The sequence below is a fragment of the Halichondria panicea genome, chromosome 12 (genome assembly GCF_963675165.1).
Source record: "Halichondria panicea chromosome 12, odHalPani1.1, whole genome shotgun sequence".
Lineage (NCBI taxonomy): Eukaryota > Metazoa > Porifera > Demospongiae > Suberitida > Halichondriidae > Halichondria > Halichondria panicea.
Genome location: NC_087388.1, coordinates 3855107 through 4134556, shown reverse-complemented (window position 1 = coordinate 4134556; position 279450 = coordinate 3855107). Strand labels below are relative to the sequence as shown.

Sequence of the window (279450 nt, the reverse complement as noted above, 5' to 3'; positions counted from 1 at the left end):
TGTTATTTTGGTATTTTGATAGTGAATGTATAATTATCATAATTCCCAAGTCCACAAATTGTATACACCTGTATACCTAGGGAAATCCCATGGAAATTCCCAGGGAAATTATAACTTTCAATGTAAGTATAGCTATTTAAAGATGCAGCTAAATATAGGCTAACCTTGATTCAAGGCCGATTAAAATACGGCCTGGTACCTATTGCAGGGGTAAAAGTGCGCATGCGCTTCAAATTACCCAGAATATGGGTAATCGTACCACGAACGTAAAACCTTAGTAAATTATCCGGAAATTAGTCCGTTTACTAAGAATATGTTCCTAATACTTTATCTCAAAGACTGAGTTCTGTGAAGCTGTGGCTTATGCCGTCTATTGCGTTGGTCTAGAAGGCTTGAACACTAGTTTTAAGACAGAAGAGGCTCTCATCTACATCTAGGATGGTCCTATAGCCGGGTTGTCTTTGCGAGTGGCAGTTTGAGGCACCACACACTTCCCATAGCCTGTACAGATCCAAGGTAAGACATCCTGACCATACAACCGTCATAGAGGTAGATGAGAACCTCTTCTGGCTTCAGACTAGTGTGAAAGCCTTCTGGAACAACGCAATAGAGAGCTAAGCTGATGTTACAAAGATAGAAAATAGATGAAGGAAGAAAAAGGGGATTCCCCAGATTCTGGTGAATAAACTAACGCATGAGCACTATCACCCCTGCAATAGGTACCAGGCCGTATTTTAATCGGCCTGGAATCGAGGCTAAATATAGGCTAGACCCTCATTTATATCCAATATCTTATAGCGCTTTATTATGCCTCGAGGCGTAGCCGCACGAGGGATACGGTAACACAGACTGTGTGTGTGTGTGTGCATGTGTGCGTGTTCCAGCTGTAACTGCTCAACGGTACAGAACAGCTTCTATAGGCTTCTAGCCACGTTCTTTTGGATTTTGATTCGTGGATTAGCAAAATAAAGCTTCTTTCTCGAGTTATGGCTAGTTTGACTCTCATTGAAGGCTGTTGCAGTCTCTTCAGAATCTTTTATAGCATCATCCGTTAGCACAAACTTTCTATTCAACATATGAGTTAGCCTTGCACTAAATTGCTAGGTTTTTGTTAGCTTACAAGAGTCAGAAAAGATCCGTTAAGCAGCTACCTATAATTATATATAGTAGCCATTTGTGAACTTGACTCGATCTCTTTGCAGACTCACCCTTTAATAATTATTCCTGGATGTAATGCACATGCATGCGCGCTCACCCCACATGTTAAAATCCCATGATCCTGTGGCAAGTGAATCAAATTAGGTTTTCCACAAGGTTAAACCACTCTTTTTCTTGAGGTTCTGGTATACCAGTAAGCCACAATGATAATTATACCAGATAACAATAGATGTATGTACACAAGTCCAGGGCCGTAGACAGCGGGGGGCAGGGGGGGGCAGTTGCCCCCCTGGCATTCTCAAGTCTGCTAAAATTATTGATCTGCACATGCCCAATGAGATGTGGGCAGGGCTATCTGATGCCGTGCTGACTGCTGAGAATAAGTTATGACCTTTTTTTTAGATAAAATTCTGAGCTCGTTGCTCTAAGTTGGTGCCACAGCAAGTTGGAAGTTGCCATACTCAGAGGATATGAAATAACAGTTGACCTTTTTTTTTAGTAAAAATTGTCAGCTGTTATTTTGCCACCCCTGCAAACCTAAGATATCTACGGCCCTGAAGTCTAATCCACGAATCAAAATCCAAGAAGCCTATAAAAGCTGTTCTGTTAGTTTTCGTCGCATTGTAACCGTTGAGCAGTTACAGCTGGAACACGCAAGCAGCCTGGTATACATTGCGCGTACTTATTACCCCAAAAAGTGGATAATCCGTTTAATTTGATAGTCAGTAAACGCATGCGTACTATAGTATTCTGAAGTAAGTAGTTTGTGTTACATGAAGTATATACATCTTATATTAACTGTTGTGCAAAGATGACTGAGTTCCCCATTTCTTGTGTCATTTCTTAGAGATAAGTACGTGTAGTGTCTTTGAAGGCTGCCGTATATAGCGTGTATATTTCGAGGGTATACATGTTTGCGGATTTCGCTGATCAAGCATGTACCACGAAAATTTATACCCACAAATTAAATATCGCATGTATGCATGCTGCAGAAAGGCTGCTATTCCGTGAAATTCCAATCCGCAAAAACCTTTCTAACAGTCAATCCGCGAAAGTTTATACCCTCGAAATATATCCCGCTATACGCCACATGTTCTTATGTAATTTTCCTCTGACAGTGTGTACTTTGTCCGCATCATGAAATTTACAGTGATGAAATACTGAATAATTTCGTGCATACGCATGCATGCAAAGAATACCAGGCCATTCTTCTCCTTCTGGAATCGAGGCTACTTATAATGTTATATTATATTCATTGTATTTGTGGTCGGTTATACCAAGATAATGAATAGAAAATGTACAAAGTGAGTATATATAATAGTTATAGACTGAGTCCAAGGTCTATGAGACCACGAGGGCCCGAGGCTGTAGCGCCCCCGAGCGCAGCGAGGGCGCTACTAAGGGCCTGAGGGTCTCATAATCCCATAGTGACCATTGGACGAGGCCTATAACTGATTTAGAATAGTGCTAAGCAAGCTAGGCTGTATTAACACAAAGAAGACTCTGCAACCAAGAGTTTCTACAAGCCTCAAGCAACGTTAAAACTTCGCTCTGGCTAGTCTAGTCTACATAAAAAACTCACATTGAAGGCCGTTTCCGTCTCTTGAGAACCATGCATAGCAAAAACTGCTAATAGAAACTTGCTATTCTACTTTAATAGTAGTTAGTTTAGTTATTGGTAGCTGCAAGAGTAAGACAAAAGCTGCAAAGCTGCACCGCAGAACACAAATATATACTTTTTAAAAAATTATTTTTTAATGATGCACTGCATCATGGTTACTATGACTTCAACATAAATTTCCATAGGCAAATACATATAATGGACCTCTGTAGAAGACCTCTGCTGAGGTCTCTAAGTGAAATAAGGGACCTCTCAGTAACCAATCAGATTGCACCATTTGTGACAAGCATTTTCTAAATAATAGTTATAGACTGAGTCCAAGGTCTCTATGGGGTTTTGAGACCTGAAGGCCCGAGGCTGTAGCATCTCGAGCGTAGCGAGGGTGCTACTAAGGGCCTGAGGGTCTCAAAACTTCATAGTGACCGTTGACGAGGCCTATAACTGGTTTAGAATAGTGCTAAGCAAGCTAGGCTATATCAACACAAAGAAGACTCTGAAACCAAGAGTTTCTACAAGCCTCAAGCAACGTTAAAGCTTTGCTCTGGCTAGTCTACATAAAAAAAATCACATTGATGAAGGCAGTTTCTGTTTCTTGAGAATCCGCATTGCAAATAAAAAGTTGCTATTGTCATAGTAGTTAGCTCTGCACTAGAGCACTAGCTATTGTAGCTGCAAGAGAGAGATAAAAGCTGCAAAGCGGCACTGCATGCAGAACGCAAAACTTAAAAAAAAAAAATTTTTAATGATGCACTGTATCATCGTTACTATGACTTCAACATAAACTGTGTGATGTTGCCATGTTCCATACAAGTTAATCTTGACATCATCTTGCCTGTAGGCATAATCAGTATAATAGACCTACTTAGAAGACCTCAGGTCCATAAGTGAAATAATGGACCTCTCAGTGACCTATCAGATTGCAGTATTACTACAAGCATTTTCTAAATGCACATAATTATAGAAAGCTGCTTCACTGCTGGTTGTGCTGCAGCACGATTATACTGACCCAGGGCAACTTCGGGATGATTGACAAGAAGGTTTAGCAGGTTGCTGGACCTCTTTGATTCTATAGGCCCCTAATTGTAACTCAGGTAAACTTTGCTTGAGAAATATAGATTCTCTTTATGCCTCTGAACTATACCAGCAATGCTCGAACGAGCAGATCATACTCCAGTCCTGTGGAAAAATTAAAAGACGGTTAAACCCTTACATCAAACTGTCCAGTCTCGTCTGTTATATAGTATAGCCATAGTGAAGTATAAGAACAGTTAAAAGGTTGGGGGGGCCACTTCGGTGGTGTGAAGCTCTGAACAAGAACTAAAGTGTATAATTATTATAATAATTAATTGTACTCTCAAAACCCACACACACACACATACCGAAGTTGTATACATTATGTATAATTATGTGCCGTATACAGCAGAATTGCGTTCAATAAAACATGTTACAAGAGTTATTATCATTCAGAAGCGTCAAAAAAGCAATCCTTCTTTCATTCTGCTTACAAATTCATTTCTCCTTGTCAATAGAACACCTATCCAACTCAGGAAGGGTGAGCCCATTCAAGCCAATTTATTTTGAACTGGGGGGGCCAGGCCCCCTTGTTCTGAAGTTGGGAGGGCCACTGGCCCCCTGACCGCCCCTGTTCCTACTCCACTCCAGCCAGTACTGTTGGGATAGCTGGATATTAGCCCAGCATTGCTCCTGTGTAGAATAAGTAGACATTCTAAAATACGTGTAGATCTATATATTAAATTTCTCGTATTAAACAGGTTATAGTGTCATTGTCAACGAGCTGATGATGGCAACACCAAGTTCTCTAGCTCACACTTAAGCTTCACTTGATCCACCATATTAAAGATATAGATCAATGGTGAAACTATACAGTCTATAGATCTTAATATCTGACCCTGACAAGCTTGACGAAGCTTTATACCTCTTCCCTTGTTGCTCTGTCTTCAGAATAATGTTTTCTAAGCTTCAGGGACGATAGAAACTTCAGCAAAGAGCCATTCAAATCGATTCCAATAATAATAAACAGGATACTGACTACAAGTGCACGATAGTACACGAATATTAATGTCACGAAAGTGAACGAAAATATTCATTCGTCAGAATCTGACGAACGATTGACACATGCACGGACAACTAGTACCAGGCCTAGTTGTTCACTTAACCGTTATAAAAGCGAAAACTCGGCCTGGTATCGAGGCTAGTGACGTTGTAACTGATTGATGTACTATCTTCTGCTTGCTTGTTTTCCACGCTTTTTGCTGCTCTTAGCAATTTTCACATTGCAAATGTGTTTGATTTTGGAAAGTTACTATTATTATGGGTATACCTTATATGCATGTATCAATTACCTCCCCAAGTATATGGGCCTACGTGAAGGGGTAAACATACACTTTACCGCAGAGGCAAGTGGAACGGATCGTACCTATATACATCCAATTAGCCTCGATTCATGCAAGGCTGATTAAAATACGGCCTGGTACCTATTGCATGATTATAGTGTGCATGCGTTAGTTTATTCAAGAATCTGGGGAATCCCCTTTTTCTTTCTCTCTTCTATTTTCTATCTATGTACATGAGCTTAGCTCTTTGTTCCGTTGTTCCAGAAGGCTTTCACACTAGTTTGAAGCCAGAGAGGCTCTCATCTACCTCTATATGACGGCTGTATGGTCAGGATATCTTAGCTTGGATGTGTACAGTCTATGGGAAGTGTATGGTGCCTCTTAACTGCTACTTGCGAAGACAACCTGGCTATAGGACGATCGTAGATGTAGATGAGAGCCTCTTCTGTCTTTATTAGACTAGTGTTCAAGCCTTCTACACCAACGCAATAGATTGCATAAACCACATGCAGCTTCACGAAACTCAGCCATGGAGATAAAGTATTACGTAATATATTCTTAGTAAACGAACTACCGTATATCTTCTAATTTATCGGACACTTCTAATTACCCCGGACACTCTTTTGGGCAATTTTCGTTGTTCTAATACAACAGACACTCAATATTACTAAATATCCAGACAATACCTTGAAAAGTTGAGTTACATTCATAGACGGCAAGTAAGGCTTAGAGTGCTGCAGTTAGATAGCTTTGAGTATAGGTATAGTTTTAGATAGCTAGTGCAACTATTTAGTCGCACACTGTTCTATTAAACTAGCTAGCTCGCATGCAGCTGCTTGCTTGTTCTAATTATTCCGGACACTTCGTATGCTCTATAAAAGTCTGTTCCAATTATACCCGGACAATTTCCAAAATGATTATTTTTTGCTGTCCGATAAATTAGAAGATAAATACAGTAATTTACGGTATAATTTACTAAGGTTTTACGTTCGTAGTATGATTATCCATATCTGGGTAATTTGAAGCGCATGTGCACTATCACCCATGCAATAGGTACCAGGCCGTATTTTAATCGGCCTTGAATCGAGGCTAACATCCAATATAATGTGCTGATTATGAATATATTTATTAACCCACTCACTTCTATAATTAAGCTTTTGGGTTTTATAGTAAGTTAATAATGCTTTCATAGTTTATAGCCTCAAGTATGAATTTCAAATTTGATTGCCAGAATTCAAGTTATATGATTCAATTGCAGATGAAAATTCTTCAAGGAAAGTTGGAAGAATGCCGACTGCAGGTTTCAGAAAGGAGGTTAAGTCTAGGTACTTCAAATTCTGAATATGAGAAACTACGGAAAGAGGTTCGTTGAGTTATTTATTCATTTGTATGTATGCAGTGAAGCTTATCAGCGCTCGTTGAGAATTACTTACACATACATGCACACTATACCGTATACCTCACTGCGCATGCGCACACCGAAGCATACATTAGCAGTGGCGTAGGAAGATTTTTTGCAAGGGGGGGCTCATAGTAGTCTGGCCACGCCCTCCAAAACTTCGTATTCTTGCAAAGACTGAAAGAGGCTGGAATTCGAGACTAGGCTCATAGATCAATCGTTATCTATCACTTTGCGCTAAAGACTTTGAAACCTAGCCCATCATTGAAATAATCATGTAATTTACAGCTAGCTGGCTACAGCCAGCAGCTGTAGCTAAGCTAGCTCAACAGTTCAAGCTAAACATTGCTCTCCAACAAGGGGGGGGGGCTCTAGCCCCTGGAGCCACCCCACTTCCTACGCCACTGATTAGTATGGTAGTGTGCTTGTGTGTGTATATAATTATATAGACTGCTATGTTTACTGTTATATCTCTTTCCATGCATGCATGGCAGAGAGATATAAGAAACTAGCTGTGCAGACCTGTTATACAGATCTGCACAGCTAGTTTCTTAGCCTTAAGTGCATGTATAAGTACGTGTGCAGAGTAAGTTGATTAATGGTTTGAGGGAGAAAATGAATTAAGTAAGGGGGGTCTGGAGGTCCTGCCCCCCCCCTCCCCCCCTCACTGAATATAACCCTGATGCAGTGGCGTAGCCAGGATTTTGGGAAGGGCAGGGCTCAAATCTGTTGAGCAGGGCCAGAGCAGGCGCTGATAGCTTGGAATTTTACCAGATCATCACTTTTCATCAGCAGTAAGCATGCGCAGTATAGATGACCCTGCCCACATTTCCATTGAATGACATCATTCTAGTAACTACGCATACAGTACAGTGCAGAATAGCCTCGATCCCAGGCCGAGTTTTCGCTTTTATAACGGTTAGGCGAACAACTAGGCCTGGTACTAGTTGTCTGCGCATGCGTCAAATTTTCTTTGTATTTGTGGTCGGCAAAAATATTTATAATCGAAATTTGTACACAGAAAATGCACAGAGTGAGTACACAAAAGATGCACATAGAGAGGGCCTGGGGAGTTGCCAGTTGTGCTGCAGCACGATTACAGTGACCCAGGGCAACTTCAGGATGATTGAATGCCTTCAAATTACGTTTCAAAAAGATTTAGCAGGCTGCTGGACTTCTCTGATTCTAGGCCCCAACTCGTAATTCTTGAGAAAACGTAGATTCTCTTGATGCCTCTGTCAGTCTGAGCTACCCAGCAACGCTCGAACGAGCAGGTCATACTCCAGTCCTGTAAGTATAGGACAATAATTACAAAGACGGTTAAACCCTTACCTCAAACTGTCCAGTCTCGTCCGTTAGTATAGCCAAGCGGAGCACTGTTGGGATAGCTGGATATTAGCCATTGCTCCTGTACAGAGAAATAGACATTCTAAATACGTGTAGATCTATATTAAATTTCTCGTATTAAACAGGTTATAGTGTCATTGTCGACGAGCTAATGATGGCAGCACCAAGTTCTCTAGCTCACACTCTTCACTTGATCCACCATATTAATGATGAAACTATAGTCTACCTAGATCTTGCCAAACATGAACAAGATTTGATAGCACAGGGCCCACACAAAAATGTCTGACCTTAACAAGCTTGACAAAGCTTTATACCTCTTCCCTTGTTGTTCAGTCTTCAGAGTAATGTTTTCTAAGCTTCAGAGAAGAGAGAAGCTTCAGCTAAGAGCCATTCCAATAATGATAAAACGGGAACTGACTTCTAGTACACGATAGTACACGAATATAAATGTCACGAAAGTGAACGAGAATATCCATTCGTCAGAATCTGACGAACGACTGACGCATGCGCAGACAACTAGTACCAGGCCTAGTTGTTCGCCTAACCGTTATAAAAGCGAAAACTCGGCCTGGGATCGAGGCTAAGTGCAGAATAGATTGACAGATCAAGGTGATTCAAGCTGAGTTGGAGTTGATGAAGCACAAAAGGGGGGGCTCTAGCCCCGTCAGCCCCCCTCTGCCTACGCCACTGTGATGTGCTATAATAGTCCAAAACATTCACATCTATTTATCATTGCAAAATTGCTCAAAAACCGCATTTTGTCTGACTGACTACCGTATATATAGCAGGTAATTTTCGTGGGGTTAAAATTCGTTCAACTCGAAAACGGTGACCTTTTCGTGAGTAAAAATTTCGTTTGACTTCATTGCCTGCACTGTTCCGGTAAACCACGCCTACGTTTTCATGTAGGTCAGCCTGCCCACAAAAATAACGAAAATTTTACCCCACGAAAATTACCTGTTTAATAAGTCTATGTAAGATTAGTGAGTAAGAGTTAGGCCTAGTTTATAGGCCTTGGTAGATTTTCCTCAATTGGTGACCTTTTCTTTTCTATAGTTATTATGCCTCGGTACGCATGCATGCGCAAGCGAGGTATACGGTAGTGTGTGTATAAAGTGCAAATAAGAGTTTTTATAGTCATGTTTTTATTTGTGGATAACCGATTTGCAAAATAATGCTTCGTTCTCGAGTTATGCGAGTTATGCCTAGTTTAGACTTCTCTATTATTCACACGTTTAATTGTCCTTTTACGTAGTAAAATAATTATATGGCGTTAGAGGTGGCTAGTACACTGCCCGGCCCTTGATTCCACCTTCTTTTTCATTGACTCTACTGGTATTGAACATGCTTCTAATCTCTGACTTCTATATCCTTGAAGATCCATTCATCAGGCATCAGATAAAAGTCTATTCCATTAAGGTTACGGTAAACCATTTGCTCATTAATTACAGTCTACTGTAGCTTAACTATATTATGCAAGGCCACACAAAGATATATTTTTAAAAATACTACTGAAAGCTCACAAGAGGCTGTTTTCCTTGGCTCTGCATTTCAGCCATTTTAAATAAATATTTTTTTTGTGAGTTTTTCCTGGCCTGGAACAAAAGTAGCCCTCCAGTATGATAATAAGTACCCTATAAGAGCAAGAACACAGAGCAAGAACACAGAGCAAGAACACAAACCTAGAAGTATTGTTCGAAGTATAAAATGACTACTAGTTTGTGTTGTTTCTAGTAAACTTGATCGCGCTTCCACGGCACTGAAAGATGTTTTGAAGATTGATACTTGTCATACAGATTGATACATCGATATGTATATGCTTCAAACTTCTATCATGGCACTTATAGTTTCACAAAAAATCATTCAGATAAGAAATCATGAATATTCATGAGCAAACTGTTTACCGTAACCTTAAGCTCCTCTTCTATAATGACTGTGTGGTTCAGTGTCAACAATAATTATAATTATTGTGAAGCAAAACATGGCGAGAGGTATTAGCACAGCGCAGCTTGCAACACTCGTTAATAAATCATTTCCATTGTTAAATTGGCCTGTGAGTGACGTGACGGATTGATGTACGGCTCTCTCCCGCTTGATTGTTTCCACATGCACTCGTTGGTGTTTCTCTAGGCCAATCCGAGATAGATTACGCTCTCCCAAAAATCGAACTATTTGGCAGCTCTTTTCTAGTAATCACAGTTCCTACGGAATTAGTGATCAACTTGGCCCATCCATTTTTTGCTGGTTAGTAGTCCCGTCTCATAGCCACCTGTTGGTGTTTCGGACGTTAGTTAGAATCAATCTTGTTTTATTCATGAATTATATGCCCTTGTAGCTGACGATTTTGATGCCTTAGAAGCTTAATGATTTACTCTATATATAGTACTCTGTAGGATTGGTGTAGTGGATTTAATTTTCGTGGACTACAGTGTTTTGCGCATGCATGTGTGCGATATTAATATTCTAGGATATAACTAAAAATTTTCGCGGTATATACATGCAACACGAAAGTTTATACCCTCGAAATATATTCGCTATACGATACACTATAGTTAAACCAAGAGCAAATGAGAGGATGTGGATTACTACGCGGAATTAATATCGTCCTGCATGCAATATACATGTCAAACTGCTGGATACTGATAATTTTATTTGTTGTACTGCTTAATGAAATTAGATCAAACGTGTTATCAGCTTATATACACAGCACTACAAATAAGGAAATGTAACGTTGGTAGTAGACGATTGATTCCACGGACCTATGGCTAGTAATACGCTCCGTTAAACAAGTACATTCATACCCATTGTTGACTTGGACGATTCTGTATGTCATAAGTTCATTTTGATCTCAGAAAATGTTGTCATCGTTGATATCACGGTATACCTGATCATTTTTTGTTAAAAGGAAGTAGAATGGCAGGGAAATGAAATAAATGAAGTAGGGAATAATAGAGACAGTAGAACAGTTAAATTCCATGGTTATAGCATTGCAATTATTATCCTTTGCAAAAACTGCCTGTAATAGCTTACAAATGTGTGTACTATGCATGCGTGCTATATTAAATGCTAGAAAATTTGCAGTAAAGGATCGAGATTAATTCGAGATTAAATACGCGGATGGATATAATGTTTTTCTCCCCCACTCCATGCTTTTTAGTTTTTCCCCTAAACATTTTGTGGTCTGTGTTACTATTTCAAGTTGTAAATTCATCATCAATAATTATTACATGCTATGATATTATAGGTATCCCTCCTAGAAGAGTGCTTGGCTGAGAATAAGGCAAAAGCTCAGCTCCCTCCAAAGCAGGTGGCTGCTTTGGTACCTAGTACTTGCTATAACGATCAATTTCACTTTTCGAGATCTGATTATTTGATTTTTGAACATTTTGGTGAGGATATTGATTTGTTTAACTTGGACAAAGGGATTGCAGTAGATGGTCCACTCCTAAAATTCCGTGATCTATTTCATCATCTCTTAGAATGTAGATATGGGCATTTGTCAGAGAATCAGCTTTTTGGCAATCCGAATCAATCTGATGACAGTATTGAAAGCAAAGATGGTGACAATACTAGCCAGATTATTTTGTTGCATGACTTCGAAAGTATTGGAAAATGTTCCGTTGTGCAAAAGTTTCTAGATTTTTTCTCGGCACACTTTGAATCTTGTCCAAAAGAACTTGTCAGTCAATTCCTTAGATCTTTCTCAGAATTATTCAAGGAGAAGAAGGATATATTTGATACCGATGATTTTCACAGGGTGGTCATTGATTGCGTAACAGCATTTTGCTTGTATCTCATTGATTCTCGTGTCAGAGTGATGGAAGTGTTGGAGCAAATCGAAACAGATGTACACCAAGCGACAACTTCATATAGCTTCCTTCAAAAGCCACCAGAAGAAAACCAGCAGCAAGAAATTAATGATTTTCTCAAACAGATACAAAATCTCAACAAACAATACGAAAAATGTAACAAAGAGTCCAGTGAATACACACCTGAGAAACATCAGCTTTACCAATCACAGATTTCATTATACACAAGAATATTGTCATTCATTAATAAGCAATTGATCTCACTAGACTCCAGAAAACAGGTGGAAGAGTACCTAAACTCAAACAAGAATCACTATTCATACTTGCAGGAGTATCTAAGCCATTTAAGTGCACTGCTGTCGCCCATGCTACAACGCTACACTATTTCTTATGAGCATAAGGATGACTATCGAATCTTCAATGTGAAGTTTGTGGCTGGAACTTTTGTAGGAGCAGATGCATCCCTTAAAGAATGGCTAGAAAAGTACCCAATGAGGCTAAAACCAGGAGACCATCTCAGATTTTTTGCTGACTCAGTAGTGTATGCTGATACGAACATAACACTTCCAGGAATTAGTTTTGCTTGCATTTCACCTAAAACTGTCTGCACTAACAAACCTACAATCAGTATTAACACTGATGGACTACCTATATCAGAAAATGATCGCCCAGGCACTGCGTTTTCTGGGGAGGCTGGTAACGAGCACAGTCAGCAAGGAAAACCGGGCTCGGATGGGGATAACGGTCGCTATGGAAACCCTGGTGGTCACACCTTGTTGGTCAGTGGCAGCCTATGCCCATCTAATTGGGTTCTTTCCGCCAATGGAAGTCGAGGGGAAAATGGTCAAAATGGAGGCAAAGGCGGAGCTGGTTGGTCGCCCTGCTATAAAGGACGTGATGGGGAGGCCAAAGAATTTAAAACTAGTTGGAAACATAGTGTCATTATTAGCTATGGAACGTTTGGTAAAAACGGAGGCCAAGGGGGTGATGCTGGAATGGGTGGAGCTGCTGGAAAATCAGGAATCAGCGGTAAAATTCAATTAATTGATCTTGAAAACGATCAAAACTGCAGAGCAACTCAAAAGAAAATCGAAGATGGAATACTAGGCAATCCAGGCCTATCTGGCAGGGGAGGAAGGCACACAAGACATGGTAAAGACTATGGGGCGTATGCAAAACACCCAAATTGCATCCGTACATTTGGGACTTTTCTCTTTCGAAGGGATTACAGGAAGAAAAAAACAGTCGAGGGGAAATTGAGACACAATTCTATTCCGAGGAATCATGGGTCTGGAAAATGGTACGAGTGTAGAGGAAAGTCACTACCATATCAAATGAAGACCGGAAGTCACCCTGATTTTACTAGTTTTTTGAGAGGAAGGAATATAAAGGGGAAAAATGCTCAAGTTAAAGTGAACCACGCTGTAGCTAATGAAAACAAAGCGATTGATAAGTGTGCTTGCTTCCATTCTATGCAGGAACAGTGTCAACAATCTCTGCAACATTGGAATGCTAAATCTCATGCCAGTTTCTTGAGTGCATTCGCACAGAAAATAGGAGAGGTTTTGAAAGGAAATTTTACTGTCTTAAAACACAGTGAGATGATAAGAAATAACAGTGAAGCTTGGATCACTCGCATTCACAGTCAATCTGCATCTCTACAGAGGAGTATGCAACAGCAAACTACAACAGAAATGCGACGAGAACGAGCTCAACTAATGCAAGACATAGAGGAAAAAAGCCATCATAAAACGTTGGGTTATCTTGGAACAAATGGTGACAGCTCAAAAGTGATCCTTGATCTGTCTTCACTAAAAACCTGTGCAGGAAAGTATTTAAGCCGCCTCACAGTGGAATTATTTTTATCTGACGATAGTAGTGACACTATTGTGAATCAGATGATGTTGAACATTTCCGAAGGAGAAATATTCATTTCAAATGGACCCCCCAGCTTGATGAGAACACACAAAGCTACTGATTACTTTCGTATTCTCAAACAAGGTAGTGACCGATACCAGTATTACCATGTTGGCTCTTACTCAGGGAGATCGATCCATGATCAGTCACTGCTGGCCATATTGAACGATATTGAGATTGAAGACAATCAAATTCAAGCAATTCCACGTGATAATATGCTCTACTCTCAAATGGCGACTTGGATACGAACCAACTATGGACCTAAGGCTGTTCCATGCTGCAAAGAACAACTATGCTGTATTTGGAAACTGAGACTGTTAATTGCAATCAGAAAAACGTATTTGATGATTGGTGGAAAGTATTATCAAACTCAACAATTTCAGTATGTTCAAAAGCTCTATGCTCAATGTGTTGACGATGTTATCACAGCTACATCTTGTGACAAACTTAGCACTATCCAAAAAGTCTTACTTAGCGAACAACTTTTAATTTTACCGTTGGACACTTCTTGGATTAGCACAAGGTCATTCTGCAATGGAACATCATTGAAGCTGAAACGAGCCATCAATCTTTTCAACAAGGTCCCATCCTCTGAGAATTTCTTTACATTGTTGTCAAGCATTCGTGTATGTCATCAAAACTACTTCACCGAATCACATGATAGCTACATTGAGTACCTTAGCTCAGAAACGGTAGTGGATGGGCTGAGGGCATTCTATCATCAAGTTTGTGGCATACTTCGAATACTTTGTGATAATAAACAAATTAGAGAGGGTTCTGAGGAGATACCTTGTGTGACAGCAAGTCAATCTTTGATAGAAAATATCCACCTGTTGCCAAAAATCAACTGTCGTGACAATCAAAAGGCCTTCACTGACTTTTTGGTTAAATTAAAAACTAACCCTTTTCCAGTTTATAGTGTAATTGACACATTTTTTGTAGATCTAGCTCAATATTTCCAGAGCATCACTGGCATACAAGTGCCTGATTTGCAGTCTCAGAATTCAGTATCTCGTGTTAAGTTTGTGGATCTTTATGCAGCATTTCAGGCATTTCCTAGTGCCCTTACACTGACAGCAGCAATGTCTGTGTGTGCCCGCTCAAAAATGATTGTAGCAAAGTTTCCAGATGAAATTCTCAATCTTTTGTCTTGGTTGTTTAATGCTCTACAACGCTATTTCCACTCCTTTGAAGCCGATACCAATATTAATGACTTTATTCAGCGACTAAATGAAGATGGCTTAAACATAACAGCTCTGCTAAAAATTGCATGTCGTATTGTTAAAACTTCAGAGACAAACCTCTTGCACTCAACTGTTGAGAGTTTCCTGCAGATTCTCCAAAGTATTACAATTATTGAACAAACATGTGCTGGTGAAATGGAATCGTGTAATCAGTCACTCTTACAGCAGGATGTTTCGATGTCTGTATTAGATGTGGAGTATTTGATAAAAGAGACGAGTGCTAACACAAATGATTCTGTTCGTGAAAGAGCAGACTGCTTCAGTAAACTATTCAGAGTACTAGGTCGCTACCCCCTCTCACAGCCATCACCTCTTTTAAAACACTGGGAGCTGCATATTCAAAAGCAGTTACAATTTATCTCCGACAAAAGAACTAGAGCAACTGCTACCTGTAAAGTATTGGCACAGTTGTCCTCTACGCTCAAGCAAGGTGTTTCACTGTTACAACTAATGCAAAAGCTGCTAGACATCAAAGAGATGGTTTGTGCTGCAACGAGTATTGAAGATTTTTCTTCATTGTACAATGCAGAGGGAAAAGAAGAGAAGTGCAAACAATTCCTATTTTGTAAGTTGTCCCTTAGTAATCAATTCGATTCATCTTCTTGCCTTAACACGTTAGTGCATTGGATCTATCCTGACCTAAGCATTCAAACAGAACGAAAAGTTCATGTTGTACTCGAGAGACTCCCACCACAACACAAGGTTGTTTTCCAAACACAGGAACCTAATGAGGAGGATAATATCGATTGCCACACGCTAGTCCTCTACCCAGATGGTGGTCAGTGGGGGTCGTGTACATTGTCAGACAATAAGCCACATTCCTTAGTATACAGAGAGGTGTCTGGTGACATCATTTTAGATGCTCTCCGAATGAATATGAAAGAATTACTTGAGAAAGAAAAAGACCAAATAATTTTGAGCCAAGAAGAAGCTGCTTGTCTTCTTGGAAGACTAGGATATGAGAACGAGTTTTGCACCCACTTTAAAGTTGACTTTTGTGGCCAAGTTCTCGTAGATGAGCATAATGCGAATGTATACATTGAATGTATCGATTTACGAACATGCTTGTGTGAACAGATTGATACAGAAGATGTCAAAGATGAACACTTAAAGGACAAAGTCATTATAATACAATGTTTATGCAGGGACAAGGCTCTAGAAATAGTGAAAACACTTCAAATTCTTGAACTTACTGAAGATGATATCTCAATGATACAATCTTCTGTTGCTGCTTGCGTTATCAAGCACCCCTCAAAGCCAGCTATTGTGTACAATATTGAAAAATGTGAATCTATAGTGGATACTGAGTTTACCTACTCGCTACCACTGGTAACCAATACAAACGAGAATCCTATTAAAAATCTTCTATTGGTTTCTAACCTACTGAATAAGTATGATCAGCTATATCAAGCATCATTACCAACTTCTCTGCTTAACACAGCACTCAAAGCTGCCATACAAGATTCTCCCACTGTCCTTTATGACAAAGATGTACCAAAGCTAGTGAGATTGATTCGTCGACAGTTTGTTAAAGAGTGTATTAACTCACTTCCTTGTGACCTGCAATGTTTTCAGATGATGAAACAACTATTAGAGGAGATTTTGTCGCCAGCCTGTGAAAGCATAGTTGTTGAAGATGTCCATTTGTTGGGAATGGAATTTTACTTACAGTTTCTGCTGATTGAGGATAGAAAGAGGAAACACAAGGGTCATGTGAACATAGATGACACTTATTTGCAACTTTGGGAGAATGTTTTGAAGGCGGATAATTTCTCAGTTTACACTGCAAAGTGCCTTTGTTCAGCATTTGCATACCTTCGTGAGTCTGAAAATGTTAACGCTTACTTAACGTTTGAGAGTGCTCACTCTCAGTTTCAAATGTATAGCAATATATCCGAAGGATTAAGGATTATTATCGAGAAAAGTCCAAATTTAAACAAACCACTTAGCTCTGAAATAGAACAATTGTTAAGTAGAATCCCCAAATTTAATAAGTACCACAGGATCAATGTGTTCCTAGAAGTCATTAAAAAGATGGATGATGAACAAAATCTTTATACACTAATGAGCATGATTCGTTCAATAGAAGATCTACATGAAAAATTTCTTAAAATTGAATGTGTCGTCAATTGCAGTCTTTCAAACGAATTATGTCTTGAGAATACGCTGTATTCTTCGGAGTTTTACTCCCACGTCTCAACGATATTACTTTTATGGACTAATGAAAGATTATACAAAATGATGGAATTTTTTCACGTAATTCTTTCTGATAAAATCTTCAATCACGACTCAAGGAAAGAGTTAGTCATGCATACACTTTCATTATGGGTAACAAGCAAATCAGAAACAGCGTTCCAACAATGTGCCTGGGATAACATCCATGATTTGCTTTTAATAGGGAATATGCTCACAAAATCGTTACAAGCTGAGCTTCTGGAACATTTGCCATTGTTTACTCAAAATGATTGTACTGATCTACTATCAAACTTGCTTACCATCATCCAAGTTATTAAAGTCACTCCAGATCTATTGCCAGTAGTTTCTATTCTACGGCAAGTTCCCAGTGGCCAATGGCTCTCAAACTTGCTTGCATTCAACTTTGTACGAGTCTGCACTGATCATTTTAAAACTAACTCCATTCACCTTCATGATAGGTTGATGGGTATCGATACCAAGCTTTTGCAAATTCTGTACAATGTTTTCACGAATGATCAGTATCATAAAGCTGATCCAAACTCGACAGTTGGCATACTTACCCTTGCTCAGCTTATCACTATTATAGAATGGCTACCTTTTGTTGAAGTGTGTCCTGAAGTCTCCACTTCGTTATGTAATACTTCAATGCCACTTTGGGAGAAAGAGCTAGCGGTGATACATTTCAAGCAATATCTTGATCACTGGGCTGACATCACAAAAGCTGTAAAACAGAGAACAATGTACTTGATGAATCGGGTTCGGCTTGAAGCTGGCATCCCTCACTTAGAATTTATGTCTCTCCTGTACACTATGAGAAGCAAGTATATCAGCAGTGGTGCTAAAGATAACGGGTTTCTGATGACTCTATTTGAAGATCTGTATTACAAGAGAGTTACTCTGCAGGATATTAGCTCTATCATTGTAGATCGTGACTATCTTGATTGGTTACCTGCACTGAGGGAAATAGAAAGTAACAAGCAAAGTAGGAAGCCACAAGGAGTTAGTGAGATAATCGACCTCATTGAGTATCAAATGAAAATTGGGAATTTTGCCATCAGCCCTCGTGAACTAGAGCAATTCAAAGGAGAAGCAATGGAAATCATTGACCGTATTGAACATTGTTCTAAGCAACCCTTGCCTAGTAAGCAACAACTGAGAAGGTTTTTTGAAACTCTTCAGAAATGTGTTTCTGTTGATGAGAAAGATGAATGGCTTAAGAAACACCGCGTGCAGTTTGTTGTACACATAGTACTAGCTTGGATGTTAGCTACATCGACAACTTCAATACAAGTACCCTACAACACACAAATTGTGTCTCTTTTGCTTTTTTTGCAAACAAGCAACAAAGGCCTCCTTCAACAGGTTAAGACAGGGGAAGGGAAGACGCTGATTGTTGGAATGCTTGCAGCTGCTAAAGCTCTGCTTGGTTGTAAGGTCGATGTTGTGTCGAGCAATAGAGATCTGGCTAAAGATGGAAGAGAAAAGTGCGAGAAATTCTTTGATATTCTTGGACTTATGGCAGCTGTTAACTGTGGAGAGGATGATGACACCAATCAACAGGCTTACAATTCACACATAGTGTATGGTGAGGTTGGTTCATTCCAAAGGGATGTTCTAATTGAAGAAAACAATCCAGGTGACACAAACTTCAGTGCTCGCTATTCTAATTCCGAAAGAAATTGTCTGCTCGTAGATGAAGTTGATAGCATGTTCCTTGATAAAGGTCGGCACATGCTGTATCTGTCTCACGAGAGTCCGGCTTTGAAACACTTAGAATCTCTCTTTGTAACAATATGGTGTTCTGTTCTAAACCTTAACCCACAAAGTGAGGACAGAGATACTTCCTTTGAAACAATCTTGAACGAGCTAGCAGATCATTTAATTGCTTTGATTGAGAACGAAACAATCTCTGTCCCCGAGTATTTAGAAGGATTCTGTCGGCACAAGATAAAAGCCTGGGTTCGAAGTGCATACCAAGCCCGGTTTATGGATGCAGATGATCAGTTTATCCTCGATCATAAAAATGATGAACAATCTGCTGATAGGCATATTTTCCCCATCGATAAACAAACTGGCACTGAACAGTACAATATGAAATGGAGTAACGGTTTGTCACAGTTTCTTGAACTCAAGTATCGGCTTCCTCTTTCAACTGAGAGTCTAAAAGCTGTTTTCATATCAAACAAGAGGTTCTTCAAAAAATACAATGAGCAACTCTATGGCCTGACCGGCACCCTTGGTTCTGTTTCATCACGTAGGCTGCTCGAAACAGTTTACACAATCAGAACAGTGGAGCTTCCAACTAACCGAGTCAAAAGATACTCACAAGTCAAGTCTCATTGTGCCTCAAATGAGGAAGAGTGGTTTAAACAAATACAAACCGAGATATCTTCTAAGACTGCAAGCCAACCTATATTGGTCATTTGTGAGAACATTCGTCAGCTACAGCTGTTGAAAAACTACCTACTAACTCATGCTGTAGTTACTGAAGAGCATATCATTGATTATGCCCGCGATGGCGATGATGTTGAAAACAGATTTAAACAAAGTGGTGCTCAACCTGGACAAGTTGTATTGGCCACTAATAAGGGAGGACGTGGAACAGACATCATTATCAAAGAAGAACAAGTTCCTAAAGGTTTGCATGTGATACTAAGTTTCCTGCCCGAGAATACAAGAATAGAAGAGCAAGCATTTGGGAGAGCTGCTCGTGCCGGACAAGCTGGAAGTGGCTGTTTAGTTGTTCCAATTGATTACAGAGAGTATCAAGATGAAATTGAAACTTTTGGCTCTCTTGAAACTGCAACTGAAGTAATAGTAGAAATGGAGAAGATCAAAAGAGACCAAGCAGAGACTGACCGACTTGGTTTACTGTTAATTGAGGGATTACCTAAACTTGATCTCGAAGAAAATATGTACTTACTATTCCAGGAATACAAAATAGCATTTGCTTCAGCTCTAAATGCTAGCAGTACTAAATTGTTTGATATTGCGATCATGAACCTCCAAGACTGCAAAAGAGCTTGTATTGCAATCATGACTGATCGCTGGGCTTATTGGTTAGACTCAATGCGCACACAAATACAGGCAGCAAACAGTCAAGACAAAAGACAGCAAGTTCAAGATCTCTTTAACAAAGAGTTTCCTCTTGAAGAGCTATCAGTTGTTTCAATAGCTTATGACTCACCATTTTTCAAGATACCAGAAGACTACATTCAACTTGGCCAAGCTTTTCTCAAAGAAATTGAAAAGGTGAATGATGATTTAATAAAGAAAATCTACTATGCTGCTCAAACTTGTTTTGATAGAGCAATATATAGAGGTGATAAAACAGGATTTCCTGCAATGGCAGCTTGCTATTGCTTCATTAAACTTAACCCTGAAGCAACAGTTAAAAATAAAAAGAGAGTCTGCCACTTTCTGAAAACTGCAGAGATTCATCTGAACGAGTTGCGTAGAAGTTGGATGTCTAATGGAGAAATTAGTCGCTTGCTTTCTGATCTCATTGACGTAAGCCAGTATGTTGATTGCAAAGAGAACCATTATTTACAGCAGACAGAAGAAAAGATCAAAGTTATTGGGTTACACTTAAACATCATCAAGACATTGTTGGGAAGTACTGTTGATGAGTGCTCATTTGCTGAAAAATCTACTTTAACTAATGAGAAATTAACTAAAAAACAGTCAGAGGAAATCTATCACAAGTTGGTTGCTCACAGAATTATACACCACCATAAAGTAAGAAAGTGCTGGAAAAAAGTGGATAAGCTGAAGCATCTTCTCTACAAAAAGCTTGATCCTCACATTGCAGACCATTTAATGAGTCTTGTCCCCACAAGTACCAGTATCAGCGAAAGTGATATCTCAAAGTTTGTTTTCAGCAGTGAAGATCTTTGGAGCGTTCTCAGTCCACTAATGGGGCAGACCGAAGAGGTCGTAGTTATCGAAGTTAAACAAGTGCAAACAAAACTGACTAGTGATGAGCAAATAGAGAACTGGACAAAGTTTGTAAATCAGTTCAAATCTCAGGAAACTGATTGTCAAATCGTACTACCATCTCATGATCCAATCCTTCAGAAACAAGAATATGTAAATCTAATTTCACACTTGAGGGATAACTGCCTTGTTGTTGAGACTAGGAGAGGTTTACTCATTGAAACAGCTTGCGAGTGTATACTTACTCTAGAAATTGGTGTCTACAAAGATATTGAGATCTCCAGGGATGGTGGTCACCTCAAGTTACGTGCATTCTTGGCAGAAGTGTTAAAGCACTGCTGTGAGAATGAAAGTCGTTATCTCTACGAACACATGCTACCTTATGGAAAGAAATCACTGGAAGCAAAGAAAATTCATGTGTTTCTTCAGGAATATGGAATCTTAAAGTCTGGCCAACTTGCTGTTAGAAATAAATACAACATCCGTGATGATGAATTGAGGTCACTGACAGAGGAAGCGATAGGTAATGGGTACACTGAAGAACAGACTAGTTTCATCTTAAACGTCCTTCAAGGCTTACAAGGTGAAGTTTGTAAATTTGAACGAGACATGAAAGTCGGTTTTGTTGAGTTCAGTGAACTTGACCCTCGCCCTGATGAAATTCCTCAAGCACTAGAGTTTTTTATTGCATGGCGTATAGATTACTTTTTAACTGTGAAACAAGAAGTTAAAAAAAGATGGTGCTGGGATTGGAATGCCTTTGCATGTGCTTTGATTGGTCTGGCTCAGGTCATTGGTGGGGCAGCTCTAATGGTAATAACAGCCGGAGCAGGTGCTCAAATAGGAGCTGCACTGATTGCCGAAGGAATCAATGACATGGTATACGCTACTATTGCTGGACTAACTGGGACATTTAGTTGGAAAGACTGGGCAATACAGAAAGCTATTAGCATTGCCATCTCTATAGCAACTGTTGGCATTGGCATTGTGGCATCTGGTGGTAGTACAGCTGCTAAACTTGGCTCCCCTTCTACACTGGGAGCGTTTGGTAAAGTCATGGCTAAAGCTGCCGGCCAGTTTGCTATGAAAGCTGTGACAGGAATAATTTCAGACGTAGTTTTGGCTAAAGTACAACAGCAAATAGTTGACGGTGTTGTGGAATTTATACAAAATAACATCTTTTCAAAGTTGAGAGATGAATTACTCAAGCTTTTAACGAGATTGTATGAACAAGCCGATTCTGATGATGCTTTCCATGCCAAGTGTCAAGATATTCGGATGCGTTTAGAAAATGCTATACTCAAACTACTGCCAGATCACGTTGATCGAATTGTTTCTGAAATAAGCACTTGCTTGAGTAACAGCTTTGATACACTTGCTGATAACTTGAGCAGATCTAACTCAAATTTGGCCAAAATAGCAGGAAATGCTGCAAAAGCTGTTAAAATAGCAGAAACAATTCACTCGGCTGTAAAGAAAGCAGTGAAAGTGTATCACCTAGTGTCAGCTGTGGTTGAAGTATTGGAAGAAACCCAAGATACAACCAAACACTCCGGTCGTGGAAAGCAGAATTCTAATAAACACTCTGGCAATAAAAAGAATGGGCATGCTGTATTGCAAGATAATCTGGAATCTATGTGTCCTCTCAGTGGAAACATGGATGCTGTTACTGTACATGTAACAGTAGTAGAATTAGAGATTGGCCTTGCTAATGAGAGTCTAGTTTCTCGGGAGTTAGCTGATATTGAACGAGCCTACATGGATCCAATAAGAATGAAGCTGCAATCTACACTGAAAAAAGGCGTCGACAATATTGTCAGAAAAGGTGTCAAACAAGTAGCAAAGGCTTCAAAGAAGGCTATCACAAAATGCGTAAAAAGTACATTCACTAAGTCTCCATCTGAAGTTGTGAAAGATCTAAGTCAAAAAAATAAACGTACAAAGCAATCAACAGTAGCAGATCATGAAGATATGATCAAGCAAGCTACACCTTCTCAACAACAGCCTCATTCTACAGAAGCTGATGAAAAACTTAAAGCCCATCAAAAGCGGAGAGATGAGTTTAAAGAAAGCATTTGTGATCCATCAAACCACCAAACTCTTACGATGCAAATCCCAGCTCAACCAGCACATGGTTCTATTGGCAGCAATGGAAATGGCCAACAGGCAGTGCCTCATCAGGGCCATCAAAATCCTGGCAATCTTGCTGTTCAAGGTGTTGTACAGCAAGGAGGTCGAGATCCTTCAAATTCCAGAAGTACCAAAACAAGTCCACATGATATATTGTTACTGAAACATTCCGAAGATTATAGGGGAGAAAAAACACTCAACAGAGAACATAAGCAACACAAGATGGAAACTGAAATTGAACGAATGGTACCACCACCTAAGTGTCCAGACTCTATCTATACATTTCATGCATCTGCAAATGCTGGTGTGAATGCAGGGGTCAAAGCGGCCAATCTAGTGGATCGAAAGTACATCCATGGGAATACTGCTGTATCTAGCCCTCCATATGAGTTGAAACAAAGACAAGAAAAAGGCTTAGTGAAGGGAAAGCAAGATGCTGAATTCAGATGTGGATCAGTAGAGGTGGATGATGCACAGGAACACATTAAAAAAATGAGTACGTTTTTGAAAAAGAATAACAACTGTAAGGTTTTTGATAGCAATGCTGAAACTAATAAAGAAAGATTGCGTTTATTTAATCGGCAAGATGTGGGTATTCATCGTATTACATCGTACACGGAATACAGAAAAGTACAAGATGGAGAAAGAAAACTTCTAGGAAAGGATGGAATGAATGAAGACATAAGGTTAGGACAATTTCCTAAACAACCTGCTCAGCTTCAATGCACGCCACAGACTCAAAGAAATGTGAAAAGAATTGTACCTCCGAGGCTACACCTACCCTACACCAGATTTGGACGACATACACGTCCACCTTCTGGTAATTTACAGTAACACTTTTACCACATCATTATTATGTTTGCAAATGATTATTACCTAGCCTGCATGATTGTATATAAGTATAACTAGCTAGTGGTTGCATAATTATACAAACGTTTATTATAACAAAAACTAATTAGCTATAACAAAAACTCTTGTTCTATTATAACAGTAAATGTAATTAACTTTAACTGTGTTCAATTTTCTCTGGTAATGATGATTCATGATCTGTCATAAAACAAATAATTTACAAGACTGACTGCATGTCTATAGTGCATGGTAACAACTTTTTATAAAGTTACAGCGGCATGGCGATCTTTGAAGGTGACAAAAAACTAATCGATATAATTGTTGCTTTATAGATTCATCATAATGATAAGGTCATTGCGTTATTGTATCCGTTTTGTTGCTGTGCAATATTTAATGAAACTCACCACACAGGTGTGAATACTCTACTAAGCATCTTGTTAAGCATGCACTTTTCATGCAGTTTTGTTATTTCAACTCTACAATTATATTTTGTAATTTGTACTACCAGTATCAGTAGTTGTAGCTATAGACTAACTGTTTATTACTTTATACGTACACAGGGCCGTAAGAAGATTTTTTAGGTGGGGGGGGCAGAAAAAAGGAATAGACCCTCTCCTTGGGACGCAGCTAGGGGGTGGGTCCGGGAGGGGGAAATTTCCCCTCCTGCCCCGCCGGAGGCGAACTTTTTACATTTTGTATGTTCTCAGAGATAAACAGGAGAAAGATACATAAATGAAATAATTTGCATGTGAGAGCTATAGCAAAATAGTTTATTCGACGTGGAAGCAAAGTCACGAGCAACTGCTTCAAAGTCAGTTAGCAAAACTTGTGTATATAAAGTATAGAATAGACGCTGGGGATTCATCGAGCTTCGTAAGAAGAAGGTCCTATACTTTCTTCATCATGGGCAGGCTGAGATACTGAAGAGAAAAAGAATGAATATTGTGCCATAGTGAGCTCTAGCTATATAAATTTCAGCTGCATGTGGATTAACTTACTTTAGTTTATATTGTACAGTGATAGTGAGTTCTAGCTATATAAATTTCAGCTGCATGTGGATTAACTTACTTTATTAGTTACTGTATAGTGTTGTTGCAACAAACCATGCACATGCATTTAACCAATGTGCATGGTTAGATTAAAAGGCACTAAATATAATATCAGGACTGTGATCTGCTGGACTCTGCAGAGGAGTGCCCCACCCCATTTCAGAGTGGGGGGGCAGTTTCCCCCCAACCCCCCTGGTTCTTACGGCCCTGGTACTACATAGTACAAATTTCAGTCTCTCTCCCCTCTACAGATGTTCTCAGATCAGTGACCTCTATGTTCTACGCCTACGGGTATAATACCCTACTAAGCACACCCTGTTAATATTGTGCTGTGTCATTACGCCATTCAGTAGACCATATAGGGTCTGCTGAAAATAGTTGGGCATGATACCGGCCATTACAGCTAAACAAGATGTATGTCTATACTCCCCTAATATAATATTGAACATTTTATCGTGTCAGAGATTCCGCATTGTACTGATTACATATCTACATATAAACCAATAACCCTGATAGTGCCCAGATATCATAACATTTGGCCCCTTAATCCACTTTAGCTCTATATAAATTAATTATATATATTTGCGCTTGTGTCCCATGAATTAGGCAGAAAAACATTGTGGATACAAAATTTAATAACTTTTTAATAATTATAACAAGCTTAGAAAATACACATCAGTTTTAAGAATGCTATTGGGCCAGTCTTTGTGGTAGCAGCTAGAATGAAATGCTTAGTAGTTGACTTGACAACAGCAATATGCTTCACTTGAGATTGAAGATCATAGCTGGCTAGTAACGAGCCGTTATCAGAACACCACAGCTTGATAGTTCCATCTCGAGATCCGGTCACTACATGATCAGAATCTATGATCAACATACACATTACAGCATGCGTGTGACCATTAAATTCACACACAAATCCTCCAGTATTAGCGCTCCAAGATTTCAACTGTTTCCGACTGCAATGAACTCCAGCTAGGAAAATGTCTTCACTTATGAAAGCAATAGTTTTAATACTGTCTGAAAAATTAATACTACTGGTGCAAGTAAAATCAGAGATATTCCAAACTCGAGCTGTTCGGTCGTCACTTCCGGTAACAATTTTCGTATCATTGTGATTGAACACAATACAGTTTACAGTTTTTGAATGGCCTTTTAGAGTGCACACAAGTTCAAGTTTTTGAGAATCCCACAAGCAAATAAAGCAGTCAGAAGAACCGCTGGCAAGAATGCTTTGAAAATTTGCAATAGCAATGCAGGTCACACCACTAGAATGACCCTGAAGAACAGTTTCACTTTGAAGTTTTTTCGTCCATACTATGAATGATGAATCGAGTGAAGCTGAAATTAGTCGATTGTTTGATAGTTCCAGTATTTTGGTCACTTTGTCTGTGTGCTTATGAGCTGAATGCAGCAATGAAAAATTGGAACTGCAATCACGGACTTCAATCTCTCCTTTCTTAGAACCTGATACTAGCAAAGCACCATCGTTAGTGAAGAGTAGACATGAGGTTGGGGATTCTATTGACATACAGCATTCGCCGTTCTGTGGATCCCAGAGCTTCAGTGCATCAGGTCCACCAGATGCAGCTATTTTCAGGCCATTCAGTCCAACACACTCTGGCTGAGCAAGATGCCGAGTGGATGAATCAAATGTGCTTGAACCCGATCCCAGCTTCCAAATCTTGAGGTTTTTGTCATTTGAGCCAGAAGCAATGACATCTGAAGATACGGCACACACTGATGAGATCCAGGAGGAATGACCTTCTAGTGTGTGAAGACACTTCCCACTTTCAACGTCCCAAACCTTTAAATAGTCGTCTTTCGAGCCGGACACGACAAGGGACATGCTAGGTAATGAATCTACACACCAAATGCCATCTACATGCCCTTTCAGGACTCTCAACAGAGTAAAAGAACTAAGATCCCATACGTTTAAAAGGCTATCAAGTGATCCAGTGATGACTACATTCAACTCGGACACGTGTGTGACACATTTTACAGCTTTGCCATGTGCAGCGATTTTAACAGAGTTGAAAGTTTTCAGATCCACAAAAAAAACTGAGCCACTTTCTGCACCAATTATAAAAAAAAAACTGCCGGCTCTGCTTTTGGCTATGTGTTTGACTGTGCTTGATGATGAGTGAAAGTCACTATCAACGTTTAACACTTTAACAATCTGCCTAGAGTTGATGTCAATCAAAGCAAACTTATTATTTGCCAGCAGTGTAACCGTAGTACGATCATCTGGTGTCAAGTCCATTGAAAGTATCGAGTCTTCTGCTTTGATAGTAGTGCCACTTGTCGGTATTGATGTTGTTTTAAAGATAGCATGCCCATTAGAGGTTCCAATAAGTATTTGCTGTCCATCTTGAGTTGCAACAACAGAGGTCAATTTTCCATCGGATTCTGTTTCAAAATGATCCCGCATAACTCCTGTATTCATATTCCAAAGTGTGTATGAGTTCGTACTGATTGCTGCTACAAAGTCACCAGCAATTACAAAGTTGCTTCCCGTAGGCATTTCTTTACCAGGCATTCTTAATGTACAAATGTTCTCAATACATTCGAGGGATTCAATACTCCATACTTGTAAAATGCTTCCGTCCTCTGTTTTGGAATGAGACACAACAATGGGAGAAAAAAGTGATTTTTTGATTCCCAAAACAACCTGAGGGTGGCTAGAAATGGTAGCTTTGAGTTCGCCTCCAGGGCTAATTAAGCAGTTGTTGAGAGGCTCGAAAATACATTTTTCATACTTGCTGATCCAACGTTTGGCATTGTCTATTAATATGCCTAGAGTGGGTGATGTGGATGAAATTCTCAGCATTCGACCTAACAATTGGCCAGCGAGCATGTCAGGGTTAATTTGCAGGGAACTGTGGGACAGTGAGAGAGTCTCACCAACAGTCAATACATCTTGCTCGTGTTTGTGCACTTGCTGTGTTGCAATGTAGTCACGCATGAGCTTTGTGTAACCGGAAGCTTTGAGCTGTGTGTGCATCCATTCAAAATTACACAGAACAGTGGCTTTGAGCTTGTTGAGCTGTTTCGAGTGAAGAAGGTGATAAGGCAACTCATTCAGTTTTCTGAAATTGTAAGCACCTCCTGGAAAGGCTAGTGGTTGCAATGGTACTTGTCTGTCAGCATCGACCAACTCAAGGTCTCGATGAGTTAGCCTGACACTCCGGCTGCTTTTAGCGAAGGAGCCATCAAACAATTCTGTTAGTGTGCAGTGTAGAGAAACGTTCGTTTTCTCATTCACGTATCGAGCCATTGCACTCTCAATAAACTGCCGATGATACCAAACCATAACTGTTGCACCTCCAGATAACTGTTCCACAATGTAGTCCGAAATGAAGTGATGTATTCTCTTCCACAGCAGTGATGGAATTCGAACTACTCCTTTTGTGGGCGGGTCCCAATACTGATACACATCGTTTAACACTTCGTTATCCAGAGATAGGACATGCTCAAGCTCAGACTCTGTAATGCCTTCTCTTGATGCTGTCAAGTAACCTAAAGCTTTCTCAACCAGCACTTTGCCAAAATATTCTTCAAGATGTTCATAACAATCGTCGAGAGCTTCGTGAGTTGATTTCGGAAACGATTTGATAGACGTTATGTCTGTGTAGGACTTCCATGTACGTGCTCGACCAAACAGTAATTTAAGAAATAGTGGTTGTGGACAGTTGAGAAAAGCGGTGGATATGAGAAATGTCTGTTCTTGGGTGATTGTTCTTCCAACATCAGAGAGCCATTTGCTCATAATATGCAGGCCAGCTTCAATAGTCATCGGACCAACCTCAATGTAGTTAGTTGGGGAGAATGGTAGCATGGATTGCACATTTTCAAGGCAGTTGTAACCTTCACTGAGCATAGAGACTATGATTTTAACATTCGGTGGTGTGGCTAAAGGAAGCCACTTCATAGAGTGAGCACCATCACTAGCAGAGAGCTGATCAACAGAATCGATTACAAGATAGAGTGTTTTAGGTGCAACAGTTTCTAGTGTATTCATCAGTTTGTCTCGAAAGTACAGAGTTACACCCATAGCGTCCATTTTTTGAAACAATGGAGGAGTTATGCTGTATAAAGCACAAATCTGCTCGCAAATGCTAATCAAAACCTCTCGTATAGTTGAGCTGTGTGGAGAGGTGCCGAGAAATCGCATGACCACAAAACCAGTTCCATTCGTCCATAATCGCAAACTATGCACAACCTTTGCAATGACGGATGTTTTCCCAGATCCTGATCTTCCGTACACGATAAGTGGTTTACTGTTGGTACTGGTAGCAAAGTGTCTGATTTTCTGAATTACATCATCTCCCCTGTCACAATACGATTTGGCTTTGGTAAGGCATAGAGTAGCATGGTGTAGAACTTCAGTGTACAGAGCCGATTTTTTCAACTCTCCTCTTGCTACAAGTCCTTTATCAATGAGAGATTTGATATCTTGTAGCATCTGATCGCAGAGTTCATCTACATAGTTTTTGTGCTCGTTGACATCTTCATTAATGCCTCCAGGCATCCAAGGGACAGTGTACGAATGCATGTTATCAGATCCAAGAGTGGCTGGCAGTTTACGGAACTTGAAGTCGTGTAGTAGCCGCTGAGCTTCGCCATCAATACAAGGAGTAGCAGTGTTCGGAGAGATGTCAATGTATTTGTTGGCAAGGTGATCTGTCAATTTTGTTTCCAAGTTGGATAATGTTCTCGTGTAACACAGGCAGCTGGCATTAGGAGAAGCAGCTCTAAAGATTCCATGATTTATTTCATCCTCTGTAACTGTAAAAGGAGGAACTAATTTGAGTCATTTAGTTGTCAAACAGTGTAAACAAGAAGCATGCGACCAAAGTACACTAATCACAAAGTGCTTAACATTAGTAGGTACAGTCTGAGAATTCTCAAATTTGAGGCTTCATGCACTTGTTAAAACTGCATAAGGCTAATAGCTATTAATATTGCATGTTCACCTGACTGCAAGTAAATGTGGGCCCTCTCTGCAGTCATTTGACCCTGAGCAACAGCGGCTTTTACGAGAGCCCAAAATGTTTTCTGGAGCTCAAGAAATGTCTTCCACCAGCGGTCTCTGTCAGAAGCCATTAAAAGCTTGTCTTCACACGAGTAGTTGGGATAATGAAAGGTAATCGGAAGAAGCTGGTATGATTTGTTAAGGCTGTTTGTGTCGGCCTTGTACCACTTTGACAGGATAGTCGTATCAATGTCTTCAGACGAGCCCAGTTTCACAAAAAGCTCAAACTCTTTGCGTAGAATTTTTGCTGGGAATGGACGATACCCGTATCGATCTCCAATCAGGGCCTATATAATTATAGTACATCATGATGGTGTTGCTTTCTAAGGTGCAAGTTAATTAAGGTACGTGTATAAGATATGTGCCACTATGAAATAGGTGTGACTTGCTTGTAATAATATAGGCTCAGAATAATGTTTACCTTTAGGTGTGGTATTACTATAGACGTACCTATAGAGATCTATAGCTTTCAATCTAAGTGCTGCCCACCATTATTTTATGGATCTAGTTCCTATGCAGATAATCAGTAAGTTACAATTTTAAGCTTACGGAGCACCCTGCCGTATAGTGAGCTCCTACATAGCTGGATACGCCACTGTGTATATATAACATTACATGTGCATGTACTTGCATGTTGTCTTGCATCAAGTCGCACGCATGCAGTATATACATAGGACTGAAGTATGCCATGAATGATGGTTGTACTTTATTGTAAGCATCTAAAACGTACTTGATTGTAAGCATCGAGTTCTAAAACGTACTTTATTGTAAGTATCAAGCTCTAAAACAAAAAAAAACTCAAGTGTGGTATAATCAAGCATGCATGGACTCGTAAGGACGTCAACATGAAGCTTACCACAAAGGATGGACCAATGGAGAGTCTTTGGCAGTTATGTATCTCCTGGATACAAACGTCACTGGTCTGATGGTAGGAGATGTTTTCATCCCTCACCCCCCACCTCATGTCCACTACCTGAAACTCCAGACCCAGGCTCTGGCAGTACTTCTGCAGGCAAGGAAATGTTTCCCGAGCCAATCGGTTGCGTTCCTCAATGAAATCTGAAACAGATACACATGCATGTACAGCATGTGACAGTGTAATCATTAACAAAATGATATCATATTGGTATAAAAAGTTCCCCATCTATAGTGTTGAAAGGCTTCTGTTTATCTTTCACCTTTAGGATTGCTATAATGTCTTATAATTATGATCTCATTAGCACATCATCGTGTTTTGTAGCTGGTGGTCAATTTGATCACTTTTTGAATGAGTTATAATTACATCAGCCCTTATACATAATTATAATGGCTATATATAATTATATAATTATAATCGTATTTTACCATGATAGATCTATAGTTTTGATGTGATCCTGCTTTCATGGCATGCAGCACACAGCCAAATACTTTTTTCTTTCGTCCATACACTTTATACTATAATTGTACTAGACTCTATATATTTATTCGAGTTTCGGCAAAATGGAAAAACTGACTCAGACTGCATGGACTGCATTTATACAGAAGCTATATAACTTTATTTATACTACTTTAGTCTTTTAGACGGGCATGCATTCATTCAGTGGAAAATACATACTCTGCCATCATCACTATTATTTTCATAATTGAACAATTGTATGTCTACATACAAACTAGTGCTGCTTGTGGTGTATAATGTATAGTTAATAGCTGAGAATCTGAATGCAGCTTACCACCAAATGTAGAGCTCAGAAATATTCTGACAAGATTTGTATCTTGCTGGGGTAGCTGACAATTGAAATTTCCTCTCACAACTGAATCCATTGCCTATACTATCTGCTAGCAAGAGTAGCTAATCACGTTATTTTTCAGAAAGTTTTTTGTTATCAGTCATGAGATTGAGAGGATGTGGTCTTCTGCAGTTCCACTACGACACGTGCTAGAAATTACTCTCATAAATTAGCCGCCCTCTAATTGTTGATTCATGAGTTATAAAAGCCCCAAACTCCTGTGCCCTGCACATACAATAGTGGATGATTAGATCTATTTAGTCTGTCTCTCATCTCTGATTTTATTGATTCTGAGTTCCTATAACTAGATCTCAGTTTAATCATAATATTATATGAGCCAACACAACACACCCAGCTATGCCGAGGAAAACGCCAAGAAAGAAAACTGCAAACGAAAGGCGTGGGAGCATAAGTCAGGCTTGTAGTTACCAGATGGCTACATCTACTGGTGTGTATAATTAGTGTTCACTTGGGTCTTAGACTGTAGTACAAATCTGGTATAGATTTAGCCATTAAAATTGTGGACCTGGTAATTGATAGGCCTAGATATGTGCATGTAATAGAGATCTATAATTATAGAGCTGCATGTTGTTAACCACAACACTTTACAGCAACCAAGGCAGTTCAGAAGAGGAAAGGTCAGGCAGTTCAGAAGAGGAAAGGTCAGGCAGTTTACATGGCAAATCCTTCACCATCAAATTCTGCTGCATCAGAGAAGCAAGCTGATCAGTTAAGCAAGCAAATTTCTCAAGACATACCAATGCCTGTTGCTCTTGAAAAAAACAAACGACTACAAGATGCGTTGGAGAGTGGAGATGTTGCAGGAGTAATTGCTTTATTTAGTCCAATGAATAAATGGATTATTGATCTCAGGTTATGGAACTCAACGCAAAAAGTGAGTTATAGTGGAGGATTGCACATAATTTTACCAATCCTAGCAGCATGCATGCATGCCATTTTACAATTCCATGTTTGTTTGTGGTAATCTAAAGTGATTGTTATAAGCATACAAGTTGTGCTGGGAAAAATCCCAGGGAAATTCTTGGGGACAGTTCTACATTGTACTATAAGCTTATTATTATACAATGCATGGTGTAAATCTGTGGTAAATGCTATAAGCATGCATAGACTGTGGGAAGAAATCCCAGGGAGATTCCTTCGGAAAAATTCCCTTGGGATAGTTCACAAAGCTAATATAATTAAATCCATGCACAGGTAGATAATTGTAAATTGATAAGGAAAAATCTAGTTGGGCGTGGAGTCCGAATGCGTATATGGTTGGGTATCAGTACTTAGATGTACGTTTTTGTTCCACTATATAGTACTTAGGCAGTTTTGACTATTGTTGTGGCTGACAATCACATGGCTCAGGCTGGGGTATATAATTATAAAGAAATCGATAATTATATGCTGTTGTCTAGCTGGCTAGACTATAGCTAATAATTATATATAGCTGTTCTGGGATGCAAGGAAGACTTAAGAGCTCTTGATATTTCAGCCGGTAATACAAGATGTAGACTAGTAGAGGTATAGAGGCAGAAATATCATTTTTTATAGATCTAGCACAAGAAGTGGTACAACCAGAAGTTTCATATATACCACATTTTTGGTAGCACACCAATACTCAAAACACAAAGAGCCTATATATAATTATACGACTTAGAAATGTTGTTCAAACTTCATCATGTTTCTTTTCTATAGTAGCCTAGATATCAGGCAGAAGTTGCATGTTGCTGCATTACAATGAGCCAGCTTGCCTTGCCAGCTAAATTGAGCTATAAGATTTACCACTTGAACGCAGCAATCTGATTGGGCTGCAAATCAGTGGAACAAAAGTGTTACTCCAACCAATGCATTCTCATGCATTGGTGCACAGGACTCCCCCAACTAATTAAAGGAGACCAGAGGCGTAACTAGCAATAAGGCAGAGGAGGCCTTGCCTCCTGTACTAGTGAACTTCTAGTGTCATGTGACTCACCTAACTAGCTTTTAATAGCTCTGAGTAGCCAACTATATAGAATGAGCAGAAATGAGCTCTATATCACTGTCTTAATTGTTGATAAAGAAAAGAGAAGAAGAGCAGGTAAATAGCATTAGTTACTAGTAGCCCAGAATCCAGCAATCTGATTGGTCAGTACAGGGTTTATATTTCCCATATTAACCTGTAAATTCTCATATAAACCTGTAATTTTCATGTTCACAACAACCATTCATTATTAATTTTTGTGTTTTTCAAACATGTTTTTTGTAGATTGTATTATAAAAAACAATGAGAAGGAACTGTTCTGTTTTTGGTAATGACAAAAAATTATAATGTTCAGTCGCTGTTAATACGTTGGTTGTTGGATGTAGGCATAGAGAGATTGATGGTATAACGTTGCAGGCACTAAAGTTAAAGTTTGGAGGCATAAATTGACAGCAGTTGGTTTGCGAGACTGTTGCATTGCCATCTGTGAGTGATCAGTGTGTGCCAGTATGTTAATTGGCTTTACGTTGAGGATGTCTGAAACTGACTTCTTTTGACACTCAGAAGTTCTCTTGTAGCTGCGAACTCCTTCCAAGCTTCGGTGTCCAGTTGTTTCCATTATCCATTATCATTTGTTCGTCCACTCCAGCGTTGTAGAGTCTAGTAGCAGCAGTTGCACAGAGTATGTATTAGAGGTTCAGCCTTCTTTTGTGACCCTAGTCCAGCTCTCTGCAAGCGCTTCATTTCGGAGTCTAGGCACACTCGAAAGTCAAGCATCCTTGAACAGGTCAATCCCGGGATTTCCATTCTAATTATTCACCTTATGCAGATATCACTATCCAAACTGTACACTGCACCTGCCGTGATAAGAGGCCTGCAGACACTTTGCTTCATTCGCTTTGAGTTAGGTAGAGAAGATTGTGCAGGTTCTGTTGGCTCGTCCAGCTCCTCCTCCTTTCTTTGTTCTGTAGAAAGAGTAGCCAGCTCCGCCTCCACATTTATGTCGTAGAGGGCGGGGTCTATGGGATCGGTCATTATTATGCCGAGTACTTCTTCAGAAAAGAGCTTGTCTAGGCCTAGGTCTTCGTCTGCGTCCATTCTTTCGGTTAGTTTTTGAAATGAACCTAGCAACTAAACTCGTTAGATACTGTTTAGGAGGTATCTATGGGAATTATAAGCCCGCAGGCACTCGTAGTACCCTCGCTTCGCTCGGGATACTACAGCAGGCCTTTGGGCTTATAATTCCCATAGATATATACCTCCTAAACAGTATCTAACTATTATTTATATACTGCCATTTACCTGCCTTCTACACGATAATTATAGTGGGTGTGATTTCTGGTTAACCATTTTGCGGTTCCCGTAACATTTCTATAGTTACGCCCCTGGAGACTTGAATTAATCAAATTTCCTGCAGTAGAACAAACGTGCTACTCCAACCATATACGCATTCGCATTGGTGCACGGGACTCCCCCAACTAAGGGAAACTATCCGGATACCTTGGTTCCAGAGGCAGGCCGGATAACTGAATATGCCGGATCGAATGGAGAAACCTCGCCCGCTTACTTGCACTGCAAATTTAGTGCACGTGGGTGTCTGCGCATGTGCAGAAGATAATATGCCTGTGTCCACGGTGCTGTTAATTGTGCATGCTGAATAATATAGTGCATTAAGGGACACCCATTTTCAGAGAAAATTGCCAAGCCGGATAATCGAAGTTCTACTGTATTAATGTAAATTCTGTATAGTGTAGATCTACAGTGGAACCTCCATAAAATGGACATATTTTGGTCGTTATAGAGAGACGGTCTCGGTTGAGAGGTTTAATCACATGTATAATTATGCTTTATGAGTCAATTCTGCTGCAAATAAATCCTGGAGCCTTGCTATAACTGCTTCTCTAGCTTATACAAGCTTTAAAGGCTGTACAGGGACAAGTTAGCTGCAGCTAAATTTTCATGATTGTATACAAAATACTGCTATCTCAACAATTAATAATTTCTGCTAATTCTGGGTGTGGCTGTTTGTTCTGCGAGGTTATTTTCCATTGCTAAAGGTATTGGGGACTAGAAAGCTGCTCGTTATACGGAGTAGAGAGACCTGAGAGGTTGCAGTTATGTAGTTTTGGGTCGTTTTATGGCATAATTATTATAATATTATGGTTGCTGATTGGAGGTGGTCGTTAACCATCATGTATCATGATGATAATTATTAACGGCCACAGGGAACTAACAGAAGGCGAAATTCTTTTTTTACTGGTGTACACCTATACACAAATTAAGCTGTGGTAGCTTTGAAACGGTATAATTACCGTGCTTATATAGGCCATGCATTGCATGCACTGATACAATAGAGTCAGCAAAGAAGCCTGCATGGAGTCTTCACATTCATGTAAACCAATTCACAGCTCCATATGCATGCATGGTTTCATGTGGTGCGCATGTGTAAGAAAGTACCTCGAATAAAAGCCGCACACATCTACTAGTAGGTATGGCTCTATAATTATAGCCAGCAAGCTTCCAAGTAACAACACTTCAAATCAGCCTGGGGACAAGGCTAGTGTGCAAGATGGTGGCTGTACAATGGAATGCAATTAGTGATCTGTCTAAAATAAGTCTTATTATAGTTTTTGCTCGTTTTTATTCGACAACAAAGCTTTTATGTGAAAACTGATCTGCCACAACTAACTTATGTTGAGCCTGAGGCTATCCGTGCTGTAAACGCAGCACTTTAGCATGCAGGTGAGCAGATTTACTAACAAACAAACAAACAAACGTAACACATGACTGACTGACTATACTATAACCAGTGGCCCCCATGTGCCTCAGGTCTGTGTATGATTCTAGACCAAACACATTTGCGATATAAAAGTTTTTAGGATTGGCCATGCAGGCCTAGAAAGCACCAAAATGCATGGAAACAAGCAAACAGGGAAAGCCGAATGATAACTGTTTTATGAGGCAACCATTGCAGCGGCCATATATATTATACAGCTCTGATATAAGTAGGGATGGGTAGAGATCATTGCTGACTGAGCATGCACCATGAACCATAATACAGACAAAAAAATTGCTCTACCATGTGCTGTATAATACTCTACGATTGAACCCATGCAGTATATAATTATGTATCAGTTAGCTGTACTTATAATTTATAGGCAAAGATTCACTTGGCAAACAAAATTTTGGCTTTTTTTTCTAGTGATACTGGAGTTATTAATTAGAAAAGAGCTCTTTCAAGTATCTTCAAACTATATAGGAATTACAGCATCGAAACCAGCTTGAACCTATAACCAGATTGATGAGCCAAGTTTGCATCCTATAATTATACAGATAAAACTGACTCAATGGAGAAAAGCAGAACTCCAACAGGATTCAGGTCTAGGTTCAAGTCCAGATCCATCTCTACCTGAATATGAGGAGCAAGTACTACGGAAAAAGGTTTGTTGAGTCACATCATGCATTAATATACAAAGAATTATTATAGTCTTTTACAGTATTGTTTCATAGCTTTGATGAAAAAAGTTTGAGTGTAATACCCATGAACAACTACGCAACTTCAAGCTGTAAATATGATAATTGTATACAATTCAACTTATAACCATACTGTTATACACGAATGTCATATATTGTATATTATAATTATTATTACAACTAGTGGTTGTAATTAGGCCAGGATTGGTGTAGCAATGTTTCACGTATTTCACTCATCTTCAAACTGTTATATATCTTTGCAGGGAAAGGCTACTGAGATCCATAATTATTGTCATTTGCATCGCATTTTGTCTGACTGACCAAATACAGTCATCTCCAGAACATTCTGCACCCGGTTGACTACAACATGGCATTTGGCTTGCTCAGATTGCTTTCATGAGGCAAATACCTCTCAGGCTCGACTTACAATTCCATCGCTAAAAATGACCTCGCGTGCACAGCAGTGTCACAATACCTCGTGGCCACTTATGAGATGGATGTGACTGTGACCATTATTATAGATATAAGAAGGGAGCTTATGGGGATTGGAAATGCAATGTAAAAAGCATTGACGATTCGCGTTTCGGTCAACGCTTCCTTTATTTCCTCCAGCCCATGTTTCTTTCTAGCTAGGTTATAAACTAGCTACTGAGCTACATACATGTATTAGCAATGGATATATAGGGGAACTGTCACAACAAGGTAGCAGCAATATATAGTTAGTGAGCCCCCGCAAGCAGTAAAAAGCAGACAACTTCTTGAGAGGAGTTCTGTCTGTATAGTTTCAGTATTCCAGTATATAGAGTCAGAATCATGATGGAGATGTACTGTCCTAAAATACTGTGCCGATACAATGAACAATGAATACAAAGAGACATTGATTATATACCGTGCTTATTATAACCTTCTAAATGGGTACACAACATTCTGATATCAAAACCTGCTTACTAAAGATAAAAATAAATATTACTGACCAACCTAAAGCCAAGTGGCTTGATTTTACAATGCCCAGCTACTTAATAAATGAGGGAATAAATAATATGCATGTGTACTGTAGTCACAGCCTCTCCTTGTAGAAGGTACTATAGATAGACCAAACGATAATACAACACCCAAAAAACTGCCTTTGAAAGCTTCTAAGCTCCTGGTGACACAATTATACACAACGCTTCTATACAATCCCCCTCACAACTTCATGAACAGTCTAGATTATATAATTATGCGAATTAGTCCATGCATGCATGCACTTAAATTTATCAGATATATTCTTCTACCATGCAGTTCAAACACCAGGCATAATTATACTCGTTGCATTGTTAGTTGAGGCGTCGCCTAGTTTCTATGATGTATTGCTTTAGCGCATGCATGTCGTGCATGAGAGAGAAAAGTTTCAATTACATTTCCGTTGTAAACATTCGACTGTTTATATGTCATGCACAATGGCCTGTGGTAGAAAATGTGTATGTGAATGATGTTGGGACGGATTGACCTCTCTCCTGCTTACTTGTTTTCACACTTTTTGGTGCTTCAGTGGCCAATCCTACGTGCATATTGCAAATATTTTTTCCTACGTAATGATTCATGTGCTACGTACTGGTTGATTTTATTAGTAACAATTATAGTTTCATGTATTTGTTTATAGGTAATTTTCCTGGAAACTTGCTTGGCTGGGTATAACACAAAGCTTCCATCATCTCCAAAGCAACCACCTGTTTTGTCACCTAGTACTTCTTATAATGATCGCTTTCATTTTTTGAGACCTGATGATTTGATTATTGGAGACTCTGGTGATGATATTGATGTGTTCAACTTGGACAAAGGAATTGCAGCAGATGGTCCACTCTTAGAATTCCGTGATCTGTTTCACCAGCTCTTGGAGTATCGATATGGGCATTTGTCTGAGAATCAACTTTTTGGTAATCTGAATCAATCCCAAGACGATATTGAAAGCAAAGAAGATGGTGATGATACAGCTATGCGGGTTATCTTGCTAGATGACTTTGAAATTATTGGGAAATGTTCGAGTGAGCAAACATTTCTAGACTTTTTCTCGGCACACTTTGAATCTTCTCCAAAAGAACTTGTCGGTCAATTCCTCAGATCTTTATCAGAATTATTCAAGGAAAAGAAGGATATATTTGACACAGATGATTTTCACAGGGTGGTCATTGATTGCGTAACAGCATTCTGCTTGTATCTCATTGATTCTCGTGTCAGAGTGATGGAAGTGTTGGAGCAAATCGAAACAGATGTACACCAAGCTACAATTTCATATAGCTTCCTTCAAAAGCAACTGGAAGAAAACCAACAGCAAAAAATTGAAGATTTTATCGAACGGATACAAGATCTCAATAAACAATACAAAAAGTGTAACGGAGAGTCAAGCAAATACACAAGTGAGAAAAATCAGCTTTACCAATCACAGATTTCATTATACCGAACAATAGTGTCATTCATCGATCCAGAATTGATCTCACTAGATACTAGAATACAAGTGGACGAGTGTCTTAACTCAAACAAAAGCCACTATTCATACTTGCAAGAGTATCTAAACCATTTATGTGCGCTGCTTTCGCCCATGCTACAGCGCTACACTACTTCTTATGAGCATGAGGATGACTATCGAATCTTCAACGTGAAATTTGTAGCTGGAAGTTTTGCAGGAGCAAATGCATCCCTTAAAGAATGGCTGGAAAAAAACTCAATGGGACTAAAACCAGGAGATCATCTTAGATTTTTTGCTGACTCAGTCGTATATGCTGATGCCAACATAACACTTCCAGGGATTAGTTTTGCTTGTATTTCACCGAAAACTTCTTCCACAGACAAGGATGGCGTCAGTATCAACACTGATGGACTGTCTATATTAGATAATGATTTCCCAGACACTGCCTTATCTGGGGAGGCTGGTAACCAGTACAGTAACCACGACGGAAAGCCAGGTATTGATGGGAACAATGGTCGCTATGGAAACCCTGGTGGTCACATCTTGTTGGTTAGTGGCAGCTTATGCCGCGATGATTGGAATCTTTCCGCCAATGGAAGTCGAGGGGAGAATGGTCAAAATGGAGGCAATGGCGGAACTGGTTGGTCCCCCTCCTCTGAAGGACGTGACGGGTATGATCCCAAATTTGAAAGTGGCTGGGGCTATTATTCCTGTAAATCTAGAGTTATTATTAACTATGGAACGTTTGGTGAAAACGGAGGCCAAGGGGGTGATGCTGGAATGGGTGGAGCTCCTGGAAAATCAGGAATCAGCGGTAAAATTCAATTAATTGATCTTGAAAACAATGAAAATTGTCAAGAAAGTCGAGAGAAAATCGAAGATGGAATGTCAGGCATTCCAGGCCTGTCGGGTAAAGGTGGAAAGCATACAAGACATGGCAAAGACAACGGAGCGTATGCAAAACATGCTGGTTTCTGGGGTACGTGGGGGAATTTCTTCAGCGGAAAAGATTGCAGGAAAACAACAACTATCGTGGGAGAATTAACACACTCCGCTATTCCGAAACTTCGTGGGTCTGGAGCATGTTACGAGGAGGATGGAACTTCACTACCATATGCAGAGAAGGCTGGAAGTCACCCTGATTTTAGTAGTAGTGGGAGAGGGAAGAATAAAGACGGGAGAAAATGTCAAGTTAAAGTGAATCACGCTGTAGCTAACGAAAACAAAGCGATTGATAAGTGTGCTTGCTTCCATTCTATGCAGGAACAGTGTCGACAATCTCTGCAACATTGGAATGCTAAATCTCATGCCAGTTTCATGAGTGCATTCGCAAAAAAAATCGGAGAACCCGTGGAAGAAAATTTCACCGTCATAAAACACAGTGAGATGATAAGAAATAACAGTGAAGCTTGGATCACTCGCATTCACAGTCAATCTGCATCTCTACAGAGGAGTATGCAACAGCAAACTACAACAGAAAGGCGACGAGAACGAGCTCAACTAATGAAAGATGTGGAGGAAAGAAGCCACTATAAAACATTGGGTTATCTTGGTGCAAAAACGGACAGCCCAAAAGCGATTCTTGATCTGTCTTCACTAAAGACCTGTGCAGGAAAGTATTTAAGCCTCCTATCTGTGGAGGTACTTTTGTCTGGCGACAGCAGTGACATTGTTGTAAACGAGATAATGTTGAAAATATCAGAAAGAGAAATTTTCATTTCAAATGGACCCCCCAGCTTGATGAGAACACACAAAGCTACTGATTACTTTCGTATTCTCAAACAAGGTAGTGACCGATATCAGTATTACCATGTTGGCTCTTATTCAGGACGATCAATCCACGATAAGTCACTACTGGCCTTATTGAACGATGTTGAGGTTGAAAATAACCAAATTCAAGCAATTCCACGTGATAATATGCTCTACTCTCAAATGGCGACTTGGATACGAACCAACTATGGACCTAAGTCTGTTCCATGCTGCAAAGAACAACTATGCTGTATTTGGAAACTGAAACTGTTAATTGCAATCAGAAAGACGTATTTGGTGGTTGGTGGAAAGTATTATCAAACTCAACAATTTCAGTATGTTCAGAAGTTCTATGCTCAATGTGTTAACGATGTTATCACGGCTACATCTTGTGACGAACTTAGTACCATCCAAAAAATCTTACTTGGCGAAAATCTACTCATTTTGCCTTTGGATGCTTCTTGGATTAGCACAAGGCCATTCTGCAATGCAGCATCATTGAAGGTGAAACAAGCCATCGATAATTTCAACAAAATCCCATCCTCCAAGAAATTCTTCAAACTGTTGTCAAGTATTCATTTATATCACCTAAAACGCTTCACCGAATCACATGATAGCTACATTGAGCATCTTAGCTCAGAAACAGTAGTGGATGGGCTTAGGGCATTCTATGTACAGGTTTGCGACATACTTCGAATGCTTTGTGATGATAAGCAAATTAGAGAGGGTTCTGAGAAGGTACCTTGTGTGGCAGCGAGTCAATCTCTAATCGAAAAAATCCACCCATTACCAATCAACTGTCAGCACAATCAAAAGGCATTCACTGATTTGTTAGCTAAATTAAAAACTATGCCCTCTCCCGTGTATACTATAATCAGCACAATGTTTGTAAATCTAGCTCAATATTTCCAGAGCACCACTGGCATACAAGTGCCTGATTTACAGTCACAGATTTCAGTACCTGGTGTTCGGTTTGAAGATGCTTATGCAGCATTTCAGGCATTTCCTAGTGCACCTACACTGACAGCAGCAATGTCTGTGTGTGCCACCAGCTCAAAAAGGATTGTATCAAAGTTTCCAGATGAAATTCTCAATCTTTTGTCTTGGTTGTTTAATGCTCTACAACGCTATTTCCACTCCTTTGAAGCCGATACCAATATTAATGACTTTTTTCAGCGAGTAAATGAAGACGGTTTGAACATAACAGCTCTAGAAAAAATTGTATCTCTTATTGATAAAACGTCACAGGGAAATTACTCCTTGAACACGACAGTCAAGAGCTTTTTACAGATCCTCAGAAGTATTATAGACCAAACTTGTCCCGATGACATTGAAAAGTGTGATCATTCACTCTTACAGATGGATGTTTCAATGTCTGTTTTGAACTTGGAGCTTTTCTGCGTGCAGCTGAAAAAGGAGCGAAGCACATGCACAACAGATTCCATCCGAACAAGAGCAGACAATTTCAGAAACGTTTTCAGGGTACTAGGTCACTACCCCCTCTCACAGCCATCACCTCTTCTAAAGTATTGGGTGTTGTGTATTCAAAAGCGACTGCAAACAATCTCTGACGAAAAAGGTAGAGCAATCGCTACCAGTGAAGTATTGGTAGAATTGTCCTGTACACTCAAGCAAGGTGTTTCACAGTTACAGTTAATGCAAAAGTTACTAGACATCAAAGAATTGGTTTGTACTTCAACGAACCTTGAATATTTTTCTTTGTTGTACAATCTGGAGAGAACAGAAATGTGCAAGCAGTTTCTACTTCATAAGCTGTCACTTAGCGATCGATTTGAGCCGTCTTCTTGCCTGAGTACTTTAGTAAAGTGGATCTACCCTGATTTAAGTATTCAAACAGAACGAAAAGTTCATGTTGTACTCGAGAGACTTCCACCACAACACAAGGTTGTTTTCCAAACACAGGAACCTAATGAGGAGGATAATATCGATTGCCACACGTTAGTTCTCTACCCAAGCAGTGGTCAGTGGGAGTCCTGTACATTGTCAATCAATCAGCCACATTCGTTACAATACAGAGAGGTGTCTGATGACACCATTGCAAATGCTCTCAGAAGAAATATGACAGAATTACTTGAGAAAGAAGGAGAGCAAATAATTTTGAACCAGGAAGAAGCTGCTTGTCTTCTTGGAAGACTTGGATATGAAAACGAGTTTCACACCCACTTTAAAGTTGACTTTTGTGGCCAAGTTCTAGTAGATGAACATAGCGCGAATGTATGCATTGAATGTATCGATTTACGAACATGCTTGTGTGAACAGATTTGTATAGAAGATGTCAAAAATAAATTAATGGATGAACACTTAAAGGACAAAGTCGTTATAATTCAATGTTTATGTAGGGACAAAGCTCTAGAAATAGTGAAAACACTTGAAGTTCTTGAACTTACTGAAGATGATATCTCACAGATACAATCTTCTGTTGCTGCTTGCGTTATCAAGCACCCCTCAAAGCCAGCTATTGTGTACAATATTGAAAAATGTGAATCTATAGTGGATACTGAGTTTACCTACTCGCTACCACTGGTAACCAATACAAACGAGAATCCTATTAAAAATCTTCTATTGGTTTCTAACCTACTGAATAAGTATGATCAGCTATATCAAGCGTCATTGCCAACTTCTCAGCTTAACACAGCACTCAAAGCTGCCATACAAGATTCTCCCACTGTCCTTTATGACAAAGATGTGCCAAAGCTAGTGAGATTGATTCGTCAACAGTTTGTTAAAGAGTGTGTTAACTCACTTCCTTGTGACCTGCAATGTTTTCAGATGATGAAACAACTATTAGAGGAGATTTTGTTGCCAGCCTGTGAAAGCATAGTTGTTGAAGATGTCTATTTGTTGGGAATGGAATCGTACTTACAGTTTCTGCTGATTGAGGGTAGAAAGAGGAAACACAAGGGTCATGTGAACATAGATGACACTTACTTGCAACTTTGGGAGAATGTTTTGAAGGTGGATAATTTCTCAGTTCACACTGCAAAGTGCCTTTGTTCAGCATTTGCATACCTTCGTGAGTCTGAAAATGTCAACAATTACTTAACGTTTGAGAGTGCTCACCCTCGGTTTCAAATGTATAGCAATATATCGGAAGGATTAAAAATCATTATCGAGAAAAGTCCAAACTTAAACAAACCACTTAGCTCTGAAACAGAACAATTGTTAAATAGAATCCCAAACTTCACTAAATACCACAGAATTGAAGTGTTCCTGGAAGTGATAAAAGATATGGAAGAAGATGAACAAAATCTTTATACACTAATGAGCATGATTCGTTCAATAGAAGATCTACATGAAGAATTTTTGAAAATTGAATGTGTTGTCAATTGCAGTCTTTCAAACGAATCATGTCTGGAGAATATACTGTATTCTCCTGAGTTTTACTCACACGTCTCAATAATCCTACTCTCATGGGTTAGTAAAAGGCTGCACGAAATTATTGAATTCTTTCAAGTAATTCTCTCTGACAAATTCTTCAGACACGACTCACGGAGAGAGTTAGTCCTGCATGCCTTTTGCTCATGCTTAGTAAGCAAATCAGAAACAGCGTTCCAACAATATGCCTGGGAGACCATCCATGATTTGCTTTTAATAGGTGCTGTGCTCACAAAATTGTTGCAAGCTGAGCTCTTAGAAAATTTGCCATTGACAAATCAAAGTGATTGTACTGATCTACTGTCAAACTTGCTTACCATCATCCAAGTTATTAAAGTTACTCCAGATCTATTGCCAGTAGTCTCTATTCTACGGCAAGTTCCCAGCGGCCAATGGCTCTCAAACTTGCTTGCATTCAACTTTGTACGAGTCTGCACTGATCATTTTAAGTCAAACTGCATTTACCTTCACGACAAGTTGATGTGTATTGATACCAAGCTTTTGCAAATTCTATACAATGTCTTCACAAATGATCAGTATCATAAAGCTGATCCAAACTCGACAGTTGGTATACTTACCCTTGCTCAGCTTATCACTATTATAGAATGGCTACCTTTTGTTGAAGTGTGTTCGGAAGTCTCCACTTCGTTATGTAATACTTCAATGCCACTTTGGGAGAAAGAACTAGCGGTGATACATTTCAAGCAATATATTGATCACTGGGCTGACATCACAAAAGCTGATAAACAAAAAACAATGTACTTGATGAATCGAGTTCGGCTTGAAGCTGGTATACCTCACTTAGAACTTATGTCTCTCTTGTACACTATGAGAAGCAAGTATATCAGCAGTGGTGCTAAAGATAACGGGTTTTTGATGACTTTATTTGAAGATTTGTATTACAAGAGAGTTACTCTGCAGGAGATTAGCTCTATCATCGTAGATTGTGACTATCTTGATTGGTTACCTGCGCTGAGGGAAATAGAAAGTAACAAGCGAAGTAGTAAGCCACATAGAGTTAGTGAGATAATCGACCTCATTGAATATCAAATGAAAAGTGGTGATTTTGCCATCAGCCCTCGTGAGCTAGAGCAATTCAAAGGAGAAGCAGTGGAAACCATTGACTGTATTGAACATTGTTCTAAGCAACCCTTGCCTAGTAAGCAACAACTGAGAGATTTTTTTAAAACGCTTCAGAAATGTATTTCTGTTGATGAGAAAGATGAATGGCTTAAGAAACACCGCGTGCAGTTTGTTGTACACATAGTACTAGCTTGGATGTTAGCTACATCGACAACTTCAATACAAGTACCCTACAACACACAAATTGTGTCTCTTTTGCTCTTTTTGCAAACAAGCAACAAAGGCCTCCTTCAACAGGTTAAGACAGGGGAAGGGAAGACACTGATTGTTGGAATGCTTGCAGCTGCTAAAGCCTTGCTTGGTTGTAAGGTTGATGTTGTGTCGAGCAATAGAGATCTGGCTAAAGATGGAAGAGATAAGTGCGAGAAATTCTTCGATATTCTTGGACTTGTGGCAGCTGTTAACTGTGGAGAGGATGATGACACCAATCAACAGGCTTACAATTCACACATAGTGTATGGTGAGGTTGGTTCATTCCAAAGGGATGTTCTAACTGAAGAAAACAATCCAGGTGGTACGAACTTCAGTGCTCGCTATTTGAATTCCGAAAGAAATTGTCTGCTCGTAGATGAAGTTGATAGCATGTTCCTTGATAAAGGTCGGCACATGCTGTATCTGTCTCACGAGAGCCCAGCTTTGAAACACTTAGAATCTCTCTTCGTAACAATTTGGTGTTCGATTCTAAACCTTAACCCACAAAGTGAGAACAGAGATACTTCCTTTGAAACAATCTTGAATGAGCTAGCAGATCATTTAATTGCTTTGATTGAGAACGAAACAATCTCTGTCCCCGAGTACTTGAAGGGATTCTGTCGGCACAAAATGAAAGCGTGGGTTCGAAGTGCATACCAAGCCCGGCTTATGGACGCAAACGATCAATTTATCCTCGATCACAAACGAGAAGAGCAATCTGATAGCAGGCACATTTTCCCCATCGATAAACAAACAGGCACTGAGCAGTACAATATGAAATGGAGTAACGGTTTGTCACAGTTTCTTGAGCTCAAGTATCGGCTCCCTCTTTCAACTGAGAGTCTAAAAGCTGTTTTCATCTCAAACAAGAGGTTCTTCAAAAAATATAACGAGCAACTCTATGGTCTGACCGGCACCCTTGGTTCTGTTTCATCACGTAGGTTGCTTGAAACTGTTTACACAATCAGAACAGTGGAGCTTCCAACTAACCGAGTCAAGAGATACTCACAAGCCAAGTCTCATTGTGCCTCAAATGAGGAAGAGTGGTTTAAACAAATACAAACCGAGATATCTTCTAAGACTGCAAGCCAACCTATATTGGTCATTTGTGAGAACATTCGTCAGCTACAGCTGTTGAAAAACTACCTACTAACTCATGCTGTAGTTGCTGAAGAGCATATCATCGATTATGCCCGCGATGGCGATGATATTGAAAATGTATTCAAACAAGGTGGTGCTCAACCTGGACAAGTTGTATTGGCCACTAATAAGGGAGGACGTGGAACAGACATCATTATCAAAGAAGAACAAGTTCCTAAAGGTTTGCATGTGATACTAAGTTTCCTGCCCGAGAATACAAGAATAGAAGAGCAAGCATTTGGGAGAGCTGCTCGTGCCGGACAAGCTGGAAGTGGCTGTTTAGTTGTTCCAATTGATTACAGAGAGTATCAAGATGAAATTGAAACTTTTGGCTCTCTTGAAACTGCAACTGAAGTAATAGTAGAAATGGAGAAGATCAAAAGAGACCAAGCAGAGACTGATCGACTTGGTGTACTGTTAAGTGAAGGCTTGCCCAAACTTGATCTCGAAGAGAAAATGTACTTACTATTCCAGGAATATAGAAAAGCATTTGCTTCAGCTGTAAACGTTAGCAGTGCTAAATTGTTTAATATTGCGATTATGAAGCTTGAAGAGTGCAAAAGAGCTTGTATTACAATCGTAACTGATCGCTGGGCTTATTGGTTAGACTCAATGCGCACACAAATTCAAGCTGCAGATACCCAAGACAAAAGACAGCAAGTTCAAGATCTCTTTAACAAAGAGTTTCGTTATGAAGAGCTGTCAGTTCCTTCAACAGCTTCTGACTCACCATTTTTCACAATACCAGAAGACTACATCCAACTAGGCCAAGCTTTTCTCAAAGAGATCCAAAAGCCTGAAAAGAGATCTTTCAAGAACAATAAAAAGGAAATGTACTCAGCTGCTCAAACCTGTTTTGAAAGAGCGATACTTAAAGGTGATATAACAGGACTTCCTGCAATGGCAGCTTGCTATTGCTTCGTTAAACTTAACCATAAAGCAACAGTTGAAAATAAAAAAAGGGTTTGCCACTTTTTGAAAATTGCACGATCTCATCTGAATGAGTTGCGTAGAAGTTGGATGTCTAATGGAGAAATCGGTCGCTTGTTATCCGATCTTCTTGATGTTAGCCAACATGTTGACTGCAGTGAAAACCGTTATTTACAGCAAACAGAAGAAAAGATCAAAGTTATTGGATTGCACTTAAACATCATTGAGACACTGTTGGGAGGCACTGTTGATGAGTCTTCATTTGTTAAAGAATCTACTTTAACTAGTGAGAATATAACTGAAAAGCAGTCAGGGGAAATCTATGGCAAGTTGGTTGCACACGGATTTATATACCACCATAAAGTAAGGAAGTGCTGGAAAAAAGGGGATAAACTAAAGCATCTTCTTAACAAAGAGGTTGATCCTCACATTGCAGACCATTTAATGAGTCTTGTCCCCACAAGTACCAGTATCATCGAAAGTGATATCTCAAAGTTTATTTTCAGCAGTGAAGATCTTTGGAGTGTTCTTAGCCCGCTAATGGGGCAGACTGAAGAGGTTGTAGTTATCGAAGTTAAACAAGTAGAGGCAAAACTGACTAGTGATGAACACAACGAGAACTGGAAAAAGTTTGTAAATCAGTTCAAATCTCAGGAAACTGATTGTCAAATCGTACTACCATCTCATGATCCCACCCTGCAGAAACAGGAATACATAAATCTAATTTCACACTTGAAGGATAACTGCCTTGTTGTTGAAACTAGGAGAGGTTTACTCATTGAAACAGCTTGCGAGTGTATACTTACTCTAGAACTGGGTGTCTATAAAGATATTGAAATCTCCAGGGATGGTGGTCACCTTAAGTTACGTGCATTCTTGGCAGAAGTGTTAAAGCACTGCTGTGAGAATGAAAGTCGTTATCTCTACGAACACATGCTACCTTATGGGAAGAAATCACTGGAAGCGAAAAAAATTCATGTGTTTCTTCAGGAATATGGAATCTTAAAGTCTGGCCAACTGGCTGTTACAACCAAATATGGCATCAAGGATGAAGAATTGAGGTCACTGGCAGAGAAAGCATTAGGTAAAGAATACACCGAGGCACAGACTAGTTTCATCCTAAACGTCCTGCAAGGCTTACAAGGTGAAGTCTGTAAATTTGAACGAGACATGAAAGTTAGTTTTGTTGATTTCAGTGAACTTGATCCTCGCCCTGATGAAATTCCTCAAGCACTAGAGTTCTTCACCACATGGCATATGGATAACTTTTTAACAGTGGAACAAGCTGACAAAGGATGGTGCTGGGATTGGAACGCTTTTGCATGCGCCATGATTGGTCTTGCTCAAGTCATAGCTGGGGCAGCTCTAGTCGTATTCACAGCCGGAGTAGGTGCTTCAATAGGGGCTGGACTGATTGCCGAAGGAATAAATGACATGATGTACGCTACTATGGCAGGCCTAACTGGGACATTTAGTTGGAAAGACTGGGCAATACAGAAAGCTATTAGCATTGCCATCACTGTAGCAACTGCTGGCATTGGTTTTTTGGCATCTGGTGGCAGTACAGCTGCTAAACTTGGCTCACCTTCTACACTGGCAGCATTTGGTAAAGTCATGGCTAAAGCTGCTGGCCAGTTTGCTGTGAGTGCTGTGACAGGAATAATTTCAGACATAGTTTTGGCTGAAGCACAACAGCAAATAGTTGCTGGTGTTGTGGAATTCATTCAGAAGAACATATTATCAAAGATGAGAGATGAATTACACAAACGGGTAACCAGATTGTACGATGTAGCCGATACTGATGATGCTTTCCATGAAAAGTGTCAAGATATCCAAAAGCATTTAGTAAAAGCTCTACAACAACTTTTACCAGATCATGTTGATCGGATTGTATCCGAAATAAGCACTTGCTTGAGTAACAGCTTTGATACACTAGCTGCTAACTTAAGCAGATCTAACTCCAAATGGGCCAAAGTGGCCGGAAATGCTGCAAAAGCTGTTCGAATAGCAAAAATAATATACTCCGCAGTGAAAAAAGTTGTGAAAGTGGGTCACCTAGTGTCAGCTGTGGTTAAAGTACTAGATTGCAAATCCAATAAAACCCAAGACACTGCTGAGCACTCTGGCCAAAGAAGGCACTCTAACAGTGAAAGACAGAAAGGCTCTCGGAGTGGCAGTGGAAGGCCCAATCACCTGGTTGGTAGAAATAATACGCCTACTGTATTGCAAGATTGTCCGGAGCCTTTAAACACCACTGATCGGAACGTATTGCCTGCCAGAGAAAGTTTAATTGAAAGTGAATTAGCTGATATTGAACGAGCCTATATAGAGCCAATAGAAAAGAAATTGCAATCTACACTGAATAAAGGTGTCGAAAAAGTTGTCAAAAAAGGTGTCAAAACAGTTGGAAAGGCTTCAAAGAAGGCTGTCTCAAAGTGTGTAAAAAAGACATTTGGTAAGTCTCCATCTCAAGTTGTGAAAAACCTTAGTCAAAACAATATTCGCCCGGAGCTAGCAGATGTGACTGTACCAGCTACACTTTCCCAACAACAGCCTCTTCCTGCAGAAGAAGATGAAATCCTCAAAGACCATCAAAAACAAAGAGATACATTTAAAGAAAGTATTTGTGACCCCTCAAACCACCAAACTGTCATGATGCAAGCCCCAGCTCAACCAGTGACAAGTTCACATGGTTCTATTGGTAGCAATGAAAATGGCCAACAGGCAGCGCCTCACCAGAGCCATCGTACTGGGGGAAATCCTGGCAATTCTGCTGATCAACGTGTTCGCCTACTGGGGGGAAATCCTGGGGGGGAAAATCCTGGCAATTCTGCTGGTCAAGGTGTTAAGAAAAGATCCAGAAAAAAGGCTCATGATATGTTACCAGAAACTTACGACGAATATCAGGAAGACAATATACTCTATAGACAATATAAACAACGCAATGGAATACAGGTGAAGAATGAGACAGTCTATAATGAGGCTGGACGAGTCGTGTTATTTAGGGGTACAATTACAGGGATGGAATTTACAAATGAACGAGCTAGAACCGGCCCAATATATGGTATGCGGAGCGAAAAGAAGTTGGAGACATTCCATGTAGCACCTGCAAATGCTGGTGTCAATGCAGGGGGCAGGTTTTTCTCCCCTAAATGTTGTGATCCATGTTATTATGGGAATGCTATTCCCTCTACCTCCGAATACAACAAAAAGGAGTGGCATCAGGAAAGAAACAGAAAAGGCATATGTAAGGGAGGTATACAGGGTAAGTTTGATGTCACTTTTAAGGCCACATTAAGTAATAGATCTGGTATTGATCGCATTACCTCGTACACGGCCACGTACTACCAGGTACGAGATGGAAAAAGAAAAATTCTAGAAAATATCAGAATGAATGAGGATGTAGGCTCAACAGGGATTAAGAAAGCTAAACAAATTCCCCCTTCAGGCTCGAGACCGCACACCAGAGCACACCCATCTTCTGCATGGTATATAACACATAGTAACACTTGATTTCATTATTATTTTGTTTAAATTTTAGTTGCGATATTGTGTAATTCGTGAACAGCTAAATGTACATTAGAAACTTGTATAATTTATTATGACAGCATCGTGATCGATGCACTCGTTTTTGTGACAAAACTGTGTTTTGACTTCCTGATACAATTATAATGTATCTGTATGGTAACGACTCATATGATAACTATAATATTAAGCAGTCTCTCTGACAATTGCAATCAGTTCGTTATTCTGCGATTGTGTCCTTTAGATTGACTGTCTGCCATGAGGTTGATAGAAGTCAATATCTGGACCAATTGGAACAATAGTTTCTCCATCACGATTTCGCTGCACAAAGAGAACAACTTGATAATTATGAACCCAAGGGTAACCAATACTTATATTAATAATAATGACTTGCTTTGTGATACTGGTACAGGTATGCAGTAGCATTGTCATGCTAAGCCCTTACAGTATACACCTGTAAGTATAACGTCACCTAATTAACTTACGTAGTATCCTTGGGTGAAATGCTCAAAGTTAGTAGTATCACCAAATCCGGTTGTCTGGAACAAGTCACGAAGATACCCCCACATGCTGGGATAGTCAATAATTCTCTTCTTGTTGCACTGTGCAGTCAAGACATATAATATAATTATAGTCATAGCACCTATGTACGTAGCTCTAGAATTAATTGTTAATTACTGCATGCTGTGTTTTTTTACCAACACAAAGTGACATGTGCTAGGAAGAAGCAATTAACCTAACAAGTATACCGGTATAACTGGAAGTATTATAAATTATTTGGTGAATGAGGTATTTGAACCAACTTGGCAGTTTTTAATTTGGCGTATCGGCTACTACAGTTAAGTTGTGTCCACTGGAAAACTTAGTTTTAAATATGGCAATCTTCGGAAAAATCCGCCAAATCGTCGAATTAAAACACCCACCATTATACAGTACTGTATACATAAACTATTGCTTCGATCTTTCAATCTATGTAGTGGGTACTGCTTAAGATTTACTATAGTGTCTTTATTAGTATACCTTAAACTTTGTGTGATAGGCGAAATCGAATCTAACAAGGGTAGTGAAGAGTCTAACATCGGCCTCAGTGAGAGTGTTTCCAGTGAGATAGCGGTGTGTAGAGAGAATGCCCTCAACACGATCCAGACCCTCAAACACCTCCCTCACAGCCACATCATAGGCAGCCTGGGTCCCGGCAAAACCAGCACGGTATACTCCATTGTTGATCTGACTGCAGACGTCCATGGATATGATAAGGGAGTATAAATATACATTGTAGAATGTCATAGTGATGTGATTACACACTTAGTCAAATCATAGATAGAGTAGAGAGGGATTGGAAATGGAAGTACCCTCGAAGTACCATCCGTGTATCTCCGCGGTTTTAATCGAGGCTTACTTTTTAACACGAGGGCTAAACATGAATAATTCATGAGAATTGTTTTGCTCTCTGTAAGGAGTCCACGAGCAGTTCTGCTGCTAAACATCAACTTTCTCTAATACTTGAGGCCATTTGGGACACAGGACAGTATTTAGTTACACAGCCTTAGCTATATCAAAGGTACTATAGGATTAACACAAGCATGAAAAAGCGCTCTGTGTACCTCTAGCTACATCACGACAATCGAAATTATATTTCTTCATTTCCAATTGATACCTACTATCAGGGGGCATGTGATTCAGCAATGGGGGTAGCTCTGAGATGTATGCATTGGACACAATAAACTTCCCGGGCTTTTGCGGGAGTTATGAAGAGATACACGGGTGGTCCCAGAGCCACTATGTACACTTCATTGTAAAACATCACGTGAATCACTTCCGTTTCCAATCCCTCTCTACTCTATATCTATGGTCAAATACAATGGTGACACAGTAGTGAACAAATGCATTTTAGCGTTATAGGCCAGATAAAGAACCGAACAAGCTGCCTACAAAATGAATCTTGTTAGCTCACGTACGGATATATCCACTCATTGAGATCATCAATATCTTTCCTGAGGTGTTCGGGGTACAAGTCCAATGAGCGTTGCCCATCAGTCTCACAGAATTCATTGAACTCAGAGTTAAGCATGCGGATAATTTCAGAGCTCTCATTGTTCACAATTGTCTTCTTCTCCTTATCCCACAGAACAGGCACAGAAAAATGACCCTATATATACAGCAAGAAAAACAGTGTTTGTAAAAAGTATCGGTTTTGGCAGAAACCTTGTGACAGACGTACACCAACACTGCACGTCCGCCACAGTTACACTTTTAAATGCACTACTAAAGATAACTTCCAATGCATATAATTATTTCGGAAAGGTGCACTATGATTATACATAGATCTACATGTCTTAATACCCATGTTTTCATACCGAGTAGTTAGGATCTGCCAGGAAATAGATATCCCTGAGGTAGGTGCATCCATTCACTGTGTCTGCAGTTGTTCCAGGCACAGATGGATCAAACCTCCATCCTTTCTCAACGTCTCTCCACCGATCAGCTGTATCCATAGAGATGATTTTCTCCAGGCCTTTGTATCGTCTGGTCACTTTGGTGCGGTGGGCCCATGGGCAGTTATTGGCTACATAGAGGTGGTATCGACCACTCTCGGCTTTGAATCCACTGCTGCCATCCTTAGTGATCCAGTTTCGAAAGCTGGATGTACCCCTCAAGAATTCTCCTTTGATAGGGGTTACTGCCTTGCTGGCTGCCATCTGATGTTTAATTTAATGGTGTGATTTGATTGATTCTCTGCTCTGCAGAAGTCTTAGTAGCCAGCTAGTCTAGCTGTGGGAGGTCTATCCACAGTAATCATGATCCAACCGCAGGAGCTGATGACTGACGTCACAACTCATTAATTTATAATGCATGCTAAAGCTAGACATGACTTGCTGAGTGTAAAGGCTATAGATCTACGTGCTGGAGCTGATAACTAAGGTCACAAACAGTTACTCATATTAAATTGCTGAGTGTAGAAGACCGTATACCTCACTGCATGCTGGAACTTATAAATACTCACTAGATCTAGCTTGCCCTGGCCTGAAGGGATTTTTTTTTTTTTTTTTTTTTGGGAGTAAACAACACCTTTATGGTGGAAGCAAGTAAATAATAGTATAATAAACAAAGAACAGTGTATGTAAAATAGTGTGTACATGAGGTGAACAGTTAGTTTGTTAGTTTTGCTGCAAGCTGGCCTCTGCTATAACCAGGTCCACAGGTGACAGTACTCAAAGCGTAAAAAGCTTGATCTACCGTACCTTGGACTGTTTATGTTGTTTGTCACTCTGTTACACAAGTGGCCTAGATATTTCAGGATCAGAAATTGTGTCATCAAGCTCATGAATATGTCATCTGCAACCAACAAGGGCGAATTTGTGAGGAAAGCCTCCAGCTTCCGAAACTGGATAACCGAAGATGGTAGCAGTGGATTCCCATCTGCAGCTGGTCGATACCACTTGTACGTCTCGCTAGCTTGCCCCTGGGCGCACAGGACTCTAATCGTGAGACGACTGAAGGGCCTAGACAAAGTGATTTCTGTAAACGTTGTGGACCATTTCATGGGCGAGAAGGGATGGAAGTTTGACACCTCTGTACCGGATGCTACTGCAGATACTGTGAATGACTGCACATACATCAGAGAGGTGTACTTTAAAGCCGACAAAGATTATCAGGTGAGATTCAGTATGTATGTGGTGATTTTAGCAATACCGTACCCTCGCGAAAATAAGCCCATCTTGAATAAACACCCATCCCCTCTTTTGCTTCGAAGTTCTTGCACGAGGGTATTTTCACTCGATTATAAGCCCACCTAGAATAAGAAGTTGAGCATGCGCAGTAGCTGAATGCCACATGTTTACTAGTGAAGAAAGGAAGTTTTATGTAGTAGCTAGTAAGACTATACTCCTTGCTGGACCAAGATCAGACATTATAACTTTCTCTGTATGGATCTGTTTGCCCCTGAAGATGTATATGCGGGGAACAAGTAGTCCTATATGCTGAGAAAGGAAACACAAAGTCCAAGAAAGTTATCACACAGGCTAATTTTGCAGGTTACCTTGCCTTGGTTTTCTGAAACAAAGTACCTGATAGCTGCTCTGTAGGAGTATGACCTACCATCCTTCGAGAAATTTCTGCTACATCTAACATCAACAAGCAACGAATAGAGTCAGAGTCCACTTCTTCTCTTGTCATGCTTTAATCATACTCATGCATTAGTTTATAACATTGTTGTTGTCAATAAAATGTTCATACTATGTATTAAAATGAAAATACAATAAATTAATAAAGAATTGGCATAGAGCAAAGTGTAAACCTCGATTTAAGGCCGCGGGTGGGCGTATATTCGAATGAAAACTAGCCGTTCGCGATTAAACGCCCAGTCCCCTAATAAGCCTAGACTTCTTGCAGAAAAGGGTGGGCGTATTTTCGCGAGGGTACGGTAGTGAAAATGTGTGGGTGTTCAAAAGGAACATTTTATGGACCCATACGTATACGCTTAGTTTTATTAGACATTGGAATTCACCCAAAAAATAGCTTTTTCCCACTCATATTTATCAACCTAAAGAAAAACAGCGTAGTGACGAGGCTAATAGCATGCATGTTTTAGCCAATGAACATTCTTTCATTAGTGATACCGTATAGCAGAACATTTTGGTGAGATGCAAAATTTTGCGTTTTTCAAGGACAGAGCAGTTAACACAAAATTTAAACTCCCATGCACCGCCATGCAAGCTATTGGTGAGTGTGGTTTCCTAGCATTGAAACGCGAATATTAGAATCCACGAACATTTCTGCTGAGGGCTCAGGAGCCAAATAGCGAAACTTTGCACCCACAAAATTTCCTGCTATACGGTACTATTATTTTTTGCTCTAGGGTCGTTTTACTGTGCCTGTTCTGTGGGATAAGGAGAAAAAGACAATTGTGAATAATGAGAGCTCTGAAATTATCCGCATGCTTAACTCTGAGTTCAATGAATTCTGTGAGACTGATGAGCAACGCTCACTGGACTTGTACCCCGAACACCTCAAAAAAGATATTGAGGATCGAAACGAGTGGATATATCCGTACGTGAGCTAGATCTATAGCGATACTTATAGACTGCAAAGCAGACTTTGGCTACTGAGCACTATAAAAATTAGCTGTCTTGCTACTGCTACATTGTTCTATCTAATACCTGCAGTCAGATCAACAATGGAGTATACCGTTCTGGTTTTGCCGGGACCCAGGCTGCCTATGACGTGGCTGTGAGGGAGGTGTTTGAGGGTCTGGATCGTGTTGAGGGCATTCTCTCTACACACCGCTATCTCACTGGAAACACTCTCACTGAGGCTGATGTTAGACTCTTCACTACTCTCATTAGATTCGACTCCGTCTACCATGTACACTTTAAGGTAAGCAAGAAAGTACCTGTCATTCCTAGACCTGTCACTTTGAAAGCAGCCATTTTGTCCTTTCTATAGGCTTTATAAAAATGTTGTCCAATTTACTTGTGCATTGATAGAAATTCTTTTATGTGTGCACTAAATACATATCACCAAAAACTAGCGAATTGATAAGCAAAATGTAGATGAAGTAGAGCTGCTTGAATAGTTTCACTATGTAAGTATCTAGTGCGTGCTTACATTGTACTAAGATGCAGATGCACATCGTTCTTCTTCAATTGTGCAGTGCAACAAGAAGAAGATAGTGGACTATCCCAATCTCTGGGGCTACGTGCGTGAGCTCTATCAGCACCCAGCCATTAAACCTACAGTCAACAGGACTCACATTGATCAGCACTACTATGTGAGTGGCACAATAGACATTCCTGCTGAAGTCTTGCTATATGCTATTTGCATGCAATAAAACTATGATAGCTTACGATTCTTCTGGAGCAGCATGTACGTGTAAGTATATAATTTATGGCCTGTGAAAACCTACTATCATAATTATATCACCGGCCGGTTTGATGAGAATGATAACTGTATTTATAGATCGATGTGTTGAGCCTTGTAGCACTTGCTTTTGTCCGAGTCCATATAATATATAATTATATACCTATAACGTCTAAAATAGAAGTGTTCATAATTCTCGTTTTTTCCCCGCCCAGAGGAGTCATAGCATCAATCCAAGCGGGATAGTTCCCATCGGACCAGACACTGACTATGATGAACCACACAACAGAGACAAAATCCAAAACTGATTCATAGACTTGTATATCATTATAGATCAATAGATTTATGAACTTAGCAGTTGCACTGTTTGGTCAGTATATAAAAAGGCCGGGTTAATATTATAATTATAATAGGACCCATACGTAATGAAAGGGTACCTCATGAAGGGTACCTAAAGTAACGAAGGACAAAATTGTATGCAACTTGTTATGCTGCAGGAAAGCATTAGGTCAACCCAGTCATACTAGTCTCGAATACTCGCCTCAACCTAATCGAGACTACTGTCATACCTCTCTTTGACTTCTCTGCAGATCCACCCCTTTTTGATAAAAACAGCAATCATCGTCACGTGGCCTTTCAATGAATATTGAAAGCGTTGACCTTTCCAATCAGAATCATAATCTAAGATATGACAATGAGGTCGGAGTTTAATTCCGATATATTGTGCCGTGAATAATGTCCCAACTGTCAGTAGACAACAGATATCGCCCTCTGAGATCCTTTACTGGTAGCGTACAGCCCGAAGACAGCATGTCAAGCACCAACTATCATACTGCAAGTGCTCAAGACTCGAGTTACAATGGCTCTACAAGAGGCTCTATGACAGATGAAGACTTGGAAGTAGCTAGACAGAGACTTCTACAAGCACAGGCTGAAGACGAAGAGCCTGAAGTCAGTTCCATAGCACCACTTTTACCAGCGTATGAACCACCGTATCAAGGAGGGGTTGCTAACGGTTTTCCCCATACGACCATACTTGTAGATGATCAATTGCCTGATAACCAGTCTCGGACAAGTCGATATGGCTCTATGAGTACAACCGTATCTACACAGCGGAAGACAGTGAATGAGAAGAGGTATCGCTTGCCCCTGCTCATTTTGTTGGGGTTCGACTGGGGAATCGTCGTCTTTATGTCCATCATCTGCTTCGTTTTGAACGTATGTTGTGTATGTAGTGTGTGCATGTATTTATAGTAGTCAATGGTAAATTCTCTTGTACCAACTCAATTGAAGTCCGTGGTTTAGAGCTACATGTAGCCTTCATCAAAAGCATTACAGGACCATTTTTATTTTCGTAGTCGTAGAAAAATGGTAGAAGAAGGATTGTTTTTTCATACTATTGCATTACTAGCGGTACGAAACAAGTCTCATCTGAAGTTGTTGTTGATGTAATGAACTGCTAGAGTGTGTGATACCTTGATCCCAGGGAGCTATGTAATGAACTGCTAGAGTGTGTGATACCTTGATCCTGGTGTAATGAACTGCTAGAGTATGTGATACCTTGATCCTGGTGTAATGAACTGCTAGAGTATGTGATACCTTGATCCCAGGGAGCTGATGTAATGAACTGCTAGAGTGTGTGATACCTTGATCCCAGAGAGCTAATGTAATGAGTATGTGATACCTTGATCCCAGAGAGCTGATTTGTCTGTAGTACGTGTACTCTTGTAGCTACAATGTGTGTGCCTTCATGTCCCTACAAATGGCCATCCATTATGTAGATCTATGCTCTTACCATGTGGTGTCACAGCTGCATTGCACTTAAGGTCCAGTTACCTGGAATTAAATAGCTTGTGCGATGCTACTGTAATACTTGTAGAGTGAATCCTGTCAATTGGGTGACTTGTTGCATGTGACTAATTAACTCAATTTTTAGCCTAATCGGTGTCTGGTATCAGCAGATCACTCTCTATAATGCATCCTCGTTAATAGGCCCGAAAGTGCCCATGTTTGCACCATGTTTGCACCTGTGGCTATGTGTGTTACAATGTAGGAAAGACCCACCGTTGAATGCCCAAGGGTGACCACAAATCAGACCCATGTGTACATACATTTCCCCATAAATTTCTAGCATGTGCATGTCATTGTATAATTTTTTAAGTATTACTGTATTACTCTATTGTCACACACACAGGGTGCTTATAAAATTGGTACAGTTAAAGGTTGTATCCCCCCTGGCAAGGCCAACTTGTCGCAAAATATGCTCGACAATGTTGCCCCAAACTGTACCCCTCCTAACTACTGGAGCCTGGACATTAACCAGGGATTCTTTGACCTGGTGGTGAGTTTGAAGCTGTCTACCTTGTGATGATAATATCCAACCTGGTACTTTCTTTCTCTTTCGGTTTGTGTGCACGTACATGTATCTTGATTGGTGGATTTGTTAATACATAAACGAGCCCCTACAATGTATATCAGTTGATTGGCCCACTGTTCAAACTTGTTTTCCTTTCACCATTTTAAGTATTAAATATTTCATACATGTAGTAATAATTATGAGAACCATAAATTTTATGTCAATGCTACATGGGGCGCGTGCTGGTAGACATAAATCATCTCCTGCCACCTAAATCCTGCTGCCATGTACATGTACATGTGTTAATTTCAATTTACTTTCAGGTTACAAATTCAAGTTTATACAATAATTAATTCGAATACTTCGTATATTTTGCCCTTAGATAATCTCCACGTTTTGTGTGGTATGCAACATACTGACGTACAATCTGTTGGGCTTGGTCACCAGGATCGTCATGGCAGTAAGTCACTCCTAGTACAATGGAGCCTCTGAATAAATTACACTTTTGAGATCTACCATTTTGTCCTTATGGAAAGGCTCTCCTTGTTGTTGGGAGGTTAAGTGTTATAAAATGTATATAAAATGCCAAGACGTCATTGGATTATCGTTTATTTTGCCTGTCAATTACACGTATATATAACTATAGCACATGTGTTAATAAATGTTGTGTCTGGCATACAATGTGTACATGTATGTACTAAACTGAGTGATGCCAGACATACATGTAATTATTGGAAGTAATACTTTATAGTATACTTGAGCCGTAGCTGCAACGAGGGATACGGTAATTCTGACTCTGTGTGTGTGTGTGTATGTGTGTGTGTATTCCAGCTACGGTTGCAATAATGTTCTATCGGCTTTTACGATCTCGTGCATTTGCAAACTAAAGCTTCTTTCTCGAGTTATGGCATTTTACTCACAGTGAAGGCTGTTGCAGTTTCTTTAGAATCTTTCATAGCATCATCTGTTCGCACAAACTTTTCTATTCAACTTATGAGCACTAGCTGTTTGTTAGCTTCAAGAGTCAGAAAGCTGCATGCATGTACACTGCCTGTCTTGTAAGTAGAGCTAGCTCTTCTCTACGTCCTAAGCGGATTGCAGAAATAGCTCTTGTGAACTCTAACCTCATTGCAGATCCACTCTATTTCATTGATTAAAACTTTTACGGTGTACATCTACACATTCCATACATGTCCACTGTTGCCTACAAGTGTCCGACAATCCCAGTATGAGTACTAAGAGTCCGGAGGATCCTGTGCTTCCTAAGCTAATAAATGCATGCCAGTTCAGAGGATTCTCCGGAGATTCCTTGTGTGTGTCCGGAGGTTCCTTCATGGGATCTGCACCTGTGTGACATCACTCACACATGCTTCTATATCCTTGAAGATCATTCATCAAGCCATCAGATAGTCTTCTGTTTTCCACTGTTACAATGACTGTGTGCGTTCTTTGTTAAAAATTGCATACAAATAACAATATACAAAGCAAACTAATTACCTCTTCTATAACACTGTAATACTTTGTGAACGAAAGCGAAACATGTTGAGAGGCATCAGCTTGCACCACTCGTTAGTGTTAGTTTTCAGGGATTAACAAAATACTTTTTATGTCATACTAGTTATGGCCCGGCTAGTCCCTAACTCACCACCATGGTTTACTTGTATGGTTGGTGGTTGCTTTCAATAGAAGTGTACATGCACCTCTACATGTGCATGTAAGTGCATAGTTTCTAAGAACTTTTGGTACCTCTATACTCTACAAAATTAATGTATGATTATATGCATTGTACGTATTACTATTCTGGCAAAATTTCGCTCGCTCAATCTCGCTGCATGTACATGTACTAGCAATAATAGTGATGTTTTTTTCTCTCCAGTTTACGACTGTTGCCTCAGCTTGCTACATTCCTGTCAAGACCTACTTTGTAAGCCTTATCATCACGGGAATGGCTATATACTCCTCTGTGGTTTCTCAGTTCCAACCATGTGATGTTAAAGTGATTCATTATTGCATGATCAATTGAAACTACATTTGTATTCATTGTTAATGAGCTTGTGTGTATTTTAAGTCTGATGATCTTTTGTGGCCATTTCTTAGATCGATTGAACGCTAGGTTTTAACAAACGACCGTCTGACTTAGTTAAAAATAAGACCCCATGTTTAAGAAAAAAATTATATGCACAGCATTGTATCCATGTGCGTGTACATGTACCCAATACTGTATATGCTTGATCAGAGGCCGCTCTTGTATAAAGGTTGCGCTCAAATAGTGTAGCCCCTCAAATGCCCATCTTCAGTGCAATAGAAGCCGCAGTAATAGTAGCCTCAATGAACTATCTCTGCACGTGGCAGCCATATTGATACTGGTATCTACGGTAGGAGCTACATGTACATGTTTAGGTAGCAGCTTGTTAGTGCTTTTGAAAGACTTTCTGATAGCAGAGTTCGAGTTTGTGCAGGTGAAAACAACTTTTGAATCAACCTGAATGCAAGTTGAATTTGCTGGAGTGCAGTAGGCCTAATAAATTCCTCTCTCAAACAGTGGCCTCTCTCGATTTGTAGCCTCCTTTGCTAGAAAAATGAAACATGTATTTAGTAGCCGCGGCCTCTGATCAAGCATATACGGTACGTGTACTATCATAAATACAGTAAACATCCATTGTTCTGTATCCCTGGAAAAAGACGTGTGTTTATAATAATATACAAAAATTGTAGATTCCCGTTGCCATTGATTTTCTGTTTACAGCTGCTGAAGAATACGGTCAACACGAAGGATGCTATGTACCTGGTGTCCCTTATTCTTCTCGTGTTTGTCTCCTTTGTCATTCCCTGGTTCGTGGCTTTCTTCTTTGAGTTTAAGGTACGTATAATTTGAAAGCAACAATCGTATATTTGCTTATTGATACGTACATCTGGGTGTGCACATGGTAAAGTACTGTATAGCGGGTACTTTCCAGGTGGAAAATTGTTCGTGGTTGATTTTCTGAGCACGGATAGTTATTTTACCCACGAATGAAGCGACACCTTTACTGCAGTGCAAGCAGCATACAACCAAGAAACAAGATCTGTCAGATCCACGAACTGACTACATATTGCTCAACCACAAATATTTTCTCCCCCAGAACTTACCCGCCATACGGTAGATGGTAGTGTCATTGTGTTTGTTTGTGTGTGTGTATGACTGCTCTATCCAGGCTCTAGCACTGCTTTTGACCCTATAGTGCTTACCCTAGCTATTAATCCAGTTTCTACTCATTTTTGATAACTGCATGACTTCTCTGTATACATGTACGTGTACATAGTTTAATACCACATTTACGTTGATTCAGCACTGCATACTATACACCTTATATAGATGTAACTAATTGCCTCTCTTTACAGTACCTACCCGCTGAGAAAGCCAGACTGTACATTCCTTCGTGGTGGAGTGTCAAGGCGTGGATCTGGCCCAGGGCTTATGTCATAGTTAACCACCCCGAGACTCCACCCCTACCGGAGCACCCCACCCCTCTGTGAGTATGTGTGAGGTGTGCTTTAATTGGCCTCTCAAGTACTTATTCTTGGTGTAATTAACCCCCATAATAATCATGATAGAGCTCTAAGGCATATTTTCTTTTTGTGTACATGTACACAATGATGTGAATCAGCTACATGTCAATGTACGCATGTATGAGCCCCAAACTACAGTAACGATAATGTGTAAGTACAGTAAGGCCATTCAGATGCTTATTTGCAGCCCGATATCTCCGTCTCCCATGCACCGGAGGTCAGTTAGTGCTGTCTCCCTCGACTTCAGGACACCAATTGGATCTTCTCGAGGTGAGCTTGTCTTGATGAGATTCCTGGGAGTATAAAAAGTAGTTGTGCATACACTTGCCATGGGTGTTTGTTTGTACCGTATAACGGGTATTTTGAGGGTACCGTATAGCGGGTAATTTTAGGGGGACAAAATATTTGTGGTTCAGCAATATTGAGACATTTTGTGGGTAATATTTTCGTGGTTAGAGCTTGCACTGCTAAAGATAAGCAAGGTACAGGGTTTTGCAGAATCTTTGCAATATCCCCAAAAAGCGTTTTGCGGTGGGCGTTCCTTATAAGGTTATCTGTGGTCAACCATAAAGTTGTAGATCTTAGTCAGCATGTCAACAATGCACTATTCTACAAACAGTTGATGGATCAACTTGAAGATTCTCAGCAACACTTTGATAAGACAGTCCAATCAGCTCTGTCTGATGCACTATTCTCCATCTTATATCCCAAATAATACAGCTTTTTTCACAAGAAAAAGCCATTTTGTTTTTGAATTTTGCTTCCTAAGCAGACTTGGCATTTCCCCACAATGTGTTTATGACACCACAATGTGTAAAGATTAGATATCCACATAAGGAACGTTCTACACCCTCTATTTCATGCAAAACCCTGTGCTTCATTTGTGGGTAAAATATTCGTGGTCATAACCTTCAACCACGAAAACCACGAATATTTTGCCCACGAAAATTACCCTCTATACGATATATAAGCATTCGCTTTTTCCCCTGATTAAGCATGTACTGCGAAATTTATACCCACGAATATTATTATGATCGCATGCAATGCATGCGTGAACCAAAAGGCTGGCTAGTCTAAATCTTTTCTTTTCCGCGAAAGATTGTACTCTCGAAATGTACCCGCCAGCTATACGGTATCTTCATCTGAATGTGAAATTATATATACTGATAATAAATAACAAGCAGCAGCTGTCATTAGCAATTTGAATGCCTGTATTATCTATACAATTTTGGTTTTCCCAAAGCCGGTCTAATTTGGTTATTAATGCCCATTGTGAAAATTAAATGTGTCTAAGAAAATGTTTCAATAATAATCTGCCATAGCAAAATTTCTACAAATCAGCCAGCTAGCTAACACTTTACATGAGATAAAATGTCCATCTACGGTATGGAATTGTTTAGTTTCTCTACGACACATGTCTAGTTGTTTATAGGTACGTGAAAGTTTATAATGTGTATTAGTGCTAGCTGAAAGTTACTTGAGCTGCTACATGGCTCGAATCGCATTGTCTACTGGATCTCTATAGACTCTACTTTGGATCTTGAATTTGTCTTCCCATATAATATTGCGAGAGTGAATGAGAGTGAATAAGACCAGTTTATGTATCTCACTCTGTGCAACATCTCTTGCATGTATGTACATGTACATAGCTCTTAAGCCGGAGTTTTCTATGTGTATACGCTCAAATTTGTTGTCTTAATGTTTTAATTAATTTGTGTACCCTAGGGTCCCCTGTGATGGTAGAGCGTACGATAGAGGATGAATTGCCCCCCATAAGTGAGGAGCCGGCGTTCTTCAGTGAGGAAGTCAGCCCAGAGTACGAGAGAAACCTATCTCCTGAGGTAGAGCAAATGTCTTACGGTCTTGTTTTTTTGGTGTTACCAACTTCTCTTGACTATGTAACATACCTTTGTTAATTTTCTAAGCCAACCTCTGACTATTATGTACAGTACCCATCAGCAATAAAAAGTTCCCGTTCCTTTTTAATTTTCTAAGCCAGCCTCTAAGTATGTAGGTAACACTCTTCAAGGGTCTGCCGTGTATTTGAAAGGTTAAACTTATGGATACTTGTGAGCACCGCTGCAATGTTAGTACCCCCCCCCCCCAGGACCAGGTTATCCATCGTGAGTCAGTGATTGCTCTGGAAGGGGTGACAGAGATGACCAGGAACAATGACGGCTGGAATCTAGATAGGACTGTGGTAAGCATGTGTCAGTGGAAGGGCTAGCATGATGTACTTGTGTGTTTGAAGGTAAATGTGGCTGCATTTTTTGCGTTTGGGCTATCTCCCAGCTAAGACTTTGGTTGTGTACAACATGTAGTTGATACTATCAGGAGTGTGTGAATACGTAGTATGATTGCACTCACAAAAAAACACCTTGTATATAGAAGTGCGTGGGAGTCGGATACTCTTATTCATGCACTCCTAATACTATACACTGGCTGGTATGGTTACCCGGTATTCAATGTTCTGTTCATCTTACAGAGCAACATTAAGTGTTACACAAAGACAATTAATGGACGGAAAGTGCTCAAGTTAGATGTAAGTGTATGTCTGTAAAATATACCTCCACTTAATATCTCAATGATGAATGATACATTATGCACATGTACTTGCAGCATTATCCATAATTATACACACTAGATGTACAAATAATATTTACATGCATTCCTATATTATACTGCATGTACACGTACATCTAGCTTTAAGAATAGAACAATAACAAAGGCTATAATTATAATTAATTTTATAGATGCATATATTGCGAGTACGCAAATGCTAATCTTCCTATTGATGAATTGTTACTAGTGTCAAGCATACGGTTCTTAGAATAATCGTTTCTCTCAGGGTGTAGTTGAGGTGTCTGCCCAGCGACTGTGGAGCATCCTATACCCTGGAGACAGCACCTACGAATGGAACCAGTCCTGTGTTATTAACGAGGTGGGTGATCTTTCTGTACCATCTTGTATGGAACTCTCATTTGCTTGAGCACGGAGTACATGTACATCATTTACAGAGCTTCCTGGGGGCTACATGTATAATTATGTGAACTGTAAAACTCTACTTTTGCTTTATATGGCCACTCATACATGTATGTGGCAGCATTAATTTTAACCTAGCTGTACCTTATTACGGTTAGAACTGATTATGTCTGTGCAGTATTGTTTATAGGCTCAAACTGTATGCAGTTTTGCTTGTACCGTTTCATGTTGTGTTGTGTTTGCTCCTTCCCCTGCAGACAGTGCATCGAGTGGACCAGGCCACAGATATTGTGTACACTGTGTCTGCTGCCATGGGCCCTGTGTCATCAAGGTGAGCAAGCACATAAGATGATATGTACATGTAATGTATATACACATGTAATGTATATACACATAAAATTTCAGTCTACCATGCAACCTGGTTTCTCCTTTAACTTGATTAGCATTTTATGCATTAATTCGGTGATACCGTAATGCTAGAAATATATGCGCAATGCAAACTAATTGCTATTTATATGAGTACCTATCATATCACATAATTATCGGCCTTTATTGGAGGCCTGTTCAATCTCCATTGAAATTGCGGCGTTTAATCGAGTAAATAAATTGATTGATCGCATAACGTTTTCGTAGCAGCCTTAAAATTGCATATAAATTATTTCTAGCGCAATGGTACACAGTCTCTACGGCCCACTCTCTTCGAGGTGGCAGAAACTTACAGTATAATTATAGTAGCTTTGATACATGTAGTTAGAAAACCCACTGGGGTACATTTTACATAGTAACTTAACTTTTTCAGGGACTTTGTGTCTGCCCGGAGGATAGCCTTCCGGGATGGGGCTTACTACTCGTGCAGTAAGAGTGTTGTCACTGATCTCAAGCCGGAGCAGAGTGGGAAAGTTAGGTGAGGTCCATCGTTAGCTGTTGTAAATACATTGGTTCATTTACATAGATCCCTAAGATATCTGCAACTGCAATTTTTGTGCATGTGATATGCAGTACACTACCTTCAAATTCTGCCTTCTCCACACACACACACACACACACACACGCACGCACGCATGCGCACACACACACACACACACACACACACACACACACACACGCACGCATGCGCACACACACACACACACGCACGCATGCGCACACACACACACACACACACACACACACGCACGCATGCGCACACACACACACACACGTACATGCTCTTTTTTTGTTTCTGTTAACTAATACTAAAGAGCTTCCTATGACCTACATGTAGGTACAGTGTTACTACATGTAAGATCGGATAGCATTTAAAAAACGTTGAGCTGTTTCTAATTTTAAACTGAGTCAGTAATTTGTTGTCGGAAAGCCTGATCCCACCCCCTATATACCATTCTCAAACACACACACACACACACACACACACACACACACACACACACACACACACACACACACACACACACACACACACACACAATACATTCACAGAGGAGATTGTGGGCCCAATGGCTACATAGTCATTCCTATCAACTCCAGCAGGTGTCAGTTCATATGGATCTACAACTCTAATCTAAAGGTATGTGCATGTATGGAACACCTTTGTTGTGCGGTTACACAGCCGTTGTAATTATAACAGGTGGCCCTTCTTTAGGTCACACAAAGTCAATTTGTAGTTTCTCAGGCTATTATTCTAAAATAGCAAACGGATTGAGACAATGATAAATATTAAGGATAATGATTTCGTAGAATTTTAATTGAAAATACCCCCAACTTCTTCAATAACCGGAAGTGCATAATTAATTTGAGTCGTAATTATATTCATGACAAACAAACCATACAAATTCATCCTTTTCTTTTAGTGCCTCTAATTTGAGGTCACGTGATATTAGAAAGCTGCCAAAATCCAAGCACGAGGGGCCTAGGAACTACAAATTGACTTTGCATGGCCTTAGGGTGACCTTAGACTGTAATACATCCGTTATTATTATACAGCCTAAAAAATATTATCTCACACTAGTGACTAGCGAGTGAATTGGATTTTCATGCATTTTTTTGTATAGAGAGGTTCACTTACAGAATGTAAACTCCTTCAATCGAAATACTCTCTTATCAGCTTCTCTCTCACCTTCCCCCTCCCCCTCCCCAGGGCTGGCTCCCCCAGGCTGTAGTGGACCAGACGGTATCCACCGCTCTCATTGGTGCCTTTCAACAGCTACTAATCTATGCACGAGAACAAAGGAACAATCGAAATCGGACCTAGCTGGTTTTGTAGTCTCTCTCTTTTGCCAAGGACTGCATTACCCTTTCTCTGCAAAGACGCGTGTTTTTTTTTTTACATGTATACAAGTCATGTAGACATTTTGTGTTGAGAACACCTGAAGGTGTGTTATTTTTTTGTTCAGTTACACAATAGTGTATAAGTTCACCATCACCTTTTTCACATAATTATTACTGTGTGCTCATTTTTGTTCATGCATTAAATTTTGTTGTTTCAATTGTAAAGTATAGGCATGCAGGGTCTGAAGGATTATGCTCAAGACATTATTGCCTATTACTTTCAAATTGCCCACGCTATTCCTCAGATAAGCGGACCATAAACATTGACGTCACATGCACATGTCAAACTTTAAAATTATGGCCACTCATGCTATAAAATTATATGTGTTCAGGCCGAGATAATTCCACCAAGTTCAATTCGATATGCATGCATGAGAAATCTAACATGAAATGGTTCCCAATATAAAAATAAAAGGCAGCTCTCTCCTTAATTTTTGACTGCTGATGGATCGATCTTTACCTATCTATACTACTAAGTGCAGATTGCCGAGTGGGATATCTCTATACAGATCTCTATTAGCACCTGAAACAAGTGAAACAATCCAGCAATCGAAGAATCATCTCCAAAACGTGTGGTAGATTCAGTAGATACGTCTATACACATAATCTACTGCATGCTGTTCATGTTGATCTATAATTATACATAGATCAGTAACACAGTATGGATAGTTACCACACCATGAATTACGTTAATCTACGTACTGCATGCATGATGTAGACTAAGTTTGCCTAGACGTGTGACTGTCTATAGTGTTTGCCCATGTGCATGCATGACTAACGGACGTACAGTACAGCTGAATGGAGTATAGGGGTGTTTATAATTTATAATTGTTCATGTATATAAACTGTTTTTAACGTACCCCACTAGACTGTTAGGGAGCAAATGATCACTAACAACCATGCAATCATATAATTAGGCTTTTAATACATTTCGTTGTTTTCACTAATAATAGTTTGAGTTTTACATGCAGTCTTATGTTTAGTGATTGATTATTATTAGACGAGGAGAAGTAATAATTATAGTGAGACCATTGCCATTACTTCGACTTTCCTATAATTATTGAAAGTAGACATGTACAGTCCTTTTCTTGTCTACAAAAACTGTTAATACTCTTGCCGTTATAATTATTTACTACAACTCATTTCACACCCACTTATGAGTTTGTTCAATTAAAATGTTCTCTCCAATTAAATACAGATTACTTAGCAAACTATTGCGGTAATGTTTTCTCTGTCAACACATTCAAGCATACATGCATGCAAGTACTCCAAAGTTTAAAGTTAAAAAAGAATTGGTACCTTCTCACAACACTCTCTGCTGCTCTTAGTATAGATTCACAGTTTTTTTATTAAAATTAATGTTTAGCAATTAATGCAAGGATACAGCTATAAAGCTAGGGTAAAGTGTGTCCTATATAACGCATACATTTTATAGCTACAACATGTAAACTAAGTGAGAATACGGTTAGATTCACGGTTATATCTATGTCTATAGAGATCTACATAATATGTATGCATGGACTGATTAACGCAGATATATATCCCACCCAATATAACACACAGTTATAAAAGCTATAAATGCAGCAACAACTATACATGATGAATGAATCACTGAAAGACTTTATGATCTCTGAAGAAGAGGTAGCCTTGAGTGATGAAAACAGCTCTGACTGTAACATCGATGATTGTTCAACAAACCTGGTGAGCATAATACGAGTTCCCTGATGTGATTCTTATCAATGTAGTATTATATAGCAGGTATATTTTGAGGGTATAAATGTTTGTGGTTTTCGCATATACCGCGAACATTTATACCCACACATTTAATATACATGCATGCTGCAGAAACCTGCATGCATGGTATTCCGCGAACATTAACTTCGCGAAAATCTTTCTAACAGTCATCCTGTGAAAGTTTTATACCATCGAATGGATATACCTGCTATATACGTTATATATAAATCTACTAGCTCATGTAGCATGCAATAGCAATAAAATTCAAACTCTAAAGTTAATTGTCTTATTAATTACACGTGGATTTGGTTTGACCTTCTGAGTGACTGTGTGTTTTGGCTTCGATATCTCTCAGTCTGTAATTATAGCAATAGCTATAGATGCATACACTTGACCAATATATTGATGGCATTACTGGACGTGGATGCAATAGCATTAATTTTAGCAATGACATTCAATTCAAATGTGTGCTAAAGTAAGTGCATTTGGTTGGACATTTATACTGTCTCGTACAGTATGCTTCAATGTTAAGGTTAGGATATAGTGTTTGCTCATTAATTATTCATGAGATAATGTTTTTATTTATTTCATGGCCATTGTAAGTTAATAAAGAGTTTGTATCAATATACAGGCAATGATAATGTTCATATTCAAGCTAAAACTGTCTGTCTTTCCTTTTTCTAGTACATGAAGAGTACAGAATAGCCATCAGAGATCTGTGGTGGACACTCGCTTATTTTGGCGTCAGTTTTCTAGAACTATACAGAGGCCATGGAGTGACATGCAAGAGCTCTATGACAAGATCTATACTTACCTTACTTAGAGCCAGATGCTTAGATATTGCTTTATTGTAATACTTGTTCTGTCGTATCTGCTCTTTTGTACTATCAATACGCAAAAATGAACCAAAAATAAATAGTAAAGTGAGCGCTGCAGCTGCAGAGTCTTGATTCTCTATGATAGTTTTACATCTGGCCCTGCCCCACACCTTGTTTAATTAGATCATGCTTAAATAGGACATGATCATCAGCTAAGAAGGTAGAAAACTGACGCAGAAGTTTTGTAGCTAGCGTTACCAAAATTGCTGTACAGATGCTGAGCGGGAACGCCCACTTTCTTGCGTGGGCGAACACTATATCCTAACCTTAAGTTGTGTACATGTATAATGACATGCGGCATGCACAATCAATAATTAATCGTGTCATTAACTTATTGGTATTCAGGACCAGGTGGTAAGGAGAATTGCTCTGTCAGCTTTGAAGGGGCTCATTGAGTTAACGAAAAACAATGATAGATGGAGTGTGAAGAAAGTTGTAAGTCAGTTATGTCATACCGGACTGTTCTTAGCTAATTATGTTACAAGTACTTGCTGCCAGAGACTTAGGAGTGTCATCATTCTGTATAGCTTGTACCGTATTACTAGAATGTTTTGCAACCATCAATTGCAAACATTTGCAATTCGCAACAATAAAATCTGCAATTATTAGTATAGTAAATACACACGATCCTTGCCAGAACACAATAGTTAGATCGCAAAGGGTCAACTTTTCTGCTGATTTGGCTCATTCAAAAAGGTTTTTCACACGCCAGTAATACGGTATTGTGCAATTTTACTATTGCATGACTATGCAGGGTCAGAAAAATCTAAACTTTATATGCGGTTTGGATCAAACCAATAATACTTATGAGTCCCTTGTGAGCTCTCTTTTGTTAAAATAGTGTGCTATATTATAGTGTAGCAAGTGTCTAGCTATAGGATAACAGTCTTCAGCAAACATTTTGAAGCTCTGCATGGATGGCTGTGAAGACTGGTTATTGATGAGAATCACTCGAGGTAAAAATGGGCATGCTGTTACCTTGTCTGATCATGCTGAGAGAATGTGAGACACGGCCTTTTATTCCAAGTTCTTGGTCAATATGATAATATGATGTAAATAATATATATAATAATATTATAATGTCTGGTTACTGAGTGGGGCTCAAAAATAACTGCATTATAATTATAGGCGCATTCTCGAATATAAACGTATAGAACTCTGCTATTGACCCCAAGAGCGCATGCATGTGCTAATAATCCAGTTTCTATGGTATGTCTTGTCTGGAATCTCCTCGCCCGCGCCCGGCTTTAGAGATATCTCTTCACTTTAATATAGGTTGCTAGGCAACCAGAACACATTCAATATGAAACCTTACCAAAAATGAATGAACAATTTTTGGATTTGATTTCTACCACATTGTATATAACATTTTTCATTTACTAGTACATCTGACATCAAAAGGGTTAAAGATAATTATGTACTCATTGCTATCAAAATTAATTGCTGCATGTGAATGTATTGTTGAATCCTTTTAGAATGAGATTACGTGCTACAGCAAGCATATTGGTGGGAGAAAGGTGCTTAAGCTAGAGGTAAGTAAATATTATTGTCTGCACACGTTTACTACTTTAATTAATTGTTCATAGAGTAATTCTCACATCATGCATGCAGAGTTTTATTGAGACTTCAGCACAGCATCTTTGGTCCATCTTGTATCCTGGAGATAATACCACTGAATGGAACACGCAGTGTGGAGGGAATGAGGTACGTACAGTACATGTTTTAATTGGAATGTAACAAAAGTAGATATAAGAGTAAATTTAAAGTGTTGAACTGCGCATTTGCCTGCTCCTGCGTCATTATCACTTGATAGTACGTAGTACTAATTTATTATGCCTCGGTGTGCATGCGCAAGCGAGGTATACGGTAGTGTGTGTCTGTGTGTGTGTGCATTGTGTCATGTATGTGTGTGTGTGTCTGGAAAAGAGTCACTACAATAGAAAGCTATAGAATTGTGACTTGTTTGTTGCTCTGTTAGCTGACTCTAGGATCCTACTCCAGGAGCCATACTTCTCTGCATGAGACTCCAGGCTTCTTTGCTGTGATCCTAGACTCAGGACCTAGTCCACTGCATGTGCATGCCTCATATATATACCGCTAAAACTCTGTTCTCAATGTTTCCAGTCTGGTTTAGTTTTATTGCTCCTGAGTTACTGTGCTAGACAGCTCAGTCATACATCACTACATCACTACATACACTGCATTACATCACTCTTCTGGTTTCTTTATAATCATGTCACCAGCCGAGGGTTTGCACTTTAGTGCTCTAGTTATGTTAGCAACACTTCCCAGAAACGGCACATCTGATTGTGCAGTTCCTGATACAGGCAGTGCTACAAACCACAGACCACAGTTCACTACACAGCCAAAACAAAGCTAGACACTGGTTGACAAGCATGGGTGCGGAAAATACAGAGAAAAAAGGGTGGGGCTCACTGCTAGGAGGAACAAGTGGAGCTATATACGCGTAGCACTGCTTGTCATTCATTATGTCTCGATTAGCATCCGCAAGCGAGGTATATAGTTTGTGTTTGTGTGTGTGTAGACTGCTACAGCTGCTCAAGGATAAATGCAGTGCAAGTAAAAGTTTCTATAGGAGGCTTCTTAGTGGTTAATTATGGCTTCATTTATGCTTTATGTGGTGGACAAGTATGCCTGGGACTTCTACATGGAAAATGCTAACTTTTAGCTGGTTGGAGCTTTCCAGCTTTACAGCATAATTATAGATAGAAGCGCTTTTTAACAAGGAATCCAATGGTATATGAAACTTTAAATTTCAGTATACAGTATATGACAAACTTTATGAAGGTCAAACACTGGCATTTTATTTTCTGTTCTGACAGATTGTGTATCGTGTGGATAATGCAACTGATATAATCTGCACCATCAGTAATGCCCTGGGACCCATTGCTGCAAGGTGGGAGTATTGTGTACATGCATATTATATAGTGTAAACTATGTACATATTGGAATTTTGTATATGTATTATGCATGCCTGCAAATTGCACTCATAATCATTACCTAGGTCATCAGTTTCCAGAAAAAATGTGTTAAATTTTGTCAAGTATTATCTTAGTAAGCAAAGTGTGCGACTGTCCTTTTGCTTACCGTTATTAACAGAGATTTTGTTTCGGCGAGGAAAGCAGCATTCACTAAGGGTGCATATTACTTAGCAAGCCAGTCAATCGTCACAGATTTGAAGCCCGAGGAAAAAGGGAAAGTCAGGTGAGTTAATAATAATGTATTTGGTTATGGTGATCCAATTAACGATAAATGCGCTCCTTTATTATACATGTATAAACGCAATCCCGTAAAACCCGTAACCTCTATATATATACTCTATGTTAATAATTGTTTTTCCCTCAAATGTGTGCTATAATTATATGAACCGGCTCCAATATTTGGAATGCCTTATGAATTGTCGGTATACACACAAGTAAAACCTAAAGTACTATACATGCACCGACTATTCTTACTATTACCCTGTGAGCTGCTTGAGCTAACTAGACACTCTCATTTGGACTGCTTTAACTTCTAATGAGACATGCAGTGGCTGAAAAATAATAGGGTACTTATATGAAACTTGTAGGCAATCTTTAAAGGCGACAAAAAACTGTTTTCTAATCAATCTAATCGTTGCTTTTTATAGATTCACGATTATTCCTAATTCATGATCATTCCCCATAATAATGTTATGCATGGTCATCAATGGCGGATCCAGTGCATGGCACAAGGGGCATGTGCCCCCCCCCCCCCCCCTTTCTTGCTATAGAAGACCATGCATGCAGTAGATTAGCTCAAATAAGATATGTGTATACTCTAGCTCATTCTTTGCAACTTTCAACGAAGTGGGTGTGGCTTAGAGCAACAATGTCACAGGATATGCCTACAATTAATTATTGCATAGCATGCAAAATAGCAGACGATCTATGTTGTAGACTTTTGAAGCTGAAGAGCATGCAAGATGACTTCATGCATTTCTGCTATCTCCTGCTACTATGCATGTATGTGATATATATAAAAAGTCATCAATCAACTCATAACCAGAAAGCTACACTGATTGGGCTTGAAAAAAACAGTTGACCTTTTTTTAGTAAAAATGTTTCCTTCAATTGCCCCCCCCCCCCCTTTTCCCCCTGGTCATTATAATAAAAAGCACCAAAAAATGGGCTCAAGTCACTTTTCAACATTGATTGGACTAACAAATAGTATACTGCCATGTGAATGTAGGTGTGTTCTGAGCTACTATCATCAAACTATTTTCACAGTACCTATTATTCAAATTGTAAAAAAGACTGCCTACAAAAGTTATTCCGGAATATTTGGCACAGGCCTACACACATAAGTATAGTCTAAAGTATTATTATTATAATACCCTAACTTTGCATAATACACATTATTAGGGCGAGCGAAGCGAGTCCCTTCCTAGTGATGAACGTTGCAATTTTGTCTGTGTGTGTGTGTGTGTGTGTGTGTGTGTGTGTATGTGTGTGTGTGTGTGTGTGTGTGTCATGAACCGGCACGATATTTGTTTTTTTTGTACTCGTGACCCTTTACCAACTTTTACGTGAAAGCTGTGCATGGGCACAAGAGCTCAGGAACGAAGGCTCAGACAAGACACAGAGACTCTTGAGGCTACAAGCACGCCTACAGCAGGTCAGAGCAACTCAGATGGGGACCTTCTGAGCCTAAGATTACACATGCAGGCACGCCTGCAGGAGGTCACAGCAGCTTACTTGCCATGTTTCACTTCCAAGTCTTGTGTTTTTGTGATAATAAACCTGCTAGCTCAACAGGACAAAACAGAGATTGAGACCAGTCACTACGACAGGTCAGAGCAGCTCAGATGGAGACTTCTGAAGTTGCACAAGCACCTTTAGACAATACAGCACTACGGCAGGTCAGACCAGCTCAGATGGAAACTTCTGAAGCCACACAGACACGCTTACAACAGGTCAGAGTAACTTACTTACCCGGCAAGGATTGTTCACAGTATAGTATACTATCTTGTAATTTGGGCCCAGCAAGAAGTGATAATATCTCCTTGCTCCTAACCTTGCTCCTCATGTTAGTTTGTATAGCCAGCTCTTTCATGCTGAACTTTCACTCATACATATATTTCACCTTGAATCTTAATGTTACACCACAGTCAAAGACCACAACAACCCTACACCACTCAGAATAATTGTCACGGGTATACAGCTGGCACAAGGAAGTCGTATCTAATCCACTGCATCAGACTATACTCTGTTTATATTCACTGTTACACAATCACTGTTACTAATTTCATTTCATTCGATAAATAAACTACCACATCATGCATGCACTGTACAACAAACACAAATTGCTCGCTCGCACATGCTCTGCATGCTCCTAGTATATTATGCTATATTATTATTAGCTGGTTGTGGTGTCAGCACTTGCATGGTGTGGGGTACCGGGGATGCATGTGGCTACTATACTATTAAGCTTGTTAGAGGGTTGCACAACATTGATCCAGTTATAATTATTACTTTTACATATTGTTTTGTTACACATGCACATGCAGAGGTGAAAATGGTCCATGTGGTTTTGTGGTAACTCCTATAAGTGAGGACAGTTGCCATTTTGTTTGGGTTTACAACTCATCAATGAAGGTATGTGGTCTGCATGCACCTCGCAAAAATAGGCTCACCCCGCCTTCTTTTGCTACAAACTTCTTGCACAGGGTATATTGACTCAAAAATACCCCCATCCAGAAGAAAGAGTTTGAGCATGCGCAGTAGCTATAATATAATAATTATATCACTTGTTGGATTTGTGTGAAGTATTAAGAAAAACAGTTAGTGTTAGACTCATAATTATATCAATCAGACTGCATGGCTTTTCCCATGCAGTAAGTAATATCTCTCTAAGAGTATGACCTACAAATTCCATCTTCCTACGCTGTTACAGGATAAGCATCGAATGAAAAATTCTGTTCAGTACAAACCTTGAGGTTATCGTATGTGTAGAGACCAAGCTTCTAAAGTGCACGTTTACCTTTGTTCTTCATGATTCTAATTAAAAATTGAATTTTAATATGCCTCGTTATCATACAATCATACAGGGATGGCTTCCCCAAGTAATGGTTGATCAAGCAGCTAGTGCAGCTTTGATAGGAGCTCATCAGCGATTACTAACTTATGCTAAAGAACGTTAACATGACACTGTAGATCTTTAGATAATCGATGTATATACCCTTAGAGTCATGAATGTATTGAAACATGATTGATAAATTATAGCTATATTATATAATTATCATTTTTAATGATGTCACACATAATTATAAACAATTTTTATCACACTGTTATACAGAATAATTATTACGATAAATTGGGTTACGGTCTAGTGTTTTCTCATGCTCATGGCTATAATTATAAGTACTGCTTGTTGCAACTACGTATAATATGCTTTTAATTGTAAACTCGAACTTGATATCTAGCTTTGAGTTCATCCCCTTCCTATACATTATTTATATACTTGCTCAGAAATATCAGTAGCCCAGCAAAGAAGAATGCACTCATGCAGTAATCGAACAATCAAGCGAGGAGAAAGAGACCTTTCAAATGGTACCATCATTTGGGAGATGACAGAATTATATGAATGCATTTGCTGTGTCAATCGATTCTACTCTTGGCTGTGTAAAATATTGCTCTTTGTGTTATATACCACACTGTACTCTCTGTTTACAATAATTATATAAGCTTAAAAAATTACTAGCTACATTCTGTGCGCTGCCTTAATTGGTCACTGAGGATAACAGTATTATTACTACTATATAGGGCAGCCATAATTATGTGCATGCATTAATTGTGTATATTAATGAGAGTATAATTATATGCATTGATCATCACCATTTGCTGATGATTATGTTCTGTTCAGAGACATTGGGAGCCATGCATCAATGACAGCCAAACCTTGCATGCAGGATGATCTATCAACAATCGCCCAATGGTCCGATAGCTATTATAACTTTCAATGTCAGCAAGTGCAAAGCCATGTACATTACTACTAAGAAACTGACCCCAACATTCAGTTACAGAATCAACAATACGAATCTTGAATGGGTCACTGTATTTAAGTAAATTGGACAGCTAATCAACAGCAAACTGAAGAATTATCAAAAACCATCATACAGTAGTAAAAGCCACCAAGATCCTGAATCTCCAAAGAAGAAACCTCCACCATGCACTCATCCAAAATAGCAAAAGCAAGAGCGTTTTCAGCCTTGGTCAGACCAACCCTTGAGTATTCAGCCCCTGCATGTGTGCATGGTCACTCCAAACTAAGATGAACACTATACTAAGTTCAAGCGAGCAGCCCGATCATAGATAGAAGCAAAATGGAAATTACATGCTGTAGCAAATCGTACGATGATTGCCGACAATCACTATCCTGGAGGATTGTCGTAGACTACTGAGTCCTAAGCCCTGATAAATTATGCTTTTTTTACCCTTAATTCTTGAAAAATGTGCCTATTATTCTCATAAAAAAATCTGATTATTCCATGTGACATACTGATTATAGACGACATAATAAATACAGCACACAACTGAAACAAGATCATTATTGTTATCTTGCTGATTTGAAGTGATCCATAATATTCACCTTCAGCAATTTTTTGCCATGAGAACGTGGTTATTGCATAATGATCTTTACCATGCAAAAATGAACATCGATGCCTATACTTTATTATGCTAAAATTATCTGAGCATAATTTATCGGAGCCTACTACTGACATGCTGCCCAGACCTACAATATATAATGAACCATCTAGACTGCATCGGCTTTAATAACTACTTACGAGACATTCCTCTTCACAAGAACTATAGGTCGCACAATCGCACAATCAAGCACTCCTGTGTAGAGAGGCATGCAGGCAAGAGTTAAATATAACATGTTTAAAGTTACTCTTGGACGTTACCTTTATACACAATCAGTTAGTTGATTACCATTAATTATTACTAGGGCACTGACTCAGAGAGGCTAGTGGGCCTATTTTGCTACCCATTCCTGTTGGGTAAATCTTATTGATTGATTGACTGTTGAATTGCTAGCTATAGTACAGTATATAGATCTAGCTATTATATAATTACTTAGTCTACATGCATGCAGTCTCAAGAAGATCATTTATAGACAATCATTCAGTCCTGTTGAATAATAGATTTTAGCTAATCCTTTGTTTACTTCCATTGCACAATGTTTTCCTCTGGCATTTGTCAGTGAACATTAATTTAAAATTGCTATGGATCAATCACGAGCTATATATAGATGAAGATGTATAGCTCATGCATGCAGAAACTGGGAGTGCAACGTCATAATTTATGGTACGTGTATTGGTTTTCCACGGAGCTTACTTACTGATAATACATTATTTACATGTATAGCTATTATATTATTAATGTTCAGATTCTTTACTGATGAACATGATATGCATGAATACGTGAACCAGCGGACCTCACACTACAAGAGAAATGTAGCTTAATTTTCTCACAGTTACTGGTGCTGTTGGTCTCTGTGGCAGTGTGGTAATGCACACTAAAAGAGAAATGTAGCCGGCTATAATTATACTGGTGCTGTTGGTCTCTGACAGTCTGTCGTACTTGAAAACAGTGTAGACGTATGTAACACAGTGCCATATAACTGTAAAATTTCTCTTTTAGTGTGAGGTCCAGCGGGTTCTCACTAAAAGAGCTAGAAAATGAATGTAGCTTTACAGGTTTTTTACTGTCTTTATGGTAAAATTAAACATTGTGTATAGACTCATGAAAACGTCTCAACAATAGTACAGGCCTTCTTGAAACTACATCACACTCCCATATATCTTTATGATTGATCGATAACTAGCTAGTCCATACCTAGCCTCGACCCCAGGCCGCACTTCACTCAGGGAAGTGACCGGTGAAAGAGGCTAGTCCATACCATATACTGATCTCCTTAAATTACGTTTAATGCCAGCGAAATACATTTGTATATGCACTGGAAGTAATCAAAAGCACTGTACGTATTAGTTATTGCCCAGCACGAGTGCAATATTTGGCATGTTGCACGAGGGCGCCTGCAATAACTAACTTGTTGCCCAATGGTGTCAAACTCTTCTGATTGGTAAAGTTTTTCCCTATATAGAGTTGAGGGAATTCTTCATTTGTTTTGCGGAATTCCATATTAGTTTTGCTTCCCATAGCTAGTGCATAGGGAAGGAGCCTATAAAACATACCATGAAGTATTGGGTGGGACATAAGTCAATTTCATTTACACACAGTGCAACATGCCATATATTGCACTGCATTATATGCTATAATTATTATTACAGTGCGATATATGGTTGCTATGGTATATAGTGATGCAACGGAGTACTGGGTTGCTTTGATCTGCCCACTCATTGGGCAACAAAATCTGTTAAACTTTACTAAACAGAGCAGTAAAAGTCTATAGAAAGGATCTTGTTGTGAGACTGCATGCATTGATTCCAGGCCGATTAAAATACGTATTTTAATGCGGCCTGGATCGAATCAAGGCTAGCATTTAAGTAACTATATATGACTTTTGTTATGTCGCAGATTCATGCAGACATTTGAGTTTAGTGAAATCAACAACTGATAAAATGCACAAGAACAAAGGTATAAGTATGTACAAGACAAAAGGCAGTGGAGCAGAGGCTCCCATACACAAAGAGCCGCCTGGAGCGGGCCCCTATAGCTAGGCACAAAGGGAACAAAGAACAACTATACAGAAAGAACCTACTAACGAACAGAAACCACAATAACAGAAAAGTACAATACAGGAAGTAAAGTTAACCACAGGAAATGAGTTAATTAACACAACTAAAAGTAAACACTATGCACATTACTACAACTTTGTAAATAACCACTCTACTGACTGGCATGCACTCTATACTAGCAAGAAATTCACTATATAGAGGTTCAACCGATTTACTGCTTATTATGTCTGTAATTATGCTTGAAACTACACCGGCCGACACATCATGATACACTTCCTAATACAGTAAATTTTTCACCACTTTAGATAATCAGGGAGTTATGAACATAAGCATTCACTGCCTGCTGCCGTACTGTGACTGACTGCAGGTAAGTCTTTGGATGTATTTGAGAATACACAAGTTCAGTCACCGGTACGCATATTCAGAATTAGACCACGATTCAGAATCGGAGTGAGACAATGCACTCATAGTAAATTCTCTGGTATAATAATACATGTACTGAATTTGTCTAAGGCTATTTTTTTAAAGTTGTAAGTACTATTCTCCCCTTCCCCTGTACGCTGTAGCTCTATATAATTTTGTTGCATTTTGAGTGGGCAGATCAAAGGAAACACTGTGCCAATATCTGCCATATGGCACAGGTCAAGCCTTGAACTGTGCCACTATCTAGATACTGGCATAGTATGGCTGAAGTGACCTAAAGCCCACCCTCCACCCAGTAACCTGAAACGGTCCCTTTTATAGTATAACACTGTTAAACAGATTCAGTGGTAGGCAAAAAACGTTTTTCATGCGTTCCACAGCCACCACAAGTAGTTGAAACTAGTTGTCCTATAAAACGAGTGATGTGTATATACACGGAAAGGAATGCAACAAATCAGTTGTTACACAGCTCACTCGTGCGCACATTGGATATATTGGCTCAGTAGTGCACTTGCCCTCGAGGCCTGCGGCCCTGGGGCCTAAGTCACTACTGAGCCAATATATCCCATGTGGGACTCGTGCATGTGTCACAACTATAACAAAGCCTGGCTTGGGGATAACGACAAAAACACAATTTTAATTGCTATAAGATTGGCCCGGGGGGAAGCACCAAAAATCAAAAAGCGGGAGAGAGGCTAGAGAGCCGTCCGTATACATCAATCCTGACAACGTCATAAACATGAATTTATCCAGTCATAAATTGTAGATTCACACGCACAGACAAAACACTACGATTATCAACTTAATGTCAACACATGCACTGTCACTTAACTTCCTCAACAGCATACATACAGTCATCAATGACATGTCATATTATATTCAGTTCCATTCCACTGCTGCATGGAACCCAACAGGCTCATACACTTTTTAATAAAAGAAGAGGAGCAGAATGAATTAATATAAGAGTGTGATTCATTCAATTTTTCTGGTTGGAGAAAGCCATGGCATTCAAATTTTCCCTACTAGCTTTGTTTATGCTTGTGGTGTACACCTCGAGTGCTTGTTGCTTATCAGTTGGAGGAAACCTGAAGCACATTTCAGCAGGCGTGGCCTACTTGTGGGGCGTCAACAAAAACGATCAAATTTCCCGATGTGAACGACCCTGCAAAAATTGGGTGAAAGTTGGTGGAAGTCTCATGCAGATTGATGTTGGAGATGACGAAGTGTGGGGAGTGAATAAAGCAAATCAAATCTTCAAGATGGCTGCAGATGGAACTGGTGGTTGGCGACGTATCAGTGGTAGCCTAAAGCACGTATCGGCATCCGGAAATGGTTACATCTGGGGAGTGACTAAGAACGATGATATCTTTAAGTGCAGAAAACCATGCCTTGGAAAATGGATTCGCGTTGGCGGGAAGCTCAAGCAAATTGATGGTGGTCATAAATATGTGTACGGTGTCAATAAGAACAACGATGTGTTCTCTATGCGAGTGGACGGAACAGCTGGTGGCTGGAGACATATTCCTGGTCAGAAGCTAAAATACGTGACTGCTTCAGGAACGAATGACATATTTGGAGTGAGCACCAACAATGAGATTTTCCGATGCCCAAAGCCATGTGTTCAAGGAGAATTTGAGAAGATGCCTGGGAAAAAAGTGGAGCAATGTGAAGCTACTATAGATGGGATCTTCGGAGTCAGCTCTGGATATTTCCACACTGTCATTGGAAAGTGAAAATCAAAGAACATGCATGAACCATTGCAGAATGATGCAATTTGGGTAGATCTAAGTAAAAAACAATAATTAGCTATAGTTATAATTATGCTGCCATAATATAGAGTATGAGAGTCATACAAATTGTATATACTTGAACATTGTATTTGTAGTGTTCTGAGTGATTATGCATGGTTATTGTGTAATTATTGTGATGTCATCTTCTTGCATGTGTTTTGTCAATTAGCATGCATGCATATACGGAATCTCCATATGATTAACGACCATGTACCTCCGAAGAGCAACCATGCACACACGATAAAACGGCCAAGAACTCAGGTACGGATTGAAACTAAACTCTCCATGCATGGACCATTTTGTATGCAGTCTTTGATTTATATGCACATGTTTCTTTGCCGGCAATGTTTTTGACGTGTGTGTGAGTGTGTGTGAGTGTGTGTAAATGCGCGGGTAAATGCACGTGTGCATAATCCTGTATATACATTACATGTACATGTGCGTACGCATGCCTATATACATGAGTACATTTTTGCAAAATGCACTATGTATAATTTTAAGCCAACTCCCATGCAGGATCTGCATGTTAGTAGTGTACAGGGTCATACTTACACCTCAGGTTAATGTTACTTTTTTGTCAATACTAGAATATTTTGCTGAAAAATATTTGCAAATGAGCCAAATCAGCAGAAAAATAACCCTTTGCTATTGCGTTCTGGCAAGGGATTGTGTCCATTACTAATGAGGTTTTTCGATTTTTACGAATTGATCAACGCTCGCATATGTTTATAGTATAGTAACAAAAGTAATGGAGAAGCTCTCGTTGATCCGGCCACCCTTGGGACAGTCCAGGTTGGCCGGAACAGTGAGGTGGCCGCATTTCAGAAAATAGCCGCGGCTAAAAACCGACCGGTCACCCTATACCTCGAATCTAATGGCTAATCTCTCCAAATGTTATCTGCCAAACACACCCAAATGTCCGTAATAAACGTATAGTTTAGGGCAGCCAGTACAGTGGCCACATTTCAGGGCAATTTTTGTCCAGTAAACATTTATAGCCCTGCAACTGGCCGGTATATCGATGTGGCCATGAGTGTACTGCATGTACATCGGCCTGCACATCATAAACCGTTTAATTTCTTGGCTTCCTAATAGCATGACCGACAGTACATTTTTCACCACTTAAGATAATCAGGAAGTTATGAACGTAAGTGACTGACTGGTTGGATGCACCGGTATTTGGGATTTAGCACGTATTCAGACCAAGCCTCCTTGTACGGCCTGGGATCTATGAGAGTGAATAGTGCCAAAAAACACCCAAAATCTGGCTGTTTTAGGAGGCTTATAGCTCAACAGTGTGACGGCGGCTTACCTTCGAAGGTGGCCTTAGCACCATTAGCGGCCTTGTATTGAAGTTATAGCACTATAGTAGAAGCCCTTATAACTAGTGGACTCCTTTGTTATAAGCGAACAGTATGCCTTGCACCAACTATCTAACATTTTACAGACTCTGGCTATTGAAGTACGGCCACCTCAATATATCGGCCATTTAATTGGTTTGACACAGATTGCTAGCTAGATGGTATACTGGCTGCCAGGTTGTCAATGGTTACGTTTATTACGGCCGGATATGACATTTTGTGTGGTTTGGCAGAAAAATAGATTACTACGGTGGCCGAGAAGGGTCATGCACCTCTACCTATCGCCACAATTAATCACGCGCGGAAGCTCTGTTAACTTAACGGGCACGGTTAAACAAAGAACCACCAACAAGTCAGTTTTTCACAACTTCAAAGATCAATTATTTTGAATAGCAGGTAGTGTATCGCAATTTGATAATGAATTGCATCCACGAGAATGCACTAGACAATATAGGTCACAACGGCATTCCCCTCGACAAAAAGATCGACATAGGAAACTGTGCACGGAAAATATCCTGTGTCTGTGATACGTCAGTTCACGAGTACTGAAATTCATTCAAACCTTCATAATAGGGAAAAGATCTCGGAGATCTGTCTTTATGGTAAAATTAAACATTGTGTACCCATGAAAGCATCTCAACAATAGTACAGGCCTTCTTGAAACTACATCACACTCCCATATATCTTTATGATTGATCGATAACTAGCTAGTCCATACCTAGCCTCGACCTCAGGCCGCACTTCACTCAGGGAAGTGGCCGGTGAAGGAGGCTAGTCCATACCATATACTGATCTCCTTAAATTACGTTTAATGCCAGCGAAATACATTTGTACCGAACTACATTTGTACTGGAATTAATCAAAAGCATTGTACGTATTAGTTATTGCCCAGCACGAGTGCAATATTTGGCATGTTGCACGAGGGCGCCTGCAATAACTAACTTGTTGCCCAATGGCGTCAAACTCTTCTAATTGGTAAAGTTTTTCCCTATTATAGAGTTGAGTGAATTCTTCATTCGTTTTGCGGAATTCCATATTAGTTTTGCTTCCCACAGCTAGTGCATAAGGGAAGGAGCCTATAAAACATACCAGTTGAAGTATTGGGTGGGACATAAGTCAATTTCATTTACACACAGTGCAACATGCCATATATTGCACTGCATTATATGCTATTGCAGTGCAATATAATTATGGTTGCTATATGGTATATATTGATGCAACGGAGTACTGGGTTGCTTTGATCTGCCCACTCATTGGGCAACAAAATCTGTTAAACTTTACTAAACAGAGCAGTAAAGTCTATAGAAAGGATCTTGTTGTGAGACTGCGTGCATTTAAGTAGCCCTGATTCCAGGCCGATTAAAATACGTATTTTAATGCGGCCTGGATCGAATTGAGGCTAGCATTTAAGTAACTATATATGACTTTGTAAATAACCACTCTACTGACTGGCATGCACTCTATACTAGCAAGAAATTCACTATATAGAAGTTCAACCGATTTACTGCTTATTATGTCTATAATTATGCTTGAAACTACACCGGCCGACACATCATGATACACTTCCTAATACAGTAAATTTTTCACCACTTTAGATAATCAGGGAGTTATGAACATAAGCATTCACTGCCTGCTGCCGTACTGTGACTGACTGCAGGTAAGTCTTGGATGTATTTGGGAATACACAAGTTCAGTCACCGGTACGCATATTCAGAATTAGACCACGATTCAGAATCAGAGTGAGACAATGCACTCATAGTAAATTCTCTGGTATAATAATACATGTACTGAATTTGTCTAAGGCTATTTTTTTTAAGTTGTAAGTATTATTCTCCCCTTCCCCTGTAGCTCTATATAATTATAAGGCCTGGCTTGGGGATAACGACAAAAACACAATCAGTTTTAATGTGAACAATTTCTATAAGATTGGCCGGGGGGAAGCACCAAAAATCGAAAAGTGGGAGAGAGGCTAGAGAGCCGTATACATCAATCCGTGACAACGTCATAAACATGAATTTATCCAGTCATAAATTGTAGATTCACATGCACAGACAAAACACTACAATTATCAATGTCAACACATGCACTGTCACTTAACTTCCTCAACAGCATACATACATGCAGTCATCAATGACATATCATATATTCAGTTCCATTCCACTGCTGCATGGAACCCAACAGGCTCATACACTTTTAATAAAAGAAGAGGAGCAGAATGAATTAATATAAGAGTGCGATTCATTCAATTTTTCTGATTGGAGAAAGCCATGGCATTCAAATTTACCCTACTAGCTTTGTTTATGCTTGTGGTGTACACCTCGAGTGCTTGTTGCTTATCAGTTGGAGGAAACCTGAAGCACATTTCGGCAGGCGTGGCCTACACTGTAAAAAAAAGTGCGGTGAGCACACTAAAACCGTCGCATATAGCATACTTTTTCAAAAAAGCGTGCTATATGCGACGGTTTTAGTGTGTCCACCGCACTTTTTTTCAATCATTTTTTACAGTGTACTTGTGGGGCGTCAACAAAAGTGATGCAGTGTGAAGCTACTATAGATGGGATCTTCGGAGTCAGCTCTGGATATTTCCACACTGTCATTGGAAAGTGAAAATCAAAGAACATGCATGAACCATTGCAGAATGATGCAATTTGGGTAGATCTAAGTAAAAAACAATAATTAGCTATAGTTATAATTATGCTGCCATATATAGAGTCTGAGAGTGTCATACAAATTGTATATACTTGAACATTGTATTTGTAGTGTTCTGAGTGATTATGCATGGTTATTGTGTAATTATTGTGATGTCATCTTCTTGCATGTGTTTTGTCAATTAGCATGCATGCATGCATATACGGAACCTCCATATGATTAACGACCATGTACCTCCGAAGAGCAACCATGCACACACAATAAAACGGCCAAGAGCTCAGGTACGGATTGAAACTAAACTCTCCATGCATGGACCATTTTGCATGCAGTCTTTGATTTATACGCACATGTTTCTTTGCATGTGTTTGTTTTTGACGTGTGTGTGAGTGTGTGTAAATGCGCGGGTAAATGCACGTGTGCATAATCCTGTATATACATGTACATGTGCGTACGCATGCCTATATACATGAGTAAATTTTTGCAAAATGCACTATGTATAATTTGAAGCCAACTCCCATGCAGGACCTGCATGTTAGTAGTGTACAGGGTCATACTTACATCTCAGGTTAATGTTACTTTTTTGTCAATACTAGAATATTTTGCTGAAAAATATTTGCAAATGAGCCAAATCAGCAGAAAAAATAACCCTTTGCTATTGCGTTCTGGCAAGGGATCGTGTCCGTTACTAATGAGGTTTTGCGATTTTTACGAATTGATCAACGCTCATAAAGTTCGTATATGTTTATAGTATAGTAATAAAAGTAATGGAGAAGCTCTCGTTGATCCGGCCACCCTTGGGACAGTCCAGGTTGGCCGGAACAGTGAGGTGGCCGCATTTCAGAAAATAGCCGCGGCTAAAAACCGACCGGTCACCCTATACCTCGAATCTAATGGCTAATTTTGCAGTTCTCATTATGCTCTCCAAATGTTATCTACCAAACACACCCAAATGTCATATCCGGCCGTAATAAACGTATAGTTTAGGGCAGCCAGTACAGTGGCCGCATTTCAAGGGAAATTTTTGTCCAGTAAACATCTATAGCCCTGCAACTGGCCGGTATATCGATGTGGCCATGAGTGTACTGCATGTACATCGGCCTGCACATCATAAACGTTTCTTGACTTCCTAATAGCATGACTGACAGTACATTTAGATAATCAGGAACTTATGAACATATAAGTGACTGACTGGTTGGATGCACTGGTATTTGGGATTTACGCATGCATTAGCCATGATTAGACTCAATAAGTTTCCCGGTAAACTTACCCGGGGTAGAAAGCGAAACACGGATTGTTTCTGAGCTCTACATAGACTTCATTGTAAAATATCACGTGAACCACTTCCGTTGCCAATCCCCTTCTACTCTATCTATGCTTGTACGGCCTGGGATCTATGAGGGTGAATAGTGCCAAAAAACACCCTGTTTTAGGAGGCTTATAGCTCAACAGTGTGATGGTGGCTTACCTTCGAAGGTGGCCTTAGCACTATTAGCGGCCTTGTATTGAAGTTATAGCACTATAGTAGAACCCCTTATAACTAGCGGACTCCTTTGTTATAGCGAACAGTATGCCTTGCACCAACTATCTAACATTTTACAGACTCTGGCTATTGAAGTACGGCCACCTCAATATATCGTTTAACACTAGCCTCGATTCCAGGCCGCTCTCAGTTGAGAAAGACGGCCTGGTATACATTGTCTGCACATGCGTCAGTTGCCCCAAGATTCTTGGGGATCGAGATATCTTAGTAAATTAGTTAGTAGACTCTATATTGTATATTTTATAATGATGTCATTGCACAAATCACAGCAAAATAACACAGCTACTTCCAACATTTACGACCTAGACTAGTGACTAGTTTTGTTGTGATGGCTTCTACTTCTGTTCTGCTCTTGCTCAAGCTCTCTCCAGTGTTGAAAAGTCAGATTTTGTCTTCTTTTGTACTGTGGTAGAGTGGTAGGCGTTTTTCTGTCAGTACCGACCGGCTCTGGCAAATCTACTTGCTTCCAGACACTTGTTTGATGCCATCTCAGTAAGATCAGTGCTCCTCGTATGAGCCTAGAGTTGTGATGGCGATTTCTCTCTTGACACTAATCAACCATGTGGGTGACCATAGTACAAAAGGTTAATTGATAAATTACAAAGAGTTTTACTAACAAATTTACTATTGAATCCACCCACGCGCAAACAGTGGTTACCAGGCCCTCTAGTGAGAGGGGCTGGGATCGAGGCTAGTTTAACACAGATTGCTAGCTAGATGGTATACTGGCTGCCAGGTTGTCAATGGTTACGTGACATTTTGTGTGGTTTGGCAGAAAAAATAGATTACTATGGTGGCCGAGAAGGGTCATGTACCTCCACCTACCTCCACAATTAACCACGCGCGGAAGCTCTGTTAACTGAACGGGCACGGTTAAACAAAGAACCGCCAACAAGTCAGTCTTCACAACTTAATTATTTTGAATAGCAGGTAGTGTATCGCAACTTGATAATGAATCGCATCCACGAGAATGCACTAGACAATATAGGTCACAACGGCATTCCCCTCGACAAAAAGATCAACATTGGAAAACTGTGTGCAGAAAATCCCGTGTCTGTGATACGTCAGTTCACGAGTACTGAAATTCATTCAAACCTTCATAATAGGGAAAAGATCTCGGAGATCTGCAATATAGAGAGTACCAGGGATTTGTACCCTGGAGTATCCTGAAAGTTTCAATGGATATTCCTCAGTGTCAGAGCACATAATGGTACAAGTATGTGTATATCCATTCACAAAATCTCTGCTGCAGTACACTACATGATTTGTGAAACACAGTACGTAGTCTACGTTAGGGGGTTGAAATCTTGCTAGAGCCTTCTATAAGTTCTGTATAGGAAGAGACCAGTTACGTCCAACGCATCATGAGAATGAAGGGGAAGTAGTAAAGATTCTATTAGCCCCTGCCTTGCAGTTAAAGCAGTCAATTTGTACAATACTGAACAAGCGAGCACACTTTGTGAAAATCGGTGCTTTCCGATATATCAGTATTGGTACCGGTAGCCTGTTGAATTAATTAGCTCCACTCTACACACATGTAATACTTTTTTCAACAATAACATAAATTATGTTTGTTTTATTTTTGTTAGTGCATGTTGACTAACGAAAATAAAACATAATTATGACATCACAGGTATTTATAGTTACAACAACAGTTGTTGTAACTACCGTATAGCGGGTAATTTTTGGGGGATAAAATATTGAGACATTTCGTGCATAATATTTTCGTGGTTGCTGCTTGGACTGCAGGTAAAGGTAGGCAAGGTCGCTACCATAAAAACCACGAATATTTTACACACGAAAATTACTCGCTATACGGTATAATACCTGTGATGTCATCATACGAATCGATACATGGCAAATATCTTACACCCCAACAAACAAACAAAAACCATTCAACCCTTTTAGCTAAGATAACTGAAGAATAGTATATATTCCGAAATGTACAACTCTTCAAGACTGATACCCTTGGTACTGGCTCCTACGGGGCAGTGTGTAAAGCCAAGTGTGATGAGCTAATCTGTGCTGCCAAACTACTGTATCCAGTGCTCTTCCAAATGACTACTCCTGATCCTGGCAAAGAACATAGACATCCCTTTAGAAGATTCGAAACCGAGTGCGCATTTCTGAGTCGCATCAACCACCCCAACATTGTACAGTACTTGGGGACCTATCGTGATCCCGACACAAATGCACCAGTTCTTCTCATGGAGCTCATGGACGAGAGCCTGACACACTTCCTGGAGTCATCACCTGAAGACATTCCCTACCACATCCAAGTCAACCTCGCCTATGACATAGCTCAAGCACTTGCCTTTCTCCACTCTAATGGGATCATCCATCGTGACCTTTCCAGCAACAATGTCTTACTGATTGCTGGCAGCCATGCCAAAGTCACTGATTTCGGAATGTCCAAATTCACAGACATAAACATCACCGGCCGACTAGCCACAATGACCACATGCCCGGGAACACCAACCTTCATGTCACCCGAGGCACTAAACGAACCACCAGTGTACACAGATAAACTAGACAACTTCTCATTTGGTGTGCTTATAGTTCAGATCACAACTCGACAGTTTCCAAAGCCAACAGATCGATTTGTAAACGTTCAAATTCCTGATCCTCGAAGCCCAATTCACATAGTTGAAGCGAAGTTGCCAATTCCAGAACAGGACAGACGACAAGCCCACATCAGCCTGATTGAGCCCACCCACCCTCTACTGCCGATTGTGCATCACTGCCTCAAAGACAGAGATGTTGAAAGACCATCTTCCCAACTGCTTTGCCAAACACTGGATGCTCTCAAACGGACAGGCAAGTACCAGGAAAGCTCCCAACAAGACCTGCTCCAGATAATCAGAGAGAAAGATGAGCAACTTGCAACTAAAGATGAACAAATACGAGCAAATCAAGATATTATAACAGAAAATCAAGAGACAATCACGTACAAAAACGAGGAGTTGCATACAAAAGACATTGAAAATGGTCAATTCACTACAAGACTAGGCCAAGCAACACAAGAAATTCAAACCCTTCAACATGAGGCTGAAGCGAGGGAGAGACAGCTGAGGAGACTCAACCAAGAGTTGCAATCAAGTGATGAGAACACTGCTGCCCTCCAACAAGCCATCAATCAACGAGACAGAAAAGTGACTCAATTGAGACAAACGTTGGCAAGCAAGAACGAGGTGATTTATGATTTATCGACTCAAATGCATCAAGTCGCACTGCAAGATGAAATACAAGCTCAAGCTACAATGAAACTAGAGTCACTACCTGATGCACCTGATGATATGAGGCATGGATCATCAGACAAGGCATACTTTAATAATGAAAATAAAGCTGTTTATGAGTTCAGCAACAATAAGTGGCACAAGTTGCCACCTTGCCCTAACAACCATGTCACTCTTGTCAGTGCTGATAACATGCTCACAACTGTGGGGGGAAGATCAGACACACAATTCTATAGCAATAAACTCTACAGCTATATTAACAACAAATGGATTGAACACTTCCCTCCCATGCCAACTAGACGGAGGGTACCTGGAACTGTGTACGCTAACAACACACTTGTAGTGGCTGGGGGATATTTTTATGCAAAAAGTTTAACTACTGTCGAAATATTAAACACTGCTAACATGCAATGGTCTATTGCTAGCTCACTACCTGTGCCAACCGATGAACTATCAACAACGATCTGTGGAGGCTATGTATATATACATCCACGAGCTAGAGATGATCAAGAGAAATATTCAGTATACATGTGCTTATTAAGACAACTAACTCAGTCCCAGCCAAGCTCAGCTATATGGGAGAAAATTGCTCACTTGCCAGTTAGCAGGTCTTTTCTAGTTACCGTCAATGGCCACCTGCTGGCAGTGGGTGGGCTGGACTCCAATCGAGATAACACTAAGGACATAATTCAGCTCAACATGACATCATGGACTGTTGTTAGTCAAATATCAACACCTCGATCATTATGCCTCGCTGCTGTTCTCCCTGGGAACGAACTGATTGTGGTGGGAGGGTTTGGTGCACCGAGAAAGTGTGAAATAGCTAGTGCTTAATTTAAAGCATTTATTAAATAATTATTGTAGCATTACATGCATCCCATATCCCATACAAAGCTAATACATAAAAAATTGATAACTATGTGTTGAACGATAATCAGCATGACAGCATAGAAAGTAAACTTGGTTGCTTTTGTCTTTTGGCAATTCAATGAAAGGTACTACAATTATACTAAGACGCTTACACACTGATCAAGGATGTGACTGTCTGCGTGTCTAGATATTTTCCCTTGCAACTTAAACACGCACCCTAATAATGATTGTACAAGGTTAGATCTACAAAATTATAGCCAGGGAAAGTTTCAGCAGCTATACATAGCTAGGCCACCTCTATATAATTACAGCCACGGTGACCATTACATTTTTACTGTCTATATAATAGATACCTTCTTTTAAATTGCAACTAAACACGCACCCTGATTGTACTGCATGTTAGTTCTTGTTTTGTAAAAGTTAAACTGTGTAACCATAGCAATGGAGAACGCATATAAAACACAATAAATTATGTAATCACATTGACAATACATGGATTTAAATGTAGCTAACTGTAATCTTGAAAGTAGGTTCAAACTTCTTTTTGTCCAGCGTGTAATCAGCTGCAGGTTTGTTGACTACAACCATAGATTGAAGACCATTCAATCTATAAGCTATACAACACAGTATACCTTTAGACTGACAGGTGTAAATTGACTCTTATGTGACGGAGTGATTCGAATAGGGGGAGGTCCGTGTGTTTGCTGGTTTGAGGGTCCTCACTACAGGACAATGCTAAACAATAGACGCTGGAAAACAATAGACGTTGTCAACGTCTACCCTCTATCTTGATGACTTGCTGACTCACGATTCGGAAATTTCCAAGCTGGTGCAATTTTGATGTTTGTGGGAGTGTCTTGGTTAGTGTTTGTACGTTGGTAAACTTGGCAGTTATTAATTAATCAAAAAAAGCCAAGCATGCATCTGATCTGATTATCAGTGCAGCTCTTGGCATTCTCAAACTTCACTGGTGGAGGTGCTTGTTTGGTGACAGTGTTTCAGTTTGGTTTGGATCAAATGCCTGACGCATATTCACAGAATATTATGAGCTATATATATTCATCGCATAGTATTGCATAACTCTCTTCTTTGGGTTTTGGCTGAGTAACATGGTGTGCGAGATTTTGACGAATTGCACTGATATACTTTAACCAATCAAATAGCTGGTCTTTTTCCAGTATTGTGCATGTGTGTTGTGCTCGTCTCACTATTCATATTCAGTGAAAAATGGTTGATTATTGAGCCAAAATCATCGCGTTTGCTGAGGAGCATCTTTAACAATTATTCTTAAGTTTGCAGCCAAACGCAAATCTCCCATCTATCACAGTGCCCTAACTTACTGGGAGGAGAATTAAGATACCTTCTAGAATATACCTTGCAAAATCAAGATACAGTGGACCCTTTACACTGGAGCAAGTGGAAGATGTGTAAAGATTATTCTGTCGCTTTTATCCCCATATGGATCACTGCTTTTGGTATAAGTGTGTACGGCTCAATATATCTGCTAACGAACCCACTTTACATTCCAGACCTTGAATTCGAAAATGTTTCCACTTGTATAAACCATGCATGTTTTCTCGAAGTTCACATACAACCCTTGATGATGTAGTGTTATAACTGTACGGTATACTGTTCTTTGAGGTTGAAGTAACTCCTTGCTTGGGTGTACATAGACTAGACTTCATTGTAAAACATCACGTAAAACATCACATGAACCACTTCTGTTGCCAATCCCCTTCTACTCTATCTACCGGTATAATGCCATTGAGTTTGTGTGTGCTCAATCTCCAGTATATGAGAGGACTGATGACAGGTTACCATAATCGTTTCGGTTACGCTCTGAGTTGGGCATCCACGCATCTTTGTTTTTCACGATACTGTGCTATCAGTCAATATTCCATCGGAGTACTGTTGAGTATTGTTGGGTTCCTTCATCATCTTGTTGTCGTTCGTTGGTACAAGTATCAGGTGAGGGACGAAGAATATAACCTGCACCATCAAGTGGATTATGTTGCACATAATTATTCAATATAACTTCCTTCTCCTATAAGATCATGTATGCATACATTTTCGTGTACATCTCTCAACATCCATGCATGTATATGAATTAAAAATAATGTAGAGATGAACCAGAAACCAGATTCTGCATGCCGGTCTCTTCCCTTAATTCTGGATGTAGGACTGGCTATAAGTGAGCTAGTCTATACCGTCAGGTATAACACTCTAAATAGGACCAGTTGCAAAAACTGGCACTTGAGGCTGATAATGTGTTTTCACCGTTCTATAATGAGAATTTTGTGGCACCTTTACTTTAAATTACTTTACGGTACCTCCAGTGCAGAGTGCAGTGCAGTCTTCACCAGGCGGCAAGTTTTCTTAACCATATACCTAGCTTGTTAGGGACTATATTATAGTGACTGTATATATAATGTTAGCTCTAAGAAGGCCTCCCCATGCATCAATCTCGTTTTCTGTGGAGAAACATGTCAGTGCTCGAATAACAGGTTTTAAGGTACAGTGAAAGTGATCATCTGTAAAAGCATGTACTGTGGGAGATTTCATAATTTGTCCATGCATGTATATCGCTCGGCCCATGTGACAGATGTGCATGTGTACTTACCCTCCTATACTATCACATGGAAGCTTAATTTAAAATATGCTGTTTTTAAATTCATGGCATGCATTACATAAATAACACTTCAATTAGGGAGCAATTAGGCAACCTCTATAGGAAAGCTGTCTGTATAGTTATTAGCCGCAAGTATAGTTAATGTACAAAATGTGTGTTTGTGGTTAGTATGCATGGAATTTATATCTTATTCGTTATTGTTTCCTGTCTGTTGATCACACTTTGTGTTCTAACTCATGGTCCACTTTTACTGTTTAATAAAAAGTTGTTAGCCTGCCTAATCTTGTTCAATCCTAGAGTAGCTCTATACAATGTGTAGGTTGCATGGAATTTCTATGTATTGAGTGCACTAATTCAATGGTCCGGAAAAATCAGATAACAGGGTTTTACAGAATCATGGGCTGATTTAGCCTCGATCCCAGGCCGATCTGTCTCCAATTGAACGCTAAGTCGCCTCCTCGGCCTGGTATTGATTGTATCTGGGCGTGACCGAAACTGGTAAGTATCAAGAGTAATGCTATGTACTGTAAAATCTTCAGTTCAACAGTTGGCTAAAAATACAGTGATATAATGATATAATGACACTAGAAGTTAATACTCTGTAGAGTAGTACTGCGTCCATAATAAATGCAGATGTTTAGAAGCGAAGATCTCAAACAAGAGCTTCCAGAAAAACTTCTGCGTTGGATATGCCTGCTAAGCCTTCAGGTGGCATAACAAAGATTGTGTGTTCACAGTGCATCAAGAAACTGTAGAATCCTGACGTCACTGGTCAGGATAGCAACCATAAGTGTTGAAAGAGCCATTCCACGTCAGTAGTTTTAGTGCAGGTAGTTCTATAAGATCGGCCCCTTGGGAAGGATACGAGTGGCACTGGGGCATCCTCTTTCAATGAGTTCACACACATCAGCTAGGAGGAGTACGACAGGGGTTGGAGGGGAAGGTTCCATTTTACTCCTGTATACAAATTAGTATGAACTTAAATTCACCATTCCACTATACATTTTGTTAACTCACATTGATGGTCCACACAAAACTAGCCTCGATCCCAGGCCGCACTTCCTTGAAGGCCGGTGAAGGAGGCTAACACAACACCAGTTCCAGTGCCGTAATGTCATATCTTAATCCAGATACCAAGGATTGGGGCTATATAGGCTATAGTGTACAATTTCCAATGATGAAAGGGTATTATTGATTTATATCGCTCACCTTGACAATACATCCCAGGCCCAGCCACTTGTGGACACCCCTGTGCATAGTATACAAGAGATCGATGGCCAGAGTCTGAGGATAGACTCTAACAAGTGTATCTGGCAATCAATGGTCTAATCAAGCGCTTGTATTAAATTGTGTAGTCAATCAAAGGTAGCCAACTGATTGCAGAAACTTGAGAACCTAGGTCTGTTCTTTCATAAGAGTGATGCTCCTTCTTCCTTCGCACAAGACAGCTCCTCACACTCTAGCTAAGCCTAATCTAAACTTGCAAAGAATAGACCTATGACACGGAGTTCTTTGTGATTTAACGGTGATTTTACGGAGTAAATATGCTTACATACACTACTAGGGTGACGCAAGCGCCATGGGGCAAGCGACGCATCCATGCAACTCTGCTGAAAGATATTGTGCAAATGACACCACATTTTGTGGCAGGTTGATGACATGGCCTGCGTATTCATATTGTCCAAGTGGTAATCGATAGATGGACATTATTGGCATGACTGCAGATATAAACAGCATCTTGGATTGAACAGTAGATTGTTCGAATAGAGGCATGTCGGGATTCACTCTGTATGCCTATGCCTGCATGTATTAATTGCTTCAAGCGTGCCTGTGTGGCCTCTGGAGTCTCTGTAAGTGTAATGAACATTTGGCCACTTTCTGCTGGCTTGTGCACTTTCTACACAACATTTATTTATGTTAGGCAAACACCTGCAGAACCGTTTGAGTCAGTTACCTTCACTTCCTGCTGCTCCTGTGTGCCCTGTATCTTTCTCTGGGTCTAGCAAGTTCCCTCTTTTTAGCTGTTCCTCCTTATCGCTAGTTTTGTCGCTATTCATATCTTTATCGAGCTAAAGTTATTGACTCACGTAGAAATTGGTAAAGGATCACGAGTTAGAAAAACAAATATCGTATGCCGGTCCATGCCGGCCTGCCGGTCCACGGTGGACATACATACATACATACATACCACGGACCATGTGCATGACTAACTATAAGGGACTCGCTTCGCTCGCCCCAATTAGTGTTTCTATTCGCTCCACCTTGCTCAGGTATTCGCTCTTTTTGAGCGAATACCTGAGCAACCACAGCAACCACAGCACATGCCCGGCCGCGCCCAGATACACGCCCAGATACAATCAATACCAGACCGAGGAGGCGACCTAGCGTTCAATTGGAGACGGATCGGCCTGGGATCGAGGCTAGGGCTGATTCTGAAACTTGTTCGCAAATATGGAGTGTGTATACAGCAATGTTGGATGAAGTTTCCAGTGTATTAAAATACCTCTATACTGGAATCGAGTCTACATACCCCATGATCTCAGACACAACTGATTGCATCAAGTTTAATGACTCATGATACATGCACTAGATCCCACAATAAGTCACTGGCTCACGGCTTTGCAAGAAGTTTCATTCTTTAACAACTATAGAATAGTCACTTGAATAATCATTTATATATATATATATACAGTGCATCCAGTCTAAAGAGTAGAATACCAAAAATGTGTGAGTAGTTGTACTTAAATGTAAATATCTTATGATTGGAACATTTCTAAGAAAATCTGCTGATACCATTGTGTAGGCGAATGAATAAGCTACAACATATCCAAAATTGTTTCCATGACAACATAAGGTGGTGGGTTTGTGGCGATTAATAAAACAGTACCCAATTGTTATAGTGAGTAATCGGTTAGGGAGAGAAAAGGCCAACAGTTTCCGGCTAAGGTTTGGAACTTTGTCACAACATCTATAGATAGTTTGGCTATCTTATGAAAGATTTGATGTTACTTAAATATCTACACATCCTCCGCAGTGCTCAAAATTGCTAGTTTTTAGTGCCGTTTCGGTTAGGGAGAGATTTGAAGAAAATCTCACGGCTAAGGTCTAAAAATTACATGGAGTAAGCTTGAATAAATTGTCTAACTTTTGATAAGAAAAATTTTTCTAAAAAATACTTTAGTTCCAGAAATAATTGATGTTACGTACATTTTTTTACGATCACCCCCATTATCTCCTAAAATTATTTCCCACTACAACAACTTTTGGGGAAATATTTTTGAATCATGTTGTAGCTTATTCTTTTACCTATACAATGGTATCAGCACAATTTCTTAGAAATGTTCCAATCTTGAGATACATCTAAGTACAACTACTCACCAATTTTTGTATTCTACTCTCTAGACTGGATGCACTGTATAGGTGTTCTTTTGTCTTAGCTCATTTTACCTTTTTCGTATTAGGCCACTCCAAATGAGACTGTAGTTTCCCGTCAAACTCGCGCTTCTTGCTTTAGTTACCTCATTGATAGTCATTATGGCCATTATTTCTCTAATTATCTATTGAAATAACTTTTTTCTTGTTCTTTGTTGCCTCCAAGCACATGGTTGGCTGAATTTTTGTGGCTACTTAATTAAATTCATTGATGACGTTATCAATTTATAATGATATTCATAGTAATTAATAACTGCTCACATCCGCTTATAATTTACTAGAGTCTCTGACGAAAAACTACAGTCTCATTTGGAGTGGCCTTACAAACATATGCGAACTTTGCGAGTGTTGATCAATTCGCAAAACTAAATCGCAAAACCTCAATTATTACAACAATTCTTGCCAGAATGCAATAACTAGATCGCAAAGGGTCATTTTTTCTGCTGATTTGGCTCATTTGCAAAAAATTTTTTACCCGCAAAATATTCTACGATAGTATAGATGTCTGCATGTATGATGGCATTTTGGTTCGTGGGGAGCACCTATAGAGAGGCGGGTGGCATTGTGCAACCCGTTACCTATACTCTGAGCGAAGGCGACGTATAAGTATATAGCCCAATTAAGACACCAATTAATAACACCCATGCTTATTATAGTATAATAATTACCAGGATTCTTTCGCCACTTTGCTTCTAATGATTCCACAACAGTTTAGAACAAGAAAAAGAAATGTATGGCAAATAGAACAAAAGTTGGTATAAAATTTTTTGCCATACATTTCTTTTTCTTATTCTAAACTGTTGTGGAATCATTAGAAGCAAAGTGGCGAAAGAATCCTGTTTTCATGCATGCACTGATGCAGGTGTACCTGCAGATATTTTTATTGAGTGTGACTTGTAAGTTATACTTGTTTATTTTCACATAAATTAAGTGGTAATTTTAGTTGAGAAATCTATCCGCAAGAAGACATGACAAAGTCTGTGTTGTCTCATTCCATGCAAGTCAGGGCAATATCCACCCACATGCACAGATGTGCACACATTTAGCATTGATTCAGTATATAAGAGCAGTAGTTACATTCATTTCTCATGGCACTTCTTGAACAGCAGAAAAAAATGATGATCAAATTTAGCCTGCTACTCTTGCTTGGTGCTTTTGTTTCAAGCTGTTTTGGAAACGATCAGTTTGAACATGTTGCTGGGCTGAAACTAAAGCATGTATCCGCTGGAGCTGGTTACTTCTGGGGTGTCACTAGTTCTGATGACATTTACCGCTGTGATAATCCTTGTAAAAGTTGGACCAAGGTCACCGGAAAGCTAATGCAGATTGATGTTGGAGATAGCGAAGTATGGGGAGTGAACTCTGCTCATCAAATCTTCAAGCGACCTGTGGATGGAAGTGGTAAATGGACAAAACTCCCTGGACTTCTCAAGCACGTGTCGGCATCTGGCAATGGCTACATCTGGGGGGTGAACAAGAACGAAATGATATACAAATGTAAGAAGCCATGCACTGGAAAATGGATTAAAATTGATGGACATCTTAAGCAAATTGATGGTGGCAACAAGTATGTTTACGGTGTCAACAGATATAATAATATTTGGACAAGACCAGTCGATGGCAGCGGGAAGTGGAGACGCATCCCTGGTGCCCTTATGCACATCACTGCTTCGGGAAGTGATGACGTTTTTGGAGTAAACAAGGCCAATCAAATCTACCGCTGCCAAAAGCCATGCATTGGCGAATGGGAGCAAATGCAAGGAGCCCTGAAGCAGTGTGATGCCACGTTCAATGGGCTTATTGGAGTTGCTGGAGATAGCACTGTTTGGCATCATTCTATACCAGTTTGAAAACTGGTCATTTGCCTCGGCAACCAAAATGAAACTCAGTGAAAGCAGATATTTAGATCTAGTTTTTCATTCTTTATTGAACCCTATAAACCGTAGAAAGACTTATTATTTTTCTCAATTCCATGCATAGCTTGTTTGAATCATGAAAATGTGTCAAAATGAATGCTTGTGCAAAGATAGCCTCGTTCCCATGCCGATGATTTGTCTCTAAAATAACATTTGGTCGACAAAATGACGTGGCCTTGATGTAATTAAGTGTGGGGACGCCGGAAATTTTCCAGGGGCTTAATGTAGTGTACATGTTGGACTTCCTCTGGGTTCAATCATAGATACAAGAGATCCTCATTGTAGCGGTTGAGTCGTTCATTTACATCATGGTTCAAGTTAGACTGGCGGCGACAGCCCCTCGCGTGTGTAGCGCGAGGGACTGACAAACTGCCTATCAGTCACTCGTCTCAGCTGCAATGAGCATTGCAGCCTATCAGAATGCTCAACGTCATATTAGCCCTGTAATTGTAACCGCACTTACACTTCAGGGGATTCAGTGCATTCCATAGTAGCTGAATCTCAAATTTAACCACATTATCTATAATGATATTCATGTTTAGTAGTGTCATGCGATCTATTACACTTCCGCTGAGACGAGTGACTGATAGGCAGTTTGAGTTTGCCAGTCGCTCGCGCTACGCGCTCGGGCGGCTATCGCCGCCAGTCTAGGTTCAAGCATAGATGTAGGAGAGAGGGATTGGAAACGGAAGTAGATTTCAATGTACTTCACATATGACCTCGATAAACATCCGCGCCTCGCTTAATGAGGGCTAATCTATTCCCCAGGAACTTCGCAGGTAACTGAGATTATTGCAAATCTAGGATTTTATGAGTTGTCACTAGTATTCTGTCAAGTTTTCCAGTATCCAGTGCAACTGTGCTTTATATAGATAGTAAATAATCATTATTCAAGCTCTATTTACCGTTGCAACTATCTTCTTCATTGAATTTAGGTAAGTTTAATCTTGTATTGTACACATTTATCCCTTTTTCTCTGAAATGATTAATGTTTAGGTCATATACTTCAATATGCTTGTTGGTAAATCATGTGGTATCACCCCAAGCCAAAGAAAATTAGTCATACATCAGCTGGTAGAATTTAGTGCTAGAAAAAAGTTGAATTAAAGAGCACCACTAAAGATCCCTTTTTTGGGAATACGCTAAGCGTTACAGAAATTTTAATTTTAGGCATACATTCCCTTATGATTGGTGATCACCCCAAGAGCATTAGTTTTGGATCAGGTGGATGTATAGCTTTTGTGTGCATGAATGTGTAGTCACCTATTTTTACCTCATAATTGTTATTGGCCCGGTAGTTAGATTGTGGTGAAGGGCCTGTAGGCCCGAGATATTTAACTACTACAAATGCTGTTTCATCTATATTTTATATAGCAATACCTCGCAAGCCAAAACTTACTGAGTACGCTGAAGAAAGAAGACAGAAGAATACCCCTCCTCTCTACACCCTACACGTCACCGCCCTCGTAAATGTTATCGGCTGTTCCGGCTATATATACACCCTTGTATACCTCACCAGCTTCTCTCCATCTAAGACTGTCTGATTAGAGTGCTAAACTAATCATAATTATAGCTGTAATAATCATTTTTATCGTGTAAGTTTTTGTTAATGTTGTTCGGTTTGATCCCACTCGTTTTACACTTAGAAAGCAACTGGCAGTGCTGTGGAGTGTTTTGCTGTCTCCAAGTGTATGTAATTATACTTAATGAATTGGAAATTGAAATGTACGCTCACCAGCCTAGTATATATAGAAACTTCATACAATTGATTCATCAAAAGTGAAAACAATTATTAAGAAAGTTACATGGTGTATTATGTATCTTGTCGTATGAATGATCATGGTTATTGCCTCAAACTAGTGGACTTCTTGATGGTTTTTTTTTTCATTTAATTAAGTTGGCAGCAAAAGAGAAGCCTCTGACAGTCACAAATACATTCACAATTTCAGGGAACTAAGCATCCTTTGATGATTTTATATCTACTGTGAAACAAGTATCCAATACCACTAGCTCTGCACATTCTCCTTACTATTACCATGTACCAATGCACTGTTGATTGTGTCTCTTTCCCTATTCCTTTACCGCTTATGCAATGAGTTTTCCTCATTTGAGGCAAGAAAAGAAGACAAGAAAGCGAGGCGCGGATGTTTTCCGAGGCCCACTTCCGTTTCCATCTATGGTTCAAGTACCTTCAGTGATCGATGCGCATGCGCGAAGTTGGCTTTATTGTTCGCGTCTTGTATCGAGGGTGTCTTACACTGCGCTTTAATTAGACATCTTGAAGAAAATGTATGGACCTGGTGCTCCGTCTCAAAACAGCCTGTATGGTTCGACCATACCTTCTGTGTCAGGTATGAATTGTAGTGAGTATCACTACAGACCTATCCACCATCCAACATAATAGTAAGCCTGTTTCCTACCGACAGTACTGTTTTGTTGAGCGAGCTAGAGGGGTGTTGTGTGTGGTGTAAGGTACCGGCCGTATAGTGGTTGAATGATTTTAATTAACGATTATGACGATCATGCTGCATGGAATATTGATGACATGAGATATTGTATCTTGAAGTAATTCATCTGATATAATTGGCGACTCACGTAGATCGCCAATATAATTATTATACCCACATAATTATATACGGTATGCCCATTCTGAATTTGTAGGGCTAGGGTTGTCAACGGGAATGCAGGGACTATCAATCATCAACCCTGTAAGGAACACCCCTCAGGTACATTGGTATACCGTATTTGATGTAATTACAGCGCCATAATAATTATAAGCGCCACGTCAGCATCAGGATAATTTTTGAGGCCCTAAAGAAGTGCTTACCGTTGCTGTAATAATTTTTTCTGGCTCTTATAAAAAGGCTTTTGAGACATCAAGACCATCATCCTGCATCTTCACACTACTGAACAGTTGTCTGAGCCATAGCTACAGTCATGAATGTTGTTCACGAGTCAGCTCTCAACGGTACAGCTAGGTAGCAAGTGAAACTGAGCTAGACCACACCCATTTTCTCTAAAATGTCTAAACTAGCTGTAGAACATAAGTGCCACCATAATTAGGCACCAGCTTGGACTGAACGCACTTTTTTGGGGTTTTTAAAAGATAAGCCACTCAAAAGTGGAATTATTTTTTTGTGGCGCTGTAATTACATCAATTACTGTAACATACACTCTGATTTTGAGGGTTGTTAGAATAATGCCTGTCAAATGTTTGTATTTTAGGAGACTGAAGCACTATCAGATACCTGAAGGGTCCTACAGTGTACATTGCATACAGTCCCTATTAGTTGTACCTAGTAGTGTGCTTCTTTTCCGTAATAAAAACATTCATCACTGTGTTTTTTAAATCACCTAATAGTTTGTGAGTCGTTCCAATACCGCTCCGGGTGCCTACGGGACTATGGGGGGACTGGGGAACATGTCGCAGATGGGGGCACCCTCCCCTCCGCCGGTAAAGTAAGTGTGGGGTCCAGTACATGTAGTAGGCTGTGCATATTGATGACTGAAGTATGATTGTATCACCATCAGTACTTAGCTTCACATCTATTGCATGTAACATACACAGACTTTTGGCTATAAGGCACATGATGTATTAGCCTCCTTCGTCGGCCTTCAAGAGAGAAAAGAAGACCTACTACTTACGCATGCGCAAAATTATTGGTTATTATTCCCGTAAAATTTCCCATAATACTGAAATTTTATCAGAAAAAATATCCTGAATAAATAAGAATACAAATTCATAATTATTAAAGTCGTACACAGAGATGTATAGCTAGCTAGCTAGAGACAGAGCTGTAGGTTTGTTTCACAGCTATTTTCTTTTTGATTGTAGATTTTCACCAAGGTTTAGTATTAGATGGGCGTGGCCTGTCCATATAGGCTATTGCCAGCCTTCACTCTGTTCAGACGATTATCATCCACACTGTTGCTGGCTATGAGTCATTTGTTAGCATAGCAGGCTAGCTATCAGAATGCCATCAGATGGGCTAGAAACCTTCAATCGAACTTTCTATCTACTTTATTCAATCCACTTCCATTCGTTGTGAAGTCATTATTTTACTGAGCATATACGATGTTATCCAAAGCCCCCAGATACCGGGGTGAGATTAGCGCATGCGCAAGCAGTCGTTACCAGGCCCACTCTCAGAAGAAGTGCGGTCTGGGATCGAGGCTAGTGATGTATAATTATGCTGTGTATAGTAATGTTGTAACTACACTGCACTGTATAGTCTCTCCAGAGGTGGTATGCTCCCCCTGGGTAGTGGCCGTAGCAGTCTAATGAGTACTGGTCAAGGCTTGACAATACAGAAACCTCTCTCCAGGCCATCCAGCTTGTCTTCAGCCATTGGAAGGTACAGTGAAAGTGGTCATTTGTAAAAGCACTGTGAGAGATTTTGTGTGTCCATGTATCGCTCGGCCCATTTGTTTCTAAGTGACAGATGTACATGCACTTATCCTCCTGCAGTAACTTAATATCACATGGAAGCTTTAAAATATGTCTGTTTTTAAATTCATGCATTATTTTGATAAATAACACTTCAGTGAAAGTGATCATCTGTAAAAGCATTGTGGTGGGAGAATTTGTGTGTCCATGTATCAATCGCTTGGCCCATTTGTTTCTAAGTGACTGATGTGCATGCACTTATCCTCCTGCAGTAACTTAATATCACATGTAAGCTTTAAAATATGCCTGTTTTTAAATTCATGCATTAGATGAATAACACTTCAAGGGAGCAATTAGGAAAGCATGCAACTTGATGTCTGTAGTATTAGCCGCAAATTAATTTAAAAGCACAATCATGCATATGAAAAAATGTGTAGGCTGCATGGAATTTTTATGTATGAGTGAACTCATTAGTGTCAGATCAATGGTCTGGAAAGTGGATAACAGTTACATTGTAGCAGAATCATGGGCTGATAAATCCGTATTTTTTTATTCCTCAAAATCTATTCCAACACAAAATGTCCCTCTTTTATAGCCTATTATGTGATAAAAGGCCTACGAGCGGCCATAGGTGTAAGGGCGTCAGAGGCTCCAGCCTCCCCACTTTTATCTACATGAAGGCTATGTAGTCTTCTGAACTTAGTACACTTTGTAAAAAGACGAGGCGACAGCTACATCATACATGTAGCTAGATCTACTGCATGCATAATGAAAATGTGCAAATTGAGCGATGGGTCTAAAATGGTGCTGATTCAGCATTTCTTGTGCACATTTTTTATTGATAGAACTGAACACAAACAGAGCACTGGATTTATGCAATCTGTATACATGTATGGGTTGTTGTGCATGTTTGCCCTAAGATAACACACAGTAAACAGTAAAAAAATTTTACTGACCACCGATGTACGATGCTTATGGTGTCAGAATAGGTTATAGAGTGCATGTACTTCTAGAATAATATCTGTCAACAATTAATAATTATTGTTTACATGTTTATGTACAATACAATCTTGTCTCACACTCCTACACACAGTGCCCTGCCGGTAAATGCGTATGGAGGGTTTGGGCGGAGTCAAGCCGTTGGAATGATGAGTCCTCTCTCCTCTGGTTACTCTACAGCCTGTAAGTCTATACTCTCATAGCTGGTCAGCTTCTTACTTTACTGTTATACAGTGTGACTAAAAAACACTCTTTTGGATTTTTTACTTTGTTTGGAGAGGTTGTCCATTGATTTTTTCAGTGTTTTTAAACTTGAGAACGAAAGCACTGTGATTTATATACATGTAGAAGTATTGTTTATTCTGAGGGTACTTCAGAGGTTCTACTGTAGTGAGTTATGGCATATTCCCAAATGTATTCCTAAGCATCTATTGATTGTATTAATATACATGTACTACCAAGAGTAGATAAGAGTAAGAGTGTTGAACTGCTAGTAACAGCAATTTCCTGCTCCTGCGGCATCACTTGATAGTAATCAGTACTGATTACCGTATATGCTCGATCAGAGGCCGCTCTTGTATAAAGGCCGCACTCAAATAGTAGCCTCCCTTGCTAGCAAAATGAAACATTTAGTAGCCGCTCTCAAATAGTAGCCTCAGTGAACTTTGACTCTAGCATTTCTGCACGTGGCAGCCAAAAAAATTATTACTAGCAGCTAGCTACATGTACGTAGCTATGAGTAGCAGCTTGTTAGTGCTTCACAAAGACTTTCTCATGGCACAGTTCAAGTTTATGCAGGTGAAAACAACTTTTGATGACAAACTAAATTATCTGGAGCTAATAAACACCGCTCTTGAACAGTAGCCCCTCAGAGGAGGTAAGCCAAGGTCAACAGGGTCACTTTTAATGAAACATTAATCATCTTGTCCTGGGTTCTTGACCTTTGCTTGAATTATAGCAGCTACCGTTTCTGTTGCTCTTAACCGTTTATTTGCTTGCTTGGAAAGCTTGCTATACCTAGTTTTATCCAGTGCAGCAAACCAGTACATCAAAATTTATACCCTAGCTACAGAAGGCTAATTTTCCATATCTTGTGGTTTCGAAGAATGCAATCAAAGGTCAAAGGTTGCAATTAAATCTGAGATCTCTTCTCTCAAGCTGTTTCGTCTGGGGCGCGATAGCTCAACTGATTTCTGCTATGATTATGAAGAGGATGAAGCTGCTAGTGGTGGTGTATAAACCCTGGGGTGCGAGGGTAAACTCAGTTTTACATGTAAAACATAAGCCCACGTGATGTTTTAATTAGTGACCTTTTGACATTGGCGTACCTCCTCTGGTAGCCCCTCTTGAATTGTAGCCTCCTCTTCCAGCAAAATGAAACGTTTAGTAGCCGCGGCTCCTGATCAAGCATATACGGTAGTTATGTTAGCAACACTTCCCAGAAACCGCACACGCTGTGATTGCACAGTTCAGTGCTACAAACCACAGACCACAGTTTACCTAACAGCACTCATTAATTGAATAGTGACGACAGTGATGACGCATGTTAAGGCAAATGCGGTTCCACGATTACTACAGCAGTTCAACACTCTTACTCTTATCTACTCTTGGTACTACGCATTGATCAGTATGCTCATTTCATCACACCCCCCCAGTGTCAGAGCTCCAGAGTCAAGGGTTTGATCCTTCGGATTTCCCCGTCCTCTCCACTGGCTCCAGACTGCGTCATGACAGCTCTGGTGGTCTCATGTCTTCAAACACTCTCTCTAGACCTGGATATGGTGGACGTGAGTGAAACAGTCGTCTTACATTGTAGCATGTAGCTTCCCAAGTTACTCAAATAACTGGGGGTTTTCTTCTGATGGCGAGGTTGTTAACTGGGTATCCTCAGTCTGTCCGTATCTGAATTGCAACTTTATATGAAACATTTCTGATGTACACATGATTATCTGTAGCTCTGAGATAATTATGCTTAATAGCCTCAGCAGTATAATACCGTATAACGGGTAATTTTCGGGGGACAAAATATTCGTGGTTCAGCAATATTGAGACATTTCGTGGATAATATTTTCGTGGTTGCTGCTTGCACTGCAGGTAAAGGTAGGCAAGGTCGCTTCATTAGTGGGTAAAATATTTGTGGTCAGAGCTCCAACCATGAAAACCACGAATATTTTGCCCCACAAAAATTACCCGCTATACTGTAGTAAGTTTGGATCAATTTTGTTAAGTTATGTTGATGATCTTTACCCATTTTTGTTTCTTTTGCAGCCATTGGTCTTAGCAAGAGTGAGAGTGTTCCTGGGTTCCAGATGACCAGCGAAGACTTTCCCGCCCTACCCGGGACCACCACCAAGTCCAGCGGTGAGTGTGCATGTATTCATAAATCGTAACACCCAGGTTCTTGTTTCGTCTCTAAAACTGTACTCTATATACATGCATGAGTACATTCTACAATCGATTTTGTTTCTCCAATATGTGCATGTCTACTGTGTGTGTACAATTCGTTTAGGTGTTTAGTTTTAAGCTAAACTTATACATACATGTACAATAATGTTATAGTAGTTTGTTGTTGTCCATTATTCTGAATGAGCGTTGTGCTACATGTACTTGTATGGTCCTGCAGATCATCCTGAGACTCCTACTGACAGCAAGACCACAATGTCGGTACGTGCTTTGCTTTAGTGAGTGCATGGCTACTCAATTCAATACATCCAGTGCAGTTGTCTCTATATAAAGTCTGCTTCACGTTTATATTTTTTTGTACAGATGATGTCAAGTGCTGCATTACCAGGTATGCACTGTTTTGGCCATTTATGCTTTATTTGTAGCTACAAGGTGCAATAATTATAGTATCCACCTGCAGTTGGCACTTACACTGTGTATATGACAGCGTTAAATTTATGCACAGTACAATAATATGCATGTGTTGTACACACTCGTCCTGTGCCGTTCATTGTGATGATTCGTGATCATTGTTTGTCACAGAGACACGGGCGACTCTCTCCTACGATCCTGCTCCCGGTTCCAACAAGGAAAGGTGGTGGGCATCTTCTATCACTTATAATTATGCACTGCATGTATCCCACTCTTTAGTTACGAATGCATGCACGTACATGTATTTGCAGGATATCTGCAGCATCAACTATCAACTAAATAATAGTCAGACACTGTTTAGGAAGTTTTATGGGATTTAGAAGCCCAAAGAGCTAGTTGTAGCATCCGAATGTAGTGAGGGTTCTTTCTACTAAGCCCTCAGGGCTTCAATCGTAGAACTTCCTAAACAGTGCCCAAGGATTGTAGATCATAGCAACCATGAGTACCTAATCATCACATTTAACTAATCTTTGCTACATGACTTTCTAGTTGGATAGAACACTACCTCTAGCCGGTCAGATTGTAATAGTATCAAAAATTATTGTGTGCTTTCTGACATTGCCTTCAATACACACTCCCAGGACTGCAGCAGCTGCCCCCATTGGACCACCCAAGAGCTCTGCCAGGAAAAGCTATCAGGCCAGTGAGTGAACTTACAATGTACAGTTGATACATTTACATTGTATACTCTACTGCTGTTGCTAGTGCTATTTTGGCTTGTTTGTTGTTCAACTGTGTACGTGCATGTGGGTACTTTGAATGCCACAGATCCAAGCTTAGTTGGAAAGGCTGAAAACAATCAAAAGTAACATATGCGCCTTAAGGTTACGAAACTTACGATGCAGTGTTTGCTTATGAATTATTCATGAGTTTTTTTGTTTTGTGACATTGTTTTATGTGTCTTACTGTTGCACTGCTCATAAGTAACTACTACAGCGCTTGCTAGCTATCAGAACGCGCTAACTTGATGGCAAAACTTTTATTGCAAAAATTGTGGTCATAGCCGATTTTAGTCGTCAAGAAAGAAAAATTCCTGAGTTTACTAGTTGCATGGTCGGCTATTTTTCTACTTCTTCACGAGCTAACTCGATGACTGTTCATTGTTTTCAAGAAAGTGTTTCGAGTCGCCCTGCCCCTTTCCTCGTTAATTGCCTTGCTGGCAAAGAGCATGCAGTATCTAGCTAGTGTCTTTTTTGCCACTCAGCATGCTGATACTGTTTGATCTGTAATATGTTCACTAAGTACGTACGTACATGTACGTGTACATGTATCCCATAATGTTTCCCCTCCTTGTAGCGACAGTGTCCATACCTCCTGGAATGGTGCAGGACCAATTTGGGATTATGGGTCTACTTACTTTTATACGAGGAGCAGACAGTGACCCCAACCTAGTTGCCCTGGCTCTTGGAAGGTAAGCGTACAATGTATGTGTGTGGTGTGTATGTTGGGGGGTGGAATAATAATGTGAATCAGGGTTTGTGTTATGAGTCATGCAGTAAATGTACATGTACATGTTCTGTTTGCTATTGACCATTTTTGTTTCGTTCTGTTCACTGCATAAATTGTGCAGTAGACGACTCAATGTGTACGTTTTTCTATCGTGTATACTTTTTTTTGTTATGCCCCCCTCTCCCTGCAGTGACCTCACCACTCTGGGCCTCAACCTTAACTCCCCAGAGTATGTACAGTTAGAGTACTACATTGTAATGTTCAATGGCTCCGTGCATTATCAAACTTGTGTGTGCATTTTTTTGCTTAAAATTACTGTACGTATAATTATAATTATATGATTATGCCTAGCTTCATATCACTACATACATTTATTTTATTGTAGCGAGTTTTGAGTTTTTGTCTACAACTAAAACATTGTATGCTTTCCATTAATCGCAGGAGCCTGTACAACACGTTCGCCTCACCTTGGGCTGATGCTCCCTGTAGACCGCAGGACATTGGTCAGTGCATGTGTTAAAACTCTCTATATTAGGGCGCATTCCATGAAAAGCCATTAGTTGAACTATTGTGATTAATGTGGTACACGGTACGTGTATCTGTGTTCACTTTTCTTTTACCTGCAGATTACAGTGTACCTCAAGAATACCTTGTTCATCCGTTTGTGAGAGAAAAGGTACTTGAATACAAGTGTACAATGTGTGAGCTGAATTGCTACAACTTAGGTTTCAGTTTTTAAGGCTACCGACAACACTTGAGCCTGTGCATGGAGCATACAGCGTGTATATATATCCGTATTTATCCGTGTTCTTCAGATATTATGGCTCCCTAATTGTAGTAGCTATACGTGGGATGGGATTATTTTCGAAAAACAATAGTTTGGTCTCGAATGTACGCCCACTCAGGTGTTTGCCTTGAAATTACGCCTACTAATTGAGAAACTAAGCACTACATTATCAGGGCCTATCTGTGCATGCTCAGGGACTGTAGACTGCTACAGTATATCCAGGTTTCAAATGTGACGTTGTTTCAATTGCGAATTACGAGTTATTTCCCATTCTTTGCATGCAATTCGCATTAGTTAGAAACGCAATCAGGCTTTGTACAGGGTCATTTGCAATCGATTAACCTCACATTCGAAACCCGATATACGGTATAATATATCCTACATGCAGCTGTTGACCAACGAGATCAATTAGTTGGGATAGTATACGTGTGGTATAATTATATTCTTCATTAGATCATGCATTTTACACAGTGCTTGTAGGATTGCCTTACACTGCCTACTATAGAGATAACGTTCATGATTATAATTATCAGGACTGCATACCGTATTACTAGAATATTGTGCTGATGAAAAACCTTTGCGAATGAGCCAAATCAGCAGAAAAATTAAATTGTGTTCTGGCAAGGATCGTGTGTATTTACCAATACTAATTTAGGTTTTGCGATTTGATCAACCCCCGCAAAGTTTGCATATGTTTGATACTCGCAAAACATTCTAGTAATACGGTATATTATATATATAATATATAATATGCATGCACTCTCCACTCCTTTAGCTGGCCCCAATACGCCTGAACCGCTACAATGAGGATCTCTTGTTCTACCTCTACTATAGTAATGGGGGAGACCTGCTGCAAATGTTGGCTGCTGCTGAACTGTGAGTGGATAGTGCAAGAAATACAATACAACTATACTTATAATTATGCCTTTTGAGGCTCGGGAAACATTACGTGAATGTTCATTTATGCGACTATAAGTAATTTCAAATGCCACAATTTCATTGGGCTAAAAGCCCATTAATTGTGCTATGCAAAATATGCAGCATGATAGCTCGCTATTCTGGCTCCGTGAAGTACGGCCACTTCGATATTCCGGCCATTTGGTTGGCACGGATTGCTAGCTATATAGATGTTTACTGCACAAAACTCGCCCTGAAATGCAGCCACTCGCTATTCTGTATACTGGCCATTACTGGCTGCCCCAAATTTTAATAGTTTATTACGGCCGAATATGACGTTTTGGGTGTGGTTTAACAGGATTACATTTTAATAGAGAGCATAATGATTCGTTATCCCTCGAGGTAGGGTTGTTTTTTAGTTGCGGCAATTTTCTGAAATGCGGCCACCTCGCTATTCCGGCCAAGCTGCACTGTCCCAAGGGTGACCAGAGTCTACTGTACATAGCATTAGTTACATGTATATAGTATCACATAGTTATTAGTACGCATACATTTTTAGCACTATATAATATATTATTATATATACATTAACATTGTCATGTACTTAAGACAGCCGTTCGGTTGTGGGATATAAACTCTACTTTCCCAAAGTCTCTATAGCTTTCTGAATGTTTGTACAATGTAATGTACACACAATGTAATGTTTGTCATGTATTTAAGTGTGCACTATAATATAACAGTTATCTGTAGCTTCCTTTATCTCGTCCGGTCCCACTGCAGCTATTCCAGAGACTGGAGGTACCATAAAGAACAGAGATTGTGGATTACACGAGCTCCTGGTATGAAACCAAACAAACAAGAAGCCACTTATGAAGAAGGTACTTACTGCTATTTTGACATGCAATCATGGAGGAAGACACACAAAGAGTTCCATGTAGAATACGATAAACTGGAGGACAGGCCTCAAATGCCACAGCACGGAGTTTCACTCCAAGCTCCGGGCATGAACTGATTTTTGATTAAAATTATTGGGCACTAATTATTGTATGTCAATGTGCTTGCATTTGTTATAAAGTTTATTGTTTATATTGTTGGAGTCTGAGCAAAACCTTTGGAAAGTTGCTATAGGATTGGCCAGGAAATCGCACGCATGCAGGCCAATGCAACAAATCCCACAAACACCCGAGTGATTAATGGCATGAGGCATGTTTTGATTTTGTAAAACAGTATTTTTGTAGAGTGTTAGGGAAGAGGAACAGATGCATGTGCGAGAGATGATCTTGAATACTGTATAGCGTGTAATTTCATGGGGCAAAATATTCGTGGAGGTCTGACCACGAATATTTTACCCACGAATGAAGCGACCTTGCCTACCTTTACCTGCAGTGCAAGCTCCAACCACAAAAATATTACCCACGAAATGTTCAATATTGCTGAACCACGAATATTTTGTCCCCCGAAAATTACCTGCTATACAGTATATACTGTATAATTATATAATTATGTATAATAATTATAGTAATTTTCGAGTGTCTAAATTGGCGGTGACTTTCGCTTAACCACATAAGTGGGTGTACAGTTATTGTACACCCACTTTTAATTAGGCTTGTGGTTGATTAAAGCATCATTGGTTTGTGGTTTGAAGCTGCTGATGTCATCAAAACAGTAGAAAATCGTAGTTTTTCAGTGTTATCTCAGCAATGGAATAAGCATAGAGGAAGTACAGCTACTACAAAATGTGTGGTAATCTACTCTCTAAGCTGGATGCACTGTATGCTGGCCAAACAAACCGAGTAGTGAGGCGTTTATGAGAGGCGCGATTTCCTTGGTTAGAGAGACCGTGAAGAGAATTGAGCACAATTTGTCGCTATGACAGGGTTTTTGGGTGCGTTGCGCAATAGAGATGATATACTAGGTGAAAGGAATATATAATTATAGCGTCAGCCACATTGATTGATGCAGTCCGACATCACTTTACACACTACTCTAAATATAAATTGCAATGGCCCGTTATCTAACAAACTAAACTTGGTTATCTAAGCAATCACCTTATAATTAATCCGACCCACATCCATTGACTATAATATTATACCCTTGTCAGCAATTATATACTACAACTTCATCCGCACTATATACCCACCAATTCCCCCCATCAACTGTTAATTTGAACGCTGTATACCTCTGTCCCAATCCAAACCACGCATTAATATTGTCTGTCTGTCGTTCTATATACTGCTTTTTGTAATTCTTACAGTACAAATGCAGCGAAGACTGTATAAAGAACCATCGAGACTGACGTGCCTGAAAAATTATTTTTAGTGGTCGTTGTGAGCATGAACAAGCTGAGCATTGTCCTTTAACCTAGCTAACCATCATGCTTGAGGTATTACGTACATGTATTCCTCTGTGTATACTTTGTCTGTTCTGCATGATTGTAGCTGTAGGGCTAGCCTCGATTCCAGGCCCAAGAATCTGCAGGCGCATGCGCGAAATAATTATTTCCGCGCATGCGCCTGCAGATTCTTCCGGTGGAATCTTGTGCAAGGCAAAACATTTTCCATACATGGACGTGGATTCTTCAACTTGAAACTTGAAACCTCTCGAAGGTCTATGTTGACACAATAAGTCCAGTGGTATAGATCTACTATGAATAGAATCATATCATGGTTTTCAGGGAATGAACAGCGTAGCCTAGATGGAGCTAAAAGTAAGTGGTAAATTATCTATGACTATGAATACATGCATGTAGATCTATTAATGACAGTCTCGGCCGGAATGGTGTTGGTGTAAGCTATATCCAGTTGATTCCATCAATCTATACAGTCATATATACTAGGCCACCCAGGCCATGCCTTTTTTGGTATTATTGCAACACCTATCAATGCAAATCTCCACCCCCATCTCTCCCGGGATAGGGTGGGGATTTGTCACTGGGGAGTTGTAAACTCCCCTCCCCAGGAGGGGTATTTTTCACTACAATACCCCTCCCAAACCACGGGATTTGACAATCCATAATTATGATAATTATACTGACTTGTAGCTGCTTAGTATAGCATACAGACTTACAAAAGCCCCACCCTATATATATAATTATGGGAAGCAAATTTATCCCAGCCCACGTGCACCCTATCCTGGGAGGGGGGGGGGTAGGGTTTGCATTGATAGGTGCATAAATAGTAAGCTATCTATATCTCACGCAACCAGAAAAATGTGTACAGCACAAATGTGTACAGCACAAATGCTCACGTGCTTATACTACCGTATAGCAGCGAGTAATTTTCAAGGGTCAAAAAAATTTCGCAAATTGGCCATTAATTTTTATGCATTTCACATAGAATTTTTTTAGCAATTTTTTTGCGGATTTGTATATTGGGCCACTCCAAGTGATACTCTATAGATACTCTGGTTTCTGGGTCCACCACCTGCATCAGTTTTAATCTTGGATTTCTATCTCACTACGCAGTCCGCACAATGGTCCATGTTATTCATTTGCAAAACACATAAAGTTAAAGGTAGAACAAACAATGACATAATGACAAAAGCCTCCCGCCCACATGCAAACTTCCAGACCAGAAACCAGAGTATCACTTGGAGTGCATGGCCTTGAACATGCATTTTTGTGCTGAAATTTTCGTGGCTTTATTGGTGAAATATTGGCCCTTGAAAAATATTATCAGAAATATGGGCGGTCTGTAATTGAGGCTAAAGTTTATCACTCGTGTATATACCAGTCCCTTTTCGCAGGCAAAAAGGGGGTGGCCTCACAGTTATACACGTTTTATAGTTTTTGTTGTTCTCATGCACATGTATAGATGACAGTGACGATGACTTTGAGTATTATAGTGCCACTGATCATTCTAATGACTCGGAATCTACTGGCTCCTCAGTTCATGTAACAGAATGGAGTTTAGATTCTCAAAATTCACAATTAATGCTATCTATTCGAAGGAGGGATTCAGAAGGAGTTTTAGAAGCTATGGATGAGAGTAACAAATGGATTCTACAACAAAAAATTTGGTACCTAGACAAAAAGGTATGTTGTGTTATTACATGCAAACACATTCATGGTCAGCTTTAACTGTATACATCCTGCGGCTATGCCCCGAGGCATAATAATGCTATATATCTGATCAATAGTCATTAAATAATAGACACTGTTTTGGAGGTGTCTAGGGATTTAGAAGCCCAAAGGCACTGATTTAGTATCCCAAGCGTAAGTGGTGGAGGGCTTCTAACGGGATACTAGGTATACTAAGTAAGTTGTAGGTATACTAAGTCCCATAGTATACCTGCTCTGAGGCACTTTTCCCATGTACTTCCCATGTAGATCTTATCAACTTAGTGTCTATAACTAAGATTATACCACACTTACGTCACCACAAATTGATCTCATTGATCAACAGCTGTAGGATATATAGAATATTAGCATACAGCCCCAGACATGCACAGTTTTTCAAGTTGTTTTTTAGTTTTTTCATTTGTTCAAGAAAGTAAGCAAAGAGAAAAGAGCCATGCTTGACGGTACTAAGACTCAAAGCGACGGCAGAAACACGGAAGGTGCTCTTCAACAAGATGGCTAAGCTTCCATGGGTCCATGGGCGCGGTTTAGATACATTTTATCCAAGAAGAGCTTGCAACTCCAGTAAGGGACGTCGAATGGTCAACGCTTGGACCAAGGAAGCTCTTGAGCATCTGTAGGAGTCAACATGTTGCTCAACTAGCTCTTTGACGGCTGCAAAATTCGGCATAGTCTCGTTCTTTTTTGCAGTCTGCATCGTGATTGAATTGTTGCTAGGGGGAGGTCCTTTTATAGTGCTGCGGTCACGTGGTATAAGTCAGATATGCCACACCTATTCGGAGGATATGCACCCTATATATCCTCCGCTACCGTGGTTACATACCCCTCGGCTCTGCCTCGGAGTAACCACGGTAGCGGAGGATATATGGGTGCATATCCTCCTCTTAGGTGTGGTATATCCTATACTTGGCACCTTTGTAGCTTTTAGCATTCCGCATGTATGTGCTCTCTTGCACTAATATTTCCTGCATAATGATATTCATGAGCTGTTGCAACTGCTAACCGCATACTGTTTTGAAAATTATATTCATAGTTAGTGTATTGTACATGTGCATGTGGCTTCTACTATTATCAAAGGCTTATTGGCATAAGCCGCTATTATGTAACACAAACTGTATAGTAGAGCACATCAGCTGGTCATTGGCATCCATAGTCATATATAGCTCGATAAAGCGGCAAATCCACGAATCAAAATCCAAGACAATGTGGCTAGAAGCCTATAACGCTGATGGTCCGTTGAGCTGGAACACACACATGTTTAATTTTAACGACGTTATTACAGTAATCGAGTCAATTTTTCATGCCACTAGCTAAGGCCCGAGTCATTATCTACTATACAAGGGCCAATTACTCTAACTGCGCATGCTCATTATGGGTGGGCGTATAATCGAGTCAATTTTGCATGCCACTAGCTAAGGCCCAAGTCATTTTCTACTACAAGGGCCAATTACTAGCTCTGACTGACCTGGTGTGTTCCTGGGTCAAGCTGGCTTGTCTACTATTGTTGCATTTTGATTTGAAAGAGAATTACTAAGTTACTGACTCGTTCATTAATAAGCCATGCCTTCAACACTTGAACGCTGCAATCTGATTGGGCTGCAAAATTTCTGCAACAGGAACAAAACCTATAACATTGCAGTGGTGCCAACCATACGTGAGCGTCCAGGGTGGGCCACGCCCAACTAGGCTTCGTTTGCCCAGTGTAGTATATTACAAATGGTTGAATATTGTAATGGTGCTCGCGACTGTGACTGTGAATTAGCTAACGTATACTGTTAGTCTTATGCAAGCACTTACTTTTTATAGGAAAATCTTCTCGAAGAGAATGGCTTGAGTCTTGTTGAAGATGAGGAGGTACGAAATCATGAGCATGTTATGAAAGTCTGTTTGTGTTAACTAAAATTATATACAGTGAAACCTGCTTATAGTTGTAGTTGTCCACTTAGGGCCGACTTCAAGTGACCTGTATGAGTAGGAACCACAGCGATGATATTATATTTGAGTCACATATATTTTATAGCTAAATAGCCTACACCGTAACACTTAATCACACAGGTTTGCCACTCACTTCGTGCATGTATAGTTAAGTGGTACTGGTATAACTGCCATAATTATGTACTGTGGCTTGTGGTCAGACAGCTTGTATTAGGCCAAGCAAAGTCAATTTGTAGTTTCTCAGGCTATTACAGTAGACTCTCGCTATTCCGGCTCTCTGAAGTACGGCCACCTCGATATACCGGCCATTTGGCTTGGCACGGAATGCTACCTCTATGTTTACTGTACAAAACTCACCCTGAAGTACGGCCACTCGCTATTCCGTTTACCGGCCAGTGCTGGCTGTCCCAAATAACGTTTTCAATGTAATTTTATATGTGTATTACGGCTGGATATGATGTTTTGGGTGTGGTTTAGTGGATTACACTTAAATAGAGAGCAGAATGATTCATTATCTTTCATTATCCTCGAGACAAGAACCGCAAATCAGTGATTATATTCGAGGTAAGGTCGTTTTTAAGCCGCGGCTAATTATCTGAAGTACGGCCACCTCGCTATTCCGGCCAAGCTGCATGGTCCCAAGGGTGGCCGGATTAACGAGAGTCTACTGTATTCCTAAAATAGCAAGCGGATTGAGGCATTTGATATATATTAATGATAATGATATTCATAGAATTTTAATTAAAAACACCCCCCTAACTTCCGCAATAAGCGGAAGTGCATAATTTTTACCTATTAATTTAGTCATAATTATATTCATGACCAAAAAACTATACAAATTTATCCTTTTCTTTTCTTTTAGTGCCTTTAATTTAAGGAGAAACTACAAATTGACTTTGCATGGCCTTACCGTACTCTACCAAGATTACGCCCACCCTAATTGCATGCTACAAAGCTATAGCTACAGGTGGGATGGGCTTAATTTCGAAAACAGTAGTTTCGCCTTGAAATTAAGCCCACTCATTAAGAAACTGAGTCTTTTCTGTCTGCATCTGAGGCCCTCCAGCTCTTGAAATACAATGAATACATCAATATAATTATAACAATAGTAATGCATGGGTAAAGTAGCTAGGTATAAAGAGTCAAAATTCTGCATCAAAAGGTTGTTCCTTGTCACTGTCAGAGTCTTCAACAGAGATTCAGAGAAGATTGTCTTTGTCTCCGTCTCTTATACTTGCAAATAGAAGTAAGTATTGGATCTAGCTATAATATTATATCTGAGCTACCGTAAGATCTCGATTTAAAGCGACACTTTTTAATAATTACGAAGCCAGAGGTCGCACTTTTGGAGGTTGAAAAACTATATTGAAGTCCTGGTGTCGCATATTTAGAGGGTCGCATCTAATTGGAGGTAACTTTACAGAGTCTACTTGCCTCGATTTCAGGCCGCTTAAAAACACTGATTTTCCAGTGGGCTACAGTCGAGGCTAGGGAGTGGCTACATTTACCTCTATTTAGAACGCGACATTAAAAAATAATTGTCAGTGCAGCTGTCGCACTTTTAGAGGTCAGAAAATTGCTGAAACTCCTGGGTGTCGCATATTTGGAGGGTCGCCTTAAATCGAGGTCTTACGGTAACCAGCTTATACATAATAAACTTTTCTTGGCAACTGCTCACTGTCACTTCCTGGTGGGCGTATTCTCAAGGCAAATTAGCCTACTCAAAAGTGAGGGTATACCGTATAGCGTGTAATTTTCGTGGGGCAAAATATTCGTGGTTTTCGTGGTTGGAGGTCTGACCACGAATATTTTACCCACGAATGAAGCGACCTTGCCTACCTTTACCTGCAGTGCAAGCAGCTACCACGAAAATATTACGCACGAAATGTCTCAATATTGCTGAACCACGAATATTTTGTCCCCTGAAAATTACCCGCTATACGGTAGTCAAGTCAATAATGCATTGTAACAATAATTATGCAAGCATAGGACTTTTTGTGATATTAATATACATACATGACTGTGTATGTAACGAGTCATGATAGAGTAGAAGAGTAGAGTAGTCTCGAATTTCAGCCGGTTCTCATTAGTGGTGTGGGAGGGAGAGAACGTCGGACGGAATGTTGGTAGAGTATATTCATTGGAGCCTTACCCACAAGAATGTAAGATAGGCTTTCAAAAATATAACATTTAAATTGTGGGTTATTATCCTCGTGGTAACAAGATGATCATTCCTGGCTGACAGAATAGAACGCCCAGAGTCACCGGACGGTTCTCTTCCTCCCATGCTACTGCAGAGAGGGGAGGGGCTGGGAAGCCAACAAAAATGCATTACGTAAGGGGAACCGGCTGGAATTCGAAACTAAGTATATAGAAGACTTTAGAGGGATTGGAAACGGAAATGATGCACATGATATCTTACAATAATAATACTACTTATGTGCCAAGTGTCGTCCACTGAAATCTGAGACGGCCACTTTTTGTTGTTGTTGAATTGATGTGGAATGACCCAGCTAGAGGAGCGCCTTTTCATGCTTGTGCTTCTATATTACCTGTGATAATTATAGCTAAGTTATATTATAGTTTTAATAGTGGCAGATTTTGATATTAAAGCCGGCCTAGTTGTCGAATAAAAGGCTAACTTGCAGGTTAGCTTACATCCGGCCTTTATTCGAGCTAGATCTACATAATTATTTGCCGCTGAAGTGATCCTTTACCAGAATCCATAGACAAGGAAAGCTAGAATTTGTGCTTTGCTTGATTGAACACGCCTTTGTTCTATTATTTTTGTCAACAGCCGAGGGTTAGCACTTCAGCGCTCTAGTTCTTTCTCTCCTTATAACCTCACCCATTTTAATGCACATGCTCAAAATGAGCCCCCACCTACTAGGGAAAACAGCAAATTTAAGACTCAGCGAAATTTGTTTTTGGGTTAGACTATTTGGGGTCACTCACTAGTTACTATTGGGACTTGTGGGTGTGACCACCAGTTTATCGGTTGCTATTACAGCAGGTTTCACTGTATAATGCTATAATTATAGACACTCATGTTACTGTACTACTGTATATTCCTATAGAGAGTTTTTTTGGAACAATGCATTGAAACATATTTGAGCAGTGGTCCTGATAATGTCACTGAAATATCTTCTGAAACTGCTATTGAAACTGAAACAAGCAACTTTAAAATTAATCCAAAGTTGTTTGAAATATCTATTAATTCGAATGTACCGGACGTAGAATATCAAACAGCTGAAACAAATGTCTCTAGGTCATTGGATGATCAAATTGTGATGATTTTTCTAACACCCCCTCCGTTAAGTTCTTCAAGTATTTTCGCCTGCTGTTAGAGAATAAATTCAGTCATTTTTCAGAAGAACAAATATTTGGAACTCCTGGTGATACTTCAGACATTGTGAATTCCATTATCCTCAACGAATTTGAGAGCCTTAAGGAATGCGATACGCTTGAACAATTTCAAGATATTTTGTCTTGTTGGACAGTGTCCAGCACTGTGACTGAGGAAATCGAAGGTCAATTAAAAAGTTCATTTTCTGACCTCTTTGACAAAACGTGTAAGGATTTAGAGGCTCGACAGCAGATTCGTAAATCAATACTAGATGAGCTGGAAACATTTTGTTTTTGCCTTATTGACACTCGTGCCAAAACTATGCATCTTTTTGAACAGTTTGAATGCAAATTGTACCAGCGAATAATTTCATTTGAATTTCTAAGTACTGATTGCTGTTCATTCAAGTGTGCACTGAATATGCTCTTCAAAGAACTCGAAGAAGGTGTCTCTGTTGAATGCTGTGAGAAAATTAGCATTATTCAAAAGCTGCAAGATCGTCACAGTAGCTGCAGCCTAGAGTGCAATAAAGAAGCTGAAGAAAATCGATTAGATGTATACCAAGAAGAAGTGAAACTCTACCAGAAACTACTCGAAGTTATCAGCACACAAACACAAGTGCAGGTAGATACCACTGTACTTGAACAGATTTTAAAGTCAAAAGAAAATCATTTTTCGTATTTGCATGAAAACCTGACTCGTCTTGTTAAGCTGCTGTTGCAAATAGTTCTACCATACAGTATCTTTTCACAAAGCAGAGATGGGTCAACTGTCTACACAATAAAAATGGTGGCTGGGTTATCAAGCAGTGCTCTTTCTGCTTTTGATGAATGGATTTCTCGAAACAAACCAACGAAAACACTCCAAAGTGGGGATGAAATCAGGCTATGTGCTGACGCTGTACTCTACGCTGATAGTGATGTCTACCATCATGGTGTGTCAGTTGTTTGTATTGCCCTAAAACTCATTTGCAAAAAGGTATCTCAAACAACTTCTGAGGTACTTAATAAAACTGCAAGCAGTGTTTACTTAGAAGGTACGAGACAATGTATTACCATCAACACAGAAGGAAAGTGTATTGAATTCAGTGATCGCCCTATTAAAGCTAGACCAGGTGAAGATGGCACTGAGACAGCTAAAGACGGTAAACCTGGAGTAGATGGTGAAAATGGTCAATACGGAAATGCAGGAGGGCATGTTCTATTAGTTGCATCCAATATATGTATCAGTGACTTCAATTTGTTGGCAAGTGGTAGCCCAGGGGGAGATGGTCAAAATGGCGGTGACGGTGGGGCCGGTTGGACACCTACTGTCAAAGGTATTGATGGAAATAATGCCCCTGAATTTGAAGCAGGGCGGCTTCAAACTAATAGTTCTGTTGTAATCAGCTTTGGAACTCGTGGTGTTGACAGCGGTCATGGTGGGGATGCTGGCATGGGTGGAGCTGCTGGAAAGAGTGGTGTCAGTGGCAAAATTGAAATTCTCGATATTGATAATGAATGGAACTGTCACGTAACTCAAAATCAAGTTAAAGATAGCAAACCTGGCCAGCCAGGGGATCCAGGTAAAGGAGGAAAACACACCAGACATGGTATGGATTATGGGCGGTATGGGAAATCTTTATTATTCTGGGCTAGGGTAGTAACACTTGTTACAAGTACACGTCCAACAGATAGTATTGACAATTATAGTGGAGAACTCTGCCATGATGAAATCCTCTATGATAGATCCATCCCTCATCCCAATGTGGAGCAATATGAAAAACCTGCTAGGGATAAAATACCAATGCAAGTGAAAAAAAACGATCACCCTGACTTTGTTAATAGGGGATGTAATAGGGATGGAGAAACTGCCAAAATCAAAGTAAATAATTCCCTTGCTAATGAAAATAAAGCTGTTGACAAACAGGCTTGCTTTTATGCATTCCATGAGCAGTGTCGTCAATCTTTACAACATTGGAATTGCAAATCACACAACCGTTTCTTAGGAGCTTTTGCTCGAAAAGTAGGCGAAATTCACGACACAGAATTTATGTCCATAACTCGTAGTGAAGCAAACAGATCTAAATGTGTGATATGGATGTCTCAGTTTCACAAATTGTCTGAAAATATGAAGGTATCGGTAACGTGTGAAGCTAAGCAAAGCACAAAAGTACAAATAAGCCTGATGAAAGATTACACAAATGAAGTCACATACAGCACGTATCCATCAGCTGATAATTATCTAGGCAGTGAAAGTATAGAAACGGAATCACTATCAGTCAACGTGTCATCACTCAAACAGAGAGCTGAGCACAAAAATATCCATCTTGAAAACTACTTACTTGAGTCCCTGCTAACTGATGACTGTTTTGATGATGAAATTGAGAAATTACAAGCTACCCTGAATTTGTCTGAGGAGATTATCTATTTTGTTAGATGTGATACGACTGCAGATACTGTTAATACTCGATTTCTTATTACACAAAACCTTCAAACCAACACTTGGATCTTTTGTCACCCTAGTGGTACCCATAAAATGACAGTAAATTCATCACTGGAGGTTCTAACTATGGAAAAAAATCAACTTACTCCACTGAATAGAGATACCATGATCTCCTATGAGGAGATTGTTAACTGGATTTGTGGAAATATCGATGAAGACATTGAACTTCCTGCCACTACTGAGCAGTTGCTTTGCCTCAAGCAACTCAAACTTATTATTCTCATTCGGAAATCATATAAAAATGTTTGCGATAATTGTAGTACTGAAGAAATAGATCTCGTTCAGAAGATGTATGCTGTGTGCTTAGACACTCTCGTAGGCAGCAAATCTCTTTCTGCACTACTCCGCATGCAGGATTTCCTTAACAGTGAAGGATTACTGCTTACAGTGTTCGATTTAAATTGGATTAAAAGCATGCTCCCATTAACATATGAAGATGAAACTGCAATTAACGCTTTCTTTGATGCTGTCGGCAACTACAATAGAGAGCAACATCTTGATTTACTATTGCATGTCATGGTCACTTTTCAAGACTGTCATATAGAAATGCTGAAGACACCTGACTATCTTGACTACTTAGCCAAACATGAGTTTAAGTTGTTCTTACAGTCATTTGAAGAGAGTTTAATTCATGCCTTCCACTTTTTATGTGGAAAGTTTAATCTGGTAACCAGATTCCAACATATTATCGTAATTTCCACAACAAAAAGTGAGACCATCCTTCAGAAGTTTGCCATAAAGGGCAGAACCAAAAACCAAACTCATGGCCACCTTAAGGCTTACATCGAAACGATGTTGCATAAAAAACAAAGTATGACCTATACTACAGCTGTAGAACATATGCTTAGCAGCATCATCGAGACAGTAGCAAAATTGCTGGGCATTGTGTTGACAACCCAGGAACAATCGTTAGCCACAGAGAAAATCAACCTTTCTTTCCCAGAAGCCTACACTGCTTTTTGTGCTTTTCCAAGTCTCAAAGCAGTGCTACCTGCTTTGATTGCAATTTCAGGAAAACTTTCAGGTGATTTTGCAAAGAACTTTCAAGAAATGTTATCCTTTACTTATAGCGAGGTTAGTGATGTTTTGGGGGAGTTTCATGAGCTTATGTACGTGGATGATTTTAAATCCTTGATGAGTAAGATTGGACTTGAAACTGTTGACTTCATTAAAGCTCTTCGTCAGCCTTCAATTAACATTGCCAAACCACAAATGGAAGCCCTTATTCATATATTGAACTATATATTAAAAATCACATTGAAGCCAAATCCTTATCGTTCCAGTGCCCAAGACCCATCGAAGCTTTTAATATCTGTTACAAAATTTCTTGAAGGGATGTACTCGTACTACAATAGTATCTTTCACATCTTATCCAATGATGAAGACCGTCAAAGTAAAATTGAATCCAGAAATCAGTTCATAAAAAGTCATATAAGCAAAATAGCAGAATTTCATGAAACTTTTCTGGCTTATCCGATGTCATGTCCTCTTATGGCATTAATAAAATGGAAGGAGTTTATAGACTTTAAACTTCTTGAAAAGTTAGAGCTAAAGCTGAAACTATTCAAAAATACGTCAGAAAACGATGTTCTTGAGAACCTCAGTGAGCTAAAAATTGAATTACGAAAATTCAACAACTTTTTAGTTTTAGTAATAGACTCCCGAAATAATTTTGAAGTGTTTAAGTCCTGCAAAGATTTGCAAATGTATTCACTTTTGTACAAAGCTGACACTGATAAACTGCCGGTAGTATTGACTACAGACATAATGGGGCTGAAAAAGCTGAATGGTGAATGTATGCAAACTATTGTGACACATTTTGGACAATGTTTTCTTTCTAGCTCACAATTTCAGCTTAGTGTCGAGATGGAACGCCTTGAACCAAATTATGAGTTTTTGATTTCGTCTGAAGAGCCTTTAGCCAACATCAAACCATATACTTTGATTTTAGTCATTAATGGAGCGAAATGGAAGCTGTATTATTCATCTGATTGTTCAAGCTGCCACTGGCGAGATGTTGAACTATCAGAAATTGAACAAATCAAAGAGGTGTTGGACTCTAAACTTGACCCTTTTGTTATGAAAAATGGACAATTTTCTCTGACTAAAGAACAAAAAGCTTATCTTGTATCTATGTTCAAGTTTGATTCCGAGTATAGTGTATCGTATAGAGTTCATTTTGGTAGCCAGTTGCTTCTCTCTAAAACACAAGCGTGTTCGTTGAGTATGTTATCGATTGATATTAAAACATGTGCAGTAAAGATTTCAGATGTCACTGTTCTCGAGGATGATGACTCCTTTGGGCAAAGTATTCTTGTTGTGCTCTGCAATTCTACATCAAGTGAAGCTTTAAAACATTTGAGACGTGCCACATATCTTGAAATTTCCGAAGATCAGTTTACCAATGAAATAGAAGGAACTGCGGGAGTGTTTGTTGTTAAGTATCCTGATCAACCAGCCATAGTTAAAACTGTGACCAAATGTGGTGAAAAAGAAGTGTTGAAACATCATTACTCAGTTTCATTATATAGAGATGATTTATCATTGCGGTCACTGCTATCTTATTCTTCTGATGAATGCACTTACCGATTGTTACTGAATGACAGTTCTGAGAGAAATGATGATGTCACTCTTTTATACGTTCTTCAGCCAATTTCAGAACTCTTAAATTTTTATCAGGAACTGTATGACACTTTTCTTCCCACTCAAATTCTCAATAACAGCTTGAAATCTGCTGTACAGCTTTGTCCGACAGTATGTTGTCGTCAAAATATTATCAATTTTGTACAACATGTGCGACGAGGCTTTGTACAAGAGTGTGTGAATCTACTCATAGATGGTTCAGATCACAAAAATGTTCGGACTATGCATGAAGCAATGAAAGCATGCTTTTCCCACACTGTAGTTCAGTGTTAATCGAAAATGTTCATCTTCTTGCTATTGAACATTTCTTGTACTTTCAATTGGTTATGAAGAACCAAAAAAGTGCCGCAAAAGATATACAGTTACCTCACATCAGGGAAGTCAGTTCCTCATTTTGTTTTTGGGAAAACGTACTAGTAATGAAGACCTTCACAACAAAAGAAGTTGTTTCAATTTGCAGGGCTTTTGTGTATTCGAAAAACAGACTATACGTTGAAAATGTATTAGATTGTGAAATTGGATCCATCAGGTTCAACTGGTATCAGACCATTTATAGGGGACTGCAACTATTACCAGGTGACATAGTTGATGAGCAGATCATTTTTATGGTGTCGGATCATCTAAAAGCCTGTGATCTTGAGCGTTATGTAAAGGAAGATAGTGAAAATAATGAGGCTTTGCTACGAGTGATGAAAACCAACGAATCGCTGTGGAATTTTGTTGGCCAGTATTCAAGTGAAACTGCTTTCACGACTGGCAGCTTCGGAGTATATTTATCTCAACTAATTTTAACATGGTTCAAAGATGAACTGTATAATATTTTTCAGCTTCTCCAAAATGTTGTATTAAGCGATCTTTTCTCCTGTCATACGAACAAAAACATTTTGTTGAATATATTTACTTGCTGCTTGTGCAGCAGAGCAGACCAAGCTCTGGAGAATCCAGCTGAGTGGGATAGCTTAATCGGGCTTGTGGAAGTTTCCCGTACCTTTGTGCATGATTTGAATGTAAGGGTACAGAACTTTAGTACATCAGACTCTGAATGCCCTGATCCTTTCCAGCATACAATTAACATGGTTCGATTAGTAAAAATATCACCTGATGTACTAATGGTTGTATCCATCGTACAAGAGTATTCTAGTGATATGTGGCTTAGTCATCTGCTTGCGTACAATTTGTTTGAATTGTGTGTGATCCAGTATAATGTTGATGACAATGACAATAATCTTCACACAAAAATGCTTCTTATGGACCAGAAGTTTCTTCAGATTCTGTACAATGTATTTATAAATGATGTCAGCAATGCATCTGCTAGTGCTAGTGCTAGTTCTTTATGCAATTCCTTCTCATTTGAACAGCTATGTGCGATTGTTGACTTACTTCCATACATAGAGCCATGTCCTGCTGCTTTCTCAGTTCTCTGTAGGAATTCAATTTTTTGTTGGGAAAAAGAAATTCAAATGATCCATTTCAAACAGTATCTTGATCAGTGGAAAGACTTAACGGCAATTGATAAACAAAGAACCATATACATGATGAACAGGGTTCGATTAGATTCTGGAATGACTCACATAAAATTCATGTTGCTGCTATACAAAATACGAAGCAAATATACTCGAGGTAATGCAAAGGACAGCAAGCTACTAATGTCTGTTTTTGAAGCCCTTTACTATAAACAAATCAGCCTTGAGCAATTGAATGATATTGCAGGTAATCAATGGATTCGATCTATCAGAACTTTGCTTAATATGACTACTGCTAGAAAATGCCTATCTAGAAATCCAGACGATGTAGTTGATTTGATTCACAATCAATTGCAAGTTGAGTCTGATGACCCAGAACTCGGTATATGTGACCTTACTGTCATCAGGAACGAGGCTAGAGGGGTACTTCAGCATCTTGAACATTGTTCTATGATTCCTAATGCCACTGAAAGGGAATTGAAACAGTTTTTCAGTTTGCTGCAAAGGCATGTAACTATTGAAGACAGAATGCAGTGGCTAGAAACGCATCGAGTACCATTTGTTTCCTCCGTAATTAAATCCTGGATTTTATCATCAGTGTCTGGCTCTGATGTACAGCAAGTTCAAATCCCATATAGCACCCAAATGATATCACTGCTTCTCTTTCTGCATTCTAGAAATAAAGGTCTTCTACAGCAAGTAAAAACTGGAGAAGGAAAAACATTAATTGTTGGAATGTTAGCAGGTGCTAAAGCTCTACTGGGATTTAATGTAGATGTTGTATCTAGCAATAGAGACTTGGCTCAGAGTGGGATGGAGAAGTGTCAGCCTTTTTTTAGAGTACTCGGACTAAAAGCTGCTATTAATTGCACAGATGATGATGACACTAATCAACAAGCTTACAAAGTACATATTGTTTATGGTGATGTTGGTTCTTTTCAACGTGACGTTCTTCAGGAAGAGAGTGAACCTGGTGTGAAAGTCAACTTCAAAAATCGATACTCTGAACCAGAGAAAAACTGTCTTATTGTCGATGAAGTAGACAGTATGTTTCTAGACAAAGCACAGCACATGCTTTATCTCTCTCATGATAGCCCGGCATTGAAACATTTAGAAACATTGTTCCTACATATTTGGTCTGCTATGATCAGTGTTTCATCTACTTATGTTGAAAATGTATCCGCACGCTTAATAGAGATAGCAAAGCACATGAACACTCTTATAAAGGATGATACTATACCAGTTCCTGATTACTTGAAAGTGTTTTGTGAGAAAAAAATGGAAAGCTGGGTGAAAAGTGCCTACCTTGCTATGACTATGGATGCCAATGACCAGTTTGTTATTGATCATCAGAAGCAAGGAAATTCTGAAGTGAAAAGGATATTTCCAATTGACAAGCAAACTGGTATTGAACAGTACAATATGAAGTGGAGCAATGGTCTCTCTCAGTTTCTCGAGTTGAAATATCGGCGTCCAATATCATCAGAAAGCCTTAAAGCTATTTTTATTTCTAATAAAAGATTTTTCCAGAAATATGGCAAGCAACTATTTGGACTGACCGGAACTATCGGATCTATTACATCACGGAAGTTGCTTCAAAAAGTGTACGGTATAATTACAGTTGAGCTACCAACTAACAAACCGAAACTCTATGCTCAACGTAAATCTCGAATTGCAACGAGTGAACAAGATTGGTCTGCTCAAATTTGTGATGAAATCTCAATCAGAGCAAGTGAACAGCCAGTTTTGGTTATCTGTGAAAACATAAAGCATTTGGAGTGTATTAAGCGTTACATGTTATCTCAAGGTGCCATCAGTGAGAAAGACATTATCAGCTACGCTCGAGATGGTGACAACGTAGAAAAAAAATTCAAACACCAACATGGTGCAAAACCTGGTCAGATTGTTTTAGCTACAAACAAAGGAGGTCGTGGAACAGACATTGTAATCAGTGATAAAGATGCCCCAAAAGGCCTACATGTAATCCTCACATTCCTGCCAGAGAATACAAGAATAGAAGAGCAAGCATTTGGGCGAGCGGCTCGAGCTGGGCAAGCAGGAAGTGGATGCTTAATTATTCAAATCAATCAGCAAGAATACAAATCAATATTTCAAACATTTGACACTCTCGAAGCAGCAACAGAAATCCTTGTAGAACTGGAAAAGGCAAAACGTAATAAGACTGAAGCAAATCGTCTTTCTGTGTTACTAAGTGATGGTCTTCCTAGGTTGGAATTAGAAGAACAGTTGTATCTTTTGTTTCAAAAATGCAGACATTTATTTACAGTAGCAGTTCAAAATTTTTCATTGATGAACGTGCAGGTTGGTAAAGCTGCGATAAGTGCTCTTCTTGGGGTTGTAACTGATCATTGGGCCTACTGGCTAGATTCAATGCATGCTCAGATTCATTCTGTAAGTTGTGAAAGTGAAAAGCAATTAGTTATCAATCTCTTCAGCAAAGATTTCCCTGCTCAAGGCTATCCACTACCGTCTTCAATAGATGATACCAACTTTTTTAAGCATCCAGAGAGCTATGTCACATTAGGGATTGCTCTCCTCAGAGATATTACTGAGAGTCCTAGTGGAAACAACATTAAAAGTCAGCATTTACATGCCACAGCCCTAGCCTGTTTTGAACATGCAGAAAAAAGTGGTGATTTAACTGGACTTCCTGCAATGGCATCATGTTATTGCTTCATCAAACTTAACCCTGATGCTAGTAAAACTAATATGAAACAAGCTCGACGTTACTTGAAAAAGGCTAGAACTCATTTAACGTCCTTAAAGCAAACACTGATGGTAAATGCTGAGGTAGGCACAAAGCTTATTGAAATGATTGATGTTAGCCAGTATATTCATGATGATGAAAACTGCTATACTCATCAAGTTGAAGAGAAGATGAAAGTCCTTGGCTTACATCTTCATACGGTGGAATTACTGTTGGGCAATATAATTGATGAGCATTCGTTTGTGAATGAATCAGCACTTACGGAGGAGAAGATATCAGAAGAGCAGTCCAAAACAATTTACCACAAGTTGGTCACCTTAGGCTTCATTTGTCACAACAAAGTTAGAAAATATTGGAAAAACGAAACTGTTATAAAGAAACTTATACTCGAAAAGGTTGATGAGCAAGTATCTGTCGCATTAATCAAACTAGTCTTAAATAAACCCGTTATCAACGAAAGTGATTTGATTGGTCTTGTGAACAGTTCTGATGAATTGTGGGACATCATAAGTCCATTATTGGAGACCTCAGTAAACGTGCGAGTAATTTTTGCTAGCAAGGTAGATTCAGCAACATTGGAAGATGATAGTCTCAACATATGGAATGAATTTAAGAGCTCCTTTGAAACTGATCGAATTGACTTACCTTGGGATGATGAACGTACAAATACGTATAAGGAGTTTCTTGTTTACTTGGAAGGAAAAAAGCTGTGCACAAGCACCAAGAAAGGATTACTTAAGCAAGATAGCGTTATTATGATGGAAAGCCTTGAGCTTGGAAAGTATGAAAACTGTTACATGTACAATAAAGGACACAAGCAAACACTGCGCAGCTACCTATTGTGTTTCTTTGAGTATTGTCAGCAAAATGAAGATTGTTTTTTGCTGGAGTACATGTTACCATATGGAAACAAAGCATTTGAAGCTAAGAAAATGCATGCTTTTTTACAAGAGCAGGACATTCTGAAATCTGGCCAGCTTGTTCAGCACAAGTATGGTGTTGGTAAAGAACTTCAGCATGCTATTGCTACATCGCTAGGAAAGGAATACTCACCTTTCCGAGTTGATTTTATAGTACGAATACTTGGACGTTTACAAGGGGAAATTCGGAAATTTGAAAGAAAAATGCAAGTGGACTTTGTGGACTTTAATGACCTTCCAGATCGTCCAGAAGAAATTCCCGAGGAGCTGGCCTTCTTTGCTGCATGGCATATGGATCAATTTCTGTCAATTGAACAAGCTGACAAAGGATATTGGGATTGGAATGCATTTGCCTGTGCTACACTTGGTATGGCACAGGTAATTGGTGGAGCTGCCTTGATAAGTCTTGGTGTTACTGCCAGCATTGGTAGTGCGCTTATTGCAGAGGGAGTAAATGACATGGTGTACGCCACTATGGCTGGATTAACTGGAACATTCACTTGGAAAGACTATGCCATACACAAATCTATCAGCTTAGCTCTGACTATTGCAACTGGTGGAATTAGTGCTCTTGCTAGTCCTGTGAAGATTGTTTCAAAGTTAGGATCTGCAACTCCTTTCTCGGTGTTCATTAAAGCTACAGCTGGAGCAACCAAAAAGTTTGTATTTTATGCTGCCACCACTTATATCTCAGATGTAGTTTTAGAAGAAATTCAGGAACGTGTTGTGCATGCTACAATCGAATCAATTGAGAAACGTCTCATATCCAAGTGTAGGGAAGGACTTCACTCCCGATTAAAGAATCTAGCCCAGCAAGTGAACAGTGATGATGAATTTCACAGCAAATGTCAGAGGATTGTTAGCAATATGAGGACTTCTTTAGGTATGAATACCTTACTACCAGCTGAATTTGATTTAATACGATCACAGGTTGTGTCTTCGTTGCAATTTAACTACAAACGTATTGCTGAAAATCTAGGAAATAGTAATTCCACAACTGTACGTTTGCTTAGCAAAGGTGCAAAGGTGGCCTATTATGCAAACAAGGCTATCTCTGTGGTAAATGCAGGCGTAAAATTAGGAGGAGCCACGGTTGCTCTGCTTGATTTGTTCAAAGGAGACTTCAACTTACATGAGTATGTCCGTCAAGCTGAAGATATTGACGCAAACCTCATTGAACGCAAAGCCACAGAAATTGAAGATTGTTTATTACGATTTATTCATCAGCAATTGCATGAGAAACTTAGAATGGCAGTGCATTATACAGTGAAACGCAGCCTCAAAGGTATTGCTAAAGCCAGCAAAATTGCTTTATCTAGTGCTGTCAAAAAAGCTTCAACTCAGACAATCACAGACCTTTCAATGACTAGTGTATCAGAAAATAACAAACAAGCAAGGGTTTCTAACTGTGATCAAGGCCAACAAGACCGTAAAGCAGGATTTGGGTCAGCAGATCATGGTCAAGTGGGTAAAATGGACAACAACCTTGATTTACAGCAGAGGGATACCTTCCAGAGCGAAATACTAGAACCAACAGTTCAAACAGCATATGGCAATGATACAAAGCTTGACGAAATTAAGACAAAGAAAAAGTCCAAAAAGAAGAAGAAAAAGAAGAAGAAAAAGAAGAAGAAAAAGAAATTGGAGCTTGTTGCTCATCCAAAGGCAATGCTCTTAACACCACCATCTGGCCCACCACCAACGCCACTACAGAAAATTTCCTTAGAAATTAGATTTTTTCCTAGTATGGACAAGAAATTACAACCAATGACTGTTAGATTTATACGTGATGAAGTTACTCATATAAAGCCTTATGATGTGGCAACACCCCCCCTATAGTATATAAACAATGTATACACAGTTGTGTGATGGTAGTATGTCGTAGAGTGTGTGTCGTAGAGTGTGTGTCGTAGAGTGGACTGCGTGAGTATAATTATGTGCAAGGTGCGCATGTATATAATTATATAGTCTATATTTATTATAATTATGCTACGTTTTAGTTTTATAATTCTATAATTATTATATTACATGTGAAATAATACAGTAATCACTTTTTTGTATGCGCTCTGATCGATTATGCATGCATGCAGTATAATACTACATGTGTTAATTTGCATGTGCATGATCCTATATTGCACATGCATAGCAACAGGATATAATAACTTATGCCAGCCTATTAATTGTTCCTATAATTATAATGAATTGAAAGCACTACACATGCAGGTACTATAGGTGCATGTTGATGCCTCGGTGGAAAGGTTGAACGACATTATATATATCCGACTCTCCCGGTGCTTCCCCATGCAAGTCATTCTTACAGTCTTGTTTATGGGGATGGTACAAAACATAAAGTCAAACAGCAATTAAAATAGTAAACTACCAACAGGCACAAAAATCAAAAGTTATGTTTCAAACGTTCAGGCTTATTATAGGGGAATATCAATCAGTATAGCATACTGAGTCCTCTCAAACTATGCTGCACCCGCAGCACATCTGTTGTGGGTACTCGGGAGCATGGACCAATGTGTTATAGCCGTACACAAAGTAGTTGAACGACTTCCCCTTGTAGTCACACCTTGCCTCAGACACGGGAACAATGCGGATCCATTGACGCTGTGTGTATGGGGAAGATGTGAGGAACGTGTGAGTGTGGTAACATTTTTGGTGCTGAGTGAGAACTATCAACATGTAGCGAACAAGTCGTTAGGAATATGCAGGTAATAGATCAGTACCATTGCATGGTGCGTGATAATTAATTACCTGCATAAGTATCTTCTCGTTGGCAAAGGCAGTGGCGTGAGAATCCACCAGCTGTTTAGAGGCATTGTTCACAGCTTGGTCAGGAAAGTTGTATACATGATACACCTGCGAGGAAGAATAATTATAGTTTGTACGTGCAGAAATAAATAAAGTTCAATAAGGCCACTCCAAATAAGACTGTAGTTTCCCGTCAGAGACTCTAGTAAATTATATGCGGGTGTGAGCAGTATTATCATTATTCATTACTATGAATCTCATTATAAATGTGTTGCATCATCAATGAATTTAATTAATCACCCACAAAAATGTTACTATACACATACACCCACAAACAGTAAACGAAAAAAGTAATTTCCAATGAGAAATAATGGCCATAATAACTATTAATGCGGTAGCTAAAGCAGGAAGCGCGAGTTGGACGGGAAACTACAGTCTCATTTGGAGTGGCCTAATGTGTAAGCCTCTATCGGAGATAGTATGCAACCCACTGACAATGTTGCACCTAAGCTATACAGCACAATAATTGTTAATTGAAAAACTAAATGCTTTGCAGGGGGCATGTTTATTTCACTCAAAAACTAGTCATATGGAACAGACGAATAAAGCATGACGAGATGATTATAGTATCTATGATGAGACAAGAGAGGGTGAATTTGCAAACCTTTGCGAATCACACAAATCAGTAAAAAAAGTTGACTCTTTGCAATCTAACTATATACTTTCAGGCAAAGATCGCATGTATTTACTAGTAGGTTTGCGATTTTACTGAGACAACTCGGCCTGGGAACGAGGCTAGCTAGCGCTATAGTTGGAGGTCAAACATTGAATCCGTATAGCGCGAAAGTTTCGAGGCATTTAAATTCTGAATAAATTTTGTGGGGTTGACTGCCGGCCACGCTTTTAATCTTTGCACGTCATCACATAATTCTAATTTTCGTGTAGGATTGCTAACCCACGAAAACAGCGAAAATTAAGCCCCTAGAAAATTTCGCGCTATACAGTATATAAAAACTTCGGTGAACAGATGATGCTAACCACGATTCTGAATTAAAGACTGCACAGGCTTCACTAAAACAATAACTCTATTTGCAAATCGATATCGTGGCCGATAAAAGCTGTTAACATATTGCAACAGTTGAGCAGTTATACAACCTCAGCTTTACCGTATTCTTTGTGCACGGCTAGGCCTCAAGGCATAATATCCAACATACAAACTCACCCTTGGCTGCTGATCTTGGAAGGCCACCTTCCCTTCCGCCGCTCTGATCAGATGATCAGGGAGAGCAGTACGCTCCACAATGTGGTCAGCCTTGTGAGTCTTCCACGTGACAGTCAGCTTGATGTACCACTTGAGCTGGCACTTTGCACGACAGACAGAGCACTCGATGCGCCCAAATCCATTGCACGTCCAACATCTATACATGTACACAACAAAGCACTGTAACATCATAATCGTTAAGAGTGACTGTAATTATACCTCTTTTTTCCTGTCCCGTTGCACTGGTGACAAGGGACACGCTCCATGTCAACATGGCTGCCACCATGATGGTCATGGTGTCCGTGTCCATGTCCGTGGCCATGGCCATGGTGATGGTGGCCATGGTCATGGTGAACTACCGGCTGTAGTTTATGGCCACTTCCATCACAGCTCCCACAAATCACCTGTGGAGAAGTAAAATCAATTTACATTGCTACAATTATTCCAGAGAGCAATTTTACAGATTAACAGGTATTAATTCTCAGTTAATATTTGACAGGACAAAGAACTCTAGAGTGTGTATACTAGTATTATATACATGTCCACTCACCCTACCACGTCCCCTGCACCTCCAGCACTGGGTCATACCCGCCCCCACACAGTTGTGGCACACCTTGACAGAGGCAGTGTGGGGTACCTCAAAGTGTTTCTCATGATCCTGGAACAGTTGGTTGGGCTGAGCCGCTATGTCCCACGGCCCAGGGGCAGGCCCGTTCTGGGGACCATCAATCAGCTGACCTGAGGGTTATCAATGGCTAAAGAGTCGTCATCAAACAGAGCTTACATGCATATAATTATACGTACATTAGATGATGACCCCAATCACACTTATACTAACGACAATATCAATGCGATAATGAGGAGAGTTTTTAATATACCTGCAAAGGGCTCGTGCTGCCAAGTGGTCTTCCTGCCCTCGGTGAAGGTCTCCAGCTGGTACTGCATGGATTAAAACAACATTCACATTCACACAATGCCACATGTGACCAGGGAAACATATTCATATTATACAAATAATCACAAGAATGTGTTTTGAAGGGTAGTTATTAGAGCAGGGTGGAACAAAGCCATGTCTTAGGTAGTTGTCAAAGAGCATTCGATCATAGGCTAGCTACACACAATATACAGGACATGTACATGTATGTATCGTTTGAAGTTCGATCTATAATCGGATATGCAAGTGACATTTTTGACATACAATAGTAAATAGCTATAGTGGCACCCACATGGAAAGCACTGCTTGGTGTGATATTTAGGAACACCAGATCTCTGGCCGCCTTTTTGCCGTAGCAACAATGCTTCTCTACCTCACTCAGCAGCGCATCTCTGGCTTCGTCCTCAGATATTGTGGGGATGCTAGGAAATCGTAATTCATTCATTACTCATTCATCAGACACACAAAAGGTGATAAAATACAGCACGTATATTACATCCTTGCAAGAGTGTTAAAAATCTACTAACAGAAACAGTTAAAGTAAAAATATATACGCAGGAAATCATGACTGTAGTAGTTAGGCAAGTGTTACAGTGTTACAGTACAAGCAGTTACTGCTCGAAACTTAGGTAACAGTGTTTCCCCTAAAGCAGGAAGCTGGGAAGCAGGGCAATGTGGCATGTGCTCCCCTTTACCACAAAAAGTAGGTGTTGTCATGTGGTTTTTTTTAATTTTATTCATAGCATAACAGCCAAAAATTGCATTAGTGATTTGACAGTAAATCAATTACATGTAGATAATGTCAAAGGCCGGTGTATATAAATGCCAAAAATGTTCGCCTACACCGTAGGTGGCTCGGCCGCTTAGGCCCTGATATTCACCCTGCTTATATTTTACTTATATTTTTCTCTGGGGGAAACACTGGGTCACATGACTGTAATGATATGACTAAACATTGAAAACGTATAGTACTCGAATACAAACAGTGTTTTCAATAACAAACTATTTGGATAAAAATATAAACAGGAATGAGTATTACGAACACAACGGCAGTTGATAATTATTAAATGTACATTCACTCTACAGTGTACTGGACTTACTCAGGCTGCATGGATCGAGACTCATCAGGCTCCGGGGCAGTAGCTTGCTCATACGCAGGGGGAGGAATATTCATATCTGCAGGCATGTACAGTATACGTGTGTGGGGGGATAAACGATTATCAGCGAGATCTCTAATAGCAATTTATCTTTTGTGGAGCTATATTTAAATTTCTCCTTATAGACCTGCTTATAGACAATCACATGGGCTGTGCTGCAAATTCATTACACATTGTACTAGCCAGCCAGGAAATGGCTCTGGACTAAAAAATGAATAATAATTCATTCCAAAGGTCAACACAAATGCACAGGCCAATATTGGATCCTAAATAAATTTATGAGCTGATGAAATTCTGATGAAATTCTCTAGACATTACAGCCCAGCTTCATTGAATGGGAGGGTAATTTTCAGGAAACCAAACACTTGTTGAAATATTTGCACAGTCACTGTACCGAGTCACTAAAAATGGTTCCAACTTCCTGTCTCCATAGTACGATGACTGGTCCAAAGCTAAAGGTCAGATTTCCCAGGATGTACCCCAAAGCGTTAATTAGATTGATAAAAATAATATCAGATAATACACTCACTATCAATCTGGCGACACTAACCATCGTCACACTGTGCATCACCTACTACTTTTAGTAATACTTTTACAGTTAATTGTGCACATTCCACTGCATGCAATTATTGCTATTCACACAGTCTCAGAGAATCACAAGAGCATCAGCCAATGAAACCCTAAGCTCTCACCTGCATTAGTGTTAAACCCGACATTGTCATAGCCGGACACATAGTCCATCTTGGAGGCGTCAGGGGCAGAGGGTTGAGGAGCTTCGGCGCCTGCATTCTCGTGCACATCCTCTCCAGGCAAGTTTTGTCCAGGAGGGGGGCCAGCGGCTGGAGGGCCTGGGGGAGGGGGAACTGGGAGTGTGAGCATGACATTGGTATTAGCAATCCACAGTGCATGGAATTTAGATAGACCCTTTGCATGCCATGTACGTGTACGAATGCTTTTTCTATTACGACATAACGGCAATTTATTCCATAGATCTAGACCAGTTGATCACACAATTACGAAGCAGACTATAATTATATAGCACATGTACAGAAGCCATTTTGATTGATTTCACATAAAACATCTCAACTATAGAGTGCAATTCACAAAATAACCTCATGCATATACATGCATACTATAGATAGAAATATAATAGCTATTTAAACTGGCAGTTTTTGTTTAACTTACCAGTAGGTTGCTGTGCCTGAGGGGGAGAGTAGCCACCCTGAGGCTGGTTGTACTGGGGACCAAGGAGGGGTTGGTTGTCCATGGCTTGTTTGAAGTTGAAACTGAGAACCACCACACAGATGTGCTTCTGTAGATCTAAACGGTCTCTTATTTACAATCCTGCAAAAAAAAAGGAAGCCAGCTATAAATCTGACACGCCTAGAGAGGGAGGATTGAGCCCCACCCACCAGTTATAGCAAAATAATGAGCATGCAGAGTAATAGCCTAGATCCCAAGGCCGCACTTCCCTCTCATATATATAGTATACTATGTATACTGTACACAGACAAAAAAATTATGTAAAACTGATGTAGTACAGCTATAGAGACTTGCGCCACAAAAAGAGAAAAATATAATAGGTAAGAAGAATCCACTCTAGTTTTTGATTACTTCACACTTTAGATTGTCACTAGAACGCAATCATCGTGCATCGACAACAACACTGCATCAATGAATGTAAAACATAAAGCAGATAAAACGCTGCCTTACGAGGTGGTTCTTGGCCATGACCCATCTTCATTCTTCACCTCCAAGACGATGGTCTGGGAAACAAAGTTTGATCAAAATTAATGTCATCAATTTTGACAAGCAAAAGATTCTGAACTTAGCTATGTACAGTCATGTAACTTTATATATACTGGGTTTCGAATTAATCATTTGCGAATGACACGTACTGTACTAGCCTCGATCCCAGGCCGCACTACCTCGAAGAGTGGGCCTGGTATCGACTGCTTGCGCATGCGCTAATCATTAGCCAGATACCGGCTAACGCAGGATAACAACGTGTATGCTCAGTAAATCAACGGGAAAAATATCCAATAATTTGGAGCATTCACAAGGCTATAGTACTGTACCAGCCCTATTGCATTTTTTACTATACAAATTGCATGTTCATGCATGCTCACTCTTAGCCTCCTTCACCGGCCTTCATAGGAAAGAAGGCCTGCTATCGACTGCTTGCGCATGCGCCAAATTATTGGATGTTTTTTCCCATAAAATTTCCTATAATACTGGATTCATCAGAGAAAATATCTTAAAAGTCATACACAGAGCTATATAGCTAGCTAGCTAGAGACAGAGCTGTGTAGGTTTGTTGTACTGCTATTTTCTTCTGATAGAACAGTAGCAGTAGTATAGTAGACTTTCACCAAAGTTAGTGTTAAATGGGCGTGGCCTGTCCATATAGGCTCTTGTCAGCTTTCACTCCTTTCAGACGATCGTCATCCACACTGTTGCAGGCTGTGAGTCTTTTGTTAACATAGCAGGCTAAGGGTAGCTATCAGAGAATGCTATCCGAAACCTTCAATAGAACTTTCTATCTACTTCCTTCAATCCACTTCCGTTCGTTGTGATGTCATAGTTTTACTGAGCATATACGATGTTATCCAAAGCCCCCAGATACCGGGGGGATATTAGCGTATGCGCAAGCAGTCGATACCAGGCCCACTTCCCTAAGTGAAGTGGGAAGTGCGGCCTGGGATCGAGGCTAGCTCACTCTTTGCGTGTCTTTCGTTTGCAATCTACTTTTAATTCGCAATCGAAAAAGCTTGCCGAGTATTACAAGCAGGGAAATTGCATGAAATGTTGATGACTGCTTATACCTGCCCATTGTAGAGTCCAGCATCCTGCAGAAATTGGTCAGCTTTTGACAATAGCTCATAGGTGTGTGTCATATAGCGATGCCACACTCTGCACTCTTCGGCTGGGGGGACACCAAACTCCTCTCTAATAGCAGACTCCAAATCAGCTGTGAATGCATAATACATCAACACTCACAATAAAAGAGTGGGAGTGTAAGACATGCAACTGATGTAGTCTCGCGAGCGCGGAAGGGAACGTCTGGTCACTATTGCTGATTCTGTTGTACTGAGGAATGTAGTCACGTGCAAAATATTCGTTAACTTATCAAACCAGGTGCATTTATTAGCAGCTGTTCCCTCCCAAAAAATGCATGCACCCGCGAGACTATAATTATAACGTGATGCAAGCCTTAGTCTCAGAGTATGCTAACCATGTGATTACGAATGTGCTTAAAAGATTAATTTAACCGCGACCTATGGGTGGCAATTTGTTTCGCAATTCGATACACAATGGATTCCACGAACATAACACTACATACATGTACATGTACATGTACAGCACCTATATAATCACATGCACAATACTGTCTTTACAAACACTAACATTGTCTCGAAATACAATGTACTCACCGACAGTGTCACTTCTGCTAAACTCCCTCTTTTTGATATGATTTAGGTTAGGGTGTACACACAGTTTAAATTCCAGCAGATACACCTCCACTTTGCAGTGATTCATGTACAGTCCATACTCAACCACCCACCTGTGGTTGACCAATAGATCTAAACAATGTCGTATCAATAAATATACATATATAACTCCACCTTGAGATGACCTTTGACTTTGGACTGAGACCGTACCAAGATGCTAGTTTGTTCCAAGCTGACTTGGGGAGAAGATAGTAGTCTAACTCATCCATCAGGTGCTCACGAAGACAACCGTCTGTGGGAACACTTCATAATGTTTGAAGACTAACAACTAAACTAGAGCACTGAAGTGCTAACCCTCGGCTGTTTACATGAATACAATAATGCAGTATTATATGAAGCATGGAAGCTGGCTAAGTAGCAAGTAACACGAGCAATGACATTTTATAGACTCTAGAGGCTAGCTGAAACTTTAGAGAACGGTGCTTTAGTGTGGATGAGACATGCACTCTGGACTAGGATCACAGCAAAATAAGTAAACAAAGAAGTCTAGAGTCTTAGAAATACGGCTCCTGGTACTAGGGATAAAGAAGCAACAACCCTAATCATAATTCTAGCTTTCTACTTTAGTGACCCTTTTCCATTGTTCCTGGTACAGGATCACTTCAGCTGTAAATACGTACCACGTTGGCTACATGTGCAAATTTAACAAGGCTTTATTAACATCAAAATATGCCACTTAACTTGTTGTGTGAAGGCTATTCATGCTGTAAACGCAGAGCTATAGGCTCCAGGTAAACAAACCAATGGACTACTATACCCGTGGGCGGTCTGAATTCTTCTGAATTGTCTGAATTGTTCTTTACAGTATGAGCACTCACTCACTCACCTTTGAACAGGTTAGAGTTGTCCAGAGGCCCTGGGTTTGCGGACTCCTTGCCAGCTGACGACTGGTCCCACATGTCGTAACCAACATACTTTTTCCATTGTTTCATCCAGCGAATGTCCACTAAGTACCTGCAGGAAAGTTAAGGCATATTACAGACAAAGTTATTGTTTATAATTCTCATACCAGATGTCTCCATTCTTTAATTGCTGTTTTAGTGAGGTTCGAATCTCCATCCTCTGAGTCTCTAAAGATGGTGGCACAGTTAGTAGCAGCACTGTCTATAAAAAAACCGCATTTATTTTTAAATCTAGGAAATGCTCTCAAACAAAACCTGTCCAGAATGGAGACCTGCTTCCAGCAATGAGCGGTTGGGGTTGAGCTTTTTGCTTTTGAGTGTTGGGCAACGAGATTCAGTACTCCGGGGAACACTGAACGCCTCTCTAATTGCAAATTCTAATTCACCTATAGTGCATAATTATACAACCATCCATGGATTATATACACATGTGCATGTATAGCAGCACTACGTCGGTATGTATCAAATAACTATCTATACTCACCAACAGTGTCAGCTCTGCTAAACTTCCTTGTCTTGACATTTTCGAGATGTGGGTGTACGCACATTTTGAGGTTGAGTAAATAAACTTCCACAAAACAATCACTTGCAAGTGGACCACACTCAACCACTCGCCTATACGATGAATATTTAGATGAAGGTACAGTACGTGATACTTATACCCACCTGGATATAGCCGTTGACTGTGGACTCAGACCATACCAGAAGCACAACTTGTTCCATGCTGACTCTGGTACCAGTGTATAGTCTACACCGCCCATCAGGTTGTCATACAGCCTCATATCACTGTCTATAAAAGAGTTATATCATAACTATTACTATTATAATATAATTTTATTGCACTAACTATAACCTTTGCATAACTGTGAGTTTTCTACAGGGCCAGGGTTTGTACTGTCAATCGGGGAAACAGAAACAAACATTTTCCACTTTCTCATCCAGTTAGCATCAACTAGAAACCTAACACACGATTAAAAGATAACAGCAGGTAATCATACATGTACATACATCTTACTACATAAATGAGATTTACCAGCTCTCGCCTGCTCTAAGCTTCTGTTCAAGAGCTGCCTCTATCTCCAACTTTTGATGTTGCGGGCTTTAATGAAAGTTAAAGTGTTAATTCAAAATACTAAGTTGCTTTGCACTCACGAGCTGACTTGTGGCCACGTCCCATCATCATTCTGCTTTTCCAACACAAAGATGACAGTGTCCGTAGCACTCTATGCAACAATAGTAATTCACATAATTATACCAACAAAATTCAGCCACCTGATCTTCAAACAGGCCCGATGTTTGAAGGGTTTCACTGCCATTAGAAAGCAGCCTAAAAGTACTGTTTACATAGCAGTGGGTCCGGCAATCCACTTCAGCAGGTATCTCAAACTCCTCTTTAGTGCCTTGCAGCAGAGTGGCTGCAAGAAAAATATAATGGCAACATGTGTGTATACATGTAATAAACAGTACAATAACACGTATATTAACCACATACCACTATAACGAATACTACAGAGGCGGATCCAGAAAATAAAAGGGGGAGGGCTAGTTAGAAAAGAGCGAAGCCCCGTTCGACTAGAGGGAGGCGTTCATTTTTGAACTTTCCTCAAAATTTGACCTTCAAACTTTCACGTTACGCAATGAATGAATGAATGAGTGTATGGTGGAATACCGTATAGCGCACAATTTTGAGGCGCTCAAATTTTGTGGAAAAAGCATTTTGTTGAATAAATGTTTTGAGTTGACTGCTTACCGGAAGCATTCCCAGGCCACGCTTTTAATATTTAAACGTTATAGCAGTTCAAGACAATTTTCATGTATGATTGCTAACCATCGAAAACAGCGAAATGAAGCACCTCGAATGTTTCACGCTATACGGTACGTAGGAAAGTGAACACACAAAAACATGCAGTGTTTGCTGCATGCACATTATGACCGTATTAAATAAGGACAAAATAAGCTGATTCAGCAACAGCAATAGTTGACCTATGCACTCCGGAATTTATAATTGCTCTTAGCCATGCATGTTGTGAGGTTTGTTTTGTAGTTAGATCAATTATACGCTTGGCTGTAGTCTCAAGTGAACCTATACAGATGCATAATAACAAGTTGGTGTCAAAATTGTTGTAACCTCCTCAGACTAAATACATAGGTAATTTTTACAAAATGGGGGCTTCAGCCCTCCAAAATCACCCTCTGGATTGGCCCCTGTATTAGATGCTACCTACATCTTTTAAAACAATGTGAAAAGCCAGCCACAATTACAGTAAAACCTCGCTAATCCGGACCTCTTTAGTCCGAATCCTCGCAAATACGGCAAACTGAAAAAGAGGAGGGGCTGTCAGTAGAATAGACTATTGCGCATGCGCAATCTAACTTTCATTGCTGAATCAGCAATAATTTTATTAATGAAAGCACCGCAGGTGCTGATGCCTCGGTGGAGATGCCAAAGCTACATAACATAAAGCTGCTTTTATTCAGTCCAATCATGCATGCAAACTCAAAGAGTTGGTAATGATTGACCATGATTGCTGTTAAAAACGATCGATGCCAAAAGTTCAAGTCTAAAATTAATGGATGCTGTCTGCAGAGCCTTGCAGCTCTCTTCTCACTCTTGCAGCTAGTGCAGAGCTAACTACTAAGTAGAGTAGCAACATTCGGTAAACAAGTTTGGCTAAGTGCTCTTCTGAAAAGGCTGCAATGGCATTCCAAGTAAGCAAAACTAAGCATAACTCGAGAACGAAGCATTTATTTTGCAAATCCACGAATTAAAATTCAAGTAAACATGACTGGAAGCCTATAGAAACTCTTACTTGCACTTGATTCATCCTTGAGCAGCTGTAGCAGTCTACACACACACACAGACACACACACACACACACACACACACAAACACACACACACACACACACAAACACACTACCGTACACCTCGCTTGCGCATGCGCACCGAGGCATAATAAACTGCTCAAACAATGGCCACTGCAAAGAAAATGAAGAGAGCCCTTCTGGCCACAGTAATATCATAATACATTTACAAAAGTGTCTTCGTTAATAATCAATTAATGACATCCGTTAATAATCCAATGAGGTCTGGCTCTATTCGGATTAGTGAGGTTCTACTGTACTCACCAATAGTGTCTGAACGGCTGAACTTTCTACACTTGATCTCTTTTAGGTTAGGGTAAACACTCAAGGTGAGAACTTGGAGGTAGATTTCCACCATCAAGCCATGACCCCCCTGAACAACTTTCCTGCAAGCATGTAAAAAGTGTTTGTGTTTTGATGAAGAGAAACAAGAATCCTACGGGTACATGTACATGTAAGTAATTATCTACATGTACCTTGTAATGGTGTTCGAATTTGAGCAGATGCCATACCAAGAGACCAGTTTGTTCCAGGCAGACTCTGGAATGAGGAAATAGTCATTCATATCCTTGAGATCCTCTCGTAGAATCCCACCTATATTAGGGATCACAACATTATAGAGCTACATGTGTATGTTAGTTAATACAATCCCTGACCTGTCAGGAGAGCGTCGTTGTTAATCTTTCCAGGATTTTCAACTTCAGCTTCAGATCCATCACCAGGAGAGGCTTGTTCGTTGTATCCTACATACCTCTTCCATTGCTCCATCCACTGGAAGCCAACCAGGTACCTGTACAGTTTAGAGAAATTATTTTAACTTTTATTTAACAATCCATAATTACTATAAGTATACTTACCACGTATCTCCTTCCTTTAGACGCTGCCTTAGAGCAGCCTTAATCTCCACCTTTTGAAACGCCTATTGAAATTTTAATATTAAAAAAGCAAACACTCGAAGAATAGAATTACCTTGGTTGGGTACCTCGTACACAACTCTTGCAGTGACTGGTGCATTTCGTCTGCAGTTGGTCTGGGAGCAGGTTTGTCATGGAGACAGCGGACAATGAGAGGATACATGCAGTGGTCTGTGGTCATCTGTTGAATAGCCCTTCTTCTTTTCGTTAACTCGATCTTTCCCTCTTCACTGAGCTTTAGAGCTTGCTGATTGTAGGGTACATCATGTAAGGCAGGAACTTGGCCAATGAATGTGTGGATAATGAGAGTACCGAAGGAGAAAATGTCCAGCTTGACAGTGTACTGCGGATTCTCGTCTCTTGCTTCGGGAGACATGTAGTATACGTTTCCAGGAGCTTTCGTTAGCAGCCTCGACAATGCGTCAAGGTCCACGTATCTGGATACTCCCAAGTCTCCTATCTTGGCAGTCAGGTCATCAGTGAGCAGGATGTTGGGAGCAGTAAGGTCACGGTGTATGAGGGGAGGGGTCAGCGAGTGGAGATATTGAAGGCCCTTTGACACATCCCACAAAATATGAATTCTCTCAGCGATGGGTGTTTGAGGGTGGGATTGTACAAAAGCAGCTACGTCAGTGTGCAGACGTTCCATGATCAGACTAAGATCGTTCTTGTCTCGACCGTAGTGGATTCCAATAAATGTTACAACGTTCGGATGCTCCAGACCACTTAGAATACGACACTCATTGCGGAACTTTTCAATAATGGAATCTCTCTGGTCCACTGGATAGTAGTCGCCAGCTTTGAGCAAGATGCTGTGGAGCTTCTTGGCAATACATTCTCTCCCCTTTACAGTCACTCTGAAGACAACCCCATAAGCACCAGAACCAGCTCTGTTGTCCTCCAGGTCAAGGCCTTCTACCAGCACCACTAGCTCATCCAAGTCTTTAGTAAGTGCAGCCATGTTGCTGTCGATGTCATAGAAGATCAAGAAGTCAAAAGTAGGTGAAAGTAGTTGGGCATGGCCTGAAAACTCGGGCCACACCCAACTAGATCTAGGGAGAATGTGATCCTTTGGATTGCGCATGCGCATTAATTGTTGTGCTGTGTTCCAGATCCTCCCACCCAATACACATGCCCCATGTTTGTACAGTAAGTTAAAAGATGTGTATAACAACTAGAATAACAACCTATAAATAATAAGTTCATCTCTAGGCTCTAGGTCTAGCTAGTTTTGCAGATTTAGACTTTTGGTATAGACGTGTTTATATCTAGATCTAGATTAATTCTATGGATTCTTCTTCGGTCAAGCACCAGCACTACTTCGAGCCTAACCGTGAGATCACCCCTCAGTCAAAGAAACCCAAACTCTCTCCAGTGCTCGTGGCCGTATTGATATTAACCTGTGTAGCTCTGCTCATTACAGCTGTGCTGACCATTAGTATTGGTGTGGGAATCTCTACCACACAGCAGCAACAAGTCTCTGGACTTCAAAATGTGTTCGTTTCAAATAACAAGCTTGAAGGGGAGTATTATGGTGCCCAAGGTGGTATTCATTTCCAGAGTACAGTGAACGGCACCCACTTTTACTACATAGTGAGCACGGCAGATGGTGAGTTGATTATAATGATGGTGCATCTGAGGGAATCACCCATGATCATGATGGAAATGAATAGCACAGCCTTTCTCTTGATGAAAAATAAACAGGGTCCTAATGACGAATACGTTATTCCCGAAAGCAACATAGACACAATGGAATCCATTATGATGGGTTATGAGAATATGACCACTGAAATGCTTGAAAAGATGGACAATAAGACAGTTGCCAAAAAATCCCATGATTCTCTGAAAAACCTTTCAATGAGTCCTCAAGCAAAACTAATTATCGAAGCTGCCCTGGCCCTAGGTAATACTGGAATTAAAGGAGAGGACTCTCAAGCTGTAATGAGGTTCTATGTGTTTGCTCTAAAGCTATCGAATGCAAAAGCTAGTGTAGAGACTGTTCCAACAATGCCTAGTCATTCAAGTAAGAGTAGTAATCTGCGACAGAGAAGGACTGTGAATTGTCCGGCAAACGGAGCTCAATGTGGGGCAGGGCAGTGTCCCTATCAAAAATACACCAATGCTTGTTTTGGGATGTGTGGCGCAGATTGCTTTTGTTGGAGTTTTGTGTGTGGTGATTGCTGCGTTCACAACTTCTGTGAAACACACGACGAGTGTTGTGCACAAGTAGGTTTTTTCACCTTTACTTGTTTTAGTGTTGCTTTTGAAATATTTTGGAGTAATTGCTACGATATCTTTACTTGTTAATAAATAAACTGCATTGCTGGGACTATATCAAAATTATTATTTCTGATATAACATTGTAATTATATATATATACTAGTTTCTGACCCATGCATGCATGGGTTCACTTATTTTGTACTGGCACATTAATTTTTATCGATATGTCCATTTTTGTTAAAATTATGTTGTTGATGAAGGACTGTATGTGAACACCATGAATGTCATTAGCAGTACTGCATCTGCAATGAAGTAGACATGTGATGCAGTGAATTTATTTATATTAAACCTTATTAGCAATACTATAGCCTATACAAAGGCTATATTAAAAGTGTCTGTAATTATGGGTTTAACCTAGCCTCGTTCCCAGTCCGAGTTGTCTCTAAAATAACACTAGGTCATTTAGAGAAAATCGGCTTGCTAGGAACGAGGCTAGGGTTTAAGGCCACTCCTTTAGTTTCCCAGCCTACCACATTTATTAACGCTAAAATTACTACCCGTCTATAATTGAATTTGGGAACTGCATGTATCCAAGAATGTGGAGCATTATAGCTGCACGGTGGTGAAGTTAAAATGTGGATTCTGACTCATTAGTTTTATTTTACATGCATGTATAATTATATGATTATATAGAATGAGCCTGACTAATAATACATGTAATAATAAGTCATAACATGTCATGTTATTTGTGCATCGTGTACATACTTATTATGCCTCGGTGCGCATGCGCAAGCGAGGTATACGGTAGTGTGTTTGTGTGTTTATAGAAGGTATACAAAGGGTATAGGGTGGATGATGGCTTTCAACCACACATCCTATCTTGTTCAACACGGAATGCTCAATTCTGAATTTTCATTTGGAATCCCATCTCTGTTGTTACCTTACTTACTTATATATATATATATGTCAGTATTTAAAGTGTGTGCATGCATTTAGCTTACATTAGTTCACTTGTCATCTTTCAGGTAGGCCAGGTGGAGAGGAGATTGATAGACTATTTTTAGGATTATCATGTGATGTTTCTTTATGTAATGGGGCAGGTTTGTGTATTGTGGTAATGTACTTGTGGATCTTAATTGTGATGTGTAAATTTCACTATCTTCATTAATTTTGGTGTATCATTATTTTGGGGTTTTTGTTTTGTATGCTTTTATGGTAGTAAGGCAATGGTTTGAGTTTATGTTTTGAGGGCATTCTGGAAGCTGTATGTGGCGTACACCGTGGTTGTGGTGTTTTAAAAGTATGCAGGGTACATGTATTCTGTAGTGCTCAGTGCGGGTAGTTTATTCTTTTGCTCAACGGGGTCCTATCAGTGGCTTTGTTACTCTATACCATGGGTTGGGTGGACATACCTATTAATTAAGTGAGCTTACATTTGCAGTGGCTATTATCTAAAGGACTTAGGTTATATAGTCTGAATTCAAAGTGGGCAGTACTGGTTATTGTCAACAATAACAAATGGGGGGGGGGCACAGGGGACAGAAAATAAAATTAAAAACAGAAAACACAGACAAATGATAAACAAAGAAGCACTTGAACGCCCGACCTTGAGATTCGGGAATGGGGATTAAATCTAAATCTTATCTAATTTTTGTGGTATTATAGGCTTAATTAATGCTTATACATGTACATTTAGGTGACATGTGTGTGTATATAGTCTTTACATTTCTTAGAGTTAGCACAAGGCATTAGTCAAAATAAATATGTAGTAGTGTGTGTGTGTGTGTGTGTGTGTGTTTTCCCCCACCAGGCAGGGGGACCCCGATGGAGAAGGGTCCCCCCGCGTGGTGGGGGACCCTTCTCCATCTAGTATGTACATATTGTATACTTATTTAGAGGTTGTTTAGAGGTTGTTTACATGTTTAATTGTCTTCACATTATTATAGCACATATATACATACATACATACAATCAATCATAGATCTTACAATGCACCGTGGCCGATAGTTACGTTTAGACCTTTTGGAACAACAGTATCTAATGTGAGAATCCAAAAGCGTTCAAGCTTTTTTAGTTCTTCTAGATTATCTGCTTAGTCTATTGCTTGTACGGCGAGGTGGTGTATATTATGATCCTTGAAATTGAAATGTCTGCTAATGTAGATGGGTTGATTATGGGTGATGTTGGATCGGTGTCTACAGATTCTATAATTCAGTTGTTTTGTTGTTAGACCGACGTATTGTTTTTTACATTTTTTGCAAGTAATCAGGTAGATAACGTTGGATGATTTACATGTGAAAGATCGTCTGATAGGGTGTGTCCTTCCGTTGGTGGTACTACGGAAGTGAGTATCACAGTTTAGGTGTTGACAGGTGGCACATCTGATGTTTTTACAAGTTTTGGTTGACGTTTCACACGGGCGTAGTGTTGGCCTTGTAGCATTGTGCTATGTGCTGTTGAGGCTGTGGAACTCTTGGCTGGTGGTGAGTACCATGTCAACGAATTGTTCATCTGTGGGGTATATTTTTGCACGAATTAGGTCTTCTCCGAGTTTTTTGTGCCTTAGAGGAATAAATCTAGGTCTTGGTGCAAATCTCTGAACCATATGATAATGTTGTAGGATGATTGCCTTTAGAGCATTATAGTGTGGTGGAGGCAGACACTTAAAAGTTGGTTTTGGCTTCGAGATATTTGCGATGGTGGGTTCTTTCAGGTAGTTCCGTCTTTGTTCGTGATTGATTTTTTGAGTTATTTTGTTGACGAGCGCTGTGGGATATTGTCTTTTGTATAGCCTTTGTTTGAACTGTTCTAGGGTCGCTAGATAGTTGTCCTTTGACGAATTAATTCTTACGTATCTTATGCATTCTCCTATTATGAGGCCCTTGAATGTTGACATTGGGTGACATGAATTGAAGTGTAGGTATTGGTATAAGTTTTGAGTTTTTTGGAACGTTTTTGTGTCTAACAGGTTTGTTGCTGGGAAAGCGAGACCCTTAAAGATGGTTATATCTAAATAATCGGCTGATGTTTTGGAGAATGTCCACGTGTATCTCAGTGTTGCATGGAAGCAGTTGAGTGCTGAGAGGAAATTTAGTAGGTCTTCTAGGGAGTGTTCCCAAATGATAAAAATGTCGTCTATGTACCTTTTTAGGAGGTGTGGTTTTTTGGGCTGGGATGCAATGATGGACATAAAGATGTTTGCAATGGTGGGTGAGAAAGCAGCTCCCATCGCTGTCCCTTTGACTTGTTTAAAGGTGATGGGCCCAAATTCGAAAAAGTTCGAAGTGACATTGGTGTGCAGCAGTTTAATAAATAGGTTCGGATCGAACAGGAGTAGATGTTTTTTGGCGTGCATTTCTTCGTAGATGATTTCTAGGCATTCTTTTTGCGGAATTGATGGGTAGAGGCTTTCTACATCGATTGTGACCAAAAAGGCATCGTCTGGGATATGCATATATTGGAGTATACGAAGGAGAGAGCTGGAGTTGAGAAGGGAGTCTTGATGTGATCGGGCGAGAGGTTGAAGGACGTGATCGATAAACTTGGCCGTTGGTGCTAGTAGCGAGTTTGAGTGGGATACTATTGGGCGGACTGGTGGTAGGCTGGTGAACTTTTTATGGATTTTTGGTATACCATAGAATTTGGGTGTCTGTGTTTTATTTGGTTGCGGTAGAAGAAAATTGTGGAGGTTTTTATGAGGTTTCAGTACTCTTGAATGCTCAATTAGTGTGTTCTGGAGATTTCGGTGGATTGTTGTGGCTGGGAAGGTGTCTACTTGTACATATGTATTGGTGTCCGCTAATTGGGATGCACATATTTGTATATAGTCTCTGGTGTTCATGATCACTATACCCAAGTTTTTATCTGCTGGTTTGATTGTGAGTGCAGCTCTATTTTTTACGAAACTGTTTTTTGCGATTTTTTGTTTTTTAGGGAGATTCGTTTTTGTTGCTTGAAAAAGTGCCGGTAATTGGTCATTCAAGGAGTTCTTTGTTGTGTCTATGTAAGCTTCTAGAATGGGTTCATCACATAGTCCATCTTGGAGGCGTCAGGGGCAGAGGGTTGAGGAGCTTCGGCGCCTGCATTCTCGTGCACATCCTCTCCAGGCAAGTTTTGTCCAGGAGGGGGGCCAGCGGCTGGAGGGCCTGGGGGAGGGGGAACTGGGAGTGTGAGCATGACATTGGTATTAGCAATCCACAGTGCATGGAATTTAGATAGACCCTTTGCATGCCATGTACATGTACGAATGCTTTTTCTATTACGACATAACGGTAATTTATTCCATAGATCTATAGACCAGTTGATCACACAATTACGAAGCAGACTATAATAATATAGCACATGTACAGAAACCATTTCGATTGATTTCACATAAAACATCTCAACTAGAGTGCAATTTACAAAATAACCTCATACATGCACATTAATATAATAGCTATCTGGCAGTTTTTGTTTAACTTACCAGTAGGTTGCTGTGCCTGAGGGGGAGAGTAGCCACCCTGAGGCTGGTTGTACTGGGGACCATGGCAAGGAGGGGTTGGTTGTCCATGGCTTATTTGAAGTTGAAACTGAGAACCACCACACAGATGTGTTCTGTAGATCTAAACGGTCTCTTGTCAACAATCCTGCACAAAAGGAAGCCAGCTATAAATTTGACAAGCCTAGAGAGGGAGGATTGAGCCCCACCCACCAGTTAGCAAAATAATGAGCCTTGCATACAGAGTAATAGCCTCGATCCCAGGCCGCACTTCCACTTCACTTCTCATACTATGTACTGTACACAGATAAAAAATTTATGTAAAACTGATGTAGTACAGACTTGCGCCACGAAAAGAATGGAGAAAAATAAAATAGGTAAGAAGAATCCACTCTAGTTTTTGATTACTTCACACTTTAGATGTCGTCACTAGAACGCAATCGTCGACGAACAACACTGCATCAATGAATGTAAAACATAAAGCAGATAAAACGCTGCCTTACGAGGTGGTTCTTGGCCATGACCCATCTTTATTCTTCATCTCCAAGAGGATGGTCTGGGAAACAAAGTTTGATCAAAATTAATGTCATCAATAATTGACAAGCAAAAGATTCTGAACTTAGCTATGTACAGTCATGTAACTTTATATAATTATACTGGGTTTCGAATTAATCCGATCCCAGGCCGCACTTCCTCGAAGAGTGGGCCTGGTATCGACTGCTTGCACATGCGCTAATCATTAGCCAGATACCGGCTAACGCAGGATAACAACGTGTATGCTCAGTAAATCAACGGAAAAATATCCAGCATTCACAAGGCTATAGTACTGTACCAGCCCTATTGCATTTTTCACTATACAAATTGCATGCTCATGCATGCTCACTCTTTGCGTGTCTTTCGTTTGCAATCTACTTTTAATTCACAATCGAAAAAGCTTGCATTCGAAACCAGGTATTACAAGCAGGGAAATTGCATGAAATGTTGATGACTGCTTATACCTGCCCATTGTAGAGTCCAGCATCCTGCAGACATTGGTCAGCTTTTGACAATAGCTCATAGGTGTGTGTCATGTAGCGATGCCACACTCTGCACTCTTCGGCTGGGGGGACACCAAACTCCTCTCTAATAGCAGACTCCAAATCAGCTGTGAATGCATAATACATCAACACTCACAATAAAAGAGTGGGAGTGTAAGACATGCAACTGATGTAGTCTCGCGAGCGGGGAAGGGAACGTCTGGTCACTATTGCTGATTCTGTTGTACTGAGGAATGTAGTCACGTGCAAAATATTCGTTAACTTATCAAACCAGGTGCATTTATTAGCAGCTATTCCCTCCCAAAAATGCGTGCACTCGCGAGACTATATAACTGATGCAAGCCTTAGTGCTCAGAGTATGCTAACCATGTGATTACGAATGTGCTTAACTTATTAAAAGATTAATTTAACCGCGACCTGTGGGTGGCAATTTGTTTCACAATTCGATACACAATGGATTCCATGAACATAAACTACAACATGTACATGTACAGCACCTATATAATCACATGCACAATACTGTCTTTACAAACACTAACATTGTCTCGAAATACAATGTACTCACCGACAGTGTCACCTCTGCTAAACTCCCTCTTTTTGATATCATTGAGGTTAGGGTGTACACAAAGTTTAAATTCCAGCAGATACACCTCCACTCTGCAGTGCTTCATGTACAGTCCATACTCAACCACCCGCCTGTGGTTGACCAATAGATCTAAACAATGTCGTATCAATATAATTATAACACCACCTTGAGATGGCCTTTGACTCTGGACTGAGGCCGTACCAAGATGCTAGTTTGTTCCAAGCTGACTTGGGGAGAAGATAGTAGTCTAACTCATCCATCAGGTCCTCACGAAGACAACCATCTGTGGGAACACTTTGTAATGTTTGACTCGATTCACAAGTATGGTCTAAGACTCGCGGTAAGAGCTTTACAATATATGGACACTTACTTTTGAACAGGTTAAAGTTGTCCAGAGGCCCTGGGTTTGCAGACTCCTTGCCGACTGATGACTGATCCCACGTGTCGTAACCAACATACTTTTTCCATTGTTTCATCCAGCGAATGTCCACTAGGTACCTGCAGGAAAGTGGGGCATACATACACACAGTTATTGTTTTAGAATTCTCATACCATAGGTCTCCATTCTTTAATTGGTGTTTCAGTGTGGTTTGCATCTCCTTCCTCTGAGTCGCTATGGATGACAGCACAATTTTCTAATGAAAATTAATAAAATATTTATGAAATTTATTCTAAGCAAACCTGTCCAGAATGTAGACCTGCTCCCAGCAATGAGTCACTTTTAGAGAGGGTTTTGAGTGTTTGGCAGCTAATATGACAGTCAATACTCCGGGGAATACTAAACGCCTGTCTAATTGCAGCTTCTAAATCACCTAGAGTGCATGGATGGAAACAACCGTTGATTAATTAGCTACGTCATTATAATTATGTATCAATTAACCATCTATACTCACCAACAGTGTCAGCTCTGCTAAACTTCCTTGTCTTGACATTTTCGAGGTGTGGGTGTACGCACATCTTAAGCTTGAGTAAATAAACTTCCACAAAACAATCACTTACAAGTGGACCACACTCAACCACTCGCCTATACGATGCATATTTAGATAAGGTACAGTACGTGATACTTATACTCACCTGGATATAGCCGTTGACTGTGGACTCAGACCATACCAGAAGCGCAACTTGTTCCATGCTGACTCTGGTACCAGTGTGTAGTCTAAACCGCCCATCAGGTTGTCATACAGCCTCATATCACTGTCTATAAACGAGATATAAAATTATATTACATGTTATTATATAATATACTAACCTTTGAATAACTGTGAGTTTTCTACAGGGCCAGGTTTACTCCTTTTCATACTGTCAATCAGGGAAATAGAAACAAATGTTTCCCACTTTTTCATCCAGTTAGCATCAACTAGAAACCTAACACACAATTAAGCCAGTATAATCATACACCTTACTACATAAATGAGATTTACCAGCTCTCGCCTGCTCTAAGCTTCTGTTCAAGAGCTGCCTCTATCTCCAACTTTTGACGTTGCGGGCTTTAATGAAAGTTAAAGTGTTAATTCAAAATACTAAGTTGCTTTGCACTCACGAGCTGACTTGTGGCCATGTCCCATCATCATTCTGCTTTTCCAATACAAGGATGACAGTGTCAGTACCCTATAATTATGCAAACATTGATATAATTAATACGAACATAATTTAGCCATGCACCTGATCTTCAAAAACGCCCTTTTTCTGAATGGTTTCACTGTCATTAGAAAGCAGCCTGAAAGTACTGTTTACATAGCAGTGTGTACGGCAATCCACTTTTTCAGGTATCCCAAATTCCTTTTTAGTGCCTTGCATCAGACTGGCTGCAAGACAAAATAATGACGTCGTGTGTATAATAAATAGAGCACTAAAGTGCAAACCCTCGGCTGGTGACATGATTACAAAGAAACCAGAAGAACTAGGTAGTGACTGAGCTGTCTAGCACAGCGACTCAGACTAAACCAGACTACAAAGCTAGAGGGAGAGACATGCTGAAACAATAGAGAACAGAGTTTTAGTGGTACATAGATATATGCATTGTGGACTAGGATCACAGCAAAGAAGCCTGGAGTCTCAGAGAAGTATGGCTCCTGGAGAGGATCCCAGAGTCAGCTAGCTAACAGAGACAACATCCAGTCACAATTCTAGCTTTCTATTGTAGTGACCCCTTTTCCATTGTTCTTGGTACGGGATCACTTCATCTGCAAGTACTAAAGGCCCACAAGCTCGGGTGCATGGAAAAGAAGGAAACAGAAAACGGAAACGGAAGGCGGAAAGCGGAAACGGAAAACGGAAATATCTCAGCTGTGTAAAGTTAACGACCATTACCATTCTGTGTTTTTTGACATGAATATGAATATGGATAGTAGAGCTGAGTTGTAGGAAGCCTATCTAATCTATCTAGCTTCAAGGAGCAACAAGATAAGGTAGCTTGAGACAAGGGGTGCTCCAGAGCATGCTTCCTACGCCCCTGGTCGATCAGAGTGAATGAAGTGAACCTGTTTGACTGATATGAAAGTTGAGTACATGGAAAGCAGTATAGGAGGCCAGAGTCTGAGAACTGAATACATCCAGCTTTCGCAAGTAACAGATGACGTCAGGCAAGATTGTATGGAGAAGTAAGACCCTTGCAAAACATGGACTGTGCTGCAACATTGCATGGCAACTTGATGGCTGAACCTTACACAAGATTGTAATTATGTTGGAGAGTAAGACCCTGAGATACAGCTGCAATGGCTGAACCTAGCCATCTAACAGAACTGCATGGTAGCCTTGTACTTGTCCGGTTTTCGGTTTTTACTTCACTTGCTTCATGTTCACTCTCATGTTTATTTATTGATTTATATATTCAATTTAAAACACAGAATGATAATTAAACTGATGAGAGTGAAGTGAACATGAAAGCATAAAAGCACTGTACTGATGAGATTGAGTGAATGAAGTGAACATGAAGCACCCCCTTGTCTCAAGCTACCTTACCTAGTTGCTCCTTGAATGTCATAGCTAGACTAGATGGATAGGCTTCCCCACAGCACCCCTTTCAGGGGCGGATCGAGGAAAAACAAAGGGGGGGGGCTAGCTAGCTAGAAAGGGGCGAAGCCCCGTGCGAGGGCGGTGGAGCCGCCCAGGTCAGCCTCGCCAGAGGTGATTTTTTTTGCAAGATTTGACCTTTGAACTTTCATATTAATGAGTAGAATACGTTGACCTCTGCACTTACTTTTAATACTATGGTGATACTGTATTGATCAGATGTACGTACGTACGTACAGCTAGCTAGCTAGCTAGGTACGTCCAGCTAGCTACCCTAGATCCTTTATACTCCTAGTAGCTGTTGTCTAGCATCTCTCAAGTGATTTCAAGTGAGTCTACAGATGCATACGGTAATTGGTGGCAAAATTGTTGTAGAGTCAGACTACAACACATGGTAGTTTTTTCAAAAGGGGGGGGCTTCAGCCCCTCAAAATCACCCCTGGATCCGCCCCTGCCTTTACAAATACATCTTCTGCTATCAACTTTCACTATTGCAAAAAATACAGAATGGTAATGGTCGTTTCCGTTTTCCGTTTCCTTCTTTTCCATGCACCCCACAAGCTCCACGTGTAAGTTCAAGCTTCTTATTCTTATTCGACAACAAAGCTTTAACATCAAAATTTGCCACTATTAAAACTAATAACTAGTTGTGTGAAGACTATCCATGCTGTAAACGCAGTGCTGTGATATCCAGGTGAGTAGATTCAGAATACACAAACAAACCAACAGACTACTATACCCGTGGCCGCCCACGCGCGCCTCGGGTAATAACAGGGGCGAATCCAGAAAATGAAAGAGGGGGAGGCTTAGAAAATATTATTTGAACTTTACTCACAATTTGACCTTTGAAGTTTCATAATTATAGTGCATACCGTACTTTACCGCGCCCACCTAATGCGCATGCTACAAAGCAGCTACAGGTAGGATGGGCTTAATTACGAAAATGGTTATCAAAATTAAGCCCATCCAGGTGTTTGCCTCGAAATTACGCTCACCCATTAAGTCTTTTCTGTCTGCGTCTGAGGCCTGCCAGCATTGAATACCGTATAGCGCGAAATTTTCGAGGGGCTTAATTTTCGCGGATTTTGTGGGTTAGAATTCTACACGAAAATTAAGTCTACGAAAATTGTTTTTTAATTAGAATTACCTGCTATCGTGCAAATATTTAAAGGCGTGGCTTCCGGTAAGCAGTCATTCCGCGAACATTGTGCAACGAAATGGCTTTTAGAGGCCAATCCACGAAATATAAGTGCCTCGAAAATTTCGCGCTATACGGTACATCAATATGAAGATTCTGCATCAGAAGGTTGTTCCTTGTCAGAATGGTCCTTGCCTCTTATACTTGCTAATAGGTATATCTACATGTAGCTACTGTGGAACCTCCCATAACTACCCTCCCACTAGAACAACATAACATAAAGGCCACTAGCTACATGTATGTCACGGATTGAAATCACTACCTAAGTACACAACCTCCCACAAGCTGACTTTCTTGATTTTCCGGACAGAGGACAAGTTTTGTGCTCCCAACTGACCCAGAGGAGGTACGACACACATGCCTCAAGTCGTACCTCCTCTGCAACTACCAACTCTATGCAAAACCGCCTCTTATAACGGACAAACAGGTCCACATTTTATGTCCAATATTATAGTAGAGGTCATTTGTAAATAATGAAAAATAAATAAATAATATAATTATGATAAAATAATTCACGAGGCAAATTAGCCTATGCAGGAACTTTCACTCAAAAGTGGGGGTGGGCGTACATAAATGGAAAGTAAACACAAAACATGCAGTGTTTGCTGACAGTAAAATAACATTGCACAAGAACAAAATACATGTGTAAGCTGAGTCAGCAACAGCAATAGTTGACCTATGCACTCTGGATTTTATAATTGCTTTTAGTCGTGAGCTAGCTAGATCAATTACACTCTCGGCTGTAGTCTAGCATTAAGTGAATCTACAGATCATAATAACAAGCAAATTGTTGTAACCTTTGCCCTCAGACAAACAATACAGGCAGTTTTTACCCTGGATCCTGATTCTTTACTAAAAGAATGTGACAAGCCACAATTACTCACCAATAGTGTCTAAACGGCTGAACTTTCTACACTTGATCTCTTTTAGGTTAGGGTAAACACTCAAGGTGAGAACTTGGAGGTAGACTTCCACCATCAAGCCATGACCCCCGTGAACAACTTTCCTGCATGCATGAGTGATAAAATTGATGTGAAACAAAAATCCTAAGGGTATACATGTACCTGTATGTAATTACCTACCTTGTGATCGAATTTGAGCAGATACCATACCAAGAGACTAGTTTGTTCCAGGCTGACTCCGGAACGAGGAAATAGTCATTTTTATCCGTGAGATTCTCTCGTAGAATCCCACCTATATTAGGGATCACAACATTATTATAGAGCTAGTTAAATACGATCTCTGACCTGTCAGGAGAGCATTGTTGTTAATCTTTCCAGGATTTTCAACTTCAGCTTCAGATCCATCACCAGGAGAGGCTTGTTCGTTGTATCCTACATACCTCTTCCATTGCTCCATCCACTGAAAGCCAACCAAGTACCGTACAGTTTAGAGAATTATTTTAACTTGTTATTTAACGATCCATAATTACTATAAGTATACTTACCACGTATCTCCTTCCTTTAGACGCTGCCTTAGAGCAATCTTAATCTCCACCTTTTGAAACGCCTATTGAAACTTTAATATTAAAAGAGCAAACACTCGAAGAATAGAATTACCTTGGTTGGGTATCTCGTACACAACTCTTGCAGTGACTGGTGCATTTCGTCTGCAGTTGGTCTGGGAGCAGGTTTGTCATGGAGACAGCGGACAATGAGAGGATACATGCAGTGGTCTGTGGTCATCTGTTGAATAGCCCTTCTTCTTTTCGTTAACTCGATCTTTCCCTCTTCACTGAGCTTTAGAGCTTGCTGATTGTAGGGTACATCATGTAGAGCAGGAACTTGGCCAATGAATGTGTGGATAATGAGAGTACCGAAGGAGAAAATGTCCAGCTTGACAGTGTACTGCGGATTCTCGTCTCTTGCTTCGGGGGACATGTAGTATACGTTTCCAGGAGCTTTCGTTAGCAGCCTCGACAATGCGTCAAGGTCCACGTATCTGGATACTCCCAAGTCTCCTATCTTGGCAGTCAGGTCATCAGTGAGCAGGATGTTGGGAGCAGTAAGGTCACGGTGTATGAGGGGAGGGGTCAGCGAGTGGAGATATTGAAGGCCCTTTGACACATCCCACAAAATATGAGTTCTCTCAGCGATGGGTGTTTGAGGGTGGGATTGAACAAAAGCAGCTACATCAGTGTGCAGACGTTCCATGATCAGACTAAGATCGTTCTTGTCTCGACCATAGTGGATTCCAATAAACGTTACAACGTTCGGATGCTCCAGACCACTTAGAATACGACACTCATTGCGGAACTTTTCAATAATGGAATCTCTCTGGTCCACTGGATAGTAGTCGCCAGCTTTGAGCAAGATACTGTGGAGCTTCTTGGCAATACATTCTCTCCCCTTCACAGTCACTCTGAAGACAACCCCGTAAGCACCAGAACCAGCTCTGTTATCCTCCAGGTCAAGGCCTTCTACCAGCACCACTAGCTCATCCAAGTCTTTAGTAATAAGTGCAGCCATCTTCCCGAAAACTCATGCCACGCCCAACAAGGTATGTTCTTTGGATTGCGCATGCGCATTAATAATTGTGCTGGAGTTCCAGATCCTACCCCCAAGACAATACACAATGTTAAAAGATGTGTATAACAACTAGAAACAACCTATAAATAGATCTACCTAATAAGATCAGCTCTAGATTAATAGTTCGTTTTGCAGATTTAGAGTTTTGGTATAGACGTGTCTATAATCTAGATCTAAATGGATTCTTCTTCGGTCAAGTACCAGCACTTCGAGCCTAACCGTGAGATCACCCCTCAGTCAAAGAAACCCAAACTCTCTCCAGTGCTCGTGGCTGTGTTGATATTAACCTGTGTAGCTCTGCTCATTACAGCTGTGCTGGCCATTAGTATTGGTGTGGGAATCTCTACCACACAGCAGCAACAAGTCTCTGGACTTCAAAATGTGTTCGTATCGAATAACAGGCTTGAAGGGGAGTATTATGGTGCCCAAGGTAGTATTCATTTCCAGAGTACAGTGAACGGCACCCACTTTTACTACATAGTGAGCACGGCAGATGGTGAGTTGATTATAATGATGGTGCATCCGAGGGAATCACCCATGATCATGATGGAAGTGAATAGCACAGCCTTTCTTTTGATGAAAAATGAACAGGGTCCTAATGACGAATATGTTATTCCCGAAACCAGCGTGGGCACAATGGAATCCGTTATGATGGGTTATGAGAATATGACCACTGAAATCCTTGAGAAGATGGACAATAAGACAGTTGCCAAAAAATCCCATGATTCTCTGGAAAACCTTTCAATGAGTCCTCAAGCAAAACTAATTATCGAAGCTGCCCTGGCCCTAGGTAATACTGGAATTAAAGGAGAGGACTCTCAAGCTGTAATGAGGTTCTATGTGTTTGCTCTAAAGCTATCGAATGCAAGAGCTAGTGTAGAGACTGCTCCAACAACGCCTAGTCATTCAAGTAAGAGTAGTAATCTGCGACAGAGAAGGACTGTGAATTGTCCGGCAAACGGAGCTCAATGTGGGGCAGGGCAGTGTCCCTATCAAAAATATACCAATGCTTGCTTTGGGATGTGTGGTGCAGGTTGCACTTGTTGGAGTTTTGTGTGTGGTGATTGCTGCGTTCACAACTTCTGTGAGACACACGACGAGTGTTGTGCACAAGCAGGTTTTTTCACCTTTACTTGTTTTAGTGTTGCTGTTGAAATATTTTTTAATAGCTGCTCCGATATCTTTACTTGTTAATAAATAAACTGCATTGCTGGGACTATATCAAAATTATTATTTCTGATGTAACATTGTAATTTTATATATACTAGTTTCTGACCCATGCATGCATGGGTTCACTTATTTTGTACTGGCACATTAATTTTATCGATATGTCCATTTTTGTTAAAATTATGTTGTTGATGAATGACTGTATGTGAACACCATGAATGTCATTAGCAGTACTGCATCTGCACAATGAAGTAGACATGTGATGCAGTGAATTTATTTATATTAAACCTTATTAGCAATACTATAGCCTATACAAAGGCTATATTAAAAGTGTGTATTACTCTATAATTATGGCCTCATTCCCAGTCCGAGTTGTCTCTAAAATAATACTAGGTCATTTAGAGAAAATCGGCTTGCTAGGAACGAGGCTAGGGTTTAAGGCCACTCCTTTAGTTTCCCAGCCTACCACATTTATTAACACTAAAATTACTACCCGTCTATAATTGAATTTGGGAACTGTATGTATCTATAAAGAATGTGGAGCATTATAGCTGCATGGTGGTGAAGTTAAAATGTGGATTCTGACTCATTAGTTTTATTTTACATGCATGTATAATTATGTGATTATATAGAATGAGCCTGAGAAAGAGCCTGACTAATAATAATAATTCAGTATCATAAGTCATAACGTTATTTGTGCATTGTGTACATACTTATTATGTCTCGGTGTGCATGCGCAAGCGAGGTATACGGTAGTGTGTTTGTATGTCTGTGTGTGTATCTGTGTGTGTGTAGACTGTTTCAGCTGCTCAAGGATCAATGAAGTGCAAGTAAGAGTTTCTATAGGCTTCTAGTCATGTTTTCTTGGCTTGGTATTTGTGGATTTGCAAAATAAAGCTTCGTTCTCGAGTTATGCCTAGTTTTGCTTACTTGGAATGCCATTGCAACCTTTTCAGAAGAGTCCGTAGCAAAACTTGTTCACCGAGTGTTGCTACTCTACTTAGTAGTTAGCTTTGCACTAGAATGCTAGCTATTGATAGCTGCAAAAGTGAGAAGAGAGCTGCAAGGCTCTGCTGACTTGCAGCCCGGATAATAGACTTGAACTTTTGGCGTTGATCGTTATTAACAACAATCATCGTCGATCATTACCCACTCTTTGAGTTTCCCTGTGATTCTGGATTCTGCATGCAGCAAAATTAAAAATGTTCATCATGATAATTATATAATCAATGTGTGTATAAAAGCTAGCTATAGTAGCTTTATGTTATGTAGCTTTGGCACCTCCACCGAGGCATCAGCACCCGCGGTGCTTTCATTATAATTATAGCAATTAGGTTGCACATGCATGCCCACACATTTGAAATGTGCCTGAATAAACAACGAAGGAATTTGACTCCATTGAAATGACTCCCTCAATATTGAAAGAAAAATGTTTTGCTAAAATGTACACTGACCATGTACGTTGCAGTATGTACGGATACATGCACAGAACAAAGTGTCAATTATTATTCGTGCATACACATCCACATGCAGTTAACTTTTGATCAGTTAAGCATGCACACATGTACACTTATACACAATTGAATGATTATGCGAGATATATGGTAGTGTGTTTGTGTTAGCAATGTCAGCCGATTTTCATTTTTGCTATTTCTAACTCCTATGTATTACTACCTCTTTTAAACACTCTAGGAAAACCAGAAAAACTTTACTGAACTGGATTTGGTCAAGTGAATGCAGAGATACAGCGTTTTGTAGAACACTAGTCAGGAAAAAATTCAATTTACCGCATTTTAATGTACTTGGGCGGGACTTATGAAATTTGTTGTTAATACCAGAAATGGTCTTAAAGTTAGCATATCTGCTGAACCGCTTGGTCTATTCTAGATCTCTTTAAAAAAGTATGAAATAGACACTCAGGACTCAGGAGTTAACATTGTAACAATTTGATATCTATTATGAAGTTTTTATAATGTTTATGATGTCCCTATAATATAGTATGATGTCTCCTGCTTCAGAGAGTTATTTTGGATTTAAACTAACCATATTTATCTTTTCTTTCGTACAGTATATTGTATCATGTGTCAGAACTCTCATTAATGTCCACCTTATGCTTGTATCTGTTTCTTGTTCTTTAAAAGCAATTTTTTCATCAATTTCATTTGGTCTAAATAATTCGTTTTTAGTGTACATTTAAGGCCATACAACTATAAATCTATGATACAACTCTGTTGACAGCTTCCAGTAGATTACTCCTATCTTGTTTCGTGTGCAAATTGAGTCAGTTCTTGCAATTTAATAGTTTTGGTAGATTACATTGTTGTCCCTGGAATTCTCTCCATTTTGTTTCTTTTCAACAGAGGCTTTCAGATTGCTTCAATAATTACTTTCAGTAACTTCTAAGAACTTCTAAGAAATAAATACAGCTATTGGTACACTTGGCTTGATTTTACTGCATTTCTATTCTCAGCTCCACCCATCTATCCATGCAATATGTGATTCCGCAAGAAATAAAGCTTATTGTAGCAACTGTTTGCATAATCTGGAGAGAGTTAGAGATGAAAGACATGCTCACTTGTGTTTTTGTTCATTTTCATGTTTGATTGACAAAATGATGATCACCTTTGTGGAAAAAATCACACACAGTCACAGAACAAGCATCAAATGCTAAAATCATAAAAAAATGCTATAAAAATCAAATTCTACGCTACTTTTTACCTGGGAACAGCTGTTGTTTGCTAGACTCTCAGAGCCTCCAAGTAGAGACTTTTCTTTTCAGTATTAATCAGCTCATTTTTCCGTATTTAATGATGATTTTCAGTACAAAACATGGGAATGAGATGAAATGCTGTTTAGTGGCTTTGTAATTGCCCCGCCCCTTCAATAAAGGGGCGTGGCAAGCGAGACTTGGCTTTACAAATTATAGCTGTCTTTCAGTATCAGACTCACTACTAGTATAGAGCATAGAGCTACTACAGCTGTAGGGATGCTACTAGATCCTTCACTGTCAACTATAAGGCCAGTTAACTTATTCTGTAAGCTGACAAAAGGTCACTTCTAGTCTTCTAGATCTACATGTATATCCGTATTTTTGCAGTTAATTCCGTATTAGAAGACAGAAATCCGTATAAATACGGAAAAAACCGTATACTTGGAGGCTCTGGACTCTTCCAGGGCTTGCGGAAAGCCCTTCTTGTTCACTCACTTTCTGGTCCCGTTTCGAATTTTTACCACACGAAAATACGCCCACGCACTACTTCCGGTCTAACCATAGATAAAAAGGATTGGAAACGGATCACGTGTTCTCATAAGCTGCATATAAAATACGTACACTGAGCTAAGATACAGCCGTGTTTCGCTCCCTACCCCCAGGAAAACTACTTCTACGGCTGTTTTGGAAAATTCAGACCTTTCCAAGTCTCCCTACAACTTAAATTTTATACTAGGTATCATTTGGAAATAACAGGAAATTTTTTGGGATTGCTAAGAAGTAGCTAGAGGTACAGAAACATTGCTTTCACTACTTAGGATGTTTCTGTACCAATAACACCTATAATACAGCTAGAACAACCTAAATAAGTAGTGTACTGTGTGTCATAATTATAGCCTCAAGTATTAAACAGAAGTAAAAGTTTAGCAGCAGGATTCTCACACTGACAGTAAGACAGTTGTCTCTTTTTTGTGTTTTTGGCCATTTTTTCCATGTACAGTAGGCGGCCTCGATTAAACCCAGGGCGAAACGCGGATAGTTTTCGAGGCGCTAAATGTGTCCTATCCATTTCTCTTTTATCTATGGTCTGACATCTCTATTTGTGTGTCTGTGTGTGTAGACAGTAATACAGCTGCTCAAGGATCAATAAAGTGCAAGTAAGAGTTTCTATAGGCTTCTAGTCATGTTTTTTGTAATTTGTGTATTTGCAAATAATGCTTTGTTCTCGAGTTATGCCTAGTTTTGCTTACTTGGAATGCTATTGCAGCCTTTTCAGAGTCCGTAGCAAAACTTGCTCACCGAATGTTGCTACTCTACTTAGTAGTTAGCTCTGCACCAGTCGAATGGCCAAGGCAAAATTTACCTCACGAACCGGAAGTACTTCCTGTTGTCTATCTGGATCTGCGGTTTCAAGCTCAATTTCTGCACTAACTTTAGCTCAGTGTAACTTTTATTCCTTTCATGTATACAATATATATATTTGCATCTTCTTTATTGTTATTGCATCCTCTTCATAACAATATGTATATCACAATTTTAACATGAGTCTTGCTTTACAAAGAGAGCTTTTTGTGCAGCCATAGACAGCCACCAAATCTTGCGGTTTTGACCTACCTGCACATTAGCCGATGTAAAAAAGGGTTCGGCACTCCAAAGCTTGCATATCAATAGTTTAAAAGCTGATGCCGAATATTTCCAAAAAACTGGACTGTTCTACTGGATATTCATTACAGTAGAGCATGTCAAAGTGGGCGTACTTCACACACCAACCACATGGTGTTACTAGTTGAGCCACTTGTCTGAGTTCTGGCAAGGTATAAAGACAATGCACATACATCAACAAACTTATATCATCCATTCTACAACACACTAAATTAATAGAATGATCATGAAATTGCTAGAAGAAAGTTACGTCATGTAAGTTCAGCAGTACATTCAGGCCGATATGCGCCGATTGTGCAAACAATGCATGCATGTGCTCTCTCTGTGTAAGAAAACTAGAGAGACCCAGGGGCGTACACAGGGTGGTGCTTAGGGTGCTCCAGCACCCTATCCAGACTCAGAGAAGCTCTCAAGTAGATAGTTCAACCATCACTGGCTGGCTAGAAGGAAGCTACACTTACTGCAGCTATCTACAGCTTAATAGTGATAGTTACAATAACTTTAATCTAGCTAGCTAGCTAAGCTGGCCTAAAAAACTTACTTTTCTTCGATCGTTTACTGGGATATCCATGGGAACTAGTAAAGAGTGGGGAGGGGCTCAATAATAAGGCTAGGCAGCAGGAAGTGGTTTGCTGTATCAAACACATAGAACACTTGAGCTTGCTTCACAACATGCAGCACAACAAGGTTCTTGGATCCAGGTACATGAGGTACATGAATGTATAGTATAATTATATAATTAAGCCTACATGTATGTACAATAAATTAATAATAATCAATGTTTGCAATGTAAACTACAAAGTCTCTTTTCCTCAACATCAAGGTACTGGTGGTCATACTTTGTACGCTGCCTGTCACCTCCTGGTAAGCTGATCAATCTTTTAGTGGCCTGAAAATAAAAGAATCAAGACTGTCGTCAGATCAAGCAAAGGAACAAACGTTTATCATCACTTACACTTCTACATTGACACAGAGACTAGAGTAGACATGATTGCATTGACATTTGACATACCTTAAGAAGAGTTGGCTAGAGTTTGCCATCCCAGGCGAATTGAGCTTCTGGTCATAAACGTTCTTGACTTGCTGATGGCACTGTACTGTACTGCACTGTTGTATATACTGTCAGTACTGTGCACCATCTAGAAAACAGTGGGCGTTGCCGACAAAAGGGGCGTGACCCCAGAAGTGGGCGTGGTTTAAATTTTGCGGCGCGCTTCGCTTGGCCATTCGACTGTAGATAGAAGAGGAAGGGGATTGGAAACGAATCACGTGTGCCGAACACTCCTTGTCTGCCGGAAGCATAGATCGAAGAGGGAAGTGATCACTATACTTCCTCAAAATAAAAATTGTGTTCCAGCCAGCGAATATGGCTTTCTAGTTCAGGTCTACATTTGCACTGTACAATGGAAAGTAGTGCTCCGGCTCCATTTCAGAGTAAGTGATGTTGAACTGTTTGTTAATAATAAATAATAATTAATTACTTTCCATTTACTTTCTTTCCTTTTCATGTAAATGCAGGTAGGTTTAAGGAAGCTTTTAAGACTGTTTTGACAGAGAGTACATAGATTCAAAGCTTCATCACCAGAGGAAGCAGTTGCCTTCAACACAGCTTCTGCGTTGATAGTTTCGTTGGAGGGTTCTGAACATAGTGTGATGGTTCGGGCTTTTACTGTGAAATTCAACTCAGAATTGAAGTCGTGACACTCTGCAGCATCATTTAATTATCATGCACAGTTAAATTTATAGAATTGAACAATTATTTATCACAGTTAGGAATTGAACATGTGAATGTGATTGAACATGTGAACATCTCTATGCAATTCTTTTGGGAAGGGGTTATTCTCATCACCTAGCTGCAATGGTCGTCTTCTATTGTCTTTCAGCAGTTGCCTCTAATTGTTGCACATGTGCTGTTGATCACCCGAAGAGCCTGTGTTCTTAGCAAATTCACTAACATTCGGGTTCTCGTTGGATCTACCCCTCTGTCTTTGTTGGCCAATTTAACGGAGTCCTGGCACAACCTGTTGCTGATGACTCCAGGTACGTATTGTGAACAGATATCTAACCATCTCCACAAATGACCTCACTGCAGGTATTGTTATAAAAGTATAGTGTGGGCAATAATCAGTATAGCATGCTTACCAGTAATCCTAAATTCATTCTTTCGTGAATGACGATTCAAAATTTTCACGGTATTTCTGTAAGTGCAAACAAAGACAATGCAAAACTTCAAATACTCCTCTAACAGTATATTAGCAGAATATATTCAACTAGCCCTTTTTAGAGATGAAAAAAGGAGACAAAAAACACTCCTGAAATACTTTATTTAGTATGAAAGTTTCACTTGTATCATTCAAAAAGTAATACTTACACAAAGCACTAGGACCCAAGTATACAGTTTGACACAAGTACAAACTGCAAATCAGCTTTACATATGTGCTAGAGGGAGACATAATTTTGACTATCACCTTACCCTACAAAACTGGCCTATTATTCTGCTTCAACTCTACTGAAGTGAGTTTCTAACTTACCAGGTATGATGAATACAGTTAAGCCACGGACATCTGGCCTAACCCAGAAGTCTAAGTTACACTCTAACAACGTCTGCAAGAACTGAGTCAGAGAAAATCTTTGTTACAATCCCGCCAGAACGTGATTACGTAACAAGACAAGGAGTGTTTCAACGGATATCATTGAAATTGTCGTTCGTTTCCAATCCCTCCCTTTTCTATCTATGATTCGACTGGCTAGCTGCAAGAATGAGAAGAGAGCTGCAAGGCTCTGCTGCACGCGCTGACTTGCAGCCATTAATTTCAGACTTGAACTTTTGGCATCAATCGTTTTTAATAACTTTTTCTGCAGCAAGAACGAATGCTAGATATATAGGGCTGCAACCCGTCTCCCTTTTTGGAGGCAGGCCACGCCCATCTATGCTACTTGGTGCTGCCATCATCAGCTCGTCGACAATGACACTATAACCTGTTTAATACGAGAAATTTAATATGTATAGATCTACACGTATTTTGAATGTCTACTTCTCTGTACAGGAGCAATGGCTACTATCCAGCTATCCCAACATTGCTCCTCTTGGCTATACTAACGGACGAGACTGGACAGTTTGAGGTAAGGGTTTAACCGTGTTTAATATTGTCCTATACTTACAGGACTGGAGTATGACCTGCTCGTTCGAGCATTGCTGGGTAGCTCAGAGGCATCAAGAGAATCTACGTTTTCTCAAGCAAAGTTTAACTGAGTTACGAGTTGGGGCCTAGAATCAGAGAAGTCCAGCAGCCTGCTAAATCGTTTTGAAACAAAATTTGAAGGCATTCAATCATCTTGAAGTTGCCCTGGGTCACTGTAATCGTGCTGCAGCACAACTGGCAACTCCCCAGGCCCTTGTGAAGCAGCTCCCTATGTGCATCTTTTGTGTACCACTCTGTGCATTTTCTGTGTACAAATTTCGATTATTAAATATTTTTGCCGACCACAAACACAATGAAAATTTAACGCATGCGCAAACAATCCGCTGCCTTGGATGTCCACGTTATTTCACCTCTCCAGCAAACCCTCATTCATGAAGCTGCCTTCTCCCCTGGACACGCCCTAGAAGTTGGAGTTAGGCGCAAACTCACCACCCATCTACAGGCCTGCCGCTCCATAGGTGTAAACTTCATTCCCATTGTGGCAGAAACACTAGGAGGTCTAGGCGAAGAAGCAATCAACATCATAGGTGCCATCGGAAATGCCATCGACCAGAGATTAACCATGACACATTCCACATCCTCCACCAAGAAGCATCTGTTTCATCGCCTGGCCATTGCACTTTGGAGAGGAAATGCCTGCCTGTGGCTTCATCGCCAACAAACTTTACCTCCTTCAGCGGATGGTATCCGCTAAACTGTATGCCCCCCCCCCCCTCTTATCTTTTAGTCTGTTTGCTTTTGTACATTTGTATTGTTTTGGAATACATGCAAAAAAAAAAAACTAGTACCAGGCCTAGTTGTTCGCCTAATCGTTATAAAAGCGAAAATAGCTATACTATAGCTAGCCTCGATCCTAGGCCGAGCTATAGCCTATAGCCTTTCTCTTTGCGACCTGGAATCGAGGCTAGGCTACTAGTCTACGTCTCGCGAGACTAGGATTCTGCATGCAGTAAAATTAAAAGTGTTCATCATGATAATTATAATCAATGTGTGTATAAAAGCTAGCTATCAGTAGTAGGCCCTGATAAATTATGCTCGTAGGTGTCTCAAGAATAATTGGCATCAATGTCCATCTTTGGTAAAGATCATTATATTAATTTTGATCCTACTACCAAGACGTTTCACTTTGATATAGAAAGTTAAAAAATGTGTATAATTCACATCCTATAAATAGATCTAGATCTACTTATAATAAGAGAAACAGTGTTGCAGATATAATTATCTGTAATAGATCTGACATATCTTAATTTCTAGTCTAGATATATCGTCAATAGATCAATTCTCGGGCTATGGATTCTTCGGTCAAGCACCAGCACTACTTCGAGCCTAACCGTGAGATCACCCCTCAGTCAAAGAAACCCAAACTCTCTCCAGTGCTCGTGGCTGTGTTGATATTAACCTGTGTAGCTCTGCTCATTACAGCTGTGCTGGCCATTAGTATTGGTGTGGGAATCTCTACCACACAGCAGCAACAGGTCTCTGGACTTCAAAATGTGTTCATATCTAATAACAAGCTTGAAGGGGAGTATTATGGTGCCCAAGGTGGTATTCATTTCCAGAGTACAGTGAACGACACCCACTTTTACTACATAGTGAGCACGGCAGATGGCGAGTTGATTGTAATGATGGTGCATCCGAGGGAATCACCCATGATCATGATGGAAGTGAATAGCACAGCCTTTCTTTTGATGAAAAATGAACAGGCTTCTAATGATGAATACGTTATTCCCGAAAGCAACATAGACACAATGGAATCCATTATGATGGGTTATGAGAATATGACCACTGAAATCCTTGAAAAGATGGACAATAAGACAGTTGCCAAAAAATCCCATGATTCTCTGAAAAACCTTTCAATGAGTCCGCAAGCAAAACTGATTATCAAAGCTGCCCTGGCCCTAGGTAATACTGGAATTAAAGGAGAGGACTCTCAAGCTGTAATGAAGTTCTATGTGTTTGCTCTAAAGCTATCGAATGCAAGAGCTAGTGTAGAGACTGCTCCAACAATGCCTAGTTATTCAAGTAAGAGTAGTAATCTGCGACAGAGAAGGACTGTGAATTGTCCGGCAAATGACGCTCAATGTGGAGCAGGGCAGTGCCCTTATTCCAAATACGACAATGATTGCCATGGGATGTGTGGCCTAGGTTGCGATTGTTGGAGTTTTGTGTGTGGTGATTGCTGCGTTCACAACTTCTGTGAGTCACACGATGAGTGTTGTTTCCAAGTAGGTTTTTTCACCTTTACTTGTTTTAGTGTTGCTTTTGAAATATTTTGGAGTAACTGCTACGATATATTTGAATGTTATTAACGTTGTGTGTTTTTACACACTACTATACATTGCTGGAACTGTATCAAATAGTGATTATTGTACTGGTGTGACATGCATAATTGTATTAGCTACCTGTGCCATGCATGGGTTCACTCGTTTTGTGCTGACTCATTAATTTTTTATCAAGAAGTTTATAATGACTGTTGTTGACAAAGGACTGTATGCTAACACCATGAATGTCATTAGCATGCAGTATACCTCCTCTGGTGCACAATGTAAGTACACATGTGCATGTGATGCAGTGAATTCTATATTACATACTATGCCTAAGTATAATTATATAAAGGTTGTAAGTGTGGAGACTCCATATGGGGTTTAACCTTCCCTAAGACACTAACCTGTCATACACATGCAGGGACAGGACCGGAGTCATGCTCGATATAATTATATATATATATATATATGCAGTCACGCAGAGTATTAATTCAGTCATGTATGACTCATAAACTATTACTGTACTGTACATGCATGCATGCATGCATGTAGTCTAATACTGCATGGTCCTCTATACATGTATATCAAAATAAATCATGCATAAATTATAGTGTTATTTTGTTTTCATAAAGTGAGTGAAGGGGAACATTAAAATAATGCTGTATATATAAATTTAAAAAGCACATATGAAATTAAATCAAGGGGCCATCTATACAACTTGAAAGTCACCAACATCGTGTATTTAATTTGGGAACTGTGTCTGTGTACCTGTAAAAAAAAAAGTGTGCAGTATTATAGCTGGTGGTGAAGAGGATCATTCGACGAGGTAGGGTCGTTTTTAAGCCACGGTTATTTTCTGAAATGCGACCAACTCGCTATCCCGGCCAAACTGCACTGTCTCAAGGATGGCCGGATTAACGAGAGTCTACTGTATAGCAATAATTATAAGGTTGCACATGCGCACATATTTAAAGTGTGCGGACTGTTTCTATAAATACATCATTATTGGTTCCACATGCAATGGTGCAAAAAGTTGGACAATACACACATTTGTGTATTGTCCCATTTCAGAGTCAAATTCCTTAATTGTTGTAGATTATTACGTAATATGTACATAACATAATAATACAATTGAATGATAAAAAGTGAGCAAAATTAATAAGTTTGGATAATAATTAGACCTCATAACTTAATGTATATGTAACAACTCTGAAACAAATAATACATGCGTAACATAAATTATACTGGCAATGTAGTTAAAATACTACTAGATTAATAGCATTTGTAACATTATAGAGGAATTCCAATTCATTGCTTTAAAATAATTAGCAATGACTCACACGTACATTAATTTAGTTTGGGTGATTTTCTCAATGTTTAATGAACCTGATTCAAATCGTAATTTCCTGACCTTTTGAAGGACATGCATGTAGTCTCTCGTCACCAATACAGGACAGTTAGTGAAGTACATAAAAGTATAAGTATGTAACAAAAGTCAGCATAAAAGTCTACAGACAAATCATCAGTAATCAGTCACGGTGACTGCCGTTGAAAATTGATACTCTTAAAATAATTAAGGCATAATGATTATGATTATAGGCTTAATTATACTATAATTGGTATATACGTAGGATATTGTATATAACAGATCGTCACATACAGCATCAATATAAATACATACATCAATCAGAGTAAATAATTATAAACATCAATCAGTCTGCAGGAAATTGAAAAACTAACTAGAGTTGACAAATTATTGTATTATTTGGTACAGTATACACATTAAAATTATCCGTAGTATATACCTGATATAAGAAAAGCACACTGACAATTAGAACGTCACCAAATGCATACCGAACAACTCGACTCCACCAGAGTAACACATAAACGTTTGGATGACTAACTGTCACTGCTCTAATTGTTAGATCGAAATCACAAAGTCCAAGAGTAGAGCAATTCGAGTTACTGCAAGATCTAGCTTAATCATTCGTAGTGCTTTAGAAGTGAACAGAGATAAAGTGATGGTAGTGATGAAAACAATTTTATAGTAATTATCGAGAAAAGAGTCGTCTATAACCTCGTTATCCGATCGACAACTGGTCACACTCACCATGCAACTGGAGGTTCTATAAACAGAACTAGAGTAATGGCTTGCATCGCTTATATATAATTTTTTTATGTGCATTGATATTATAGATCCAGCAGAACTCAGAATTCCGATTCAGTACCAATTAAACTGATCCAGTAATTTAATCCTGGCCCAGTTCAGTGTGTCAATGGAGGGGAAATTAAGTGTTTGATAAAAGTTGGAAAATTTGTTTAATGATTGTCAGTAAGTCCATAAGAAACCTAGGAAGCGTTACAGCCACATTAAGCTAAAAATGTAGTTGCCTATTTAGCTCTGCCCTGATTCGTTGGTACTAATAATGTGTTAGTAAGAGCATAATTATATAGGTATATGAATGACTATACCGTATATAGCAGGTTATTTTCGTATGGTGAAAATTTTCGTGTTTTTCATTGTAGAGCATCATACTTATCTACCACAATAGGTTCAATGTCACTATCCTGAACTGCACGAATATTAATTTGGCAGTTCATACAAAAATTGCACCAATGCACACATTGTCAAGGTAATTTAACAAGGGTGTAACACAGTCTCTTCCAGGTTTCCCTTAATTCCATGTTTATTACACGGTCACGTAGCCTCAAGGTATGATTTGGTTAGGGGTCGTTGTTCACGCTCAATGCACCGTACTTTAATATGGAACCTTATTAGCACATTACGTTACTACCTTAATTTTGATGTTGTTGATGTTGATATCATACTCTTTTTTTAAATAATTCTCATTGCTCCACTTTCTCCCTTTGTTGTTGTGTGAGCCTCTGGGGGCCACGTATATATCACCTTTTTCCTCACTTTATTCTATTGCCAGTTGATGTTTGCTTCAGAATTTGGTTAAGCTACACTGTGAAGTCAATTTATCTGTAACTATAGTTACTGTTGCCTATATAGCTAGGATCGGAGCCTGTCTCTAGATAATTTGTCTAGCCTGTCTAGAATCCTTCTACACCAAGATAAGAGCTCAACAGTCGTCGTGATGTAAAACACAAAATATGAGAATCTTCGTGTTATGCAATGATTATAATGGCAACTCGGCATCGGGCTTGCATTGTGCTTGTAAAACACTCGGTCTCATGCTATTATATATACATACAGTCCAATATACCAACCAGCTAAGTATAATTATATGATGATTGTAAAAATTAGCTATGAATACTATGGTGTGTTTTTAGTGCCAAAATTATAACTCGTCATGCAAACGGTATGAATCGTCATAATTATATACAAGCAGTCAGAACCAGCAATACATTCTCTCCCCTTACAGCCACTCTGAAGACAACCCTTTTAGCACCAGAACCAGCTCTGTTATAGAGTTAGTGTAGAGACTGGTCCATATAGTTATTCAAGTAATCTGCGACAGAGAAGGACTGTGAATTGTCCGGCAAATGACGCTCAATGTGGGGCAGATCGAGCAGTCCCCCTATCAAAAATACAACAATGATTGCTTTGGGATGTGTGGTGGAGGCTATTGTTGGAGTTTTGTGTGTGGTGATTGCTGCGTTCACAACTTCTGTGAGACACACGACGAGTGTTGTGCACAAGCAGGTTTTTTCATCTTTACTTGTTTAGTGTTGCTTTTGAGAATAACTGCTACGATACAGCTAATGTAAAAACATACTTGTACTAGCTGGTGTGACATGCGTAATTGTATTATTTAGCTACCTGTGCATGCATGGGTTCACTTATTTCTCTCGTTTTGTACTGACTCACCAAGAAGTTTTTTTTTGACATAGGACTGTATATGAACACCACGAATGTCATTAGCAGTACTGCATCTGCACAGTGTAAGTATACACATGTGTGATGCAGTGACTTCAATTTCAATGAGTATAATTATGTATAATTATGCCTATAATAATAATAAAGCCAAGTTTCTCATACATGCATGGGACTGGAGTCTAGTCATGCTCATAAATTATAAGCAGTCATGCAGAGTATTAATTCAGTCATGATGACTCATAAATTAATACTGTATACTGTACATTCATGTGGTCTAATACTGGTCCTCAATCGATCTACTGTCCGTAACACGCGTAATAAAGTAGACTCTCGCTATATTCCGGCTCTCTGAAGTAGGTCAACGTACCTCGATACACTGGCCATGCATTTGGTTGGCACGGATTGTAACGTTTACTGCACAAAACTCCTCCTGAAATGAAGCCACTCGCTATTCCGTTATTTTCGTTATTAATTACACTGGCCGGGCCAGTACTGGCTGCCCCAAACATAAATTATGTTTACTACGGCCGGATATGACGTTTTGGGTGTGGTTTAGCAAAATTAACAGAGTCAAGAACAGCAAAATTAGTCATTAGATTCAAGGTAGGGTCGTTTTTAAGCCGCGACTATTTTCTAAAATGCAACCAACTTGCTATTCCGGACAAGCTGCCCTAGCTCTCTCAAAGGTGGCCCGATTAATGAGAGTCTACTGTATATATCAATTATAAGGTTGCACATGCGCAATTAGTGTGCGGACTGTCCATACAATAATTGTACAATGGTGCAAGGTGGAAACATGTATAAATTATGATCCCACTTCAGCCAAATTCCTTCGTTTGTAAATAAATGTACAAAACACATAATAAAAAGTGAATGATTTTAGTTTTTATACCGCATAACTTAATGTATAAAGCTTCTCCTTGCCAAATACGACTCTGAAACAAAAATAATACATGCATGTAACATAAATTATACTGGCAATGTAGTTATTAGTAGTTATTGAAGCACAAACGTTTTACTGGTATATTTGTAAACATGAATTCCAATTTGAAACAATGTATGTACGCAACGACTCACACGTACATTAATTTAGTTTGGGTGATGTTATCGATGTTTGATGAACATGATTCAAATCGTAATTTCTTGTCCTTTTGAAGGACATGTTACAGTTGGTAGTCTGTCATCACCAATACAACCTATGCAAAATACAGGACAGTTGGTGAAGTACACAGAAGTATAATTATGTAACAAAATAATGTCAGTATAAAACACATAGTCACGGTGACCGCCGTTGAAAACTGATACTCCTAAAAATGATTAAGGCAGATTGATTACACTATTATTGATATAATGTATACTAGGATATTATATGATAGATCGTCACATAATTATACACATTAGTGTTATTATAAACATCAGTCAGTCTGCAGGAAATTGACACACTAAACTAGAGTTGGCTTATTTAGTACAGTACATAGATCTACTTTAATATACCTGATATAAGAAAAGTACACTGACTATTAGAACATCACCAAATGCATGCCAAACAACTCGACCCCACTAGAATAACACATATAAGCATTTGGATGATGAACTGTCACTGCTCTAATTATTATGATCGCAATCACAATAGCGGTGCCAAATCCGAGAGCAATTCGAGTTACTGCAAGATCTAGCTTGATCATTCGTGGTGCTTTAGAAGTGAACAGAGATAAAGCGATGGTAGTAATGAAAACAATTTTATAGTAATTATCGAGAAAAGAGGAAAATACGTTGTCTATAACCACATTTTCCGATCGACAACTGGTCACACTCACTAACTGGAGGTTCTATGAACAGAAATTATAGAATTATAGCAATGTATGGTCATTACACTTATGATACGAAACACTAGTGCATGTACAGTCATGCATGCATGTATATATGTATAAAAAAAAAAGTCATAGTGATTGAGGCCACATGGCAGCTGGCTCTGACATTAATTTTTATTCGGCCACTAATTCCCTTAGTAAGACAGGTACTTTTCATGTTTGAGCATGTATATAAGTGACTCAATAAGACACAATAATTATTAATCAGGCAGTAATTCCATCAAAAATGCATCGTACATACGTATAAATACAAATCATAAAACTATAGTGTGCATGGGGATATAACGCACTGCACACAAACTTATACCGCATTACTTGGGATGAGCACAGACATGAAGTGATAAGAGCACAGACATGAAGTGATAAAAAGAGACAGCATTCCAGACTATTAAGCATTCCAGACTATTAAGACTAATACCATTGGTATCGTTAAGGCAAAGGCAGACATAAACAGATACTTATCTTCAAGACGTTTACGCTGTAAAAAAAACAAGGCACATTACGTAACTGGCAACCTGAGAGCTGTTTCCACTAGAATGATACGAGGACGGCAGGGTTTCATCCAGGATTTTAAGTTTGGGGGGAAGTTTGAAAAGGAACTGCGCGCTAGCGCGAAAATTTTTAGGCCACGCCCACTTCCTGTCACCACACCCTCCATAATAATTATAGGCTATAATTATTAATTTTTATTGTTTGTTGTTGGTGCCTATTAGCGATGTACTCCTGCCAATGTGCATTGACAGGCAACTCCATGTAACTTGGTAATGCTGGTTTGAAATTGTAGACCGTATCTCACTATAGAAACCACATGTACTAATTATATACAAAAGCAATGGATAGATTTGTGGTAAGACTAGGTGATGACCAATCATCCTCTAGCAAAGCTACATGTAGCAAAAGACCGTACGTGTCTAGATAATGTTGGGTATAGTACCCCTCTCTCTCTTCCTCTCTTCTCCTATTTCCCCTCTCTTTTGGGGGGGAAGCTGAGCATTCTGGGGGGGATCTCTCTCTCTCTCTCTCTCCCTCTCTCTCTCTCTCTCTCTCTCCCTCTCTCTCCCTCTATTTGGGGGGGGGGGGGGGGGGAGATGAGCATTCTGGGGGGGAAACTTCCCTCCGCCCCCCCACTAGATGAAACCCTGACTGGTAGGCTTCACATACCTACAAACATTATGAATAAGTAAAGTATGTGCACATAATTATTATAAAAGTCTTCATTTTCAGAACATGAAAAGCTGTATGTATACAGGCTGGCATTTTATAACTATTATATAGCCTTGGGTAGTCTCGCAAGAATGTTAACCTTGCTCAGAGCTACATGCATGTACGTACATGTGTACATGTATAAACATATTAACTACAAGCAGGAGTGAAATGCACTTCTGCTACAAGGTATAGACTAAAAGTGGACACGAAGCTACACCAAAGTCTGGTAACAATTCACAATAATACATAATTATCGATTCAACTTCTATACTTGTTCTCCCTCCACACTAGACTGAAGACAATGAGAAAGATGATGTATACCTCACACAGTACAGACCACACCTCCACACAGACCAGTGCCGGCTCTGGTACCTCACTGGTCAGTAGGTAGTTACTAATGGGAGGGGAATTCCGACCTGGAAAAGAGAATAGGAGAAACAAAGTCTGTGAGTGGTTACTTAATACGTGGGCATGAGTGCCACATGCAGTTTATGGGACATGCACGTACAGAAGGTATTGCAGTTGCTTACTCAATAATAATTATGCATGTACAGTAGACTTTCGTTAATCCTGTCACCCTTGGGACAGTCCAGCTTGGCCGGAATACGGAGGTGGCTATATGAAAATAGCCACAGCTAAATAGCGGTCCCCACCTCGAATCTAATGACTAATTTGCGGTTCTGTCTCGAAGATAATGCTCTCAATTTAAGTGTAATCTGCCAAACCACACCCAAAATGTTGTATCCGGCCATAATAAACGTATATTAAAAATCTAGTTTGGGGCAGCCAGAACCGGCCGGTATACAAAATAAGGGAATAGCGAGTGGCCACATTATTACAGGGCTAGTTTTGTGTAGTAAAGATCAAGCTAGCAATCCGTGCCCAAACGAAACGACCGGTATATCGAGGTAACCGTACTTCAGATTAGCGAGAATCTACTGTACTGACATTTTGTGGTTAATAAAAATTTACACAACATGCAAAATATTCTTTTAGGACATCCATGTATAGTTGTCAAGGACCCAATAAGGACCCAATTAAGCATTGAATTTATTTCACAATGCTCGTATTATCGAGCATCTACAGTGGATTCCCCATACATTTACATATAGACATCACCTTTCCAGAAAAAATTATGTGGACAGGCACTGATTGTCTGAAAGTCCAGTCCAGCTTCCTGAGCACACGTCTGGTTACATAGATCGTTGATTCTATATTGTCTTGTTGATCCTGAGGTATGGTTGAGTTGATTGGCCAGTAAGCAGCCATCGGACAGTGCATGCCATCTGCATGTATAATTATACAATCACAATGTACATGACATGAAAGCTACAATCCGGTAAAACTTTGACTGCATGCCCACACAGAATCAAAAAAAGTAAGTTATTTTGTAATCGTTAGGGAGCCCATTTACTGGTATATCAGTTCTAACACATAAATGCATGTCTATCCTAAAAGTGTATACAGCTACAATTCACTCACTGACAAATTGAGAGATCAACACCTGTCCATAAGACGAGAGAAGAATGGATCGTGGAATAGTGGTCTCTGGACCCGCTGAACAATTAACAGTGATATTCTAACAAAACTGAAACTCTTCTCGCAATAGGAGATCAGTCCGCAATGTTTTACAAAGTTCACATGCCTGTACAGTGTATACGTGCAGGAAATGGTCAGGGTAACTACTCAGGTTAACTTAAGGACTAACTCCAAAATGAAGAAATAGTCATTCTTATCCTTGAGATCCTCTCGTAGAATCTCACCTATACGAGGAATCACAACATTATAGAGCTATGTTAGTTAAACACAATCCCTGACCTGTCAGGAGAGCGTCGTTGTTAATGTTTCCGCTTCAGATCCATCACCAGGAGAGGCTTGTTGATTGTATCCTCACACCTCTCCCATTGCTGCTCCATCCACTGGAAGCTAATCAGGTACCTACATGTATACAGTTAGAGAAGTTGCTTTTAACTTGATATTATTTTAACAATCCTAAAGTATAAGCTTACTTACCACATATCTCATTCCTTTAGATGCTGCCTTAGAGCAGTCTTAATCTCCACCTTTTGAAACACCTATTATATAATATACTATACAACTCTTGCAGTGACTGGTGCATTTTGTCTGCAGTTGGTCTGGGAGCAGGTTTGTCATGGAGACAGCGGACAATGAGAGGATACATGCAGTGGTCTGTGGTCATCTGTTGAATAGCCCTTCTTCTTTTCATTAACTCGATCTTTCCCTCTTCACTGAGCTTTAGAGCTTGCTGATTGTAGGGTACATCATGTAGAGCAGGAACTTGGCCAATGAACGTGTGGATAATGAGAGTACCGAAGGAGAAAATGTCCAGCTTGACAGTGTACTGCGGATTCTCGTCTCTTGCTTCGGGGGACATGTCGTATACGTTTCCAGGAGCTTTCGTTAGCAGCCTCGACAATGCGTCACGATCCACGTCTCTGGATACTCCCAAGTCTCCTATTTTGGCCGCCAGGTCATCAGTGAGCAGGATGTTGGGAGCAGTGAGGTCACGGTGTATGGGGGGAGGGGTCAGCGAGTGGAGATATTGAAGACACTTTGACACATCCCACAAAATATGAATTCTCTCAGCGATGGGTGTTTGAGGGTGGGATTGAACAAAAGCAGCTACGTCAGTGTGCAGACGCTCCATGATCAGACTAAGATCGTTCTTGTCTCGACCGTAGTGGATTCCAATAAATGTTACAACGTTCGGATGCTCCAAACCATTTAGAATACGAAACTCATTGCGGGAACTTTTCAATAATGGAATCTCTCTGGTCCACTGGATAGTAGTCGCCAGCTTTGAGCAAGATGCTGTGGAGCTTCTTGGCAATACATTCTCTCCCCTCCACAGTCACTCTGTAGACAACCCCGTAAGCACAGAACCAGCTCTGTTGTCCTCCAGGTCAAGGCCTTCTACCAGCACCACTAGCTCATCCAAGTCTTTAGAGTGCAGCGAAAACTCGGGCCACGCCCAACTAGATCGATCGATCGAGGGAAGGTTCTTTGGACTGCGCATGCGCATTAATAATTGTTGTGCTGGCATTCCAGATCCTCCCCCAAGACAATACACTAATAAGATCTAGATTAAAAGTGTCTATAATCTAGATCTAAATGGATTCTTCTTCGGTCAAGTACCAGCACTTTGAGCCTAACCGTGAGGTCACCCTTCAGTCAAAGAAACCCAAACTCTCTCCAGTGCTCGTGGCTGTGTTGATATTAACCTGTGTAGCTCTGCTCATTACAGCTGTGCTGGCCATTAGTATTGGTGTGGGAATCTCTACCACACAGCAGCAACAAGTCTCTGGACTTCAAAATGTGTTCGTATCGAATAACAAGCTTGAAGGGGAGTATTATGGTGCCCAAGGTGGTATTCATTTCCAGAGTACAGTGAACGGCACCCACTTTTACTACATAGTGAGCACGGCAGATGGTGAGTTGATTATAATGATGGTGCATCCGAGGGAATCACCCATGATCATGATGGAAGTGAATAGCACAGCCTTTCTTTTGATGAAAAATGAACAGGGTCCTAATGACGAATACGTTATTCCCGAAAGCAGCATGGGCACAATGGAATCCATTATGATGGGTTACGAGAATATGACCACTGAAATGCTTGAAAAGATGGACAATAAGACAGTTGCCAAAAAATCCCATGATTCTTTGAAAAACCTTTCAATGAGTCCGCAAGCACAACTGATTATCGAAGCTGCCCTGGCCCTAGGTGATACTGGAATTAAAGGAGAGGACTCTCAAGCTGTAATGAAGTTCTATGTGTTCGCTCTAAAGCTATCGAATGGAAGAGTTGGTGTAGACACTACTCCAACAGTGCCTAGTTATTCAAGTAAGAGTAGTAATCTGCGACAGAGAAGGACTGTGAATTGTCCAAATGGCGCTCAATGTGGAGCAGGGCAGTGCCCCTATCGAAAATACGACAATAATTGCTTTGGGATGTGTGGCCCAGGTTGCACTTGTTGGAGTATAGTGTGTGGTGATTGCTGCGTTCACAACTTCTGTGAGACACACGACCAGTGTTGTGCAGATAGCGGTTTTTTCACCTTTACTTGCTGGAGTGTTGGTTTCACAGTATTTTTTAATAGCTGCTCCGATACTTTTACTTGTTAACAGTATTTTATCAACTACATTGCTGAGACTTTCAAAATAACAGCTACTAGGCTACTTACTAGCTGACCTTGCATGGATAAATTGTTTCCCTCTTTTTTACTGGCTCATTAATTTTTTATAGAGATGTTATTTTATGTTGTTGACAAAGGACATGTATGTGAACACCATGAATGTCATTAGCAGTACTGCATCTGCACAACGAAGTAGACATGTGATGCAGTGAATTCAATTATAATTAAACCTCGACTAAATACTACATACAATAACATGTAGCCTATTATACAAAAGCTATGTACGCATTCTATATGGGTAGCCTCGCCTCGTTCCCAGTCCGAGTTATCTCTAAAAATAACACTAGGTCATTTAGAGAAAATCGGCTTGCCATGCAGGAACGAGTATATAGGGTTTAATAAGGTCACTCAACTTAGACTTTAGTTTCCCATCCTGAGCGTGTGCTATTCATGCAGCCTACCACAATGTGACATTATTGACCTTTGTACTTCTATTCCATTATTTACCTTCATGTGTTACTATTATGTACACGCTAATATAAAACGCATTGAATCTCATTAAAAAAAGTGTTCTTATCTTAATTTTGAGTCATCTATAATTTATATACTGGCTCCTCAAAATTCAAACTTCAAACTCTATTGTATAATTGTGATGCATGTCATTACATGCACTGTTAATAATCACATGCTGTACATGCATGCCCACACATTTATAATGTGCCTGAATAAACAACGAAGAAATTTGACTCCATTGCGCAATAGAGCCAAATTCCTTGCACATACTACTATACATTGGTGCATGTGCTTTACCAGAGTGATATTATGTGATTGATAATGATTCATTATCCTCGAGAACGGCAAAATTAGTCATTAGATTCGAGGTATAGGGTCGTTTGGCTATTTTCTGAAATGCGACCAACTCGCTATTCCAGCCAAGCTGCATGCACTGTCTCAAGGGTGACCAGATTAATGAGAGTCTACTGTATAGCAATTATAAGGTTGCACATGCGCATTTAAAGTGGACTGTCTATAATAAATACATCAATAATGGTTTCACAATGGTGCAGTTCCCACTTCAGAGTCAAATTCTTTATAATGTACAAATTTAAACTGAATGATTAAAAATTAATGATTTTGATTATACCACATAACTTAATGTATAGAGCTTCTCCTTGCCAAATACGACTCTGAAACAAAAATGATACTGGCAATGTAGTTTTGAAGCACAATACTAAACTTTTTACTGGTATTAATTTGTAAACATAATTCCAATTCAGGGTCGAAACAATAATATTGGTACGCATGCAACGTACATTCATTTAGTTGGTTGATTTTATCGACGTTTGATTCGAATCGTAATTTGCTGACCTTTTGAAGGACATGTTACAGTAGTCTCTCATCACCAATACAACCTATGCAAAATACAGGAAAGTTTGTGAAGTACACAGAAGTATAATTATGTAACAAAAGTCAGCATAATACATAGTCACGGTGACTAAAAATTGATGCTCCTAATAATGATTAACTATAGTATTATATAGGTATGACTAAGTATACTATTATTGGTATAACGTAGGATAGATCGTCACATAATTATACTATATTATACACATCAGTGTTATTTTAAACATCAGTCTGCATGTCTGCAGGAAATTGACACACTAAACTATAGAGTTGGTTAATTCAGTACACAGATCGATCTACTTTAATACCTGATATAAGAAAAGTACACTGACTATTAGAACGTCACCAAACGCATGCCGAACAACTCGACCCCACCAGAGTAACTCATAAATGTTCGGATGATTAACTGTCACTGCTCTAATCGTTATGAGCGCAATCACAATAAAAGTGCCAAGTCCGAGAGCAATTCGAGTTACTGCAAGATCTAGCTTGATCATTCGTGGTGCTTTAGAAGTGAACAGAGATAAAGCGATGGTAGTGAGGAAAACAATTCCATAGTAATTATCAATAACAGAGGAAAATACGTCGTCTATAACCTCGTTATCCGATCGACAACTGGTCACACTCAAGAACTGGAGGTTCTATAAATAGAAATGCATGGTCATTACATGCACTTATGATCGATACGAAACACTATATTATAGTACATGTACATGCAGTCATGCACATGTACATTGTATACTTATTGAGGCCACATGGCTTTGGCATTAACTTTTTATTCGACCAAAATCCCCTTAGTGAGACAGGTACTTTTCATTTTTGAGCATGCATGTATATAATTATATAAGTGACTCAATAAGGCGCAATAATTATTGATTAAACTGCATCATACATACATGTACGTATAAATCTACAACTTTAGTGTATGGGGACATTACGCATGCACTGCACACAAACTTACCGCATTCCTTGGGATGAGCACAGACATAAAGCGATAAAAAGAGACAGAATTCCACACTATCAAGACTAACACCACTGGTATCATTAAAGTAAAGGCAGACATAAACAGATACTTATCCTCAAGACGTCTACGCTGTAACAAAACAAAACAAGGCACATTACATATACATTATCAAACGAAAAGCAATACATAATTATATTTATTTTTTGATGTGGCTGCAATTATGAACAATAATTATACTCCCTAATCTTTATTATACCTCGAGGCGTAGCCGTACGAGGGATACGGTAAAGCTGTGTGTGTGTCTGTCTGTTCCAGCTGTAACTGCTCAACAGTTGCAATGCAATGAAAACTAACAGCTTCTATAGGCTTCTAACCATGTTCTCTTGGATTTGATTTGTAGATTAGCAAACTAATTCTTTCTCGAGTTATGGCTAGTTTGACTCACATCGATGGCTGTTGCAGTCTCTTCAGAATGTTTCGTAGCATAATTTCTTCGCACAAAGCTTCTTAAACTTATGAGTTAGCCTTGCACTAAAGCGCTAGCTTTTTATTAGCTAAAAAAAGCTGCTAGCTATCTAGCATCCATTAATTTTGTGAACATGATCTCTGGTAGACACATACCCCTTATTCCAGTGGATCTAATGCGCATACGCGCTTTGGCAGAATCAATTTTGATCTTTCTTGAGGTCCTGGTAAGCCACAAAACTACAATGCAATGATAACAATAGATGCATGTACATTCTTCTCAGTTTTCGAAATTTTGAAAAGCTTATTCCCCTTACTATAACACTCTAATACTTTTTGAGCGAAAGCATAACATGGCGAGAGGCATTAGCACAGCACAGCTTGCAACACTCGTGATAATGGCCTCAAGTTATGTACAATATAGAGAACTAGCATTAAAAGGCCATGCATGCACAAAAGAGATAGAGCTACAACGTACGTGATAACCATGGATACATCATTATATATAGGAAAGCTATACTCACAATTCTCAGCTTCTTGTTATGGAATATCCGATAAAGCCTATAGATCTTGACTAGGAGACCAACCATTGTCAAACTTTCTCCGAGCCAAGAAAGCCACAAACCAAACTGTATGAGATAAATACTTCGTATTTAATGTGCTGGTACTTACTTTGTATACAGTATACAGAGAGATTTAAGCTATGATAATAATTAAACTGCATGTATATATACCTGGCAAAGTATTGTAGCGAATGGATTTTCCAAGTTATATCTGGTACCAGATGTTGTGATTCCATGGATTACAGGAACTGGCAACATGAGAGCTATTCCCACCAGAATAAGAACATTGATACGAGGACTGGTAGGCTTCACATGCCTGCAGACATGAAAAATTAATAAGTAAAAGTATACGTGTACATATGATAATTATATAGTTACTGCATGTATGGCTAAGAGTGCAATATATATATGGTTTAATAGCATAATATTATGAGCAACAAGCAATGGCAAGGATACTAATTGCACGAGGCGCAGCCAGAGTGCTATTAACCTTGCCAGTGCTTGTTATGAGTCACTCGAACTCTCCAGTCACTAATATAGCACATACGATTATAGTATAAAAGTCTTAATTTTCAGAACACGAAAACTGTACGTATATACAGGCTGGCATTTTATATAGGCTAAGCCTTGAGTAGTCGCACAATTCAAGATTGCTAACCTTAGTACATGTGCATGTATAAACATAATACAATTAATGGACTACACCAAAGTCTGGTCACAATTCACAATAATACATAATTATCGATTCAACTTCCATACTTGTTCTCCCTCCACACTAAATTGAAGACAATGAGGAAGATGATGTAGACCTCGCACAGTGCAGACCACACCCCCACACAGATCAGTGCCGCCTCTGGTACCTCACTGGTCAGTAGGTAGTTACTAGTGGGAGATGAATTTCGACCTAAGGAAGAGAATAGGAGGAACACAGTCTGTGAGTAGTTAACTGTACTTAATACGTGGGCATGAGTGCCATGCAGCTTATGGGGCACTGGCACATACATGCAGTAACTCAATAATAAACATGCATGATGTATAGTAGACTTTCGTTAATCCAGTCACCCTTGGGACATGCAGTGCAGCTTGGTCGGAATAGCGAGGTGGCTATATGAAAATAGCCGCAGCTAAATAGCGGTCCTACCTCAAATCTAATTTGCGGTTCTGTCTCGAGAATAATGAATCATAACTATAGGCTCTCGATTTAAGCGTAATCTGCCAAACCACACCCAAAATGTCATATCCGTCCGTAATAAACGTAAAATAAAATTTAGTTTGGGGCAGCCAAAACTGGCCGGTATATGGATGCTCTAGCACTGCGTTTACAGCATGGGTAGCCTCCATGCACACAACAATATACAGGATCGGAATAGCTATACGTATCACTATATACAGTACAACAAGCAATTGATGATTGATAGCATTGCACCTTTTAGGATATCCATATATAGTTGTCAAGACCCATGCATTTAACGCAATGCTTGTATTATTACAAAAGTTCGAGCATCTACAGTGGATTCCCCATACATTTACATAATATAGACATCACCTTTCCAGAAAAAAGTATGTGGACAGGCACTGATTGTCTGAAAGTCCAGTCCAGCTTCCTGAGCACACGTCTGGTTACACAGGTCGTTAATTCTAAAGTAATTATTGTCTTGATCCTGAGGTATGGTTGAGTTTATTGGCCAGTAGAGAGCCATCGGACAGTGCGTGCCATCTGCATGTATAATTATACAATCACAATGTACATGACATGAAAGCTACAATTCGGTAAAACTTTGACTGCATGCCCACACACAAAATCAAAAAAGGAAGTTAATTTTTAGTCGTTAGGGAGCCCATTTACTGGTATATCAGTTCTAGCGCATAAATTCTTACATATCTGTCATAAAAGTGTATATACAGCTACATTTAACTCACTGACAAATTGAGAGATCAACACCTGTCCATAGGACGAGAGAAGAACGGATCGTGGGATAGTGGTCTCTGAACCAGTTGAGCAATTAACTGTGATATTCTGACAAAACTGAAACTCTTCTCGCAATAGAGGATCAGTCCGCAATGTTCTACAAAGTTCGCATGCCTGTACAGCGTACACGTGCAGGAAATGGTCAGGGTAACTATGTACATTGTATGACTAGAAAGACAAAACTTACAATTAGATGATCCAACCTTGTTCTGTTGATCTCTCCGTCAGATAGACTGTGAGCCAGGAGGAGGGTGGAGTCGTAGGCACTTACAGCACGAGAGTGTTGGAGGAGCCGCTCCAGAGGCACCTGTACAATCACTAGACGTTAAACGGGCAAATTGAAAATACGTACAGTAAATGTGATGTATGCAAGCTATCTCTATATACGATTTGAACATACTATTCAGTATACTGCAGGTGGTGTATACTTGTATGCTACATAATGACCTAAAACTTATGTACTATAGAGTTAATGCATTGTTGGAAGTGCTCTCCGGAGGAATTATTGACTGAGTGGCAGTTCAAGAACCTCATCGATTATAATAATATTATAGCATGAGGCGGAGCTTGCGGTGCATAACGGGTTTGTAGTTGGCTGCTACTGATTTGGCTGCAGCTTTTGAAGCTATCTTCTCACTCTTGCAGCTACCAATAGCAAGTGCTCTAATGTAGCACGAGAGTTAATAAGTATAGAACAGTAATTTCCTATGAAACGATTTTGCCACCCCAAATTCTGCATAGAAAGGGCTAGCTAGCAATACAGCAGTGCAGCTATATAGTGTTTGTACAACCTAAAGTGTAGAGCTCTATTGCTATATATAGAAGAGCTCATTAATCAAGCCACTCTGAGATTATAGATAAATTGGATTCTCTTTTCCTATTTCTTAAGGAACCTTTAGTACCGACAACCATACTATACTGATTGTAGGCATCATGCATAATTATATAGTAGCACCAAGATTCCATAAAAGAGAGAGAGTATCGAACAAAGCATTGACTCATCACATGCTATTCAGATAATGTGACTTCCTTTCTGAAATGCGTGATCAACTATAATGACAATTAGCAATAACATTATTGTCGCTTCGAGGCAAGTGTCGGTTTCAGTTGCTCAAATTGGTCAGTTACCAAGTAGGAAATTAGGTTACTTTCCAGTGAAAGGCTTATACTCTCTTATGGACTCTTGGTAGTACTCCGGTTGCTTTGTGGTTGCCAAATACAAGGCAACCACTGACTGCTCCAGTACCGTTCATAGACGCACTCCGAGACATGGACGATGCATGCTCTGACCATGCATGCTAACCATTCCTCTTCTCAACCCTCCCACAGCACAAGAGCTAGGTTAGAAGTGAGCAAGATTTGTGTAATACGGTATAGTGCGAAATTTTTGAGGCACTTATATTTCGTGGAATGGCCTCTAAAAGTATTTCGTTGCACACTGTTCGTGGAATGATTGCTTACCGGAAGCCACGCCTTTAATCTTTGCACATTATAGCTAATTCAAGAACCATTTTTGTGGACTTAATTTTCGTGTAGGATTGCTAACCCACGAAATCAGCAAAAATTAAGCCCCTTGAAAATTTCGTGCCATGTATACGGTAGCAGGGTTTCACAGCTATACTATAGTTATAATTATGGCATGCATGCATGTATGGGCATATAGTTCCCTTTGATCTCTATGACTTACATACTAATAAAATTACCTCTGTATCAAGTTCTGAGAATAATTCTCTTGTCTTTTTCAACAGTGCTGGGAGAAATTCCGACAGCGTAGTACCCTGAAATACATAATGAACAGCCATGCATAATTATAATAAGTACACTTGTATAATGTGCATTTTCTCACCATTGGTGGATACTTGACGGGGTCTATGAATATCACAGAGTTTAGAATGTCCATCATATCTTCATCTGTGCAGTTCCGGGTCTGTTGGTTACTATGGTAATCAGCCCCTCCCCCTTTCCACCAGTCAGGGTTGTAGTATGATGGCAGTATCCAAACATGGTCAGAAGTTGTCAGGTTTAGAAACGAAGCCTGTTGCAAAGTGCATGGATGTGAATTAATTAAGGTACAGTAGAACCTCAATCAATATTATCCGGACACCTTGGTTCCAGAGGCAGGCAGGATAACTGAATATACCAGACAATCGAACAGATAAACCATGCTTGATCCACCCACTTAATTGCATGGTGAAATTTAGTGCACATGGGTGGCTGCGCATGCGCAAAAGATAAATAGGCCTGTGTCCATGGTAACAGCTCAGTGTTAATTGCACATAGGCATTAATTTTATTTAAGGGACAGGCCCATTTTCTCAGATAATTGAAGGCTGGTAAATCGAGGTTCTACTGTACCATAATTAATGCTGTAAATTAGTCTTTCACTTGAACTTTTGGGGGAGAATCATACAAAAATTATGTCCACACAAAATGCAAATTATACACATGTAAAAAGAAGTAAGTAGTGTGTACATTACACGCATTGAAAACTTCTGGGGAACTGAATGGAATATCTGGCCACCATATGATGGTTTAAATTTCTGAACCGCAATGTTTCAATGTTCACAAGTACATTATTCTGATGCACATTATAAGCAATTCAAAACAAAGCAAGTTAATTACAGATGTAGGTGACAACAGGAGTGTGTGAAGAGGAGTATGCGACTCCCACGCACATTCCATTCTACATCTCGGACTGAATCCGTCACTAACACTTGTAGTTGTGTAAACTGTTAGCCATGAATAAAGGGCTGGAGGTACAAACCACATGCGTGTATGCTGATATCATAATACGCACCCACTTAAGATGCGGTCTGATAGTGACGTGGTATGACATACTCATACAGTAACCTGGTTTACACTACAACTGCTACAGTTGGATATTCCTCTTCATACACTCCTGGTGACAATCATTGCATCTGTGAACTTACTCTAAATTCACTTTACCATACAATTCGGACTAACCCACCTCACACAAGATCAGTCTACTCTCTTCGGGACCAAAGAATCCTAACATTATCCGTATATCAAATTTGCGAAGATCCAGCAAGGCTGATGACAGCTCATTGGTCAGTCTCTCGATAGCCAGCTCTGCTTCAATGTTAAATCTCTCCACAAAAGTGCCGAAGTAGTCTCTGAAGTTCTCTACTTGCTTTGTAAAAAAATTGTATTGCAGATACAATTATACGTGATCTGATACAAAAGAGCATCAGCAGTGCCATTTCCCAGACAACATAATTACAACTGATGCACTTCTGTATTAAAATACACAAGTCCTATAACAAAGTGGTTGCCAGTTGAAAGGCTCCTCTTTAGATTATCGCTTTTACAGATACGTACGTACTGGCTCACTTACATGTGCATTGATAGATCCAGCAGAGCTCAAAATTCCAATTCGGTACCATTTAAACTGATCCAGTAACTTAATCCTGGCCCAGTTCAGTGCGTCAATGGAGGGAAGTGTCCGATAAAAGTTGGAAAATTCATTTAATCGATTGTCAGTAAGTCCATAAGAAACCTAGGAAACGTTACAGCCACATCAAAATAGTTACTAAAAGTGTACTAGAATAATAAAATTAATGAAAGCACCACGGGTGCTGATGCCTCGGTGGAGGTGTCGAAGCTACATAACATAAAACTACTGGCTATTAGCAATACTTTTTATACACACATCATTATATCATGATAATTACATGCATGCAGGCAGAATCCAATTACATGCAGAGAAACTCAAAGTGTGGGTAAAGATCAACCATGATTAAAAACGATCGATGCCAAAAGTCCAAGTGGAATTAATGCCGGCATGATTTTGGTAAGGGGTTGTTGTGGTACAAAACACATAATTCGAGAATCCTCGTGTTTTATGTAATATAATAATTATACTGGCACTCACGCTCCGACTTGTGCCCGTACCCTAACCCATCTTCTATAAAACACTCGGTCTCATGCTATCTCTATTACAAACATCCTAATTTACCAACCACAGCGCAAGTATGATGTATGAAAACTATAGCTACGAAAACTAGCTATACAGTTATGTACACTGCTTAAATTGTGGCGAATCAAAAATGAATCTATAACTCTTGATTGCATACAACATGGATACGATAAATGCCTTATCAATAAACATATGCAATGTTGTCATGACTACATGGCCCACGCATAAATACTGTATTTACTTGATTAAATGCCCATCTCGTTTAAACGCCCATGGTAAAAGCTGCCTTTGTCAATAAACGCCCCTCTTAAATAATCACCCATATATATGGGGCGTGGCACTGTGGGTGGAGCTGAATTAGCACGTGGAACCAGCTGAAACAATGGCAAAATAGAATAAATAGATACTATTTATGATGGCAGAGAGGACACAGAGGGAGAAACACCACTCCTATGAATTAAGATTAAGTTCTGAGCTGTGGCAGCAGCTAAAAAGAGCATAATAACTGCTGATGAGCAAGAGTTTGAAGTAGACAAAACAATAAACGCCCGTTTCGAATAAGCGCCCATCCATTTAAACGCCCCCTCTATAGATGTTTCTAGGAAATAAACGCCCGGGCGTTTAATCAAGTAAATACGGTAAATGCTTTTTTCACAAGAGATTATAAGTAAAGAAAATGTACTTGACTCACAATAGGGACCCCAATGTTCCCAGTAAGGGAGACCACCGGTCTGCCAACAATGTAGTTGTCATCAGTCCCTATAGCTGCCTTAGTCGCATTAATCCCCTCAGAAAAGTCTTTTCCCAATCGATTGACTTCTACATACAGGTTGTACAGCACCTGCATCGTTAGTAAAAGCACATAATAATACGATGTAATAGCTAGTATAATGCAGTGTAATAATTATCATATATAGCGGGTAAATTGCGACGAATTAATTTTGCAAATTGGCGAATCAAGGTGAGGGTCGCCAAATTTCCGTACTAGATATGCAATCTTATACGTGATCACAAATGAATATGTACATGATGCATGCACGGTATATTATTGATCACATATGATATACAAAACAACCTCAGAATGTGTAATTATGATCGCATGAATGGCACATGCATTGTTTATACTTAGTAATTTGGCTCCGGAAGCTCTTTGGTTAAAGTATGGCTTCATTTATGCTTTTATGTGGTGGACAATTATGCCAGGGACTTCCACCAAAATGTTCACTTCTAGCGCTTTTAACAAGGAAACCAATGGTACACGAAATGAGAAAGTTATGACAACACAATTTATAGGGCCAAACTCAAGGCAAATAGACTTTAGTACCGGGCATATAACTATGGTGATGACCAACATAAGCCATATACAAGGATGGAAAGCTGTTTATATGACATGAATGGCTTCATTTTTTGAGTGATGCATGGGCATCATGTTCTGGCATCATTTCCTGATGCTCACTAGCTAAGTAACTACTCAGTGAATGCTGTACATGCAGGGTAGTTTACTATAACTATTATGATCAAACACTAAATATACGGCATCGAATCGAATGAGGTTCATAGTGCGTGGAAAACAAGTTAGCTATTAATTTTGTGGGCATTTCCACATCTGGTGCCGAACATCTGACATGATCCGTCTACTTTAATAATTATGCCTACTCATAAGCTTACCGGTGATGAATAACACAGCCTACCTGTACATCTAGATCTGTAACATCAACTCGACCCATAATTATGCACCACATATCCGTGTATATACCAATCACCTCAAGGCATAATTCTGATTGTACACAGATTCGTACCTCAACCACTTGAATAGAGCTATCGCCGTATCCAATAGAATTTCCCGTCTCTGTTGACGAAAGGTTGATGCTGCTTTGATTTACTCTCTCTAGAGCTAGCTGCACTGCTGCATATGTAAACAGGTCACAGCTCTGCGCATTTTCCTGAGTCCTGATGTTAGGACCAGGAAGACAGGGGAAGAATGCCTCAAACAGATTGGTTGGCTTGTTCTCTTTTGTACAGACTATATGTACAACAAGTGACAACAGAAGTCCACAGCATACAGCAAGCTTTGTGAATTGTAGGCACAAACAAGCAGACATTTCGTTTCTTGGGTTTGTAGAGGTAGACCTTGTGCTGTTTGTTGTTTAGTAGGGTGATGTTTAGACAGTCTAGTTCCATCACGCCCATCTTTTAATATTAAAGCATCCCCGAGCTCTTGGTATGCAATTAGATCTACTTCAAAGACGTCTTGTACAATCATTTTATGGCTGTGGACAGGCACGCCCATCTACCCCAGCCCATGCTGGAACTGACTGTAAACAGTATACCTAGTACCTTAGTCTCCGAAGATCTTCTACTTCACTGACTTTCTTTTGACCTTTAATTCTTGTCATGGTATATCAACTTCCTTCTCATTCTAACTCTTTTGTGGAGGACAGGTTTTCAGTGTGTGAGCAGTACTCAGATAGGCCCCAAGTGCCTCACTGGGTATTCATCGAAACACTCCTACAAAAGAAGCCCTTGAGACAACTGGAGGATTTATTGGACGTAATAGGTCACAATGAACATGATCTTGAGTTTTCCACTTTAAAATCTGTGCTTCAAGACAAATTTTCCCTGCGTACTTTTCCGGTGATGATAAAAGCAGCCTTACGAATGCCTGAATTGTTTTCAAATGGAGTATTGGAAATTCTGACACCAGGAACGACAAAAACAATCTCACTAACTCGAGAGCAAATTGCTTGTCTGCTTGTTCATATGTTTCTATGTACTCTGAAGACTCCGATATGGAACAAACATTGGTGTACTTTTGGAATATGGTTTGCAACCAACTCACGACCAGCCAGAGAATATTTGAAATGCCTGCTAGCTTACTTCGCAGAGCTTGATCCACAAGGAAGGCCATCAAATCCACAAGAAGAAGTTCACTTTACACGATCTGTGCTTAAATCACCTCCAGATTGGAAGAAGTCTACCTCCTGTTTCACTGACGATACTCTGACCCCGTCTCTCAGTCTCCACCCAGAACCTGGTTGCAATGTTGAAGTGAGCTTTGCCAACAAAGATGTTGGATTTGGAGTCTCAGGGACTCAAGAAGAAGTAAAAATGGGTATGAGCCCTGAGGCATGTGTAGTCATGTTGCTTGTTCCGACATTGCTGGATAACGAAACGCTGTTAATAAGAGGGTCAAGACAAGTGGGCATGTACGAAGGAATTGGAAGAGATGTTAAATTTATCGGTGTGCAGAGTGAGCCGAAGAACTGGAGCCTACGGTGCATTATAGCTATGGATGGAATGGAAATCGACTGTTTAGATGAAGAGTGTATTGTTGAGCTAAGAGAATATGTGCTTTTGAGAGAATTAAACAAGGCCTACTGTGGTTTTGTTTCCATGGGGACAGAACAGGTCACTATAGCAACTGGGCATTGGGGATGCGGTGCTTTTGGAGGAAACAAGTATGTGAAGTCTTTGATTCAAATCATGGCTGCTTGTGAAGCGAACAAGCGATTAGTGTTTCACGATGTCACTCAGAAAACACAAAATTCTTCCAAACAAAGATTTTTAGAAATGCTTATGGAAGTTACAAAAATGCTGTATCGAAGACAGAGAACAGTGGGACAATTGTATACAGCCATTACACAATTAGAAGCAAGCTCTAGTGACGTTTTTCATAGCATTATGTGCTCATTTTCATTGTGAATCTCTGGCAAAGAGCACATTGATTGTGGTTATAACGATTAATGAATTTCGCAACAATAAAATCGCAAAACCTTAGTAGTATACTGGTAAATACACATGATTTGCCAGAACGCAGTAGATCGAGTTATATTGAAAAGGGTCAATTTTTCTGCTGATTAATCGGTACTGAGACATGCAGTTTACCAAAAATATCTTTTTAGTAGGCTTTCTAGGCTGTGTGCAGGGAATTTCAATAGACATCTCACTGAGGAAGCTAGTGCAGTGGAATTCAATTAAAGTCTGATTAAGACCTAGCCTTTTGACCCCCCTGATCGATCTAAAAAATTGCCTATATATATATAGAGCCTGTGTTTTGTTCCAGTAAAGTAGACGCCTATAGGTAGATTTTATTTAATTTGGTAATCTAGATCTATGGCATGGCAATGACAGTCACACTCTTGCTTCTACCAAACACCAACAACATCCGCACACAAGAAGATGCATAGAGCTGTGACCTGTTTGTGTATGCAGCAGTGCAGCTAGCTCTGGAGAACTAAATGAAGAACTCGAAAATTGCACAAAACTTGGGATATCTCCTGTTGATCTACCATCTGATTGTTACGGTGGCCCTGAGCGCTACTCCGAGTTGATAGTTCATACTTGATAGTTCAAATGCGTAGTTGGTAGTTCGCAGTTGCTACTTGATACTTCAAATGCGTAGTTGGCAGTTGGTATAGTTGGCAGTTGGGAGTTGGGAGTTGGTAGTTGGGAGTTGGCAGTTGGTATAGTTGGGAGTTGGGAGTTGGTATAGTTGGCAGTTGGAAGTTGGTATAGTTGGCAGTTGGGAGTTGGGAGTTGGCAGTTTGTAACCTTCAAACTTTGCAACATTAGCCTGCTTTTATATTATGATACTGACACCAATAGATATCTAGCTGGCCTAAGACGGCAATATTAATCTTTACATATTATATATGTACACATCTAGGTAGGGAGGTAATTTCAAGTCTAATCCCCATGCACCTATATTCCCGGATCCCATGCAGTAGGGAGGGGGGGGGCATTGCCGGGGCAATATAGAAACAGGTTTTGCATGGCACTTTTAATTCTATTGAGGCCATTAAAGTTATAGTTAAAAGATTAGAGGCAGTGCAAAGATCTATAATTATATACAAAATTTGCTAACTGGCGTAGAAGATGTAGTTTTTGCTGGCCTCAGACAGCACTCAGAGCACTAACTGTGTCCACTATACAATGTACATTAAGTAGGGCTTTCCCCCATCAATGAAGGCTTAGAGAAACAGGTTTTGTAGAATAATTCCTGGCATTAGTTCGTTGCAGGTCACGAACTGCCAACTATACCAACTACCATACGTACATACCAACTACCAACTGCCAACTATACCAACTGCCAACTCCCAACTAGGAGTAGCACTCAGGGCCACCGTAGTACGATCTAGATCTCTGCAGTAGTTGGATATAATTATACTCCTCTTCATACACTCCTGGTACCAGCAAAAATTAATTATTATACTGGGTACTCTGACACCCTTTACCTAGAAAAGGACAAAGAAATGCAGTACGTACATGAACTAGATCTAGTGCTTCATAGAGCTAGAGCTAGCTAGAGATCTACATTGCCTTATAGATCGCAATCGATCTAGCTAATTAGTCTGGACGCTGCAGAGACAAATAGAGAATCTAAATCCATTGCCTGAGAGTGTGCCGCCGGTCAATCTGAAGTTATAAAACTTGATCAGGCTGATGTAAAAAAATTGCTATCTGCACAATGAGAATCATACTCGAACTCTTGGTTCTATTATTTACAACCTTGGTAGTAAACACTTCAACAAGTTCGGAAGACATAGTCCAACCAACTGATCTGTTCTCTGGGTTCTTTCCCTGTCTACCAAACACTAGCAACATCAGCACCCAAGAAGATGCACAGAGCTGTGACCTGTTTGTGTATGCAGCAGTGCAGCTAGCTCTGGAGAAAGTAAATGGAGAACTCGACATTAGGCTATCTCCTATAGTTCTACCATCTGACTCAAGGAATTCAAATGGAGTGGTTGAGGTAAGTTCTGGGCAGCATACCAAATTCCCCATTTCCTACTTTTAGATTTAGATCTTTATAGATCTAGCTAAATAAACCGAAATGCATTATCCTAGACTAGGGGGCAAGGCTATAGCCCAAACTCGTGCTATATTGCTCAGAACTAAGAAGTGCATGTAGACTATAATTATATCTATAATTATATCTATAGTTGCATATAATGATAATTATCTTTTTACTTTTTTTAGTTTTTGTTCAACCTGTACAAGACAGTCAGCAACCTAGGAAAGCGATTTTCTAGAGGGCTTGCACTGATGAGAGCTGCTATAGGAACAGACAATAACTACATCATTGGTAGACAGGCATTGGCCATCTTTGACAACATCGGTATACCCATAGTAAGTTTAGTGTGCAAATAACAGTCTACCTTTTTCTGGTGAATTTTAGATCTCCCCCCCCCCCCCCTAGTTGGGTGGAGTCCAACCAACTGCGTGGGGTTGGGCACCGCACCACTCCAATGTCAGGTGTTGTTTCACTGGTACTTAGATTTAGGGTGTGGCTAAGCGCATTAATCCAAAGTGGGCGGTAACCGCAAAGCTCAGTTAGAATGCTCTGCAGGAGTCACTTTTTTGCATGCCACTATAGCTCTACTGACCTGGCATGTTCCTGGATCAAGCTGGCTTGTCTACTATTGTTGCATTTTTGATTTGACTAAGAGAATTACTAGTTACTGACTCGTTCATTAATGAGCCACGCCTTCAGCACTTGAACTCCGCAATCTGATTGGGCTGCAAATTTCTGCAGTGGACTGACATTGGAGTGGTGCCCAACCCCACAGTTGGTTGGACTCCGCCCAACTATCCCCCCCTTTCAAAGCTTGCCTTTATTTCCCCCTATTTAATAATCCTGTATGACACCCTGGTGTGTATACTGTCACAATATTTGTTTAAGTTATGTACATGCCGTTGCAGTCAAGTACAACAATTCTTTGCTCAGTAGATCAAATTATGGTAGATAGAATTCATCAGGAGCAGATTACAGAAGGGGGGTGTCTAATTCTACATGGATGTGCATGTAGGAATCACATCTCGTGTGTTTTCCTAAATGCCGCATTGCCTTATTAGAAAAGTGTTTAAGTACATATGTACTATGTACATAAATAATTTTTATTACAGACCGCGGTCAGCCTGTGAATATCATTATGAACGCAGGAGAGCTAGGTTGAGCCAGAAAGAGCTGAAACGAATAGCTAGGTATTTTATGAATGTACTTAGTGTGTGGAAGTTTACTCAGAACCATCACATTGAAAGTATTAATTTCTAAGTTTTCAATTATAGTCATCAATACCGGTAAGTTATAATTATGTTTACGATCATGTAATAATTATTGTTTGTGCTAAAATTATGTAGCTATGTTGGTTTACTCCCAAATTTCTTATTTCAATAATAGGATGTTCATTCATGCACCCCGTGCGGTTGGGCTCAACCACTGTCTCATTAACAGTTAAAGCAGTCCATGAAAGTGTCTAGTTCGCTCAAACAACTCACTTTTGTGTCCACACACACACATACACATACCGACACACACTGACACACACACACCAATCACTTGATACCCCTGCTGCGCGTATTTAATGCTATAATTATGTATTAGTTAGACACACTGTTTAAGTTTCTACGTTAGAAGCCCAAAGGGCCAGTTGTAGAATCCCAAACATAGTGAGGAAGCCCTGAGGGCTTTTAAATCATGTGGAAACTTCCTAAACAGTGTCTAATCACTAGCCTTTAGGTTGTGATCGTTGTCAGCTTTGAATATAGCCTCCTTCACAAGGCCTAAACAATTAGGCCTGCTACTGACTGCTTACGCATGCGCAAACTTATTGGACAATATTCCCGTAATGTTTCCCATTAAACTGAATTTTTACCCGATTTATATCCTGAATAACATATACAGACAAAGAATACTCTTCATAAAGTCAGACACAGAGCTATATAGCTAACTAGCTAGAGACAGAGCTGTATTGGTTACAGCAGCAATTTCTTTCTGATAGAGTCGACTTTCACCAAGGTTAGTGTCAGATGGGCGTGGCCTATCATATAGGCTATTGTCAGCCTTCCCCTCCGTTCAGAGGATTGTTATCCACACAGTTGCAGGCTGTGAGTCCTTTGTTAACATAGTAGGCTAAGGGTAGCTATTAGAATGCTATCACACAGGCTACAATCACACTTCTATCCACTTTCTTCAATCCACTTCCGTTCGTTGTGATGTCATTGTTTTACTGAGTAAAATACAATGGTATCCGAATTACCCACTTTCTGGGTAATAGGTGGCGCATGCACAAACAGTCGATACCAGGCCCTCTCTTAGCGGCCTGGAATCGAGGCTACTTTGAATAATGCTACGTACGTACTAAGTTACGTTAACATAATTGACGTTAACACAATTGAGGTTATCAATCATGTTGTTCTGGACAATTAACTGTAGTAACTATACAGTTGTCCAGAACTTCTACAGTTGTCCAGAACAACATGAAAGTGTGAAAAACGTTTACGTAGTACGTAGCATAATGAAAATTATTCAAAGATGGATGGAGACTCAAGGATATAGATCTTAGATAACACTAACTCGATCTAGCCAGGATTTATGGGGGCGGACATAATCTACACATATACTACCGTATTATAGAAAGGTATGACACGGTCACATGACCATCCAAAAGGATCATTAACTTAATTGTGCATCAAAACTATGTACTGTGATACCCAAGAGAGTAAGAGTATTGAACTGCTGTAGTAATCGTGGAACCCATTTGCCTTGACACGTGACAGTGATGTCGCATGCACTATTCAATTAATAAGTGCTGTTAAGTAAACTGTGGTCTGTGGTTTGTAGCACTGAACTGTGCAATCCAATGTGTGGTTTCTGGGAAGGTTGCTAACATAACAGCAGGAGCAGGAAATTGCTGTTTGCATAGACCTTGCAAAATACCACTGCATTACCACAAAACCACCATACAATGTTGCTATGCAAACAAGTAGTATTGGGTACATTCACATTCATAAAAAGTGAGCAATGGTGCATGACTTCAAGAAATAGACTACATGGAGAGTCATAGAACCGGGAGGATTTGAAGTAGAGAATGGTCTACCAACGCGCGCTACCAACGCCTTATGCTGAGACTTGTGCTGTACGAAAAATTGTTACGCTAAAGAGCCTACTAACTTGCTCACTGCGGTATACCAGTTTTGACCATCAAGTCCGAACATATTTCTTTACTAGATTAGCACCAAACAATATTTTGTGATCTGTTAGTGTTTAACGAAGTACCAACAGTTTCTTCAGCCTGAAACTTCAAACCTCACCATAATTATGTGAGTTTCCATACCACCAAGAGTAGATAAAAGCATCTACTCTTGATATAATTTATACCACCTTATATAGCAGGTATTTTTCGAGGGTCTACTCAAAAAGTACCCGTTATACAAGTTCTAGAAACCATCATTGCTCAGGACTGCATATTTGCATAGCAACATTGTAGGGTGATTTTGTGGTTTTGTGGTAATGCAGTTAGTATTTTGCAAGGTCTATGCAAACAGCTGTACTAAGCAGTTCAACACTCTTACTCTTATAACACTCTTACTCTTATCTACTCTTGTGATACCTTATTACCCGAGGCGCGTGGGCGGCCACGGGTATAGTAGTCTGTTGGTTTGTTTGTTTGTCTGTTTGTCACGAGTATATCTACTCACCTGGATGCCATAGCGCTGCGTTTGCAGCATAGGTAGCCTTCACAGAACAATATCTTGATTTAAATAGTGGCAGATTTTGATGTTAAAGCCTCTTTGTCGAGCAAAAGTTAAGAAGCTTAAATAAGCTTGTGACTAGGTCTGCTTACCTGGATGTTCTAGCACTGCGTTTACAGCATGAGTAGCCTTGAGTAGCCTCCACACAACAGGTTAGTACTTTTGATAGTGGCAGCTTTGGGTGTTAAAGCTCCTTGTCTAATAAAAGCGAGCAAAATGTAGCTTGAACAGAACTTGCACATGCGTTACTTATAACTGAAGTGATCCTGTACCAAGAACGATGGAACAGGGTCACTAAAGTAGAAAGCTGTATATACCAGGAACAATGGAACAGGGTCACTAAATTAGAAGCTTGAATTATAGCTCCTGCTGCTGACTGGGATCCTACTCCATGCAGAACCTGGAGCCATACTTCTCTGAGACTCCAGGCTTCTTTACTGTGATCCTAATCCACAGTGCATATATCTATAGTACCACTACCTGTTCTCAAATGTTTCAGCATGCCTCCAGTCTGGTTTAGTTTTATTGCTCCTGAGTTGCTGTGCAAGTCATACATGATAACAACATCACTATATGCACTGCATTATATTTCTGGTTTCTTTTTAATCATGTCACCAGCCGAGGGTTTGCACTTTAGTGCTCTAGTTGTAAACGGGTACTAATTTTAGCGAATTTGTAATTAACGCTAAATTAAGTACGCACTAATAATAAAACGCAATATGAATCTCATTAAAAAATTATTACTTTTGTATAATGTAATGTACTTTTGAGAGTATGCTAAGCAAGCTAGCCCTTTTTTCATCTGTATCTGACTCTAAACTTTACATCTTTTGACTGTGGTAATGAATTTGCTACAAATCCGCCAAAATTAGTACCTTAAAAACAGAGAAGAATCTGAAAACGGTAAAATTACTACCTGTCTATAATAGTAACATTAAGGTAGTCGATTTAGTTTGGCGTGTATCTTTCAAGACATATACACTCGAAGGAAATCAAGCTGGTTGATTGTTGGGCTTCAATCAATTTTAACCACCACTTAGATTTTGGTGTCATTCTGTTTGGAGTGTTTAATAAGTATTCTGTGTCTGCATTCAGGATATAGGATCACTGACAACATGTGCATGAGCCTTAACTCTTACAACTAAGCTAATCTCTACTTGTAAAACTCTAGCTACTAGCCAGCAACTGTGACAAATTTACTGAGTTTTATACTCTCTTTATTAAAAGCAAGCAGCTGAATGTCGTCATTGGCATTTTTAACGACTTGTTTATCTTTCTTGCCTTCAATCAATGAATAGCAACCACGTGAGCTTAACCGCGTGTCGTACCTCCTCTGCTACTGAAAAATTTAGCGGCTATTTTATTTGGCGAATGAGCCATTTGAACCGACTTGGTGATTATTTTTAATTGGACGTCTCAGGCATGGCTACTACAGCAATGGCGTTGCATCCACCAGAAAACTTTAATTTGACGATCTTTGGTAACTTTTACAAATTGTTCTGATTTTCTATACATGCAGGTTTCCTATGGATTATATGACGATCGTGTTGATGGCTTCCCTAGTTTCTATCGGACCATCCCCTCCATTATCTTCCTCAACCAAGCTCGTGTGAAGCTGCTTGCTCACTTTAAATGGTATCGTATTGGAATACTGGGCTCACAGCAAAGTGATTACAGCTATGTAAGTGCTTAGAGGCTTGTGTAGTGATCACTATAACATCTACTGCATGCTGGATAGATGCAAAGTTTATTCTACTAGCATTGCTTGACATAATTATGCACTTAGTCTGTTAACTGTATCACGTGAAATTATAATAATATTATTATAAAAAAACACACACAACACAGGAAATGGAAAAGTTTAGAGAGTTTTTCAACTTATACGTAGAGAGAGAAATCCAAGCAGAGCTCTCATATGAAGGACTGACAAGTGACCTCTCCTCTTCTCTACTTGATCTGCAAAGATTTGACATACGGATAATTATGGGGTTTTTTGGGCCCGAGGAGAGTAGACTAGTCTTGTGTGAGGTGGGTAAACTGTTGTAGTCAGTTGCTCTGTACTACAGGGAAGACTCGCATGTGCATACGTATACGAGCATTAGTTTACACACACGCACAAATACAGGCTTCGTTTCTAAACCTGACAACTTCGGACCATGTTTGGATACTGCCATCATACTACAACCCTGACTGGTGGAAAGGAGGTGACCAACATACCGGGAACTGCACAGATGAAGACATGATGGACATTCTAAACTCTGTGATATTCATAGATCCCGTCAAGTACCCACCAATGGTGAGAAAAGCAAACTACATGTACATGTACAGTGACTGTAATTATGTACGTGTGTGTGTTTCAGGGTACTACGCTGTCGGAGTTCTACCCAGCACTGTTGAACAAGACAAGAGAATTGTTCTCAGAAATTGATCCAGAGGTACGTAGATGGTATTCTTATTCTTTCTGCAGAGTAGTACACTTAAAGGAACATGTTTTTTCTAGAGGCTAGTTAATGTCTAGCGACTGTACACATGCAGGTGCCTCTGGAGCAGCTCCTCCAACACTCTCGTGCTGTGAGTGCCTACGACTCCACCCTCCTCCTGGCTCACAGTATATCTGACGGAGAGATCAATATCAGAAAATTGAAGAGTCTAATTGTAAATAATAATTTTGTATTATTTAGTAACTTCTAAATGTCCACCTCAGGTTTGTGAACTTTGTCGATTGTATCCAAAGTGCGTTAATACAGAGGACGAGTTCAGGTTCTGTCAATATGTATTGCCAATGTGTCAACACTCAGCTGATAGTCTTGAGCTAGACGAGACAATTGGCCAATCCGATCTGATAAATGGATACGGGCAGGTGCTGATCTCACAGTTTATAAGTGAGTCCATAATTTGTTATAAATTATGTATACTGCCTTAGCTTCCACTTTTAAAGTAAACGTATTTGCTGCAAGCCTTTGGACATAATTAGTATGGTCGTCAAGCACTGGGTACTTTAACACCATGCCAATTTAACAGCCCCAACGCCCTCAAATTATTTGTTAAGTTGTGTCCATTATTTTTTTTGCATCATAAAACTTGTGTGCACTTGCAATGATTTGCTCAGAAAATCCTCTACTCAAAAACACAGTACTGTTATACTCACTTCTACAGATGGCACTCACTGTCCTATGGTCCTCTTCTGGCCTATCAACTCAAGCATACCAGAAGATTTGATGTCTAACTTTGTCTTCATCAACAGCCTCGCAAACCAGACCTGTGCCAGTGAGCTGGGGCTGGACCCTCAAATAATGTTTCCAGATACTGCAGCCTGTCCGAAAAGTTTTACGTGGAAAGGTATAGCAATCGACTGCTTTTCACTTTATGTTTAAAATGCAACTTATCTGTCATGTAGGAAGTTCTGCTCCGATTAGCAATGTTTTGTTGTTCAACGAGGTACCCGAATGGGCTCTAGCTCTAGTGGGTGTGATCACAGTGCTGAGTGAGGTGCTGATAGTCTGCCTCATTGTATTCAGTGTTTTTTGGAGGGAAAACCAGTGAGTTTTTTGTGCGCCTGCGTATGCACATACCTTTTTGTGATTAGTCCTGCCTGATTGTATCAATTGCATGTTCGTGTATACAATTGAGCCTCCAAGCTTTAAGGTACTCTCTATACTTAGCTGTCCGTTGTTGAGAGTTACAAAACACCAGAACTAAAAGGGGCGTGAGTCTATTTATCTATTATTAAGAAAAAAGAACCTGATAGGAGTTTTACCGTATAGCGGGTAATTTTCGTGGGGAGAAAAAATTCTTTCAACTCGAAAACGCCAATTTTCGTGAGTAAAAAATTTCGTTTCACTTCATTGCATGCGTCCGGTAAGCCACGCCTACGTGTTCGTGGGGAAATTTTCGTGGATGTCAGCTTGCTCACGAAAAGGACGAATATTTTACTCCATGAAAATTATGTACTTACGGTATTTACTATTATGATAGTATTATAATTATGTAGAATACATAGATGTCATTCACATTGTGTATAAGTAGAAATTATTTTGCTGACATTGTCGTAAGTATGTGATATGCTGTTTTGTTTGCACTCAGTGTCACGACATAAACATTTTGTTGATCTATGTAGTCGTGTGAAGGCAACCAGTCCACGAGTCAACATCCTGATTTTGATTGGAGCTGCACTCACACTGCCGTATCCCCTCTTCCAAGGAATCCTGATATCTGGCACACGATACAAATTAGATACTGGAAATGTATTTGCTAACACGGTCTGTCAGGTACGTACGTATTGTTTACGCTGGTGTTGTGTTGGTTGTAGGTAGCCTTGTCCCCAGACCGACTTTCGCTTTCATCAGAGATGGATAGGTTTAAATATTTAACTTAATTGTCAACTATTCAATAGGTTATCGCTTGAGCACAGCACACTATATTTAATTTACTTTTGTAGTGTTATTCATTTTCAACTCTTTACGCTATGTACGTACATACAGTTCACCTCACATAACAACTGATATGATTGGCTCAACAGGTGAATCTTTGGCTTCCTTCCGTTGGCTATTCTTTATTTTTGAGTGGACTTGTGATGAAAGCGTTTCGTCTATATAGAATTTACCAGAACAAATCACTTAGAGTAAAGGTAAGCATTGCATGAATCATATCTATATACATACGTTCAGTTGGAAGCATTTAAATGCTTATTATTAATTTCACATGCACAGCTGTATATGCTCGATGATCGCTACTTAATCCTGGGAGCGTTTGTTCTGATTGTCCCAGTACTACTCATTCTGATCATTTGGAATAGCATCTCTGCTTTTCTGTTTAAGAAAAATTATATCGAAAATGGAGTGAGTCAAATTAAAGCGAATTGATCATGAGGATTTTGTGATACGATGTTTACTTTTTCTACATGCAGAATATCCAGTATATACAAGTAACAGATTGCTTCTCAAACAATTTAACTGTCGCTGGTATCCTCTATGTAACCATTAGACTGTATAGTGGAATTCTTTTCATCACCGCAATTGGATTGACTTTATTTGTCCCAAGAAAAGCCCCTAAATCGATCAGATTTGATGTTGCTATGACCAGAGCTGCACTCGCAATCGGATTTGTACTAGAATTACCTGCTTTGTGTGCTGAGGTTGTGCTAGTAGGCAAACCACTCTTGCTAGGGACGGTCTGGTGGTTTAGTGTTTTAGATTTACTAGTTGGTACCACACTTGTTGTGTGTGCACTATTCATGTATCAGGTGAGTTCATTTGGCATATTATTATTGTAGTGCAGCATGTCAGTGAAATTAACACCTGAACACCTGATGGTACTAGTGTGTTGTGGTCCCTATATAGCTATAATTACCCCAAAGTCTCCTTATACATGCATGTCAGTGTTGCAACCTATATACCGTATAGCGGGTAATTTTCGGGGGACAAAATATTCGTGGTTCAGCAATATTGAGACATTTCGTGGATAATATTTTCGTGGTTGGAGCTTGGATTGAAGGTAAAGGTAGGCAAGGTCGCTTCATTCGTGGGTAAAATATTCGTGGTCAGACCTCCAACCACGAAAACCACGAATATTTTGCCCCACGAAAATTACCAGCTATACGGTAATTATGTTAACAGGCCACCTCGATCATTACTGCATGCCATTGTTAATTAATCTGCCCAAAGGTGACTGCTATAGACAGCTAAAAGTTTCACTGTTTATCTGAAGGTCTTTTGGGAATTGCAGCATGTAGCTACGTGTATAATCACATGTTTTCACCGACAATTCACATGTGAATACTGACTTACTCAGCAAACTTGCATGGCATGTGCTATTCTATGCTGTGCTATTCTATGCTGTGATATTTGTGTAAATACACACAAATATTCTGTCCAATGCAGGCTGTTCTGGTTGCTCTAGATTACATTAAAAAACATGGAGACATATGTGTTGTTAGGAAACGTCGTTCGGAGACACAAGAAAGTGACACTTACTACAAAAGCTTGTTAGAACAGATAACAGAGCTTTCTGATTCATTATATGAGGTACGTTGAACTGCATGATGCTCGATGCTTTTATAAACAGTGACTTACAGTGACTGATTAATTTTGACGGAAATGGCACACCCTGAAGTTTGGCAGTGCATCCACTTAGCTAGTTCAAATGCAGTTGCGTGCCTGCAAGTTATACAAGTATGCCAGGAAAACGTTTTTTTGCTGTCTGATTAATTAGAACATAGTATCTGTATAGTACTACAGTGAAACTTTCATTAATGACAACCTCCGAAGAGCAACCACACGCTATAAAACGGCCAAGAGCTCAGTTCCGGATTGAAACTACAATGTCTTCAATGTAAAGCAACCTCTTAAGAATGTTCACCTCTCTACTCCGTATAACGAGCAGCTTGAAAATAACCTCCCAGAACGGACAGCCACATGCACCAAGAATTTGCAGGAAATTATTGCTGAGATAGCATTATTTTGCACAATCGGTGAAAACCTTGCTTGTAGCTCGTTCCTATATATAGCCTTTTCAATGAGCTAAGGAAGAAGCTCTAAGATTCATTTGCAGCAAAAGTTGACTCACATACAGCATACATATAGCTGCATGGCAATCGAAACCTCTCAAGGAAGACCAATCATATATAATTATAATATAGAAATGAATATGCATGATTCATGATTATAACGTACCAGGGGCGTAGGGAGGGGGAGGGCTTTGGGGGCTGGAGCCCCCCCTTTCTCTGCAAAAACTACACTAAGAGCCCCACCTTCTCTGATGAGTCTTCAGCCTGGGAATTATAGATTAGTGGCAGACAAACAGCATGTCCAAGAGCTAGCTATACTATACTAGTAACTTTGATTCTTTAGTGCAACTAAGCTAGCTAGCTTTAGCAGTATTATTAATTGAAGCAAGGTGTGGCTATTTCTTGCACATGCGCAATGAGTCATTAATTAGGGGGTGTGGCTCCTGGTCACCGGAATTTTCGGCGCTCCGCGCCAAGTAGTTTCTGGCGCGAACAGCTCAGCCCCCCCTTCCTCAAATTCCTGCCTACGCCCCTGCGTACTCAGAATCCTTGATTACCTGTATGGATTCTCTATTTTTGTGCAGAAAGAGGCAGCTATCAGACACTTAAAGGCTCAGAAACAAGTGCTGAATGGTACTGGCTATATAGAGAAGTAAAGTTGTGACATGAGCACCTTTTAAATCTACAGCTAGCTCAATCAATGTGTTTTTGTTAACCCTGTAGGCATATATAATCGGCGTGAGGTTCCTTTTCCTATTTATTTTTTGTGTGCATTATTTTTACAAGAAAACGTAGTGTGAATATTTTCTGTGTAAGAGCTAGATGTACTTGTCCTTATGCTTGAAAGTTCCATGTGGGTTGAAGCATAATTCCTTAGAATGCTCAATATTACTTTTTATGCCTCGAGGCGTAGCCGCACAAGGGATACGTGACTGTGTGTGTGTGTGTCTGTCTGTGTGTGTATTCCAGCTATAACTGCTCAACGGTTGCAATGCGACGAAAACTAACAGCTTCTATAGGCTTCTAGCCAAGTTCTCTTGGATTTTGATTCGTGGATTAGCAAACTAAAGCTTCTTTCTCGAGTTATGGCTAGTTTGACTCACATTGAAGGCGTTGCAGTCTCTTCAGAATCTTTCGTAGCATCATCTGTCCGCACAAACTTTCTATTCAACATATGAGTTAGCCTTGCACTAAAGCGCTAGCTTTTTGTTAGCTACAATACTCAGAAAATATCTGTTAAAACAGCTAGCTAGCTAGCAGTAGCCATTTGTGAAATTGATCTCTTTGGACACACCCTTTAATTATTCCTGTGGATGTAATGCGCATGCGCGCTCATTCCCCCATGTGTGAGAAAATAATATCCAAGATCCAGATCCAGATCCTCCTGGCAGAATCATCTTTGTCTTGAGGGCCTGGTAAGCCACAAAGCACTACCATATAACAATATAGATAACAATATGCATGTACACAGGTCTTTTCTTCTTAGATACACTAAACTACAGATCCTGGAAGAATCAATTTTCTTCTTTCTTGAGGTCCTGGTAAGCCACATAATACAATAAATAACAACAATAGATGCATGTAAATAAGTCTTTTCTTCTCAGTGACTTTATATAGATAAGCTAACTTTATATAAAATTCATTATAGAAACTAATATAACACTCTAATACTTTTGAGCGAAAGCAAAAACATGGCGAGAGGCATTAGCACAGCGCCAGCTTGAACACTAGTTTAGGAGGGTGGGGCTAAGATAGCATTTTATGCACACTCTTATACAACTCGGCACTTTATCACAGAGCCAATGTATTGTCGATGTATTGTACATGCATGTAGACTACTAATATAGATTCTATCCATGCATAGCACTAATTATATGGAAACAGCCAGCATATATATATATACCAGCTAAAGATGGGAACCAATTTGTCAGTACCAGAGGTTGATCAGAGTGGTAAGGTGGCCATAGTAACTGGAGGGAACACTGGGATTGGCTATGAATTGGTAAAAGGTCTTGCTGAGATGGGGGCCACAACCATCATGGCATCTAGGTCGGAGGAGAGAGCCATGGCCGTGAGTGAATATATGGAGATGCATTAATACTATACAGCTGTTACAGTATATATAGGTTAGGCCACTGTTAGTTGCATACTTGTTTCAGATCAACCTCCCTCCTCGGTTTTGCTCACCTCAATTAAGTCATTATTGCTGATATTGGTCATTATTGCTGATATTGGCCATTACTTGAGGTCAAATTCCTTTTGTTTGCTAACATTGCATTATTTTACCATGTGCCATGTGCAAGTTGCATTGTGCACCAAAAAACCAGTGCGTAAAAAAATTGTTTTCTATTTTTATGTTCAGACTCCGTCCTTTTGTGTATTTTAGTCACTTAAAAGAACAGGATATGACGTCATCAAATAATGGGATAATGGGTAATGAAGACCTCCCTCCCTCATCGGGTTGAGCTAGTATTCTCATCTGAAACAAGTATGCAACTAACAGTGGCCTTATGTCAAATCATGTCTGCATGATAAATACACGCGGAAATAATTATAGCTAATGTCTTGCTTTTTCTAATTACAGCACCACTCTGATCATATTTTAGCACCAATAATATTAATTTATTTTTCGTTTTGTGTGTGCTATATAACGAAAGTGATGTGGTAGCTGTAAATCTAAACACTAGTACTGTAAAATGTATAATTAGACATCACAGTACCTGAGATGCAATCCTGCATGCATGTTGCAGGCCATTGCCAAGATAAAAGAGAGTTCGGACAAAGACTTGAAGATAGAGTTCATGCATTTGGATCTAGCCTCCTTCCAGGCAACCAAAGATTTCGTGAGAGCATTCAAAGAAAAGAACTTGCCACTTCACATTCTCATCAATAATGCTGCTGTTGCTGCGGTTCCATTCAGTACGTCCAATTTTAAATAACCAATCATTGTAATTTTACCTTTACAGGCAGAACTGATGACGGTATGGAGATGCAGTACCAGGTAATGTACAGAAAAGTCGATTTAATGGATAGAATCAAAGCTGTTTCTGCATGCATGTATAACTTTTAATGACTGTTTACTATCCGCCACTTAGGGCGGTGCATTTCACTCGGAATTCTTCACACACTCCTCTGCATAATTACTGTATAGCGTGTATATTTCGAAGGTATAAATATTTGCGGTTTTCGCTGCATGATTAAGCATGTATACCACGAACATTCATACCCACGAATTTAATATCGCATGCACGCATGCATGCTGCTATTCCGCGAAAATTAAATCCGTGAAAATCTTTCTAACGGTCATTCCGCGAAAGTTTACACCCTCGAAATAATACCTGCTATACGGTATGGCTATTGTTTCTGTCCTATACAGGTCAACCACTTGAGTCCCTTCCTGTTGACTCTGGAGTTGCTACCTACTGTGATAGAGACGGCCTCTTCTTCTGGTGATGGACGAATACTGTTTGTATCATCTGTAGCTCACGTACGTGGCTGGGCAGGAACAGTCAACTTTGACACCATCAACTCAGAACAAGACTATGGCAGGTTTAATGCTTATGGTCGCTCCAAACTGTACAACGTGAGTTTGCTAAGCTTCAACCATTAAATTAAATACACAGTTAATAATTGTATAATACGTGTGAATTTGTGGGTTTCTGTATACAGGTGATGACAACCTTTGCTCTCCAACGAAGGCTTCAGGATGTTAACATTACTGTATCAGCACAGCACCCTGGATTGGTAAGCTGCATGTGTTAACTATAATTATAATATACTTGACTGAAGTAATGTTGTCTTGCGTATAGGTTAAAACTGAGCTGTCAAGAGGTACTAGTGATAAGGTTGTCATGACTGCTCTTTTTAAACCAATGGAGATGAGTAAGCCTTTCAATGATGTAGTGTATTAGTTTCGTATCTTCCTTGCAGTTTTTGCTCGAACTCCTGTAAAAGGAGCTTCCACCACTTTGAACTGTGCTATCAATCCTGCTCTCAACTCACAGACAGCTCACTACTATTCCAGTTGTCGAGAGACACAATGTAGCCCAGACGCAAGGTAGGAAGACTTGAATGCCAGCCATTATAATTATTACTGACAGTAACAGTATTTTCAGTAGTAACTATAGGAGCTCTCTATCAATGTGAATAAGTGGCATGGCAATAATTATATTACATTGCATGGTCAATCGTATACATGCATGCAGTTGTTGACAGTAGTGCAAACCTCTCCAAACTAAGATTTTCCATCTGTATAACTATATAGTTCGGTGATGGCGAACCCTTCTGTGCTTAATACTTTAATATGTTTGCATTCTCGCCACTTCAGGAATGTGGAGTATCAGGAAGAATTGTGGAGGAGAAGTGTGGAAGGTTTGAGAGACCACCTTTCTCCTGAGATACTGGATATGTATGGCTCCACTCTACCCATTGAGCAACCGACCACAGTGGCTACTGAGCAACCAACCACTGTGGCTACCACTGTTGAGCAAATAACTACTGACCCTAAAGCAACGGCAAATGCCGAATAACTTGTTGTATTATAATTTATCGTAAATAACTATTGACCTCTCGTTCTGCATAATTGTTGTGTCTTTGAGTGGGCGTTAGGCAGCCAAGTGTTAAGACTTTTTTTATATCAACAGCCTTTATGGCCAACAAGTGGGTAAAGTAAGTACAAACGAGTAGAAGAGTTAGGTATGCCCATCCAGCACAGGTGATAGAGTGGGAGACCTGTGTATGAGCATGGTAGCGTTACCTCGCCAAAGAGCTATACTGACTCTCCCAAAGAGGTGTTTAGTGGTGACTATGTCTCGGTCGGCGCCTGAACGTATAGACAAATTGATTGGCCGATATCCCGGATGGTTGAGACGAAGTCCTCTGCTAAGCCTCCAAGGGTTTCGGCCACTAGAGCGATGCAAGTCAAACCCACAGAAGAGCGGCAGCTGGGGAGATTGGAAGCCAGCTTACGTTGGACACCCACTTGAAGAGTGTGGCCCTGGGTCCTTGCGGCTTCAAACAATGTAAGAGACTGGAGGAGAAAAATAACGTGAACGTCAAGAGCGGCCGTTGATCCAATTAGGAAGGAGGACGTCTGCAGGGCGAGAAGCGGAGTCTGGGTGGAGTTTCTTTTGAAGGGCGACTGAGCAGCGTTAAAAACAACGTCACGGATGGCGTTGTGGCGGCTGATACGGTTGCTGTTGCCCCCACATCCCACCTGGTGATCACCAAGGGAGTCAGTAACACCATGACACTCGGGGCAGGTGAACTGGTCATTGTGCAGCGGGACCCCTAGCCAGTAGCACAGGCATGAGCGGAACTCTCGATCTTGGAGGTGAAGTCCAAGTGAGGGAGAGGGGATTACAGTCGTGAGCATGAGGGAGCCCAGTGGAGAGGGCCAGTGCTCGTGACCTAGTGGTGGGGGCTGAGGCTAACAGACTCTTCAGCATGGATTCATCGATGGCATGCAGCATGCAGAGCTAGAGGGCTCCCTGTCTGAGGGGAGCGATAATACTGTGGTGCGCATGCGCGTATGCACATGGTCACGCACCTCGGCAGGACGGGCCCTGCCCAGCCGGCCATGTGCGTGAAATTTAATGTTGAAGACAAAAGACAATTTGGACATGTCGACAACATTGGCAAGGATACCACCCCTTCCCTTGAAATGCTCGGCAACTGATCGTTTGGAAACTTCTTCAAGGTGGGTGTGGTGTGCATGGGGAGCAAAGAGTTATTAACTAGAGCACTAAAGTGGAAACCCTCGGCTGGTGACATGATTATAAAAGAAACAAGAAGAATGCAGTGCATGTAGTGATGTATGACTGAGCTGTCTATAGCACAGCAAGTCAGGAGCAATAAAGACTGGAGGCATGCTGAGAACAGAGTTTTAGTGGTATATACATGAGCAAGAGTACTCTTATCTACGCTTGACATGGAGGCATGCACAGTAGGCTAGGTCCTAGTCTAGGATCACAGCAAAGAAGCCTGGAAGTATGGCTCCTGGAGTAGGATCCCATAGTCAGCTAGCTAGCAGCAACAAACCAGTCACAAGTCTAGCTTTCTATTGTAGTGACCTTTTCCATTTTTCCTGGTACGGGATCACTTCAGCTGTATATACGTAGGGTACTTCGAATAAAGGCCGCGTGTAGTTACCAATGTGCAAGTTCAAGCTTCATAGTTGTTGCTCGCGACAACGAAGCTCTAACATCGAAATCTCCCATTGTTAAACTAAAAACTTATTGTGTGAAGACTATTCATGCTGTAAACGCAGTTCTATGACATCCATGTAAGCAGACTCACACATTACAAACCAGGCGACTACTATACTTGATTGTAAATGAGCCTTGCCGTTGCCAAAGACACATGTAGCATTTTTAAGTAGCCATAATTTTAATTAAGGTGGTCTATTCTCAATGATTTATGAAATACCTCTCATTGGCTGTCGTGCAACTTTACTACCATATGTACATCCACAAATGTCGTCATTTCAGGCCTAATGATTATCACTCTTCACAAATATGTGACTAACAAAATGATCACTATTCTGCAAATATGAAGGCTTTGAGATGATCATAGATGGCAACGGTAATTCGTTAGGTATAGATACATACACTTCATAATGTTGATTGCGTTATGCAGAGCTGCATGAGCGTGGCCGGAGTAAATAAAAAATCTTCAGTCCGCTTTTATTTTGCTGTTTCAGTGTACTATAATTATATGTAAATAGAACGGAAACTTTACATTGACCGCTATTGCAAATGTACATGTACAATAACATGTACGTAGCCTAGGTGTTATGTACTATTGTAATTGGCATCAAAAACGGTGTCTTCAAATCTCTGTCTCAAAGAGGACAATACAAAGCTTATTTCCCCACGGCCAGCAGGTATAGTAGTCGTCTGGTCTGCTTATCTGTTTGTAATTTCTGAGCCTGCTCACCTGAATGCCACAGCGATACATTTACACATGGATAGCCTTCATGCATAAAGTTATTAGGTGGCAGATTTTGATGTTAAAGCTTCGTTGTCGAATAAAAGCTAAGAAGCTTGAACCTGCACGTTGGCCATAGAGTTAGCTAGATATACGTGGCTTTAATTCGAGGCTATTACAGCCGCGTGGATTATTTGTTTTCGTGGGAAGAGGCTCTAGGCTTCTTTGCTGGCTACTGTGAGCTCCCACTGCGCCTGGTGTCCTACTTTTAACAGGAGGGTTAGCACTTAAGTTGTCAAGTTTCTGCATTAATTGTCTTAGCACATAGCGTGTGCAATCTGAGTACTTGCACTCGCAGTATTTAATTTCAATGCATGCGCTAGTAGATAGATGAAGCTGCAGGCTGTACAGTAACGACATGCACAGTACGTAGTAACAACATTGGCTACACTTCGGTTTTGAATGCAAAGATTAAGGTTCCTATGATGCATTCTACCTGACCCGAGGTCACTACATAATTATTCACCGTACATGCATGCACATGTATTGTCCAGATGAGAAAAATGGGGACTGGCAAAAAAACTTGGGATGGAGGACCTATACTTACGCACGCTTAGAACTCGTCTGGAAGGTTGGCAACCTGTGTTATATTATGTATCACACTCACTGAACCTCATAGGGCATTTCCATCCTGGCGATGGAGGCAGTTATGACATACCATTCACTGATCAGCTGCCTCCCCAACCTCCCTATTCGGTCTGCCAGAAGCAGATGAGCTGTGGACCTCACAAAAGCATGGACCTCACAAAAGCAGAAGTTCTACCAAAAAAATGAATCTGATGCCCTCATTACTGCAGCCCAGACAAAGAGACGGGTCCAACTTGGCCTGGAGCACAGCGCTCTGGTGACACTGAGGTCCAAGAGTGGTACTCCAGAGGCTTTCATGGAAGCTCTGAAAGGGAAGGGAGTGAAAAGCAAGGCCCTGCCTCTCCCCCTGCTTGGAGCAACACATCATTAATACCAGGTGAGCTATGTTAATTAACGAGCACATTGGATGGTGTGTGCTGAACATGTGAGCTCAGACTAGTGGGTGAGCATTACATGCCATGAAGTAGCTGGTTAGTTTTGTATTGATCTGTTAAGACCAATTATTGTTGACAACAACTATTCAGTTGAATAGAGGAAGAGATTAAAGCTAAACAAAATTTGCAACCAAGTAATACTAGCTGCTATTAACACCAGATGACTATAGAATCGTTCATCTCTCCATTTAATGGTCTTGCATGTGGCTTGTTAAATCTTATTCGTACTATTTTAATGTTTGTTTAAATTTGCTTGCTCCAGATAAATAATTATTGACAGGTAAGCAAATTTACGCTATATATATATATATATATATATATAATTATAGTGCGTGAATAGGGGTTCTCTTTACATAAGTCTGTGTATATAAAAGCAGCTGCTAAGTCAGTATCACGCTCAGTTGTGTTTAAAAAAAGTTTTGTGCAAAACAGAATGATGTATCCAGCCTCATTACTAAAACTCTGCTTTTCCTGCTAGTTGTGCTGTGAGCTAGTGCTTGCATTAGTGGCTGCAGCTCAGAATGTGTGGCAAGCTGGAGCTGATGCTGGAATCCCCCTTGAGCAACCTATTCATCATATGGACTGTTTCCGGCTACTAATTATCCAGGAGCTCAGATTGTGCAGCCTCTACAAGAGTCATACCAAGCTTTTCTGCTAGAAGATGGCTTACAGCAAGCAGTTGGTGGGCTTGGTATTGCTCAGAAGTCACTGTATCAGAGAAACCTTCCTTTAGCAATGGTGGCAGGTCTGCGTATCGATCGAAGTGAGCTGTAAGCTGTTTGATGAAGTATGCTTTTGAAGGTTCCTTTGCAAGGAATCCCTAGACTTCTTTACTGCAGTTGGATTTAATTTGTCTAAGACATGTGATTTTGTTTTATGTCCCAGGTCCCTCTCATTCAAAGTGGGAGTTAGTGATGAACAAAAAGTAACTGTGACTACTAGCTTCTGTGTGTGTGTATCTTTTTATTGATATCCCTATGTGTATGCATGGGTTTGCTCTATTTACTATCATTATATAAACAATTTGGCATGTTGTAAAATGAGAATGGAACGTAATGTGGAACGACAGATATGAAGAGCATGTGCATTAAAAACATACTATCTTTGCGGTTGACACAGTTACACTTATATTGCCGTTGTAAGTTCCGTTAGTGTACAATCAACCCTTGCCTAGCATTGGGTGCATGGTGGAGCCAGTAAAATGCCACAATGCGAAACTATCAGTTGTTGCCAGGATTCTCGGGGTCATCAGAGGTGACTGCCTCGTTTAGTTTCTTAACTGGCAGTTTGTCAACATTACTGGGGACATTCCTTTCAAGTTTAGGGAGGAACACTGGTGCACCGTTAACAGGTGGTAGCTTAGCCCCAACCTACTCGCCCCCCCGTATATCTTATCAAGTATGTATGTTAGGCTAAGGCTGGATACCATGTACACCTCGTCAATTATCACCTTACATTCTCACCTTACATTTAGTTGTTGCCTGAGGTACTTGGGTAGTTCCCAGTACAATGCAAGTTCTGCTGTCATGCTCTATCAGAAACCGAAAGAAGGTACACCGTTTACATTATTGGGTATAAGTGCCTGGATGAGGAACCGCCCCCCCCCCCCCACACCACTACAAACATTTGTGTTTCGCACATTTACAGGCCCCGTTTTTGTGGTCTTGTTCGTGCAATAAAATAATGGCTACTGATTTGTCATAAATTCAGCACTGGTCGTCGTTTAGCGTGGACAGTCTCTTGTCCAGCGTTGTGGCGTCTATGTCTAGGTCAAGCTCCAGATGGCGATCCAAGTGTGATTTAGCCATACCCTTGAGAGTTGGATGTCGTCGTTTTTGTCCTCCTTTTTTGGAGGATCTAGATGTTTTGACTTTCTGGCTTTCCCTCATTCTTTCCTATCTTCCAGCATCTTCTGGAGCTTGTCGTGGTGATTAAGGAGGCTTTCAGTCTGCCTCCTCTCGTAATCTAACTTCCCCGATTTTTCTAGGAAGATACACTCTTTGCCTAATTTTGCCAAAGGGGTTTAACAAAGGCCGTGGACGTTGCTTTCTGGGAAAGTTGAATTTACATCTTTTAGTGTACTTTCCCTATACCAATGTGTCTAGGCCTATATAGAACAGTATAGTTATGATGCTTTGAGCTCTGGGTCAGTTTCTTTATCTGAAATGTGACTCGTGATTCTCTCCTAGATAAAGGAGAAAACCACGTCATCGGGGTCGACCCCTAGCACTGGCGCTCCCATTATCCAAAGCATTATGAGGTAACACTAACCCTCTGTCCTGGTACTTTTTTGAAGCACATCACCTTGCCAAACAATTTACCGCGCTGAATTACAATTTTGAACATTGCACTACTTGGTTCCACGCACATTCTGCATGATTGTAGAGAGGTTTCCTCTAGCTCGCAAGTCTGACTGCATGAGGACTGTGAGGACTGTCTGTTTACAGTGTTTAAGAATTGAATGAGCATGCATGAGGTGAGGTAGAACACGTACTCGCTACTTTTTCTGTACCTAGAGTCTTTGTTGTTTAGACGTGACTTTACATACTCACTGAAAAGTCAGGTGCTCGTCGCGAGGGTGGAGCTCATCGAATCTACCTGTTGGGAAATGTCTGGGAAGCACATAACGTCAAATTCTCTTGGCTACTCTTCAACGGCTTAAGCATTTAAACTGGTCTATGTACCGGTGTAAGCTTGTATGCCAGCCGTGTACCCCGACTGGTCAGAAACCTTTTCGACAATGTTACTGTTTGCGGAGAATTTACAGGCTAATATGGGAAATATAAATCTTGTACTGACCAATCAGATTGCTGGATCCTGGGCTACTTAGTAACTAAATAATAGTTAGACACTGTTTTGGAGGTGTCTATAGGATTTAGAAAGGCACTGTTTTAGTATCCTGAGCGTACATAGATAGGAGCTTCGAGCCACCCTCAGATATCATATAATGTTTGAGTCTTCCTCTACTATTTGATGACTAAAATCAGCTATGACCACACGATCTTTGCGGTAAAGTTTTGCCATCTAAGTACTTGTAGCTAGCTAAATTGCAAGGTCTCAGTAAGGTCCCTGAGTTACGACCAACCATTCATGCATGCAGTGTACAAATTGAAGCACTGTAATAGTTACTTATGAGTAGTGCAACCATAGTCAAAAACAACTAGATCTAGTGTTTTAATTACCGTGAATAGTTTCGTATGTCTAACCATATAATGCTCCGAAGTCAGACTCACCATTATAATACCATATAGCAGGTTCTTTCATATGGTGGAAATTTTCGTATTGAAAAGCATCATATAAAATTATTCTATTCAACATGAATATTAATTATGAAATATTTAAATGGGTAGTTCATCCGAAAATGTGCACCAACGAAAATTACCTACTCTACGGAAGTCGGTAGCTGTGCTAGCTACATGCCATGTATATATGGAGAGCAGAATCACACAGGAACGAATCACCAGTCCCTAGCTAGATCCCAGACCATGCACTTGTATAAAACAAATTGAAAGTTCTCTAAGCAGAAAATCCCCTGGATCCATTCACTCAACAATGTGAAACTACCTCTAAAAACTTGGTTTCCTGTTGGGATCATACGTGGCCTTGGAGCCGATGCACTGAACCTCTGGACTTACCCCAGATAATTATAACGAACACATGTCATGCAATTAACCTATGTCCTTGTTCCTTAGACAGAAATTATATGGTTCATGACCTTTCAGTACACAATTACGGGTAGGTCGAAGTGGCTGATTGTATCATGGGATGTTCAATGACAGGGCATGCAGTCAGCCCGCATCCTTAGTGGTGTTAAAAGTCCCAGGGAACTTGCATGCTAGTATGATGACTCAGCACAACTTTGGGGCAGTTTACTATTACAGATGATGTGTGCATGGTTTCTATAGCCCGAATGTGAACAGTTTTTTCTGTAACGTTATACTATTAGAGATACCTGGATGTTACGAGGCACCCTCAAAATTAATAATCATGGCGCATGTAGCTAAATTATTTGAACTTGCCCCATCATCTATAATTTGCCCTACAGTTATGTATGAAAATAGAAGCTCTATAATAGTGTTTTGTGGCCAATTGCATTCTGAATGCCATGCCATGCAGGAAGTGGTGTATAGGGGGTTATCCTATAGTGGACCAGCAGGCTGCCTATGGAATCCTCATTGCAGAGTTGAGTATAAAAGCAGCAGACCAGAACAAGCATTATACAATTAAGACGTACTACTCTCAGCACTGAACAAATACTCTCTATAGAATTCAAACCGAGATGATGACTGCAATCTTTCTTCTCGCAACTACCATGCTACTAGCTACAGTGACTGCAGGACCTCTCCCCAATTCAACTCTAACCACCCGTAAGCTGTGCATCTCATAATGTATACCAATAATTATGCTTACGAAAATTATAATGATCTGTAGTATACTCTCAAGACTGTTATAAGCGTACGTATGTGCCCCATGCACTTATATTGTGTGTATAATGTTTTTTGCTATTTATTCAATTCAGCGTTTAGTCTATAAATACATTAGGTATCCTATGCTGTTTTTTTATATGCAGTAGAATTTCAATTCTATTATTAATTATACAGTTTATGGGTGGATGAATGATTCGGTTGTATTGAAGGAGAGGTATGCCCCATATGAGCTACACGTTGGTTACCTGCAAGGCTCAGGACCAAATCTCACCTTTAAAGTGATTGTGGACCAGGGAACCACACAGAGTGAGTATAACGACATAATGAATAGCAACACACATGAATTAATATCCCCCATGCACGTATATACCCTCCACCATACGATTCATGTATGCACAGCTATAGATCTCATCCACTCACTCACTCACACACACATACACACACTGCAGACAAGGTCGACTACACAGTAAGTCCACAGCTGGTCACCATCTCCTCAACTGCACCCTCTGTGATAGAGGTGGACACATTCTTGGACGGACTGGCTCTGGAGCCTGATGAGCAGTTCACACTAAGACTGGAGCTCGTGGGAGGGTCCGCCCCCGTGGGGATGCTACGAGGATCTCTTGCTGTCACACTAGTAGACTCGGATGGTGAGTCAACGTCAAGAGCAGCTAGTTTTGTTGTTTTGCAATTAAGCTGCTGGCTGGCTGTGGTGATAGTTAGGAGAGTTAGGCTATAATGTTTATACTAACTGAATGCAGTTACAGTAGACGCCGTTGTGAACCTACTATGGCATTTGATCAAGCCATAATTATGTAGTAGCTAGTCTGAAGAAACCACAGGCCTAAAATTATAATTATCCTTCTTTTTGAACCGATTTTCAGTCATAATTATAATTCAGCGTTAATTACGCTAGTCATATGTTTTACCCTCTCGTTGCAGTTTTGAAGGTGTCCATGACCAGTGCTGACTACAGAGTGTCAGAATCAAATGGGACCATAACTGTGGTTATAAAGAAGGACAAAAGGATTGCCACACCCCTCCCCCTCATAATCACACCACAAACTGTGGCCTTGGCAATGGCATGGTCTGACGTGACTCTACCAAACATCCCCACCCCCACTAATAAATACTCATTGGCAAACGTTCCAAACAGAGCAAGAGGTAAAATTTAATTTACGATCTCAATACACAATTATTATTTTGTGGACCTGGACATTTGCAATGATAATACTTATCTGGTCTATATTCACAGGTGGCCATGACTTTGAGCCCCATACAATAGTGGTACAGTTTCCAGCAGACGAAGACTCTCCCATCAGCGACTTGCCTGTGTCTGTACCCATTATCGATGATGCCGTTAACGAGGCCCCCGAAGAGCACTTTGTTGTCAGACTAGACACAACGGAGGGAACTAGTTCACTAGTGGAAGTTGGGGAGCAACAAGTCAGTCTCTGTACAATTGTGGATAATGATTGTAAGTTCTATATAATTATGTATGATGTCACGTAATAGAAAAATTAATAACGGCTCTATAGTGACAGTTACTCTTTATATATACTAGCACAGACTATAGCACGTACAGTTGTAACCTCACAGGAATGTTATTGTACCATGTAGATGGTTATTGCACAGCAAGACCAGTTTTTTTTCTTTTTGCTGTTAGATATAATTATTATAGGTAGGTAATATATAATTATACTGTTTAACTTTAGGAACCTGTCTAACTGCTTACTTTTTTCACTGCAGCTATTAGAATTGGATTCACTCAACCCTCGTATACCATCACACGACTTCACTATGATGAATGCTTTGAAGACGTAGTCAAAATTGCCAAAGAGGGCCTATCTGAGCAGTCATTTTTCTTTCTCATAGAGGCTGTGGTGGTATCACCCTCCTCTTCCATTTCAGCAGTCAGCAATGAGGTGGCTCACACTTTACTCACCCCAAACAGCCGTATTGTTGTACAGGTTAGTGCATTCACATGCATGAGACAGCAGGTAGCATGATTACTAGCACCGTAACATGATTATCCAGATAATTGTCGTTTTACCTTGGTAAATAACATGACATTATTTACAAGCCTACCCTGAGACTGCAGCTATGGTGCTGCAGAGACCCTAGCTCTAACTGTATGAGTATGTTAGAGAGATATATGAAATATAGCTTCATACCGATCGTTACAGCATCAATATGCCAATTACATGTATTCCTGGCTCATTAGTCACAATAGTACTACTGTAGTTGAATTTTACTTTTCCCTTGTAGACTTTGTACAATGATGAGCAGGAGAAAGGTGTGGATATCTATGTGGACCCTTACTTACTGCCCCCCAAGACTGTCGCATTTGAGTTAGTCATCTCCTCAGAGTTGGATCCTTTTTTCCTGCCTGCCAAGAACTTGTATCAGTCCACCTATGTTGTCATTGAACAAGCAAACTGAATCACGCATAATATTCTCCACTTCTCTACTATAATTACTATCATCTCTAATAATCCTCGTTTTTATGGCTTCATTTTTTGATATCGTTTTTAATGATTGTCATTTGTCTTGAGAAATGCCAGCATGATACGTATATGTACCAATAATGTCATGATCGAGACATGACTGGGTCAGCTGTTTGCAAATACCTTGCAAAAATGAATTATACCACAAAACCACCATACAATGTTGCTATGCAAGCAACATGTAGCAATGATGGCTTCTAGAACTACATATATTGTATAACGGGTACAGCTAACATTTTCGCAGATTTTACCAATTTTGTAATTATTACACGGGAATTTCACAAAATGGCTTAACCTGCGAAAAAAATTATACCCTTAAAGAAATTTGTCCACTGTATTGCATGCCGTAAAAGCAGTGAAGAATTTTCAGGCTGAAGGAACTGTTAGTATACAAGAGATTCCTGCTGCTTATATAATTATGTGAGAAATTTTTGATCAAAAAACTTGTAGTACAGTGAGCGAGTCAGCCATCGATCTGCAATTGTGCATACAGTATGCAAGTCTCAGCATATAAAGTGGTATAGACCATCTCCACTTCAAATCCTCACCAGTTCTAGATCTAGAAGCCATCATTGCTCACTTTTTGTTTTACATGTAGATCTACATGTGTATCTAATTGTATGGTGGAAACAGGTTTTTGGTAATGTAGTGAATGCAAGGACTATGCCAACAGCATAATTGCATGTGTGTGGGTGTAGAACAAACAGATACACCCACTCTAACATTTTTCAGTGGTCATGTGGTTTTGGTCATGTGGAGCAAGTATTCCACATTATTATTCTACATGATAAAAATTATCAGTATCATTCAAACTCTATGTCCACTCCACGAAACACTTGAAGGAAGGTAGTTATATACTGTATAGATCTAGGTAAGCTGATCCACTATCTATAGGGACACCATTGACATAATTATTACAGAGATAGCAAAAAGGCTATAGATATCTACATCTATTTATAAATAGCTAGCTGTCTATGTGTTAGAGTATTAGTTTTCACAAGTAGGAGGGATTGACACTATAATTTTATGGTGTACATTATGTGTTTGCAGACAATGAATGTTTCACTACTTCTAACTGCCCTCCTGTGTGCACTGTCAGTGGAGCTCTCCTGGGGTGACCCTGACAAGATCAAGATTGACCCAAAGACACGACTCTACGTGAGCAGAGAGGATGGGCGAGTGAGGGTCTTCCACGGACTGTCTCTGGAGAATAACGGCTCTCCAAATGTGCTCGCCAACTACACTGACGAACAGATGGCAATGTTGAAAGTGGTGAGTTTAATAGAGAGAAGAGAGAAGGAGCGAGTAACTACTGCAATAGTCTTTCCGTTTCAGAAGTTAAATATGCGATTACTCATACAAATTGACATTTGTAGTTTCTCAGGCTACTATTCCTAAAAAGCAAGTTTTAATTGCTAACTCACCCTCAATAAACGGAAGTGATTCATTGAAGTTTATCTCTTTAATAGGGATCACGTGATATTGGAAAGCTGATGCTGAGAAACTACAAATTGACTTTGCATGACCTAATTAAACATGACATCATCAGCTGGAGTGTGAAGTAGAGTGTTTATCCATTGCAAACACATGTGATCTTAAGCCGCCTACTATGATAACAGTACTAATCAGAGTTTAAAGATAGGAACTTGTACATAAAACTGAGCCAGCTATTACAAGTTTCTTTATGTACAAGTTCTTACCTTTAAACACTGACTGTACCCACCTCATCCGCTACAAAAACTAGGAGACTGACTTATGGCGCTGGATCGTAGCTGCTATAGGTTAATTGTTGCAAAAATAATTATTGCAACCTTTGAATATTACTATTTGGCGTCCTTTAAATAGATAAGAGGAATCACTAGGCGGCTATGCAGATCATGTATCATTGCAATGTGCAATTCACACTCTGGAATGTACTTAACCTGATGACATCGCGTTAATTATGACATCACAACGACTCTGCTGCATTCTGCTTCTTAAATGGCTTTCCAACAGCAGTTAGATGGCCTGGAAAATTGTTTTTAACAGAATATACTATGTTACATACCTGCTAAAGGACTATTGGCTACGATTTACATTGCCATAATATGAGTGCGAATTTATTCATTGGTTATATCCCTCGCAATACTGCGGTTCGCAAGCACTTACATGTAAGGAATATAGAGGTTCAAATGACCACACTCCTACAGTATCAATGATTCAAAGCACTAACATTTCAGGTCACTCTGCGAAATTTTAGCTCCTTGAAAATACGCGGTGCTATATTTTATACGAGATCTGGTATCATCAATGTAATGGATCATAATTAACCGTTGATAAAATCTCTTCTCCCCTGCAGTGGGGACTCAATGTTGTCAGGTTCGGTTTCCACTGGCACCGCGCAGAGCCCACCCCTGGTAACTACGACATGACCTATGTAGACGCTGTTGCTGACCTTATTGCTCGTCTGAATGAACACGATATCCATGTCATACTTGACATGCATCAAGACTGTTGGAGCCCACTGTTCTGCAACGCTCATGGTATCCCATCTGCTTATTCCCATGGATACTCAAGTGAGTACGATCCTAAAGGAAAAAAGGCCTATCCATTACCCATCGTTACACCAACTTATAATAACGATACTCAACTGACAAATTGTGACGAAGTGAATCAGAAAATATTTGGATGGTCTAGTTGCTATGTTACATATGGTGTGGGTGCTGCTGCTCAAAGGCTGTACGATAATGACGAGGGGATTTTGGATCGTTTTGGTGAATTTTGGAAGTTAATTGTCAGTAAAGTTAAAGACTACCCGAACGTTCTTGGCTATGAACTAATCAATGAGCCGTGGTTGGGCGACGTGCCACTAAACTTTGAGGAATTTGTTCCAACAAACCCACACTGGAATTTGTGGTTCCCTCACGAATCTGACAAAAATAATCTGGAGAAAATGTATACTAAACTGCACGAGTACATTCGATCACTTGACAATGATTCGATCATTTTCTTCGAGCCTGCTACTGGAGGAAACTTCCTCGATGCATGGCCGGTTGGGTTCACTGAGGGACCAGGTGGACCAGAGTATAACGATCGACAGGTCCTCGCCTACCACGTCTACTGTCTCTTTGTCGATTCAAAGCAGCCACACACCTTTCTCAACTACATCGTCTCATTGCTCTCCAAAGACGGGTGTGACCTACTCACTGACTCTATGTACGATGTTCGCGACTCTGATACGAAGAAACTAGGACTGGGTGGATTTATGACAGAGTTTGGAGATACTGGTCAAGGAGTGACTCCTGATCTTATTCATCACGCCACAAATAAAATGGATGAGTTTATGCATGGCTGGACTTTTTGGTATCTCACTCCTGATCCTAAGGTGAACAACTCCACAGTAATTTCCTTGTTAGCAAGACCATTCCCTCACAAGATTGCTGGGACTCCCTCCAAGTATAGCTTTGATCCAGACAAAAAAGTGTTCCAACTCACCTACATGCCGTGTACTGAGGAGCCTTGTGTTAGCAAGCCAACAGAGATCTTCACTGCCAAAAATTATGCATTCTCGTATGGAATGAAAGTGGACATTTTGAGCGAGAACACAGTGACTCACAGCCTGGATGAAGACACACAGATGCTCTATGTGAACGTGATCAAGGTCGTGCCTGAAAAACCAGTTCAAGTCACCTTGTCTGTAAATTGATATAATTATAGTTGGCTCTATATTATTCATAGGGATGTATCATAATTATATAATTTCAGCATCTTTAGTAGTTGGTTGTAGATCGATGCAGCTAGCTTCTTTTTATTGTCACTATTGTCACTATTTATTTATATAATTATCGTGATAGTAATGTTTCATACGAGAATGCATAAGTTTAATATTACACTGTAAGCAGGTAATTTTCATGGGGTAAAAGTTTAATTTGCAACAGCAGTCATCTTTGTGAGTAAAAAACTTCGTTTGCTTCACTGCCTTTTGTGCAATAATTTATTAGCATAATTATTAGCAATACACGCGCGCATTAACCCTTTCTCTGCTTTAGCCGTCATAATTATAATGGCAGTACGTGGTAGTGATAATGTTCAAAAAATTTTTGTGCACGCTGTGCATTGCATGCATTCCGATAAACCACGCCTAGAGAATTTTGTAGGTAATACTTCACAAAAATTGCAAATCCGGTCACACGCATTGACGAACACAGATAACACAACTAAAATACATATAATTATAATACACCTCTATGACACTCAAACAATGGTAAACTAGCTGACATGTGAATGAGTCTCTAATGCTTTCTCAATGTCCGACACTTGAGCTAACAGCTCAGAAAGCTTGCTACTGTCCACCTCAAACCTTAATACTTCATCAGCCTGAGCATGGAAAGAAAAATGTCCATGAAACAGGTAAAAACACACTGTAATCGATGATTAGGTACATGTATAATTATGGGTACATTATGCTGGGATAATTATTTCAGCATAATGGGCACACTTTGTGGTACATTATATGCACTGGCATAATCATTTCAAACATAATTTAATGCGGACACTTTGTTAGATAGCATAATGTCACAGTTACATTCTGCATCGTTGAGTCTACTTGAACTTTTGAACTAGCTCGTTTTCAGATCGTCGAACAAAATCCGTGGAGGACTATACATGTATAAAAAGTAGAGATGCGTTTTGCAAAAATAGGTGGTGCTGTTTTTTTTACGGAGGTGCAACGGTGAATTTTTCAGAGTGGTGCGTTTTTCAGAGAGCGTGTTTTCAGCCAACTCTACCCATCAGATGGTCACGTTATATGTCACATGATTTAAAAAAGCTGTCTCTGGCTGTCTTTTTAGCATGAACGAGTTTGTGGTCACAACAAGCACTGGCTGAGACGCAATTCAAGTAGATCTACTGCACACCGACTGCTGAAACAGCTTTGTAAAAATCATGTGTCACGTGACCATCGGATGGGTGGAGTTGGTAGAAAAACGCTCTCTTCAAAATGCACCTCTGTACCACAAAACCTTTCCAATAATTGCAGCACCCATTTTTGCAAAACCTACTTTCACTGCTACTTTTGGCAGTAATCACCTCCCTTAATTATAAGCAATGAGAGAATTCCTTGAGCATAAAAGAAGAGCATAATGGGTGAAAAAAGCACCATGTACCCACCCCTAATGATCAAATGCAACTTAAAACAGACAACCAGTTTGTTTTTTAAACAAGCAAGTACAGGAGAAATGTACACTTGACACAACGTGCACATATATACATGTACAATGTCATGCATAGTACGATTCCGGGGCTAATAAATAATACATGTATGGGTAATACATGTACATGTGTATGAGTGGGCAGAGTGGCACAGCTAAGGGTTCCGTTGAAAAAAGGAAGAGGAGGTTACAAACTTAAGAAGCACCACTCACTTTCTCACTCTCCTCGCTGCCCAGTTGTAACTCCATAATGGCAGTGGGCTCATTAAGCTGCTCAATGTGTCTGGCTTTGGTCTTGACATCAATCCTCCATGACGATCCTTTCAGTCTCCTACCCCACATATTGTCCTCTACCAGTCTCTGGTGGATCTAGTAGTGGAGAGGACAGTGTATACATACACTGTACACTTATAACAGGATAGTAAGAAAGCCTTCGAACAGCACATATCTGACTGAGCGGTTTTGAGACACTGTTTCACATAAAGATTAGTACATATATACACATCCCCTCGGTGTACTTGAGAACACTGAAATACTCTTTACAATGGTATTGATAGGAAAAACAGGTTACATGTTAGGCCAGGCTTTAGTACACTATACGTACAATACCGGCAGACTACTGAAACAGTTGGGTTTGCCCCATAGAGTACCTTTGACTTTTGACTCTTCCAAAACCTTGTGATAGTAGCAGCCTCAGTTTCACTGAGGGCTCCCTGCAAACAGAGAAACAGTCATTCTTGTGGTAGATAATAATATTTGTTTGACAGATTTAATTATACAACTGTATGTATGGCATTAAGTTTACTTGTTTCTTTCTCATCTGTGAGGAGAGGTAGGCGTCCAATTGAGTGAAATCCATGTCGGAAGACACCAGCCCATTCAGTAAGCCAGAGAACCTCTTCAGTTTAACCTGGTACTCTGAACAGGTCATCAAAACAAAAAATATATACAGTGGAACCTCTGTTAACAATCACCTACGAATAAAGGCCAGTTGCTATATAACGGCCAGGCACCCAGGTCCAAATGAACAGCTTGTGTATAAAACAACCTCTCAACAAAGGCTACCTCTGTATAAAGGCCAAAACATTGTTCCCATAGGTGTCCATTATAGAGGGGTTCCACTGTTACAGTAAGTAGTACACTGAGTATACATTATACGTGTAACAAGGTCAACGGTGGAAGTAAAGTAATGCAAGAGTGAACAGTTTTGTAAGACTTCAATTGAAGACGCCCTCTAAATATGCGAGCTTAGGAACTTTCCTGACTTCTAAAGTGCAACATCTGCATTGATATTATGTTGCGTGGTAAATGCATGTAGCCACACCCTAGCCTCGATTCCAGGCCACTGAAAAATGGGTGTTTTAAGCGGCCTGGTGAGTAATAATTACAGTAAAGCTCTAAATAATTATGAGACACTAGGAATTCAACATAATTACCAACCTGTAAGACAAACAACTTCAGGCTTCGTTTAGCTATGACATGAACGAGGGGTCCGACACTGTAATTTTTAGCGTACAAGATTTCAAAATCTCGAGATTTCAGAGATTTCAAAGATTTCACAAAGATTTCAGAGATTTCACAAAGATTTCACAGAGCATCACTGGGGTTGAAGATTGAAAGTTCTACCGTCATTCAACACTTGCACTAGTCATGCACCTCGGTCATGGATGCACTAGCACTAGCACTGTGAGCTGATGCAGTCAAGGCATAGATGGGCGTACCCGTCCCCTTTTTGTAGCAGGCCACACCCATCTAGTTAAGGCATGACACTGAGATTACAATAAGATTACGGAAAATGAGGTCAAAGGTGGGATTTCAAGATTTCGGGATTTCATGAGATTTCAAAAGTTGGTGTACAAGATTTCACGCAGTGTCGGACCCCTCGATGACATGAAGGGCCAGGGAAACACAGGCCACATACTATTAAAAGCAGGCTCACCTTCTTCACTGATTCCACCTAGGACATCATTCCTGAGAAATTCATCACTGAACTCCAATTCCTTGAAGTACAGCCTCTTTGCCAGGCCATTCAGAAAGGCAAACAGCGTTTTATCCACAGCAGCAGCAGCTTCTGACATTCTGAACTCCCCTTTTATTTAGCTGACCTGTGACCTTTTGAGCTTAGATCTAGGAAGGTGGGCGTGGCTCCTAGAGCATAATGTGAGCCACAATCATATAAGCGTTGACAAGCATATAGCATGCAGGCTAAGGTATCAAATGAATTGGATAGAGAGTTTAATAACTGTTCTTCAGTGTAAACACAGTTTGTGAGCCAGTGGCAGTGGTGATCTTATACTGAGCTGAAGAAGTGTCAACACACAAAGTATCGTCTTTACGGACTGTAAACTGTCCTCCATCATGTTTGTCACTGATCACGGAAACCTCTGCACTTCCCTGCACTACTTCAATGACAAGCGCTTTAATAGAAGCAGCTGGAGGCTGGTTGTCAACTGGAGACTGACTGCTGTTACCAGTGTTGGCAGCCATGATTATAGCGGATGAGCATGTGCCAGCCAGCCCCACCCCTCTATGCACTGTTGATGACGTTCATACGTGGGCGTTGGTTAGGCCTCAGTACTTCTCACTTTTTTTTCGGTCTCCATGGGGGCTGCCTACTTTTCTGTCCATCAGAATAGACTCGGTATACAATCAATGATAACTTCATGCAAATTGTGATTATGTTCCTCATTTTACATTAATGTCCACAGTGGGATTTTTTTGTAACAGTCTACACTGCACAGTGACATGGCATGACATCAGGAGTGTATGATGACACTCCTGATGACATGTACATGTAAAGTTCAAATGTGGGTGGAGCTGGTTATTTGTGTGGGTGTATGGCTCTATTTATGACTGCTATAAAAAATAGTGTGTCTGTCTATCACGATTGATTGCTGCACTGCTAGCTGAAAAAACAAAATTGCACTGGGCCGCCTCCTAGACAAACTTGACTACAACTACAAATCAACTGATCTCCAACTTCAAGTAAGGTGAGTTGGCCATCTTAGCCTTCTCAGCTGCTATTTTGTAAACCAGTCTGTCACCTTCAATATAATTATAGTCCTATCCGTATCCATACATTAAAGTAGCTAGATCTATCTGGATGCATTGGCCAGCAACAAAAGATGTGCAACTTTCATCATGTGAAGTTGGCAATCTGTAGCTGTAAAAGCACTGGAGTAGATCTAGTTGATTTTAACATCTTAGCTGGATAGGGTTTGGCAAACACAGTGGTGTGGGCACGTGTCGATTTCACTTCACATTAGTCACTCCACAGAGCACCAAATTAACCCATCCAATAAAGTTCGAGACGTCATATCTTTCAGATGGCATGCCCTATTCTGTGAGCCAGTGTACTTGCTAAATTGACATAACTACTACATTAGGTTTAAAGAAAAGTGAGCGTAGTTGGGCGTGGCCCGACTTTCCGTTAAGAAAGGAGGTAGGGTTTCAAGCCTATGTCCGGATTTGTCTTGCTGCAACTATATAGTTGCAGCAATGGGATGACAGCATTTTTAACGTGGTTGGTTGCACTCTGGTTGCGCAACGCATAATAGCATTCATCGTATTACTTAACACCCCACTTCAGAATAAATATTCATAGTGTTACATAATGCATAAGACAAATCCTAATATAGGCTTGAACCCCAACCTTCCTTTCTTAACGGAAGGTTGGGCCACGCCCAACTACACTGAGTGAGCCCATTTGCTTGTAGTTTCTTCTGTATAGTCTGTAGAAATAGTTAGCTTCCTTCAAAGCATTTGTGTATTGGCTAGAGCAATGATATTTCTTGGGTACTTGATATTGTCTTGAAGGGGCCTTGCTGTCGTTGTTGCAGAATGCATGCTAGATTTGAACCTCATCATGATTACATATTGGTGACCTTTCAAACTTCCTTCAATGATTTAATAATGCATCCTGAGTACAGAAGATTAAAGTGAGATATTTAATTTGCTTCTTTGTTTGCATTCCTTTAATGGCTTCTGTGGTCAGGAATAAAGAACCAAGAACCATGCCAAGCCAAGCCGTAGAGTTGCGTTCTCCCTAGGGCAACAATTAATGACGATATATAGAATGTCACGTCATTCTAGAGTGTACACCTGAGCACTCATCAAGTTTCTGTGTTGTTAACACAATAGAGCAGCTAATTCGTCCCCTGAGGTTACTATTATAGCTAGGCAGTGAATAGTTTGCTCATGAATATTCTAGAAGTTTGAAGCACATACATGCATCATTCTGTATGGCAAGTATCAGTCTTCAAAACATCTTCCAGTGGAAGCTCTGAGCGATTATTAAGTTACTAGCAACAACACAAACTAGTAAACTCACTTCTAGCTCTGTGTTCTTGCCTCTTATAATTATGATGCTCTTACCATTCTGGAGGGCGGCTTGAACCGGTTTTTTCTTTCCAGGCCAAGAAACTCTCAATACTAACTCTACCTAAAATGGCGGTCAGAGCCAAGGAAAACACTTCTTGTGAGCTTTCAGTAGCCTTTTAAATATCTCTTCGAGCCGCCCTGCATATTATAGTGAAGCAACAGTAGACTGAAGCTACAGTAGACTGTACCTAAGCTATCTAGTAAAAGTGTCTATTCAAGCCATGAAATGACTACTGCGTTTGCAAACGGTTTATCGTAACCTTAATTGTTACCCCCAAATGCCCAAATGGTAGACATTAGCTGCAAATCTGTTCAAATGATTTGCCAATCTCATGATTATGATTTCAGTGTCAGTTTAGCTATTGTGGCTTTACTACAGCTACCAGCTAGCTATTAATTTATCAGTTTTTGTAGCCATTGTAATTTGATTCAATGATTGTACCTGTTGTTTTGATGCATCAACTGCCAAAGGAGTGTTCAGGTTAGCCTAGGCCTATAGGCTAGCTAGTTGACTGCATGTTCGTGGCAGCTAGCTAGCTTCCCCTGGCTGAGTATGGGATTTTCCCTAGTCATGTGTGACCGGAAGTGAAAATTTCGCGCTGCGCGTTCGTAGTTTGGAACCCCCCTTTCATTTTTCCTGGATCCGCCACTGAATGTTACTGTATAATGCACATCTCCAACTAGGTATCGCCATGAAGGGTCTCCTACTAGTACTGTGTCTCCTCCCTGCTCTGTTGAGTGCCAGCCCAGTGAATAAGGAATCAGAAACATCGTCCATTCAAGACACTCTCACCAGGTCAGTCGTTTTGTTCAATGGTTGTGAAAACATTCTTGCCAATATAAATGATTGACTACTTTGCATTTACTCCAATTTATCGTGTGAATAATTTGTCTATCAACATTTTAGCTTTAGTTGACAGACATAATTATTCATCTTCGTGCATGGGGTCCTCTATTATATATGTAATGTACTAGAGACGTCTAATAAGGTCAATGTAGTATAATCATTGCTACACAAAGTATTTATGTGATCATGCTGTACTTTACCCATACTCCACTCCCCCACATGCACATGCACAGCTTCCTTCGTGTTCGCAGACAGAGCCCAGCCACGTGCAACAGTAACAGTGACTGTCTGGCTGATCCCACTCTGAACCCTCCAGTCGAGCTTGTACAATGTTTCCCAGGTGAGTATTCCATGTGACAGAATGTGTAGCCTCTGGGCGTAGCTGCAGGAGGCATATAGGCAAGCTGACTGTGTTTTGTTTGTGTTGCACTTTTTTAGTAGTATATATCAGTACGTGGTAACCTTTGTTATAACGACATCTTAAATGTATGTGTGTGTGCGTGCGTGCATTTGATTGTGATGGCGTAGTGCTTTAATTTTATACTGCTCTATATGTGCATGTGTAGTGTGAAGCCCCAAGAGCTTTCCTAAATGCCTCCCCCTCCACACACACACACACACACACACAGGCACCGGGCCAGGTGGTGCAGGACAGTGTGAGTGCTCCCAATGCTTCATGCTAAACAGCAATGGTCTCTGTGATGTTTCTCTTTGCCCTGACTACCTCTACAACAATGTCAGCGATGTGTGTGGACAAGACAGTCGGCCCAGGCAACTAACGGCATTCCTTGTTTCTTTGTTTGCCTCTTCCACTGGGGCTGCCAACTTTTATATTGGACAAGATGGACTAGGTGAGATAAACCATATCTTACTATATACTGTACAGGTTTATTGATTATACTTTTTGCTTATTCAAGAAACAACGTTTATGTGAATATTTACACATCTTTTGTTGTAGAAGCCACTCTCGAATGACAAATGAATGCATTGATCAATGTCAAGTCTCACAATGTCACTTTTCCCCAGTGCAATATGCCATATATTGGCACTGCTATTCCTTTAATCTCAGAGGTCAAAAGGCAACAAACAATATTATTATTCCTACTGTCACCATGCAGGTGGTGGTCAATTGGTTTTGCTGTTGATCGTCTTGTTCGTACCGTGTTTCATGTGCTGTCTACCATGCTGTATGGCCTGCTGCATGGAAAAGGATGATGTTAAAGGTAAACTTGTAGACTTATGTATATAATTATTGCACTAGCTCAGCTGAGAATGAGAGTTTAGTGAATTATTTATCTGTTCTTACGGTCCAGTGGTTCACTGTAGCTATACACACCTTTTTTCGATCCCTAACTACTCATTGCCAACACACCCTCACTTGTTTTTAATTCACTCCCATCCCAACACACACACGTGCCTGCAGGGAGTTTCTTCTTCATTATCATAATGATTGTGGTTGTTCTCCTAATAATCGTTGCCTCCCTGGCCATGTCTGCTTGGTGGATTGCTGACCTTATCATCTTTGCTACGAACCAGCGACTATCTAGCAATGGATGCACTCTTACTCCATGGGGTTGAACTTGAACTTATAACACTATAGCTGATTGAACTGCTGTATATACAATTGTGTCATTTTATTGTTTAGTTAATAATTATAACAATTATGCTTTTCTTTTTATGGTAAAATAATGGCTGGTGATGTCATGTAATGTATTATTCATAATACAGCTATATATGAATTGCCCATGCATGCAGGCCCAGAGGAGCTAGGTCCGACAGCTAGTACAGCAGGCAGCGGTGTGCGCAGCTCAAGCTTAAGCAATTAGCCTCAATCTGATTACTCAGTAAAAACATGCATATGACGTGGTGGGCAGAAGACTAATTGCTAGAGCTGCACCACAGTCGTACCTCCTCTTTAATGCAGGCCCATCCATTAAAAATATAGCTTAGCACCTAGCGCATTTTGTAATAACATGTAGGATCATTAAATGATGCCTAGACATACTGTACGTGACCAAGGGCGTATCGACCGCCCTTAACGTGACATGTACATACCATACAACAGAAAAACATGACAAATACAAAAATTGAGTGCATAACAATTACTATACAATGAAGTGATAACATTTGTCAAATTATACACATTAATTTACAGTTACAAGTCTGCAATGAGGGGACAACCGTTCAAATCAGTTCGTCCATTGTAAGCAAATATTGCTAAATCAGCAGCCCACCAGCAAGCAATAGCAAACACTAGAATGACCACCAGCACCAAACCAGTCACTGCACTCACAGTCACACAACACTCTGTGAAATAAAACGAATTATTTCCATTGACTACACTTACAATACTTTATTACAGATTACACAGATTAATGGGTTTTTGAGTTATTAAGTTGAGCACATGGAGCTTGTCTCAACATGGATTTTCATACTTGACATTATATAAGGACACGTTAGAAAGCAGGATAGTCAATATAAATGAGCAGTACAGTTTGTGTACATGTATAATTACGTCATAGCCGAACTGCGGTAGTACATATACATCATTTGTGACCAAACATAATGCAAGTTAAAGCGTGCATTGTTCACACAAACACTAACTAACCTCCCCAGTCGTAATCGTCGTCCTCTTCTTCTACACACATTATCGCGATAACTGGAAGGCAAATACACGCAACGGAGATGATGATAGCAGCCACGAGTAACCCCAACTGAACTCCACCTGAAGATGAACAATTCTGTAAAGTTATGCCATCAATGCGCCAACGTTTGACTGGACTTAATACCATGGCTCATAACAGAATTACAGCTTGAAAATGTTGTTCGTTCTAACGTGTAAGCTACGGTATAACCGGAACATTTGGCAAATGAGCCATTTGAACAGACTTGGTGTTTTTTAATTTGGCATCTCAGGCATGGCTATACTACTACTACAGCAATGACGTTGTGTCCACTGAATTTTTAATTTGCCAATCTTTGGTAAAATTCACCAAATCGCCAAATTAAAACACCCGTTATCGGTATTACAAGCACAAAAATAATAATGCTCGTGCCTATCAAGGCCTTTGGCATAACATTAGCAAGAACATTATGGTAATTCACTAAAAACTCGTATTTTTGTTTTTGTCATAACTAGAACCTCAATTATCCAGACACCTTTGTTTGATCAGATAACTGAGTATACCAGACAAGAAAGAATGGATAAACCATGCCTACTTGTGTGCGTGGTCCACTTAATCGATAAGCAGCAGTGCAACTGTAAGGGACGTGGTTGTCAGTGCATGCGCATACAATAAACATTCCTATCTCCATGGTAACTGGTGTTATTAGTGCATGCGTATTGACACACCTCTTTCTTGATATTTTAACCCTACTGTAGAGAAATTGTGCACAGCCAGATCAAGGTTCTATAATTATATGTACTACCGTATTACTAGAATATTTTGCGAGCATCAAATATTTGCGAACTTTGCGAGGGGGGTTGATCAATTCGCAACAATTAAATCCGCAAAACCTAAATTATCATTAGTGAATACACATGATCCTTTCCAGAATGCAATAGTTAGATCGCAAAGGGTCAAATTTTCTGCTGATTTGGCTCATTCGCAAAGGTTTTTCACTCGCAAAATATTCTAGTAATACGGTAGGTATATGTTAAAGTTCACAAAGGAGGGGAAAAGTACATAAAGAGATTGTAGAGGTCAGGAGTATCTACATCATAAAATTGTATTGCAGCCTGGTTTTTGATTACTAGGCCTATAAATAAATTATTATGATCTATGAAAGAATAACTCACCTAATACATAGTCTCCAATATAGAAGTTAGCTGCACCCACCGATGATAAAAACACTGACAGTAGAAAAGTAAGTTCTTGCGATTTTCTATTCTCCACACACTGCATTGTATCGAGAGAGTAGTTCCGACAGAGCGGAGCAATGACTTCACAAGTGTTGTCTATCCTCACAAAACACTGACTGCAGACACACAGTCCCGAGTCAGCGTTGCAGTGGACCAGGTCAGATGGGACATTAGTGCCGAATTTTGAATCTACGCAACTGGTGTTTGACACACATTTGTTCTCAATGAGGAGCACTTGAGACCTCTGAACTCTTGTGAGAGTAGCAGATTCAGTTTGGGGGGCGATTAAGCTGCTAGCAACATCTCTTACGACTCTGTGCGAAGAAAATACGGCAGAAACAGTTTAAACTTAAACGTTGGAAAAATTATATAATCTAGACTTAGACCTAGTTAGACCTAGTTACAGGGAGGGGGATAACAGGGAATTGTGACACGGTTCATCAAAGGTCATTTTGCAGCTCAGCTCCTTTCACCTGTGCACTCTGTCTCCCAAGGACTGCTCTTCTCTGTCAATGCTTCTGCTCTGAGCCTCGGTCAGCAGCAGAGCACCCAAACACGTACACACCAGCCAAAAGTTGAAGGGCATCTCTGTATTTATAAACTACTGACTTAGCACTATTATATCGGAGACTAGAAAGGGGAGGGGCTCCTGGAACTAGGCGGAGCTGGTCTATGTTTACAGAATCTTGGCTGCAGAATATAAAATGCCACTAGAACCTGAACCCAGAGTTTAGTCTACTCTACCTAGCTACAGCCTATAGGATATAATTATAGATAACATGTACATGTTATCCATCTTTTTTCTGTCCATAATGGTGAGCTACTGTGCATGCTCACCACGAGAAGAGAGATTCTGGCCTCTGAACAACATCACTGATGATGTTAACTTAGGTCAATCTTCCCCATTTGGTCCAAGACTGATGAACAGTGAAGGATCTAGGTGAGGAACATTGATTTAATTTCATCACGTTATCGTTATAGACCTATACTAGTAACTTTCTCGGGCCCGTTCTCTTCATTTTTACCGTGCTTGGGCTGTAAAAACCCATCATCGTCAAACCAACTGGGCTAAAATAAACTTTTTATCGTGACGCTAGCAAACAATTAAAGTTTTCATGTTTATACGTTAAATTAAAAAGCCGCGCATTAGAGTATTGCATTCAAAACTTGTACAATAATTATATCATATAAACTGGGTACATGAAATAGGAGTATCATTTGTATAACATGAGTGTAAGAGTATCCGACTCCTGTACACGCATTCCATTCCAGGCTAATTCTCTGGTGTGTTGTAGTTGTATACAGTAGACTCTCGTTAATCCGGTCACCCTTGGGACCATGCAGCTTGGCCGGAATAGCGAGGTGGCTGTAGCTCAGGAAATAGCCGCGGCTTAAAAACGACCTTACCTCGAATCTAATGACTGCTTTTGCGGTTCTTGTCTCGAGGATAATGTGGGATAATGAATCATTCTGTTCTCTATTTAAGTGTAATCCAATTTTACCACACCCAAAACTTCATATCCGGCCGTAATAATATGTATAAAATTACATTGAAAACCTTGTTTGGAATAGTGAGTGGCCGTACTTCAGGGTGAGTTTTGTGCAGTAAACATATAGCTATCATTCCGTTCCAAGCCAAATGGCCAGTATATCGAGGTGGCCGTACTTCAGAGAGCCGGAATAGCGAGAGTCTACACGATTACATCAGAGGAGGTACGACAGGTGCGCGTGCAGCTCAGCAATTACCGTATAGTGCAACATTTTCACTAGTTTCGCAGGTTTAATAGCATCCTACACGAAAATTAATTCCACAAATATTGAATTATCTGCTATAATGTGCAAATAATAAAGGTGTGGCCTCGGAATGCGTCAACCCACAAAATTTATTCAACAAAAATGCGTTTAGAGGCCATTCTACGAAATTTAAGTGCCTCGAAAATTTCGCACTATACGGGAATGATAACTATTCGCCCACGTACAGCATACCGATCAATCAGAGGCTTATTATTTGCTATTTACTGAACTGCACCGTGCCTGTCGTACCTCTTTTCTGCTTATATACATACTATCAACAGACACATGCAATTGTTGATGTCAACTGAATTTTCACCTAAGTGTATATTCATGCACTCTGTGATTGCTATGATGAGTATGACACACCCACCTTGGACAATGTAGCCTTGTGCATTGTCTGTATGGGAGTCAGATACTCTTATTCATGCACTCCTGATCATAATAATGGTGACAATACGAGGAATATTGTAACACAACGAACCCAAACTAATTGTATAGGTATGATTTCCATCGAGGTGTTGACATTCCCACTCCCCTGTTCACCGTGGTGTACGCCATTGATGATGGTACTGTCAGGATTCCTGGTCCAACCCACTCAGGTTTCAGTGACGGTGTTGTGCAGGTAATTAAGGAAATTGGAACTGATCTAATTGGTTGTAATTTGTGGTGTATATAGAACCTATCAGTAGGAGGAGGCACTGCTGCGAGCTGCTCTAGGGTGCATTAACTAAGCTATACCAATATGCAATAGCTAGCTCTCTAGTGTAGAGTTATGCACTAAGTAGCCTCAGTCCAAAAATACAACCTGGTACTATTGTTGTATGCTGCTTATAATCGTACATATAGCCATGGTGGGATCTGAGGAAAAACCAAGCTTCTTATGCTCAAGTGCCTTCTTTAGATGTGGCCATGCACTCTCACTTCAGACAAGTACATTTAAAATCAGGCTAAGGTGTACTGTGTGTGTAGGCCGAGGCCTAGGGCCTACTCTGAGTAGGCTTTGAATTATAACGACTCCTTCTATAAAGAACAAAGAATCGTTCTAAGGGTTATAACGAGTCCTTCTAAGGCTCAAAGAGTCACATGACACTGTTATATCAATGTCACATGATAGGTCAGTATGCAATAAATGGGGCCACGCACCTATATTTTAAATTATTTCTGGAAGTGAAGTGTTTCTGGACATGCAAGTTTTTCTTATCAAAAGTTCAACAATTTATTCAATTACTCTGTGCAATTTTTTGACCTTTATGCTGTCAAATCTCTCCCTAACCGAAACGGCACTAAACTAGCAATTTGAGCACTGCGGAGGATGTGTAGATGTGTAAGCAACATCGAACCTTTCATAAGATAGCCAAACTATCTGTAGATGTTGTGACAAAGTCCCAGACCTTAGCCGGAAACCGTTAGTCTTTTCTCTCCCTAACCGATTTATTTACCCATGCACTCTTCTATTAATCACCACAAACCCATGCACCACCTTATGTTGCCGTGGAAAACATTTTGTAGCTTATATTCATTCATCTATAATACAATCGTGGTAATAGCACATATCATCAACTACTCACAAATTTGTGAATCTATATTCTCTAGACTGGATGCACTGTACACTCACATCGCATCTTTGCCTGGTATACCTAAAAGCATTTTTGCACTTTTTGCCACAATCACTAACCTTCCCCCTATTATTATTATTATTGTATAGCTCTTACATACTGGATGGGATGATGACGGAGACCCAAATATGAAGTACTACTCCACCTACATTCACTTGAATGACTCTTTCCTCAGAGAGAAGGATGTTGGCGATTTTATTTCAAAAGGAACACCCATTGGAACAACTTATCAAACTAACAATAATTTCCCTCACCTTCATTTTGAGATTCGAGCTGGAACACTCTTTGCTGGTCACGCCTGTAACCCATGGAAGTACCTCCCTTGTGGACACTGTAATCCGTTTCAAGCCAATGTAACTATTTCGATAGAGCAAATAGTTGAAAGTAACAATTGTAGTGCCACTGTTCAAATATTAGTGCCACCAAACCAGTTAACATTCGCTGCAGTGCAGTTGGAAGTGAGTGGGGGAATGTCGAAATTTAACAGAACAATCGATATTTGTGAAACTAACATTTTCTACACCAACTATCCTTCATATGATACTACTAGACTCGATGACAACACAGTCGTACCCAATCTTGTTATCAACCCCCACTTTTTCAATAGTAGGTCATTTGGCAAAAACGAGTGGTTAGGTGTAAGCTATACATTTTTGAATGTGCCAGCTGTAGACGGAGCAAGATTGGCTGAAATCAAAGCTACGATTTTCGATGTCTTTGGTGAAAAGGTCATATCAGATCCTTTGTTTTACGATAGCTCCTGTTCACAAGTGGAATCTCCCACTACGTCTGGAGAAGAAAGCACAACCTCTCAGTCAGTCATGATCACCACTGGCAGTCCCACTACATCTGGAGAAGAAAGCACAACCTCTCAGCCAGTGAGTGCTGGTGGGAAGATGAATGGTGCCATGTGTATTCAAGGAATCATGCTGCTTACAATTATTAGTTTGTATTTCTGTAATTAGCGCTTTGTAGCATCAGCAAATCAATTTTATACCAATGCATGTGCATGCATCGACTCCTATATAGCATTAATTATTGAACAATAACTCCTTTAAATTCTTTATGTATATCTTGAGTATTCATTAGACAGGCAGATATATACATATGTATAATATTTTATGTGCAGATATGAACCAAACATATAATTATTACTTGGCATACAGACTGTATAATGAGTAGAGTATCGATTGATATCACGAGCTGACACTACTGCTAATTGTACTGGCACGACATTTAAACCATTGCATGGGAGCCATACGCATGGCACTTGAGTCAAATACCATTATATGGACTTCTAATAATTATTAGTCAACATGCCACCTAGCCTCAATCCGGCCAGGCTGCTCTTCCTCTTTTCAGGGGAGGCCAGTGAAGGAGGCTATACATGCGTGCCACCATGTAGATCTATAATAATTATTATATCAGAAGTTCAATAACCATGCACACACTTTTAACGATAAAATGAGAATTGCTATAAATAATTACGTTTGTGAGACATAATACATGTAACAGTCATAAGCACACACAAAACTTAAATAAGCACAGAAAATGTAGTATAAAGCTATTGTTTTGTGGGTCAGTTAACGCACACACAAGCATAGAACATGAGACTCACACCCAGCGTAAAATTGTTAAATCATTGCAGTTTTGACACTTTTCAGTCTTTTTTTGTTCTGCATCGAATTGAGTTGTATCTCGACAGATTTGAGCTTTTCAGCCAGTTCTTTTTTATTCTCCGTTTCCTGTGTTGTAAACAGAGAAAACTGTGTGTAAGGAAAGGCCGAAAGTTTGAATCACAGGTGCACAGGTGCACGCATGTTCTATTCAGCATAGGGGATTAACTAGTAGTCGCATTCATTTTTGGCAAATAGAATATTCAAAGATGATAAGATTTACCTTTTCTAATTGTCCCTCGAGAAAATCCACTCTTGCTTTGAGAGAGTCAATCTTGTCCTTTTCACCTTGAGACAAATCACTCTAAAACACGAAGAATTACAGAGTTAGAGAACAGCAAAAAATGAGTGCACGTGAAACAAACAACTGTATATACATGTACATGCATGTATAGGGGGTGCACAAGATGCATGGCAGACATGCAAGCAGATGTACCGTATAATATTATCGGACAGCAAAAAAATAATTATTTTGGAAATTGTCCGGGTATAATGGAACATATCTTTATAGAGCACGCGAAGTGTCCGGAATAATTAGAACAAGCATGCAGCTGCATGAACTAGGAGAACAGTGTGTGACTGACTCAAAGCTATCTAGCTTGCAGCACTCTTGCTGGCTACGTTGCTTGCAATGTATCTCAAGTTTTCAAGGTATTGTCCGGATATTTAGACAATGTAAAATTAAAACACCAGACACTCTGGTGTTAAATTAGAACAATGAAAATTGCCCAGAAAAGTGTTCGGGCTAATTAGAAGTGTCTGATAAATTAGAAGATGTACAGTAGTTGCTTTCCGGACTCATTGACCCACCCTACAGTACTAATACACCACCTCCTTCGAAAAAAACTTTGGTAGATAAATAATGGAAACACAACGCAGTTCTAGAAATGGAACTCATTTTGTACGTGCACCAACAACACTAATTAAATACCAGTTGACTGTAGTTCAGACTGCTATCAGTGGGTGTTGGGCTAGCAATATCCCTGAGGGGTTCAGCAGTGTTATGGGTCGACACCGACTCCAGTGGTAGTGCAGTCTGCGAGGTTTGTCGAACCCACTCCTCCACACGAGGCGTGTACCCGATACCACCATTGCTTACAGAGGTCTTGTCAGAGAGGGAGAGAGATTGAAGGTCGCTTTGTACTCCACTCTTATACACACCATTACTTGACACTGGCTCAGAATCTAAAGTGAGGAGAGACAATGTGAATAACAAAAACAGTATTGTATCTTACATGTTACGAGCATACGGTATTTTGCTACACATGTACATGCAGTTGTACACTAAACATACCGTGGTTGCTTGGCTGCTGAACACTGGGTCTCTGCGTGTACAGTGTATGTGTAAACATGGGATCACGTTTTTCACACAGGTATATGGACTAATTTAAAGACCCTTTTTAAAGGCTTGCATGCTTGCATGTAAACTAACACAGTGACACTCTGAACACGAACACAAACATTTGGATAATTATCCTATACATGTACTGTTTGCGAAATGCATGTGCATGATTAATAGATACACACTTACTTACCGTGGTTTTGGCTGGCTGTAAGTTATCACGACTGTCCTTCCTATTAGCCTTGACTTTCACAACCACTGTCTTAGTCTTTATCTGCCGAGAGCCTTTACTCTTCCCCTCAAAACTCTCGTCCGGGTTTGAAGAGCCATCAGCTTCTTCTCGTGATTGTGAAGCCTTCCTTGAGTACCTTCTGGGCTCACTGGAAACTGAGCTGCAAGGAGATCTTACTGTGGGCTGTGGTATACCAGAAGGGGACGATGACCTGTCTCTAGGGGCTCTTCGAGGAGATGTTACACTCAGGCTTGTTGTTGATGTGGGTATGGCTGATGGCATCTTGTCTGTGGCTTTGTGACGAAACGATTTTGGTAGTGTTGTACTGAAATACGATGGCACTCCACCACCTCGTGATTCCCATTTAATTGTGCGTTCTCGTACTGTCATTGGAGGACCAGAACCTTGCGAACTGTTGGAGCCTTGAGAAAGTTTTTGGTCAGAGTAAGGTGGTAAAAGTTGAGTGGGTGACAATTCTTGGTCCAGCTCTCCCGGTTCAGGAGACAATTCACGAGAAGCAGACTTACGTCGAAATGCTGATCGAATATTTGAGTTTCTGTGAAAAGACTCGGCAGCTTCAATTTCTGCTCTAGTGTGCGGAGCAGAATCGTCCCTTGTCACGAAAACGTCCTCAACTTTGTTATCCACGATGGAAGTAAAGTCCCACGAATTAGGCCTTCCTCTGCTAGATGATATTCCATTTCTCAGTTTCACTCCACTTTCAAAGCCATTGACGGGTTTGTTCTGTTTCGCTGGTAGTGTGCTCGGTGACTTGGTCATCTCCGAGGCGCTTGCTGTGGCCTTAAGAGGAACGTTTGCCACTGGAATCTTGGATCCAGATCTACCACCCGGTGACGTACTCGATTGTGAACCATACGAAAACCGTTTCGATAACTCGTTAATTCCTGGGGAGCTGACCTCAATCTTTGGTTTCTGCGCAGGTGCTCGCCGGTTTGGGTATTTCTCAGCTAGAGGTGTAGCAGTGTGCGATTTGTGCTCCGATATTTTAGTGGATGAAGACACCCGAGCTTGTACACCAGGGGAGTACTCTTCCACACTGGCGTCCATAGGCTCAGACTCTGGCGGGTTGGGATTCTTCTTGAAATGTTTTGCAAAAGGGACCACACTTTCTCGATTGGGTTTCATTTTGCGATTGACGCGAGCGTAGCCCATTCGATCATCGGGCTTACTTCGAGTTCCCATAGAGGGTGAGCGTGCTCTCGGAAGAGGAGGGGAATTGGGTTTGCCTATTTTTCCCATGATAATGTCTCTGTCTCTGTCTCTAAGTCGATCGTAGATGGGTTCTGAGTCATCTATAGGGCCGACATAATCGCCAGATTGCATCTATAGGGAACAAAGGACATGCAATATTATGCACAATATAAAACATAGTCAATTGACAAGGACATGGACAATGGCACAAATTCAATCGTAACAGCATGACTACAGTAATAGACAGTATATGCAATGTACAGTGTACAGTGTACTTTACATCACACCACACATCCTGATGTACATGTACGTAGCAGAAGCTAAGGACATGTACATGTATAAAATTATTGTAATTTGTAGCCCACTCACAACACAAAACAACAATTATAACTCACCGCTTCCATATAGGACATGCGGTTCGAATTGGAGACAGCTCGTGAGTGTTGCCTGAATGTGATCGAGTCCAATGGTTCAGGAGTTGTAGTCCCATTCCCATTCTGTGTAGGAGTCCCAGTTCCATTCTGATTTTTGCTGCAGGTGAGCATCCAGTGCGTAAGTAAGAGGTACAAGTAGCATTGCTTTTTCAGCTATAGTGCACACATAATTATGTACTCAAACAGCAAACCATACATACAATCATTAATTTTACACATGCAGGATACATTGTACTTTCCTACTTATTATATTACAGCCCTTCCTGTTTTCTGCTCCTCCCCCCCTCCACACACATGCATAAATTAAGGTGCATGTACGTACACACACACACTCACCTTTCCTCACTGTCAATATGTGATGGCCTGGCACTCCAAATCTCGGCCCAGTGGAGAGCTGGGTAGTACTGCACCGGTCTATGTGGAGCAATGACATAAAATTATAAACCCTTTACTCATTGTATATTGAATAATGTGTATAATTGAGGTATACAACTTCAAAAATTACTATACTTAAGCGAGTTATGGAGCATGTATACAAATGATACAATTTACAAACGAGCAAGCACACTCTATACATACATGTATGTATACATGTACTCAAATGTAGCACACACTGTACACAGTAGGAGCTTTAATCAAAAACGAGGGAACTTCAATCATACTTACACATAGGTTCTAAGACGACAACAGAAGACATTAATTATAGAGAGTAAAGACAGTCACCTAATCTTGTCAGGAGGGGGTGGTACCACATATGCCTTGACGACGGGCCTCCTCCTGTCAGTGAGCACCTCCATGATCTGCTTGTGACTATGACAGCACAACAGGCGATCCTCAACCTGAGGGGATCAGAAGGAGGCTGCTATCAAACAGCACTAGGATGATTGGAGAACACTAATGCATACCGTAGAGCATCATACGAAGAATACAACTACATACCGCAATACATTCGACGTAACTATCCTGAGCTGCACGAATATTCGATATTTAAATGGGTAATTCATACAAAAAGTTGCACCAACGAAAATTACCCGCTATACGGTAATCTAGGTACATGAAGTATAAACAGAAAACTCTTCCCATCTACAATTATGAGTTGTTCATGAACTGGAATCCAAAAAGGACAGACAAAGTGTGCAACGACAAATTGCACTGACAAACTACATGTATGCATTCGAGCACATGTGATCCACACTTACCTGTAGCAGTCGTGAGTTCTTCTGGAGTCCGACGCTGCGTGCAAGTCCATCCACTTTCTGCACCACACCCACCTCGTTGATGCCGAACCCGAGGAGGCCGTTGGGACCACGGGGAAACTCCATGAGGGTAGCCTGCAGGGGAGGTTGGCAATGACAAGAGGCTGTGTATTGACAACTCAATATGGGAAAGCTACAGGGAACAGACACTAGCATAACCATTCTATCTGTCCCTACCTCGTGTGAGAGTGTTAGCTTGGGAGCCAAAGAGTGCAGCCGGTTCCATATATCAGCACAATCATCTTCATTCGTTTCGTAGCACTCTAAACTGAGGCAGTACGAGTCGTCATAAAACAGGTTGATCCGTGTCTTGTCCTGGATCCATCCAGTCAAATGCATCATTGGGACATGCAGTAACATCTCCTGAAAAGGGGAAGGAGACCATTAAATATCCACATCTAATTTTGAATATGAATGGGCCGGCTAGGTGACTAGTACATGTACATGTAACTTATCAATTAAGGGTAAACTTTACTATGGATATCAGACATCCTACTAGCCTCCTTCGCAGACTCTCCTTTTTCTGTTCTTTGTCACAGAAGAGAAAATTGGAGGAACAAAGAAAGAAAGAAGGAAGCGACAAAGAAAAGGAGAGCCTGCCTTGCTAAGTCGCGTGATCCCCTACTGACGTAGACAAATTTTAACGAGCGTGGGCGAGAGAAAACCTCAATAACTGTCCTCCCACACAGTACTTGGAGCGCATTTACCAGGAACATAATCTGTTATGAACAGTACAGTAGAGTCAGCCTTTGTGAGACCTTTAGTCAGTAGAGGAAGTATGAAAGACTAGACTATACTGCTGTAATAATTATATCTACTAGTCAAGTGGGTCTGTTCTGAACTCAGGAAAAAAACTGAGCTAAATTTAGATCTAGATCTAGATCTTTAGTCTTTAGAAGTAACTAGGTAAGCCCTCGTCTACGATGTCTCCACGCTTGATTCTAGCTTACTATCTAAGCTTTTATGTTAGAGTTTGCAATGCGTAGGCATGCTGTAGCTTTTTGCTCTGTCAGGCTCCGCCCAGCTAGTGATTGCCCACGTTCATTTTCACTCGTCTACCACTCGTCTACCGTCACGCGACTTAGCAAGGCAGGCTCTCCTTTTTCTTTGTCTCTTCCTTCTTTCTTTCTTTGTTCCTCCAATTAGTCCCGTATTTTATCTTATTGAACTATGACAAAGAACAGAAAAAGGAGAGGCTGCGAAGAAGGCTAACATCCTACAGTATAAGGGTATACATGAAATGCAAGTGTGTACATGACTCTGTAGTTGTACTTGACTTCTGATGAGAACTAGAGCAAACTAGCAAACCATTAAATAAGAATTATACTTGGGTTAGGGTTAGGGTTACAAACAAGCTGCGTACATGATTTCATCAACCAATGGCCAGTTACATGTACACGTACCTGTGTGTCACTGTCCATGAAGGCGAGGAAGTCCGGGGCCATTCCCATGGCACACTCCAGCACATAGTCGGGGTCTTCGGAGAACGGCAGAGGCTAAAGATTTGTTAATAGTTAATAGTTTTAGTGAAAAATCAACTATTCTGTATACCCACAGAAGTGATTACAAATAAGCTACATGTATATTAACAGAGCCAATAGAGGGGAGAGAAGTGTGTACCCGCTGATCGGATAACTTGGGCCCAATTACTAATTGCCCGCTGAAACAATACGTGTACACTATCTCTGTCATTACATGTACAATTTACATGTAGTGCTCGCCTGTATTGTCGAAAACAAAACACACAGATACTCCAATTAAGATATACATTATGTACATGTACACACCTTTCCTGATCGGAGGAGCAGTTTAACAGGCCAGGTGAGAGCTCCAGGAGTGTACAGAAGGGTAGACTCTTGACGACCTCTCTCACGCAGCTTACGGTGACTCAAGTTGCGGAGCAGGCCAGCTATAAAGGTATGTATTAGCTACATGTAGTATGAATAGAATATAATTATATGCATACACTGTACATGGACTGTATGTGATATGTTATTTTTTCAAACTTATGCATTTACATGGAGTAAGGTGTGGAAGTTTTATGCAGTGTACAGTACAGTTATGTACTCAATTGTTGTACAGTAGTATTGAATAACTACAATGTACTTGCTGCTAAATAAGACTCCATAAACCATATTTGTAAGCCCTACTGACAAACAGGCTCCTCACCTACTCTCCCTGTGGAGACCTGGTCCAGTGTGACTGCAGTGGTGCACTCTGCCAGGTCATGAAGGTACTGCTTCCTAGTACGCACCGCCATCTTGGAGAACTTATCACTACGGAGACTGGCATTGCACGCATTGACCACTGTGTGTGCGTGTGTGTGACCAATGGTACATTTATATAATTATACACTCTGTACCAGAGCTTTACTATTAGTGTGGACCACATGTACTGTTTGACCACATGTACTGTGTAGTCAGAAACCTCTGAATAAGGATTCTGCATTCATGTATTAAAGTACCTCGAGAGTGTTTTCATCCCAAAAAATACTTTCGTACAAAGAGAATAGCTAAAAAACCTGTACATAATTAGCCTATCCTTGCAAAAGAAATTTCGACAGACATGACTGCCTATTGAGATCACTGTCTACCTATTATTATGTACATGTACGTACACAAAAAGCTAACAGAATTAACATACACTTTGTGAGCATAAACTCTCTGAAGATCTCATTCTTGTCAAAGGCAGCATCTTCTGGGATGGGGGGACCAAAGAACGGAATGTCTTGACTACGAGAGACTGACACCCTGTGGAAAACAAGTACAAGTACAGTAATTGTGCCCCAGAAACTGAAAGGTAAGTCAACCATAGTGATTATTTGCCTGCTGGGAATTCTATATATACATGTATACATGAACTCCATGGGTCAGATTATCTTGCCAAAATAATAGTAGCCATGCGTCATATAAAAAAGCAGAATAGTGGAACCTCCCACCAAAGGACAGTATAGAAAGTGGCTGCTCCCAACGTGTGGTTAATCGGATACTCCAAATGTATGTTTTAAGTTCAGCCCTCAGGCCCCTTACCTGTACTTGGTATTGTCTGTGTTCGGGTCCACTACCCGCACCACAATGAAGATGTGTTGGAAGTGAGAGCGGATGCATTTGGCCGAGAACTGCTCACAGCCTGGCTCTTGGAACACCAGCGTCACTATGTCATTGCCAATGTGACGCTTCCTCAGCAGCTGTGTGTGATGTTAAGAAGTAGGGAAAATGAAATCTTAATAATTATTCTTTCCATACAGATTGAGTACAAAAATTAAGTATGTGGTAAAGATCCTTAACTCAACATGTACACAAGAGATTAAGATAACCATAATGTAATTATACAGATGATCCTTACCCAACAAACAAAGTCCTTAATTTTGTACATAAATGCACACACGTATAATGTACAATACCTGTTGTTTGTTAGTGGCGGTGTAGGGCAGCATTGTTGAGACATGGAACATCATCTCAGTGTCCCTGAACTCAGTGTACACACTGTACTCCCCAGTGGTGTCCGCTATAGGGGGAGGGGAATAGTGGTGGGTCATGCCAGTTTAGAGTTCAAAGAGGGGAGGTTAATCAGTACTCCAGATATTATGATTAACATAATTATAATTATTATATTTAAAGAGAGCTGTAAGGAACGATGCTGAATACAGATCATAGCCTTTCCGTTCTATTACGTACAAGACAAGATGGCGTGGATAATCATAATTATTTCCTCTACGTACATAGCGTAACATCTAGGCAATATGATTGCATTCCAGAGTGAAAGTATACCCCTGGTAGCAGGTGTTGCTTATTATGATGGAGAAACAACTTTTATACGCCTACAACTATATAATAATAGTGTACACGACTGTACTAGCAGGGTCCCATGGTTACACTTGTATCTGTGCATCCCTTGGATGGAGCAAACGATCGTCTCTTTTTACCTATACAGAGTATAAACTCCGATTGTGCACCACTTACTCTTGTTGTCCAGCTGCGCCCTGTACTTGGTAAACCCCTTCATCTTGACCTTCTCTCCCAGGTGTTCCATTAACTCATCTAACGCAGGACTTCCAGTTTCTAGAGGGAGGGAGAGAGCTGGTTAGTAGTTGTGCATTCCAAGAATGACTGGCATACAAGTAGAAATGGACCAACTGTTAATGGACATAATTTGATACGAACTGTTTCATTCTATAGTAATTGGTTAATTGGAACCAGACATCACAGAGACAGTCCTACGTGATTTAGACTGGGGACTCTTATTTGTACAAGTACATGTAAATCAAAAGCGTCCACATTCCGAGGTTCCATAGTACACACCCACTGTCCCTGCAACTCACCATTGTTGTACATCTCTTCTTCTGTGGTCTGTCCCGGCTTACAGTACATGACCCCTATCTTGTACTTGTTGTTCAGCTCCTGCTCATCCAGTCGTAACAGCTCGTTAACCACCTGCACGTAACAATCCACAGAGCACATAATTTTTATAATAACTATTCCCAGGCTGTACATGTACAATTATGATACACTGGATGAAACAATTACATGTACTTTCCCACCATAATCTGAAGATTAGGTCTAGAAGGATTTTGCTTAGCTACAGTAGAAGGTTTTATCAACTACTGTACCTTTTTGTCATTCTTGCCCTGCTTGAGGACGGAGAGAGGAATTTCCCCTTGAGTGATGTAATCCACTACATCCCTGGGGGGAATCCCTTTGTTGGTTCCCATCTTGGACGAGGAGGGAATACTCTCCTCCAGCACTGTGCCTCGCAGGACAGTCAGCTGGAAGTGAACAGTTGGTACAATGTACATGTACAGTACATGAATATCATAAAGAGTGGTCACAACAAAATAAGGATCACTGTAGGAGGTACTCACAAGGGACCAAGGGACTGCACATGCACTGAAAGACATTGGGCAGCAGTCACAATCACATTTCGACATTAATTTGCATAAAAAAGCACATCACCTTACATTAAGTAAATGTCCATGATGTAAACATTTCTACGTAAATGTAAATTTAAAGCCTATAATCAAAACATGTACTCCAACCTCCTCACTATCACCCTGTGTATACCCACCTGGCCAGTCCTGAAGATGACCCTCCACTGGTGCTTTGGTATCATGGCGACGTTGTTGGGTATGCTTGGCTGGATGTTATAAAAGTCACACACCTCATGAGGCACTCTTTCTCTCTTCAGCGAGATAGCTACTGGACCAAGCGTCTCATCCACACCGAAGAAGTTCTGGTGATCTGCACGTGGTGTGTGTTGTCAAGGTACAGCCTACTACAATTTCTTTAGCTACAACTGGGCATAACATGTAACACCTTAATAAAGCCACCTGATAGCATAATATGCAACCATGATATTGCACATGATAATCACATCCACATATTGCCAAGAGGGATCACTTCTAAACAAGAGCCTTGCATGACATAAAGCCATCAATTACGGGAAATGAGCAAGGCATATAACTATACATTTGCCCTTGGATTCAACCAGGAGCTACATGTATTTATAGCATCAAGTAAAAACGTTTTGTGTTCATGCAGGTCTTATAGGAATTTCAAATGACGTTCATACATGTATCTTGCAAGCACCCTGGTACTTAGTGAACCTACAAATAAAAATAGTTGCCCCCACACACAGAGGAGGGCACCACCTCTATATAGTCCAGGAAATAAAATATACGACAACTTCCTTACAAGAGAAGATTCACAGTACAACAAGCTGTATAAGTTTACCAACACTGAATCCAGTGAACACGTACAAACTCCACAACAAAACCTGAGAAAATCTCACAGAAACCTCTATAATAATGATGCAGAGTCGTCAATACATGTACGTTAGCATAAATACATAAATACGGAAACACAGAGAGATACAGTTGCTTGAGTTTCACATTTACTTTCAAGATTATAACTTCACAATTCATTTATTACAAACTATGTTGTTTGACAATGGAAGTGCAACGTACTGTACAAGCACACTTCTCAAACTATCATTATAGCAACAGTGAAACAGTGTGACCAGCACTGTGTACACTTTTAGGGGCTTTGTTTACCAAACATGCGGCTACAGTATCAGGAATAGGAGTCCTAATTAAATTTGGGGAAATCATATCCAGGTTGAACTACTTATATAACAAGGGCTATCAGCTACTTATCCTCTCCAGTAAACAAAACACGTAATTACAAATCATAATAATACAATTACATGTACATGTATTACGTTTACACAAGAAATTTTAGTCAAGAAAATAGTACTACAGGTTCACACACATTTTGCAATAAAATTAATGATTTATTTACTCAATTACCATAAAGAAGCTTCACACCAATTACAGTATTCACTATGGGAACAATCTGCAACATGCAAACCTTCACACAGCCCCCCAAATCAACGTTATATGCAGTATATGAATAGTCTAATAAACCAAAGAGCGTGCCAGTTATTGAGACTTAAACGCGTGGCAGTGAGTGAAATCACGACGGGACACGATGTAATTAATAGCCTCCCCCTCCTCCAGTGCATTCCACGAATACCTCAACACAGTGCACATTGATAATGCTGTGAGCTAAGAACATCCACTATAAGCATACACAGTCTTTCTACCCCCATACTTTACAACAAACACAATACAAAAACTAAAACTCAATACTTGTTTTAACATTAATTTTATGGTTTTGGTTCAATAATTATGTGCCATGCTGTACTGCAGAAAACATAGACACAAAGTACACAAGCTGAGTGTACGTACAAATGACAGACCATCACTGATGCTTTCTAGCTTTAAGCAAAAAATTTAAATAAAGGTCGTGGAGGTTAGTTTAGAATGGTGCAGTTCACAGGTCAGGGGAAAGTTCAAAAGGACAAGGCTTGCCTATTGAGCAGGTGTGCCATGATAGCTAAATCTACATTTCTTAGGACACAGTACTTTCATGAATGGTGCATGACCACTGCACAAGTATTTGCAGACTTCAAAGCTGTTAATTGAGCAGCTGTCATGCTAACAGGTGCTCATTCATTGCACACAGTCACACTTTGTCAAAGCTGAGAAATCATAAATGCAGAGCTGTGTGAACACACACCACAGTGTGCAACACAGGGCAGCTTGGGACTAGTGCTTAGTACATGATAACTGTTTATACACTCATCCTTATTATCGTAGTGTCAACTAACAAATTCACTGTTCACTAAAATAACTTGCGATAGCTACAAGGGCCCATAATTCAGATGCTAAAGTAGAATGGTGGTGAAAAGTACACAGCAGTTGTAGGGGCTAAACAACCAAACACTTTATAATTCATAGAACGGGTACCACAAAGAATGTTAAAATTAGTCACCACTACCAAGTTTGGAAACAAAACGACCAGAACGACCACACAGGTTGGTAATACAAAACCATGCTCTTATTACACGCACTATACACACTAATCAGTGGTGGACACTATATCCCAGGGAAATATGTCGAGATATTCGTTGAGTCACACGTGGGGGGCTCTACAAGGTACATGTACTGATTAGAGGGGCAAATCCAAAGCACGTATATACGTGTATATACAGTATACAGCCTGGTTCTGTTTTGAGAACTTATACGTCTTTCTAAACAGGAAAGGTAATACATCTCGCTTCAAGACAAGAGGAAGCAGACAGGAGGTGGAAACAATTAATGAAACCACATTATGTTCCACAAGCCACGATACGTTTCAATATGTGTAAAATGTAAATCAAGCACTTTAGAGACAAGTACTTTAGAGAACAGTGAATTACACAATTCAATCATGTACATGTACATAGTATGAACTTCCCACAGGTGCCTACAGTATATGTTAACTAAGCGGAATGAGGGAATCTAAGAGTGACTATGTGAAACACAGGATGTGTGTAAAAGGTACTAACACAACGTGTGAAAAGAAAATGCACTTTTTCTTGTCAGTGGAGGGTTGAACAATGCTGTAGACATCATATTAAACACTGGAGTGACATTTAAAGGAATATACATGTACATGTATGCAAGCAAAATGGTTGCATAGTTACTGCCTATAATAATATAGCTTAATAAACAGAAACACACTGTACATGACATACATGTACATGTATCCTTGTGTACAGAAAATGCAACACAAATCTACATGCAGTCCATGAATATCTACTAAAAAAGATAACACCATTTTACGGCATACATGTATGTATATGAATATTCTTCTATAGCTAACAATCCCATAGTTTGTGATCACTGTGCACAGTCTTTGAAGTGGCAGCAAAGAATGCACTTGGAGTACTTGAAAGTTGTGCTATATTGTAATCTCTCACCCAGCTGCACAATGACACCTGCGTGCATGCTTCTTTAGACCTACGTACATCTATGGTAGTTTGGTAATTGTTTCAAAGCTGTACATTATCAGAGCTGTACATTCCACATTGTGGACATAATTTAAATAGCAATTAATTGATAGAAGTAGCAACTCTGCGCACTTCACATATCCAATACTCAAGCTAGACGAAAGCCATTTCTTGAAAATACCATTTAAAGTGTATACCTGCATGGTAACACAAACACAGTGGTAACAAGGGCGTATACATTTTTATTCGAACTCGGTGCTAATGCATATAGTACACTAATTAACGAAAGATTTTATGTTTACGCTATTGGCATATAATGTTTATGAGACGAGTGTAGAATAACAATGAATACAAACACAGTATACATCAACACATCTTACAAAAACATAATTATTTTGAAAACTCCGCTATACACCATAGAAAACACGGGCAACATGAATACATGTGCATATAGAGGAATTATACACAACACAGGCTACCCAAAACTGACACCTTTGAGCCCAAAGAGATAACATTTCAGGGCAGATGCGTGGAGGTGATACCCACCACACCAAACAAGCAATTTAAATTCTCTGAATGGTTGGTTAGGGATTGAGAAATAGGGGAAAGGGATAAGCGTTAGTATGTGAACAAAAATCACAGAACACTTTGACTTGCAGACACTGCACTAGATGTGTGTTTGCGATGCAAAGGTAAGCAAGGCCACATGTGACTACACAGGTACATATACTACCCATACTGTGTAGCAATTGTGACATAATCACAGGAAGTAGAACTGAATATTGCAACATAGAGGTATTATAATGACAATGATGTTACACTGTATAATGAGCTCACTGTTTGAATCAGAAGGAAGGGATTCATAATTATGATGCTATGCTATAAATCTCACAGTTTGGTGGGCTCTGATACGTACAACACACAATAGAGAACATGCAGGGACTTCACACATACACACACACACACACGAACATTCATCATCAATAACATAAAACCACCAATAAAGACAAATAATTATATATCTGCACTGGGATAAAAACTCACACACACATATAGATAATGAAGACAACATTAGCAGTTTCGTAATATTATTGTTCAATCGTTAGTAAAAGGCAAGAGAAGGGGTTCACGTACATGTACTGTACTGCATGCATTTCCTTTACATAAGCAAAACTTTGAGTGTACCAATCCAGCAGACAGCCGAGCCAACCCATTTCACACACACAGTTACGACACGCGTGCCTCGATTTAGCAATTAACGTTGAGCGTGGGCAAGATTAGAGGCATAATCCTGCCCACGCTCAACGTTATTGCAGAGGCTAATTGATAAATCGAGGCATGCGTGTCAGGCATAATTCCACCCACGCTCAACGTTATTGCAGAGGCTAATTGCTAAATCGAGGCACGCGTGTCGTAGCTCCTCTGGGAAGATCCTATGCAGGCTCTAGTCAGCTGACCACTGGAACGTAACCACAAAGCCCTATCACAATAATACTGTGGTCAATTGACCTCTGTTAGCTCTGTACACGATGTTGCAGTAATTAAAGGTGATTGCATAATTACTGATGCTGCCAATGCAGCGATAGTGCAAAGGAAGGTTGTTAATTAATAAGAATTTCTGCATCACATAATATGTTAGCGTTAGAGTTATGGCTCAATGCAGATGTACTTCATTGGGCTAGTTGGAGTTTGACCTTAGTCTAAGGAGACCATCTCCTTACTGAGCATAGTGGCACGCTAACAGTGTTAGCATACACTCATTGTGGGAGTCACTCAGACTAGTGACTCTAAATCAATACAAAAGAGAAATAATCACTATGACCAAATAACGGACCCTATATATAAAATAGGAACACTGCATGAGCACACTGAAGTCAAACACTGCTTCATCCAATCATACAATCGTAGTTTACAAAGGTACCGTTGCAAGTTGCAGTGGTTAAAAATTACTGTAGAAAGGTCAACAGTTAACTAGGTAATAATTCTTGATGTACAAGATAAACATCTCATTAAGTACTTAATGGCACTCAAGACATTGTGTACAGCATAATTATTATCGCAAAAAGCTTTAGAGCTTAAGTCTGTACTTAAAATATTCCGTCTGAATAGGAAAACATAGAATGGGCTTAGACAGGGAGTGAAATCATTACGTGGGTCTTTGCTATGAAACTGATTATTGGAGAAACAATTAACGCTACTAGTACATAACCTACTGCTTGGTTTACACCAAACTAAGTCTGTCATATCTCATTTTGGTTATTAGGCTTTGAGTGTGCAGCTTGGTGAACACACAAGTTTCATTTATACAGGAATACTCGAGAGCCATGTCTAATTGAATTAATCCAACACTTGCAGGCACACAGTCACACTGCTTGTATAAAGTGTCAGACACCGTATTGGGTCAATCAATTTAACGAGATGAGTACAAACAAACATTGGTTGTCATGTTTATTGATTATAGCACATGATAATCACTAGCCAACCTCTAGTTGTTTAACTCTAGTTGTAAAAGCTCACCTTGTCCTAAGAAGTAGTGCCGATAAAAAGATGCTCCGTAGTCCAGAAACTCCAATGGAAAATGAAGACCTTTCTGTTCTTGTAGCATATCGCTGACTTGTTGACTCATGGGTCCACGTGTTGCAACCAGATCCTTGAGTGGGATATCTCCATCCAAAATCAACCTCTGTCGTGAGCCCACTCTCTTCTGTTTGTCATGACTCAACTGCTCCCTAAGAATCATGGCGGGGCTCTCTTCAGGTAGCCAATCATCGTCTCCTCCAATCTCGTTTTTGAACGTTGGACAAGGGGCTACTAAAATGTTTGATACGTCCTCACTGGTGTTGCTACCCTCCTCTTGAGCAGCAGCAGAAGCTCCAGTAGGTTTCTTGGCTGTTGTGGCTGCAGACTGGTCAGAAGATCCCTGTAAGGAGTCCAAAGTCATACTCTGTGTATCATAATGACCAAAGTTCTTTAGTCGCTGCCATAGGGGCAGGCCGTTTTGGCTGAGCTGCTTGTTCTTGAGTATGGGAGAGCCATCTTCTGTTTTGAATCTCTTGGAAGAGCGTAGTGAACTAGACCTTGTGATGTCTTTCCGTGTTGAGAGGCGGCTCCCTCTTCTGGTGTTAGAACCACCATACTTTTCACCCGAATCTACCTCTTCAAACATTCTTCGTCTCTCTAAAACTGGTATAAGACTGTGATTTGTCTTTGAGAACTTTCGCCGATCTCTAGCTCTCACATCCGGGGCAGTCTTTAGCTCTGAGGTACGGATCACTCTGAAGTTGCTCATTTCCACAGACTGAGGTCACTCACAAACCGCTAATAATACTTGATGGGCACTTTTATACTGTTGCTTTATATACAATCTTTTTACGTGCTATGGTACTTACAACTAGCTATAGTAGAGACAGTAGAGTATTATATCTAACTAGATCTATAAGTATATAAACTCAGTAGATGATGAAGGTTCAATAAATAAACAGCTCATCAAAACATTCTAGGCCTGTAATAACAAGTCACTGTCAGTGTGTGTGTTGAGCTATAGATCTAGACTTTAATAGAAATCATAGTGAATCTGGAATGCAGACACGCTAATTATAATTAGAAGCAAGAATGTTAATTGCAAATTAGATACCTTTCGTGCATGACATTGTACCCCCAATCTTAAAAATAATTTTTTAATCTACGTACCTGCTAACTGTATAATAATTATGTCACGAGGATGACTAACATATCATTACACAAGGTCTCAGCCATCGTCTACCTTTGAGTATACACACATGTAGTACTACATGTAACAGTATCGTCGTCAGAGATGGTCTGCAGCCTTAATGATCCTTTACCAGATACAATATGAGGCCATTATACACTCCTAAAGTGATGTGTAGACCAGAAGAGATACGACACAATAATAATCAGGTTCTAGATTATAATCAATAGGTAATTGGGGTGAACTGACGAGATGTTTACTATTACTTACTTTGTCACCATGTACATTCGAAGCAAACACTTCAAACAGTGCAGTGCTAACAGTATTGCCTATATTAATTAACAGATCTAGAGATAGAGATCCATGTTCTGCAGTCTTAATGATCAGACACAACTAGAGCACTAAAGTGCAAACCCTCGGCTGGTGACGTGATAATAAAGAAACCAGAAGAGTGATAATGCAGTGCATGTAGCATGTATGACTAGCATGCGCTAGCACAGCAATTACTCAAGAGCAATAAAACTAAACTAACAACGACAGTCAACGTACATGCATGAGACATGCACTATGGACTGGGATCACAGCAAAGAAGCCTGGAGTCTTAGACTAAGAGAAGTATGGCTCCTTCCAGGCTGGAGTACGTATAGGATCCAGAGTCAGTCAACAACCAGTCACAATTCTACTTTCTTGACAATTGTTCCTGGTACGGGATCACTTCAGCTGAAAATACATCTAATCAAGCCTTGACTACGTATTTTCAGCTGAAGTGATCCCGTACCTTGACTCAAGGCCACGTGGCAAGTTTAAGCTTCTTAGCTTTTGCTCGCTTTTACTCGACAAAGAAGCTTTAACATCAAAATCTGCCACTATTTAAACCAAGATATTGTTGTGTGAAGACTATCTATGCTGTAAATGCAGTGCTATCGCATCCAGGTGAGTAGATATACTCGTTACAAACAAACAAACAAACAGACAAGCGGAGAGTGTGTGGAAAATGCCTCGACGCATATTTTGCTTGGTCAAAAAGTGTTGGAGTGTTTGGAAGTCTTCGTATAAACACTCTGCTCTAGCTAGACTAGAGATGAACTTCAAGGACCGACAATGATGATGAGAAAGGGGTGGATCTGCATAGGGGTCAGAGTTCACTGCACTCTGACCCTTGCACGTGCTCTGAACAAAATGTCTCTGATGTCTTCAGATCAGCTAGCTGGAGCTCAGATGCAGAATGAAGGACAAAGTAAGTAATCATTGATACTACCGTAAGGCCTCGATTTAAGGCGACACCCAGGCCGGAGCTTCAGCAATTTTCTGACCTCTAAAAGTAGCGACAGCTAGCTGCGTTGACAATTTTTTTTTAATGTCTCGTAAATAGAGGTAAATGTAGCCACTCCCTAGCCTCGATTGTAGCCCACTGACTGTAAAGTTACCTCCAACTAATTAGATGTGACCCTCTAAATATGCAGACACCAGGACTTCAATATAATTTTTCAACCTCCAAAAGAAGCGACCTCTGGCTTTGTAATTATTAAAAAGTGTCACTTTAAATCGAGATCTTACGGTAATCATTAATATCAACATAACATAATTAGTATGAGATGTCTTTGTATTAAAATAGATGTGACTTTATTCAACTTGCGGATACACATTGGATTAACGAACTCTCAACTAGACAAATTGATCGAAGAGGAGGATACTATAAATTTGGCAGAATTCTTTGAAGATCATGTTGCACTGTATATAGATCTGTTTACACTTAGTGCTGCGGAAAAAGGAGACGTGCTTAAAGAAGATAAAACTAAAACAGCTGTAGCACTGCTTTTGAAATTATGGATACAATCAGATCCTTTTTCAGCCTCATTCAGAAAGATATTGATAATCCTATTAAAAATGGGAAAAGAAAGCATAGCAAGAAGTGTCTGTGAGTATGTGAAAGGGAAAATCACGAGAACTTACCTATCAAAGCAACACTCAGATGCGATACAAGAAAAACTAACGGAGATAGCAAAAAAAGTTGCTCATCAAGATAAAGAACTGCTGTCTATGATTCAAAAGAACAATCTCTTCAAATCAATCATAATATCAGTAGTGGTTGCCATTTTTGCAATGTTTACTTACAACATCACTTCTTCCCGAACTGAACGAAACACTCTTCCCCGGATCTCTATACCACTGGGTCCCCCTCCATTGATTATGACCAATTTCCATCAACACAAGATCAAGACTGAGGACGTATGGTACTCAACACCAGTCTACACTCACGATCGTGGCTACAAAATTTGTCTAGCAGTACGAGCCAATGGAAATGGGCAGTACAAAGGAACTCATGTCTCTGGTCACATTGTATTTATGAAGGGAGAGTTTGACAATGAATTGAAATGGCCATTTTGTGGAGTCATTAGGTTTTGGGTTTTTGACAAACTTAAAAGGCGATATTCTTTCCGAATTGTTAAATATGATTGGAAAAATGAAGAGGGTGAAAGGGTTGTAGGTAAAAATTTATACTCCAATCAGGGGAAAGGAAAAAGTGATTATATTTCTCACAAACAACTGAAATACGAGTTTTTGTACAACGATACACTTACGTTTATGTTTTACTATGTAGAATTGCTCTAAATTTTTGTGGCTAAATATAATGCCTTATTAGGCACTAATTAAAAGCTTATCAGTGATCATCACATTCTTGTACCATGAAGCAGTTCATTCTATGAATCAGGCCTCATGCAGCACGAAGCACATAGGTGCCAACTGTCCCGAATTGGTCAGGACTGTCCAAGATTAGACAATAGCAGTTTCCTTTCGGGGCAAGGGAACTGCTATATTGTGATTCCACCATGATACAACAGTTTCTCTCTTGACTTCTATTTATGATTCCACATTACTTGAGAGCTGAGCCAGTGATGCTATTGGAGCATCCCCACATCTTCTATGTATAGGAGGAAGATATGAATTGTTGTCTTTGCACTGAAATTGTGTGCTTTATACTTTTTTGTCCTGAAATTTGGCTGAGAAAGTAAGCACAAAGTTGCAAATATGGCGATAGCTATGCAACAACATCGATTGTCTTACAGGCAGATCCAACATTGCAGAGCTGCATCAAAGCATTTAACTCTTATAGGTAAAGCATGAGTAACTTGAAAGGTAAATCTTCCTTCACTTTGAATTCCATGATAGAATAATAATGCAAACATTTTTGCTACTTTGATACAGAGTCTTTGCATGCATGCAGTCTCTTTGATGCTTTGTCAACTAATAGAGCTAACCTTACCATAATTATTATTATATCTCTTTGACTTTGTTCTATCGTGCAGAAAAGGATAGCAGAAGATGGGGCCTAATCTCACAGTGGGGGGCCTAGAATGTTAATAGTTTGGACCCCCTGGGGGGCTTAAACTGTTAACATTCCAGGGGGTCCAAACTGTTAACATTCTAGGCCCGGGGGCCCAAAATTTTAAAATTCTAGGCCCGGGTGGGGCGTAAACATGGGGGGGCCCAAAATTTTATGACACCGGTCCCCTGATATGACATGATATGATGGATAGAAACAATGTCTTCAGAATCAAAGACAAGGTAAATAGCATGCACATGGGTACCGGGTATGTTATAGTGGTTGACTAGTAATTATGGCTTATAACCAACCAACGCCGAGGGCGTAGCCCGAGGCTGAGGTTGGATAATTACTAGGCAACCAGTCAACAATTGATTTATTTACTGCAAAAACAGCAAAACAGTCATTTGAACATCAATGGAGACAGTCAAGCTTGCTCTCACAGCCACTTTTGTGCCTCAGAATATGCAGTTAGAACAGTTACAGCTGTCAAGTATGAGAGCTAGCTACTTTTAATTAATTCTCCAAGCAGCTAGGTTCTACTGGAAGCCATAAACTTTGACCAGACCCGCCCACCAATATCAGCAGCTGCCATTTTCAATTTGCAGTCTACCAACACTGCATGCACTGTACTCCTCTACCTCTGAGCCACAGCCTTGACTAGAAACACAGAGCAAGGATTGATCTGCAGTGTTTCGAGCCTCATGAACATGTAATAAGTAGCTTAGACTGCTAGCTAGCTCAGGTGAATATGACAATAGCACAAAACATAGTCTACAAAAACTTTTTGCATGCTGTATTGCTATTTTACTGTGTACAAATTGTCAAGATGATTCAAAAGTTGAATAGTGCTTGTAGGAAGTAAAAATATGAGCCATATTCCATACTTCCCTGGGGGAAGTAAAATATGGCTCATACTGGAAATCACCTAGGATACGGCACCGGATGTGGATACGCCCTAATTTTTGTTATTTTCCTAAGCTAACCCGAACCCTGAACCCCTTCAAAATTACATCTGGTGCCGTATATGCCACCGTAGATATAAGGGAGAGGGATGGGAAACGCTACGTAAATAGCATTGAGGATCCGCGTTGCGGTCAATGTTTTCTTCTTTATTTCCTCCAACCCATGCTTTTAGCTAGTACTAGGCTATAAACTAGCTATTAAGCTCCATGTATTAGTAATGGCTAGTGGAACAGTCACAACAAGGTAGCAGCAATAGTTAGTGAGACCCTTCAAGCAGTAAAAAGCAGCTTGGACAGGCAAATTCTTGAGAGGAGCTCTGTCTGTACCGTTGAGTATTCCAGTACAGTCACAGACATGATAGAGAATTATAGAAATGTAGCAAAGTTCTGTCGTAAATTACTGTGCCGATACGATGAACCAACTATCAATGAATACAAAGAGACATTTACCTACATTCAATCATTGATGTAACTTTCTAAATGGGTACACAAAAAGTCTGCTTTTAAAAACCAGCTTACTAATACAAAAATGAACATTACTTACCAACCTAAAGCCAAATGGCTTTGATTTTACTTGCAATTGCATACAATGCCCAGCTACTTAAGAAAGAGGGAATCATTAATATTTTGGGCTGTAGTCACAGCCTCTCCTTGTAGAAGGTACACAAAGCCACTAGGTAGAGCCGAAACGATAATACAACACTCAAAAAACTGCCTTTGAAAGTTTTCAAGCTCTTGGTGAGATACACAACGCTTCTATATGATGCACAGTAGGTGTGGATGCTCAGCACAGTACTAAGAGTCCCAGTGGGGAGCTGTGAATGATAGTAATAACATTTCCCGCTGGGTTGGCGGGGGTCTAGAGCCGCAACGCGGATCAACCTTTGGCATTACACAGAAGTGATTGTGCGCACGTGCTCTGTTTCCCATCCCTCTCCCTTCTTATATCTATGATGCCACCTGACCCCTTGGATATCATAATAATTATTATTATTATTGATTATGATAGGTGTTGACCAATTTAAGAAGTACATAGGATTGACAGACACTCAACTTGATGAATTAATCCAAGAAGAGGACTGTTCACATTTGGCAAGATTCTTTGAAGATGTTAAAGAATACGTACATCTTTTTGGACTAAGCACTGATGAAAAAGGTGATGTTCTAAAAGAATCAAAAACTAAAATAGCCATAACACTTCTTTTGCAAGCCTGGGTGAGGTTAAACCATGATGTGGCTACATTTAGGGAGCTCTTATTAATCTTGATAGAACAGACTAAGGGAGAGGTTGCAAGAAATGTCTGTGAGTACTTGAAACAAAAACACTCAACAATTGAGGAAAGCCCTCAGAAATTTCAAGCAAAATTGACAACATTGACCGACAAAATTGATCATCGAGAGAGAAAGTTACAATCTATCAGCACAGCAACTAAAAGCGACTTCAAGAAATTCATAGCAATAATTGTGGGACTAACTGTTTTAATTTTTTCTCTCAATGTGACCAATAATCAACGACCTGTTCCCCGAATCTCTATACCACTAGGCCCTCCTCCATTAATCATGACCAACTTCCAACAGCACAAAAGAGAAAATCATTTATGGCACTCAATCCCTGTGTACACTCACAATCGTGGCTACAAAATATGTCTTGGAGTCTATGCTAATGGGCAAGCACAACACAAGGGAACGCATATCTCTGCTTTTATTCAATTTATGGAGGGAGAATTCGATGATGAATTGAAATGGCCATTTTGTGGAGTCATTAGTTTTTCGGTAATGGACCAACATACTAGCCTGTCACTAAGTTTTGATGCTAAGTATGAAGGTACAGATGGACGTGGTGAGAGAGTTGAGCGCGGAGATCAATATTCTGAAAATAAATTTGGAAAGGGGGACTTCATTTCTCATGAAAAGCTCAAGCTGTTATTCTTACATAATGACACTCTTCTATTTGAAATCCACCAAGTAGAGCTGCACTCTAATTAGATGCATATAAATTTTATAATGCCAGAATACAACAATTTTGTAAATGTACATGACATCACTGATATAAAAGGGGTGGTACACAATATTATTAAGCAAGCCAACTATTAATAAAATGTCTTCAGAAAAAACTCAGAATGAGTGTGAGGGACCAGAGCAAGAACAACTTCAAGGTAAGCACCATCTATAATAAAAGTTGTTACCAGCAATATACCAATAATTTATTAGGTTTTGACCCGTTCAAGAACAACAACAAAGGATTGACTGATCAGCTTGATGAATTAATCCAAGAAGACGACTTATTAAATTTAACTGGATTTTTTGAGGATGTTAGAGAATACATACATCTTTTTGGACTAAGCGCTGATGAAAAAAGCGCTGATGAAAAAAGCGATGTTTTAAAAGAAGAAAAAACTAAATTAGCCGTGGCACTTCTTTTGCAAGCCTGGGTGAGGTTAAATCATGACTCGGCTACATTTAGGGAGCTCTTATCAATCTTGATTAAACAGAATAAGGGAGAGGTTGCAAGAAATGTCTGTGAGTACTTAGAACGGAAACACTTAACAAGTGAACAAAACTATCGGAAAATTCAAGTGAAACTAATGGGGCTAGCAAACAAAACTGCTCATCAAGATAAAAAATTGCTGTCTATGATTCAAAAGAATAGTCTCTTTAAGTCAATCATAGTATCACTAGTGATTGCCATTATTACAATGTTTGCTTACAACATCACTTCTTCCCAAACTGAACGAAACACTCTTCCCCGGATCTCTATACCACTGGGTCCCCCTCCATTGATCATGACCAATTTCCACCAACACAAGATCAAGACTGAGGACGTATGGTACTCAACACCAGTCTACACTCACGACCGTGGCTACAAAATCTGTCTTGGTGTCTACGCCAATGGACAAGCACAATATACAGGAACACATGTCAGTGGTCTTGTCTATTTCATGAAGGGAGAATTTGACGATGAATTAAAGTGGCCATTTCGTGGGATCATATATTTCAGAGTACTAGACAAACTCAAAGACATAATTTCGTACATATATGTCGAATATAACAGCAAGGGAGAAGGAGAACGAGTTACAGGTGATGCCGAGTATTCAAAAGCAGGAAGAGGAAGTTTGAAATTTATTTCCCACAATGAACTAGAACATAAATTCTTATATCATGATACCCTTGTGTTTCAAATCTACTTAGTAAAACTTTTATAAAAATAAATGTTTAAGATATCCAGTGCACCACTCACTGCACGAAATCAATGGTAATTACGTAGTTACATGAGTCTGTTTGTGGAATTCATAAATCTAGATCCACTAAAACAGTGAAGCAAACAAAATCACTTGCTACTAAAAAGCAAAAAAGGAACTTGCTGAATACTGTTCTAACTGTAATAAGAAACATTATGTTTCAGCCTGCAAACTTGAAGTGGTCAGTTCCAATGTTGTCCACAAGATAGTCATTGTACTCTCCCTCAATGAGCCCTTTCCCTTGGTGGCCAGCGTTCATGGCAGTCCAACAAAACTGGTCATGTTGTGGCTCTCTCTCCATGAAAGACCATAATGGACGACGAATCACTGGGACAGGCTCCTTATTGGGGAGGATTATAATTTTGCGTGTGGTGTCGATCTCAACTCCTTTACGGAAGAACTGACCTGTGCATGGGGGATCATGTATTATAAATTACAGCGGTTTTCTATAGGGATATATAAGTACGAGTACAGTGCAACATGGCAATTATTGCACTGGATGTGATATAATCCCGAGGGCCACATGTTGTACGAGGGCGCCTGCAATAACTAACTTTTTGCCCAATGATATCAAACTCTTCTGATTTCCCATTTTCATTTGGTGAACAAACGCTTGTTAAACAATTAAGGCCCAAGCCACGCTGCTATCAATGCCAAGGTTTTGTTTGTAATAAAATAATAGACATGAATTCAAGCGAAATTCCATAGTGAATTCCATAGTTTTGCTTCCCATTGGTCTGAGCCTATAAAAGGGACCGTTAAAGTTATTGAGTGGAACGTTGGGCATAAGTCAAAAAGCAGATTTCGTTCACTGCAATTACACAGTGCAATATGACATACAATCTATTATGGTAGTGATGCAACATGCCATATATACACAGAGCACTGGATTGCTTTGATCTGCATGCAGCCAACTCATGGGCAACAAATATATATACCATACAACAGCGGGTTATTTTTGTATGGTGGAAATGATCGTATTTTTGTTTTTCGCTCATTAAATTATTATTCTACAATAGGTTCAACGTCACTATCCTGATTCTTGAGCTACGAATTTAGAATACGTAACAATTAATTAATGGGCAGAAAATGTGTACCAGCGAAAATTACCTGCTATACGGTAAGTTCATGCACTCCTGACCATATCAATGGCATACCCCAACTCTCGTAGCTGGTATATGGGCTAGGACAGGGCTTAGTACATGGGGATTTGAAGCATAATAATTAATGTAATTTCAACAGGACGACATTTAGGGGCAACCTCGATGAAATCCATGGCTGTACTGTGTGCTAGTTATATTGTGCAATGAATGTGCAATTATGTTATGCCTCTGACAGTCTTGGGCAAAGTTTAAATAATTATGGCCTCACCTATAATAATATGCCAGTACCGGGAGGTGGATTACCTGGAACAGAGCACATTTACGCAATCTAGAAAAGAAGTTGATGTGCCCAAAATTTTCATATTGTGGCTATCTTCAATCCTCTCAATTCAACACACACGTTTTTTTTATTCAGTAAACTATATATAGGCCTAAGAGTAGGAGGTGGTTAGTATACACTACGTACCACCAACCAGTGTGTGCACACCCCTTCTTAATTCTGTACATGCATGCATGCATGGCTAACCGATTAATCCATGAAAATCCTGTGTGTGATTATGATAAGAGGTGTTATGCCAAAACAAATCCAAGTGCTCATTCATGAAGTGAACAGTGAAGTTGACACCGACATCCTCTATAATGATGAGAACAGACGGGTACACACCATGAGGAATAGGTGATGAGCGATCTGAAATATAAACTTGACCTTTCTTGAATCGAATTTTCCCAATATTTTCTGGAGATACTTTAACTTTGTTGAACTCGATACGATGTTGTCGAGCAGTAAAGGAGACTGCGACCTGATTGGCTCTTTCAGAATTTTTAGCAATAATTCCTAGCGCTCCTATCCAAGTGACCCCGTCTTTTTTTGAGTCAGGTGAGAACAGAGCATTCATCACTAGTTTGCTATTGCTTATGAGGTTGTAGCTAAATCCTTGCTCGCCCATAATCGAGAAACATAACAGCTTCTTACTTGGGAGGACCACGCTGAAGTGAGGGTCGGCACCCATAGTCATTCCTGAATTCAAAACAAATTATAATGCTACATAATTTATATGGCTCTAGTAAATAAATTACCATGCAGACCTGAGTTTTCGCTTTTATATTGAAAAGGGAGAACAACCCATCCAATATAATTTAAGTGACAACTCGATCTGGGAACGAGGCTAAGGTTAAGCGTGAAAGCTTATTAATTTAATGCGATTATGGAATAGATCTACATTACATTATTATTATTATAGCGGCTTAGTGCAAGTTTCATTAGCCTACATTTAGCTGTACCAAATTTTAGAGAAATACGAAATTTTTAACTGGGTAGTTTTTACAAAAATTACACCAACAAAAATTACCCGCTACACTGGTTATGGGACAATGAACTCCTAGCTAGCGAGGGCAACCTTTGATCGTTCTTCTTTTGTAGCTTTTAAATGAGAACACACAAACACACATTGCATTCATTCATAGACAGACATAAAACATACCCGAGCAAATGAACCCATCTCCAACAAAGCCGGGATTGCAGGAGCAATTAAACTCAGGTGAAGTTAGACCAGTTATTGTGCACTCAGCATTTACATCACAAGGACCAGAATTACAAGGATTGGGATCTGTGAAAGAGAGCACATGCACTTAGTCATTATTCATTACATCACTCAATGCATTGCAACTCGTTCATCACTACATCAACCAACAAACAGTGTCCGCGTTTAGAATGCGATGTTAATTAAGTGAGCCTCATTGCGTTTTAACTATTACGAATTGCATGCACAGCAAAAACACATATGTTATATGGGATGCATCATCGTATTTTAGTGTTAAAATGACAGAAATTTATGTCATTTCAACATTAAATTTCAAATAATGCATTTTATTTGAGGTGTTTTATGTTATTATAACATATCTGTTTTTACTGTGTGCAAAATCTCTTTCGATATAGCATTGTCAAACACATACTCAGCGAAATTCATCATTGGTTTTTAGCAACACGCGCCCACACAATTGAACATTGACCCTACTTCTTCTTCTTTGTCTTTGTTGCCTTCAGTTTTGGAGAGTAGCCCGATAGAAAAAATCCCATGTGGTGTAGGAAGGAGCTTTAATCTATTGATATACATGACATGTAGCAGGTCAGAGCGCAGATTATTAGCAAGAGCCACTCTTGCGCACAGGCATCAGGTAGCCAGTCCAGGCCAAGCAGTAGGGCGCAGAGGGTGGTATGGGTGGAGGCATCTGTTGAGCTAGGAGTGAGATATACGTGGAGTTTAATCAGTTTAGCTTGGTGGAGCTCTACTAGACTATCTGTCAGTATCAGCTCTTGGTATCAGCATAGTCACGATCCATGATCCAATAACATCTAGTTAGTCTCTATTAACTAACCAGTTACATACTCCGCAAATTGAAGTCCGTGTCGATCACTCCGCATCTATTTATGGCATAAATGAAAGCACCACAGGTGCTGATGCTGGATCAGGTGGCTTATATAAAATACGGCACCGGATGTGGAAACGCCCTAATTTTTGTTATTTTCCCTAAACTAACCCGAACCCCTCCCCCTTCAAAATTACATCCGGTGCCGTATATGCCACCTGACCCCTGATGCCTCGGTGGAGATGCCTATAAGCTACATAACATAAAGCTACTAATAGCTTTTATACACAGTCATGATGAACATTAAAATTTGTTGCAGACAAACTCAAAGAGTAGGTTGACCAAGTAGGTAATGATCGACCATGATTGTTGTTAAAAACGATCTATGCCAAAAGCTCAAGTCTAAAATTATATCATGATATACCATATCAGCAGAGCCTTGCAGCTCTCTTATCACTCTTGCAGTTACCAATAGCTGGCGTTCTAGTGCAGAGATAACTACTAAGTAGAGTAGCAACACTCGGTAAACATGCTCTTTTGAACAGGCTGCAATGGCATTCCAAGTAAGCATAACTAGGCATAACTCGAGAACGAAGCATTATTTTGCAAATCCACGAATTCATATCCAAGAAAACATGACTAGAAGCCTATAGAAACTCTTACTTGCACTTGATCAGCTATAGCAGTCTACACACAGACACAGACACACAAACACACTACTGTATACCTCGCTTGCGCATGCGATAGCAGTCTACACACAAACACACTACTGTATACCTCGCTTGCGCATGCGCACCGAGGCATAATTACTTGAATTTCAAGTATACATTGACTGGATGCTTAGTTACATGCCCTCTCCCCCTTTGGGGTCAATAATTATGCCCTTGATTATAATGGCTGCAACTGCATGCCCAACAATGATAAAAGGGGGTTGCATATAATTATATATGTATACAATCTGAGCAGGTGAGAACATGCATAAACACACACGTACCTATCAGTGCAAGACAGCTGTCCAGATTATCCTGTAAATAAATTAACAGTTACTGACATACATGGATCTTAATACAAAGTTTGCATAGTATAACTACAGTCTACAAATCTGTTTAGAAACAACTTACGTAGCATACGCTGGCACATGACGGGCATATGTAAGAACCTTGGAAGCGAACATCATTCACAGTGATATCCACGATGATCTATACAAGTACAAAAATTAATATAATCCTGCCCATACTGTATAACAGGTAATGTTCAGGGGGGGGGCAACATTTTGTGTTTTTTGTGGTTGAAACCCTGCGCATGAATATTTTACCCTACGAATGAAGCGATCATTACCACCACCTGCAGTGCAAGCAGCAACCACACAAATAATATCCACAAACTGACTAAATATTGCTAACCACGAATGTTTTTACCCCCGGAAATTACCTACTATACGGTAATTTGATGCATATTGAATGCTATGACAATGGTTGTAAACAGCACACACCTCTTCCCCTTCATAAGAGCACAGAAAAGACATGCCCTCGAGAAAGATCTCAACTCCAGAAGACGTACAAGCATACTACATGTAATACAAATGTGCTCTGATCATGTGATATATACACAAGACTGTACTAGATCTGTACAGCAATCCTTACCTGATAACATCCTGCATCAGCAGTGTACATTTTAACACCAAAATTATCAGTTCTGATCCATTCACTGCCCAACTGGAAGCAGCGAGAGCTAGCTCCATAAAATTGACCACCATTGTTCTCCATAGGGTTGTTTGAAGGATCTGAACACCTCGTCTATAGATAGTATACTCCATGAAAACGTAAATGAAAACGTGAACAGAATAAGCCATCTTGAATCACTTACTGAAGGTATATTGCGCTCAAGAGGGCAGTAATCAGCACTTTCTAGTCCACCACCGTAAGCACTCACATTGAAAAACTATACCAATAAACAATGAACTTAAATTTAGAGAATTGGCTATTTTGTGAATGTGAATTTCATAACAGAGAGTGGCAGCCCCATGCACCACACCGACACACTTTTGCTATTAGAATTTGTGTGGCTTCTGTGCAATCTGTGAAAATTAATTTTATCTCTCTCCGCTATAAACAAGGAAATGGAGAACGAAAGTCATACCTGGAATTGGGCCGGAGGATTGGCGTTACTCCGAAGATTGCACCTTGATAGGTACTCGTGATCCAAAGTACATCCGGTGGTAGTGTCATCCACTTCATCACAATATGGAGAAATACTCTCTCCACTGCATTAAGCATCTAACAATTAATATAGAATGAACAACACACCTTTCTTGCTGCTGAGTAATATATTCCCTACAGCTGCCGTGAGGGATTGTACAGCCAGAGTTGAAACCCCAAGCTAAGGCGTCAGCCATGTTGTAGTCAACCTTATACCAACTACATGCAAAGAAGGAAGTGTAGGTGTGCAGTCACAGTGAGTGTGAGCAAAATGTGGTATTTTTTAAAGGCCAGAAAATATCATTATTGATAACTGAGCTGACTACAAGATATTTGAAGAATTAATTTTGTGTCAAAGTCAGAGATGAGCAGTATAGTGCAATCAGCATGGCCATAAGGCATTGTACAAAACAGGTGGGTTTATTTTTGATTGTGATATATTCACTCCGACATCTGCATCTATCAAATCATATTCACACATAATAATTATTGGTTGAATACCTACCCACTGTCTTCAAGAAGGCCGAGTGAAATTCTAGAGAATGGTAGGCTGAATAGAAGAAAGCCAGTCATCCCTTCATTCTGTGCATTTATATTAAAAACTGAATCATGTAAGCATGTATTTTATCATGCACTGTTAGTAACACAGTTTGTAGCAATAATGTGGTGATATCTCTTCCCTCAACAAACGTTCCCTCTTACACCCATAATCCTCTGCTCCCAATGAGAAGCAGCTGTTCCTCCTCCGCCCTGGTTCTCTAACTCAACACCAATGATGCTAGAACAGTTGTAGTGCAGTCGAGCTTGTTCCTGCAATCAATGTTGTAATGAGGTATAGGTACGCATAATATGTTTTTATGTTTGACTTTTCGAAGCAGGATTAATAAGATATTGTTACATGTGTACCAATGCTTCAATTGCATGGTTACAACACACAATTGAAAGTACGTTCTAGAAAGGTCCATCGATCAGATATAGTAACTCACTAGAACATTAGGAGTGACCAAGAGTGTCACTTGATGACTGATAAGGCCATTTTTGGTGGACCAGTCGGTGTACGTCTCTGTCTGTAATGTTTCGGTGCTAGGTTTGCTACATGGCATAAGATTAAAAAGGGTACATCTAACGCATATATAATTTACCTTGGAGGAAAACCATTCCCATCTCTTGGAGTCCTGGGATTTCCATTCTCATCACGATACCAACGATACAGGTCAGAGGAGAAGCCCTTTAGTAATTAATGATGCTAAAATATTATTATTATGAGCCAAAACTAAAACTTACCAAAACATGAAACACTTCATGAATAACAACCCTTACAAGTGTATCATTATCGAGGGTGAATGCAGGAGGACAAAATGTCATCATTCCAGCTATTGGCCTGGAAAAAAGTATAATTATTACACCATGAGTTCATTTTGTCTTGAGAGATTATAGAGTCTATCTACAAAAAAATTAACTAGATACATCTTACAGCCTTGCACAATTAAGCTGGCTATAATTATATACATATTATATACATAACATGCACAGCCAGTGATAATTAAGTTAAATACACTTTGAATTCGAAAGTACCATAATAATGTTCGCAAGAAAACAAAAGAAACTGTAGCCATCGTTTAGATAATTACTGTACAGTGCATGCACTTTTCAACTGGCTCACCTGTCTAGCTGACTCTCCATTTGACAGGCCCCGGCGAATGCCACCACTCCGGAAGGTGCATCAGAGCAGTTAATGGACACGTAAATGATAAGATCAGTATTAGGTACACCTGCTCCCCTCACAGTGGTAGGCCTTGTGGTGCAAGTTGCGGGATCAGTATTGCACTCAACACATTCCTGTTGTAAAGAACTCATGCAGTAGACAGAATATTTTAGACATGTCATCTTAATTAATAACCTTTAGATGGTCATCAGGAATTTTCACTGGTCCACAAGTAGGTGGTTCTATGCATTGTTCGAAACATGTTGGAGGATCAGTAACCGGAACAAGGAATCCTTTGTCGTTACACGATCTATTCATAACCAATGAAAAGAAATGGACCCAGGAACTGCATTATCTTAACGAGTAAATGTGTGTACAGTGCATGGAGAGTCAGTCTTACATGCAACAAATCTATACTGTACTTGTAGACACAATGACTGTAGAATTCACTTAGCACCTGTCCAAAAGTAAGTTACTGGTGGTTCTGATCACACTGAGTGTTGACTCAAAGTACATCTCAGCGCTTGGAATCACCACAGTCTGAAGAATTCATAAGTATATAGCTTACATGCCCACAAATACGAAATGGCCAATTATTTATTACATTCAGTGGAACCTCCATCAATGACCATCTCCGAAAAGCAACCATATACACCCGCTATAAAACTATAGGGTACCCTTTGTGTCAGAACACCATGTGTGAAAACTGCTACTTGAAAATCCACTTATCTGCGTGTCCCAAATTACTAACACAATCAGGTTTAACTCTTCTCTCACGTTTTAACTAAATTGGTGCCCCACTTTATATATACTAAAATTGGTCTCACCAGAGACGGATCTAGAAGGTAGCAGAGGGTACTCTAGTCTTGCAAGCAGCTGTCGAAGGGGAAAGGACATCTGGTTGAACCCGCCGCTTTTCCATGGCGGCCCTATTTTGGAATATATGCTGTCGCACCAATCAGATTGCTAGATTTCGGTGTGGTTTTACGTAACCTGTAGAAAGGAAGTGTGCACTATAAAGATAAGCAGCTAGATCAGAAGCCTATAGAAGCTAGATTACTCTGCACAAAAAAGTCAGCTGCTGCTATTCGTGACAGTGTTGCTGCCATAAAGCTAGGAGCTCAAACCCAATAAAAGTTTTGTGAAAGATTTTGTGAAAGAGGAATGGTAGATAGATGGTACCTATAGAAACGTGTTTGTCTGGGAGCAGCTAGCTCTTGAGGGAACTATGCGTTCTGTAGTCCTTCTTGTAGAGAATAATACTTTTTGCAGACTATTAAAATACTGTGCTTTTCTACTCTAAGTTTGTTTAATATTTAATATGACGTGTTCAGACAGTTCTGACATTAATATTAGAGTGACGTGATATGACAACAGATATTCATACAAATGTCACATTCCTGAGTATCACGGAAAAGCGGCGGGTTCAACCAGACGTCCTCCCCCTTCGACGGCTGCTCGCGAGACTAAGGGTGCTCTAGCACCCCCCTGACTTTGGAGAATTTTATCAGTTAATATTGATTTTTCGTGTCTCACTTATTCTGATTGGAAGATCAGTTTTACTTGTAAACCACACCTAAATCACTCGAGTGCAACAGGAATTGACGCAAAAATGGGTGTGGTCCCCAAAATAGCTCGCGCTGACACGCGCTTGTTCTTTTTCATCACCACCAACCTACTCATTTTTCTAAATCTGCCCCTGCTCACCCTAAATCAATCTCATGCTTTAATAAACTGATCTCACGTTTTACAAAATCGGTGTCTCAATTAATTTTACTAAATCAGTGTCACACTTGCTAAATTGAATCGGGTTCTGTCAGCTCGATACCATGTGTGGCAAATCTCTCAAAACTAAGACAGGCGTGAGGATATTAATTTGGACAATGATCTAGCAAAACGTGAGAGCGATTTAGGGACACCGATTTACTGAAGTGGATTTTCATGCACAGTACATAGTATGTCATTGAAATACATGCAAACATGCATGCAGATTTTACACATGGTGTTTTAAATTGCACCCCATATAAAATGGCCAAGAACTCAGGTCCGGATTGACTCTTTAATCTTAGGAACGAAATTACACATATGCACTATTTTCAGATTCCAAGGTTGTGTTAGCAAAGTTCCAAGATTCACTTGTAAGAGAAATTGACTCATACTGTGGATCCATATGGTACTCAACTAAGACCACCTCTCTATAATGGCTGTTCCTCGATCAATGGTGTCCGTTTTATGGGGTTCCACATAATATACAATGACATGTACAGGTAATCTGAATCGGAGCTTCTGACTGACTGAGTCTGACAGTATAGTAACACTTACCTGAATTTGGCTTCTCTGAGCAGGTGTCAACCTGATTCAGAAACAAAAGGAGCGGGTATAGACATCACAATGTATCATTAATTTATGGTATGGTCAATGTGTAAAGTGCATTGCACGAATGATGTGCATGCAACTATAGTTTATACGACATCGCTATGACATGCATGCGGGAGTTTCGTTCTGAGAGACTGTGTGCTAATTGACTAATATCACAACTTTACTGTTGTGACCAAAATCAATGCATTTATATCAAAGAAGGTTGGAAATGCGTCGTCATTCACGTGAAAATTCCTAAGGTTATTTACCCACGTTACCATAGATACCAAAAGTTATGATACCATTGACTTTGCTAAGCTTATTATAACACCTGCACGACTAGCTGTGTCTGTTGTGTCTAGAATTAGCTATAATTATTATAAGGTAGTTCAGCGGTGCTGTATGTAGCTTGCACTGTACTGGCTGGTAATAGTCATATGCGTTGATAACCCATCAGAATGGAGGGGATCGGGTTGAACGGTTAAAACAAGCTTTATATAATTCATATGCATGTAGTAGCCAGAGAATCACAAAAAAGCAGCAGTCTCCGATGACCACGCAAAAAGTTCACATGGACTGTGCCAGCTCTGCAAAAACTAGTGCACGTGATTGTGATCGTATAATAATTATATCCAACCTTTCTGCATTTATTATCAAAACTAATGATACATACATACAGCAAAACCTTGTCATGCTTACAAAGTGTTGAAAGTATCATCATAAGAGAACGTGATTCTGATAGGCTCATACGTAGAACTCCTCTTGATTCTACCACTCGTATTCTGACGAACCATACCCTGGATCTGAAGGAGGTAGCATAATCAAAACAGTTAATACACAAGACTGGAAACGGTGTATATGAGTATCAGTAATGTGTGGGCCATGGCACGTGAGCCTTTGCATTCTTGTGAGAGCGTGAGATTCTTCATGCACTGGGATAACCCTCAATACGGTACATAGCTAGCCAGAAAAGGGAATGGGTTTAATACTAACCTGTAATTGCTAGCCCCAAGACGTTTGTTTTCTGGTGGCCTCATGTATATATCACCCATGCATTGTGGTAGTTTGTTACAACGGGACAACTCTTCTAGACACGGTAGCTAGTGCTGGGCTAAGACTAGTGTTCCTGATGCAAAAATTAATTTTGACTATACCATATAATAATTATATGGTAGTCAAAATTAATTTTTTTAATAATTATATATATAGATCAAAAGCTATAGATCAAAAGCTGGTACATATAGACTAGCTCTAGACCTAGGTAGCAAGCAGTTTCCATCGATCAGTGAAACCCAATATTGCATGCACATCAAAATACATGTCTGACATAAAATCTACCTCAATATCCATGAGGGGATGGCCACAGAAGCTCTGTTGATCACACTCAGCAGCTGTGATGCTCCATAGAGCAGTCCAGCAACAGAAAATCAACACCGAGTGTGATTGCATGTTTCAAGATAGGTAATAATTTTCACACTTGGCTTTGCATGTTTTATAGCATAGACTAGAATTAGCCTTGATTCCAGGCCGCACTGAAGATGGAGGCCTTCGCTAATTATCTTTATCACGTAAAGATCCTTAATCATGCAAATGCAAATCATCTATAAAAAGATCTATCTATATAGATCTAGCCTCTAGCCTTACTTGTTAAAGGTGAAGATGTGCTGAGTGCTGCTGGTTAGCTTGAATGAGTGAGATCTATATCTATATTATTGTATGTAGATCTATGTTTCAAGACAGTGCACTTTACAGTGCTGCTAGTTGTGTAGATCTAGTTTCAGGTTTTGTTTATTTCATAACAGCATGTGACAACCTTGTCATTTTCACAGGTTTCATGGATTTGGCTTTTGTGAAGCAAAGACAATTGAAGATAAAGCGATGACATAGATCCAGAGATCTACCATGCACAACTAAACACAATTCCCAAAAAAGGTTTCTGCGACCGACCGACTGATGTCAACCAGCTAATGAAGTGGAATGATTCGCTTGTACCCTGAAGCAATGTCTACAACAAGTGAGTGTTCAAATCCTATAAACCATTGAATCTAGATATAATTAACTCAAGGTCAATGTGAATGTTGTAGATAAACCTTAATCCTGCCATCTAGATCTACCAATTTAGCTTCTGGATGTTCATCATTTTATAATTCTGTGAGCTGAATATTAGACTCTGCACGGCAAAGCTCAAAATGAGGCACACCATACTTATAGGCCACAACAAGAGGTACATATAGTTCTGTTTCTGGTCCATCCGCCTGCTCTATGCTGTTTTTCAGCAACACACCTAATGCATATGCGCAAATCACACCCACTCACTTTAGGCTAAGTGGGTGTGGTTTGCGCATGCGCAGTATCACAAATAGTTATCATTGACATCATGTACAGCACCTACAATAAAATTATTTCAACCAACATTCAGTAAGCTAAGTGTTGTGTGTTGTATCTTGTATTAATGTTAATGTATACATTATCTTGCTAACACAATGATTATGAAGTGTGCTTTGAGAGAGATACAGAGCACGTACAATAGCTCAAGCTAGTGCAATGAC

At 39.9% G+C, this 279450-nt stretch overlaps 36 protein-coding genes and 6 long non-coding RNA genes across 58 annotated transcripts in view; 27 read left to right on the top strand and 15 right to left on the bottom strand.

The window, feature by feature from the left end:
- The window catches only part of LOC135345777 (uncharacterized), a 24980-nt gene extending 823 nt beyond the window's left edge, over window positions 1-24157 (top strand). For both annotated transcript variants that reach the window (XM_064543218.1, XM_064543219.1), the window contains exons 4-5: window positions 6392-6496; window positions 11124-24157. In XM_064543218.1, coding sequence (XP_064399288.1) covers window positions 6392-6496; window positions 11124-23945 — 12927 coding nt within the window. In that variant the 3' untranslated portion in view covers window positions 23946-24157. The remainder of the gene's footprint in view (window positions 1-6391; window positions 6497-11123) is intronic.
- A 1410-nt stretch (window positions 24158-25567) lies between these two features.
- LOC135345780 (NACHT domain- and WD repeat-containing protein 1-like) lies at window positions 25568-31917 on the bottom strand. Its single transcript, XM_064543225.1, has 4 exons — window positions 31754-31917; window positions 30901-31103; window positions 29986-30331; window positions 25568-29797 (listed from the first exon to the last, which is right to left on the bottom strand). Exons 1-4 carry the CDS (start codon window positions 31842-31844, stop codon window positions 25671-25673), a joined length of 4767 nt encoding a protein of 1588 aa, XP_064399295.1. The 5' UTR covers window positions 31845-31917; the 3' UTR covers window positions 25568-25670.
- Window positions 31918-32015: 98 nt separating this feature from the next.
- Window positions 32016-51965, top strand: LOC135345776 (uncharacterized). Its single transcript, XM_064543217.1, has 4 exons — window positions 32016-32258; window positions 32422-32705; window positions 37110-37217; window positions 38893-51965. Exons 1-4 carry the CDS (start codon window positions 32168-32170, stop codon window positions 51757-51759), a joined length of 13350 nt encoding a protein of 4449 aa, XP_064399287.1. The 5' UTR covers window positions 32016-32167; the 3' UTR covers window positions 51760-51965.
- LOC135345795 (glutathionyl-hydroquinone reductase YqjG-like) lies at window positions 51890-54616 on the bottom strand. The gene is made up of 5 exons (XM_064543252.1): window positions 54129-54616; window positions 53730-53920; window positions 52792-53002; window positions 52257-52373; window positions 51890-52092 (listed from the first exon to the last, which is right to left on the bottom strand). Exons 1-5 carry the CDS (start codon window positions 54468-54470, stop codon window positions 52012-52014), a joined length of 942 nt encoding a protein of 313 aa, XP_064399322.1. The 5' UTR covers window positions 54471-54616; the 3' UTR covers window positions 51890-52011.
- A 29-nt stretch (window positions 54617-54645) lies between these two features.
- On the top strand, window positions 54646-57984 carry LOC135345794 (glutathionyl-hydroquinone reductase YqjG-like). Its single transcript, XM_064543250.1, has 6 exons — window positions 54646-54805; window positions 54982-55427; window positions 56630-56820; window positions 56937-57147; window positions 57425-57541; window positions 57846-57984. The coding sequence occupies exons 2-6, from the start codon at window positions 55026-55028 to the stop codon at window positions 57936-57938; spliced, it is 1014 nt and encodes a 337-aa protein (XP_064399320.1). The 5' UTR covers window positions 54646-54805; window positions 54982-55025; the 3' UTR covers window positions 57939-57984.
- A 312-nt stretch (window positions 57985-58296) lies between these two features.
- On the top strand, window positions 58297-69010 carry LOC135345786 (stAR-related lipid transfer protein 3-like). Of its 2 annotated transcripts, none has more exons than XM_064543233.1 (15): window positions 58297-58848; window positions 59825-59971; window positions 60369-60446; window positions 61863-61982; window positions 62733-62846; window positions 63368-63498; window positions 63723-63805; window positions 65261-65376; window positions 65643-65735; window positions 66021-66077; window positions 66384-66476; window positions 66775-66848; window positions 67317-67421; window positions 67997-68084; window positions 68655-69010. In XM_064543233.1, the coding sequence occupies exons 1-15, from the start codon at window positions 58366-58368 to the stop codon at window positions 68766-68768; spliced, it is 1896 nt and encodes a 631-aa protein (XP_064399303.1). In that variant the 5' UTR covers window positions 58297-58365; the 3' UTR covers window positions 68769-69010. The 2 variants fall into 2 exon arrangements, with proteins under 2 accessions (XP_064399303.1, XP_064399305.1); XM_064543235.1 differs by having other exon boundaries at window positions 58298-58848; window positions 61863-61910.
- A 252-nt stretch (window positions 69011-69262) lies between these two features.
- Window positions 69263-77774, top strand: LOC135345796 (stAR-related lipid transfer protein 3-like). Of its 4 annotated transcripts, none has more exons than XM_064543253.1 (9): window positions 69263-69415; window positions 70430-70546; window positions 71803-71892; window positions 72933-72989; window positions 73069-73161; window positions 74301-74374; window positions 74578-74682; window positions 77006-77093; window positions 77546-77771. In XM_064543253.1, exons 1-9 carry the CDS (start codon window positions 69290-69292, stop codon window positions 77636-77638), a joined length of 843 nt encoding a protein of 280 aa, XP_064399323.1. In that variant the 5' UTR covers window positions 69263-69289; the 3' UTR covers window positions 77639-77771. The 4 variants fall into 4 exon arrangements, with proteins under 4 accessions (XP_064399323.1, XP_064399324.1, XP_064399325.1 ...); XM_064543255.1 differs by having other exon boundaries at window positions 69275-69415; window positions 70409-70546; window positions 77546-77774; XM_064543256.1 differs by having other exon boundaries at window positions 69283-69420; window positions 77546-77774.
- A 4791-nt stretch (window positions 77775-82565) lies between these two features.
- LOC135345799 (lectin L6-like) lies at window positions 82566-83564 on the top strand. The gene has a single exon (XM_064543259.1). The coding sequence runs from the start codon at window positions 82624-82626 to the stop codon at window positions 83353-83355; it is 732 nt and encodes a 243-aa protein (XP_064399329.1). The 5' UTR covers window positions 82566-82623; the 3' UTR covers window positions 83356-83564.
- Window positions 83565-90894: 7330 nt separating this feature from the next.
- LOC135345785 (probable serine/threonine-protein kinase kinX) lies at window positions 90895-93133 on the top strand. The gene has a single exon (XM_064543232.1). The coding sequence runs from the start codon at window positions 91020-91022 to the stop codon at window positions 93030-93032; it is 2013 nt and encodes a 670-aa protein (XP_064399302.1). The 5' UTR covers window positions 90895-91019; the 3' UTR covers window positions 93033-93133.
- Window positions 93134-95072: 1939 nt separating this feature from the next.
- LOC135345800 (uncharacterized) lies at window positions 95073-99113 on the bottom strand. The gene is made up of 3 exons (XR_010397894.1): window positions 96907-99113; window positions 96715-96852; window positions 95073-96654 (listed from the first exon to the last, which is right to left on the bottom strand). It is a non-coding gene; the product is annotated as an uncharacterized LOC135345800 (long non-coding RNA).
- Window positions 99114-100199: 1086 nt separating this feature from the next.
- Window positions 100200-101142, top strand: LOC135345798 (lectin L6-like). Its single transcript, XM_064543258.1, has one exon. It carries the CDS (start codon window positions 100218-100220, stop codon window positions 100977-100979), a length of 762 nt encoding a protein of 253 aa, XP_064399328.1. The 5' UTR covers window positions 100200-100217; the 3' UTR covers window positions 100980-101142.
- A 536-nt stretch (window positions 101143-101678) lies between these two features.
- Window positions 101679-102769, top strand: LOC135345801 (uncharacterized). Its single transcript, XR_010397895.1, has 2 exons — window positions 101679-101980; window positions 102420-102769. It is a non-coding gene; the product is annotated as an uncharacterized LOC135345801 (long non-coding RNA).
- Window positions 102770-103282: 513 nt separating this feature from the next.
- Window positions 103283-113532, top strand: LOC135345788 (CCR4-NOT transcription complex subunit 2-like). Of its 3 annotated transcripts, none has more exons than XM_064543240.1 (17): window positions 103283-103396; window positions 103707-103771; window positions 104407-104504; window positions 105278-105400; window positions 106526-106614; window positions 108087-108218; window positions 108700-108792; window positions 109055-109095; window positions 109198-109222; window positions 109417-109468; window positions 109887-109948; window positions 110602-110716; window positions 110945-110983; window positions 111196-111257; window positions 111381-111430; window positions 112317-112417; window positions 113219-113532. In XM_064543240.1, the coding sequence occupies exons 1-17, from the start codon at window positions 103333-103335 to the stop codon at window positions 113448-113450; spliced, it is 1443 nt and encodes a 480-aa protein (XP_064399310.1). In that variant the 5' UTR covers window positions 103283-103332; the 3' UTR covers window positions 113451-113532. The 3 variants fall into 3 exon arrangements, with proteins under 3 accessions (XP_064399310.1, XP_064399309.1, XP_064399311.1); XM_064543239.1 differs by having other exon boundaries at window positions 109417-109471; XM_064543241.1 differs by having other exon boundaries at window positions 103297-103396; window positions 103707-103753; window positions 109417-109471.
- Window positions 113533-114977: 1445 nt separating this feature from the next.
- LOC135345779 (uncharacterized) lies at window positions 114978-127203 on the top strand. Of its 2 annotated transcripts, none has more exons than XM_064543223.1 (4): window positions 114978-115145; window positions 116251-116471; window positions 118323-118370; window positions 121529-127203. In XM_064543223.1, the coding sequence occupies exon 4, from the start codon at window positions 122119-122121 to the stop codon at window positions 127195-127197; it is 5079 nt and encodes a 1692-aa protein (XP_064399293.1). In that variant the 5' UTR covers window positions 114978-115145; window positions 116251-116471; window positions 118323-118370; window positions 121529-122118; the 3' UTR covers window positions 127198-127203. The 2 variants fall into 2 exon arrangements, with proteins under 2 accessions (XP_064399293.1, XP_064399294.1); XM_064543224.1 differs by having other exon boundaries at window positions 121529-122271.
- Window positions 127203-134095, top strand: LOC135345778 (uncharacterized). Its single transcript, XM_064543222.1, has one exon. It carries the CDS (start codon window positions 127251-127253, stop codon window positions 133872-133874), a length of 6624 nt encoding a protein of 2207 aa, XP_064399292.1. The 5' UTR covers window positions 127203-127250; the 3' UTR covers window positions 133875-134095.
- A 244-nt stretch (window positions 134096-134339) lies between these two features.
- On the bottom strand, window positions 134340-139488 carry LOC135345791 (protein SSUH2 homolog). The gene is made up of 10 exons (XM_064543247.1): window positions 139330-139488; window positions 138837-138992; window positions 138088-138163; window positions 137280-137409; window positions 136932-136992; window positions 136604-136791; window positions 136273-136457; window positions 136015-136210; window positions 134796-134900; window positions 134340-134648 (listed from the first exon to the last, which is right to left on the bottom strand). The coding sequence occupies exons 1-10, from the start codon at window positions 139409-139411 to the stop codon at window positions 134502-134504; spliced, it is 1326 nt and encodes a 441-aa protein (XP_064399317.1). The 5' UTR covers window positions 139412-139488; the 3' UTR covers window positions 134340-134501.
- A 161-nt stretch (window positions 139489-139649) lies between these two features.
- On the bottom strand, window positions 139650-147386 carry LOC135345781 (uncharacterized). Its single transcript, XM_064543227.1, has 19 exons — window positions 146392-147386; window positions 146280-146341; window positions 146079-146212; window positions 145899-146016; window positions 145687-145808; window positions 143831-143973; window positions 143711-143781; window positions 143592-143657; window positions 143406-143518; window positions 143225-143348; window positions 143043-143173; window positions 142814-142944; window positions 142666-142760; window positions 142483-142610; window positions 141771-141888; window positions 141579-141709; window positions 140970-141115; window positions 139858-139910; window positions 139650-139810 (listed from the first exon to the last, which is right to left on the bottom strand). The coding sequence occupies exons 1-19, from the start codon at window positions 147295-147297 to the stop codon at window positions 139789-139791; spliced, it is 2814 nt and encodes a 937-aa protein (XP_064399297.1). The 5' UTR covers window positions 147298-147386; the 3' UTR covers window positions 139650-139788.
- A 49-nt stretch (window positions 147387-147435) lies between these two features.
- Window positions 147436-148819, top strand: LOC135345792 (uncharacterized). The gene has a single exon (XM_064543248.1). The coding sequence runs from the start codon at window positions 147624-147626 to the stop codon at window positions 148641-148643; it is 1020 nt and encodes a 339-aa protein (XP_064399318.1). The 5' UTR covers window positions 147436-147623; the 3' UTR covers window positions 148644-148819.
- Window positions 148787-153387, bottom strand: LOC135345790 (uncharacterized). Its single transcript, XM_064543246.1, has 4 exons — window positions 153247-153387; window positions 153019-153181; window positions 149558-152701; window positions 148787-148858 (listed from the first exon to the last, which is right to left on the bottom strand). Exon 3 carries the CDS (start codon window positions 152395-152397, stop codon window positions 151003-151005), a length of 1395 nt encoding a protein of 464 aa, XP_064399316.1. The 5' UTR covers window positions 152398-152701; window positions 153019-153181; window positions 153247-153387; the 3' UTR covers window positions 148787-148858; window positions 149558-151002.
- Window positions 153336-161382, bottom strand: LOC135345782 (uncharacterized). Of its 3 annotated transcripts, XM_064543228.1 has the most exons (19): window positions 160426-161382; window positions 160315-160375; window positions 160114-160248; window positions 159949-160060; window positions 159751-159872; window positions 156319-156461; window positions 156197-156264; window positions 156078-156143; window positions 155906-156021; window positions 155731-155854; window positions 155550-155680; window positions 155338-155468; window positions 155209-155291; window positions 155027-155154; window positions 154822-154939; window positions 154636-154766; window positions 154032-154177; window positions 153537-153589; window positions 153336-153489 (listed from the first exon to the last, which is right to left on the bottom strand). In XM_064543228.1, exons 1-19 carry the CDS (start codon window positions 161332-161334, stop codon window positions 153450-153452), a joined length of 2817 nt encoding a protein of 938 aa, XP_064399298.1. In that variant the 5' UTR covers window positions 161335-161382; the 3' UTR covers window positions 153336-153449. The 3 variants fall into 3 exon arrangements, 2 of the variants coding, with proteins under 2 accessions (XP_064399298.1, XP_064399299.1); XM_064543229.1 differs by lacking the exons at window positions 153336-153489; window positions 153537-153589; window positions 154032-154177 and adding an exon at window positions 154262-154296; XR_010397893.1 differs by lacking the exons at window positions 153336-153489; window positions 153537-153589; window positions 154032-154177 and having other exon boundaries at window positions 154822-154950.
- A 12-nt stretch (window positions 161383-161394) lies between these two features.
- On the top strand, window positions 161395-162771 carry LOC135345793 (uncharacterized). Its single transcript, XM_064543249.1, has one exon. It carries the CDS (start codon window positions 161572-161574, stop codon window positions 162586-162588), a length of 1017 nt encoding a protein of 338 aa, XP_064399319.1. The 5' UTR covers window positions 161395-161571; the 3' UTR covers window positions 162589-162771.
- Window positions 162772-166002: 3231 nt separating this feature from the next.
- On the top strand, window positions 166003-167896 carry LOC135345775 (uncharacterized). The gene is made up of 3 exons (XR_010397892.1): window positions 166003-166428; window positions 166539-167643; window positions 167757-167896. It is a non-coding gene; the product is annotated as an uncharacterized LOC135345775 (long non-coding RNA).
- On the bottom strand, window positions 167649-168146 carry LOC135345774 (uncharacterized). The gene is made up of 2 exons (XR_010397891.1): window positions 167946-168146; window positions 167649-167822 (listed from the first exon to the last, which is right to left on the bottom strand). It is a non-coding gene; the product is annotated as an uncharacterized LOC135345774 (long non-coding RNA).
- Window positions 168147-171215: 3069 nt separating this feature from the next.
- Window positions 171216-172607, top strand: LOC135345773 (uncharacterized). The gene has a single exon (XM_064543215.1). The coding sequence runs from the start codon at window positions 171426-171428 to the stop codon at window positions 172443-172445; it is 1020 nt and encodes a 339-aa protein (XP_064399285.1). The 5' UTR covers window positions 171216-171425; the 3' UTR covers window positions 172446-172607.
- A 4408-nt stretch (window positions 172608-177015) lies between these two features.
- On the bottom strand, window positions 177016-178462 carry LOC135345771 (uncharacterized). The gene is made up of 3 exons (XR_010397888.1): window positions 178423-178462; window positions 177328-177440; window positions 177016-177179 (listed from the first exon to the last, which is right to left on the bottom strand). It is a non-coding gene; the product is annotated as an uncharacterized LOC135345771 (long non-coding RNA).
- Window positions 178463-181159: 2697 nt separating this feature from the next.
- LOC135345488 (uncharacterized) lies at window positions 181160-181989 on the bottom strand. Its single transcript, XM_064542905.1, has 2 exons — window positions 181418-181989; window positions 181160-181259 (listed from the first exon to the last, which is right to left on the bottom strand). Exons 1-2 carry the CDS (start codon window positions 181987-181989, stop codon window positions 181160-181162), a joined length of 672 nt encoding a protein of 223 aa, XP_064398975.1.
- A 384-nt stretch (window positions 181990-182373) lies between these two features.
- On the top strand, window positions 182374-183634 carry LOC135345767 (uncharacterized). Its single transcript, XM_064543209.1, has one exon. It carries the CDS (start codon window positions 182454-182456, stop codon window positions 183465-183467), a length of 1014 nt encoding a protein of 337 aa, XP_064399279.1. The 5' UTR covers window positions 182374-182453; the 3' UTR covers window positions 183468-183634.
- Window positions 183635-184545: 911 nt separating this feature from the next.
- LOC135345761 (uncharacterized) lies at window positions 184546-195029 on the bottom strand. Of its 2 annotated transcripts, XM_064543200.1 has the most exons (15): window positions 194579-195026; window positions 193471-193620; window positions 192198-192359; window positions 191811-191993; window positions 190690-190878; window positions 190547-190621; window positions 189031-189150; window positions 188795-188957; window positions 188421-188591; window positions 187634-187778; window positions 187046-187190; window positions 186836-186940; window positions 185844-185975; window positions 185191-185523; window positions 184546-184890 (listed from the first exon to the last, which is right to left on the bottom strand). In XM_064543200.1, the coding sequence occupies exons 1-15, from the start codon at window positions 194879-194881 to the stop codon at window positions 184798-184800; spliced, it is 2469 nt and encodes an 822-aa protein (XP_064399270.1). In that variant the 5' UTR covers window positions 194882-195026; the 3' UTR covers window positions 184546-184797. The 2 variants fall into 2 exon arrangements, 1 of the variants encoding a protein (XP_064399270.1); XR_010397887.1 differs by lacking the exon at window positions 184546-184890 and having other exon boundaries at window positions 185500-185523; window positions 185844-185970; window positions 194579-195029.
- A 14-nt stretch (window positions 195030-195043) lies between these two features.
- On the top strand, window positions 195044-196519 carry LOC135345763 (poly(ADP-ribose) glycohydrolase-like). Its single transcript, XM_064543202.1, has one exon. The coding sequence runs from the start codon at window positions 195174-195176 to the stop codon at window positions 196479-196481; it is 1308 nt and encodes a 435-aa protein (XP_064399272.1). The 5' UTR covers window positions 195044-195173; the 3' UTR covers window positions 196482-196519.
- A 1474-nt stretch (window positions 196520-197993) lies between these two features.
- On the top strand, window positions 197994-209621 carry LOC135345760 (uncharacterized). Its single transcript, XM_064543199.1, has 16 exons — window positions 197994-198531; window positions 198759-198908; window positions 203833-203994; window positions 204162-204341; window positions 204439-204609; window positions 204674-204748; window positions 204849-204968; window positions 205018-205195; window positions 205470-205652; window positions 205711-205852; window positions 206431-206581; window positions 206833-206940; window positions 207023-207151; window positions 207220-207555; window positions 208193-208336; window positions 209403-209621. Exons 1-16 carry the CDS (start codon window positions 198247-198249, stop codon window positions 209472-209474), a joined length of 2586 nt encoding a protein of 861 aa, XP_064399269.1. The 5' UTR covers window positions 197994-198246; the 3' UTR covers window positions 209475-209621.
- Window positions 209622-209811: 190 nt separating this feature from the next.
- On the top strand, window positions 209812-213463 carry LOC135345766 (retinol dehydrogenase 12-like). 3 transcript variants are annotated; one of them, XM_064543208.1, is made up of 10 exons: window positions 209812-210233; window positions 210290-210359; window positions 210725-210889; window positions 211569-211737; window positions 211785-211819; window positions 212195-212401; window positions 212488-212562; window positions 212628-212700; window positions 212749-212875; window positions 213146-213463. In XM_064543208.1, exons 3-10 carry the CDS (start codon window positions 210731-210733, stop codon window positions 213345-213347), a joined length of 1047 nt encoding a protein of 348 aa, XP_064399278.1. In that variant the 5' UTR covers window positions 209812-210233; window positions 210290-210359; window positions 210725-210730; the 3' UTR covers window positions 213348-213463. The 3 variants fall into 3 exon arrangements, with proteins under 3 accessions (XP_064399278.1, XP_064399277.1, XP_064399276.1); XM_064543207.1 differs by having other exon boundaries at window positions 210683-210889; XM_064543206.1 differs by having other exon boundaries at window positions 209812-210359.
- Window positions 213464-214380: 917 nt separating this feature from the next.
- On the top strand, window positions 214381-217855 carry LOC135345772 (uncharacterized). 2 transcript variants are annotated; one of them, XR_010397890.1, is made up of 4 exons: window positions 214381-214516; window positions 216300-216376; window positions 216425-216769; window positions 217306-217855. It is a non-coding gene; the product is annotated as an uncharacterized LOC135345772 (long non-coding RNA). The 2 variants fall into 2 exon arrangements; XR_010397889.1 differs by having other exon boundaries at window positions 216425-217855.
- Window positions 217856-220978: 3123 nt separating this feature from the next.
- Window positions 220979-223812, top strand: LOC135345764 (uncharacterized). Its single transcript, XM_064543203.1, has 7 exons — window positions 220979-221194; window positions 221429-221560; window positions 221704-221904; window positions 222197-222418; window positions 222510-222731; window positions 223004-223224; window positions 223523-223812. The coding sequence occupies exons 1-7, from the start codon at window positions 221107-221109 to the stop codon at window positions 223694-223696; spliced, it is 1260 nt and encodes a 419-aa protein (XP_064399273.1). The 5' UTR covers window positions 220979-221106; the 3' UTR covers window positions 223697-223812.
- Window positions 223813-224476: 664 nt separating this feature from the next.
- On the top strand, window positions 224477-227612 carry LOC135345762 (endoglycoceramidase-like). The gene is made up of 3 exons (XM_064543201.1): window positions 224477-224632; window positions 224812-225033; window positions 226100-227612. The coding sequence occupies exons 2-3, from the start codon at window positions 224815-224817 to the stop codon at window positions 227444-227446; spliced, it is 1566 nt and encodes a 521-aa protein (XP_064399271.1). The 5' UTR covers window positions 224477-224632; window positions 224812-224814; the 3' UTR covers window positions 227447-227612.
- Window positions 227613-227901: 289 nt separating this feature from the next.
- LOC135345770 (COMM domain-containing protein 1-like) lies at window positions 227902-231462 on the bottom strand. The gene is made up of 5 exons (XM_064543214.1): window positions 230890-231462; window positions 229756-229868; window positions 229601-229663; window positions 229164-229319; window positions 227902-228117 (listed from the first exon to the last, which is right to left on the bottom strand). The coding sequence occupies exons 1-5, from the start codon at window positions 231026-231028 to the stop codon at window positions 228010-228012; spliced, it is 579 nt and encodes a 192-aa protein (XP_064399284.1). The 5' UTR covers window positions 231029-231462; the 3' UTR covers window positions 227902-228009.
- A 315-nt stretch (window positions 231463-231777) lies between these two features.
- LOC135345769 (uncharacterized) lies at window positions 231778-235900 on the top strand. Of its 2 annotated transcripts, none has more exons than XM_064543213.1 (6): window positions 231778-231935; window positions 234015-234126; window positions 234411-234517; window positions 234807-235028; window positions 235296-235400; window positions 235601-235900. In XM_064543213.1, exons 2-6 carry the CDS (start codon window positions 234023-234025, stop codon window positions 235753-235755), a joined length of 693 nt encoding a protein of 230 aa, XP_064399283.1. In that variant the 5' UTR covers window positions 231778-231935; window positions 234015-234022; the 3' UTR covers window positions 235756-235900. The 2 variants fall into 2 exon arrangements, with proteins under 2 accessions (XP_064399283.1, XP_064399281.1); XM_064543211.1 differs by having other exon boundaries at window positions 231782-231940.
- A 325-nt stretch (window positions 235901-236225) lies between these two features.
- On the bottom strand, window positions 236226-238691 carry LOC135345768 (uncharacterized). Its single transcript, XM_064543210.1, has 4 exons — window positions 238513-238691; window positions 237977-238353; window positions 236786-236902; window positions 236226-236484 (listed from the first exon to the last, which is right to left on the bottom strand). The coding sequence occupies exons 1-4, from the start codon at window positions 238623-238625 to the stop codon at window positions 236333-236335; spliced, it is 759 nt and encodes a 252-aa protein (XP_064399280.1). The 5' UTR covers window positions 238626-238691; the 3' UTR covers window positions 236226-236332.
- LOC135345765 (uncharacterized) lies at window positions 238692-242607 on the top strand. The gene is made up of 3 exons (XM_064543205.1): window positions 238692-238979; window positions 240332-240455; window positions 241539-242607. The coding sequence occupies exons 1-3, from the start codon at window positions 238819-238821 to the stop codon at window positions 242412-242414; spliced, it is 1161 nt and encodes a 386-aa protein (XP_064399275.1). The 5' UTR covers window positions 238692-238818; the 3' UTR covers window positions 242415-242607.
- Window positions 242608-242914: 307 nt separating this feature from the next.
- On the bottom strand, window positions 242915-259480 carry LOC135345759 (signal-induced proliferation-associated 1-like protein 3). 2 transcript variants are annotated; one of them, XM_064543197.1, is made up of 21 exons: window positions 258450-259480; window positions 252666-252838; window positions 252211-252366; window positions 251923-252034; window positions 251564-251662; window positions 251005-251108; window positions 250631-250788; window positions 250245-250351; window positions 249771-249908; window positions 249389-249510; window positions 249005-249097; window positions 247779-247964; window positions 247545-247676; window positions 247069-247184; window positions 246682-246759; window positions 246307-246442; window positions 244661-246043; window positions 244420-244450; window positions 244057-244310; window positions 243349-243429; window positions 242915-243215 (listed from the first exon to the last, which is right to left on the bottom strand). In XM_064543197.1, the coding sequence occupies exons 1-21, from the start codon at window positions 259219-259221 to the stop codon at window positions 243084-243086; spliced, it is 4563 nt and encodes a 1520-aa protein (XP_064399267.1). In that variant the 5' UTR covers window positions 259222-259480; the 3' UTR covers window positions 242915-243083. The 2 variants fall into 2 exon arrangements, with proteins under 2 accessions (XP_064399267.1, XP_064399268.1); XM_064543198.1 differs by having other exon boundaries at window positions 242915-243194.
- Window positions 259481-260400: 920 nt separating this feature from the next.
- LOC135345758 (TNF receptor-associated factor 2-like) lies at window positions 260401-262324 on the top strand. Its single transcript, XM_064543195.1, has 2 exons — window positions 260401-260878; window positions 261257-262324. Exons 1-2 carry the CDS (start codon window positions 260743-260745, stop codon window positions 262252-262254), a joined length of 1134 nt encoding a protein of 377 aa, XP_064399265.1. The 5' UTR covers window positions 260401-260742; the 3' UTR covers window positions 262255-262324.
- Window positions 262325-264841: 2517 nt separating this feature from the next.
- On the top strand, window positions 264842-267169 carry LOC135345662 (uncharacterized). Its single transcript, XM_064543090.1, has 2 exons — window positions 264842-266087; window positions 266143-267169. Exons 1-2 carry the CDS (start codon window positions 266030-266032, stop codon window positions 267132-267134), a joined length of 1050 nt encoding a protein of 349 aa, XP_064399160.1. The 5' UTR covers window positions 264842-266029; the 3' UTR covers window positions 267135-267169.
- Window positions 267170-267197: 28 nt separating this feature from the next.
- On the bottom strand, window positions 267198-278414 carry LOC135345661 (leishmanolysin-like peptidase). Its single transcript, XM_064543089.1, has 21 exons — window positions 278240-278414; window positions 277601-277704; window positions 276866-276896; window positions 275001-275083; window positions 274739-274853; window positions 274502-274677; window positions 274123-274219; window positions 273981-274066; window positions 273825-273930; window positions 273541-273648; window positions 273344-273420; window positions 272947-273057; window positions 272780-272903; window positions 272507-272581; window positions 272284-272436; window positions 272133-272207; window positions 271762-271839; window positions 271635-271665; window positions 269755-269880; window positions 268800-269291; window positions 267198-267575 (listed from the first exon to the last, which is right to left on the bottom strand). The coding sequence occupies exons 1-21, from the start codon at window positions 278348-278350 to the stop codon at window positions 267331-267333; spliced, it is 2604 nt and encodes an 867-aa protein (XP_064399159.1). The 5' UTR covers window positions 278351-278414; the 3' UTR covers window positions 267198-267330.
- Between the last annotated feature and the right edge of the window lie 1036 nt (window positions 278415-279450).

Excerpts from the sequence above, each read along its gene's own strand:
- LOC135345764 (XM_064543203.1), top strand. The coding sequence starts at position 221,107 with ATGATGACTGCAATCTTTCTTCTCGCAACTACCATGCTACTAGCTACA. Across the intron at positions 221,195-221,428 it reads CAATTCAACTCTAACCACCC|TTTATGGGTGGATGAATGAT; the intron begins GTAAGCTGTGCA and ends TTAATTATACAG. Across the intron at positions 222,732-223,003 it reads TACAATTGTGGATAATGATT|CTATTAGAATTGGATTCACT; the intron begins GTAAGTTCTATA and ends TTTTCACTGCAG.
- LOC135345761 (XM_064543200.1), bottom strand. The coding sequence starts at position 194,881 with ATGTCTGCTTGTTTGTGCCTACAATTCACAAAGCTTGCTGTATGCTGT. Across the intron at positions 190,879-191,810 it reads GTAGACTGATCTTGTGTGAG|GCTTCGTTTCTAAACCTGAC; the intron begins GTGGGTTAGTCC and ends ACTTTGCAACAG. Across the intron at positions 185,524-185,843 it reads TGCTCATCCCAAGGAATGCG|AACCTCCAGTTCTTGAGTGT; the intron begins GTAAGTTTGTGT and ends TTCTATTTATAG.
- LOC135345776 (XM_064543217.1), top strand. The coding sequence starts at position 32,168 with ATGCCGAGGAAAACGCCAAGAAAGAAAACTGCAAACGAAAGGCGTGGG. Across the intron at positions 32,259-32,421 it reads CCAGATGGCTACATCTACTG|CAACCAAGGCAGTTCAGAAG; the intron begins GTGTGTATAATT and ends AACACTTTACAG. Across the intron at positions 37,218-38,892 it reads AGCAAGTACTACGGAAAAAG|GTAATTTTCCTGGAAACTTG; the intron begins GTTTGTTGAGTC and ends ATTTGTTTATAG.
- LOC135345796 (XM_064543253.1), top strand. The coding sequence starts at position 69,290 with ATGGATCGATCTTTACCTATCTATACTACTAAGTGCAGATTGCCGAGT. Across the intron at positions 70,547-71,802 it reads ATGATTGTTCAACAAACCTG|GACCAGGTGGTAAGGAGAAT; the intron begins GTGAGCATAATA and ends ATTGGTATTCAG. Across the intron at positions 73,162-74,300 it reads CGCAGTGTGGAGGGAATGAG|ATTGTGTATCGTGTGGATAA; the intron begins GTACGTACAGTA and ends CTGTTCTGACAG.
- LOC135345779 (XM_064543223.1), top strand. The coding sequence starts at position 122,119 with ATGCATCTTTTTGAACAGTTTGAATGCAAATTGTACCAGCGAATAATT.
- LOC135345773 (XM_064543215.1), top strand. The coding sequence starts at position 171,426 with ATGGATTCTTCGGTCAAGCACCAGCACTACTTCGAGCCTAACCGTGAG.
- LOC135345767 (XM_064543209.1), top strand. The coding sequence starts at position 182,454 with ATGGATTCTTCTTCGGTCAAGTACCAGCACTTTGAGCCTAACCGTGAG.
- LOC135345788 (XM_064543239.1), top strand. The coding sequence starts at position 103,333 with ATGTATGGACCTGGTGCTCCGTCTCAAAACAGCCTGTATGGTTCGACC. Across the intron at positions 103,397-103,706 it reads GACCATACCTTCTGTGTCAG|GGCTAGGGTTGTCAACGGGA; the intron begins GTATGAATTGTA and ends CTGAATTTGTAG. Across the intron at positions 111,258-111,380 it reads CTGTAGACCGCAGGACATTG|ATTACAGTGTACCTCAAGAA; the intron begins GTCAGTGCATGT and ends TTTTACCTGCAG.
- LOC135345765 (XM_064543205.1), top strand. The coding sequence starts at position 238,819 with ATGTACATGTTATCCATCTTTTTTCTGTCCATAATGGTGAGCTACTGT. Across the intron at positions 238,980-240,331 it reads ATGAACAGTGAAGGATCTAG|GTATGATTTCCATCGAGGTG; the intron begins GTGAGGAACATT and ends CTAATTGTATAG. Across the intron at positions 240,456-241,538 it reads TCAGTGACGGTGTTGTGCAG|CTCTTACATACTGGATGGGA; the intron begins GTAATTAAGGAA and ends ATTATTGTATAG.
- LOC135345662 (XM_064543090.1), top strand. The coding sequence starts at position 266,030 with ATGTCTTCAGAAAAAACTCAGAATGAGTGTGAGGGACCAGAGCAAGAA. Across the intron at positions 266,088-266,142 it reads AGAGCAAGAACAACTTCAAG|GTTTTGACCCGTTCAAGAAC; the intron begins GTAAGCACCATC and ends ATAATTTATTAG.
- LOC135345778 (XM_064543222.1), top strand. The coding sequence starts at position 127,251 with ATGAAGAACCAAAAAAGTGCCGCAAAAGATATACAGTTACCTCACATC.
- LOC135345661 (XM_064543089.1), bottom strand. The coding sequence starts at position 278,350 with ATGCAATCACACTCGGTGTTGATTTTCTGTTGCTGGACTGCTCTATGG. Across the intron at positions 275,084-276,865 it reads CTCAGAGAAGCCAAATTCAG|ACTGTGGTGATTCCAAGCGC; the intron begins GTAAGTGTTACT and ends TGAATTCTTCAG. Across the intron at positions 273,421-273,540 it reads GGGAGCAGAGGATTATGGGT|AATGAAGGGATGACTGGCTT; the intron begins GTAAGAGGGAAC and ends ATAAATGCACAG.
- LOC135345785 (XM_064543232.1), top strand. The coding sequence starts at position 91,020 with ATGACTACTCCTGATCCTGGCAAAGAACATAGACATCCCTTTAGAAGA.
- LOC135345790 (XM_064543246.1), bottom strand. The coding sequence starts at position 152,397 with ATGAACACCAGAGACTATATACAAATATGTGCATCCCAATTAGCGGAC.
- LOC135345763 (XM_064543202.1), top strand. The coding sequence starts at position 195,174 with ATGGTATATCAACTTCCTTCTCATTCTAACTCTTTTGTGGAGGACAGG.
- LOC135345762 (XM_064543201.1), top strand. The coding sequence starts at position 224,815 with ATGAATGTTTCACTACTTCTAACTGCCCTCCTGTGTGCACTGTCAGTG. Across the intron at positions 225,034-226,099 it reads AGATGGCAATGTTGAAAGTG|TGGGGACTCAATGTTGTCAG; the intron begins GTGAGTTTAATA and ends TCTCCCCTGCAG.
- LOC135345798 (XM_064543258.1), top strand. The coding sequence starts at position 100,218 with ATGGCACTTCTTGAACAGCAGAAAAAAATGATGATCAAATTTAGCCTG.
- LOC135345766 (XM_064543206.1), top strand. The coding sequence starts at position 210,276 with ATGCATGTACACAGGTCTTTTCTTCTTAGATACACTAAACTACAGATC. Across the intron at positions 211,738-211,784 it reads TGTTGCTGCGGTTCCATTCA|GCAGAACTGATGACGGTATG; the intron begins GTACGTCCAATT and ends TTACCTTTACAG. Across the intron at positions 212,701-212,748 it reads TTTTAAACCAATGGAGATGA|TTTTTGCTCGAACTCCTGTA; the intron begins GTAAGCCTTTCA and ends TCTTCCTTGCAG.
- LOC135345794 (XM_064543250.1), top strand. The coding sequence starts at position 55,026 with ATGTTGTTTGTCACTCTGTTACACAAGTGGCCTAGATATTTCAGGATC. Across the intron at positions 56,821-56,936 it reads CGAAACGAGTGGATATATCC|TCAGATCAACAATGGAGTAT; the intron begins GTACGTGAGCTA and ends TAATACCTGCAG. Across the intron at positions 57,542-57,845 it reads ACATTGATCAGCACTACTAT|AGGAGTCATAGCATCAATCC; the intron begins GTGAGTGGCACA and ends TTCCCCGCCCAG.
- LOC135345799 (XM_064543259.1), top strand. The coding sequence starts at position 82,624 with ATGGCATTCAAATTTTCCCTACTAGCTTTGTTTATGCTTGTGGTGTAC.
- LOC135345759 (XM_064543197.1), bottom strand. The coding sequence starts at position 259,221 with ATGAGCAACTTCAGAGTGATCCGTACCTCAGAGCTAAAGACTGCCCCG. Across the intron at positions 252,035-252,210 it reads AGGGCAAGAATGACAAAAAG|GTGGTTAACGAGCTGTTACG; the intron begins GTACAGTAGTTG and ends TGTTACGTGCAG. Across the intron at positions 246,044-246,306 it reads GCATGTCCTATATGGAAGCG|ATGCAATCTGGCGATTATGT; the intron begins GTGAGTTATAAT and ends TGTTCCCTATAG.
- LOC135345793 (XM_064543249.1), top strand. The coding sequence starts at position 161,572 with ATGGATTCTTCTTCGGTCAAGTACCAGCACTTCGAGCCTAACCGTGAG.
- LOC135345770 (XM_064543214.1), bottom strand. The coding sequence starts at position 231,028 with ATGTCAGAAGCTGCTGCTGCTGTGGATAAAACGCTGTTTGCCTTTCTG. Across the intron at positions 229,664-229,755 it reads CACAGATGAGAAAGAAACAA|GGAGCCCTCAGTGAAACTGA; the intron begins GTAAACTTAATG and ends CTCTGTTTGCAG. Across the intron at positions 228,118-229,163 it reads GCAGCGAGGAGAGTGAGAAA|GCTGATGAAGTATTAAGGTT; the intron begins GTGAGTGGTGCT and ends TTCCATGCTCAG.
- LOC135345795 (XM_064543252.1), bottom strand. The coding sequence starts at position 54,470 with ATGGCAGCCAGCAAGGCAGTAACCCCTATCAAAGGAGAATTCTTGAGG. Across the intron at positions 53,921-54,128 it reads TGGCAGATCCTAACTACTCG|GGTCATTTTTCTGTGCCTGT; the intron begins GTATGAAAACAT and ends CTGTATATATAG. Across the intron at positions 53,003-53,729 it reads CTCAATGAGTGGATATATCC|TCAGATCAACAATGGAGTAT; the intron begins GTACGTGAGCTA and ends GGACGTCTGCAG.
- LOC135345791 (XM_064543247.1), bottom strand. The coding sequence starts at position 139,411 with ATGGACAACCAACCCCTCCTTGGTCCCCAGTACAACCAGCCTCAGGGT. Across the intron at positions 136,458-136,603 it reads GGTGCAGGGGACGTGGTAGG|GTGATTTGTGGGAGCTGTGA; the intron begins GTGAGTGGACAT and ends ACTTCTCCACAG. Across the intron at positions 134,901-136,014 it reads TCCAAGATCAGCAGCCAAGG|GTGTATCATGTATACAACTT; the intron begins GTGAGTTTGTAT and ends TCTTCCTCGCAG.
- LOC135345786 (XM_064543233.1), top strand. The coding sequence starts at position 58,366 with ATGTCCCAACTGTCAGTAGACAACAGATATCGCCCTCTGAGATCCTTT. Across the intron at positions 59,972-60,368 it reads AGGGATTCTTTGACCTGGTG|ATAATCTCCACGTTTTGTGT; the intron begins GTGAGTTTGAAG and ends TTTTGCCCTTAG. Across the intron at positions 66,849-67,316 it reads ATGGGCCCTGTGTCATCAAG|GGACTTTGTGTCTGCCCGGA; the intron begins GTGAGCAAGCAC and ends TAACTTTTTCAG.
- LOC135345781 (XM_064543227.1), bottom strand. The coding sequence starts at position 147,297 with ATGGCTGCACTTACTAAAGACTTGGATGAGCTAGTGGTGCTGGTAGAA. Across the intron at positions 143,349-143,405 it reads ACAGTTATGCAAAGGTTATA|ACAGTGATATGAGGCTGTAT; the intron begins GTTAGTGCAATA and ends ACTCTTTTATAG. Across the intron at positions 141,889-142,482 it reads CAACTCTAACCTGTTCAAAG|ACGGTTGTCTTCGTGAGCAC; the intron begins GTGAGTGAGTGA and ends GTGTTCCCACAG.
- LOC135345758 (XM_064543195.1), top strand. The coding sequence starts at position 260,743 with ATGATGATGAGAAAGGGGTGGATCTGCATAGGGGTCAGAGTTCACTGC. Across the intron at positions 260,879-261,256 it reads GATGCAGAATGAAGGACAAA|ATGTGACTTTATTCAACTTG; the intron begins GTAAGTAATCAT and ends GTATTAAAATAG.
- LOC135345769 (XM_064543213.1), top strand. The coding sequence starts at position 234,023 with ATGAAGGGTCTCCTACTAGTACTGTGTCTCCTCCCTGCTCTGTTGAGT. Across the intron at positions 234,518-234,806 it reads GCTTGTACAATGTTTCCCAG|GCACCGGGCCAGGTGGTGCA; the intron begins GTGAGTATTCCA and ends ACACACACACAG. Across the intron at positions 235,401-235,600 it reads GGAAAAGGATGATGTTAAAG|GGAGTTTCTTCTTCATTATC; the intron begins GTAAACTTGTAG and ends ACGTGCCTGCAG.
- LOC135345760 (XM_064543199.1), top strand. The coding sequence starts at position 198,247 with ATGAGAATCATACTCGAACTCTTGGTTCTATTATTTACAACCTTGGTA. Across the intron at positions 206,941-207,022 it reads ACAAATCACTTAGAGTAAAG|CTGTATATGCTCGATGATCG; the intron begins GTAAGCATTGCA and ends TCACATGCACAG. Across the intron at positions 208,337-209,402 it reads TTTCTGATTCATTATATGAG|AAAGAGGCAGCTATCAGACA; the intron begins GTACGTTGAACT and ends ATTTTTGTGCAG.
- LOC135345792 (XM_064543248.1), top strand. The coding sequence starts at position 147,624 with ATGGATTCTTCTTCGGTCAAGCACCAGCACTACTTCGAGCCTAACCGT.
- LOC135345780 (XM_064543225.1), bottom strand. The coding sequence starts at position 31,844 with ATGGATTCAGTTGTGAGAGGAAATTTCAATTGTCAGCTACCCCAGCAA. Across the intron at positions 30,332-30,900 it reads CCATTGGTCCATCCTTTGTG|GCCCTGATTGGAGATCGATA; the intron begins GTAAGCTTCATG and ends ATAATTATATAG. Across the intron at positions 29,798-29,985 it reads CCACATTTACTTGCAGTCAG|TTACAGAGGATGAAATAAAT; the intron begins GTGAACATGCAA and ends CTCCTTTTACAG.
- LOC135345488 (XM_064542905.1), bottom strand. The coding sequence starts at position 181,989 with ATGGAGCGTCTGCACACTGACGTAGCTGCTTTTGTTCAATCCCACCCT. Across the intron at positions 181,260-181,417 it reads CACCAGTCACTGCAAGAGTT|GTACCTGATTAGCTTCCAGT; the intron begins GTATAGTATATT and ends GTATACATGTAG.
- LOC135345782 (XM_064543228.1), bottom strand. The coding sequence starts at position 161,334 with ATGGCTGCACTTATTACTAAAGACTTGGATGAGCTAGTGGTGCTGGTA. Across the intron at positions 160,376-160,425 it reads GTACGAGATACCCAACCAAG|GCGTTTCAAAAGGTGGAGAT; the intron begins GTAATTCTATTC and ends AAGTTTCAATAG. Across the intron at positions 160,249-160,314 it reads TCTAAAGGAAGGAGATACGT|GGTACTTGGTTGGCTTTCAG; the intron begins GGTAAGTATACT and ends TCTAAACTGTAC.
- LOC135345768 (XM_064543210.1), bottom strand. The coding sequence starts at position 238,625 with ATGCCCTTCAACTTTTGGCTGGTGTGTACGTGTTTGGGTGCTCTGCTG. Across the intron at positions 236,903-237,976 it reads TATTGGAGACTATGTATTAG|GTGGAGTTCAGTTGGGGTTA; the intron begins GTGAGTTATTCT and ends GTTCATCTTCAG. Across the intron at positions 236,485-236,785 it reads CGACGATTACGACTGGGGAG|AGTGTTGTGTGACTGTGAGT; the intron begins GTTAGTTAGTGT and ends TTTATTTCACAG.